The following is a 281,095-nucleotide window of genomic DNA, read 5'->3' on the forward strand; positions in this document are numbered from 1 at the left end:
AGCCCAGATGGAGCCGTCCCTCACAGCCCTCAGCTCCAAATCTGTTTATTGCTCCAGAGGCTGTTTTTCCAAGAACCTCGCTGCTTTATAGCAGCCAGAGCTCTCCCTTAAAACCCAGCCTCTCCAGCGAGGGCTCGCGTCACACTCCGCGCGGAGGTGGGCGAGGAACAAAAATAGACAAATTAAGAAAACCTCAAAAGGCCAAAAAATAAAAATGTGAGGGTTTTGGCTCTCCAAGCTCAAGGTTTGCTTTGCCTCCGTGTTGCATCAGTTCTGCTGCCTCCCTTGGAGCCGCACCGTCTCGGGGGCAGACACAATCCTGGGTGATCACCGGGTGATGATCAGCTCTGTGAGGAGCTCAGAGACTGCTGAGCCCCCGGGGTGTCCCCCTGGAGCTGGGCTCCCCGGCCGGGGAGCTCGGAGCCCTGGCAGGGCGAGCCTGGGCTGGTGTTTATTGGGCAGCGTAGGGAGAGCCGAGGATGGGTTTGAGTGGCAGCCTGTGGGATTCCCTGCGCAAGCATCTAAACCCCTCATTCCCCCTCACCACTGCTGAAAGAGGAAAAGGCTCTTGCACAGCTCCAGTTGCTCATCCTGGGCAGTTTTTAGCTACTGACACAACTGCAAAGGTGTTTCTAATGCTGGTGCAACTGGTGCTTTTAACCTGCGCCCTGCCAGGAGCTTTGTGCGTTTGCTGTGGGACAGAGGATGCAAAGAGGATGGCACCCCGCGGTTCCTTTGGGGGTGATGGCTTTGGAAGGGTCAGGACTTGGACTCTGGTCCTGGTGGGTCAGGATATTCTGTGATTCTGAACCCAGCTTGCCCAGCCCAACCTGGCAGATGCCCGCTGGCTGTGCTGGGGTGAGCACAGCGCGGTGGGTGCCGGCACATTCCCGAAGGGTGCGCCTGACCACGAGCCATTAGCTGGTCATTAGGGCTATTATCTTAATCACGGGTGTTCCCCTGCTCCGTGCAGGGTGTGCTCAGGGTCACGAAGGCCTGCTGAGAGGGGAGCAGGCTTCCATCCATCCATCCATCCATCCATCCATCCATCCATCCATCCATCCATCCATCCATCCCTCCATCCATCCATCCATCATCCATCCATCCATCCATCTCATCCATCCATCATCCATCCATCCATCCATCCATCCATCCATCCATCCATCCATCCATCATCCATCCTCCATCCATCCATCCATCCATCCATCCATCCCTCCATCCATCATCCATCCATCCATCCATCCATCCATCCATCCATCCCTCCATCATCCATCCATCCATCATCCATCCACCCATCATCCATCCATCCATCCATCCATCCATCCATCCATCCATCCATCCATCATCCATCCCTCCATCCCTCCATCCCTCCATCCATCCATCCCTCCCCTCCAGTTCCCATAGCTACACCAGAGTTGACTCTTCCCTGCCTTTGACCTGAACCTGTGTGATGTAGAGAAAGGTCCCTGAGTGAGGCAAAAAGCCCAGGGACTGGGACCTCCTGGTTTTGGCACAACAGCTGCATCCAGGGTGGTCGGAGCATGGAGCAGCAGGCGCTGAGCCCCTGGCAGCACCCCCAGCTGGAGGGAGCCTTGGAGGGGCTGGTTTGGGGTGCTGCCTTCCCTCCTGGCCTCGCTGATGGCAGCAGGGGCCCAGGGGAGGCAGTGACTGCTCCTGTGGGGACAAATCCCGGCGCGGGGCCATCGGCCGCCTGGCGCCCGATGCGAGGTGACAGCCGGAGCAGAGATCCCCGAGCTGCTGCTCCTTAATGGGCGAGAACAAAGCCCGGGCCTGGGTCACCACGTGGGGCTTTGGTGGCAGAATGTGGGTCACAGTCCTCGCTGAGGAGGCAGGGATGTCACAGCTCCGCAGGGATGTCACAGCTCCGCAGGGACGTCAAGCACAGCAGGGCAGGCACAGCACGGCTTTGGCTTTCCAGTGGCACAAGGAGCAGAAGGGGAGTGCGTTCCAATCTGAGCTCCCTGGGCAGGAGGATTTTGGCTGATGGGCTCCCAGGATGTGGCCGTGAGGGTGTGTCACCCTTCCCAAATCCACAGGGTGCTCTGATCTGTGGGGCAGTGGGTGAAATGGGAAGTGTTTCCACAGCCTGGGTGTGTTGGGCTGTGAGGAGCCACATGTGTGCCACAAGCTTGATCACCACCGGGGCAACCTCTGTGCCCTGCCCTGCGTGCCAGGATCCCCGCCTGCCCCTGGCCACCCAGGTGCCTCATGGAGCAAAGTGCTGTCCCTCTAGGCCAGTTTTCCCTCTGATGGGCTGTGGGTGACCGTGGGCTCTCGAGGGTCAGGAGGAGCAGCTCTGCTGCTGTTTGTTTGTGTTTGATGCATTTGGGGTCCCGTTATTGCACTGACTGGCCCCTCGCTGGGCAGAGGGATGCTGTGCAGTGCAGGGACCCCACAGCGTGGGCTGTTTTGGCAGCTCCCTCGCTGAGATGCCAGGGTGCCAGGGTGCTGGTTTGTGTCGGGAGGGTGGGGTGAGTTTCATCGGGTGCTCACCCGCTGAGTCAGGGGCTGAGCAGCCACGTGAGCCGGGGCTGTGCCCGTGTGCCTCCGGGATGCTCCGTGTCCTGCCCTGATCCCTCTCCACAGCCCAGGGCCGGGCTCTGTGGCCAGGCTGGGAGCAGGGGCTGGGGCACTGACATGGCCTGGCAGCTCAGCCTCCCCAGGGCACTCACTGCTCCCTCCCCATCGCAGCCTGCACAGCACCTCCTGCCTCCTGGGCAGCTGAGCTGGGGGCTGGCCCGTCCCAGGGACCCCAGACATCCCTGGGAGCTGGGCCTGGAGGTGCTCTGGCAGTGCCTGCTCCTCCAGCACTGCATGAGGTGCTCTGAGCTCCCATCTGTTCCCATTTCACTGCCATTGGGGAGTGCTGGCGCCTGGCTCATGAAACACTGACTTTCCAGACAGGCTTTGCAAAAGAAATGAGATGTTGGTGATGGTACGGGGAGCTCAGGAGATTCCAGGGTGCATTCCCTGGAGCAAAGCGTGCTCACAATCCTTGCTTGTGGCCATGGAGAGCCTGCGGGGGGGCAGGCATTGCCCAACACCTCCCACTCTGCTTGACCCCATCTCTGCTCCCCATGCTCTTCCTACTCCCTGTAGGGTTCCACATGGTCCCGACCCAGCTCTGCCAGGCGTGACAGCACACAGCTGGGATGAGTGGCCAGGCTGTGGTTCCCCCGTGGAAGTGTGTTCAGCTCCCTGGGCAGCAGCCAGGTGGGAAGAGGCCCAGTGGGCTGGGGGCTGCAGGAATTCCTGTGCCTGGTGCTGCTGATGGGCTCAGTCCCAGCACCGTCCAGCGGCTCCAGTCACAGGGAGGGCTGTGGGAATGTGCTTTGCCTGTGCCACCGTGTGTGCTTTCTCCACAGTCACTAATAAATCCATGCTGGCTTTTCCTGGAAGGTCACCCAGCCAGTTTGCTGGAAGGCCAGAGATCACTATGGGGCATCACCATGTGGTTTGGATTTTCCCCTTTTCCCTTCTCACCAGGATGGCAGCCTGGGGTTCCTCTAACCACAGCTCAAAAGCTGCTGCTCCAGCGTGGTGTTTTCTCCCAAGGAGGTGGTTTAGGTTTCACAGGCCCCTCCTGATGGGAATTTGAGCAGGCACTAAAAGTAGGGCTCCTTGTGTGCCGTTGTTATCGGTGTTATCTGCTCCGTGGGGAGCAGGAGCCGCTGCTGGGGCGGCAGGAGCCCCCGGGATCTGCTCCAGGCAGCCCCCACCTCCCGGGCTGAGTCACCAGCGGGCCCAGTGCGTTTGCTGCTGGGGTGACGGCAGCTGTGAGTCCCAAAAAAAGCCCCCAGCACTGATGGTTTAATGACAGGCGGATAACACAGCCCCGGGAGGACTCATTCCGCGCATACCTCGGTGCTGTGACTAAGCCCCTGCTGGGCTGGAGCAGCCGCAGCCTCCCCGCGTCACCCCGGCCCTGGTGTCACCAATTCCGCAGGTGCCACCAGCCCGAAGTGCCCATCTCCAGCCTTGTTGCATGTTTTATGTTCCATGTCCACCGAGTCTGTAATTAAGGATCTGCATCCCCCAGCCGTGAGTCTGGAGTGCAGCGAGGGCTGGTGCTCCCCAGCCACAGCAGCAGCCCCCAAACCAACCCCAGGATGGTTCCGGCGCCCTCGGCCCCTTTGGGTGCAGGTCACCCCAAAGGCTGGGCAAAAGAAAGGCAGCTTGGCTGTTAATTGTTAAAAGACAAGTGGGAAAAACATCCCCAAGGTTTCACAGCTTACTGTGCCCTTCCCTTGGCATCCCCAGTCTCAATTTCTGGACTTTAATCTCCAACCTGTCGTTTATTATTTCTGTTTTTAACTGGTAATATTTGCTAGGAAATGCAGTGGCTGCGTCCCTGTGGCCGCTGCTGGGCGTTTATCTCCTCTCTCCTGGTGAGGAGCTGATGGATATAGATCCAGGCAGCTGTGTGACCTTTACAGTCTCGCTCCGAGTCTGGGGACGTGGATGTAAGATTGTTTCAAGTCATTTTGATTTTATTACAAACCAAAATACTTCACATTCAATGGTACCTCATGTCCACAGGATAATGACTCTTGGGGAACAAACAACAACCCGAACCTCAACGCCTCAGACAGATACTGGTGCAGCTGTAGCTCAGTTGGGCTCTTCCACGAGATCCCAAACTTGGGAGCATCCAACACCCCGGCTGCTCTGGCTCCCGGCCTTCCTGTGGGATGTCATTCCAGCATTACACCTTAGCAGGAAGCTGTCTGACAAACACATCACTGTGCGAATAACACCAGGCTGCAGCTGCAGAGAGCCATCTTCACCATCCACCTGACTGCCAGATCCCAACGTTTGGGACTGAAGCTCCTGGATCAGCTGATGGCACGGGGGCTGTGTTTGAGCAGTGACTTGTGGCACCTCCTCAGGCGTGTCACTGGTAACTCTGAGGGAAAAAACCCCACAAACAGGAGCTCCTTCACTCCTTTTTTTGTGGGAGAACATCAGGGTCCCGAGAACCTTTTCATTCCTGTTCCCAAGAGCTGCAGTGGCTGCAGCTTCCAGCCTTCCCAAGGAGCAGAAGACTGCAATTGAAGGATTATATTTAACCTGACACCCCCAAATGACAGGGGGAGCGGCTGAAGCTCCTTGCTTTGTGCAGAGCCCTCCTGCTGGGATATGTGCTAATACCACATAAAAGTCACAACTGTTGAGGAGCTTCCCTGCCACGTCCTTTCCCATCCTTTATCACAATTAAGTTAAAAAGACTGGACCACTGCAAGCTCTATTTTTACACCCTTGGGCACGTGCTGTCGCCTCTGAAAGCTGCTGCTGATTTAGGAAGGAACACAAGGAGGGAGGGACTGCATTTCTATACCCTGTACTGCAAAAAGTGTGACCGTGTCCTTATTCTTTGTCACCACCAGCACAGGGGTACCGTGATCCTCTCTGCAGCCACAGGAGGTGTGAGGAATGAATGCCCATTCACGTTTAAGATCAGCTTATATGGCACATGATCCTTCCCAGCGCTGCGAGGCAGAGGAATCCTGACAACAGCAGAGTCAAAAGGAACCCAGACAAATGTCAGCATTCATGCAATTTAACAAAGCTCCCTACTTGTTTTTACAAAAAAAAAAAAAAGGAAAAAAAAAGGAAAAAAAAAAGCCCCAAAAGGTTTTGAACAAAAGGAAATGTCCTTCATTCAACACTGGTGAAATCTTTCAGCGCTGTCAAAGCGACTTCAAAGCTTCTCCACATCTGCCTGCTCCAGCCAAGCACTGCTGCCTGTCCTCAGGCCTTTGTGATGTACCCTTCTCTGATCAGGAAGTCATAGATTTTCCTGGTTTTGTTCACATCAATCTTGATGAGGGCTCGAGCCTGCGCCAGTCTCAGGCCTCCCTGTTTGTTGCACTCGTTCACTAAAGCAGCTTTATATTCCAAATAGGCTCCAGGGACCAGCCTCACCATCTGACAGAGCTGCAAGACAAAAGGTGAAGTTAATAAACACCAGCTCTTGTCATGTTCTTCCATTCCCAGAGCCCTGCTGGGGGAGGAGCACGGGGAGTGTTTTCCTGAGAACACTTCCAGTGTTTCTTTGCACAGGGCAGGCACACGGGAATGCCGTGAGGAGCTGTTTGGATCCACAGGTAGGGAGGGGAGGAGCCTGCTGGCTGCTGCGTTCAGAAACATTCCTGATGGAAAAATAAAGGAGGAGGATGAAAGCAAGCCCTGGGCTCGCAGAGCACAGCTCTGAGTGTGCCCTGTGTGGGCGTTGCTCCTTCCCAAGCCCGGGAAGCACACACGCCAGACTTGGAAGCAGCAACTGGGCTGGCTGGCCAGGAGCCAGGGAGGGCATCTGGCTGCTAATCCCCTGCAGACTCAGGCTCTAATACCTTCTGCAAAAGCAGCTCCCCCTCCTCAAGTCTGGCATGGAAGCTGTGCAGGGAAGGCATTCCGTGTTGGAAGTCTGGTAAGGAATGGCTCTGCACGGCCCCTGAGCTGTTTGGCTGCACAGCTCCTGCTCAGCTCCCAGATTCCAGCTGCCTTCCAGGAGCATGGCATTGCTCCTGCTGGAGAAACTGTCTGTCTCCTCCCTTTAATAAGGAAATGCTTCATGCTCATTCCTCACGGATAGGAAATTGCAGAATTCCTCAGCCCTCAGACTTTCTGTCTCAGCTGACCAGGAAATCAGATTCCACACGCACACTGATGTCCTGCCACCATTATTCCCGTGCAGAATGGAGCAGAAATGCCAGTTCCACACGGAGCCAGGAGCTGATTGCCAATGCTGCCAGCTCCAGCCAAGGGAAACATGCACACAGGGGAGGCTGAGGTACAGCTGAGCTTCACGGGCACTGCAACCTGCCCGGGGCAGCCTAAGGACACCTCAGCACTTCTATGAAGAAATAATAATCTCTTGTTTCAATATTGTTCACTGAATTAAGAGGACAGGCCTGCACTGGGCTGAAAAACAACCGGTGTTCATTAAGAAAAATTAACCCCTTTGCTCAGCCCAGCCTCACAGAGCAGGCAGGGAGATGGATGTGGTAACAGCACCAAATAACACCCCGGTGCTCTGCTCCTCTCTTTGCTAAATCAGTTTGTGCTGTGTGTGTAGCACAGGAGACTAAGAAGCCAACTGGAAAACCGGAGTGATTTCTGTGAGAGAGGAAGAGCAGTCAGGGCCCGTGACTGAGGTGACATTCACAGCTCCCCAGGCAGCCCTGTGCTGTGGAGACACAGATTGTAGAGACGATCCTTCCACGCTTTCCTCACCTCCTTCTCCTTCTCGTTGAGCTTCTCGGTGCCCGGCAGGCCGGTGAGGTTCAGCGGCGGCGCGCTCCGTCTGCCTGTGAACGGGAAGGAAGAGCTGCAGCAGCTCGGAGGGGCTGCTCCTGCCTCTGGGAGGGGGCAATCCAACCGAGTGTTTACAGACAGGGCTAGTGAGGGCTCAGCACAAAGCGCTGCTGATGCCACTAAAGGTTTGGTTTTGCAACTGGAAGCTCTGCGAATGTTGCGTGAGACTCGTGAGCTGCTGGTTTTTGGGAGGAACTGCAAGACAAAAGCTTTGTGTCACACTGGCATCAGGCACCCTGACTACGCCAGCTCCAGGGAGGGTGTGCCAGGTGTGCTGAAACCAGCACCTTGTAAGGATGGTGAGACTTTTTATTGGCGTGATTAAGCAGCCAATTTCTCTCTGGCATTACTGACGACTTCATGAGGCAGAGCTTTCTTCAAATGCCTTTAAATACCATTCGGGTGTTGCAAGGCAAATGCAGTTTGGGGATTGATTTTTTGTCTGTTAGGATGAACAGTTCTGAAGGAACATTTATCACAAGCTCATCTGGTGTTTCTCACTTTCACTGTTGTTTCTATATTATTATATAAACAACAAGTTACAAGGTATTGTTTACTTTGCTGGACGTTACCTGGCACAGCCTGAACTTTCACAAGGGCTGTCTGCTTGCAGGTTTGCTTTTTTTTCTAACAGTTTTTTTAGTTTAGTGGTTTTTTTTGTTTTTGTTTTTTTTTTTTCAACTTGCAGAGCTCAAGACAAAGTTTGGGTTATTGATTCACACTGGAAAAAGCCTCTCACCCTGTGCTGTGGGCTGCATATTTAGCTCTGTTAGACACGGGTGTCTATCCCAGGATAACTCCCCAAATTTGGTGAAGTGATGAGACCTTGGCAAAAAAAAAAAAAAAATTGTTTTTCCCAAGGATCCTGCCCTGGCCAGGTCCTGCCCCTGGCACTGGGAAGTGTCTGTGTCTCCTGGGCATCTGCAGGAACAGAAGGGATCTGGCTGGGTGTGAGTGAGGAGCCTGAGCAGAGGGAGCTGGGGGGCTGGGGAGAAGCTGGAGTGTGAGTCTGTGGGAGGTGTAAAGGAAGTTATTTCTCAGCACTGCTCCCCCTTCCCATGGCATGGGGCCACTGTGCTAGGAGGGACATGACAGAATTCAGTTTTACTCTTTTATAAACCCAGAAAATACCACACACACACACACACACACAAACTACATTAAATAAAACATATCAAGGCTGCAAAGTCAAGAGCTTAGAATCTAGGAGTGAAGCATTAATTTGCCCTCTTGTACATTCAGAGTGATGCAGCCTTTAATTAGAGCCACGTGGCAGCTCTTCCCCAGCATCCCTGGGCAGGATGTTTGCTTAATTAGCAACTCTATGGTATTCTGTTTGGGTTTTGCTCCACATGTGATGCTGCTTGTAAACACTGTGAGCTATCCCAGCTCCACAGGCAATCCCCTTCATGGGACACTGGATCCTTGACAAAAAAGGAAGTCCATCCCTCATTCCAGACCTTCAGCTGGAAGACACTGTCCTCTCTTCATGGACTCTGAGATACACAAAGCTGGGTTTTTTTTTTTTCTCCAAAATACCAGATCTCAGCAATCACCAAACAGGTTCAGAACAGTCTGCAGTGCCCTGACTCACTGCAGACTGACCCAAATTTGGGATCCTGACCCAAATTTACCAGGAAGAAATGAGGAAAACATATAAACCCAGTGTCCACCTCCGAGAGGTTTGATTCAAGTGGTTTAACAGCATCCACATAAAAAACTGGGAGTAGGGACAGAGCCAAAGCCATTTTGCCTGGCACCATTTAACAACCTTGTAGTAAAACTTTATCCCAGTCTCAGTCACCCCATGACCTCAACAAATGGAATGGGAATTTATTTAAATCTTGTTCATGAGGACCTTGACTGACCCCTGAATCTGTCTTTACTGGCGCTGAAAGAAGGTGGGGTCCTCTTGGTGGAAAAAACCCTGATTTGTGCTTACAGACTGTGAAAATTCTTTTGTTGCCTGCCTTGCTAATGTAGCTTTAGGATGGGTTTTGACCTCTGGTCAGAAAAATCTAGAAATTCAGCAAAAAATCCTGCAGGATATGTGAGAGGAATGACTTGCAGATTGATGTGATGTTGACTTAAGCAGTGCTTAACAGTGAGGCTGGAGGACTGACACTTTGGCTCTCGAGAAAAAGTCAGAAGAAGGCTGTCAGAGAAATATTACTGGGTTTTGGCAGACATCATCTAACACTCACCTGTAGTTGAAGGAACTGGTACCGTGGGAGTCAGGCCAGAATCACTGAAAAGAAAGGAGATTTTCAAATTGCCTTCACGGTTTTTTTAGGAATAACTGCATGTGTTGGCCCTGAAAGTGCTTCTTCCACAACTTGTAATAATTATACAATTCAACTTGCATAACCTGAGCCCTGACTAGGAATCAACAGGATTTATAAATATTTAGTGTACCCACATTGAAAAATATGTCTGAAACCTGTTAAAGAACCCAACAAAGAAACGTGGAGGGGCACACAATTAAAAATCCAGTGGAGATTGAGTGGGGAAGTTCCAAACCATCTCCTGCACACAGGATGCACTTCCTTTAGGTTTGTTCCTTAAATCCAAGTGCTCGTGCAGGGTGATGACACATTAATAATGCTGCTACATCTAAAATCATCTGAAATATTTCAGGCATCAGCTGTGCCCTCATTAATATCCATAAAGAGCTCATTTCCCTCCGTGACTTTATGAACAGCAGCTCAGTTCCTGAAATACAAATTTGAGAAAACTGAGGGGTTTGAGTCCCTCCTTTGCCTGCACTCAACAAGCACTACTGCTGTCACCCACTTTTCTGCCCTCCTGAGTTCTGCAGGCTGCTCCCACTTTGATAAACTGGGGAAGGATTTGTTCCTATCAGGCAGGAAAACGTTGGATGCAAACTGAACCACAGAACCCCAGGAAGGTTTGGGTTGGAAGGGACCTTGAAGCTCATCGCGTCCCAGGGCAGGGACACCTCCCAGTGCAGCAGGCTGCCCCAAAGGCCACAGCAGCTGGATGGGGCACTGCCAGGCTGGCAGCTGGCTCCCTGGGCACCCCGTGGCAGTGCTTACATGTCTGCCTGGCGGCTGAGCCACTGCTGGCAGGCGCTGCTGTCCTGGATGTACTGCAGCACCTCCGAGAGCATCGTGCGCTTCAGCCGCTCCTCGTCCCGGCTCTTCTTCAGGTGCTCGTAGGTCCGGGCACCTGTGGCACACACACAGCCTGCCCTCACCACCTGCCTCACCCCAAACACTCCACACTGGCTCGTCCCTGCTTCAGCAGGTATTGGGAAGGTCTCTGTGTCCAGCCCAGCCTCTGCTGTTCTCCCTCGTGGTGACTGCTTGGCACCAGAGGGGATGGGATTCCACCCTGCACCCTTCCCCCTGGTAATTTCAGGCCAAAACCAAACAAAAAAGGTTTCCATGCTCTAATTCCAGGATGAACCGGGCCATTTGGTTATGTGGAGGTCTTAGGCCTCTCTCCAGATATCACAGGTGTCGACAGGCAGTGAAAGTGTCCCAAGATAAAGTCCTGAGACCACTGTGCTGTGACATAAATATTTTTAACTGAAGCTTTTGCAAAGTGCTGCCCAGAGCAGAGCTGTGTTAGACACTGTGACCTCCGGGCTGATGGCTCAGATCAGCTCTAAACCAGCCCAGCTGGACTGTGCATCATTGCTGAAGCCTTGCTCAGCTCCAGAGCCTCTCTGACCTAAGTGCCTTTTCATTCAACACATCCTGAATGCTGTAAAATCATCCTTCCCTTCCTTGATGGATGGGAATGGGCTGAATAATGCATCAGGTACTTACTGCAGAAATTGGTGATTCCTGCTGCTCTGTACTCCTGGAGTCTCTTTATTTCCCTGCGCAGCTCAAATTCCACTGTTGGACCCCACGAGGTGGCAGGAGGGAAAGCCAAAAAAGCAAAAGTGGGTCAGTGGGGTGGACTGGCAATGTGGCTCTTTGTTATCTGCCCGCACGGGTCAGCTCTGAACACACAAACCACAGCCAGGGTTAACCTCCCTCCACAAGATGTCCATATCTCTCTGTCCCCATGCTCCTTGGCCACAGATTTCAGCTGGTTTCTAGAATTTCTGTGCTCTGGAAAGGCATTTTCTCTTCATGCTTTGCCAGTCCCTTTGCCATACCCTGGACAAGGCAAATAACAATAATGTGGGATTTCTAGGAGGCATTTCAATAGCTCTGAGGAACTGCTCCAGCCAGGCTCCTTATACATCAAATATTCTCTTGGAACTATGATTTTCCTAGCTGGACCTTCCAAAATTTTTCCTTGCAGACAATTTTTTTCCTGCAGTCAGGAAGATGAAATTATGAAATGTTTCTTTTGCTCAGAGATATTTCCTGTCTGTTGCTTTCATCAGCTGCCTTCCAGCACTGCTCAGCTTTACAGGGAGCAAGTTTCCCTGTGAATTTATTTCCTGCTGCTGCTCAGGAGACCTGGGTAGTGCCTGTACCTGCCAGGTTCACCTGAGGATCTGCAGCCACTACAACAACAAAAGCAGGTTCCAGGAGCAGCACTCCCATGCAGGACTCATGACTTTGCAGGATCATGCTGTTGGTATTTCACACTGGCTGTCCTGAAAACACTTCGTAAATGCTTTGTTCTTTCTAATGAGCAACAACTGTCCCAGTTTAAGTCACAGAATGAAGCAGGATGTGGTGACTGGGACTGGAATCTGCCTAAATGCAGGGCTGTGGGATGATTCAGGGATGGAACAATGCCTCTCCCCTAAGGTAAGGACATAATGACCACTGCACTATGTAATTATGTGACATTAAGTACTTTAACGTGTGTCTTTCAAAGAATTCACTCTGCTGCCAGCTCCCAATCTCTCCACACAGACATAATATAGGGATTTTATTCTTCCCCAGATACAGAGTCCCAGTAAATAAACAGTGCTCTTTAGATAAAAAAATATCACCTCTAACACGTGACCAGAATGTTCAGCCAGCTGCAAACTCAAACAAAGAGCTCGGACACAGTTTGGTGGAAAAAACCCACCGGCTGCTCATTCAGCACATCAAACCACAAATGCATTTGCTCTCCTGAGGTAGGAAATAGGGAGGAGGAGGAGGAAACCCCCCCCAGGAGAGGGCTGTGTGTGGGAGCAGGTGCTGAGCCCGTCCTGACTCACGCGCGTGGCTCTCGATGAACTTGTCGTGCTCCAGGGGCCCCAGGATCCGGGCAAACCTCCTCATGGTCTCGTAGAGCTCCTGCACCTCCTTGGGGTAGCGCCTCTCCAGAACTAGGGGGGCAAAGTGCCACACGTCAGCACTCCTGCTGCCAGGAGAAAACACCTCTCTGGGGTCTGCCGTGAGCCCCAGCCTCGGGACTGCCTAAAAATCCACATTTTGGCCTTTTTGGTGCCACAGCTACAAGCTGCTGAGTAAAAAGCAACAGAAGTTACAGCCCTTCAAGTCCTTAAGGCATAAAGGGTGATGTTTAAATGTTGCTCAGTCATTTCTCGCAAGTGTGAGGTGCACTTAAAAGGCCTGGGTTTCACCTTCCCCCTTTTCCCCACTCAGCAGAGCCCAAAGTGCTTCTGAAGAGCAATTTTCAGGCAATAACTAAAACACTGGGCTGGGAGAAGTTAGAAGCAGACGGCTGGAAACAGCTGGGGCAGGAAATCTGCTGGAATTCAGAACATCTGAATATGTTCCAGTATGAACAAACCACCCTGGTGACCTGGAAATGGTGAATGTGTGAAGCTTTGCCACTTTGAAGTCAAGCAGTCACACCTGATACTCACTCTGAAATTTTCTGAGGTTGATCAGGCCATGATCTCGTATAATTCTGGAAATGAAAGAAAATCATATTAATAAAGGCCATTACTCCTGCATTGCCTCACAAACACAAAGGCTTCAGAAGAAACTTTGATTTAGACCATCAGAGGAGTCTAAAACTAAACATGAATGAAATTTCCATAAGCCCTGGGCTGGCTGGAATGGAAACATGATGCAGCGTGTCTATAATCAGGGTAAATTCTGGACAGTGGTGTGCATTAGCACTGAGCACAAAGGGAGCTGCAATCACTTTAAAGGCTGGAAATTGCTTCTTTAGGCACAGATTTCACATCTACAGCATCTTATAACTTGTCCTTCCAAAATCAGAGGTAATGAATGTCTCATGAACATCATTTCCAGCTCCAGAGAGAGACAAACTTCCCCCTGCTACAGCACAGGGCAGAGCTGCACTGTAAATGCCACCAGGGGCAGAGGAGAAAGGCATTTTTCCATGGCAGCCTGGGTTTTAAAGAGGTGATGGAGGTGACTCTGGGCTTGAGCTGCTCCTGCTGGGAGCGGGGAAGGAGCAGAGGGAAGCAGGTGCCTGATAAATCCCTTTGTCACCAGAGTGAGCAGTGCCACGTGCTCATTGCTCTGCGGTGAGCAAACAGGACACCACAGAGTTGGGCTGGCAAGCTCAGCCCAGAACTTGCTCTGTAAATCCACGTCATTTCCTCTGCCGTGCCCAAAACCTTCCTGTCCCGTGCAGAGTCACCTTTCTGACAGTGACATCAGCACTTCTGTGCCATTTTCCAGATTTTTGTCCCATCCTGCTGTTGAAACATCACAAAACCTGACACTGGTGTAACCACAAGGGTTATGGAGAGCCCTGCAGCACTTCCCTTTAGTATGACAAGATTGATCATCATGGAAATTACAGCACATAAATACTTTTTATTTATGAATTATAAAGAACCAGGTCAATCCTTCCTGTCACTCAGCAGAACTGTGTAGTTTTATGAGAGGGACTGGAGCAGCCTCACTTCAAATCACTAATCCTTCCAGTATGGAGTAATCCAGCAAGATATCATTTTAAATATTGAACAAAGTACTTCAAAGTTATAATAAAACTTAATTTAATTAATAGATTGAGTCATTCTAGAATGCTGTCAAATGAGCTGAATAAATTATTCAAGCCCACGTCAGCAACTGAGTTATCTTCAGTGTGGAAAACTAACTTAGGGACCACTAGGATTTAAAAATAATGATGCAAATATTTCTGGGGGAAAAGTGGGGGTCCAGCAATCAGTCCCAGTCTGGCAGGATTTTTCTGAAGCAGGAAATGAATGATGTGTAATCCATCAGCATTGCACGGGGAAGGAAAGCCACAGCCACTGCTTCGGAACTCACTTTTTGCGTCTCTGCCTTTCCTTTAACCTGGAATGATAGATATCTACAACTGCAATCTTCAGGGCTGCAAAACACAAAGATGAGAGAATTCATAAGCAATCACTGCAGGAGGCTGAATTTCAAGCTTTTATGTTCCCGTGAGGCTGACCCGGGTAAAAATCCTGAGGCAATTTTACAGGGGCATCAACTCAGCGCAGTCCTTGCTAGCTGGGCAAGGCTTCCTTTGCTTCCTCCTGCCAAATTCATCACTGAACACACTCATGAACCTGGGCAGCTCTGAGAACTCCTCTCCTCCTCCTTCTCGGACTGTTCTGCTATCAGCAAATATTTGTTCCCTCATCCATGCAACAGCCAAGTTTTCCTTCTCCTGAGAAAAGATTTAAGGAGCTGAGGTGTCACCTTTGGGCAAAGATGTTTGCCCAGGACAGGGAACTCCAAAAAGCAGACACAGTCCTGACTGTGAGGACTCAAAGCAGCCTTTGCTTCGGTTGTTAGAGACATCTGGAAGATTCCAGCTTGTTAACTTCCAAACTTATCTGTCTGCCAGCAGAACAAAGCACAGCTCAGGACAATGTGAAGAAGCCCAGGGAAAAGCCATGCTCATTAGGAATCACATCCTTCCCAAAATCAAACCTGTCTGCAGCCTGGCTGAGCCACTCACAGAGCCTGCAGCTCCTTTTTCCTGCAGCCTTTAGCTTAATAAACTTTTTTTTTTGGGTAAATTCTTGAAAGACGAGATAAAGAGACACATATCACCTTCCCCTCCCTTGCTCTGTTAGATAACACACAAACTGTAGGTCATTAAACGAGTGTAGAGGTGGCTGATCGTCAATTTTTTTTTAATTTAATTTATGTTAATAATTTCCATGTGCTCTCAGAAGGAAGAGGCTCAAGGCTTGGCAGTGGTTTGGAGGCTGTGACACAACAACCAGATTTTGGAAAAAGGGGAACTGGGGTGGCCCAAGGGGGACATAACCCAGGATCCATTTCTCTCTGCAGTTACACAAAAAGAGCAAAAACTGACAGTGGCAGTTTATTGATTGTACTCTTGGATTAATAATTAATAATGCAATTAAGAAGCGTGGTTCTGTGTCTGTCTTAAATATGTATGTAGGTGTAAACACCAGGAAGCCCCCAGCCTCTGGGAAATTCATCCCTGCATCCCTCTGGGTAATCAAATTTCATTAGAAAAAGGACAAAGCCCAAAGGCTGTGGGGATTCAGGAGCTTGAGCCCAACAAAAAACCCTTCAGTTTGTCCCAAATTGCTCTGACCTGAAGCTAGGAGCAAAGGATTCTGTATGAGCTAGGAGGGGTGCTGCAATATTCCTCCTTGTTTTTCCAAATTTCTTGCATTTTCCAGCATCACTGTGTATTTTCATAGTGAGGGATTGAAGGTTCCTAATTTAAGAACGAGCAGAGACAGCAAATTCTCCTTCGTGCTAAAATGTGGGGACGAGAAATTGGGAATGCAGCAAGTTAAACATGAATGAAATCCATTAGGAAGGGCTGGAATTGGAGCCAATTTACAGAAAATATTTTTGTAGTTTTGAAACCCTCTGCAAGCTCAGCCAACTTGTTATTTTCTGGGGTTTGTGTGGGCAGAACTTAATAAGTACATGCAGAAACTGCACTGGAGAACCTCTATAAATATCACAAGTAATTATGCACCTCTAACCATGGAGTTTTGATGCTTTCACCTGGGTGCACAATATTCCAAAGAAATGACGATCAGCTGGGGAGAGGAAGGAACAAACGAAGGGGAAAAAGGGAGCTTCTGCTCCCAGTGCAATGAGGATTTGCTGCCACATGCCCTTCTGGAGGGGCTTTTGTTTTGAGCAGCCAGATTCAGCCAGGCCAGGCGATGACCAAATGGGGAATGCATGAATAACTCTGCCTGTCCCCTGCCACTCATGGAAACGAGACAGGAGATGCTGGGGGAATGAGAATGATCTGCCTGTGCCTTTCCCCACGGGTTCTGCAGGGAGGCAGCTGTTTGTGCTGCTCGGGGCAGATAATCCAAGCTGACCCCGTGCTCAGTGTCCACTCTGGGCTCTGATAAGGCTCTGAAGGCCCCACTGATAGGCAGCAATTCAAGGCTCCTTCCTCCACTCCAAAAAAAAAAGAAAACAAACCACCAAACCAAAACCCCAAATATTTTGGTTTCTCCAGAGTGTGTCCAAAACAGTTTCTTTGCTTTTCATTCCTCTCCAGCCTCACTTGGTGCGCAGGAAAGTTTGTGGAACACTAATGAGTGAGAGCTTTGTTCCACGGAGAGAACCTGCCTTGGCAGGAGAGGCCCAGATAATGGGAAGAATGCAAACTAATCCCAGTAAACAGCCTGTGGGACCAGTGTGTGCTGGGCTGGGGACAGGCTGAAGGGCTGCAGTCCAAATTCAGCCAGGCTGGAGCAAAGCAGGCAGCAGCTCTGTGCCTTTGGAGCGTGGCAGAGCCTCCAAGCACAGCAAACACTGTGCTCTGTCAGGAGGGACACGGCTGCCTGGCAGCTCAGCATCACATCCCCCTGCCAGTTGCAGCCTATTTCCACTCACTCCTCCTGAATCTGTGGTTTCAGCAATTGCTTTGCAGTGTTAGAAGTGAAAAATCATTTACATGAGAAGGGGGAAAAAAAAAAAAGCTGGGAAAAAGATAAATTACCAACGTTCTAATTCAGCCTGATGAAAACTTGTAGTTCATGAAATATTCAAGCACTGTGGGCTGAATTAGGCTTGTAACTGGTTGGTGCTTTTGATCTGTCCATTATGTTTTTGTGTAACTGCAATAGATATTTGCATGCCCCTACTGTACTGCCAGCACTGAACAAAAGAGAGTAATTCCAGAATTTAACTGAAATGTGAGAGATTTCATATAATTTTTGCTATCTAATACCAAGAAGTGACTGAATGATGTCTGTGACTTCCTGTGAGGTGGGAAGAGCTGGGGAGGCAGCAGGTACAGGTCCTGTGTTCCTCATAAAAGCTGCCTGGGAGCCTTCCCACCTTGTAATAAATAGCATTTCCTTGTGGGAACACCAAGAACTTGTTTAGAGTGACACAGGGAAATCTGACAGGTAAAACACATGAGATAAAGCTTTAAATATAAATATCATATAAAAGGTATACATCAGAAAACAGAGTTCAAGCAGCTGAGATCCAGAACTTCTTAAAAAATAATCTTTACAAAATATTATGGAAAGCAGAGTGGGAGAAAGGGAAGAAGGGGGAATTCCACTCCAGTGGAAGCACAAATGTTCCTGTGGGATGTGCAGCACTGAGCTCTGGTGCACCAAGAGAAGGAAAGAGAGACCACAGAAACTGTACTGGGGTGTTCCAGGGCCCAGCCTGAGGGACTCGCAGAAAATGCAATATAAAAGCCATTTTCAAAAATTAGTCTTGAAGCCAGTGAGGTCTAACCTGTGGCAGGAAAACCAGCTGAGGATTTTCTTCCCCACCTGAGCCTCAGTCTCGGCTGTGAGGCCCCGTTTGGGTTTCTCTGGGTTATAAAATGTGTTCAACCCCTGGGTCACATCTTTTGTCACATTTTCACTTTCACCCAGGCTGTCTCACAGCCCCTCTGCCCATCCCCAAAGGAAAAACCTCCTTAAACCTCCCCTGCTCTCAAGAGCCCCGTGGGCTCCACAGCTGGGCTGCAAAATTCTCCCAAGCAGGGTGGGCAGCTTTAAAACTGCAGCTCAGGGAGGATGTGGCTCCTTCCTTTTTTTTTTTTTTTGTATTAAATGGCAGGAGTGAAAGATCTCACTCCAAATTCTTCAGGAAAGAATTCCCGCTCTCCCCAAGAAAAAGGGGAAAAGCTGGCTGGAGCCTGGGGTCCATTCTTGCTTTCACTCTCACGTGGGCAGATCTGGGACAGCTGTGGGGAGGCAGAAGCCAGAGCTCCCGGGCTGAGAGACCCAAAATGCAGCTGGCCACGCTGCACAGGCTCTGGCAGGCAGAGCACACCCAGCAAATGCCTGGCATCTCTTCCCAAACACTGGAGACAACTGAGGGATGGAGCAGAGAGCCCCCAATGAAATTACGGGGTCAAAACGTCGCGCAGACGGGGGAAGCATTTCTTCACACGACGCATAACGGAATTGTGAGCTCCTAATCGGGTTGTGGAAGCCCCTGCTGCAGGATGTGCAGCAGCACGAGCAGACCCAGCTCAGCAGGAGTTGGCAGAGCTGCTGCAGGACGGGAGCTGGCAGGAGGCAGTGCAAGGGGAGAGCTGCAAAGCCCCCTGCCCTCAACGTGGACCTGTCATTCGTGGGCAGAAGCAGGAGATGATTTTGCTTTTTCGGTTCAGCAGGACCCAGAATAGGATGAAGCAGCAGAGAGCTGGCAGGAGGAGCCCCTGCCATGGCCTCCAGCCAGTTTCCCCTCAATAAAAGCTGAAAGGGGAGAGGCTGACACAGGACTCAGGACCTGCCCCGAGCCAGGGCAGTTTGCATTCCTAAAGCTCCTGCGTGCACTGCTCAACTTCAAACTGGCTTTTTTAACTTTGCCAAGCCTGTCTGTACGTAACAGGGATTTGTCTGTCTCCAAGGGATGCAGAGGCTTTAGCTCAGAACTGCCTGACACAGATGGCAGAACTCTGAGGCATAAACACAGGACTCTTAAACCCTGTGTGTACTTACAAACGTGGGGAAAAGCAGGATCTTTTCCTCTCCACGGATTAAAATGTCACTTTAGTAATTCCTGTTATTTCATGTGATTAAGGCAGCATGTTCACAGAAACTCAGAGCAGGAACTGGCCTCATAAAATCATCTTCACAACAAAAAGGAAGTTGTCACACACAGCTGATGCTACTCTACCTCAGGCCATGCTGAACATATGAAAAATCACACAGCTTCCAGTCCAACACTTTTCATGTGTTTCACATACACCACACACCTCCCTGCTGCCTGCACGAACACCCACCCTGATAGATTTAATGCATTAAAAACCCAAACATAAACCCCATGCATTAGAAGTGTATGTTCCCTTTTAAAGTGTGTGGAGAAAGAAAGGAAAAGCAGCACAGGCATCTGAAAGAGTTTTCAGACTGGCTACAAAAATGTGGCACTTACCATGCAAAATGTCTGAATCATCTTCTACAAAATCAATATCTCTCAAATCCCACTCAGCATAGTTGTCAAACTCCTGTTCAGGGGTGATTAATACACGGTCACTAACGAGCACAAAACACTGCCCTCAGGTTTCAGAACATGCAGGAGCACTGGGGACAGAGATGTTTACTCAGACACAGGGCAAGAGGCTCATCCCTGAGCAACAAACAGCACAGGGCAGCTGCACCCGGGGGAAATGTGTGTAAAGGTGTGTAAAGGTGGGTAAATGTGGGTAAATGTGGGTAAAGGTGTGTAAATGTGGGTAAATGTGGGTAAAGGTGTGTAAATGTGGGTAAAGGTGTGTAAATGTGGGTAAATGTGTATAAATGTGTGTTAATGTGTGTAAATGTGTGTAAATGTGTGTAAATGCAGCCCATGGCTGCAGCTGGAGCAGGATGCTGTGACAGGACACTGGGAATCAGCCAGCTTTACCTGGGGTAGAGGTGTGTAAATGTGTGTAAATGTGTGTAAATGTGTGTAAATGTGTATAAATGTGTGTAAATGTGTGTAAATGTATGTGTAAATGTGTGTAAAAGCTCCCATGGCTGCGGCTGGAGCAGGATGCTGTGACAGGACACTGGGAATCAGCCAGGTCATGCCCCCCTGACTGGGATGGGACTCAAACATCACCAAGTCCAACTCCTGGCCTGGCTCAGGACACCCCCAGGAGCTCCCCCGTGTGCCTGAGAGCCTTGGGGGGAATTTCTGGGGGCTGATTCTGCTCAGGGGCACAAACCCAAGGCCCTGTGTGGCTGAACTCGCTCCTCCACGGACAGGAGCAGCAACTGGGGCCTTTTCCATGCCCAAAGCAGATCTCCCAGGAGGTGACTGGAGCAGGCTGCGTGCTCCCCCCAGGCAGGTGACAGTGCTGGAGCTGGTCCTTTGGCCCAGCAGCCAATTCCTAGTGCCCAGCAGGGCCACCCCGGCCGGACAGATGGACATCTGGACATGTGGACATCTGGTGGCAGCAGCATGTGCTGCAGCCTCTGGCCCTGCCCTGGCTCTGCAGGCCACCAGCGCCACCTCGGGCAGCAGAGCCCTCATTAACACAGAGCTTTAATCACCCGGGCAGGGATCCTCGAGCCAAACCACAGGACTGAGAGCATCCCTCTGCCCCGTGCCCTCCCCCGATGCTCTTACACCAACAGCGAGGACAGGCAGGGCCCAACGGGGGTGTGTGAGCTGAGCTGGCACCCAGCAGCAGATTTAAAACGAGAGGAGAGTGTTTCTTACCTCCACAAAGTCAGCTCTGGCTGGCATGTACCCAGCCATGTCCCTGGAGAGCAAGGAGTCAAAGGTGGGCCGCGGGGGATCATCAGCAGCTGCAAAAAACAAAGGTTTTCAGCTGTTGAGTGGGGCTTGAGATGTTCTTTTAAGGAGGTGTAAATAAGTGTTTATTTTGCGGGAAAAGTGGGAATAATTAGCTGAAGAAAAATACCCTGATTGGGCTTTTACTCAGTGCTATAGTCAGAAATAACAGAGTTCATCCAGAGAAAAATGCAGCAATCTGAGATCTCGGTAGTACTCTCAAGAGTCAAGCACAAATTCAAGGTAATAAACAGGCAATAAAATCTAAACTTTGCATTTTGGAGCTCAGCATCCCCCTCTGAACCTCTGCAGATCCCTGGGGCTCGGCGTGCAGGTTCCTTTGGTTAACAGCAGCAGCAGTGTTAAATCTGCCTTCTTCTGGGGGCCACTGACAGGGCTGCAATTAAAGGCAGAGAACTCCCAGTTTTTACAGCGCTTCCCAGCTGAGGAGCTCGGTGTTTTACAGACAATAACAGGCTGAGGCTCACGAGGCACTCGTGCAGGAGCTGAGCTTTGCGTGTCCCACGGCACAGATAAAGCAGGCTGAGGCACAGGGAGCTTGTCTTGGCCCAGGGCACATAAAAATATCAATAACAGCCAGGGACAGAACCAAAATTGCCCAGTTCCTACTGTTTAGCTCTAACCACTTCAGTGGGAGATGTAAAGCTCCAGCCAGCCAGCCACTGCCTCGCCCAGGGAGCTCAGGGAGCAGCTGCCAGACTGGGGGAATGCTAAAGATGTGAAATGCAAGGAAAGCTGAGAATTTGCGAGCTTGCTGCAGACTTTTTTAACAGGCAGTTTTCAAGGGAGAGGTGTGAAATCAGCATAGCCGAAAGGAGTGATTTTATGGCAAATTAAATCAGCAGCCAGGCCTGGGACACAGTGTGTACACAGAAATGTGCACAGGGGCAGAGGGAATGCTTGGAGGCAGAAATCCCTCTCGGCTCCCTGTGCTGAGAAGCACACTGCTATCTGTGCTGAGGGAGCTTTGGGGTGGGTAACAATCCATAAAACACCCACAACCTCTGCTGGGGTGATTTCTGTGTGCAGAGGAACTTCTGCTTTTGTGTCAGAGCCTGTTTCCTGCCTTGCCCATGGAGCAGGCAGCCTTGTCTGTGTGTCTGACACACCCAGGAACCCATCCAGGGCGAGGAGAACCCTGCTGCTGACACCCCCCAGGGCAGTTATCAGAGCAGGTTATCCCTCTGGCAATGATCTGTGGTGCCAGAGCTGCTGAGCCCGGCCTCGGCAGGGCTGCACACTCACAGTGGAAGGGAATGGCTGTCTCGTGGTGCTGAGCCTCCTCGGCCTGCTTCAGCTTCAGCAGGGTGGAGGCAAACAGGGGGTTGTTGATGAAGTGCTTCATGTAGTGCTTCTCACACTCCTCCTTGGATTTGGTGCACATCTGGTTGGCCACGTCCTGCCTGGAGTGGGGAGAGGGGGAGGCTTCGTGTGAGCACCACAGAAATGTTGGGGTTTTAAACATTTCTCCAGGGGGAAAAGGTAATTTTGGACAGGAGGTTGGTTGTGTGCAGAGAACTGGCCTGTGCTGGCGCCTGAACTCACATTCTCTGCACCAACACTCACATGTTGCTGCCAGGGAACATTTTTGGGTGCCCATGAACAATGAAATTCAGTGATTTCATATGGGAAACCCTCTGGCTGGTGGAATGTGCCACATCCCTAACAGGCTTGAAATTTACTGATGTTATTGGAGAGCCTTTTACACATTTTCCTGACTCCAGGTAATGGCAAACTCTGTAAGCAGTTATCAGTCCTGCTTCTGACTGCAACCTCAGCTCTGCTTCTGTGAATTCTGGGGTTCTGCACTTTAAACACAACTATTTCTAATAAAGGAGGAGACAGCTGATGAAAACAGGATCTGGTACTCCATCCTTCCTGCAGCTGCTGAATTAGAGTCTCACCCACAATAAGGCACTGAACAGTCAGCGTGCACTGATGAATTCAACAGTGAGATCCAGGGAAAAGAAAGGAAAAACTGCTCATCATTGGCTGCAATTGGCTGGACCACAGAACTCTCACCAGTTCCCAAACCCACAGTCCATCACAGCTTCCAGGAGAGACATCTCCTCCTGAGCCGTCCAGTTGGGGTCCAGGACAGGGAAGTCAGATGTCTGGAGAAGAAAAAGGAACAAACTGTGATGCTCTGCTCCAACCCACCTCAGAAAGGGCAAGGAAGTTCTGAACCACGGGGTGACACAGGAGATAATTCTGGCAGCTTTAAACTCCCACAAAACCTGGTTGAATAATTACTGGATTGCTTAGGGCACCAGCCACAGCAAACACTGGTACGTGATGTACCCAGCTGTAATTGCCAAGGTTGTACCATGAAACGCAGAGAAATTACTGGAGATATAAGAATTATTAATTTGGAGGAAGAAGAAACAGCCCAGAGAAACAGCAGGCAATGCACCTGGTTAAAGGACTGTCAGTCTAGTGAGGAGCATTGTGCTACCCAGGCACACCAAAAAGATGCAGCTGTAAGTGGCTCCACTACTCCACTCTGCTCCAGGTGGATATTTGGCTTTTTTTTTAATAGTTTAAAGCCTCTGAATCAAAGAATTGCATCACTCAACCTTTCAGTGTAACATGAGTAAGCAAGGCTGCCTCCCTCCTGGGAGAGCCCAGGTGCCACCCAAAAGGAGTATTTACCATTATCTCATAAGTGTGATCACTTTGGTGCTTCTTGTACTCAAATCCTCGGGTGAAACACTGCAGAACAAAAGACCAGAGCCGCGTTACTTCTGCCCTGAGAAGATTTTCACTGGGTCCCTTTCTAAACCCCCATTCTCTGCCCACCTGCCCCGTGTCTCAGAGCTCCACCCTTGGTCACTTGCCTGTCCCTGAGCAAGCAGGAGCGCTGGGGAGGGCAGGGACAGCCTGTGGTGGCCCTGGCTGGCTCTGCCAGAGCCCTGGGAGCTGGCACTCACCTGCAGGCACAGCAGGAAGGGAGGGGGCCCACACTCAGCACACTTCACGTAGGGCTCCGTCAGGTACGAGGAGCAGCCCCGGCACGGGGGCTTGTCAAAAGGGTCACCTGGGAAAAGCAGGGGGAACCTCCTGTCACACAGCACGGCTTGGGCAGCCCCTCAAGGCACCCGAGCCCAGCCCCAGCAGCTGATGGCTCTTGTGGGGCCGGCTCAGGATGAGTCTGTGGGTCTTAAACGAAAATTGTGCAACAAAATGAATAGGGTTGTCAGGTTATAATGGCTTCAGACTCAAAGAGAGCAGGGTTAGATTGGAGAATTGGGAAAATTCTTCCCTGGGAGGGTGGGGAGGTGCTCAGGGTGCCCAGAGCAGCTGTGGCTGCCCCTGCAAGTGTCCAAGGCCAGGCTGGATGGGGCTTGGAGCAGCCTGGGACAGTGGCAGGGCATGTAACTGGATGGGCTTTAAGGTTTCTTCCAACCCAAACCAGTCTGGGATTCCATGATTCTGACTTTTTCCAAGGAAACGGATTTGAACCAGCCCAATTATAAGCAGAGAAAAACCAGACAAAACTCACACTGAATCATTTGTGTGAGCACCAAACCACGTCCCCAAAGTGCCACATTTGCACATTTTTTGGAGCACTTTCGGGGATGGTGACTCCAAAATCCCACTGCTCCAAGAACTCCTTGTACCATCAGGTTTTTCCTGAGCAGATGTGGGATTTGTCTGATCCATCTGATGGCACTTACTGCTGAAGGAGGCCAGGCGCTCCATCCCTCCCTGCTGCTGCGTGTGCTCCTCGGGGGGACACCCGGCTGGCCCAAGCACCCACAGCGGGAGGGGTCCCAAAGCGTGGATCCCAAAGGGAATTCTGCCTCTCCCGCAGCCCTCGCGGCGGGGATCCTCCCGGGCTGCCCTGAGCAGCAGCAGAAGGGCTTCAGCAGCCTGCAGACCCCATTCCACAGGGATCACAGTCCCCTCTCTGGCTGTGGGGAGAAATCCAGCACGGAGATGTGGGGTGACGGGGATGCAGCCCCAAAGTGAGGAATGGATGTGTGAGAGCTGTGCAAGGAAGTGCTCTGCACCTCCCACTGCCCCATACCCCAATCCCCACTCCCCCACATCCCAGTTCCCATCCCCCATATCCCCATATTCCCATTCCCATATCCCCATATTCCCATATACCCATCCCCATCCCCATATCCCCACATCCCCACATTCCCATATCCCCATATCCCCATATTCCCATCCCCATCCCCATATTCCCATTCCCATATCCCCATATTCCCATATCCCCATCCCCATATCCCCATGTTCCCATTTCCATATTCCCATTCCCACATTCCTGTTCCTATTCCCATATCCCCACATCCCCATCTTCTCATGCCCACATTCCCATGCCCATTCCCATCCCCATATTCCCATCCCCATATCCCCATATTCCCACATCCCCATATCCCCACATACCCACATTCCCATCCCCACATTCCCATATCCCCATATTCCCACATTCCCATTCCCATCTCCACATTCCCATTCCCATATCCCCACATTCCCATCCCCATATCCCCATATCCCCATCCCCATATCCCCATCCCCATATTCTCATGCCCACATTCCCATCCCCACATTCCCATCCCCATATCCCCATATCCCCATATTCCCATTCCCTTCTCCCCATCACCGCCAGGCGGCGCCCCCGCCCGGCCCCGCCCCCTCCGGCCCCGCCGCGGCCCGCGAGGCTCCGTGAGAAGCGCGCGCGCTCCCGGCGCCCCGCTCCCCCCCCCCCCCGCGCCGCCCGCACCCCGCTCTCCGCGCTCCCCCTAGCCCGGCCCGGCCGTGCCCCGGTGCTGCCCGTCGGGGGCGGCCTGGGGAGCCGGGGCCGCCGCCGGGGCCGCCTCTCACCTCGCTCGGGGCGGCGGGTCGGGGCCCGCGCGCGCGCTCCCGCCCGGCCGTGCGCACGCGCCGGGGCGGGGCGGGGGCCGCGCGCCCCCTGGCGGGCACCGGGTGCGCGCGCGCGCCGCAGGCCCCGCCCCCGCCCCTCACGGGGCCTGAGGGAGCCGGGCCCGGCCGGGACGGAACGGCGGGACCGGGACAGAACGGCGGGACAGTGACACAGCAGGGCACCGGCACACGCCCTGCCTGCCCGGGCTCCCGCGGGGAACAGCCCTGAGCCCCTCTGGCCGCCCGGGAGAGCCCCGCGCTCCTTGCACGGTCACCGGCGCAGCTTCCCCCGGCTGCTGACGGCGTTCGGCCTTCGGGGGCATCCCGCCAGCGGTTGAGGTGGCGAAGGGGGGATTTTTGTGGAAAAGGGCTCCCGTGGCACTGTGGATGGCCTTGTGAGGCAGGTGCGGGAGGAGCTGGCCCTGTGGGGATTAGAACAGATAGAACAGAGAATCCCGGAGCGGCTTGGGTGCAAGGAGCCTTCAGGATCACCCAGTGCCACCCCTGCCATGGCACGGACACCTGCCACTGTCCCAGGCTGCTCCAAACCCATCCAGCCTGGCCTGGGACACTGCCAGGGATGTGAGACCTGTGCCAGGGCCTCGCCGCCCTCCCAGGGCAGAGCTCCTTCCCAGTATTCCATCTCACCCTGCCCTGGCAGTCTGGAGCCATTCCCCCCTGTCCATCTCTGCTCCTTGTCTGAGCTGTTTCCCAACGAGATTAAAAATGCTGGCAACTATTTCCTTTTCCTTTTGCGTGTGAAAAATTACAGGGAAAAAAAATGTAGAATTTGGGAGAGGCGAAGTGTGGAATGTCAATGAAATATTTATTGCTTCTGCTAACAGGTTTTTCCTGCATCTGGGAATTAGGGCTCTGGGTGGTTAAGGGAAGGAATCAGCATGTGGGGATGTTCTCAATAGCTGGTTCCTGCTCTTCCCACAAAAGGCAAGGTAAAAATGCTGCAGCTTTCCGTGGGCTTCAGGTATTTCAGTGTTGAGGGTCTTCCTGTTATGCCTCTGGCATGGAAACGAAAAAATATTCATGAGGAACATTAAAAATCCGTGGAGTCTTACAGGTTTTTCAGACCAGCATTTTAGTGACACGACATCTGGCTGACCTGAGCTGAAGCCACAGATCCCTGATGGCTCCTGGAGGGAGCAGTGACAGGAAAAGTCTTTTTTTTCTGGAGTCTGCTCCAGTGGTTTGCAGCTCAGCAGAGCCCTGAATCGGCTCCAGAGGGTCTCAGCTCAGCTCCCAGCCTCTGTCACTCCAGCTGTACTCCAGGAAAGATCTAGGTGGGTTCTCTGGAATGGATTCAGTGCTCACACGCTGCTGCTCGGAGGTTTTAGCGGATGAGCTCACTTCCATTTGCCATTTGCAATTATCTGCTGGTAACTCTGCTCCCCGGCAGCCCAGTGCGGGCAGAGCCCGGGTGAGGCAGCAGTTCGGGGCAGCTGTGCCCGGGGAACCCGGAGGGCGCACACGGAGCCGTCGGGGGAGCATTGTCAGGCCTCTCCCTGCCCCTGGGGGGATCTCTCGGCGCTGCTGGAGGAGTTTCTGTGGCGTTTTGTGCCTCGGACGCACGGTGGCGATGGAAATCGCCTTTTCCTGCAGAGCTTCGGGCCTTGGCGTGCTCGGCAGCCACACGTGTGTGTCGCCCAGCATGGAAGGATGAAATCTTTCTGTTCAGTCCCAAATGAACTGACATTTCCATTGGCCCAGGCTCCAGAGAATCCAGAACGCTTCCCCATAAGCATTGAAATGATTTAAATTAGGATATTTATGTTTAAAACAAGAGCCAGTGGAGGCTCGAGGGCTGGTGTTTGGCTTTAGGAAGGGATGTGACCTTTGTTCCTCGGCTGCCAGGACACGAGGGGTGCCAGGCTGGCAGTGTCACCGACCCCCTCACCCGGGATGATCCAAGCTGTGTTTGCACTGGGGCTGTCACCAGAGCCTGCTCAGGAGAGGTGGAACCAGCACTTGGCGTCACGAGAGGTAAAAACATTTCCCCTGTGTGTTTTTAGTTTATTAACTCAGGCTAAACTTCCTTTTTTTTTTTTTTTTGAGTGAACAGAGTGGCATGAGTTGACAGTGCACATGCTTGGAAGCCATGGAATGAGAGTAAATAATGTGTCCAGTTTTGGACAGGAAAAAGGTGTCAGGTGCATTTACCACCCCTCCTCCAGAGCAGAACGTGGTTGAGATTCAAACATTTAAACGAAAACCATTGCAAAGTGTGTCTGAACCCTGTGGAACGATTAAAACACAGATTGTTCCTGCCCGGACTTGAACCCCAGGATCATTCTGTTGGAAAAGACCTCCCAGATCATCGAGTTCACATCCAGGGTGCCACATCCCGGCATTCCTGGGCCAGCTCCAGGCATGGGGGCTCCACCACTGTCACTGTCACCAGCTCCATCTCATGGAACCTCCTGAGTTGGAAGGGACCCGCAAGGATCAGCCTCCCTGTCCTCCAGCTGCTCATTCCACGCGCCCTCAGCCTCCCCTCCAGACCCCTGACCATCTTCAGAGCCCAGAAAAGCTCCTTCCAAATGCTGCGTGTCTGAGCGTCTTTAACTGCTCCTCTCCGCGTGTTCGTGCCCCGCCGTGCCCTGGGAGGGAGGAGCTGCCGCGGGGTTCGGGCTGTGAGGCAATGCCTCCCCCGGCAGGGTTTGGGCAGTGTTTGGGGCTGGATGGATGCGCCGGGCTGGGCAGAGTGCAGGTGCAGGTTTTAGCAGGCCTGGAGCTCTGGGAGCAGCAGGCAGCGTGAGCTCAGCAGCTGTTGTAATCTCCTGCTTTGGTAAGCGCTGTGTGCAGTTATTATCATGACTGGGGAGCAGCCCCTCAGCAAGCCAAGCGCTCCCCCTCGCTTCTGCAGCGGCTGGGCTTTAGCCCTGGCAGGGATTAACCAACACCAAACCCTTCTCTGCAGCTCCTCCATGAAACACTCGCTGAGAGGAGGATTCTTTGTGTGAAACACATCTGCAGCTATGCATTCATGTGCACACAGCTATAAACAAAACTGTCCATGCCCAGCTTTTCCAGATTTAGTCCAATGGATGTGACAATATGCTCTGTTCCCCCAATAATTTTATTAAAAAAGCCCCAAATTGGATTTTCTGGGTATTTCTTGCCTGCGGTGGGCACCCATCCCACCACGCGCAGTCTCACCCCTGCTAACCCCTGCCTTGGTGGAACTGATCTGCGTTTGGGAGCGTGGATCCCACTCGTGTGCAGATCCTCGTGGTGCCTGGCACCTCCGGCAGGATCAGCCTGCAAGGCTCACCAGATCCAGCAGCGTTAGCGTTTCAACTTGTGTTCCTCCTTCCGTTTGAATCTCGGCAGCCCTGCAACGGCGCAGAGTTCAAATAAAACACAAAACGTGGAGAGAAGGAAGAGGGGGAGTTCTGTAAACCATTGTCTGCGGGCAGAGCAAGCAGCTGAAGGTCAGAGGCGGGCAGGAGAGGCGCTGGCAGGGCCGTGTCCTCAGCACCTGTCATCACCCTGTCCTGCCTGCCTGTGCCAGGGGGGACAGGCCAGTGTCCCCGAGCCACGCGGGCACCTCGTGCGCAGCCACCGGCCTGGGCGCTGCTGCTGCCGCCTCACGGGGGTCACCCGGTGCCCTCCCCGCCGGAGGAGGGTCACACGGAGCACACGGCACCGGGCAGCGTGCTGCAGCGTGGAGCCTGCACGCCCTGCCGGTGTCTGTGCCCGCGCACCATCACCTGCCCAGGAGAGCTCCGATCGCGTTCCAGTGGAACTGCTGTGCATCAGTCCCTGCCTGGGTTCCCTTGTGCTGCTGCTGGCCACCCCCGCCATGGATCCCACGGCACTGGCGAGCTGCCTTCCGTCACCTCGTGTGGAGGCTCGGCAGGCCCGGCCCTCTCGGCCTTTCCTCCCAGGAGCGATGCTCCCGCTGCCCCGGGCGTCCCGGGCGTCCCGGTTGCTCCGGCTGTCCCGGGGGTCCCGGCTGCCCCGGGGGTTCCCGCTGTCCCGAGGGTCCCGGCTGTCCCGGTTGCCCCGACTGTCCCTGGGGTCCCGGCTGCCCCGGTTGCCCCGACTGTCCCTGGGGTCCCGGCTGTCCCGGTTGCCCCGACTGTCCCTGGGGTCCCGGCTGCCCCGGGGGTCCCGCTTGCCCCGGGGGTCCCGCTTGCCCCGGGGGTCCCGGCTGTCCCGGGGGTCCCGCTTGCCCCGGGGGTCCCGACTGTCCCGGGGGTCGCGGGTTCGAATCCAGGCGCGGCCCCGCCCGGCGCTCAGGCCACGGGCATCGCCCCACGAGGCCCCGCCCCCGCCGCACCTCCCCATTGGTCACGCCCCCCGCCGCGGCCCGGGCGGCAGCCAATGGGAGCGGCGCGGGGGCGGGGCGCGCGCGGGGCGGGGCGCGCGCGGCCCGACCCGAGGTAACCCCGATCACACCACCGGGGGGCGCGGCGGGGGCGGGGCCGCGGCGGGCGCGGGGCGGGGCGGGGGCGGGGCCGCGCGGGCAGCGCCAGGCCGGGGGCCCGCGGCGCCTCCGCTGCACCGGCACCGTGAGGTGAGGGCGGGGCCGCGCCGGGGGGGCGCCGGGAGCGCGCGGGGAGCGCGGGGGGCTCGCGGCACCGGCGGGCGGCGGCGCGCGGGGCCGGGCGGGGCCGGGCCGTGCCGGGCGGGCGGGACCTGGCCGGGCGCCGCGCCGGCGGGAGGCGGCCGGGCCATGCCGTGCCTTGCCGGGCCATGCCGTGCCGGCGGGAGATGGCGGCACGCCGAGCCGAGGCGGCTCGAGCTGAGCCCCCGGTGTCCCGGGCCGGAGCCGCCCCTGCCCGCCGCAGGAGCCGCCGCCCGGTTCCCTCCCGGTTCCCCGCGCTCCGTCCGGGCCGGCCCGGGCGGCGCTGAGCCGGTGCCGCCGCTCGCGTGGCCTCGCCGGTCCCCCCGTAGGCTGAAGGGAGCAGCACGTGGGCGGCCGAGGGACCGGCACCGAGCGCTCCGGGGCTGGGCCCTGCCGGGATGCCGGGTCCGGTTCTGCCCGGAGCAGCCCTGCGATGCTCGGAACCAGCGGAGTTTTAAAAGCGGCTCGGCAGAGCCGATGTTTGTTCTTGCCCCTCCAGTCTCCTGGATGTTCTTGGAGAAGTTTAGAGCGAGAGGAGGTGCTGTGTTGGAAGGTACCCGAGGCGCGAGTGGAGCCTGCTCCAGTGTAGCAGGCAGGAAATGTTCAGCAGAGCGTTTCAGTGATGCCAGCATCTCCAAGACGGTGGGATTCAGGCAGCCTCGAGTGTTTTAGCAGGCTGGGATGATAGCTGTAAATACAGGCTCTTATTCTGGTCTCTAGGGATTTAGGCTGGGCAATGGGAAACAGTTCTTCCCTGGAGGGTGCTGGCACGGCCCCGAGGCTGCCGGAGCTCCAGGAATGCTCCGGGTGGGATTCTGGGGTGTCTGTGCAGCGCTGGGAGCCGGCCTGGATGATCCTGTGGATCCCTTCCAGCTCAGGGTATCCCACGATTCTGTCACTCTACATCCACAGGTGGAAAGTTCTAGGTGCTTGTTTTTCTGCTAATATCCAGCCTAACCCTGCCCTGGCACAGCTCCAGCTGTTCTTCGGGTCACAGGGAGCAGAATTTGGAGCTGGTGAGTGTCCCCTGAGTCTCTGCAGCTGAACAAACCCTCGGCTCTGCTCTGAGGCCCCTCCAGACCCTTCCCCACGCTCTGTCCCTGCCTTGGGACTCTCGTCAGCTTTGGCTCTTTCTGTGCTGGGGAGGTGTGGGGAGCCTTTGGTGCAGCAGCTCCCGGCTGCTGGGCTGTGTTTTGGGGATGAGGCAATGCCCAATGATTAACCAGGAGGCAGGCTCAGCCGGGGCTGCCGTGGGGGCGTTAAAACAGCGTGGCCAGCCAGCAGCCGGGGTGTTCAGAGCTGGGGAGCCTGTGCTGCAGGAGCCTCCCTTCTCTCCCGAGCTGGAACTGCCCCCCCAGCCCTGGTACAGGTGAGCACGCTGCTGATTCTGCTGGTTTTTACCCCGTTTTGGTTTGGTTCTACCTTTCCTGCTCCCTTGTTTCCCGTGTTTCTCCGGGTGAGAGCACAAGTCCATCTCGTCACTTTTAAAGTGATTCACGTTGATCAGCAGTGCCACAGCTCTTGTCAGGAGACGTTTGAACACAGCTAGTTTTATTAATTTCCTTTTTGCATGCCACATCAATATGGTAGAAGTGTTGCCCTGGTTCTTTGAAGGAGCCCCCTGAAATACTGATGCTCTCCTCAGCTGTGGGTTTGTCTTCAGACTGAGATGGCTTGGAGAAAAACAGGGAACTTTGATTTCCACCTGTCGTTGCCCAAGTTTCATGCCTGGGTGTATTTTTACAGCATTAAAAGTGATTTTAAAGTGAACGTGTTACAAAACTTCTAAAGTCTGGGATTCTTGCAAGTGCATTTCAGGGTCGAGCCAGAGTTGTGACTAATGGTGGCAGCAGAGCTGTGGAGGAGTGTGGTGGGGCTTGCCTTGCCTCGGGCACTTTCTGGGTTTGGGTTGCAGAGTTTTCCTTGCTGTAGCAGGGATTTGGGTGCTGAATGCCTGGAGACCTGCTGGGAGCTGGAGCTGGTTTCCCTGGAGCAGGGAGCACAGCGAGGCTGGGTCTGCGGATCCAGCTGTGCCTGTGTGGGTCCAGCTGTGCCTGAACGTGTCCCTGCATCCGAGCAGGCTCAGCGCTGCTGCCTGGCCTCGCCTCAGCAGGACTGAGCTCTCTGTCCTCATCCTTGCCTAAACTGCAGTTCCTCTCAGTCTCTGAGGAGTTACCTGTTGGGCAGGCTGGAAGGCAGTGAAGGGGCTGTGTGCAGCTCAGGATCCGGATAATTTTGGGTTGTAGGGTCTAGTTCAGCATTGTTGAGACAAACACTACGTGTGCAGTGCCTTGTGGTGCACAAATGTGTATTGGTGCTCAGCTGAGTTCCAGGTGCTCGTGTAAAAATGGAGCTGGGGCCGTTGCATTTCAGAGAGCCAATACAATGTGCAGAAGGGCATAAATATTACCCCTTTATTTATATATATAGCTTACCTTTATTTGTCTAATATACCCCTTTATTTAAGTATATAGCTTACCTTTATTTGTCTAATACACCCCTTTATTTATATAAATAGCTTACCTTTATTTGTCTAATACACCCCTTTATTTATATATATATCTTACCCCTTTATTTGTCTAATATACCCCTTTATTTATATATATCACTTACCTTTATTTGTCTAATATACCCCTTTATTTATATAAATAGCTTACTCCTTTATTTGTATAATATACCCCTTTATTTGTATAATACACCCCTTTTTATATATAGCTTACCCCTTTATTTGTGTATATGTAACATGCCACTATGTTGGTACATATACCTCTATATGTGTATAGATAACACAAGTATCTATCTATATATATTTATATATATAAAGCGTTCCTCTATTTGTGTATAGCCAATGTAAGTGTATTTTTGTGTATGTCATACACCTCTATATTTGTATGTAATTCACCTCTATAGTTGTGTATATCTGAAGTTTACCTAAATTTCTATTTCTGTAAATGAAATATACCTGTGCATAGTGCACAGCCTCGTGCATTTCACTCACAGCCCTGAAATCCAGAGGCTTCACTGAGGAGATCTCTGAGAAAGCCCCTGTGTAATTCAGCCCAGACAATGCTGAAATTAATTTAAATATGAACGAGGACTCTCGGTGTGTCGAGAACAAGCCGAGCTTATCACTCCAGCACAAGGCAGGTTGCACAACCCCAGCGGAACTGCAGGCTGTGGGACTGGCTCCCAGGGCTTGGAAGTGCCCTGGGAAAGTGGAGTTTTGTGGGTAACAGCTGGGTTTTTGGGAGCTGAATTGGACAAACAAGGAGCTGGAGTGGAGTTGTGTGAGCGTGGCAGTGCCTGGCCTTGGGTGGATGGATTCTCATGGAATATTTGAGTGAAACACCTCCCTTCCCGTCCCTCTGCTTCTGAAAAACCCCAAATCCTTGAAGCTTGCTTATTGATGTATTAGTTATTGAAATTGGAAAAGGTTTTGTTCAGTGAAGTGGGGTTGAAGTTAGTTTGGCTGCATCCCAACCTCTTCGGCGCTGGAGATTGTGCCAACAGTAAATCTGGGTGAAGAACTTGAGGAGAGATCTGGTGCCAGGATAAATATCCACGTAAATACTGTCTGCATCTTTCTGTGCACCACCAAAATTGGGTTTGTGCTGTGTGAGCCCCTCAGCTGAAGGAATCTCCCTGCCTGGTTTGGCTTGCACATCACAGGTGCACAGGGAAACTTTCTGGTCGTGCTTCCCCTCCTTCTCATCTCCACCCTCAAAAAAGGTTTTTTCAGTGCTTTTAATGTCCACGTCAGACAGATATTTGTGGCTTTCCAGTTATAAAATGGTTAATGATGCCTCTGCCAAATGAAGTGCCCATGGCCACAGGGCAAGGGGAGTTTGTGGGAGGCGCGATGTCAGCAGGGGATTTGATCTAAGTAATTCAGTCAAGTTGCGTTCGTGGCAGAAGTGCATGAGCCAGTTGGATGAGTTCTCAGCTCCCAGTCACTGATGGAAAGCAGCACTGGGGTGTTTGGGGTTGCTCTGGCTGTAAATGCTGGTCTGTGCCCTTGTTGAGGGCCCACCATGTCCCTTTGGTGTGACGCCGGGCCAGGTTTGGTGCTGCACCCTTGGGCTGGGTACACGGGGCTGTAATTAGCAGGGCTGGTGAGGCTTTCCCTCCTTGGGACTCGGCTGGAACCAGCCAGCAGGTGACAGGGAAGGTTTGGTGCCAGTAGATAGTGCAGGCACAGCCCGTTGTTGGGCAGGTGGGACGGTCAGGAAGGTTCCAGAAGGATGGAGCAGCAGGAGGTGCCACGGCTGGACTTGGGCACTGCAGGTGTAGCTCCTGGGTTAATCTGTACCTGGAGCAAGCCAGCCAGCCTGTGGTGTGCCTCTGGGTTTTTTGGGATGGTTTTGATGGTGTAAACAGGAAAGCACACCTGGGATATGCTTCATTATAATCCTAAAGTTTACTTCCTAATTCTTTTCTTTTCCAGTTCGTTTTGGAAGTGGCTCACTGCTCAGATTGCACGGATATCGAGAGGTTGGTGCATCCTCGTTTGCTAATGATGTGTTTGCAGCTGGGTGTAGTTGTCACAAAAGTGCAGCAAAGTCAGGCAGAGCAGGGCTATCAAATGTTTATTCCCCATCCCACCTTTGTGCTGTGGGGTGTTCCTGTGTTTTCCTTTCTCAGTTGAAATTATCCTTTTGACTTTTAAGAAAACGCTTTCATTCCCTGCTGGAATACTGGAACAGAGCCATCCCTGGAAGTGTCCAAGGCCAGGAGCAGCCTGGCCTGGTGGGAGGTGTCCCTGCCCATAGCAGGGGATGAGATGAGATTTAAGGTCCCTCCCAACCCAAACCAGTCCAGGATTCTCTGATCCTGTGAATTTTGATACTCAGAGCCCCCTGCCTTTGTCTGTAGGTTGTGTGTCTGGTGTGTGGGGTTATTTTGGTGGGTTTTTTTTCCTTTAAGTGACTCCTGCAGCTTTGTTCTGCGTTTTGTGACTCCGAGTCCTTGTGCAAGCAGGGCAGGGTTCAGCTCTGCCCTTTTAACCTTGCATTCCCCATCAGTGCACCTTGCTGTGCCCTCCAGGGCTGGGTATTCACCTCGGGTTTGTCTCCTGCCCCTTGCAGTGCTGAGGGCCCAGTTTGGGGGAGCCATGGAGGAGCCTCCTGCAGGCAGCCAGGCCGCGGACGCCGGCGCTCACTCGCGCTTCATCATCGGCTCCGTGTCCGAGGACAACTCGGAGGACGAGAGCAGCTCCCTGGTCAAGCTGGACCTGCTGGAGGAGAAGGAGAGGTCTCTGTCCCCTGCCTCTGTGTGCTCTGACTCCCTCTCGGACCTGGGGCTCCCCAACGCTCAGGATGGCCCAGCCAGCCACATGAGGTATGGATGCATGGTTAAACCAGAGTTCTCTGTTAAATGGAACAGTTAATTAAAGTTCTCCAGTCTTTTTACCCTGCCAGTTCCAAAGATAATCCAAAGGCTCAGTTTTATACCCGTGTTTGGCTTCAGGTGTCACTCTGGCATTTGGTTTCTAAATGACCTCTTGTGTGTTTATCTGTACCAAACCCTTCGGTTTTCCTTTGCTTTTAGTGAAATATTTGTGCCTCAATTCCTTAAGCACCTTGCCTATCTTTCAGAAAATGGAAGTGTCTTCACTGAGATATTCCAGGTTTTCACTCGTGTGTGGATTTTCTGGGCCCTGATTGTTGAGAGCCAGAGCAATATTTGCTTGTTTTGTCTTTGCATGGGATTTGCTGCTTTCAGTGCAGCCTCAGAGCTGGCAGTGGGTAGCATCAGTGGCTCCATACTGGATTTTTTTTGGTTAGGACAGGGAAAATTTTGCTGGTTGTAGCAAAGCCTGGAGTCCTGCAGTGTGGTGATAAACCAAGATTTAACATGCTCCCTGCTGCCTGAGCTCAGGGTTGGTCTCAGGGTTGCCCCACTCCTGATTTTCTGTGATTGAGCCATGAGCTGGGCTTTTGGGGTGCTGCTGGTGGCGTTTCCTTGTCCAAAGGCCCCTTTGTTTTTGCTGATTTCCGTGCCAGTAGCGGGGTGTGCCTGTGGGATTGTCCCTGTTGTACTCCGGGCATTTCTCATGTGCACATCAGTCTCTCAGTGCCTGGGCAGCCTGGCTTCACCCTGCCATGGATCCTTCATTTGTTTGCCATATTCCAGGAGCTCTGCTCTTCCTGCCTGTGCCTTCCCGTTCCAGGAGCACCCAGGGCAGTGGGATCCCACTCCAGTTTTTCCTGGACAGCCCCTGGCTGCCTTTGCTTTGCTGCTTTTGAAGGAATGCTTGATTCCAGCAGGGCTTCCTGACCAGTGCTAGGTATTTACACAAGCAGCTCATCCTTGTTCTTGTGTTTTACTGGTTTCTTTGCTTGTGCAGGCTAAGGAATTATAATCTCTCCTTTTTTTGGTGTTTCCCTTCCCAGCTCAGGGAGAAGTCTCTGGAAGCACAGAGTCCCAGAGCCCAGGCTGGGGCAGAGGGGGGACATTGCTCTGTGCCTGACAGAGCTGTCCTGGTCAGGCTGGGCACGTTCAGCCAGCTGGCACTTGCACAACTGATGCAAAACCTTAAAGCAAATTTACACAGGGTTGCCTTTCCAGAGCCTGCCCGTCGCAATGATTTGGCAGCACAAAAGGTAATTTTGAAGCAGGAAACTGTAGCTATATACAGCTTAGGAGAGAGAAGAGATTGGAGGAGCACTGAGCACAGGTGTGTGAATGGAAACATCAGAGGAAGAACCTTCCAGGACAGTGTCTGGCCCCAGAGTGCAATAGGTCTGCAACCTTGGGCACCTCTGTTGTAACCTGCTTACTTTGGCAGCCCCTTTGGGGAACACTTGACTTTTGAGTTAAATTGGAGAGAAATGCCAATTCAAATAGAAAAGTTACAGCATTATGGGCTGTTTTTCTAAGATAAACTCAGGCGAGCTGAAATACTTTTCAGGATGGCTGTCTCTTTCATCAGGAGATTTCTAAATCGTGTTTACAGATGGAGAAACTGAGACAAAGACAACAGCAAAGACAAGTTCAGCAACTTGCCTGGAGTCACTCCGTGGCAGCCAGTCAATGGAACAGAGCTGCTCTTGCTTCCAGCTTCCTTCTGGTGCTCACAAGGTGCCACACTTTGTAAGGTGATGAAGGAAGACCCACAGGCAGTGAGTTCTGTACACTTTGACACAAGGGGCAGCTCCAAGGGAGCGTATCTTTAGGAAGAAGTTGCCAAAAACCTTTCCATTTGCTGTGACTTTCCCACAGGATTAAAAGAGAGGTGGCTCCTGTTTGGGGTGAGGGGCTTTGCTGCAGAGCAGCCCTCGGGGAGCAATTACAATTAAAATCCAGGATTTACTCAGCTGCCAGAGGCTCTGTGAGGGCAGGTTTGTGTGACCTTATCGATCTTGTGGAGTGTTCATGCTGTTGCTAAAGCCACCCCTGCTGGGACAGGTTGTGCACTCTGGGCTCTGCTGCCCCTGCAGGTCCACGGAGACCTTCAGGTGTGCCAGCTGGCTGCTGCTCTGGAGGGTTAAAAATGAACTTTAACTTGCTGGGTGGATCATCAGCACCCAAAAATTGACGTGTGGGGACAGTAACCACCCAGACTGAGTGTTCAGAGGGCCTCTGTTGGATTTTGCACCTTTCAATAATAAAACCAAGCCTGTCATTTTTTTTTTCCTTTTTCTGTTTGTGCTGTCTCTGAGTTCAGAAGTTTCCATCAGCGCTTCCAAGCAGTCCTGCTGGGATAGTTTTCCTTGAAGTGACCTGTTACAGAGTTGCTGTGCTCCTTTCTGAAGTTTTAGTGGCAGATTAAGTAAACTCCTCCATAAATACCACTTGGAAAGGGCTTTGGGCCCCTCTGTTTAGTTTAATAAATTATTGTTGATTATTGCTAAATTTAATTTCTAGCTTCCGAGACGGTATCTTGTATCAAATTCTTGTTTAAAATAGATCAAAACCTGGATGTCTTCTGGTATTTGTACATCAGGGCTCTGGTTTCATAAGCAGTGACATGGGGGCACAGAGTCACCTGACAATCCACTTGTACCAGCTGAAAGCCAAATTTTTGGATGGAGTTCAGCTGTTACCTCACATGAAGCCCACAGAGTTAACTCGCTGCTCCTAACTCTGCTCGGACCTCTCAGTGTCTCAATAAATTACAGAGATGCTTAAGCAGAACTAATCATCTGCTAAAGGAAATTTGGACAAATGCCTCGATTTTAGCCTGGGCAGCAGTGGCTGAGCGTGCCCAGCCTGGCACTGGGACGAGGTGCCTGCTCAGAGTGGCTGCACAGGGCCCTGAACGTAATGAAAGATCCTTTTCAGCCTCTTCTGAATCGAAAAAATTCCTTTGCAGCCCAGCAGGTTGTGGCTGGAGGCTGCACTGAGGGGCTTTGATGCTGTGGAGCTGTTGGTGCTGCTGTGGGCAGGGGGGCACAGATGAGCCCGGGGCTCTGTGGGGCTGCTGCTGCCTCTGGGAGAAATACTCCAGGGTATTTCTCCTCTTCTGCAGGGAGGAGCAGTCCTTGCTGTTCCAGGCTGTCTGCAGGGTCAGGATAAATATCCACGTAAATACTGTCTGCATCTTTCTGTGCACCACCAAAATTGGGTTTGTGCTGTCCAGGCCCCTCAGCTGAAGGAATCTCCCTGCCTGGTTTGGCCTGCACATCACAGGGAAACTTTCTGGTCGTGCTTCCCCCTCTTCTCATCTCCACCCTCAGAAAGGATTCCCCCTCTGGCTCTGCCTGTGCTGTCAGGTGCTGCTGGAGGTTGTGTGTGGGGTGATTTGTGAGGAAGGAACACCTTCCTCTATCCCAGCCTGGCCGTGGATGCTCTCAGGGATGGGGCAGCCCCAGCTTCTCTGAGCAACCTGTGCCAAGCCCTCCCCACCCTCACAGGGAGGAATTTCTGCTTCATTTCTAACCTGAACCTACCCTCCTTCAGCTTAGGGCCGTGAACTTCATCCACCTGGAGTGAAAAGTTGACTTCCTCCTCTCTCTGTTGAAAGAAGAGGTGGTTTGGCCTCGTGGCAGTGCCTGGTTGTGCTGATAAGGTGGGAATTACACGTGGGAATTGCAGCTCCTTCCTTCCCTGGAAGCTGCTCTGCTCCCTGGGCAAACACGCTGGGTAGCTCTGCTTGCCTCTCAGAAGCTGTATTCTTATTTTGGTGGTGCTTTACTCCCTTCAGCCTCAGTTAACAGAAATGTCCTCTCTAGATTCAGTCCTTAGTTGGGAGATTCTGCAGGGGTTCCCTGGCTGACAGCGTGGCAGCCACGTGCTCACTGATCTGACCTCCTCACGGGGAGATAACCAGTCTCTTACTGGGGTGAGTTTAATGTGAGGCTCCCCCAGCTGCCCCTGCCTGCTGTAAAGGGTCCATTCTCATGTCCTGCTGATCAATCTGCCCAGCACCTGAACTTTGCCAGAGAGCACGAGGAGGGCTCCCTGCCAGGGGCTCCAATTCCTGCCCCCTCTGCTGCACAGCCTGCTGCTGCTGCTGCTGTTGTTGTTCACTTTTATCTTGGTGCCAGGGCTCGGCCTGGAGAGCTTTGGGCTGTTTGCTGCTCTGGGAACATGTGGGGGTTTTATACTTCATGGGGATGGAAAAGTCAAGCTCTTTTGGTACCCTGTAAGTTTAGGAGCTGCAGTGTGGATATTAATTTGATTTAAACGTGGCTGTGTATCTGGATTGATGCTTGGATTCCGTGGGTGTTCTGGGTGTCAGGGTGTTGCTTCTGGAGTTGCAGGAAGCTCAGTGGTGTGGGCTGTGTGTCCTGGGAGTGCACCTGGCGTGGCAGGTGAGCAGCCAGCTGTGTGGCTAGGAGGAGGAACTTCTGGCAAACTGTTGTCACTCGGTTATTTGGCAGGAATCCTGGCAGCTTGTACCCATTTGGGCTCTGTAAAAATTCCAGTTTTAGGCTAAAGACCTGCCTGGACTGATGCTGGCATCCTGTGTTGGCACGGAAGGGAAGGTACCTGCCAGGCAGTGCAGAGAGGGCTGCATCCTTCATTTGATTCCCTGCAATCCTGAGGCTCAGTCCGTGTCAGAGCTGAGTCAAGTTTCATTTGTTTGGAGCTGTAAGTGAAGCCCTGGTTTTGACAGTGTCTGTGTTCAGTTCTGGCTCTTTAAAACGTGGGCAGAGCTGTCTGTGACAGGGTGCAGATTGCTGCCTCCAGAGCCTGAGGGGTGGGGAATGGTTTATTCCAGCTGTGGAGCTCTGCATCCCTTGCTGGCCAGCATTTCTGCTTGTTCCTTCCCTCTGCCTTCCTGTGAGATCAGGCGCAAGGGCAGAGCTGAAACTGGAGCAGGTCTTGGGGAGGCCTCAGCTGCCTGAGCCTTCTCACCGGGGTGGAATTGTGTTCTCATCACATTGACAAAGCTCAGAGCCCAAATGGATGGGGGGATCTGTCCTCTGCACACCCTTCCCAGGGCAGATCCAGAGGGAAGCAGTGCCCAGCCTGTCTCTGGGGTCTCCGTGTGTGGTTTTTTTTGTGTGTGTGCTGCAGGCTGCTCCAGGCTGCCTTCCCCGGGCCAGCCCATGCCTCTGGAGCTCACAGAGCTCACTGCAGCCCTGGCATGTGGCACTGCTGGCATCACCTCCTGCCTGGCATGTGCCTCAGGTAGGCGTCCCTCCGGAATGGCTGTTCTTGGAAGAGCAGGAGAGGGAGGAGCAGGCTCAGCCTCTCCCTGCGTGTGCAGGGCTGGATTTGGGGGGCTGGAGGGCTTTGGGGAGCCCTGCCTGCAGGAGATGGGCTCTGGCTGCTGCTGCATCCCTCCCTCTCCCCTGGGTGCTGCTGCATCCCTCCCTCTCCCCTGGGTGCTGCTGCATCCCTCCCTCTCCCCTGGGTGCTGCTGCATCCCTCTCTCTCCCCTGGGTGCTGCTGCATCCCTCCCTCTCCCCTGGGTGCAGCCGCATCCCTCTCTCTCCCCTGGGTGCAGCCGCATCCCTCTCCCCTGGTTGCTCCATCCCTCTCCCCGGGGTGCCGCCTCCCCCGTGGCTCTGTCCCGCCGGTTCCCGGTGTGCAATCCCGGTGTGCCCCGCTGCGGGAGCTCTCCCGGTGCCCCGGTGCTGGGAGCAGCGGCGGCGGGGCTCGTCGCTCGTTCCGTGGCTCGTTGCTCCGCTCGTTGCGTTGCTCGTTACGTAAGTGGCCGTGCTGTCGCTTCGCCGATCAGCTGCTCCGCTGGCGACAGGAGGGCCGGTCCCCTCTGCTGCGTCACCGCGGGGGTGGCACGGCCGGGGGGGGGCCGGGGACAAAGGTGATGGCATCCGGAGCGGCCGGCACGGGCCCTGCTCGGGACAGAAGCCGTGCGGGGCTCTCGGCGGCGTCTCCGTGAGCTGCAGGGCTGGCGGGGCTGGGAGCGGCAGGGAGGAGCTGGAGCCAGCCCGGGATCGGCGATCCTCGCTCAGCATGGAGGAGGCTGCGGAGCAGGGGCAGGAGATGAGGTACCACATGCTGCAGAGGTAAGAACCGCATATCTGCCTGCCTCCCCCTGCCCGGCTCTGTGCTCCGAGCTCCTGGTGCTCATTTTGTGCCCTGGCAGAGCCCCTGCCCCTGTGCAGCCTGTGCAGGGATGCCGGGCTGCAGCTCAGCTGGGGCATCAGGGCTGCTCAAGCTGGAGCTTCTGCACGACGTGAACCTCCTGCGGGCTCTGAAGGGGAGAAAAGCACTTTGAAAATTCCTCCATCGCAAAACATGGCAGTTGTGAGCGGGTGGTAAATAGGGATGACAGTCACTAACTCAGCATTCATTCTGTTTCGTGCAGAGCTCCGTGCTTTCTTCCTTCCTGTCCAGCTTCTACCTCATCTTATCCTGCAAAAAAAACCCCCAACTCTTCTGTTTAGATTACAGTGTGCAGCCTGTGACCATTGATAAATAAACTTGCTGTTCTTGGCCTGCTCACGAATCAAAGTGAATTTGTTTATGTCCAAATGTTTGTTGCATCCTGGATGATGAACCTCAGGCTCTGTTGACATTTTGCCTGCAGCAGTATCTTTGTGTGTAGTCGTTTCTTGGTGGGACAGTTCATATTTAAACATAAATCCTCACCTTGAGATTTTTATCTCGTTTTTGTTGAGACTGCTGTCAATAAACCTGTAATGCATAAACCTCTCTGACTCCTTGGACTGTGCTCCTTCCTTGCCAGGAAGACTCTGACCCCCTAAATGCGTAAATTTAGTAGAAATTCAACCTTAACTACACCTTTGCTCTCTTTCTTCCTGTTGGCTGCTGTCCTTGTATTCCCAGGCTGAGTTCACAGGAGTGTGAGAACTTTTGGGGACAGCTCTAAGTTTGGTGACAATGTCTGGAAGTGCAGCTGAGTGGAAGTGAAAGTGTGAGGGGCTGAACCTGTGCACACAGAGCTTGTTCTTTGCCTTTCTCTGGCTCTCAGCTCCTCTCTGAGATAAGATACTCGAGTGGATGGAGTTGTTCTCACCTAGCACAGCTGTCCCTGTGTCCCAGAGTGTCACTGGGAGGGACACTTGGTCTGTGGCGTCCCTGTGCCCCTGCTGAGGTGCTGAGGAGGGTCTGTGTTCCACGTGGGGAAATCCTCATGGCCAGAAGGGGTTTCTGAGGAAATGTGGGGGAATCCCTGTGTTCCCTGCCAGGCCCCTGGAGCAGCAGCTCATTCCTGCAGGGGTGGAGCAGCTCTGGTGGCCTTGGTGGCTGTGATGGCCAAAGCCAAACCTGTGCCTTGGCTTCTCCTGGTGTTGCTTTTCCCTTTGTGCCCTCCCCCAGCAGCTCTCTCTGCAGCCCGTGCCGTTCCCAGCGGCATTGCCCAACGGAGCAGCCCTGCAGCAGCTGATTAGGGCAGAGGTTCCATCCAGAGGGCTCCTGGGCACAGATCTGCAGTGACAGCACTGCCCCTCGCTGCTGCCGGGGCTTCCCAAAGCTCTGAGCTGGGCTCCCCATCCTCAGAAGGCTCTGTGCTGCTGCCCCTGCCAGGGGAAGGGCTTCCCTGTGCTCCTGGGAAGGGAAACTCTCAGGGAAAGCACACTGAAAACCAGGGAGCTGTGTGCTGAGCACAGAGGTGAAGCTTCAGTGCCTGGGACATAAAAAGTGTCTCGTGAATCCCCCGATTTCCATGGCAGGCACTCGGTGTGAGGAGCAGCTCTGAGCTTTCCCCTGGAATTTCCTCTCACAGACTCAGCTTTGTAAACCCTGGCAAAGCAAAGCCAAAGGCTGATCTGTGCCCGTGTGGTTGCTGTGGAGGCTGAAGCAGGAGGAGGGGAGGTGGCTGTGCCATTCCCACACAGCAGAGCTGTGGCAGGGCACGGGGCTGGTCTTGGCAGGCACAAAATTGGCTTTCTGTGTTTGTAGTGGGAGTAATGTGATTAATTTGTCCTCCGGCTCCCAGAACTTTTGAGGAAGATATTAAAGACTGGGTAGTGGGGAACTTCTGGAAAATGATTTCCATAGCCAGTCTGAATCTCTCATTTGCACCTGGAGATAAACTTGCTGTGCTTTCCAAGAGGATTTCCTTGCAGAGCCTGATCTTTGCAGCTTGTTTTGCCAAAGCCAGAAATCACTGTTGTTTCCAGCTTCTCTGGATGGATTGAAAGCAATCTGGTGGAGCATTGTTGTGTTGGACAGCAACCCACAGCAGATGTAACTGTACCTATTTATACTTTGTCATAGCTGACATTTTCCCAGATAACCTGAAACTTTTGGAAATAACTGAGAAGTGGTTTAAAAGGAGTCACCCCTGTAAAGGATGTGAGAACTGTGATGGACACATCCCTGTGAAGGATGTGATGTCCCTGTGAGCACCAGGCCGTGAGGGTCTGGAGGCAAGGAGAGATTCTGCTTGTCTGGCTGGGGAGTGTGGTCAAAGAGAGCTTTCCCATTATTCACACACCTCCTTTTGCTGCTGTCCAGCTGCCCTGACAGGTTCTTTCTGTCTCTCCCTCTGCCCAGGCCCAGCATGTCTGGTCTGCACCTTGTCAAGCAAGGCCGGGACAGGAAGAAGGTGGATGTGCAGCGAGACTTCACCGTGGCTTCCCCAGCAGAGTTTGTGACTCGTTTTGGAGGCAACAAAGTGATTGAAAAGGTGACTCCCTGACCTGTTTTAGCATGTTACAGCTCCTCTCTGCACCTCTGACTTGTCTCTCTCTAAGGCTGTGCGTTGCAGGTATCAAATTCCTATTGTTTCTGAGCTTGGAAGTTGTGCTTCTGCCTGGAATCACTGTGTTTCCTTTTTCTATGTGATAAACAAACATCTGATTATTTTAGCTTAGAGTAGTGAGGTGTGAGTGAGCCAGAGCACTTCTGCTGATACAGAAGGATTTATAGACATTAAAACCAAAAGTAGACTGGAAAAACACTAAGAAAGGTATTTAAAAATGCTAAATAATTTGATTGGAGTCCTTCTGCTCTTTAACCCAAGCAAGGCATAACACATTAAAATTTCATGGTGAAACAAGAGCTGCTCTCTGAACTGACAGATGGGCCATGAGCTGGATGCTGGCTAAAAAAACTGCACAGCCCAGAACTGGGCAAAGAATCTGGGGGAAAAAAACCCTTCTTTCATGCTTGTTGATTGTTTTGTGCTATTTGGACTCCGTTTGATCCCAGCTTCTAATGCCCCCAGGTCCTGATAGCCAACAATGGCATTGCAGCAGTGAAGTGCATGAGGTCCATCCGGCGCTGGTCCTACGAGATGTTCAGGAACGAGAGGGCCATCAGGTTCGTGGTCATGGTCACCCCTGAGGACCTGAAAGCCAATGCAGGTGAGCTGGGGAGCTGGGCAAGGTCACAGCCTTCTCCTTGCACAGCAGGGAGGGGAGTGTCCTCCTGATCTGCCAGCAGTGGGCTGTTCTGGGGCAGGTCAGTGCTTGCCAGAGCCAGCCCTGTGAGGAGCAGCTGGGAGGGCTCAGCCTGGGGAAAGCAGGGGTTTGGAGCAAGTCCTGCTGTTAGATTTGCAGCCTGAGTGGACCCTCTGTGTTTGCAGAGTACATTAAAATGGCAGATCACTACGTGCCCGTCCCGGGAGGACCCAACAACAACAACTATGCAAACGTGGAGCTCATCCTGGACATTGCCAAGAGGATCCCAGTGCAGGTGAGGAGTGTCACAGGCACTGAGCAGTCTCCTCTCCTTCAGGAGGGAGCTGTGCCTGGGGGAGCAGGACAAAGAGACTGGAATTCCAAACCCGATGAGCACCCAAAGGCAGCCCATGTGACAGTGCAGTGGCTGTCCCAGAGGGAATATCTACAGGAGAGGGAGGTTCCCTGCAGCCCTGCACTTCCCTGCACTCCTATCCTCCTCAGCCAGCTCCTCAGCCTGCTTGCACTTGTCTGCAAGGTGCAAGCCCCCCTTGAAATTCAGCACACCTGTAGCTCGGAGGCTCCTGGCTGTTCTGAGGCTGTTTTCCTCGAGGAAAAGAAAGACTTGGGGTGTTTGCATGTGTCTGTTTCTGCTCACTTGTTTTATTCAAACAAAGAGCAAATTGTTTCTTTTCTCCTGCAGGCCGTGTGGGCTGGCTGGGGCCATGCATCAGAGAACCCCAAACTGCCAGAACTGCTCCACAAAAACGGGATTGCTTTCATGGGTGAGGAGATGGACTGCTCTTCTGGTGTCTTGTTTGGAGGTGGGGAGGTTCAGGGAGATGGAAATCCTGAGTCCAGTGGAGAGCCATGAGGAATGGTCTGCAGTGCAAGAGGGGTGAAATGTTCTTTACAGCAGTTCTTGTATGGAGGAAGGGGAAAGTGTTCCAAAACAGCCTTTAATGTTGAGATAAAAAATCAGGAGAGATTCCTGATAAACCAGATTGTCCCTGTTCTCATTTCAGAGAGGGCTCAGTTTATGGGAAGAGTGGAGTTTTTCCTAAATCAGCCTGCTGGACCTTGCCCTGATGTCTGAGCCCCCTGGGTCTCTCTCATGCATTGTCTTTGCTCTCTGCAGGTCCTCCCAGCCAAGCCATGTGGGCCTTAGGAGATAAAATTGCTTCTTCCATCGTGGCTCAGACTGCTGGCATTCCAACTCTTCCTTGGAGTGGCAGTGGTAAGAAGGAAATTGTCCTGTGTTTATCAAGATCATCCTGATCTTTTTTCCTCCAGCATGTCCAATTTTTAAGAAGCTCTGTGCCCACAAGTGTGTTCCAGGAGACGTTCCATCTGTTCAGGGTTTCCCCTTTGTGCTGTTTGCCCACCACACCAGTGGGGTGCCCTGGAAGCAGTGACGTTGGGGGTGGGATGAGCCTGGAATGGTGGGAGAAGCTGGCAGCGTGCAGAGGAGGGCAGGGAGGAGAAGTGAGCAAACATCAGAGAGCTTTCCTGGAGTGCAGCTGATGCTCACGGGCTCACCTGCTGCACACAGGGCCTGGAGACACCTGGTCTGATGGAAGGTGTCCCTGCCCGTGGCAGAGGCTTGGAACAAGATGACCTTTGGAGTCCCTTCCAGCCCAAACCACCCCACGATTCTGTGTAGTTTTGGAGCTCACACTCTGCAGCTGTGGAAGTTCCTCTGCAGCTCCAAAACACTGAATAACAGCCTGCTTCTCACAGATAGATGGAGGAGGGTATAATGGATTGGATAAAGATATTTGCTCCCCAGAGATCAGGAGTGTCTGCGTTCTGCACTCTCCTTTCCTGAGGAGTGCAGCTCTGGCTGTGACGTGTGTCCTACAGTGGCTTCTCACAGCCTGGCAGCATGAGGAGCTCAGAGGGTGCTGGGGACACTTCTTGTGTTCAAAGGTGGTGCTTTGTGTAGATTGTGCACATTTTAACCATGGCTAGATGGACTCAGGGGGTTCCTCTGCCCCAGTGGTTTGGACTCGACCCCTGTGAATTACTGGAGAGTCAGAGGAGATCACAGAACACAGAATTTCTAGGTTGGAAAACACCTTTAAGATCATCGAGTCCAACCCATGAGATGAACGAGTTCATTTAGAGAGAGGGACTTTATCAGGCTTCATCTGCTCACGCAGGCTTCAGGCTGGCTTTGTCAGTTTGCTGTGTGGTTTTCAGTCAGTCTGTGCTGCAGGGCTGCGAGTGGACTGGCAGGAGAACGACCTGCAGAAGCGCATCCTGAGCGTCCCCCAGGAGCTCTACGAGAAGGGCTACGTCAAGGACGCCGACGACGGCCTCAGGGTGGGTCTGGGGGGTCCCAGGGGTCTCACACAGCTTGCCCTGCAGCTTTCTGCTCACGGCAGCACACCCTGGGGCCGGGCTGCAGCCCCAGAGCTGCCTCCTGGAGACTGGGAAGGGATCCTTCCCAAACTTTGGCCCCAGCCTGCACAGCTGGGAGAGGGTTAGCAGGGAGAGGCAAAGCACAGGACCAAGGCTGTGTTGCATTAAGAGCTGTCATCTAGTTTTTGTTTTTGATAAAAACCCACAACCACACACTTCGCTTCATCTTTGGAGTTTCTCCTTGGGGAGGGGTTTTAGAATAAGAAATATTCCTGGCACAATACAGGATTTGGAGTTTTCCTTTGTGAAGGGTGGGGGTGGAGTGTGTGATTTTTTTAATGTTGCCCAGGTTTTTTAATGATTTTCTGTATTGTACAAAAGCTTTTCTGTGAATTTGTAGATTTAATGGCATGGAAACATTGACAAAAGATTTTGTGGTCACTTGCAGAGGTCAGAGTTCTCTGTAATCACAAAATCCCTGCTGATTTTTCCAGCTACAGGCTCTCTTGTCAATGGGATATTTGGTTACCATCCCATTGGTTGCTAAATAGTCAAATATGGATGTGAATCAGCAGGGAAATAATGATTTTTTTCACTGGATTCTGCTGCCTTTTTGTACTTACCCTGCTGTTCTGCCCCTCTTGCCAGGCTGCTGAGGAGGTTGGCTACCCTGTCATGATCAAGGCCTCTGAAGGAGGAGGAGGAAAAGGAATCAGGAAGGTGAACAATGCCGATGACTTCCCCAATCTGTTCAGACAGGTGACTGCTCCCTCTGCTCTGTGCTGCCCTGCTCTGAGTGCCCAGCTGGGTCTCTGTTAGACCTCGCTGCTGGAGCTGCCTCTCACGCGAGATCTCTGCCCCGTTCTGCCCCTGCTGCAGGTCCAAACCGAGGTGCCAGGCTCTCCCATCTTTGTGATGAGGCTGGCCAAGCAGTCCAGGCACCTGGAGGTGCAGATCCTGGCAGACCAGTACGGCAACGCCATCTCCCTCTTCGGCCGCGACTGCTCCGTGCAGCGCCGGCACCAGAAGATCATCGAGGAGGCTCCGGCCTCCATTGCCACCTCGGCGGTGTTTGAGCACATGGAGCAGGTGAGAGAGGGGCTCTGCAGCTTCCCCTGGGCCTGGCCAGCCTCCAGAAGCAGGCAGGACTCGGTGGTTTTGTTTTATGCCAGTTCTGCGTCGGTGAGAGTTCTAGAGGAGCAGTAGAGGGTTGTGTGTCTCCACCTGCTTGGTGTGGGCAGCCTCTCACATTTCCACGCTGAATCCCACCAACGGCTCCTTTCAAATAATAAATTCCCCCCCATAAAAAAGGGGAGGGAAGTGTGTTTTAAATGTGTTATCATATTGAAAGCAAGTTTCAGGAGTTGCAGGAATTGCCTAATGTTGAGTGTTGCAAATATTTGCTTCAAACTCTGCCTTCTGTGAATTGTTGATGAAATAAGTTGGGAATCCAAACTCCAGTGCCACAGGCTTTTCTCTGGGCAGGTCTCGGGCCTGTTACAAGTGTTGGGGTGTTTCAGAATGCCAGCACGAATCTGAGGAGGGTGTGGAGGGTGAACAGAGCGAGCAGGGTGACTGGCAATGCAATATTCTTGCTTTCTGTGTCCCAGTGTGCAGTGAAGCTGGCCAAGATGGTGGGCTACGTGAGTGCAGGCACTGTGGAGTACCTGTACAGCCAGGATGGCAGCTTCTACTTCCTGGAGCTGAACCCACGCCTGCAGGTGGAGCATCCCTGCACCGAGATGGTGGCAGATGTCAACCTGCCAGCAGCACAGCTCCAGGTCAGCACACAAATGCAGTTCCTCATCTTTCAGCAAGGTCAGCAGTTGTTTGAAGCTCCCCGAAGGCACCAGGGGATTCCTCAGAGGTCCTGCAGACAGCAGTTGTTGGTGTGCCGTGGCTTTGTCAGTCCCTTGTGTGTCCCCCCAGCTTTCCAGCAGTGGGTGGATGCCACGGTCCCCTCACACCTCAGCAAGGCTCTGCATGATTTTCTACTTCCTTTTTGAACTGTATCTATTAAAAAGCCCGACTAATGAACAGGGAAAATGGGGTTTTGCTCCATAAGGATGCAGCCAGCAGCTGGTTCTGCAGCTTACTCTCCCCACAGTTTATAATTGCAAAATTCCACAGTTTCCTATAACTAATTAGGGCCCTTCTGCCTCACTGGGACCTCAGTATATTTTTAACAGGCCTAATGCCCATCCTCAGCTGACCTGGCACTGCCAGCTTTCCCTGGAGCCTTTTAATCAGTCAGTGGAAAATACTGGCTGGAGGGCTTAAGGTGGATATTACACTGAGCTGAGCTGTCCTGCAAGTGTCAATGTTTGGCCCTGGGAGGAGACAAACTTAGTGGTGAGGTTTCTAATTAATTAATTTATTAATTTCTCCTTAGATTGCCATGGGGATCCCCCTGCACAGGATCAAGGATATCAGGGTGATGTATGGAGTCTCTCCCTGGGGGGACACAACCATTGATTTTGAGAACTCAGCCCACGTCCCCAGCCCCCGTGGCCACGTCATCGCTGCCCGCATCACCAGTGAGAATCCTGACGAGGTGAGCCTTCCATTCCCCTGCTTGCTGCTCTCTCTGGGCTTCCCAGGGCCAGTCCCTGCTGCTGCTGAAAATTTTGGCAGCAAATTTAAAAGATTCTTCCCTTACCTCGCTTAGATCCTGGTTTGGCACAGCCTGAACTTGTTACAGCGTGCTGCAGCACAAAGAGCTGTTCTCAGAGCCCCAGTTCTGGGTTATTCAGAATAATAATTTATTTTTAATCAATGGATTTTTTTTAGGGCGTAGAGCGATGTCTGTCTGTCTGTCTTTGCAGGGGTTTAAGCCCAGCTCTGGCACGGTCCAGGAGCTGAATTTCCGCAGCAATAAGAACGTCTGGGGCTATTTCAGCGTGGCTGCTGCGGGAGGGCTCCATGAGTTTGCTGATTCCCAGTTTGGTCACTGCTTCTCCTGGGGGGAGAACCGTGAAGAAGCCATCTCGTAAGTCAGGGGTGTGGGAGTGCTTGGGAATTGCTTGGCTTTGTCCTCTTTGATCCAGGGAAAGCAAGGCTCCTTACTTCTAGGAGTTTCCAGAGCAATTTCTCTGTCTATCTTGTTTTCCATTTCGTGGTCAGCCTTCTCATCCTGTCTTGCAATTCCACTATGTTGCACTTTCATTTCTACAATTTTTGATTAGTTTTCTTTCTGTTTCATCCCTGCCTTGCATACCTGCTGCTGGGCTGTGACACAACTACCACAGGGTGAAAATCTCTCTTTAAAGCATCCAGGTGAAGGTTTCTAACAGGAAAAACTTTGCTAACCTGACTGACCAATGCTTCAGGATGGTTTGTGAGCCACGGAGTGTCCTCTGTGGTGTGGGATTTTAGAGCACCTGGTCCTAAGGCAGACCTGTCTGACCTGTCATCCACGTTTTTCATCCAGAGCCTTTCCCAGTTCCCCTCTGGGCGGGGTGGACACCACATCTGTCTGTCTGTCTGTCTGTCAGTGTTCTCCCATTCCCCAGCATTCCTTCAGGATCCTGCTCCATCCAGTGCCTGCGCTCTTCTGCTCTCACCTTCAGGTGCTTTATTTCTGGAGCTGCCATGCTGCCGTTAGGATGGGGTAGATAACAAGGCTTCTTTTCCCTTTCAGAAACATGGTGGTGGCTCTGAAGGAGCTGTCCATCCGAGGGGACTTCAGGACCACTGTGGAATACTTGATCAAGCTGCTGGAGACAGAGAGCTTCCAGCAGAACCGCATCGACACGGGCTGGCTGGACCGGCTCATCGCCGAGAAAGTGCAGGTGCAGCTGCTTCCCCTGCAGGCACACACATGGCAGGGGACAGGGCTGCTGCCTGCTGGTGCTAGAGGGTGTAGGGGTGCTCAGTGTCCACTTAATGAATGAACATTTCCAGTGGCATTGCATCTTACATATATAGGAATCCTAGGTCGTTCCTGTTGGGGAAAGTTGGTCTTAAAGTTGTCCAGAAAAGCATTGAGACCAGTGTTATGTTTGGAATCTGGGATAGATGACAGTGGAAATGTTGTTGGAACCTTGAGATTTGATCCAGGCAGAAGAAAATGTAGTTTTAAGGGGTTACAGAAGTAATGGCTTCTGTGTAGGGTTCACATGGCTGCCTCACCGACCTTGATTTTAGAGAGTGTTGGCCATGAACCAAAAACGGAGCTGAGGCTGCTGATTCCTCTAGCTGGGTGTTCAGATTGGGCTGAGGCTGGAGGAGTGTGACTGTGGCTGTCCCTTTTTTAGGCTGAGAGGCCTGACACCATGCTGGGGGTGGTGTGTGGGGCCCTGCACGTGGCTGACGTGAGCTTCCGAAACAGCGTCTCCAACTTCCTGCACTCCCTGGAAAGGTAAAAGCCAGGCTGCTCTCTAGTCATTTCTGCTGCTGTACGGGTTCTGTTCAATCCAGCCCAGCAATGCTCAGGGGCTGTTATCTGCTGACTGTCCCCTGGCCCCAGGGAGCTCTTTATCTGCTGAGAAAACTGGCAGGTATCTGCATCTCCAAACATCCCCTGCTGGCTGCACAGATCGCTTTGGTTTCTAGCAGGAGCTCCAGGAAATGGCTCAGAAACACAGAGTTCTTGCTCTGTGTGCTGCTAGGGCAGCACTAGGGAGTCTTGGATCACCCAGGAGTGAATGGAAAGGAGAGCAAAGCTGGCCTGTGTGGCTGGAGGGACTTTGTTTGACTTGGTCAAACCAATTCATGTCTCTCCTAAGAAGAAACTCTGCAAAAACCTGCTCCCATCCCTCTGCTGGAGTTTCCTAAAGCCTTGCATGTATCTCTGAAGCTCTTTGGACCCCTGGTAGTCATTTGGTGGCTTGTGGAAGATCAGTTTTGTTTTGTCCTTCCCTTTCCAGGGGCCAAGTCCTCCCTGCTCACACTCTGCTCAACACGGTGGACGTGGAGCTCATCTACGAGGGACGGAAGTACGTGCTGAAGGTACAGAGTGGGACCCACCCCTGCCCCTGGGCTGCACGTGGCCACGTGTGCTGCTCTGGCCTCCTCTTTGCACAGATCTGTGCAGGGAGTTCTGTCTGAGCAGGGTTGGTTTTCTCTGCTTTAGTGGGTGAAGAAATCAGCAGGGCCTCCTTTGCGGTAGCACCCCTCGCCTCGCTCCACTGCAGTGTCCCTGTAAACATTTCAGCCTCTTGCTCTGAGCAGGCTGAAATTTGCTTTGTTACAGGCAAAGACTGCTACAGGTGGACCAAAACTTCCAGCTGATTTTTCTGAATGTGTAGGTCTGCTCTGCTGGGGTTTTGACACGCCAACGTGACAGAATTTGCAGCAATTTTCCCCCGTGGTGTTGCTTTTTTGCTGCATGCAAAAGCCCCGTGTTGCAAAACCAAACACACGAAAGTTAGGAAATATTAGACTTAAGGTTGCCTGTGCAATCTTCACTAGCTTCCTGGGGCAAATCTGTGGCGGTGAAGTTTTTAATGGCAAGACCATAGGCTGGTTTTTGCAGCAGTGAGAATTCTGCACCTCCCTGGGTTTATCTCTGATGAGGAATAGAGGCATTGAGCAGCTGCTGAAGTGTTCTTTAAAGGATTTACCCAGCTTCAGATAGCAGCTCTAGGGTAGAGACTGGGACAGGATCCCTTTCTCAGGGAGAGCACTCCTTGCTTTCCCTGTGGGACAATCTCTCATTTTCCCCCCAAATCATCTCCTCCATTACGCAGTGTAGGTACATAACTGTGCCTTGTAAGGAGCTGAGGGTGAGCACATGGGCTGTGATTGCACAATCAAACCTCAGCCATCAGTGCAGAAGTGTGAGAGCATTAAATCAACATTCAAGGGCAGCACTAGTTCTGGCATCTCTTGACTGCTGTGTCACAGAATCCCAGACTGGAGTGGGTTGGCCCTGATAAAAAGTCTCTCTCCATTTTATTTGTGGGCTCCCTGGAAGGCCACATTTAAATCACCCCAGAATTCCTCTTCTCCAGGCTGAACAATCCCAATTCTCTCGGCCTTTCCTCACAGGAGAGGTGCTCCATCCCTCTGCTCAGCTTGCTTGCTCGCCTTTGTGACCCCAGTTTTTTTTCGTGGCATCAAACCCCCCCGTTCCTCTTCATTAATTCCTGCTATTGCAGTGCTCAGAAAACTCCGTGTTGAGGCAGCCAAGACACTCAGTGCTGCTCTCAGTTCTCTGGGTAATTCCCATTCCTGTGGCTTGGCAGGTGACCAGGCAGTCTCCCAATTGCTACGTGGTGATCATGAACAGCTCCTGCGTGGAGGTCGACGTGCACCGCCTGAGTGACGGGGGGCTGCTCCTCTCCTACGACGGCAGCAGCTACACCACCTACATGAAAGAAGAAGTGGACAGGTAGCAACCTGTGCAGCTCCACCTTTAGCATTTACGCGGCCAAAACGAGGTGTATTTGTGACTTCATGCTTCCCAAAAGGTCAGCTGGGAGTGGAATTCTCTCCCAGAAGGAGTTTGCTAGGTGTGCTGTGGGTGAGTTTTGAGACAGAACAGATCTTGGGTAGAAGAGGGATCTGGCTGTGCACCACGTGGAGTCCGTATTCCTCTGCTTGGTCCTTAAAAGTGACTTTTGGGATTATAAAAACCAAAAACCAGAACCTGAAACTCTTCAAAATTCTTGAAATTCCAGGGCTGCTTCAGAAATAAAGACAAGTTGCTCTGTTTCAGTGCATGCCCTCAAAATTCCATGCAAAGATCATAGCAGTAAGGGTATCCCCAGGTCTGGAATGTGAACTTTGCCCCCTCTGCTGTGTTATCTTCTGGGAAAAGTCATGGATCTGCTCAGGAGGACAGAATTTGGGTGATTTTCTGGGTCGGAATCTCCACCTCTCCGTCGGCTGAGGTGTTTTCCTGTAGTTTTGTTTTGAAGTAGAACAGGGAAAAGCAGACAGGATTTTCCCTTCCCCATGCCTTCCCCGAGGAATCCTGTCGTGCTGATCTGTCCTGTTGTTGCCCAGGTACCGCATCACCATTGGGAACAAGACCTGTGTGTTTGAGAAGGAGAATGATCCCTCCATCCTGCGCTCGCCTTCTGCTGGGAAGCTGATCCAGTATGTGGTGGAGGACGGGGGACACGTGTTTGCAGGCCAGTGCTTTGCAGAAATCGAGGTAAAACTCTCAGAGAACTGGTTTGGCTGCCCAGGACCAAGCTCAGGGGGAGGGGTGTTGGGTGCTTTGGGACTGGGAGCTGGGCGTGAGGGTCATTCACAGTGTTTAATTTACAAATTTTAACCTGAACCACAGCAGGAATCACCCACGAGAGTGATGGGGTGGGGAAGAAATGTAACAGCAGAGATTTGGGTGTTAATGACTGTACACCAAGTGATGAGTAAAATATCCTAAAAGTCCTGAGATTGTCACCTTCCTGAGATTCCAAGGGAAGGTGGGATCCATTCCCGGCTTCTCCTTGTACTACTGACACAGTCTCAGAGTTATATGCCAGGATGAGGCAACGAGCTTCATCCTGGTTAGCTGATCATTTATCAGGTTGATCCCAGAAGTTAATAAGTGTCACTCCTCCCTTCTCCCTAGGAAGTTACTTAACTCTTCCCGAGGAGGAGGAGGAGGATGAGCAATTTCTGCATCACGATGAGGAAAGCACAGGGGGTTGTGTAGGAGTGTGTGGCTCAAAACAGATTTGAGGGAGGGGAAGGTGTGTGATGACAGAGGGGCAATTAAACCAGCTGGGGACAATGTGTAGGAGAAAAATATCAAGACAGAGATCCAGCTATTTTATGTAAGTGCTTTTGCACTGCAACAGGTCATGGCTAAGAAGGCACCACCCACACAATCCCTGTGGCTCCCAGTGGTGTAGAGCAGAGCAAGGGTAAAACCAAGCTGGCTCCCCCATACCCAACCCTTGTGCTCCAAAGGCAGCAGCTCTTGATCTAAGGGAGCAGTTCTGTCTGGGAAGAGCTGTCTGAGAGCTCTAGAAAGTGATCCTGGTTCCCTCTGCTTGAAGTGAAGATGTGGCTGTAGCCTTTGAGAGGAGCCTTTGGAATGCAGCAGAAAATGGTCTGCTTTGTTCACTGTGCTGAGTGTGGGACCTTCCTGAGTCCCCCGTTGGCTCAGGCAGTGTGAGCAGTGATGTTCCTGAGGTTCCTGCTGCGCTATTTTGTGGCCAATTAATTTGTTCTCCCATTCACTTCAGTGCCTGGGTTTTGTTCCCAACATCTGTCCTTGTAAGTTTTGGGAACACCTGAATGCCAGGGGGGCTCGTGCAGGTCTGTCTGGGGTGGGACACTGCCTGCTGGCTCCCAAAACTAGAGCCATTCTGGGGCACAGGGAGCTGAGCTGTAACCTGTTCTCCTTGCTACAGGTGATGAAAATGGTGATGACGATAACAGCAGGAGAATCAGGCTGCATCCACTATGTCAAACGCCCAGGGGCAGTCCTGGATCCCGGCTGTGTGATTGCCAAGCTGCAGCTGGATGATCCCAGCAGGGTTCAGCAGGTGAGGAGTTGCAGAAGAGGCAGATTTTGTGGGGCTTTAATGAGGGAGTAATGTTGAGAGTGGCACAGGATGTTCCAGTGAACCGGTTTGACATTTGTGCATTGTACTGGAGTTGTCACTGCACTCTTTATTTGCCTCAGATGAGGAGTGGGACTGAGATTTTCCTCTCCCTCTCTGATTCAGGCCAAACTTACCCACCGTTCCTGCTCTCTGCTTACCTCAGTGCTGCTGTGAGGATGTGCCTCTCACCCCAGCGCCTTCCCCAGTGGGAACCTTGCAGGTTAACCCTTGGCTCCAGCTGAGGGTGACTGGCTGTGGCCAAGGCTGGTGGCCCTCAGGAGGCTCAGTGAGGCTGTTCCTTGTTGCAGGCTGAGCTGCACACGGGCACCCTGCCCCAGATCCAGAGCACAGCCCTGCGGGGCGAGAAGCTGCACCGCATCTTCCACTACGTGCTGGACAACCTGGTCAACGTGATGAATGGCTACTGCCTGCCAGAGCCCTTCTTCAGCAGCAAGGTACTGGGGGCCTCTCTTCCAGAGCCTTCTTGCAGCTCAGGGAAGGACTGGGCAATTTTTCTGCCGCAGGGCAGCACCCATGAGAGGGGGTGTTGGACATCACCCCTCTCCTTTTTCCTCTTCTTGTTGCTTTTTCTCTTCTTCGTTCTTGCCTTCACTGCCTTGTCTCTCTCCAGGTGAAGGGCTGGGTTGAGCGATTGATGAAGACCCTGAGGGATCCATCTTTGCCCCTGCTGGAACTTCAGGACATCATGACCAGTGTTTCTGGGAGGATCCCCCCCAATGTGGAGAAGTCCATCAAGAAGGAGATGGCCCAGTATGCCAGCAACATCACCTCGGTCCTCTGCCAGTTTCCCAGCCAACAGGTGACAAACACCCTTCATGGAGGGATAAAAATGGGTTTGTCTTGGGGCACAGGGAGAGGGAAAGTTCCTTTAAATGACCTGGGGGTTAGCTGAACCTGGAAGGTGTGTTTGAACGTGGGGTCCTGCTGATGGAAGATACTCACCTGTGTCACTTCAAGGCTTGTCTCTTTACCTGTGCTGCAGGGTGGGTCTGTGTTCCCTGCTCAGTGTGGCTTTAGCCAGGCACACTGGTGGGAACAGGGCATTTATTTGCTTTTTGCATGGTGCATGTGCTGCAGTGCAGTTTGTAGGGCCAGTGGAACCTCAGAATAGAGTGATTGCAGCCAAGGGAGGCCGGGTGGGGTGAGGAGATGCTGGAAGCTGATTTCTCCACGGTATGATACAGTGCATTGATTTTTGTATCACTGGCAGGTCTTGATCTTCCTTTGCTAGAGCCTGCTGGGCCTCTGGGGTGTCTCTGCTGGTTGTCCAGCCCATCGAGGGCTTTCCCTGGGCTTTTTTCCCACGTGCTTGTCCCTTTCAGATTGCCAACATCCTGGACAGCCACGCGGCCACCCTGAACCGCAAGTCGGAGCGCGAGGTTTTCTTCATGAACACGCAGAGCATCGTGCAGCTCGTGCAGAGGTGAGCCCTCCCGGGGTGTCCTGCAGAGCTGCAGCCACCCCCAGCAGGTGAGGCAGGGGCTGTGTGTGCCTTCAGCCTCGCTCAGGGCTGCTCTGGTGCCTCTGCAGGTACCGCAGTGGCATTCGGGGCCACATGAAGGCCGTGGTGATGGATCTGCTCCGGCAGTACCTGAAGGTGGAGACTCAGTTCCAGCACGGTGAGTTCCTGGGCACACCAAGGATCTGCTTTCTTAAAGAGTCCTGTTTGGTCCTGGAAAGTCCATGTGGGCCCTTTGGAGAAGGTTTGCTCTCACTTTGTGCTGAGGTGGGGCTGTGCCCAGGCTTGTTTTTAAGGGTCTGCAGTGGGATCCTGGGTTTTGTAGAGGAGATTCTGTCCCCAAAGCTCAGCTGAAGCTGGGAGGTGAAATCAGTGCCTTGCACTGCTGGATCCAGGCACAAGATGGCAATGGAGCCCTGGCTAATTCCAGGCTCTGGCTCTTACAGGTAGTTCAGATTCCACTCTTCTTTTGTCCTGCTCCATTACCTGCCCCGGCCTAATGGTACTGCAGATTCATTTCCACTTCAATTTGCTGGCAGCAGAGGATGGTGCAAGGCTTTTTGCTGTTATTTCATTTTGGTTGTCATTTGAATGAAAGTCTGAGCTCCCTATTCCTCTCTCAGAATTGCTCACAAAGGAGGCATTTGGTGTTGGAGCTGTTTATTAAGAGTGGGATGTTAGAATTAAAGTTTGCAGTAGGTGATGGTGGGAATGATTCCTTCCCAAATTGATTGTGTGGACCATAGAGAAACACAGAATGGTCTGGGTTGGAAGGGACTTTAAAGCACATCTCATTCCACCCCTGCCACGAGCAGGGACAACTTCTACAATCCCAGGGTGCTCCAAGCCCATTCCAGCCTGGCCTTGGACGCTGCCAGGGATCCAGGGGCAGCCACAGCTGCTCTGGGCACCCTGTGCCAGGGCCTCAGCACCCTCCCAGGCAGGAATTTTTTTCAAATGCTCATCCTAACCCTGCTCCCTGTCAGTGTGAAGCCATTCCCCCTTGTCCTGTCACTCCATCCCTTGTAAATAGTCTCTCTCCATCTTCCTTGTCAGCTCCAAGCCAAGCAGATCCTCAAAAAATACTCATAGAAAAATAAAGACACATCTAGTAACTTGCAGTCCTTGCCACAGAGGTGTGAAGACTGGAAAAGAAATGTGCATTTCTGCCTGCAGGTCACTATGACAAGTGTGTCTTCACCCTTCGTGAGGAGAACAAGAGTGACATGAACGCGGTGCTGAACTACATCTTCTCCCACGCCCAGGTCACCAAGAAGAACCTGCTGGTCACAATGCTCATTGTGAGTGCTGCTTGCTCTCTGTCTTTCTGTTTCTTTCTTTTTCTCTCTCTCTCTTTCTCTCTCTCTCTTTCTCTCTCTCTCTTTCTCTCTCTCTTTCTCTCTCTCTTTCTCTCTCTCTTTCTCTCTCTCTTTCTCTTTCTCTTTCTCTTTCTCTTTCTCTTTCTCTTTCTCTTTCTCTTTCTCTTTCTCTCTCTCTTTCTCTCTCTCTTTCTCTCTCTCTTTCTCTCTCTCTTTCTCTCTCTCTTTCTCTCTCTCTCTTTCTCTCTCTTTCTCTCTCTTTCTCTCTCTTTCTCTCTCTCTCTCTTTCTCTCTCTCTTTCTCCTCCTCTCCTCCTCTCCCTTGTCTTTTATTTCACAGCCCTAATGTGATCTATTCCTGCCAAAAACACACCCAAAGTAGCCATCCAGGAAATAACTCTCCGAAGCAAAAAGTGTCATAGCTTTCCTGGACCGTAGCTGGGTTTCTTAAATTCTCATTTGTAAGATGTAAGGATGCTGGTGTTCTTTCTTCCTGGCTCTCCTTTTTCCCCTTTTCCCCCTTCCCCTCTTTGGTGTGTGGTGTGATTGTAAGTAACGCTTGCCTTAAGAATCTCATTATTTGAACACGGAGCCATATTTCCTCTGAGAATTCTGGAGTAGCTTTGAGCCGGGGCTGTTCATTTCTCAAGTAATCACGCTGGCGTGATGGAGAGAGAAAATGGCAGCTGTTCACAGCTCAGGCCTTCAATTTTCTTCAGAGTCCAGTCACTCAAGTGTGTAATTACACGGGGGTGCCGGCGAGGCGTTAGCCCTTGTCAGGGAGCTGGGCTGAGGCTTTGCTGCTGCCTTTGCCAATCAGTGCAGGCAGAGCCAGCCCTGCCTTTAGGTTGCTGTTGTCATCCTGATCATTCCTTGCTGGAACAGGACTGGAACTTTCAGCCTGCTTTGTCACCTCGCTGGCTCTTGGTGTTGGCTGTGTGAGGGGCACGTGGGGAGGCCTCAGAGAGCCTCCCTTGTTCCTTGCTCTTGGGTCATTCTTCCCACCATCACTGCCTGTTGGTTCTACTCAAGTTAAGGCCAACTTGAGCCTGAAACACCAGGGAGACCTTGGGGGAAGAGCCACTCCTGGTTATCCAAGCCCACGGTGCTGCCTCACAGAGGGCACAGGAGGGACCCTGTGGTCACCCTTGGCACAGCTGGGTGTCCCTGGGCTTCCAGGCTCTCCATGAAGCAAAGGACCATCACTCCTCTCCCAACTCATGGCTCCAAATGTGCTGTGGTGGGTTTGGTGTGACCATAGGGACAGCTGTGGTGGGTTTGGTGTGACCATGGGGACAGCTGTGGCATGTTTGGTGTGACCCCAGTGACAGCTGTGGTGTTTTGGGGGGCTGGGCTGTTAGTGTGTTTTGGGGCCAGGGCAGCCTGGCTGCCTGTGGGGCTGTTATTGATGGATCCAGGAACCCATTATTAACCAGGGGCTCCAAGGATGCCTTTAGTAATGGTGTTGTGCTGCCATCACTCACCTTTTTTAGCCAGCAGGCACTGCAGGCAGGGTGGGAACTGCTTCATCCTTCATACATCTGCTGCAATGTGGTGTGATTTGTTACTGGGTGTTCCTTTTCTGTGCTTCACTTATGCACGCCCTGGCCTGAGCAGGATGGAGTGGCTGGTGGCACTCAGGGTCCCCTGTCCTGCTGGATTTCTGTTCCCTGGAGCAGCAGCACAGCAACACCCAGGAGTTGGTGTTTCAAAGCCAGCAGTTCCTGAGGTACTCCCTGTCCCCACAGTGCCCTGGGGTGGATAAATGCACTGAACTTTCTCTGGGAGCAGTCACACTCGTGTTTGGTGGCCCAGGAGGGGACAGCAGTGTGGTCAGAGCTGGGAGCTCAGATGGTTTCTCAGATGTTTTCTCAGTGGGGACAGCAGTCTGGTCAGAGCTGGGAGCTCAGATGGTTTCTCAGATGTTTTCTCAGTGGGGACAGCAGTGTGGTCAGAGCTGGGAGCTCAGATGGTTTCTCAGATGTTTTCTCAGTGGTTTGGGTGTGGTCTGTCTCCCTGGCAGAGCTGTGCCATCATTCCTAGAGGTGCCCTCGTGCCCTCGTGGGGCTGGAGAGAGGGGGATCAAGAGCAGTGTGAGGGAAGAGCTGCTGAGCCTTGGAATCTCGTGGGCCGTGAGCTGGGGTGCAGTTATTCGCTCCGTGGGGCTTCTGCATTATTTGGCTTTGGTTTTTAATTTATTGTTTTTGTCAATCCCACCTGCTGCACAGAGGTTTCCCCTTATCCTTTTCTATTCCTTGGATCTTCAGATGGCCTGTTCTGGTCTGTAGGTGTTTAAGATCTCTTTAAACTTTTAGGCACCAGCTCTTTCTCGTGGCAAATCCCTGTTTCATCTCACATTTCCCTCCTATGATTAATTTATCAAGACAAGCTGTTAAGTGCTGTGTGGAAGAACCACGTTAGAGGCTCCTAGAGGCTTTCCAGCTTCGGGGTGGGAGGGAAGAAGCTCACAAGAAGTGTTGAAGACTGTGGGATTATTCATGGGAATTGAAACTATTTTTGGAAGGAAGTCTTTACTGTTGGCATTTTTTTTTTGAATGGATGAATTCAGAAGAGTTTTGGAACAGCATTAACACTGGAGGTTTATGCTCTTCAGTTTTGTTGTTTTATCCAGCCAATTTAGGCAGTAAGGTAAGCTTGTGGATTTCCTCAGATCCAGGATTCTCTGGTTAGGAGAAATATTGTGGAGTCAGTCCAGTACCGTGGCAGGAAATACAGAACATTATTTCATGTGTTTGGTTAGCTTTGCTTAGCCTTGTCAGAGGTGTGACAGATCTTTTTTCTGGTGTTGGCTGAAGCTGCACAAAGCTTGGGTGGTTTGTGGTTGTGGAGTTGTGGGGAATTGTGAGGTTTGAGGTGTTTTTTTGGTGGGTGTCAGGAGGTTCTCTGGCACCCTTCATGGGGAAGGTTTGCTGACCCCTACATGTTCCACAAGGTGTCTGGCTACAATTTAAGCTCTTTGAATTTTGCATTGGTGCAAAACTTCTCTACCAGAAGGAGAAACTTCTGGTACAAACCTAAAACTGGGTAGTGGGGAAAGGTTTTCTGAGTCTCTCTGAGAAGTCAGCATTTCTCGTGTGTTTGGGTGCCAAAACATGTGCTACAAATAGGAGAATGGAAGATGATGCCTGTCCCTTCTTTCACCTTTTATTTATGTGTGTAAATTTGTTGAACGCTGAATATTTGCGTCCTTGTCAGCACAGAATTCCAGGATAACTCAGGTCAGGACTGCTGGGGATGGTGCAGTCCACCCTGAGTGTGTGCTTGCATCCCAGGTTCCAGCTCCTCTGGGGGAGCACAGATGATGTTTTCCCTCTGTTCCAAGCATTTCTTGTTGTCTCTGTTGCCAGGACCAGCTCTGTGGCCGTGACCCCACCTTGACAGACGAGCTGATCAATATCCTGACAGAGCTGACCCAGCTCAGCAAGACGACCAACGCCAAGGTGGCCCTGCGAGCGCGGCAGGTGAGGGTCCCTGCCCGGGGGGAACCCTCTGCCATGGGGAACCCTCACCCTGGTGTTTGCTTGGATCCCTGCGCAGATGGGGAGAGCAGGTTCCTGTGAGCAGCGCTTTGACAGTGAAGCTAATTAACAGTGATTAACTGCAGTGCATTCCCAGTCACTGTAATATTTAAATTTAACGTGCATCCCTTTGTCCCCGCTCCTCCAAAAAAGTTTTGCCTGGCTCACACAGGAGTTAACTGTGAGTAGCCCACGGTTTGTGTGATGGAGGAAGTGGAGATGCGTGGCCACTGTGGTGTTTGGTGGTTTTGTCATCTGCAAACCTGACCAGCCCAGGCTGCCTGGATTGTGCAGGAACAACATGGATGGGCTCCGTGGCTGGAGCTGGAGCTCCTGCTTCCTCAGCTGCCTTCCAGTTGTGGATCCGTGTGTGCAGAGAACAGGGAGAGCCATTTGCACGAGAGCCAGCTGTTCTTTGCAGCTGCTAAGGAGTTACCACAAAGAATTAATGCTGCCCTTTTGCAGGGCTTCTTCCATCTCTGAGCTGCGCTTTGTCAGTTCTGTTCTAACCTGGGAATAATTGGAAAAACTCTGGATGCTTTAAATTCCAAGAGTCTGCTGCAGAACGGATTTGAATGTCACATAGGCACCCAGATATTGTTGTGAGCTTCCTCTTCAGCAGTTCATTGAGCCCTCCCTCTGTTGCCAGGAAGGGGTGAGAGGTTTCCTGACAGTGCTGACCCCAGAGTCTGATCGCTGCTCTCACTGCACACTCCCCATCTCCAGCCTAAAGCAGGAAAGCTCACACTTGGGGGGGTCTCTCCTTTTATTTCAAAGCTTGGCTGTTGAAGATGAACACGGTGTTTGAAGCTGCTCAGTGACCTTCTGTTTCCTCCAGGATTGTGTTTGTGTCCTTGAACCGTTCCGCTATTGAACCTCCCCGCAGCAGCTGGGGATGGTGCTGCAGTCCCTGTGTTGCTCTTCCCTTTCATTTTCCCTGCAAGCTGCTTCCATTTCCTACCTCTGCGTCCTTCGCCTTGGGCATGTAGTGCCTGGCACTGGTGGCTGTTGCCTGCCCTGCCCAGGAGCAGAGCGTGGCCCCACAGCTGCTCCCTGCCAGCTCTGCTTCCCAATTAACAGCTGGGCAGGCAATCCCCAGGCCGGGCAGCTCTGGCTGCTAAATCACATGCACTGATGGAACTTGATTGAAGCTGTTCCCTTGCTCCCTGGGGAGCTGCCAGTGACACAAACGGAGCAGACACACAAATGAGGCCGGGGAGGGGAGAGGCTGCAGAGCTCGGGAGGCTCTGGCTGCCTCTGCGGGGACGGAGCAGCCTGCTGCTGCCTGGGGGTGACAGCCCCCTGCTGCTGGCCCTGCCTGGCTCCTTCCTCTGACATTGCCTGTGTTTCCCCAGGTTCTCATTGCTTCCCACCTGCCCTCCTACGAGCTGCGTCACAACCAGGTGGAGTCCATCTTCCTGTCGGCCATCGACATGTACGGCCACCAGTTCTGCATCGAGAACCTGCAGGTACCCCCAGCCCCTCTCCTTGGCTCCCTGCTTCCTTCCCAAGGCTCCTTGTGCCTTTCAGCTGTGCTGCTCTGGTGTCCAGCTTTGCCCTGGGTTTTGTTTTTGTCCCTGTGCCAACGTGGGGATGGCCCCGTGCCGGTTCTGCACCTTCCTCACAGGGCAGAGCAGAGCAGAGGTGCTGGTTCCTCCTCTGGGCACCAGGCACCTGGTGCCGTGCCAGGGGAAGTTCAGGTTGGGCATTAGGAAAAGGTTCTTCCCCAGAACAGAGGGTGCTGGCACTGCCCAGGCTCCCCAGGGAGTGGGCACAGCCCCGAGGCTGCCGGAGCTCCTGGATGAGCTCCTCCCGTGTGGTTCCAGTTTTAGTCCTGTGAGGAGCAGGGAGTTGGACTCAGTGATCCCTTCCAACTTCAGGTTTTCTGTGGTTTAATATTAAAAAAAGTCATAATCCTCGATAAACAACAGGAAAAGCTTAGACATCAGAACAAGCCAGGCTTGATTTGGGGTTTTTCCTTTCCTGCCTGATCCTGGTTGCAAGACATTCTGTCAAACCCCTGCTTAATGTGATCTCTCCTAGAAACTCATTTTGTCTGAGACGTCCATCTTTGATGTGCTTCCCAACTTTTTCTACCACAGTAACCAGGTGGTAAGAATGGCAGCTTTGGAGGTGAGTTTATTCCCATTGAGAAAAAAAAATACAGTATTTTTAATTTTTCTGTGGATTTGGTTTGTTTTGAGAACTGTATGGAGCAACCCTGCAAGATCTAAGAGAGCTGTAGGTTGTGTGGGATTGGGCATGCTCAGAATTAATGTTAACAGCACTGACATTGATAATTGAGTGACATTTCAAATTCAAGCTGTGTTTGTGTGAAGGCTGAGGCGGCTGAAGGCAGGAAGTGAAGCTTCCCAATCCTGACGGTTCTGGCCCTCCTCAAGGAATAAATTCTGGTTGAGTGAGGGTTTATCTAGGTGCTCATTTGCAGGGATCTGTTTGTTTTGAGCGCTTGGAGGTCTCTGATGGGCTCTGTGTCCCCAGGTGTACGTGAGGAGAGCCTACATTGCCTACGAGCTGAACAGCGTCCAGCACCGCCAGCTGAAGGACAACACCTGCGTGGTGGAGTTCCAGTTCATGCTGCCCACCTCCCACCCCAACAGGTCAGATTGCCTCTGCTCTGGGGCTTTGGGAGGGGCTGGTCCTGCCCTGGCAGAGGGAGCTTGCACCAGGGCTGCTGGAGAAAGGGGCTTCATTTGTGCAGGGTGGTTCTCATGGATTTTCTGGGGTTTAGCTTCAGCTTGGGTTGGAAGTGATCTCTGGAGTGTCAGTTCTGGCTGGATCCAGAGCCTTTCAAAAGATGCAATTCCAGACAGAATGAATTAATCAGAATTTTAATACAGAGCATTCAAGCAGTCTCTGTCCCCCTCCTGCCAGCTCTTTCTGACTGCTTGTGAGGCTCTGCTCCTTCCTGGCTTGGCTGGATAGGGTGGCATCTTTTGTGGCACACGATTCTTTGATGGAGCAGACCAAGATCAGAGCTTTATTTTGTATAAAACTCTGATTTATGTGGGGTTGGCACAGCTTGATTTTCAGTTCTGCACTCCTTGTGGCTACAACCAAAAGGATCAACTCTTGCTGCCTCCTCCTGGAGAGGAGGGTGGCATCTCCAGCTCACTTCAAAAAAGCAAACCTGATTATCAGAACTCACAGCAACCTTGCATCAGAGTGGTTTGGCTTGGAAGGACCTTTCAGCTCATCTCCCGAGGGGAGCTGGCCCTGCAGCAGGTTGTTTCTGGGTGTCTCTGGGGTCAGCCCAGCCCGTGCTGTCCCCAGGAGGGTGTTGGAGCTGTCTCTGCGCTGGTCCCTGCTGGCTCTGAGGTCGCAGTGAGTCCCCGCAGCCACCGGGTGCCACTGTTGGTCCGTGCCGGGCCCTTCCTGCCTCCTTTGTTCCCCAACATCTCTGCCCTGATCTGGTTTTCGGCGGGCTCTGGTCTCGCTTGGTTGGGAATCCATCAGGACCTTTCATGAGGTGGTTTTCAGGATCTGCTTTGCTGGAAATGAATGGTTGTCCCCAGCCAGCCCCAGACCACTCCTGCCACAAATGGGACATGTGTCTGGGCTCATCTGCTCCCTGCCTTTCCAGGATATTTGTCCATAATTGCATACTATTTTTAGTGCCCCTTTACAATTCTCTCCTCCCCTTGGTTCTTCCTCCCTTTCTTCTCTGCTGCCTTTGTTGCTCAGGGATTTTTGGCCTGCCAGTGTTCTGCTCTGGGCCCAGCCTTGGTCAGACAAGGTCAGCTGGAAGAGGAGAGATGTTCCCTGCTCCAGGAGCAGCTCTTTGGCCTGGAGTCTCCTGTGCCCTTACCCTGAGGTGGCTGGGGCAGTGTGCTGAGCTCAGCTCTGCTCCTCAGGCTGCTGGAGGTGGAGAAGGCACCGTGTTCCTCGTGCAGGGGGAAGCAGGCTCAGGGCCAGGTTCAGCTCCCTGGAGCTGCCTCCAGCTGCCAGTGGTGAATTTGGCTCCTGGGCAGCTCCTTGCTCTCCTCTGGAGGTGCCCAGGGGCTGATGGTGGCACAGGGTTTAAGGAGCTCTGAAGCCACACGTGGTGTTAACCCAGGACGTGGAAATCTCAAAACCCTGACATTGCCCTGCTGAAGTCTTCTTTGCTGTTCTTGACCGTGGTCTGTGTTCCTCATGTGCTTTTCTGTATCTTTTGTGGCACAAATTCTCAGGCTGAAAAGCTAAAAATGCGTTCCAAGGGCAAACCCCAGAGCCAGAATATCCCAGAATGTCCCTGGAGGCTGTGCAGGGCTGGGGACCCAGGAGCAGATGGCAGGGAGCCCTCAGGAGAGCATTCCCTCGGGGAGCTGCTGCTGTGTGATGCCACACGTTTTTCACCACTGCCTCAGGTGTTTTTAAACCCTGCTCCCTTTGTGTCAGGTGTCTGTGAACCTCTGAGAGCCCAAGTTCTACTGAGGCAAACATTCATGTGGAGAGAACAGCAAACTGCTAATGGTTTTAAGTTCTAATTAGGTTTGAAAATTTGTATTTAAATTCTTCGTTGTTGGTATTTAACCCTGCTATGCCTTTACTTAATTGTGGCAGCAGCAATCCCAGTCACTCCCTCTGAGCTGCCTGAGCACAGCTCAGACTTTGTGCTCTTGGCCATGGCAGGATTGCCATCAGCTGCCCACAGGGAAGCAGGGAGGGCAGAAGAGCTGTTAAATCTGCTGACAGAGTCACAGAAGTGCAACCTGCTCCTGGTGGGTTCTGTGGGCAGAAGCTGTTTGGGGAATTATTAGTTTAAATTACCAGCAAACATCCTCATGCAAGAATCCCCACTGAACAGCCAGGGAAAGCCACAGGGAGAAAACCAGCTTTTAATGGGAAGCCCAGAGGGCTTTATGGGTGCATCAGCATCCCTGTGCCCAGCGCAGGGCAGACGAGCAGGGCAGTGTCACCACCTGGCAGCAGAGGGGCTTTGGGAGCCCTTTCCATGCAGAATCCAGTCTGGGGGTGTGCATCCAGGGATGTCTGGGGTGCCCCCCTTGCCTGGGGGTGAGCTGCCCCACAGGCTGCCAGGCTCCTGGGCACAGGCTGGGAGAGGGAAGGAGCCCTGCTGGGGGCTGTGTGTGCCCTGCCAGCCCTGCCTCCCTGGGCAGAGGGGCAGAGCTGGCTGCTCGGGGGGCTCAGCTGCCTTTGTGAGCACGGCAGCCCGGGTGACAGAGCCTGAAAGGCCTTTCTGAGGTGCTCATGGAGCAGGCCTGGCCTAATCTTAGCTTGAGATCTTCTGTTCAAAGAAACATTGTGTGTGGAGGAGAGGGAATTATAGTGCTTTTTCAACAAAAGTGTTCTTTTCTAATCCCCTCTCCCCTCCTGCTTCCCAGCAGCCTTTCTCATGTCTGGAGCTGGAAGGTTTAGATGAAGCTGGGACATTGTGTGCTGCAGCCAGCTCTTGGAGCCTGCTGCTGCCCTGCTCCTCCAGCCTGTCCCAAAAAGGGGCTTCTTTAAGAACCCCACACTCACGTTTAGAGTGCAGAGGTTTTTTCCTGCTGTCATTCTACAATGATCTACTCAAAATGTGAATTTCTGACAAAGTGACAGCATTTTCTGGGCTCTACTTGCTGAAACAGCCTCTGGCATCAATCCTGGATGCCAGGAGTGACCCAGCGTGCTGCTGTGGGCTCTGACCCCACCTGGAGCCCCCAGAGGGATCACTCCTGGGGTGTCAGGCAGCCTGAGGTCCCCTGTGAGAGTGGTTTGGAGGAGGGGAGGATGATTCCAGGACATCCCTGCAGCTCCGTGCTGAGGTTTGGTGTTAATTAGGCAGCAGGCAGCAGTAATGTGCTGCTGTTCCCTTGGCTTGCCTGCCTCAGGAAGGGCAAAATCTTCCAGCAGAGCAAAGAAGGGGCTGTGGAAGGGGCAGCAAACTGAATGGAACGAGGATAATTTTATGCAAATTGGACTTGTGTAGCAGCTTCAGCTCGGCTGAATCACAGAGGGAGCAGAAGAATGAGGGAAGAAAGAGGGAGAGGAAAAACCCAATCAAAATGTATGGTTTGAGGCATGTTTCACTGCCTTCTGGCCAGATCCTTCTGCAGAATGAGGGAACAGCAGAGGAATGGCACTGGTCAGAGCCAGATCTTTTATTCCACCCCTGCCATGGCAGGGACACCTTCCACTGTGCCAGGCTGCTCCCAGCCCCATCCAGCCTGGCCTTGGGCACTGCCAGGGATCCAGGGGCAGCCCCAGCTGATGTGGGCACCTGTGCCAGGGCCTCACCCCCCTCTCAGGGAGGGATTTCTCCCTGACATCCCTTTGAACCTGTTCTCTCTCAGTTTCAGTCCACCCCTCCTTGTCTTGTTTCCCTCCTGGTTTGCCTCTCCAGCCCGTGTGGAGTGGCAGGAGAAGCTCCCAGAGCACAGCACCAGGGTGCCCTTCTTGAGGCTGAACTGAACATTTGTTCTGCTGTTTGTTTGTCCCTCTCTTTCCTGAAAGCCTTCCAGGGACGGCTACAGGAGGGTTCCTGCTGGGGGTAGGAACTGCCAGTCCTCTCCAGACTATTTTTTCCAGCTCAAGTAGATCACATGCAGCTTTCCCACTCCTTGCCAAGCTCAAAAAATAGTCCCAGCCCCCTGAGGGCAGGAGGCCCGTTCTGTCCTGACCGCAGGCTCTGCAGCACAGGGTCTGTCCCCACCACTCCCCAAAAATTAAATACTTGTGGTACTTTTAACAGATAGGTTTTTAGGTATTTTTTCCCATATGGTTTAAGGAGACTATGGGGATTTTTTGTTTCTCAGTATTGCACCCAGCACATCACCCTGCAGTGAAGGTGACTCTGCTGTCACCAAAGCAGTGTGGGACAGGCTGAGCAGTGACCATGGGGTGCACAGCTCACCAAGCACTGGCACTTTGTGCTCAGCAGCTCGGGCTCTTGCCTGTGGGCTGGGGTGTCACAGAAGTTTGTGGTTTGATCTCCTGAAGGGAAGGGGGTGAATGTCCACTCAGGTGCTCCTCAGAGCTCTCCTTTCCATCTTTTCACTCTTGCTGATCCCTTTGCACGAGCCTCCTGTGTGCAAGGACTTCTTCTAAATGTAATCCGTGCTATGTTTCGTGTCAGATCCCAGCCATCTTTCCATGGAGCTGCCTCCTGGCTCTTCCTGCTGTGGGCTGGGCTGTGCTGCTGGTGTGAAATGTGCCCCTCACTCCTGTGCCCTGTGTGCACCCCTGGGCTGCACACACAGGGGAGCTGGGCTGGGGTTAGAAGAGGGTTGGGAAACTTTACCTCAAATTAGCCTTCGGGTTGTTCCTTTTAGCCTTCAGGTTGTTCTTTTTAGCCTTCAGGTTGTTGTTTTTAGCCTTCAGGTTGTTCTTTTTAGCCGTCGGGTTGTTCCTTTTAGCCTTTAGGTTGTTTTTAGCCTTCAGGTTGTGGTTTTTAGCCTTCAGGTTGTTCCTTTTAGCCGTCGGGTTGTTCTTTGTGGTGCTGAGTGCTGAAATGGCACGTGCCCCGTGGTGCTGTGTGTTTGCTTTGTCCCTGCATTGTGGGAGCCTGTGCGTGGGCTGCTGCTCAGCCTGGGGCTTTGGCACTGAGCTTTTGGCTTCTTTTCCTGAACCTGTTGCAGTTTTCCTGTGTGAGGTGGTGATTCTCCTTGCATCTCTGCTGTTTGCTGCTCTGTCAGGGAGTGCAGGCTCCTGCTCTGTGCTTGGGGTGTGCCGAGGGCTCGGAGGGGGTGGTGGGAGGTGAACAGGACCCTGGGTCCCTGGCAAATGCCAGGTGTTCTCCTGGGATATTGCATTATTTGCATCTCCCTGCATGGCCTGGCTGTGCCCTGCTGGGGCAGGGGGGTGGCAGGCAGCTCTCCCTGGTGAATTTGGGACAGTCACTTGGGAAGATGTTGCTGGTTGTGTGCATCAGATTGATGATGGTTCTGTGTGATGGCTTTCACTAGCCAGGCTGTGACTAACTGTGCTTGTTTGGTTTCAGAGGGAACATCCCCACGCTGAACAGGTACAGTACTCATCATCTTCTCCAGTTTCAAAACCACACTAGCAAGAAGTGGCCTGATCCTGAATGTTTTACCATGTTTTGTTGTAGTGCCCTTCTCTTTACTTGGGAAACTCTCAACCATAACTCTTCTTTTACCTCCCCTTTTCCTCTCCCTTTGTCTAAAACATGTTTTCAGCTTTTTTTTTAAAAAAAAAACCCATATAAATCTTTGCATGCAGCAATCTCTGGCATTAAATTTGCTGGGTGACTCAGCTCATGTGCAGCGTGTCACACAGCAGAGTGCTGTCCTAGGGTCTTTTTTGGCCCTGCATTCCCAGGTTTGAGTCCCAGAGCACTGACCCTCTGGCAGGGTGCCTCAGTGGCCCCAGGCAGCTCCTCCCAGCCCAGCCTGGTGCTGCCCTGGTTTCTTGTGCACAGCTTAGAGTTTGTCAGGGCTGTTTCCCCTCCCTCTCAGCACGGATGAATCTACATCTCAAACAGCTGACAGCATGTTTTGTTGTGGTTTGGACACTAATTTTTCCTCCTGTGTCTCAGTTGAAGAGTATTTCTTGTTTTAAATAATACATGAAGAATGTCTGCTGTCTTTTTGTGCAGTTCCTGTTCTGTGATAGTTTTTGTGTTGGTTGTAAGAATGTACACCAAGGCATGTCCTGAAAAATTCCCCTCTTTCAGAACTCGAATACCTATTATTTATTACTGCTTACAAGCCTGTTTAGGGAAAAATAGTAAAAATGGGCTTGGAAGTCTCATGGCTCTTAATCAGAGATAAATTGCAGAAACAGAGAGTGACTTTAGGCATGGAGAGCTATTAATCACCCTGATGATGCTCTGGACTCGTTAGCTCTGTGCTCAGGGCTGGATCACAGTGGGTTTGGTGTGTGCCAAGGAGGAGATCCCAGCAAAGCTGGGAGGTGCCTGTGGCAGGAGGGCTCAGCCAGGTCCTGCTTTCCCACACAGCTGAGCAGCCCTTGCACTTCACAGCTCTGAGGCTCCAGCTCTGCTGGGGGATCCATTCCCTGACTTTTTTCCCCATCTCCTGCAATTTTGGCAGCAAAATTAACGTGTCCCCAAGCCCAAGGAGAGCGAGTGTGGTCCCTGGGCCAGCTCCCTGCTGGGGTCTCTTCAGAAGTGTCACCACCTTGCAGGCAGCTCTTGAAGGAAGTCTGAATTGAGATGAGTCTGTAGTGCAGCTCAGAAATCGGTGATAATTATTGCAGAGAGGGCAGAGCCCAGCTGTGGTCACCAGAGAAAAGTCCAATCTGGCTGTGTGCTTTTTCCTCACGGTGGGAGAAGCTTCTTCTGCCAGTCTTGACTCTGGAATTGTGAGTCTTTAAAAAAACACAAAAATCACAGAGTCACTGAGGTTGGGAAAGACCTTCAAGGCCATGGAGTCCAACCTGTGACTGATCCCCACCTTGTCACCAGCCCAGAGCACTGAGTGCCACCTCCAGCTGTTTCCTGAGCAGAAAGGGTAGGAATGAGAGTGCAAGACTCAGCAGAGAATTTCAGACAAGCCACTGTACCATGCTGCATTTGAGGAGTGAAAATTATAGCAGGATCAGAAAAATCATGGAATCAGTTAGTTAATACAGCATTTGTAAAAATGTGCTGAATCCTTCAAGTGTCAAATCTTAGGATTGTTGCTGCTTGAATCATGTTCCACCTGTAAAGCCAAACATAAAGACAGGAGGAGAAATAAATTCAGCTTTGCACGGTCAGAATTCTCCTGTCATCTCAAGAAATACCTCTTTTAGGGGGTTGTAGCATTGTTTGCTGACTCTGGGTGTCCCTGCCAGTGACACAGCATCCAGGGAGGGTGGCCCCAGAGGCATGGCAGGGGCTCTAGCATTGTTTTCTGACTCTGGGTGTCCCTGCCAGTGACACAGCATCCAGGGAGGGTGGCCCCAGAGGCATGGCAGGGGCTCTGGACAGGCTGAGCAATCCAGCAGGGACTGCCAGCCACGCTCCAGGTGCTCAAACCTGCTCCCAGTGCTGTTCCCCTGCTGACTGTGCTCTCCTCTTGCTGTTTAGGATGTCCTTCTCCTCCAACCTCAATCATTATGGGATGGCTCACGTGGCCAGCGTCAGTGATGTGCTGCTGGACAACTCCTTCACGCCGCCGTGCCAGCGCATGGGGGGCATGGTCTCCTTCCGCACCTTCGAGGACTTCGTCAGGTGTGTGCCCAGCCTGGCCTTGCTTCTGTGGCCACCTCCCCTCCTGGGCCCTGGCAGGGCTGGGGACAGGCTTTGCCAGGCCTAGAGTCAGGTTTAGGCTGGTCCTGGGCGTGTTTCCCTGCTTGGGTCCCTGTGTGTGCCCCGCGCAGTGTCAGGCTGCTGCAGGAGCAGTTTGCAGACAGAGGGATCAGCATCCCGGGTTCTGCTGCTTGGGAACGTGCTGCTGATGTCTCCTAGTGCTCTGTGGATGTGTGAGGAGGGCAGTTCTTTGTGCTTCCAGCCTTTTGGGACAGGCAAACCCCCAGCAGAGCCCTCAGCCTGCACCCAGGAGGTCTCAGACCAATGCTGGTCAGTGCAGACTCTGGTCTGAGGAGCTGCCTCCTGATCTCTGAGCCCAGCAAGGGAAGGAGCCCTGTCCTGCCAGGACCAGAGGGGTCAGTGCTGGGTGCTCTGTGTGCTGGCAGTGGTGTGGTGGTCACTGCTCCTTCCCTGCTGTGTTCCAGGATCTTTGATGAAGTCATGGGCTGCTTCTGCGACTCGCCCCCGCAGAGCCCGACGTTCCCCGAGGCCGGCCACGCTTCCCTGTATGATGAAGACAAGGTAGGGTTTGTTTTTTTTTCTGGAAGTTACTCTGAGGCTGGAACTCCTCCCTGGCTGAGTGCTGGGAGCAGGAGCTGGGAGCTTTGTGTATTTATGGCTGTGATTTGCTTGCTTGTTCCACAGCAGGTGACTCGGCGTGGGCGGCCGCTTCCAGCCCTGCTCTAAAGCTGCAGCTCAGCCCTTGCTCCCCATGTAAATTTAGTTTATGGCTTTTAGCATCAGCACAATTCCTGGATCCACAGCACCATAACAGAGTTTAAACCCACCATTAAGTCTGCAGACCCTCTCTCTGCACCAGGATGTTGAACTGCATCTTCAGCTGTCTTTGTCCTGTGTCTGACTTGCCGTGTTTCCTGCCTTACACCCTTCCCAGTCACCTTAAATCCTGACTCTTCCCTCTGTTCTACCTCTTGGAACTGGTTTTGGGAGGAAAAGCTGAGTGGAGCCGCTCAGTTTCTGCAGAGATGTGGAGAACAGGTGCAGAGGAAGCAGGTGGTCCCTAATCCCTAGGGATAGAAATCCAGTTTCCCTTAGAGACACAGGTAGCTGCTCCACAAGAGTGGGAAGCTCTGCTGGAATATAGCCTGTGTCCAGAACAGGGCTTTGTTTTCCTCTGGTCCATTGATCCTGATGTGTGGAAGCACTGTAGCCTTTTCCAGAATATTACTGTCAACCTTAATGTCCTCAGATCCCTCTCTCTACATCCCCCTCACCTCACCAAGGTAATTTCCTGTCCAGTCTCAGTTTTTCCCAGTTAATCACAGGCTCCTGGAGGCTGCATTTGTAATTCCTTGGAGCTCAAATGGAATTGATGTTTCCACATTATTTCGTGTTGTGGTGGATATGGAAACCCACACTGTTTTGCCCCTACACTTTGATTAATTTAATTACTTCCCTTGATGCCAAAGTCCTCGAGTGTCCTTGTGCTGCATCTGGTAAAGACAGGCCCTGACCCTGTGCCCTGTCTCATCCTCAGACTTGAATTCTCCCAAGGAGGCTCCTGTTTGATGTTTGTGGGCGTTGACTCCTGTGAGACTGCAGATTGATGAGGCTCTTTGGTCAAGGATTTCCCTCAGAGTTTTCCCTGGTGCTCCTGCGAGGCCGTTTCCCCCAGAGCCTCTCTAGGGCTGGATTTAGGGAGCCTGTGGTGAGGTGCTGAGCTGTGAATCCCTGTTAATCTCTGAACCGTGGGGGATGCTCCCCTGTCCTTGCAGAGTGCCCGGGAGGAGCCCATCCACATCCTCAACGTGGCCATCAAAACCGACAGCGACGTGGACGACGACGGCCTGGCTGCCATGTTCAGGGAGTTCACCCAGAGCAAGGTGAGCTCCTGCACCCCTGTGCCCCTGGGATCTGCAGGACAGCTTGGGGACAGTCTCCGTGTCCCCTGGGTTTGGGGTGGTTTGGTTTGGTTTCAAAGCAGAGGATGCTGCAGTTACACCCTTCACCGATCCCCTCTGGAGCTTTCCCATTTCTTTGGGTGGATGTAGCTGCACCTTCCTGAAGGCACCAGGTCATTGTTTCCCCTTCTAACCTGGCAGGTCAGGACTTCTTCCCTTCAGTTTTTGGTGGGATGAAAGACTTGGAAGGTTTTAAACACATCAGTAACTGTCTCCACACGCTCTGAAAAATGTGTTCAGGCCCTTTCCCTGGTGACAGAGTTGTTGTGTGAGCAACAGAACCGTGTAAAATGACATTAAAATGTCCTGTATTTGTGTGTCACCATAGTCTTAATGCAGTTAAAGTTTATTGCCCTCGTTAGTGTGCTGGAGCATCCACCTTTTACACAATGTTCCTGGCATGAGGAGGAATTCTTTGGCATGTTCTGTTGCTCCTTTCTTAGTGTGGGATGCACTTTAGAGTCCCAGATGTCAGTGCTGGCTCAGCCTGGGTTGGGAACAGCCTCCTTGTGTCCACTCTGGGCTGCCTGCGCCTGCTTTTCTGTGGTGTGAAGCACCCCACTGGTTTGTGGGGCTGAATTTCCCACCAGGAGCTGGGATTCCTGGTGCTGCTCTGCTTTTGGGAGCACTGAAAGAGCACCTCCAGCTTCCCAGGGGTGAGGTGAGAACATTCCCTGCAGAAATCAGGGGTTCCAAAATGGGACTGGCACCCACGTGCCTTCAGCAGCCTCCTGTCTCTTTAAAGAAGGAAAACAATCAAATCTAAGAATTAAAACTAGTTCTGCTTTTCATCTGCTCGATCATGCTCCAGGCGTTTTATGGGAGGGGATAAAAGGAAAGAAATAAAACATATTAAAAAAAAAAATCCAAAACCACATTAAACTATCAAATAGGTTGATCCAAATTGTCCAAATAATCTTCCAGTCCCAGCATGTTGTGTGGGGTTTTTTTAATAGAAATTAGGATCATATACTTGTAAATGACTTGTGGAGGAGATTGAGGCAGTCAGTGGAAATGGAGTTCCTCCAGGTGCTGATGGCTAATCGCTCTGTAATAGCTGTGGCCTTGCTGGGAGACCCACATTATTACCATGTAATCAGAATCCTGTTGCTCTGCTGTTATTGTCTGCCACTTGTGGAATTTTAAAAGCAATAACAATTTTTGCTTTTTAAATCATGGCATTATTAAAGTTATTTTCTTCCTCTTGCCATGAATATAGTCACTGCTGCTCATTTTCAAAGGGCTTAACCTTAGTAAAACATCACAGTCTGTGCAGAGAGAGGCTGGTTTGCTCCTGCTTGAGCTGAGCTGTTGTTCCTTCTTGTGTTCCTTGCTTTTAAATTGGAAGAGGGAGGAGGAAGGAGAAAAGTTTGAAAAAGGAGGATTACGAGATCTTAGCACTTCGGAGGATCAGTGCTGAGGCAAATCCTGATGGCAGCACTCCTCTGAGGGGGGATTTGAGGAGGAGGCAACCAGCATGGATACTCTGTGATCTGCTTGAAGAAAATCACTGGCATCTGACCTGTAGCTCCTGTGCAATGTGGAATCTTAGAGTCTCAGGATGGTTTGGGTTGGAAGGGACCTCGAGGCCCTGCCTGGCATCCCATCTAACCCTTGTCCATCTGATTCTTGTCCTGTTCCTCTCTGCCCACACAGAAAGTCCCTCTCCCTTCTATCCAATGCCCTTAAAGGACTAGGAGGTCACAGTGAGCCCCCCCAGAGCCCTGTCCAGGCTGAGAGCCTGGATGTGGGCTGGGTTATCCACGAGCTCCCTGTGCCAAAGGCAAGCATGAGCCACACCTTCCACAGGTTAGCTCCATTAAAACTCATTTTCAAAGGCAAGCATGAGCCACACCTTCCACAGGTTAGCTCCTTTAAAACTCATTTTCAAAGGCAAGCATGAGCCACACCTTCCACAGGTTAGCTCCTTTAAAACTCATTTTCCATCACCTTGCCCCATCTGCACCGTGCTCCCTTCCCAAAGCAATCCTGGCCAATGAGCAAGGATATTTCCTGCAGGATTTGGGGGTGACTCTGCTGCATTCCTGCCTAGCCAGGCTCAGCCTGAGCTCACTGTTCTGTGATTTTGTAATTTCCCTGCTCAGGGGGAAGGGATTTGGGTGTTTATGCTGCTGAAGCAGCATCAGGTGGGAAATCCTCACTCCGAGGGGGCTGAAGGGGAGCGGGCACTCGGAGGCAGAAGGATCTGCAGAGCTTTTTCACTTCATAGAGGGTTTCAGCCTGTTTTAATCTGTTCTTTTTCTGCAGTCCATCACCTGTTTCCACCCTTGTTTTTGCAGAAATCAGTCCTGATTGAGCATGGCATTCGGAGGCTGACTTTCCTTGTAGCACAAAAGGTATTTCCACACTCTCCTGGTGCTCACACCTCCTTGGTTTCTAGCTCATTATACCATTGGCACCTGACATGTTTTTCCCCCAAGTTAAATCCTGTATTTTGCTGTATTTAGCCCTCTCTTCACTGTTTTTGTCCTCTGAAACTTGAGATGTTTTTCATGAATTCGCTTAAGAGAATTAATTTACAATTGTAAGCAATCGTGACGCCTCTTGTATTCTTGACTTAATTAATTTTTGATTTTAATCCTAATTGCTAGCTGTCTTCTGCTTTTTTTTTTTTCTTCCTATGTGTGTATGTTTCGTTTGTAAGGACTTCAGGAAACAGGTCAACTATGAGGTGGATCAGAGATTCCATGTAAGTAACAAAGGGCCTGGAACATGGTGGCATTCCTGATGTGAGGCCAGGAGACACACAGGGGGCTCTGGCCTTCTCGTTTGGATCTCAGGCAGGCATTCAATGCCCACACTCCGTCAAAGTGAAGAGTTGAGGGATTTATTTGGACATTTGGCTGCAAACCCAGGCTGTGCCCGTGGCATTCAGAGGGGCTGCTGGGGCTCTGAGTGTCCCTGGTTACCTGGCTGAGCTCAGGAAGCCACACTGACAAAGATTCCCTTGTGCTTCGGTGTTTCCTTGTGTGTCCTTTCTGTTCTGAAGTGCAATTGTCAGTGGAACCTCTGGATTTCCTCTGTAGTGTGGTGATTTTCTTTTGGCTTCTTACTGATTTTAAAGTAACTTCAGTCGCTGAGGGGACTTGTTAAATTTTGCAGAGTGGTTTTGTGGTGTGGGAAGTGTTTGATGCTCTTACTGCTGAGAATTACTTCTTTCCCCAGGGCCTGGGCATCAGTGAGGTCTGGTTTAGGTGGCAATGTAAGGCATAAACCAGATTTTTAATCTCTTGGGAATCTGCTTTTCAATTCTGGAAGTTGTCAGGAGCCTTTGAAGTGCAAGAAATTCCCCCTGTGCTGAACACAGCTGGTCTGGGAAGGTTTGTGAAGGGAAAACTGCTTTAGAAATCAGCAGAAATAGTGTTTGAACCTGTCACCAGGTGGGAATTGTTGCTCTCAGTACAGGTACAGAAGTGTCAGTCAACAGCTTAGGAAACTGGGCTTTGTGCAGAGTCTTTTGGGATGTTTAGCAAGAAAATCCAGGCTTGAAAAGGGAAGTTTTGGAGAACAGAGTGGGTGTTGAAAGATGAGAGTTGCTGAGTGAGTGCTGTGGGACGTGTCAGGGGCCAGAAGGGAGGCACAGAACAGGAGGAGCCATCCCCAGGCTCTCCCTGGGCCCTCAGCCGGGGTCATCTGGCTGCAGAGTTTGTGGAGCACCTCTGGGAGCTGCTGTGGCAGCCTTTGCTGCTGTCTGCTGTCCCAGCCCCTTCATTACTGGACCAACTATTAACTTGGCCAGGCCTGGGCTTGGGTTTGTTTTTGTTTTAATTACAGTCTATATAATTAGTTCCCAGCATGTTGAGGTAATAGAGAGTTGCTCCAGCAAGCTTCCAATTTCCTCATCTCATTAGGTTTTTAACGTGATTATTAGTATAATAATCAACTCTGATGATTTCTGGTGCAGCTTTTCACATTCTGCAGTTTGCAGGGTGTCTTGATTGGCTAATTTAGGCAAATTATTTTGATTGTCTTGATGATGGTTGGTTGATTGGAACACAGCAGGGGTATAATTCTTCTGCCCAGGAAATGGAGCACTCTTTTTGGATTTTGGTACCAGGGCACTGAGGATTTTTGTGTGTGTGCACATCTAATGATGACATTTGCCCACCACGCCAGTGAGGTGCCCTGGAAGCAATTCCATTAGTGGTGGAATGAGCCTGGAGATGGTGGGAGAAGCTGGCAGCATGCAGAGGAGCACAGGTAGGAGGGACTGGGAGAAGTGAGGAGCCATGGAAGAGTTTTTCTCTTAGATGAGTTTCGCAGACAATTGCTACATTGAGTGAGCCTGAATTGTTAGGCAGCATTTCTTGTACCACTGCTTATTTTGGAAGAGCTTCCAGGCAAACACAAGTTGTTTGGCTCAACTGAGAGCCATCAGGTGAGGTCTGGGGGCTGTTTTACCTAGGAGGGAAGGAAGATGACTGACTAGAACAGTCCTTTTAGCCTTAAAATCTGCGTTGCTCAGTGGTGGCTCGTGCAGTGTCACTGCTTGTCACACTCCCTCCAGCTGGGGCTGTTCATCTTTCATGGATAACGGAATGTGAGCCAGAAATTCAGTGACTCCAGGTCAGATTCCCTGGTTTTTTTTGCTTAGTGAGCCAGTTCTGGCGAGCTGTGTGTGTCCCTCCAGGTCACCTTCAGCACAGGCAGCAGAGTTCTCAGGTGGTGCAAAGCACTGCCCAAAGCCCTGCCCAGTAAAATTCCAATTCCAGAGGAGGGGGTGGATGTGCCTGGGTGGAGCTGGAGCCCAGGATGCTGCCCAGGCTTCCTCTCTTCATCTAACATTTGTACATTATTTCAGAAAACTCTCAAGGCTCTGCCAGGGTTTTATCTATGCAACAGCAAACCAGAGAAACTCAGTGGTAGATGGGGGATTTTTGTGATGTTTTTGCTGCTCCATACAGGAGAATAAAGTGATTTGATTGCAGCTCCCAGTTTTCCTTGGGCAGAGAGTATTTCTGGCAGTAATGGTGTGGAGAGAGCTGTAGAATAAGATCACTGTTCTGTGTACATCTGCATCCGTGAGAGTGTTCACATCACTCCAGACATTTCCACTGGAATCTTAATCATAACAGATCTAGGAAAAGTTTCCCACTTCTGTGTTATCTGCTAATAACTGACAATAATAATCCAAAGCCAATCAAGCAGCCTCTGCTGCATTATTAGTGAGGGCAGCTTTAAGCTGCCTCTCCTGTCTTGAGGGTGATTTGATTTTCCACCACCTTTGTGATGTTGAGAAAGTAGCTGGGAACAGCTTGTGTCACCTCCTGTGCTGTGCTGCTGCCCCAGGGGTGGACTGAGAGCACTCTGGGGACATCAGTGCTCGCTTTGGGAGCGCTAACACTCTTGTTTTCCTTTTCAAACAGAGGGAATTCCCAAAGTTCTTCACCTTCCGTGCCCGGGATAAGGTGAGTTGGATGTTTGTAATACTTTTCTGCAAGTGTTGGCTTTATCCTTCTTTCATGCAGTGATTCACTACTCAGAATCAGGACAAAACCTTCTGCTTTCTGTGGAGAAGAGGGTTTTTAGAGGGGGGTGGGCTTGAGAATTTGCTGACCTGCAATTTGTGTTATTCAACAATTTCGCAGCTCCCGGTGCTGCGTGAGATAGGAGAGTTGGATTTGTTTGAATTTTTAGAGTTTGAATTAAACATGGAAGTTCCTAAGGGGCGTTGTGGGGTTCTTCCCTGAGTGTTTCACCTTTCCAATGCCCTCTTTCCCACCCTCTGCCGTGCCCGTGGCCCCTGCAGTTCGAGGAGGACCGGATCTACCGGCACCTGGAGCCCGCCCTGGCCTTCCAGCTGGAGCTGAACCGCATGAGGAACTTCGACCTCACGGCCATCCCCTGTGCCAACCACAAAATGCACCTCTACCTGGGGGCTGCCAAGGTGGAGGTGGGCACAGAGGTCACAGACTACAGGTTCTTCGTCAGGGCCATCATAAGGCACTCGGACCTGGTGACCAAGGTGGGTTTGTCCCTGTGCAAGGTGGTGAGTGAAAGCCAGGGTCATCCTGGGGAGCTGCAGGATCCAAAACTGACCTTCCCTGTGTGGAGGGCTGGGGGTTGTGCCCTCTCCTTGCTGGTGCTGCTGTCAGAGCCATCCCTTTGGAGTCCTGGTGTTCCTGTGCTCCGGGAGGCTTTTCAGGGGCCCAAGATGAGTGTCATAAATCCTTAGATCTCGAGGCTACACTGGCTTGCCCTGTGTGGTGTCAGGTTCACTTTGAGCTGAAGGAGGGCACGAGGCAGCCGGGTGTGGGATCCAGGCACTGGGAGCACTGGCTCTGTGCTGGGGATGGATCTGCTCCAGGGCTGCACGTGGGCTCTGTCCTCTCCATCTCACCCTCCTGCGCTTTTCCAAACCTCCATTCTGGGGCGGCGATTTGTGAGTCAAAACTCAGTGGCTTGTTGGCAATTCTGGCAGGAAGCCTCCTTTGAGTACCTGCAGAACGAGGGCGAGCGTTTGCTGCTGGAGGCCATGGACGAGCTGGAGGTGGCCTTCAACAACACCAACGTGCGCACGGACTGCAACCACATCTTCCTCAACTTCGTGCCCACCGTCATCATGGACCCCTCCAAGGTGGGAGCTCGGGGCTGGTTGTCTTTCCAGGGCTTCACTTGTCAGAGCTAAAAGGCTTTTTGTTCGTAGAATCACAGAATCGTGGAGTGGTTTGGGGTGGAAGGGACCTTAAAGCTCATCCTGTTCCAGCCCTGACACCTTCCACTGTCCCAGGGTGCTCCAAGCCCCATCCAGCCTGGCCTTGGGCACTGCCAGAGAAGGGCAGCCTTTGCCAGGGCCTCCCCACCCTCATAGTCAGGAATTTCTTCCCAATATCCCATCCAACCCTGCCCTCTGGCACCTCAGAGCTGTTTTGTTGAGCAGCTCAGCTCTGTGTAAACTGAGGGACAGTTATTAGAAATCTGTTTTGTGTTTGAAACTAAACCTGTTTTTTCATTGCGTGTTTGAGGTAAACAGTTTTAATAGGGAAGCAGATCTTCTGTTTGTTGCAAAAGTTCAGATTCCATCCAAATGAAGCATGGGATAAATTAGGAGCTTAAAAAGAATCTGTAAATTCAGCTACAAAAGTGCCTCATTTTCAGTCTCTGCTACAAAACCGCAGAGATGAACATTATAAATAAATGAACATTAGGCTTTGTAGATGCACAAATAAAAGTGTTCGGGCATAAAGGATGTTTGTGGCTAGCAGAATCACCAGAAAGCAAGTCCCAAGCCCAGGCTGAATTTAGCTGGAAATCAGCATTCAGTTCATGGGTACCCAAAGATGAGAGCTGACCTTTCCTGAGGAGAACAGCCCAAAGTTATAAAGATGAATTGGGTATCAAAATATCTCTCTCTTGCTTGCTGACTTTTAAATCATGATTAAAAATTGGTGGCTTAGATCCCTTTTGAATGAACCTTTCCTGGTGCATCCAGAGCTGTTGGTTCCCAGGAAGTTCAGAAGAGGCTGGAATATTCATCCCTGGAAGTTGGGCTGCCCTCAGATGCAAACCATGACTTTTCCTTGAGCTGCTGTGCAAAAGAGACTTTTTTTGGGAAAAATGTTTAACCCAGCCTATAAATTGCCTTCTTTTAATATGTGCTTTGCCCACAGTGGTATTTTATAAAGTTTAATAGAAGAGCAGAAGGCCCAGCTCCAAGTGGTAATTGCTTTGTTGATTTAAAGCTCCGTGCAGGCAGTGAAATGTGATTATTGTGCATACAAGGGCTACAAAACTGCTTGCCAAGGACTTGGCTTGCCTGGATTCTGTAGTTCCCAGGTGTGAGGGATGCCTGTGCAGGGGAGGCAGGGGTCCCTGTGCTGGTTGGGCTTGATGATCACCCAGGTATTTTCCAATTCTGTGGTTCTGTGCCGTGAGGAAGCAGGGATGTGAATCCAGCACTCTCCCACCACATCAGTCCCCAGGTGGGGTTCCTGCCTGTCTCAAGGCTTAGCATGAGGAGGGAGAGGTCACCAAGGTCCTGTAACTGCACTTGGGCACGTGTGGTGCTTCTTCACCACCTTGGAGCAGTGGGATAGAGGGGACACGGAGCAGCGATGGATCCAGGAAGAATCCCAGAATGGGTTGGGTTGGAGGGGACTTTAGACCCCATTTCACTGCACCCCTGGCACAGGCAGGGCCAGCTCTCAGCCCTGCTGAGGAAGTCCCAGAGCCCTGCTGAGGAAATCTCAGAGCCCTGCTGAGGAAGGCTTCTCCCCTGGTGCAGATGGAGGAGTCGGTGCGCTCCATGGTGATGCACTATGGGAGCCACATCTGGAAGAATCCCAGAATGGGTTGGGTTGGAAGGGACCTTAGAGCCCCTGGCACAGGCAAGGCCATCTGTCAGCCCTGCTGAGGAAGTCCCAGAGCCCTGCTGAGGAAGGCTTCTCCCTCCCCTGGTGCAGATCGAGGAGTCGGTGCGCTCCATGGTGATGCGCTACGGCAGCCGCCTCTGGAAGCTGCGTGTGCTGCAGGCCGAGCTGAAGATCAACATCCGCCTGACGCCCACGGGGAAGGCCATCCCCATCCGCCTCTTCCTCACCAACGAGTCGGGCTACTACCTGGACATCAGCCTCTACAAGGAGGTGACGGACTCCAGAACGGGACAGGTACGTCCCTGGGGATGCGCGGCTGGGTGGGACGGTCAGGAAGGGGATGTGTGCTCCTGGTGGAGCTCCTCTGTGGGCTGTGGTGTTTCCAGGTGGGACCGTCGGGAAGGGGATGTGTGCTCCTGGTGGAGCTCCTCTGTGGGCTGTGGTGTTTCCAGGTGGGACGGTCAGGAAGGGGATGTGTGCTCCTGGTGGAGCTCCTCTGTGGGCTGTGGTGTTTCCAGGTGGGACCGTCAGGAAGGGGATGTGTGCACCTGGTGGAGCTCCTCTGTGGGCTGTGGTGTTTCCAGGTGGGACCGTCGGGAAGGGGATGTGTGCTCCTGGTGGAGCTCCTCTGTGGGCTGTGGTGTTTGCAGGTGGGACCGTCGGGAAGGGGATGTGTGCTCCTGGTGGAGCTCCTCTGTGAGCTGTGGTGTTTCCAGGTGATCACAGGATGGTTTGGGTTGGGAGGCACCTCAGAGTTTATCCCATTCCAACCCCCTGCTGTGGTCATGGATGTTGGAGTCCTGGCTGCTGGGAATTTTGAGCTTTGTGTGCTGAGGGGCGCAGAGGCACCAGAAGGTGAAGGCAGTGCAGTGGTGAAGTGGCACATCCTCACACAGACACCTTCCACTAGCCCAGGTTGCTTCAAGCCCCGTGATACATTTTAATTTAACACAAAATTGCCACTCGGCTTAGCCAGAGGAGGGAGAATGTAAAGAAAAACTTGCAGCAGCAGATGTGAAAATGTGAGCAATTAAGTCAGTCAAGTTTTCTGGTTGTGTTTTGCCCTCAGTCATTTGGGCAGCTGTTTTCCCAAACAGTTTTCCTCAGAGTGCTCTAGAAAGCACTAGAAGAGGAATCACTGCTGATGCTCATCCTGTAGATTGTAATAAAAATATGATTAATTATACATGTTTCTGAATAGATAGAAGAAAATCTGTGAACGTGTCCTTTAAATTCTGAAGATATAAGGGATGACCTGGGTAGGAAGATGTAAAATTATGGAAGGTGCTTTTATATCATTTTTCTGAAGCGTAATGGGCTCTTTGGTAACGGTTGTGGCTGTTGTGGCATTTCTGTTTTCCGTGGTGTGGGAGCAGTGTGGTTAACTGAAATACCTACATATGCTAAAATCCATGGAGCATGGGATGCATGGAAAATATTTAAATAGAGAAATGTTTACATCTCCCTCTGTAATCATCCCTCTGCCAGGCAGGAGCAGCAGCAGAATAAATCACTTGGGTGCTGTGAATGTGGAACACAAAGTGCTGAGTCACCTTTCTCCCCCTTTTTCCATTTAATTCTTCCAGCGAGCTGCTGGCCGTGGAGTCCATCCAGCTCCGAGATCCCAGAGCAGATAGTGTCAGTGTGTTTTACCTCGTTCCTGCCTTTGAGGGGAGATGAGGGAAGAAAGGAACATTTTAATAATCTCCAGCAGTTCAGCTTAACCCTTGAGTTGGGTCAGTCACTTGTGAAGGTCACAAGTGAACTCTGAACTGCTGAGCTTTGTTATTTAAAGCTTGGGGAATGGGCTCGTGTGGGTGTGTGAGGCTTTAGCAACTTTTCCAGTATGAAATTTGATTTGTTTTCCAGAATATTTAACCACATTTTAGTAAAAAAATATACTGATATTTTTAGGAAGCTTCCCCCTCATGCTGGAGGTTTGTAGGGCGAGTTCAGATCTGGGGATTTTTTTCCTGTGTTTTCAGAGGGTTCTTTAAAACTTAGAGAAATCTTAAAAAAAAAAAAAAATCAGATATTATTGATGTGCTGGGTGCTTTCATGACTTCTGAAGAATGGGAAGATGGCTTCATGGTGGGAGAATGACCCTGATCTCTTGTTTCTCAGTAGTGATAAGTGGTGATGCTCAGCACAGACTTCTCCAGTTCCCTTCAGAGCTGCTGTGGAGCTTTCCAGAGATTTAAGGAGAATTTCCAAGTGCAGATCCTGACAGATGCCAGACATTTGTCCCAAACACTCATTACCCTGAACAAATGCTTCTCCCCTTAAAGAAGCTGCCTCCCAAATCAGTGTTTGTGCAGTCTGAAGAGAGCATAAACTGCTGGTTTTACCTAAAAATAAAAACAGGCTTTACAGAATTTTGTGTAATTCTTTAATGAATTGCTCTTCAATTAGCTAAATTCTGTTAAGCACATCCTGATCATGTCCCTCCTGCCAGGAGTGTCCCTGTTCAGCAGCGTTTGGGCCATTTAAGGCGTTTTTATCCCGTTTTTATCTCCTCCTTTTTCTCCGTTGCAAAGCTCCCCTTCCAAGTCCTGCCTGCCCAGAATATATAGTGCTGTGAAGCACGGCAGTTGATAATTCATGTTGCTACTCTGGGAAAATCTTTTAAACTTACAATATCAAAACTTCAAGCCCGATGACATATGCAAGTCCTGACCCGGCTGGAGGGCGCAGCCGCGGATCCCGCTCCATAAATAACAGAGTTCTCCTGGCTGCTGTCAGCATCCACGGGCACAGACAGGGCTCAGGGGAGCTGCTGGGGGTGGGAGCTCCTCTCAGGCCCCAGTTTGTGCTGGGGATGTGGCTCTGTGTGCTCTGGGCTCCTCTGGGATGGGGCAGTGGGTGTGGATGCCGGGATCGTGCAGTGGCGGTCCTGAGGTGTCCCCAAAGGGCAGCAGTGAGGGATGGAGCCTGGCTGTGCCAGCATGAGCAGCCTTGCAGAGGGCAGGGACGAGCAGGCTGGAGTAGCCTGGGGGATTTTGGTGAGGGCTGGATCAGCTCAGTGTACAGAACCATGTTTGTCCTGCAGATCATGTTCCAGGCCTACGGAGATAAGCAGGGACCACTCCACGGGATGCTGATCAACACTCCCTACGTGACCAAAGACCTGCTGCAGTCCAAGAGGTTCCAGGCACAGACTTTAGGGACATCCTATGTCTATGACATTCCTGAGATGTTCAGGCAGGTGAGTGTTCTTTGGGCTCTTCTTGTTGCCCCTTTCTTTGCCATCCTGATTGTCAGGGGAACCAGGGGCCTGGCGTGGCTGCCAGTGATCCCCAGGGATGATCAGGTATGGATTGAGTCTACTTTGAATGAAATTAGGATGAACTGCTGCTGGAGTTCCATCAATGAGTCAAACAATAGAGGGTGAGACATAAACCATCTCTCCTTTCTTGTTTCCATTTGTTTTCCCACCTTGTCATCTGCCCTTCCTAGGTGGTGTTTCTGATTTGCTGGGTTCTATCCTGAACCACCTCATCCAAATTTCACTTTGGGTGAAACTGTTTCACCATTCAAATCCCAGGGCGGGTGCTATCCCTGGAATACTGTCAGTCACGCTGGCAGGAGGGATATTTCAGCGTGTCCTGAGTTGGGAATGACCCCAGATTCTGCTGGGAATGCCACACTGGAGCGGGTTGAATATAAATATTTGTGGGTATTGTATTTGCAGGGTGTGGGTATTGTATTGGCAGGAAGGAATGATGACTCTGACTCCATGTTCTCAGAAGGCTAATTTATTATTTATGATATGATATTATATTAAAGAATGCTAAACTATACTAAAGAATACAGAAAGAATAGTTTCAGAAGGCTAAAAAGATAATAATGAACACTTGTGACTCTCTCTCTAGAGTCTGACACAGCTTGGCCCCAATTGGCCAATAAGTCAAAACAGTTCAGAGCAAAAACCAATGCAACAACCACCTGTTGGTAAAAAATGTCCAACCACATTCCAAGGCAGCAAAACACAGGAGAGGCAATGATCTCCAACCACATTCCAAGGGGCAAAACACAGGAGAAGCAATGATCTCCAACCACATTCCAAGGAAGCAAAACACAGGAGAAGCAATCAGATAATTATTGCTTTCCTTTTTCTCTGAGGCTTCTCAGCTTCCCAGGAGAAAAGTCCTGGGCAGAGGGGTTTTTCAGGAAACAGGAATGTGTCGGGTGGGTGGTGTTCCTAACGGGGATTTCCCCTTGCACCCCCAGTCTCTGATCAAGCTGTGGAACTCCATGAACGAGCACGCCTTCCTGCCGCCGGCGCCGCTGCCCTCGGACATCCTGACCTACACGGAGCTGGTGCTGGATGACCAGGGCCAGCTCGTGCACATGAACAGGCTGCCAGGAGGAAACGAGGCAAGTGCCACCTCCCTTCCTGCTGCTGCTCCCTCCCTGCCCCACAGGACGTTGTGCTTTGGGCTGGCTTTGATGGTTGTGATGAAAATTTGCCAGCCGGGCACAAAATCTATTCGTTCAGCCTTTCACAGATGGAATCTCACTCTTGAAAATGAGGTTTTTGTTTCATTAAAAATTAATGCCTTCCCTACAATGGGTATTTTAACTTCCGTAGTAAATGATGATTCCATTTCAAACCTGTGCCTGTGCCGGGCTTCCTTCATAATTAAAAAATGCTCATTCAGCTGTTCCAGGTAACTGGGGTTTGTGTTTGAGCAAAATGTGTTTTACAAGACTAAACAGAAATATTTTCATTTGCTGAGAAAAACCCAAACCACAGAAAAATCTGTTTTCTGCTTCCATTTCCATCCTCCCCACGCAGTTTGTATCAAGGTGTGTGGAAGCTCCCACTCAGGGCAGGATTTACTTAGCAGTTACAATGAGCTGATGCTGGGGGTGGCAGAGTCACTCCTGGAGCTCGAGCAGGAGGAGCCTTTGCTGTCATGGTGGGGTTTTACTGGGTCCCTTCCCATTAGGAAGGCAAAAACTGCAGCTTTGGAATGACTGCAGAGTAGAGAGAACCACTAGAAGATGTGGTGGTTATTTTTGTGGGAATTAGTGAGTGAATGTTGTAAAGTAATTTAAATTTGAGCAGTTCTAAGTGATGGTATCGTTTATTTTTTCTTGGTGTCGTTGAACTGTGTTTTCCTAAAAACACAGCTTAAGGTTTGCAAAGGCTCTGGCAAACCCATCAGGGTAGGGATGCAAGGGAACAGAGGTTTTCCTCACCGTTTCCTGCATGGATCTTGTCAGGGGGGAAGGTTTGGAATAGGATTTTTGCAAATTACCCCTGATGGTGTCTGTGGGGTCGCCGCGGCCTTCTCTTGCCGGACTTGAGGAGAAATGTTTGAACTGCTCTAATTGAAGCTGGAATGAGCTCTTCCCTGCATTCCCAGTGCAGGCTGAGGCTGCTGGGGAGCCTTGTGCCATCATCTTTCCCTCTTCCCCTGCTCTCATTCAGCGTTTGAGTGGATGGTGGCTGGGGAAATAGCAAAGTCCCTCAGGGACGTCGCTCTGTTCTTGCTGAAATTACAAGCACAGAGCTGCCTGGGCATGAACATGTAGTGTTTACTCTGCCAGTATGAATACAAATAGTCTTATTATAAGAGATTCTGTACCCAAAGACCACCAAAAAAAAAAATTAGGAGATTTTTTTTAACCCTTGGTAGACTTCGTTGTGCTCGGTCTGTAGAGAAATGACATGGCTATTGTGGTGTGGGGAGTGTTGGTGTTTAATCTGATCTGATGTAATCTATCAAATCTCTTCTTCCCCAGAGGGGTTGTAGAGGTTGTGGGCTCCTCGTCTCTGGCAGTGTCCAAGGCCAGGCTGGAAGGGCTTGGAGCAGCCTGGGACAGTGGAAGTTGTCCCCTGCCGTGGCAGAGGTGGCACTGAAAGGGCACTGAGATCCCTCCAACTCTGAGTCTGTGCCCCAGAGATCCAGAGCTGGTCCCAGTGAGCTGGCTGACAGGTGAAATAGGAACTTCTCATGGAAATACGAGATTTTTATTATTGTTTTTCTTTCTTGCCAGCTGAATTCAAACTCATGGGAGAGATTGCCCATTGTGTTTTCTAGTGAAGAGGAGGTATCTGCTGGGAATTGCTGTCTGTGGTAGATGCTGTGTTGTTGTTGGGTGCATTCAGGTTCCTGCTCTCCTTGTTTTGGATCAGAGGCTCGGAGCCGTTCCCACACTTCAGTGGGAGCCTGGCACCGGGGGATCAGGGCTTGGCCTTCCTGACAGTTGCATTTCCTCCGTGTGGAAAGGGGTCGAGACACTCTTGCTGTTACAGCATTCAGCTGAGCTGAGCGCCCTGAGTGTCTGAGCTGATGGCAGGAATTCAGAATCCAGCATAAAATCCAGGAGATTTGTGGGCAGCGTGTTCAGCCAGAGCTGCAGTCCCTGCTCTGGCAGGGGCAGGGCACGAGCCCCAGCCTGGGCTTCTCCCTCTCCTCGCAGAGGTGGCAAGCAGCATTTTGGGCAGAAATCTGTCTGTGTTTTCAGGACAATCTTGAGGTCTCAAGGCTTCTCCCAGTCCCAGAGGTTTTTCTGGTAGCTCAGGACCACTCCCCTCGCCCACCACGCCGTTTCAGTAATCAGCTCTTTGCTGTGGTCTCAACAAAGAAGCCAAGGAATTAATGGACTGTGAAAATACAGGTTGCTCTTTATTCCTAGAGTGTCTGGCTGCTCCAGAGCAGGGGGTCCCAGTCCTTGTGCTGCTGGCCCTGCCCTGCCCTTGGGGCACAGCCCCACCACTAACAGGGCCTTTTCCCAGCCCCTGACCAGCCAGAGGACGCCTCTTTTTCCACTTTGTCACAGAATGCCAGACTGGTTTGGGTTGGAAGGACCATGAACCTCATCCTGTTCCATGCCTGCCGTGGGGCTGTGCCAAAATGGGGAATTCTCTGGAAGAGCTGGGAACTGGGTGAGCACAGAGCAGTTCAGGAGTGTATCCAGCCCTGTGTAAATCACCGTGCTGGAGACAAGACCTGGAGCACAGTGACACCCCCTTCCAAGCCCAGGGCTTTGTTCCCCAGATTAGCATATTAGCACAAATCTCAGTGTGAAAAGGTAATTCCCTCAGCCCCTTGCAGAACTCAATATATTCCTTGTCATTCCTGAGCCAGGCATTGGGATGCTTTTCTATAGCACTTTATGTATTTTGACTACAATTTCTCCTGATCCTCTGGCACCAGGAAAGCACCAGCTGCTGATAAGACCCCACTAATCTTCAAGGACAAGGAGAAAGTGATGTAAGGAGGTCCTGCAGCAGCACCCCACATCCCCCTTGATCCCTCTGCCTGTGGAAAATGTGTCGTTTTCCCCACTGGCACTAGATGTCACAGTTTTTCCTCCTCAGCAGCACGAGGATCAGAAATAATCCACAATCACCGCTGCTGGCTGGAGCTTTGGCTGCAGCACCTTTCCTGGGTAGCTGGGAAGGCTTGGCCAGGGGAAATTCAGGATGGCAGAGGGCTCCTGGAATGCTGCTCCGGTGGCTTTCCGGATTGCCAGAGGCAGAAAGGTGTAGCTAATGCATTTTATACAAGCACAGCTTAATCGTTGAGCTGCATGTTCTGCTTTGTCACCCCCTGTTCCTGCATTTTATGGCAGGCACAGGGAATTAAAACAGCAGCCAGAGCTGCAGGTTTCTTGGAGGGTTTTCAAATCCCCAAATCCAAGCCTTCCAGGAACAGGAAGAGGTGGCACAGTTTTATTCTCTGCGCCCATATAGATGTTTAAGCAGGTGTATGTGGGTCACATGGATACAGGAATGTTCTTGCCCACAGGAAAGCCCCTGATGAGGGTTGTGTGTTTCTCTTTGTAATGTATCTTTGCCCATCTGTAACTTCAGGAGGAATTTCTCCATGGAAAGGGTGGTCAGGCACTGGAAGGGGCTGCCCAGGGAGGTTTGGAGTCCCCGTCCCTGGAGGTGTCCAAGGCATGACTGGATGTGGCACTCTGGTCTGGGTGACAAGGTGGGGATGGGTCCCAGGTTGGTATCGATGATCTTGGAGGTCTTTTCCAAGCCTGGGTGGTTCTGGGATTCTGTGACACCTTTCCCTGAGCTCTTGGTGTCACGCTGGAGCTGTTCCCTCCCATTGCTCAGATCGTGCCAGCGTGCTTGGCTGGGCTGCCACCACCACGCTTGGATTGCTGAGGGACACCTTTCCCAGAGCCAAGAAGAAATCCTGGGTTTTGGCACTCCACCCTTGTCAAGGCACGGAGCTGGAGTGCCTCTGGCAAGCCATGTGCACTCTCCTGCCCTTTTCCTGGGAGCTGCTTCATGCTCCAGATAAAGATTTAAAAGCCCTGCACAGTGGAAGTGCAGAGAGTCACTCTTTTAAGTCTGAAGTTCCAGGCAACAGATTCAAATGATGAAATGCCAAAATTGCTGTATCTGCACCAAGTAAACACCCACATTCAGCTTTCCAAATTTGGATGTGAATGGATAAAAGGAAGCCTGGCCTTCAGTCCCCAGACTCAGCACCATCCTGTAGTGAGGGAAGCAGAATAAACCAGCACTGATCTCTTCTCTCTGGTGCCCAGTGAAAGGACCTGAGGGAACAGCTGGAGCTGTGCCAGGGGAAGGTTTAGGTTGGATATCAGGAAAAGGTTTTCCCCCAGAGGGTAGTGGAGCACTGAACAAGCTCCCCAGGGAGTGGTCAAGGCTGCCAGAGCTCCAGGAGTGTTTGAACAATGCTCTCAGGGATGCACAGGGTGGGATTGTCAGGGTGCCTGTGCAGGGCTGTGAGTTGGACGGGATGATCCCTTCCAGCTCAGGATATTCTGTGATTCTCTTGGCTGTGCTTCTCCAGGAGTTACAGAACCTGCCAGGAAGAGGCTGCAAAGCTCCCTCTCCCCAGCACCAGCTGCCAGTGGCATTGGCTCCCCTCTGCTCGGAGCCTGCCGAGCTTCCCGGAGGGAGCCTGGGATCGGCTCCTTCCCCGTTCCCCTCGGTGCCTGCTGTCAACAGCTCTGCCTGCCACCGGCAGTCAATTTGGAACTGCATCAGTGTGTGTATTACTGTTCCCATCGATAGTGCAATTAATGTTGAAGTCAATTTTGGTGTTAATTTTAGGCCATGATTAGTGTTGACACTGGGTGTCAAACGAGCGGCGTTTACGAGCGCCGGGGAAGCGCCGTTCGTTAGCGCGCCCGTTTTACTGGCTCTTAATGCTTCCATTAAGGCCAGGATGGAGTGGGAGAAGGTGTGTGTAAAATTATACATCTGAAACTTGGGTGTCATCTCCGTGTGTCTGCGGGGCTGGGGCCGTTCAGGGAGCGAATGACAGCTGAGCACTGAATCCTAATCACAGTTTGGAGCATCAGAAATAATGATCACTTCTGATCGGGGCTTGTGAATAATTCATCCCCTTTGATTTTCACGTGCTGCCCACTGATACTTTTCAAACCAAATGTGTTCCTACAGGAGAATAATGGTCCCACTTCTTATGGAAATACCAGGGCACAAATCATTTTGCCAACATAAAAACAGTTAAATAAGACGGTTCCTGCTTTTATTTTTCCTCCGCCTCTTCCTCACTCCTGGGTGTGCTGGGAATGGAGCCGTGGCAGGAGCAGCGCTTCCAAACTGTGCTGCCTCTTCAAAAGAGCCTCTTCCAAAGCCAGGCCTGCTCACCATCACCTACTATTGCCTGCCAGTGCTCTTAGGTGATTAGCTCAGCCTGGCTAATTAACCTGGGAACTCTCCGGTTTTTGGAGTGCTGCTGTTAACTTAAAAATCTCGTTATTCCCTTTTTTTTTTCCTCTGGAATAGAAAGCCATTCTCCACTGCCCATAAATCTCAACTGAATCTAGCAAATTTGTAGCAAAAAAAAAATTCCTTAGTTGTGCAGATCCCCGTGGCTTTTATTACTGGATAAATGGCACAAAACATGTGATGAATTGGGGAGGCAAAAGACACCCAAGTTAATAGTGGTGCACTTTTAATTTTTTTTTTCTAAACTATATAGGGTTGCTCCATATTTGTCAACTGTAAACTGTTTTCAGGAGTTTGTGCCCTGGCTGGATTTTTTCTGTTCTACTGATGAGCACTGGCAAAAGGGACTTTACTGGTGTAGAGGACCCGTGATCTTGGGTTAGGAAACTATTTCAACAGTTCTGTTACAATCTGAATTTTCTAAGTAAGAAATGCCTTAAATTGGCCTGTTTCCTGTGCTGTCAAAAATCATCAAGCTGCTGAGAGTGAGGAAAATCTCTTACACCTGGTGGGTGGGATGGAGTGTGGGAACAGCCCTGGGGACTCCCTGGTCCATCACTGGTCCCTCAGCCCTGGCTGATGGGGTCAGTGTGGCTGTGAGGAAACAACTTTCAGGGATTTTTGCTCCCTTCTTTGAAGCTGCTGCAGCATCTCTCTGTTCCAAACCCTGCAGTTGGATGCTGAGGTGGAACTGTAGGTCTGCAGATATTCAGAGGCAAAAAGATTATTCTGTTTCGACTTGGCAGAGGAGGAGTGGGGGAATCCAAGGAGAAGGTGAACTGAAACACTCTGTTAACTTGCAATCTCAGCTCTTGGAAGGGGAGGTGTAAGGAAGGATCTGCCAGTAGCTGGCTGTAATATTTTTGGATTGCTGCCTGCTTTACTTCCAATGACCCTTTGATTAATTCCTCTGCCTCTTTATTTTTTTTAATGAGCCTATTATGGCATATCTTATTGCAGATGCTGATTGGATCTGGGCTGTGTATTGTGCCATTTGGATGTGGATTAAATGGCACAGATCTATCTGCTGCCTCTCCCCCTCCCGCTTTAGTTCATCACGCTCAGAATTCCGAGGCTCCGCGATGAGAGTCTCAGCCCTGCTGATTGCAGAGGATGTGCAATCGGCTTGAGGAATGTGTACTCAGAGCTTATGATCCTTGGGCAAGCGGGGACTGGGTGATGCATGTGGCTTTCAAGGGACGCTGCTGTTCCCATCTGTTAATGGCATTCCGAGCCCCGAGCGCTGCCTGAGGGATGGGGCAGGCAGGGGAGGGATGCTGCTGATCCTCCAGGAGATGGGCCAGCAGAGATCAGTGATTTTTGGGAAAGAAAAATGGGCAGTAAAAGGCGTTGCTTAGCCAGGCGGGTTTGGGATGGAGCTGCTGTGAAACTGGGGAAGGGAAAAGGGAAGAGAGGAAGAAATGAAAGGATATTTGAGATAGCAATGAAATAAAAAGGTGGTGAAAAGGAGGGTTGGGTGAGGGGGATGAGGGTGTGGGGTGATACCTGGGAAGGCTGAGCAGGTGGTCAGAAATGCTGTGCAGCAGCACATCCCACCTCACCCTGGGAGCACAGGGAATGCACAGCTCCCTGTGAGAGGGACGTGTTGGACCTGTGACAAACCCCTGAACGGGGAGAGGGAGGACCAGTGTGAGTGTCCTGGTGGGGTGAGAGCAGTGCAGAACGTGCTCCAGGGAGTGTGGGAAGGATCAAGGGCTTCCAGCTGTGCTGTGCACTGGCAGAGCCCATCAGAGCTGCTGGCATCCCCAGGAAAATATGCCAAGTCCAAGAGAATTCTTCAAACAAGAGAAATGATCCCTGTGTGACTCCTTTCTTTCACATCTTGAAGATACAACATTTATGTCACTGTGGGACACAAAAAAAACCACAACACACACACTGCTGTTCTCAAGGTGAAAAAAGGGGAAGTTTATTTTCTGACTCCAAACATTTATAGATTTCCAAAAGTGACAGAGGATTGGAGGGTGACAGTGCCACCTCTCCAATGACACTGGACAAACCAACAGTCCATCAAATTTCTCCTCCTCCATAAAAAACGCAAAACAATAAGTTATTTACAGAAAGTGTATGACAAAGTTCGTTTACAAGAATGTAACCATCAGGAGGCTTAGAAAATCTTAAAAAATCAGGGCGACACATTTATTTTGTGCTGTTCTCTGCTCTTGGGCTGCAGATTGGGATGGTGGCCTGGAAGATGACCCTGAAGACCCCGGAGTACCCGGAGGGCCGGGACATCATTGTCATTGGCAATGACATCACCTACAAAATCGGCTCCTTCGGGCCCCAGGAGGACGTGCTGTTCCTCAGGGCCTCCGAGCTGGCCCGGGCTCAGGGCATCCCCCGCGTCTACGTGGCTGCCAACAGCGGGGCCAGGATCGGCCTGGCCGAGGAGATCCGCCACATGTTCCACGTGGCTTGGGAGGACCCTGACAACCCCTACAAGGTGAGGGGGAAACGCTGCAGCAGCCCACGGGAGTGTTGTTTTGACAGCACCTTGTTGTGTGTGCTGGGCTCCCCAGACAGAGGAAGGAATGGTGAATTTGATTCTATGTTCTTAGGTTAGTTTGTTATGTTATGATACTGTATTATATAAAACTAAGCTATACTAAAGAGTACTTAAAGAAGGTTAAAAAGATAATAATGAAAACTCATGACTCTTTCTAGAGTTTTGAGTTTGACTGTGATTGGCCAATAAGTTAAAACAATTCACATGAAACCAATGAAACAATCACCTGCTGGATAAACAATCTCCCAACACATTCCAACGCAGCGAAACACGGGAGAAGCAATGAGATAATATTGTTTTCCTTTTTCTCTGAGACTTCTCAGCTTCCCAGGAAAAGAATCCTAAGCTGAAAGATTTTTCCAGAAAATATAACTGGAACAGCACCTCTCCTGGCAGAGGTGAGGGTAAACATTTCAGAGTGTCACGTGTAAAGTTCTCCTCGGTATTGGATGTGGAACACTGGGAATGCCCAGTGCTAAGCTGGATGAAGCTGGGAGCAACCTGGTCTTTTCTCACCCAAACCATTCCATGGCAGGATTTTACCATCTCCCAGGTAGCAGATTGGCATCTAGAAGGAGTCAGTGCTAAATATTGCGCCATTCCCAGCTTTCACTGGCCTCAGCTGCATTTCCAGTGTTTAGAGAATATTCTTACCACTCTGTGGAATTTAATTCTGCCCCTGTGAAAGTTTGTTTCTGGAAGGGGATGAGGAAGGGACCACAGGTGGGACTGGGATGAAGGAGCTGTTTTTCCCTGCAGGGATACAAATACCTGTACCTGACTCCTCAAGACTATAAGAAAGTCAGTGCCCTGAACTCTGTTCACTGTGAGCACGTGGAGGAAAATGGAGAGTCCAGGTAGGAATGGAAAGCTTTCTGTTCATCCTTGGGGCTTGCATGGCATGTCCTTGTCCTCAGCTGGGGCATTCCTGGGGCATCCAGGGAGTGGAGGCATGGAAGAAGGAAGTGAAGGAAAGGTGAGAGCCTTGTTGTAATCCTCTTTCCTTTTGTCTGCATTCCCTTCCTTTCTTGCCCTTTTTCCTATTAATCAGCCTGCTCCTCAGGTGCTGTGGGAATGACAGGACACTTTTCCCAGGCCTTCCTCTCCCTTGGCCTTTCCCCTTGCAGTGCTGCTCCTGGGGGAAGGTTCCATGGTGCTGTAGGATGGGCCCTGCACAGCCCCTGCCCGGGCTTCCTGCACATTTCTCCTTGGAACCTTAATGATATTTAGTCACTTTTCATTTTCTTTGTGGCAAACTGATTCAACAAATCACTGGACCTTGTGACTCAGAGGCTGTCTGTGTCTCCCTCAGGTACAAGATAACGGATATTATCGGGAAGGAGGACGGGCTTGGAGTAGAGAACCTCAGAGCATCTGGCATGATTGCTGGAGAATCATCTTTAGCCTATGATAGTGTTATCACCATCAGCTTGGTAATCCCCCGCTGCTTTCTATTCTTCAAATGCATTGTCTGTTTCAGCTAAAAATCCTGTGATGACATCCCAAACATCCATCTGGGATCAGCCTTCTGTCTGATGGAAATGGGCTTTGAGCAATGCTCCTGGCACCAGTGCAGGGCTGGGTCCTCTCCACACTCAATTTAAACCACTTCAGGCTTTTGGCCTCGTGTTTGCTCAGTCTGCAAGTTGCTGCTTCTCTCTCTTTTTTTTTTTTTTTTTTTTTTTTCTTTTTTAATATAATACATTCATGTTCAGATCCTGTGTTTTACAAAGTAACAGATTCTGGAATTTTCCAGCAGGACTAGATTTTTACGGCCTTGTACTACAAAACACACCTAGTTTTATCTCCATGTTTGAATCAATAGGTTGGGGCTGTGTGGAGAGACAGAAATCAATGCTGTTGCTTTTCTTTTTTTTCCCCCCTTTTTCCTTTCTTCCCAGGTCACGTGTCGGGCAATTGGGATCGGGGCCTACATCGTCCGGCTGGGCCAGAGGACCATCCAGGTGGAGAACTCCCACATCATCCTCACTGGCTGCGGGGCCCTCAACAAGGTGAGTCCCTGCCTTTCACCCCGAGCCCTCGGGGTGCAGCTGGGGCTTCTCCTGGAATCCTGGAGCTGTGTGGGTTGGAGCAGGAGAAGCAGCTTTGTGGCACGGAGTGAATCCCAGGCAGGGCCTTCTCTGAGTGCTGTGAGGGGAAACAGGGCTGGTCCCGGGGTCTGGAAGTTCCTGCTCCAAAATACTTGAAAATACAGAACCCCCTGAGCTTCCAGCCAGCCGCTGTGTCAGTTCTGGGGAGCACTGAACCCGAGGAGCTTGCATGCTGATTTTCCAGGCTGGGAGCGAGATTTCCTGCTGGAAACCTCAGCTGTGGGGACAGGAGGAATAACTGGGGCTGTTACAAAGAAAACTTACAGCTTCACTACTAAAGTGGCTCTTTTTTTTCCCCCACTCCAGAGGCAGATTTTCTCCCTTGCTGCCCCAAGCCCATTAATCCCACAGGCTGCAGCTCCTTGCCTGGTGCAGACGTGGCTCCCAGCCCACTCTGCTGCCATGCCTGTCCCTGAGGGCTTTGTTTCCCTGGAGTTGGGGCTGTGTGCTGTGAGTGCCCTTCCCCATCGAGCAGCTTTGTTCTCAGGCACTCTCAGCACCTGGGGTGCCTGTACTCCATGGCAAGCTGTGTTTCCAGGAGTGCCTGCCTGACAATGGGAGATAAAGGAAAACAGGCTCTTGTTGAATTATTCTCCTGAATAAAGGGGGCTCTGCAGAAAATGAAGCATTGATCCTATCAACTCTAGGCTGCAGCACCCTCAGTTAGATCTCTTACACACATCACACACACCTGCATCAATGGGAGGAAAAGAGGCATTTGAAGATCCAGCCTTTAAAAAGAAATTGAGTCAGTTTAGTGCTTGCTGGAGTGCAGTGAGTTGCCTGGTTCCAGCTGTCACTTGCTGGGGCTCGGGGCCCTGCAGAGTTTCCCAGATGGCAGGGCCAGGCTGTTCAGCTCTCCCCCTCTTCCAGGTTTAACTGCACTGCCTGCCCCTGCAGTTTTCACAGGACTCCATTCATCTCGCTAAATTTTAGGCACTTAAAAATGAAGGGTATGGACTGAATTAAGCACCTGACATCTGCCAGCAGGCACAGGCAGAAGGAGCTGCTTCCTGGGGGGGATTTACCCCATCCTGGGAATTTCAGTGGGCTCAATAATCCCGTGTGTCCCTTTCCCTCCTCCCTGCTCTGTTGGGATGTTGGCATGCTTGTGTCAGCCCTGAACCTCTACCTGCCTAAAGGTGAGGGAGGAACCTATTGGATCCTCTCCAGCTTTCCCAGCCAGACCCAGCAGTGTTTACCTGCCCTCGAACAGTGGGAGCCTGGCAGTCCCACTCGCTCCTGGCTGTGTGTGATACCTGCTGCTTCAGAGGCTCCTCAGTTTCCAGTGCCTGCAGTTACTGAAGGGATCCAGCTGCAGTTGTGTCCCAGAGGTGTGTTTGAAATAGGGAGCTGGTGTCCAGGGCTAGCCTGGAATGTCCGAGCTCAGTCTGGCTGATCCTCTGGAGGATCTGAAACAAGCAGTGGATGCTGGTCCCTTGGCATCCTCCTGCCATGGAGTGCCTTCAGGCTCACTCAGGCCCTTGAAACCTGTTAAACACTTGTCCCTGGGATTTAGAGGGCCACTTTAAATTTTTTGGGGCCAGCTGTGCAAAGTGTCCCCTTGCAGGAGCACAGAGGATGTTCGGGTGTGGGATGGGATGTGTTCCTGCTCATTCCCAGGGCTGAGACTCCAGAAGGGGAAGCCTGTTGTGGCTGTTGTGTGTGGAGTCAGTCAGTTTTGGTGCTGCTTGGAGGAGGTGGGGAGCCAGAGCTGGCAGGGCTTCAGGAGGGATGATGGCTGAAACAAAGACACATACATGGAAGCTGCCACCTTTAGCTTTTCCCAGTTAGGTGCCAGAGATTTGGGACAATTTTTCCTTTGCTGACTTTTACGTGTGTGTGTTCCTGGAGGGTGCAGGACAAAGCTGACACTTCTTGTGTCTGCAAACACATCTTCAAAATGTCTCCTCTCCGCCAGCAGAACGAGCAACACAAAACTGTTTCTGCAGCAATGGAGACAATTGGGCTTCCAGAGAGCAGGCAGGGCTTTCTGGGAAGTTGTTTAGTTTTATTTTTTTCCCTGTGAAACGCTGGGTTCTTTCTAATTTACGAAGGGAGCAGAGGGGAATGGTGACAAACATTACGTGCAGCCAGAGCCATCGCTGGTCTCGTTCATTATCATCATGTAAAAGCAGCCTGAGGGTTTAGGTGTAGAGGGGAAGGTCCAGCTGCCAAAGCCAGGGGTGACCTCTAGCTCAGATGCTGAGCTCAAGGTCAGTGTCACTTGCAGCTGCAGCTCCTGGTGGCTTCTGGGCTCGGCTCCTCACGTGCTGCTGGTGAGCACAGGGCACGTCCTGGGGAGACAGCTGGGTTAAAGCAGCCTCCAGCCCGTTCCCTGGCAGGGAACACGCGAAGGCTGTGCGGGGTTTCCCTGGTGGAGCTGTCTTTGTTCATCCTGGGGACTGCCGTGCCCAGGTGAAGGTGCCACGCTCCCGGTGCCAGCGCAGGGCACACGGGGCCGTGTTCCAGCTGGCCCCTTTTGTCTCCCCGGTGCATTTCAGCAGGGGGTGGAGAGGTGGAAATGCCATTTCCCTGCTCTCGGTGAGCGTGTGCCGCGCCTGTGCCGAGCCCGCTGACCCCCCTGCAAATTGAAATAATGATAATGCGCGTCTCCTGACTGCATCAAAGTATCAGCACATCAAAAGCCAGGAGGCATGAAATGCAAATGATAAAGTGAAAGCAGATGGATTGTGCATGATCGCCTGATGCCCAATGAATTTTAAAAGATGCTGGTTCACATGGGGAGAGGGGCTGAAATAAACACGTTATCCCTGCAATTTTTTCTTTTTTTTTTCTTTTTTTTTTTTTTTGTTCTTGCTGCTCACTCCTGACAATATTTTTTCACACTCCAGCGAGCAGCCACTCCATCTCCCTCCCTCCCTTGCCTCTCTTTCTCTCCCTCTCTCTCTGTCGCTGTCTCTACCTCACACACGTCTCGGGTCATGTCGCCGCAGCTCCGGTGGAAATAATAAGATATAAACCACGAGGTTGTTATTTGCATAGAAATAGCATGGAGCCCCAGGCAGCATGGGAGAAGGACACAGAGATCATTTGTCTAAAATTTTAATGAAAACTTTTGCTGAGGCAGAGATTTTTATTTTTTTTTTTAAACTTCCCCTGCCTCCCCCTTTTTCCACCCCCAAACCTTCCTCCTCTTCTTCCTCCCTCCTTCCCTTCCCTCGTCATAACCTGAGCACAGATGTGACATGCTGTGCCCTGCACCAGCACCTCCATTTCGTGGGGTTTTTTTTTGATGGAAGTAAGACCAAAGAGCCTGGCATTCCCAATTCCTGCACTGCTCACGTGCTCCAAGCTTCCAGGGCTGTGTTCCATTTCAGCCCTCCCAAGGATGTTCCAGAGTCTGCTGCTGACCTATTTTTAATCAGTTTGCTCCTCCTTGTCTTTTGTGTTTAAAAGAAATCCCGTCTTGGAGACTGTTGTGTTAATGGAAACAAATAGTGGCTTTCAGTCACATTTTCCCTGCAGATAGGTGTTCCAGGCTTTTCCTCGGGGAGGCCAGCTTCAGCTGAGGCTTTCAGGAACTGCTCCTCGCAGCATTCCCATCAGTTTGCTATGCAGATGTTCAGCCAGGCTCTCAGACAGTTCATTTTGTGATGGTGATGAAGAGCTGCCCCAAAGCTGCCGGAGGTGACAGAATTCTGACCAGCACTGCTTTGTTTCCTCCTGTTTTAGCTTTGTTTTCCCCCAAGCTCCCTGGTCTTGACTTGCCCTGTGCTCCCCGTGGTTTGCTCAGAGCACCAAGGGTGAGCTGGACAAATCCCACCTGCCAGGAGTCTGCAGGGAAGATAAGGGGTCAGAAACTAAAATATGAAACATTCGAGGCATAGTTCAGCACTTTGGGCTTCATTTCCCTGCCTGGTCATGGGGTGGCATCTTTGACCAGAATGGGTCAAAGAAAAAAGTGTTGTTTGGTCTTGTTGGATTCCTTTGCGTGAGGCCAGAAGAGAATATCTTTGTGGTTTTGATTCCGTCCAGAATTGTGCTGCAGAACTTTTTGGATGCTCAGGGATTCACATAACAGGATGAGACAATAGCTCAGGGCTGTTCAGGGGGCTGTGCCCATGTGAGAGAGGTCTGGGCAGCTCTCAGGCTCCCTGGAGGAGCTCGGGGAGGAACAGGAGGCTCACACGGGCTGGGGAGTGATTGCCAACAGTAATATTTACCCTTCAATTTCACAATCTGCAAAAATAAATAAAAGCCCTGTGAGCCTGGTGCTGTTTGGGGTTTGTACTGTGGAAAGCTCTTTTTCTATTTTTTTTTTTGAGATTCAAGGCAGGGATAGCTCAGTATCTGCTCAAGATGACTCCAGTCTTGGGATTAGATCAAAGCAATCATGTGAGAGCAATCATGTGAGTTAGAACAGCAAGTGCCAGCCCTGTCATTCAAAGGAGCATTATAATTATTAATGCATGATATGAATCATTCTGTAGTGGCACAGCAGGACTGGTGGAAGATCTGTATGGGTGCAGGGTGTCGGAGAATGCTAAGCAAGGAGGGGTGGGAAGTGTCAGCCAGAAATCAGCACTCACCAGCATCAAGTGTGGGTTCCTTGTGTGGAGGCTGGAGCTGCCCAAGGTTATCCCAGTCCTGGGAGGCAGAACAGGTCCCTCTGCTCTGCCCTGGGTGCTTGTGGCAGTGGGGGTGCTGAGAGCCAGGGTGGGCTCAGGGTGGAGCTTCTCCAGCTCCCAGAGCTGCCAGGACCCCGTGCTGTCGGAGGTGTCCCTGATGTGGGTCACCGTGGCCCAGACCCAGCAAAGCCAGGCTCATTCCTTTCTTTCCCTGCCACGGAGAGGCCTGAGGTGCTGCAGGGGTGTGGCTGGTGGCACTGCTGGTGACACACAGGTCCTTGCTCTGCGTGGGGCAGTGGATGCAAGCAGGATGGATGCCTGGCCTCGGTGCAGATAAACAACCACCACCCTCCGTGGCTGCATTTTTGTTTTAATTGCCTTTCTTTAAGTGGAGATATTTGTGTATTGTTCCCATTAGAGACAATTTACGTTCCAGGCATGCCATTATCAGTCCCTTGGTGTTTGCTTAGGGAAGAAAGTCTAATAGATTTCTGTTGACTGTTTTATTTTCCCTCCTTCTATCATTTTTAATCCAGATCTTGCTCAGTTTATCTGTGTGGGTGGGGGCTCTGTGTGTGTTTAATTCTGCTGAACAGGATTTTACCATCGTGGCCCATATTCTGCCTATCCAAAGCTCTTCCCTAGGACTGTGTCCCAGCTCCTGGGGATCCTGCAGGCTGTGTTCCCACTGGAGCATTAACTCTGCTCCCTAATGTCCCACAGGAGCTGAACTTGGCAAACATATCCCAGAATTACTGGTCCTGACCATCCCTCCTGGGATGTCCCCGGGGGACACTGGGGTGACCAGCCCAGGGTGTTTTCTGTAGAAATTCCCTGTGATTCTGGACACGTGATGGGAACTAGAGGGACAGCATTGGAGAATTGCAGCATTTCTCATGACTAGCCCTAAGCCCACGCTGCAAAGTGAGCAGAGTTGCACTGTCCTGGTGCAGAGGTCCCTGCACTGCAGCCTGTGCCCCAGGGGTCTCTGAGTAACAGGGTCCAGAAGGTTCTCTGGGGTCCAGAAGGTGACAAAGGAAATGACCAAGATCTTGACGTTGGAGACAACCATTAATATTGTTTATGGGGTTCATATCTAGATTAGGGAACCCCTGGCTGGGACAGGTGGGATTTATGGGTGTTGGCACCATGTAGAATAGGGGCTGTAATTTTAGTTTGCAAAGTGTATTGAGTCCTTTTGATTTACCACTGGCTGAGGGAGTGACCTTGAGCAAAACACACGCAGGGAGAGGAGAGAGGGGCACGAGGGTTTTGACAAGACATTTTTCATTTGGAAATGCCACTTCACTGAAACTGGAGCTCTTCAGGAAAAAGTATCAGTTTGGATGAGCTTCTCCTTAGGAATTTTTTGGGTCGAATGAAAAGTTGTTCAGTTTTTATTTCCCAGCTGATTTTCTTCCCAAATTAATTTTTATTTTTAATATGTGCAGCAAATATTCTAGAGGTCATTTGGAGCCTGTCTGATCTCTAGTTTGTAGTTCAGCTCTCAAGATTGCGAAACTTGATTTTTCTGCTGCAACCCAGAAATTTTCCCAAATCCTCCTCAATAACTGCAAGGTGGGAAAACCTTCCCACCAAAACTGTGTGATGCTGCAGACAGACAGACAGACAGACAGAACCTCTTGTGTGTGTGAGCAGCTGTGGAGCCCTGCTCCCTCTGTGTCTGAGAGGAGGGTTGGGCTCTCCAGGCAGGAGCTGCAGTTCCACATGCACCTTGCCCTGCTCCCTGCCAGGTGAAGTGCGATTGCTTTGTTGCCCCTTCCCCCTCTGATCTCACCAAATGGAAGCAGGGACAGACTCCACCAGCAGGACCTGCCTGTGGATTTGCAGTCAGGAGCCATCCCCAATAACCATCAGGCTGTCAGCTCCCCACCTCCCCCCAGCTCCCACCTCCCCCATCACTCACCAAAGGGAAAAAAGAGCCGGAGCTGCAGCTTGAAATATATCATGCAATAGTGTATCATGAATTTCTTGTGAATCACATTGGAGAAGCAGGTTTATTTATTTCCGAGACTCTAAATCAATACAAAGTAGGTCTCTTAGTTCTGAAGCTGGGATGGAGTGGGAAAAAATGAGCCCATTGTACTCTTAAAACTTTGGGGAAAGGAGATGACAGCTATATAATTCCATTTACCAGGCACTAGGGGCTTTAATGTGAAGGTGACAGGGAGCTCTTTGTGCATTTAGAGCACCATATCTTCTAAATAAAAGATCTGTAGACTTGATAGTGGAGTATAGCTCTGCCTTTAATAATCTCCAAGCATTAGACCGAGCCAATCTGTTCCCAAGTCAGAAGGGTCCCCCACCGCACGCTCGTAAATTCCAAGCGCAGGAACTGCATGGAGTCAGGGATTAGCAATGCAGGAAGGGCAGACAGGAGCTGTCTGTGCTGCCACTGCCAGGCACAGGGCTGTGCATTCGGGCAGGGCTCTCTGCTCAGCTGGGCTCTCTTCCTTCTTGCTGCTTTTCCCCCTCTAATGCAGGATCCATGTGGGGGAAGAGCTGGGAACGAGCACTGAGCTCTGTCGAGGCTTGACTGCACATAAGAGCAGTCAGGTTTGAAGTTCCTGCATTGTGTTCCTACATTTTTTCTGATGAGACATTCATTCCCATCATTTCTGCCTGTTTATGAAAAATAGGCTATTTATAGGACGTGCATATGCCTCTTCTGCTTCGTGTTCCTGGCAGACAATATAAATTGTGGGATGGGAATTGCAATTATTGAAATTATTTGGATAAAAATCTGGCACTTATATTTGATATGAACACATGATATGCTTGGAATAATAACGGCACTTATGTTACATAATGATTCCCATTCAAGCCCTCCAAGCTGTCGTGTTTTCAGATCTTTCATCCTGGGTGAAACAGATGAGCCAGCCCAGCCCTCAGCCAGCCCAGCTTTGCAGGGAAGTCCCAACTCTCCAGCAGCTCAGGTTCTGAGAGGAGGAAGCAGCTGCTCAGCATGGGTTGGAGTGCTGGAAAATTATTAATATGCACATGATGGGCCTGTGAACCTGTTGAGGACCATCCTTTAGAGGCTGTTAGAATCCTGGCTCTGCTCGTGCTTGCCAGAAGATCCTCTGAAATAACAACAAGTGTGCTTTCCTAATGGGTTTTTTGAAGATCAGATGAACTCAGTGTGGGCAGCACTGCCCAAGTGTTTTGGAAGTCTTCTCCAAGGGAACAAATGGCAGCACGAGGGGAAATGGCCTCAGGCTCTGCCAGGGGAGGTTCAGGTTGGACACGAGGAAGAATTCCTTCACGGGAAGAGTTGAAGGTCCCTTCCCACCCAGACCATTCTAGGGTTCCATGATCCTCCTGACCCCCCCGAGTGCCCAGAGCCAGGCTGGGCGTGGAGCAGCTCAGGCTGTGCTGAGGGCTCTAGAGCAGTGTCCCCTCTCACCTGCTCCCTCTCCTCACCTGTGCACATCCAGCTCATCCAAATCCCAGCTCAGGCTCTCCTCAGAGCAGCTTTTCCCTGCAGCTGGGCACCCTCTGCCCCTCTCCTCCTGCTCTGGGCTGTCCCACCCGCCCCAGGCTCTGCTGGCAGGGCTGCAGCACTCGGGAGAAGGAGCTGTGTGTTTATCTTCATCTCCAAAAAGGGATTTAAGGGCGAGAGCAGTGGTATATTAGGCTGTTTCATTGCCTGTCAGCAGTGCTAAACCCGAGCTGTCTGCAGTGTCTCCAGATAAGCAGGAGCAGGGGCCCATTTTGCACGTACATGCGTTTGCATTAGTTCAGAGAGGGGGAGTTTAAATCCTCTTTATTTTTATTTTCCTCTGTGGGAAGCGTTTAGCTAGGCTTGTGCCTGGCATCTGGAGGCCTGGGCTTTTCTTATCCTTGAACCTAAATCTGTGCTGCTGTCTTCTGTACCATGGCTTTGCTTGGCTCTGATTTCTTAGAGGAGAAGGAGGAGGAAGGTGTTTGAGCTCAGAAGGGAGACCCAGGAACATCCCTGTGCTGAAACACACGCTGAATTCTATATTTGGGGGTTAGGTTTGTAACATCTGCGCCTCGGTTTCTCCTGTCCATAAACCTTGACTGGCATCTGCCAGCTCCTCAGTCCCCAGAATGAGCTGTGCTGGGTGTCTGGGGGAGGCCAGGCCGGTGGTGTGCATTTGAGGGGGTTTTTAAGATCCAAATGAAGCAGGTGTGTAATGTCCTCTGTCTGTTAGAAAGACTCAACCCATAAAAATAACAAACGGCGTGTATTTGCTGGAATGTCAAAGTTATGAGTTTATTTTGTAATGATGTGCTCCTGCCTTCATGAGGTAAACTGGCCGTGGCAGAGGTGTTATTAGTAATATGGAGTCAGTGGAGCAGAAAGCCAAGTGACCGAGAGATCAGTGTATCAGTCAGGGAGAGGGCAAATGGGAAGAGACAGCAGGAGAATGAGAAAAGAGCTGTGCTGCCCAGGCTCAGATTAGAGATGGAGCTGTGCAAGAGAATGAGGAGCCCCAGCCTGCTTCTGGCCAGCCTCTCCGAGGAGCTGCTGGGCCTTTGTCTGGCTTTTTCCCCCCCCAGTTATACATTTAAATACATCCACCCACAGTTTTCTTGCAGCAGTTTGGGATTAGTGAAGCTAATCGGGAGCTTTGGTCACACTGCTGCTTGGGGAGTGCAAGTGGGAAAACTGCCTCAGTTTCCCCACTGGTATCATTCCCCTTGGAGATCACAGAATCCACAATGGTTTGTGCTGGGTGGAACCTTAAAGATCCAATTCCACCTCCTAGCATGGGCAGGGACACCTTCCATTATCCCAGGCTGCTCCAAGCCCAGTCCAACCTGGCCTTGGACACTTCCAGGGATGCAAACTTCTCTGGGCACCCTGTGCCAGGGCCTCCCCACCCTCCCAGGAAACAATTCCTTCCCGATATCCCACCCACCCCTGCCCTCTGTTCACGAGGGATCGCTGTTCAGCAGCTCTTACCTGCACACAGGGCTTGGGAGGCTGTGCTGGGAGAGGTTTGCTCCATCCTTTCCATTTCCAGGTGATGCTGAGGAGCTGCAGGGGTGGGTTTGTGTGTGCCTCCTTGGCCAGCACCTGCTGCTCCCATCCCAGCCCTGAGGAGCTGCAGGGGTGGGTCTGTGTGTGCCTCCTTGGCCAGCACCTGCTGCTCCCATCCCAGCACTGATGGCTTTCCTGTTTCTCTTCCCCCAGGTGCTTGGACGGGAAGTTTACACCTCCAACAACCAGCTGGGAGGGATCCAGATCATGCACAACAACGGGGTGACACACGACACCGTGTGTGATGACTTTGAAGGAGTCTACACCATCCTGCAGTGGCTTTCCTACATGCCAAAGGTAATTCCTGGGCCTGCAGAGGTCTGAGGTGCCACTGTTTGCTGTGTTTGCAGGGTGTTGGGAACGGGGCTCTCACTTCCCTCTGTGTTTTCCTTTTTCCCTTAGAATATCCACAGCCCTGTGCCCATCCTGAAAGCCAAGGATCCCATAGACAGAACCATTGACTTCGTTCCCACCAAGACCCCCTACGACCCTCGCTGGATGCTGGCTGGACGCCCCAACCCAAGTATGGCCAGGACATGCAGCAGCTCTTCTTGTTTCAAGACTGTTTGCCAGATGTCTGCAGCCCAAATATATTTCAGATTCTGTAAAATAATTAGTTCTGAGCAATATGGCTAGAATATATAAATTTTTACATATGATAGTATTAATCAATAATATTATTTATAAACAAGATCTAAAAGTAGCATGTAAATCCTGAGTGCTCAAGGACACCATACTTTTACAGATGGTCTGTTTACTTAGAATAGGTGCTTCTATGGATTTTTTTTTTATGATTTAGGGGAAAGTCCGTCCACAGAGGGTCTGTGTGTTAAAGGAATCACAATATTCCTGCAGATCTTGGGGAGTTGTTGTGTTGGCGCCACTGGGGTTGTGCAGCCTGGTGCAGGTACAAGCTGCAAACTGGGTGACCATTACTCCTGCTGTTATTAATGAGTTTGGGGGGCTAAAATGAGATTTGTGATAAACCAAGTTTTCTGGTTTTGGATAATATTTTTTCATCATCTCTCGAGCAATTCATCCAGCTGTCCGGGCGCCGCGAACGCCGGCTTCCAAATCGAGTGACTTCAGATTTTAATTTAGTGGAAGCGTTAAGGAAAGCAGATGATTCCCTGTGATAAGTTAAAGCAGATATCTCCTAGGTGAAAAGTTAAAGCCATTTATTAGAGGAGATATTGCCGTGATATTCTTCAAACTGACGCCCGACACGAGGCCAGAATCTCAACGATCAGCTTCGGGCTCGCGATAAAGAGATAATTCTGAAATGGATGGTCACATTTTACAGTGGGGCCACAGAGGCAAGGAATGTAGAACACAGTAATTACAAGTTTGGGCTTGATAAAACACTCTCCATCCTGTTTAAGTCAGCAGAGGTTAGCGTGCTTGGATCTCCACTTTTTAATTGGTTTTGGACTTGGGTTTGCAGAAGCGGAGGTGCTTGTTCAGAGGGAAGAGCTCCTCGGGAGCTCGGTGCCAAGGGGTGAAGCTGGGAGGGATTTGGGGTTTTGGGGGGATTTTTTGGTGGATTATTTTTATGCAGAGCTTCCCAACACCCCGGTGCACAGCAGCTGCCCCACAGAATTGTGATTTCTGTAACTGACTCTGAAATATCATTGAAATTTTCATGTTTAGTTCCTGGGTTTCTTCAGCATTCCTGCTTTCAAAGAAAGGTTAGGCAGGATTGAGAGAAGAATATAAGTTTTAAAATAGAAATAGATGTGTTGAAAACCATCTTTAATGACTTTACTGCCTTTTGACAAATGTTTGTAGTCTTGAAAAAAGCAGAGTTATTTATTTAAAAGCACGGGAAGTCCCTCTGCTCTCCGAACCCCATCGTTTAACAATAAATGATGCTTTTGCTGATAAATTGCTGTCTTTATGCAGACTAGGAAATGAAATAAGACATGATGGCTGAAGGCAGACAAATGCTCAGCTGTCTAATGTTCCCTTGTATTGTCATCTATTTAAAATTAAATAAATAAAAAGACAGTGCCATGTTCTCCAGCTGGCATTTTTAAGCAAGTTTGATTTGTTGCTTTGATATTCTGCTTTCTTTCTTCCCTCTCTTTGATTTTTTCCCTTTTTTCCCTTCCCTTTAGATCAGAAAGGGCAGTGGCAGAGTGGGTTCTTCGACCATGGCTCGTTCATGGAGATCATGCAGCCCTGGGCACAGACAGTCGTGGTGGGGAGAGCAAGGTAAGTTCTGAGGTGTGTTTTAGGCAGTTGTAGAGATCAAGTTTGTGTTATGCTTTGCATTTCTCTAGAACACAACATTCCCGTGATTGTTTTATTCTCTCTCTATGTGTCTATATATATATCTATTTAATAGAAGGAGTTGAAAAGAAAGGGATGAGATGACCTCTAAGGTCCCTTCCGACCCATTCCATGGCTCTATAATTCTATAATTTAAAGGCTTCCAGGCTAAGCAGTGTGCCAGGGGTGGAAATCAATGATTTGGCAAAGCCAGAAGCTCTCTGTCCATGCTCAGCTTCACTTGCAGTTCCTTTCTTCTGACAAATTCCGAGTGGCTTTGGACTCTCACACAGCAGGGATATATAACACAAATGAAACAGCCTCCTTTCAAAAGCAGTGGCACTTTGAAAAAAACAAATATGAATGTATTCTTCTGGGATTGTTACTGTAAGTGCTGCCAAAACTCATCTCTCGTATGTATGTTTGGAATATGTGTGCTGTTGGCTGTAAATTGTCTTTTATTATTCTATGGCAACTTGTCCAGGGACACACTATAAAACAAGATGTAGCATCTTCATGTGCTAGCCTGATAAAATTTATATGAAGTATTATGGAAAACAGAAGTTGTTTTGAGCTGTTTTCAAGTTCAATAAATAACTGTAATACTTGGATAAAGATGTTCTTTATTAGGTCACATGGGCCCTAATATAGAAGTTATAAGTTACCGATTTAGGACGGCTTCTGCAATTATGGGGCTCCAGCAGACTCTTCATCACGGGGAATGGGAATATTTCAGCCCCTCAGTGCACATGGGCCCTGTCTCTTCCCTGCCTGTCCGTGTGTCATCAGCTTGGGCTGGCTGGGGAGGGAGAGGGGGCTCTGCTGGGACTGTCCTGACAGCGTGGCTTCCATGGCTTTTGTGTGCCCTGGGAGGCACAGCTGGCATCCTGCCTGGTGCCTGCTCTCCTGCCCATCCCTCTGTCCTGTCTCCCTGTCCCCCTGGCAGTCACCCTGCAGCAGCAGATCTGGGGGAAACACAACAATTGTTTAAAGTCTCTCCCAGCCTCTTCTGGGATTCTCTGATTTTTCATGGTCAAGACCATCAGTAACAAAATCTGGGTGATGGCAGGTGGTGGATACACAGATTTACCATTCAGAGTCTGGGCTTGGTTTGTTCTGTTTGATTTTTAGAGAGGAATGTGCTGGTTTTTGGAGTCGATTCTGCTTGGAGAGCTGTGGCCTCTCTGGAGCTCTCCAGCCTCGTGCCTCGACTCTTTAAAAGGCCACAAGTCTGCTCCTGTTGCTTGTCTCCCCCGGGCGTGTGGCTGTGTGGAGCAGCAGCAGGAATTTCAGTGTCTCACCTGTTTGCAGGCTGGGAGGAATACCTGTAGGAGTGGTTGCCGTGGAAACGAGGACGGTGGAGCTCAGCATTCCTGCTGATCCTGCAAACCTGGACTCGGAGGCCAAGGTGGGTGGGCTGTGTGCTCCTGTCCCTGTGTGTCCCCTGCAAGTGTCCCTGTGCAGGGAGCCCTGTCCGGGTGGTTTCCCTCCTTTCCCCAGCTCTGGTCCCCGTGTGCAGCCATTCCTGGGGAGTGCCTGGATGCTGTGTGACCATTCCTCCAGGAGACCTCTAGGAATTCCCAGATTGCCTGCAGCCCTGCTTCCCTCGGGACTCAGGGGAGGGGCAAGGATGAGGGATCAGGAGATGTGATGAGCAAAAATCCCTGCCCTGCTCTCTTGCTGTGACTGGAGTGCTCCATGACCTTCCTGCTCTGACATTTTGCTGTTCCCCTGCCTGATTTCACAGCCCTGGCCCTGCTTCATCTCTCCAGGGCTTTCTCCTCTCCATGTCCTTTTCTTCCTCTCCTCCTTCTCCTCCTTACACTATCGCAGTGTCAGACTGTCCATGCTCTCTTTTTTTAGCTGAATTAATGGGAGTGCTGCTGTTGAAGGTGGTGACAAAAAGATTGTCCCAATTTTCCCATGGCCAAGCAGATCCCACACGTTCCACCTGCCACGTTCTTCGTTGTTGATCCCACATCACAGCTCCTGATGATTTTCCTGTGTTTTAACTCTTACATTCATGTGCTTCAAGGCCTGACAGTGGATTTTATTTCCCTCCAGATAATCCAGCAGGCCGGGCAGGTGTGGTTCCCTGACTCTGCCTTCAAAACAGCCGAGGCAATCAAGGACTTCAACAGGGAAGGGCTGCCCCTGATGGTCTTTGCCAACTGGAGAGGCTTCTCTGGGGGAATGAAAGGTAAGCAGCACTTTGGAGCTGTCCCGGGGGTGGTTTTGGCTCTGTCTTGGCTGCTCAGGGCACCTCAGAGTGCTGCTTGAAATGTTGTGAAGTGCCAATGATGTGAGATTGATACTGTAAAATTCGAAGTGAAAGATGAGATCAGGGCCTCTTACCTGTGTGAGGGAGGTTACAGGAGCTCTCAGGGTGGCAGAGGCTGCTGGGCTCTGCTGGCTCCTCAGCTGGGCACAGGGCAAAGCCTTTGAGTTTGCAGATGCAAAGGTGGGAGGTGGCAAAAGAGGGCAAAATTCTTCCCTCTGGAAAATACCCATTGCCTTTGAGGGTGGATTCTGCTCCGTGTGCTGCTTCTGCACCCTCTACCTGAGTTGCTTTCCCAGCCACACAACTCACTGGCAAGTTGTTGATGTAATTTTAGCTTATTTCTTTACCTTATTTAGTCCTTAAATATTGCTTTACCTCAAAATGCCAGGTCTGGCCTTGCTGGGTTTCTCAGAAACCGAGTTTGAGCTTTGGAGATGGGTGGGACAGGCAGCATGGATGTTAATATTTATGTTGCATATCCCAAGTTATTCCAGCCAGCTGGCAGGAGGAGGAGGAGGGAAGGACAGAGCCATTGCAGTTTGCACCTCGCTCCTTGCATTTTCCAGCTCTCTGCCTGCTGCTGGTGTCTCCTGACACCCTCGGGGTCCCTTGGGGAGTTGTTTGCAGTTTTGGTTTCACTGCTGGCTGGGGATTATGCAGGGAGGGAAAATAAACAATTATGCCACCCCTCAGTGCACACAAACACACTGCCAGGAGCCGACTGCACTGTGGGTAAAATGACTCCAAAATTGTGTGTAATGAGTAGGAAAAGATTAGAGGCAGCTCTTGCTATGCTGAAAATTGACATTAGTGAAGGGGGAGGAAAAGGAAAAAAAAAAAAAGAGGGAAAAAATTAAACCCCCTCTTTCCTAGTCAGCCTGGGAGGTCTAATTCCTGCTGCAAAATAAATAAATAACGCCCTAAATCGAGGCAGCTCGTGGTGGTGGTGCTTTCCCCAACGAGCTCTCTCCGTGGCCAGAAGGCTCCTGAGCATAATGCAAAATTAAATTATGAAAAACTGGCTGGAATATTCCGATGGAGGAGCCATTTGGCAGGGCTTTATTTGGGCGAACCGGCGGTGACCCACGGCGGGGAGACATCAGGCGTGAAATTCCCTGGAAATTAGCACCAGGGTCCTGCTTGCAGCAGGGGGGTCGGTCACACGCAAAGCCCCCCACACGGAGCCCCGCTGGCCGTGGGGGCTCGGGCTGGGCTGCTCACTTCTGCCCGGGCCAGACCGTAAAGAACAGTGGAATAAATAGAAAATCCATGGGAAAGAATCCAGCAGAGGGGAGAGGCTGGGCTGGGGGCTGCAGGCTGGGGAGGGGGCTGCAGGCTGGGGTGGGGGGCTGCAGGCAGGGTTATGGGGCTGCAGACTGGGCTGGGGGGCTGCAGGCAGGGTTATGGGGCTGCAGGCTGGGCTGGGGGGCTGCAGGCAGGGTTATGGGGCTGCAGGCTGGGGTTGGGGGGCTGCAGGCTGGCTGCAGGCTGGGTTGGGGGGCTGCAGGCTGGGTTGGGGGGCTGGGTGCTGGGTTGGGGGGCTGCAGGCTGGAGTGGGGGGCTGCAGGCTGGGCCGGGGGCTGCAGGCTGGCTGCAGGCTGGGGTGGGGGGTTGGTGGGTTGGGTTGATGGGTTGTCTTGGCCAGTGCTGTGTTCAGGTCCCCTCTGATGTTCCAGGCAGGCTGGTGGGATCTGCTCCAGCTCCAGAGGGGCAGGGAGGGCTCTGGGTGCCAGGATTTCCCCCCACGGGGAGGTAGGGACACCTGCAGCAGGCTGTGTGTGGCTGTGGGGTGGGCAGCAGAGAAGGGGACAGAGCTCCGTGGGCACTGCCCACCCCCGAGCACACCCAGCTCTGCTCTCCTGGGACATCCTGCAGCATCTCTGCCCTGCTCATGGAACCCCAGGCTGGTCTGGGGTGGGAGGGACCTAAAGGTCACCTCATTCCAACCCCCTGCCACAGACAGGGACACTCTCACTCGGCCAGGCTGCTGAGATCGGGCTGAGGTTTAAATTAAACCAGGAATTTTGGTCTGGAGCCCCGTGGGGACCCCTTGGTAGTGGCAGTCAGGGAGGACAGTGCTCCTCGGCAGAGTTTGCAGCCACATCTGGGTGTCTCCAGGACAGCCCCAGCAGCCTTGGTGAGGAGGGGGCTGTGCAGAGGCAGCCAGCACTGGGTTCTGCTCAATGCCACACACTGGGCCTGGATCAGCTCTTTCCTCGGGATGCTGGGACATTCCCAGGGGAGCAGCTGAGAGCACAGCCAGGCAGGGGCAGGTTCACACTCCTGCAGGGCTGATCCCAAGGGATCCACAGCACAGAAATGCTCCCCTGACGAGCTGGGGAATGACATCCCTTCCTGATCACACCTGGGAAAGCTCAGGGAGGTTTGGAGCTCTGAGGAAGCATCGGGTTCCCCCGGTTTCTCTGCCTCTCCTCCCTCTGCCCTGTTCAAACAATTAGTGCTGCTCTTCTCTGCACTTCACCTGAGTAAAATATACACCCGTGGCAGGAGTGAAAAATGTATTGCTAATTACACAATTATTTTATTATGTAGCACTAGTAAAAAATGTCTAGTAAAGAATTAATTCAGTTAAAATAATTTGAATCAAGCAATTATTTTCTTAACACTAGAATTAGCTGAAAGTACTTCAAGTGGTTTATTACTAGCACTACATAATAAAATAATTGTATAATTAGTAATAAATTTGTCACCCCTTTTGAGTCTTTTTCTTTGCTCAGGACAAAGGGAAAGGTTGGAGTTTTGTTTGGTTCTCACTCCTCGCTGTCTCTGCTGGGATTTATGTTTATTCCCAATTAGAGGGAATAAATTGTTCTTCCTTTTGTCAGCATTTTATACCTCTTAAATAACGTGAAATTCCTTTTCTTGGTTTGGGAAATGACCTTGGAAATGAAATGGGGAGATCCTATCGGTGCCTGTGATACTAATATATATTTTGATATATTTGTTTGCACATATATATATATATATGAATATATGAAAATATATATAATAGTATATATATTGTGTATATCATATATATATTAATATATATATCTATATAAAATATAAAAGAGTGTTTCCCGAAGAGTTAATTGCTTAGTTATGTTCATGTTAATACTTAACACTAAAATGAGGGTTAAATGACAAAGGGCCTTGGCTGGGGTCTCTCTCTTCCCCAGAAATGAGGCTTTTCTCGAGGGATAGGAGGATTTTAGATGGATGAAGGTGTCTCGGTGCTTCCAGACTGTTCTGTTGCAGCAGGTGTGAGGCACATAAATGCAGATCCTTCCTTTTCTCTGCACTGGTATTTTAATGGCCAGAAAAAATGAGGCAAACTGGGAGGGTCCAAGCAAAAACCCCAAATGATGGAGGGGGTTGGAAGAGATGAGGGATGGATCCCTGCAGTGTCTGAGGACAAACCCCACTGCAAATCCTGCTGCTGCTGTAGGGAGCCTGAAGGAGAGCAGACACTCTGTAGGGTGGGACAGGGGGTAGTGACATGAAATTAATGGGGAGGGAGGGGAAGTTGGGCTGAGTTCTGAGGGAAATCTCATCTCTGTGGCTGTGGAAATGCCCCTAAAGAAGCAGATTGATTGTTTGGGGGTTTCTAAATGGGAGCTTTCAAAAGCACTGTGGAAGAAACAGTCCTGTGTGAACAAAGAGGTGGGCTAGATGAGCCTAATAACTATTTTTCATTTCTTGTATTTTGATTTAATACTTGTAGATATAATTATATGTAACAAAATATATATATTCAAGAGTGCCCGTTTCCATTACAAACTGTATCCATTAGAAACTATATCATCTCACAGAAATTCTTCTGCCTTCCCTTTTTCTCTTTTATTTAAATCACCTTTGGGGCTGATATTTTCAATGTACTGTCTTTACACTGTGGAGTTGTTCTTATTAATTTTGAGCAAAATGCCTTAAACAAATTTTAATGGAGGAAGAGCAGAGTGCTGCTCCCCGTCCCTCTCCACACACATTTTTATGAAGGTCTGGAAAAGCTCTGCTGCCCTTAGGTGCATTTTATTCACATTACACGAGTTGAGGGAGAGGTGCAGGGTGGTACGTCTGAAATTGGGCAGTGCAGACGTACCCAGGCTGATTCCCAAAGTGTGGGAATGTTTGTGGGCTGGGAAGGCAGGGGTGGATCATCCCCAGGGCACCTGGTGTGGAGCAGTGGTGGGCTGTGACTCCAGGCTGTGTGTCCTGCCCCAGCCATGGCATCTCTGCGTCCCTGTCCCAGCCATCCTGACCATCTCTGTGTCCATCCCAGCCATCCTGACCATCTCTGTGTCCATCCCAGCCATCCTGACCATCTCTGTGTCCATCCTGACCATCTCTGTGTCCTGTCCAGCCATCCTGACCATCTCTGTGTCCATCCTGACCATCTCTGTGTCCATCCCAGCCATCCTGACCATCTCTGTGTCCATCCCAGACATCCTGACCATCTCTGTGTCCATCCTGACCATCTGTGTGTCCTGTCCAGCCATCCTGGCCATCTCTGTGTCCTGTCCAGCCATCCTGACCATGTGTGTGTCCCCCCAGACATGTATGACCAGGTGCTGAAGTTCGGGGCCTACATCGTGGACGGCCTGCGCGAGTACCGGCAGCCCGTGCTCATCTACATCCCGCCGCAGGGCGAGCTGCGCGGCGGCTCCTGGGTGGTCATCGACCCCACCATCAACCCCAGGCACATGGAGATGTACGCTGACAGGGACAGCAGGTACGGACCCTCTGCCTGGAGCTGCTCCCCGTGGCCCAGGACGCTTGGTTCCCGTGGGGTTGGACATGGGGGACCTCGGCCTGGATAAACCGGAGCTAAAAATCCTCCCTTTGTTCCCTCTCCGTCTCCACGCTTTCCAGCAGATGTTGAACTATTAGATTTTGTGTCTGATGACACAAAGCCAGGTGCCAGTGCCTTTTCTTTTGTCTCTTGCAGAGGGGGGATCCTGGAGCCGGAGGGGACGGTGGAGATCCGCTTCCGCAGGAAGGACCTGGTGAAGACGATGCGCAGGGTGGACCCGGTGTACATCCGCCTGGCCGAGCGCCTGGGTACGTGGCACACCCCACTGGCACCTGGGCACCCCTGCTGAGTCCTTTGCATTTTTATTTACTGTTGTCTGACTTGGGAAGAAAACCAGACGAGCCCACGGCACGTGTGTACGTGTGGGGTGACACTCACGTGTGCTCAGCACACCCAGGGTGTGGAATATTGTGGGGTTTTGAGGTGATTTCTCTTTTTTATTATATTTTATTGGCTGGGTCTCACAACAGACCCCGCTGCAGATGCCTGGGTCTAATTTCCAGCTCAGCAATTGCTCAGCTCACTAAAGGTTTGTGGGCCGAGCCTTCAGCAGGCGTCGTTTCACGTAAGGAAGGGTTTGAGCAAAGACATTTTGGGCTGCTGGACCGTCGCTGAGTGTCTGGGGTAGCTTGCAGTAATGGTATCTGTGTGCTCTTCATTCCAAGGGAAGAAGGAGTGCTGTCCATGTGAGCAGGCAGAGCTCAGTGCTGGCACGGCCAGGGTTGTGTTATTACCACTCGGAGTGATCCCAGTGCCTGCTGTACACTCAACATCCCAAAATACAGAGTGTTCAGCAAAATGCCTTAATATCAGATATGTTCTCTCTCAGGGGAATAGGCTTTTTAAATAGTCCTTTACTGGCTCTTACTATAAGAGTATAATCTTACAGAGCCTCCTTTTACCTCCAAAATTGACTACATTTCAGTGGAGGGAGAAGCGTGCCATGTGGGTATGGCTTGAATTTATAAAGCCTTTTGGGATCCTTCAGGAGGAAAAGTGTTCTGCAAATGACTGATAAATCCTGGCTATTGCTGCAGTTACATTTTATTATTTGGCTTTTTTTTTTAAATTTACGGCAGGGCAACAATTTATATACAAAACAGCCCTCCTGATATGCCTCGGGAAGAGAATAATAATGGGTGAAGGGTGAGGGGTGCCCTGGGATGGTGGAAGGTGTCCCTGCCCATGGCAGGGAGTGGAATGAAATGATCTTTAAAGTCCTTTTCAACTCAAACCATTCCATTATTCCACGACTTCAATCCCAGTTTTAAAGTCTGCAGCTGCAGCAAGGAGGTTATTTTCAGGAAACCTCACTTTTGGCCTCTGTCAGACTTGACAGTGTCCTTTTAGGAGCAGAGGGACAGTGACCACCCCAATCATGGGCACCCAGCTCAGAGTCCCAAAAAGCCTCTCTGGAGGTGTTCAGTGCAGTTCCTCAGGCAGGCAGGACCCACAGCCCCCCTCCCAGGGGTGTGTGCCAGACAGGGGGAGCAGGAATCTCTGGGAAGGAGAAATCAGAGGAGTGCTTAGGGAAGGGAATGTGCTGAGCACTCAGCTGGGCCCTGCAGGGCAGCCCTGCTGCTGCTGGGGCATGCACCTTCACCTCCCCACACCCTCCTGGCAGTGCCAGCAGCACAGCAAGCCCTGCTCCAGCAGAGCCCGTGGCTTGGGGATGGATCCCTCCCCTGGAGAATGCTGTGGACACAGCCTGGAGAGTGGCAATCCTGCAGGGAGGGGGAACCTTCACATCACCTTCACTCACCTCTGTGGGTGCAGGCTACCCCTGAATCCTGTGGGACGCTCAAAAAACCCACAAGGGCAAGGATGGGGTTGAGCTTTCTGCCAACAGCCACAAACCCAGCTCCATGTGAGGAGCCAGGAGCCTGGTCAGGGGTTTTAAAACCCACAAGGGCAAAGATGGGGTAGAGCTCTCTGCCAACAGCCTCACAAACCCAGCTCCATGTGAGGAGCCAGGAGCCTGGTCAGGGGTTTTTTCCCCCCTCTTCCTCTACAGGGTAATTACTCCCAGCAAACTCCATACACTTTAATTAAAATGACTGCAACACAAGAGCAAGTCACTTACAACTGTACATAGGGAGAGCTCTAAAAGCTTCAGTCACTGATAAGCATCTCCCTGAGATGGATCGTAATTGCTCCAGCACCGGCTGATCATTGCTGTTGTTTTGCCACTAATTCCATACCAGAGCAGGAAAGCCAGGATTGCAGGACACACTGAATTGCATAATTTTTTTTTCCTTTTTTTTATTTTTTATTTTTTATTTTTTTGCTGGTTTTCTTTCTGGCCAATTTAAAATTTGTCAAAGTCGGTCTTCTTCTGGATCACTGCCCTTTGATATTTCGCGCACTCCATTTGCCACAAACAAGCCGCAGGGCCGCAGTTCATGCTGACTCCAGCAGAAGCAGAGAAAGCTCCATTTATCTTACACTGCCTGCTGAATTCTTACTCATTAGCTGGGGGTTCACTGCCTCTCTTTAACCCCTGAGTGGCTGTCATCCCTCCCCGGAGCTCTGGGGAGCAGCACCGGGGAGCTGCTGTCCCACGAGCCCACGCCGGGGCCGGACGTGGCAGTTGGGGAGTGGGAGAGAGGGGAGGCTGGCAGATATCGGATCGTTTGACATAAATCTGTTCATTATCCATTCTGCAGCACCGTTGCTGAGATGTTGATTAGCCCCGTGGTTTATTAAAGTGTCACTCAGAGTGGGGCTGCTCCGGCGAGGGGCAGGGGGAGAGAGGGTGGCCCTTCTCCTGGCCCAGAGCACGTTCCCACCTGGAGCAGGTGTGCAGGGACAGCAGGGATCACCCAGAAACGTGGCAGCGGGGCAGCCTGCGAGCCTTGGGCCACAGTTTAAAATACAGAGACTCGATTTTAATTATTTCTTACAAACCATGCGGGAGTGGAGTGAAAGTAAGCCTCATGGTACAGGTTCTGTGCCTCGTGTCAGAGGGGCAGGGAAATGGGTGCAAAGATGGGCTGGGATGTGGCTGAAAGGAATGGCAGGATGGCTCCAGTTACAGCTGGCTATTGCATTTCCATGTTTCTTGTAGGAAAAAGGCAGCATCCAGTCATCACCTGGTGCACGTTGTGATGGTGGGAATGTCCTCCTTGCTGGTCCTGTGAGGTGTTCCTGAGTGCTGAATGCGCCTCTGGTTTCATTTATTTCATTTATTTAATTTCCTAGGACAGTCAGTCTGTGCTGCTGGGCTTGGTTCACACCTTACTTGGCTAAAGAGCGTCCAAAATTGCCTTTAAATTTCCAAATAAGGAGTGAACACTCAAGTATTCATCACTCGGCTCCACTTCAGCACAGCAGTTCCTCTCTGAAAATGGACATTTTGGGGTGCAGGACCAGAACTGACCTCCACTGCCAGTTTTTCAGGAAAACCTGGGAGGAGCACAGCTCTTCTGATTCCATCTCTCATGGGGTGTTGGATAAACACAGGTTGTAGCTTGGTTTTGTGGGTGATGCTGGTTTCAGTAGCAGCTTCCCTGTGCAGGTGCTGCTGCATTTAAATTGCTGTTCATTCACAATCACAAGGCTCCCAGAGCAAGCCCTGCTTTCTCTCAGCTCCTCCGTGGCACTTGGCACTGGGATATCCTCCCAGGAGGGCCGGGGGTAGGAATTTTTTGGGATTATGTCCCTGGCACACTTCAGCTGCTGGGAAATGAGACCTGAGGAGCAAAGAGAGGGAAGGGCCAGGGTGGGAATCCCAGGGATTCTGTACAAGGATATTTGCAGCCGGTGCCCGAGCTGGTGTGACCTTCACTGGCTGTTCATGCTGCACCTTTCTGACATAAATCCTGCTGAATATTTAGTGAAGCAATTACAGCCTGTCTCATTTAAAGAAACAAGAGACAGTCCAAAAATGCCTGTCTCTCCAGGGACGTGAGTGGCTCCCTGTGACCTTCCCTCTCCCCTCTGGAGCAGCTCCCTCCAGCTGGGCTGGGGGAGTTGCCTGGGCAGCCTGGACACCTTTGGCATTTTTGCTGCCTTTGCTGAATTTCATGGAATCCCAGGATGGCTGGGATTAGGAGGAACCCTAAAGCCCATCAGGGACACCTTCCATCATCCCAGGATGCCCCAAACTCCATCCAGCCTGGCCTTGGACACCTCCAGGGATCCAGGGGCAGCCCCAGCTGCTCTGGGCAGCCTGTGCCAGGGCCTGCCCACCCTGCCACCCTGATGTCTGGCAGCTGTTTTGCTCGAGGCAGGTGAGGGTCAGGTGGGAGGCTGTTGTTGCAGGTGTGGAGGTGAGCTGGGACCCAAAGCTGCTGCTGTCCCAGGGCATCTTTCCAGCTGGGTTAAGGCAGCTTTGCTGCTGATTCAAAAAGAAGAGAGGAAAGCTTGTAGAACCAAGAGGTGCTGGGGTGTTCCCTGCTGTGGGGGGCTCTGGGGTGTTGGGAACAGGATTGAGATGTTTCCCAGCCCCTTCCCACCCCAGCACTCTCCAGAGCCACGGTGATGTGGAGGCTGCAGTCCAGAGAAAGGTGACATTTCGTGGCACTGCAGGAGCCTGCCCTGTGCTCCCTGCCGGGGCAGGAAGGTCACTCGTGTTGCTGGTGCTGCCCCTCCTGGGTGCCAGGCTCTGTCCTCATGGACTGGGGCTGTCTCAGAGCTCTGCTCCTTTTGTTTCCCTATTGATTAGCAGCCAATCCATACCTAGAGGTCTATAATGCTCCTATGATTTAAACTTTAACAGTTTCATTAACTGTCAAGTACCTCTAGAGCAAAGGAATCCCATATTTTAACTCCCCTCTCCTTGCCAGGATAAGATTTGTGGAAGGAGGCTTCTTTTTTGCCTTTTTTTTTTTCCTTGTGAAATAAATAAATAAAGCCCAGGCTTTCTGAAAAACCCTGAGGCCTCGAGATCTGACTGGGAAAGAAAGAAAACCATTCCAAGATATTTAATTGTACAGGGGGCTTACGGGATTGATCGAGAGCTTAGCTTTTTACAATAGTCCAGTGAATAAGAAATGCTCCTGACAAACGATCGATGATGGGATAATCACTCTTTATCCCCCCTCCTCATTGTTACCTTCTTTCTTCCAGGAGAACAGGGTTCAGAAGTCAAAAATCTTTATAGACGCTGCTTTTAAATTAAGCAGAAAATAGACATTGACATATTTGTTAATCTCACCTAAATCATTACCGGGCCTGGCTGGGTGGACTCGCTGGCAGGGGCTGGAATTCACCGGCAGGGCTGCCTCGAGTGCTCGTGTTGCCATTAAAACCAGGGAGCCTGGGACTTCAACGTGGATAAATATAGATAATTTTTTATTCTGAAGGTTATAAGGGGAGCTTCTCTTAATTAAAACCTTCTTACCCGCATCCGAAGGGTTAGGTAACATTTGTATTGGTAGGCACAGGAAAAACATTCCTGCCCTGGGAAGGAGCTTTGCCTGGAGGGCCCGTGCCTTGGAAAAATGCAGCTGTGGGCTGTGAGAGCAGGCACTGGGGTGCTCGGGCCTCTGGGGAGCTCCTCCCTTGGGACCAGCAGCCTTGGATCATGTGTCTGTGGGAATGAGGCGTGGAAGGAGCAGCAGCATCCTGGGATGGAGCCCCCAGGATGCTGTCTCAGCTTCCAGCTGTGGTTTAGAGGCTTCCTGAGCACACATTAATATCTGCTCTTCATGCTCGGGAGCCTGTGCTGGAATCTCCGTGCCTGAATTTGTCTCATGACCCTCTGTGAGCACGTTTGGGCCCGGTGGCAGTGAATTCCAGCCTTGGATTCTGCCCTGGGTGAAGCTGCTCCCTCCTGGGGTTTCTGTAAAGCTTCTGCCCAGTGGTTTCAGCTGGGTTTGTTGGTTGGGGCTGCTCTGGCTTGCTGCTGAGATTGCAGAGCCCCTGGAGCGGGCTAAAGGAGAGCTTGCAGTGGTGAAGGTGCTGTGCCATGGTCTGCGTTTCCTGCTAAATGAACAGCAGTGTTGGGACATTATTCTCTTTTAGGAGTAAGTCCTGTAAATGTCACTTAATTGATGGCTTAGACCGTTGGCATTTAAATGGAACAGAGTTTCCATGGTGAAAACACCCTCAGAGCCCTCGCCTGAGTCTCTGTGGCACAAAATCCGGGCTGGACCAGGGATTTGCTGGGCACTGCTGGGAGCTGATGCTCTGGGGTTTGTCCTTTGGCTTTCCCAGGCTTTGGAGCTGCACCCCTGAGCTTCTCCTGGGGTCAGAGCTGGGTGTGCTTGCAGGCACCCCAGATCTGAGCCGGGTGTGGTTTCAGCCATCCGCAGGCTCTGAGCAGGGTGTGGTTTCAGGCCCCCCAGGTTTCCCCAGGCTCTGAGCTGTGTGTGGTTTCAGGTACCCCAGATCTGAGCTGTGTGTGCTTGCAGGCACCCCCGAGCTGAGCCCGGCTGACAGGAAGGAGCTGGAGGCCAAGCTGAAGGAGCGGGAGGAGTTCCTGGTGCCCATGTACCAGCAGGTGGCCATGCAGTTCGCTGACCTGCACGACACCCCCGGCAGGATGCAGGAGAAAGGGGCCATCACCGTGAGTGTCCCGCGGCCTCCCTGGCACGGGGCTGGGGCCAGACCCCCCGGGTGGGACAGGGTGGCATCCCCGGGGGAGTCCCCATCGAGTCCCTGGGTGTCCCTGTGGGAACGCGGCGTCTGTTCCCTGTGGGAACGCCGTGTGTCCGTCCCTGCTGTCCCTCACTGCTGTCCCCGTGCCTCGGGCAGGATGTCCTGGACTGGAAGACCTCCCGGACGTTCTTCTACTGGCGGCTGCGGCGGCTGCTGCTGGAGGAGGCCGTGAAGAGCAAGATCCACGAGGCCAACCCCGAGCTGACGGACGGGCAGATCCAGGCCATGCTGCGCCGCTGGTTCGTCGAGGTGGAGGGCACGGTCAAGGTCAGTCCTGGCTGGCACATCCTGCCAGGCTGGGGACGCTGCCCCCGTCCTCGGGGCCACCCGTGCCAGGGCTGCACCCCAGGGTGGGCACGGGCAGCAGGGACCGTGGGCATTCCTGCTCGGGCTGTGCTCAACCTGCAGGCTCTGAGGGCAGGGCAAGCTCTGGAGCTGCTCTTGGGTTGGTTTTGTCACAACCTCCAAGCTAGTTTTGTTTTGTTTTATTTTATTTTATTTTATTTTATTTTATTTTATTTTATTTTATTTTATTCTATTTTATTCTATTCTAGTCTATTTTATTCTATTTTATTATACTTTATTCTATTCTGGTTTTTTCTATTCTAGTCTAGTCTATTCTATTTTTTCTATTTTTTCTATTTTTTCTATTTTATTCTATTTTATTCTATTCTAGTCTACTCTATTCTATTGTTCTATTTTTCTATTTTATTCTATTTTATTTTTCTATTTTTTCTGTATTATTCTATTTTATTTTTCTATTTTTCTGTTTTATCCATTCTGTTTTATTTAATCTAATTTTATTTATACTGCTTAATTTTCTGTATTTATTTCATTTTCCTTTGTTACTTTATTACTTTATTTAATTTTTAAAATTTCATTTATTTGTTTCATTTTATTTTACTTTATGTTACTTTTATTTTACTTTGTTACTTTATTTATTTTACTTTATCTTATTTTACTTTATTTATTTTACTTATTTTACTTTATTTATTTTACTTTATTTTTTTTTAAATTCTATTTTATTTTAGTGTTTTATTTTTTAATTCTATTTTTTTTGTGTTCTGTTTTTGAAGTCCCCAGCCCCCAGGGGTTCCAGGGAAGGGGGGGATGCTCTCTGGAGGGCAGCAGCCTTTCCAAGGTAGAGCCTGAGCTCTCCAAAAGCAGGCAGCTCGTTAGCTAATACATTACACCAATCAAGGGGAGTTATCTTAAGCCACAATTAATCTGCTCCCTGGCATATGTTGATAGGGAAGCATCATGCTGTTTCTTAATTAAAAGCAAACGGATTAAAAATGATTAATAAGAGTATTAAATATTCTCCTAAACGAAAAGCTTTGGGATTCTTGGGCTTGGAGCTTTCCGCGGGGCTGGGGCTGTGGCATGAGGAGGAGCTGGGCTGTCCCCCCTGCCCTGGAAGCTCCTGGGCTGCAGGGAGCGCTGCTGCTGCCAGGGCCACGGCCAGGGGGCACAACTCCGAGTTCCTCTCGTGATGAGGAGAAAAACAACGAAACAGCAAAATCTTCCAGTGACATCACCGGGCTGAGGCAATCAGAGACATCGTGTGGAAGGAAAGAGAATGATCCTGGGGTTTCTGAGGCGTGTCAGGGGCTGGGGTGGGCTCCGCAAGCCAAATTCCTCCCTGGGAGGGCGGGCAGGGGTGCCCAGGGGCAGCCACAGCTCCTGCAGCTCCCTGGCAGTGCCCAAGGCCAGGCTGGACGGGGCTGGGAGCAGCCTGGCACAGTGGCAGGTGTCCCCTCTGCACAGCCTCTGACAGGAGGGGACAGCCAGGGGACAGGGACAGCAGCAGAGGGAACGGCCTCAGGCTGGGCCAGGGCAGGTCTGGGTTGGATATTGGGAAAACTCCTCCGTGGAAAAGGAATTTCCTCCGTGGAAAAGGAATTTCCTCCGTGGAAAATCAAAATCCTCCATGGAAAAGGAATTTCCTCTGTGGGAAGGGAAATTCCTCCTTGGGAAGGGAAAGTCCTCTATGGCTGTCCAGCCCTGGCACGGCTGCCCAGGGCAGCGCCGAGTCCCCATCCCTGCAGGGATTTGAAAGCTGTGTGACTGTGGCACTTGGGGACGTGGTCAGTGGTGGCCTTGGCAGTGCTGGGCAGTGGTGGGACTCGATGAGCTCAGGGGTTTTTCCAGCCCTGATGGCTCCGTGACTCCCTGGTTCTGTGTCCCAGGGGTGTGGCGGGGTCTGGCTGCAGCACGGGGTGCTCAGGAGGTGCCACCACGGTGTCACCACCCCCAGCTCATTGTCATTCTGCCTTTGACTTGGTTAGTGATAACAGAGAAGGATAGTGCACCTTTAAATGAGGAGCTTTGTGTTTAATTACCCAAATAAAATGACATAAATATGAATGAGTGCTAATGGCAGTACTTGCTTTTCCGGAAACCATTAACAAAACGATTCTTAAATGATTTGTAAAGAAAATGAGAGGAGAGGAGAGAAGGCTGTTAGGGGCTCACACTCCTGAGTTATTACACGGCCAACTATCTAGCAAATATCAGGTGAAATGATCTTGTGAAAGGCACAGGGGGGCTTGTGGCGGAGGGTCCAGGCACTCCAACCTGCTCTGCCTGCTGGGCCAGGGGTCCCAGCATTGCTGGGGCCACCAGCACAGGGGCAGGCTGGAGGGGATGGGGACTCACAGGTCCCCTGGTGATTCCCACTGGGACAATCCCCGGAGCAGCTGCATCTCAGGCCAGCCGTGTTCCACCAGAGTTTGGGGAGCTGATAACCAGGGAAACTGGGATTTATCTGGGACAGCTGCAGCTCGTTCCTGCAGCACTGACCCAGCACCTCCTTGGTCCCCTTCCATCACATTTATGGCAGGGTGCAAGAGGAATGAATGATCTTGACCTTGTGCTGATTGTTCGGGGTGTTTGTGGGGGTGCCCAGCCAGATGTGTCACCCACAGCTGCCAGGGCAGGACTGTGGGGTCGGTCTGGGGAGTGGCTCCGGGCTGAGCTGTGGGATTTTGGCAGGGCTACCTGTGGGACAGCAACAAGGACCTGGTGGAGTGGCTGGAGAAGCAGCTGACGGAGGAGGAGGGCGTTCGCTCGGTGGTGGAGGAGAACATCAAATACATCTCCAGGGATTACGTGCTCAAGCAGATCCGGAGGTGAGCAGGGAGGGGACCCGGGTGGCATCGGGGGTGGCTCCAGAGCTCCTGCCCTTGCTGCGGGGCACGCACTCAGGATTCCTCAGCCCAGCAGAGTGTCCCGAGCTGCTCCCAGCCCAGCCGGGGCCGTGTCCTCTCGCAGCCCCGCGCTGCGGCCCCCTGGAATCCCTGGCCCCCTGGAATCCTGCCGGGAGCTGCCTCGCTCACTCGGTGCCCTCTGTGCCCTCCGCAGCCTGGTCCAGGCCAACCCCGAGGTTGCCATGGATTCCATCGTGCACATGACCCAGCACATCTCCCCCACGCAGCGCGCCGAGGTCGTGCGGATCCTCTCCACAATGGACTCGCCCTCTTCCACGTAAGAGCCTCGGCTGCTCGGTGCCCCTGGAGCCGGGAACTGCCCTCGGCCTGCTCGGCCCCGTGCCGGGGAGGCTCCGGGAGCGCTGCTGCAGGGACAGTTGTATTCCTTCAAATCAGGCTGGCCAGAGGAAGCGTGTCCTTTGGCCAGGCACGCGAGGAACACGCATAAACACAAGCGCCTGCGGAACCGAGTCCCCGCTGTGCTCCTGTACCTTATTTATTGACCAGAGCGGGGCTGGGCGCTCCGTACCGCGAGGCCTTGGCGTGGCAGGGCCTGCAGGGACACCCCTGTCCTTCCAGGGACACCCCTGTCCCTGCAGGGACACCCTGCCCCTGCAGGGACACCCTGCCCTCCTCTCCTCTCCTCCCCGTGCCCGGCAGCGGCAGCTCCGTGCTGACAAGTGCCAACGTCCCCCCGTCCCCTCCGCGGGGACCCCGCAGCCCCTGGCTCTGTCTCTGGTGATTCGTGTGTCACCCTCTGTCAGTGGTGATTTGATTTGTGTGCCCCGCGTCCGTCTCGTCTCCTAGGTAGAGGAAAACCAGCCTTTAGCTGCTGTGGCCAGGGCTGTCCCCGTGCCCCCAGGAGGCTCCCAGGCTCCCCAGGGCTGTGCAGGTTTTTGGGGGGCAGGATTTTGGGGGCTGAACCCCTGTCGCTTTGCCTTTGTGCCCAATTCCTTTAGAGCAGGCTGTGAATTTTGTGGAAGGCCCTTCTGGGAGGAGGCACAAGAGACCAAAGTGCAGCTGCTCAGCCTTTCTGCTCTCCCTTGGCTGCCGTTTCCAGGGCTGAGGGTGGGATCCTTCCAGGGCGCTGTGGATCCCTGGTGGGAGTGCTCATCCCTTCCCCGTGGGCAGCGGGAGGCAGGTCCAGGAGCTGAGGTGAGGCAGGAGAAAGGACAGAGCCAAATCCCCCCGTGGGGCTGGAGCTGCAGAAGGAAATCTGTCTGAGGATCTGAGGAGAGCTTTCTCCACCATCCTGCCCTGTCCCAGAGCTGCCTGGCCGTGGCTGGGGAGGAGCCACTCCTACCTGGGAATGTGGGAAAATGTTGGATTTGGACTCTCAGTGCAGTGGCCAGGAAGGATTGGGTGGCAGGTGAGTGCAGGAAGGGGTGGCAGCTGCCCAGGTCCCCCCAGGCTAGCCCAGATGCCCAACTTCTTTCTACAGGTTTTTTATGTAACAAAAGCTCAGAGAAGCTGCAGTGCTGGAGGGAAGCACAGCCCAGCCCTCACACACAGCTCCTGTGCAGAGCTGGGTCTGGGCTCTCCCGGGCTCACCAGTGATGGTCCTGGAAAGAATTTCAGCTTTTGCAGCCCCTCCTTCAGTCCAGCAGGAAGGGCTGCAGGTCAGGAGTACGGTACATCAGAAGGGCTGTTCACGAGAGAATCAATCCATGCTGCTGCCAGTGCCTCTCTCCTCTCCCTGTTTCCTCCCGAAGTGCAATGCAGCCCTTCTGCCTGTGCTGCCAGTGACTGGAGGTGCCAGCCCGGGGTCGCTGCTCCCCTGCCCGTGGCCAGCAGAGCTCGGCCACCTGCAGGATTTGCTTTTTCTTAATAGTTAAGAACCCTAATTTGATTGAAGAGATTTTTTTTTTCCACTAGAGCCCCCTGAACAAGCCCCAAAGATGCTTTTGCTTACGCCAGGGTGGGCTGCAGCAGGACACACAGAGAATGTGTCAGCCAGGCAGGACCGGGACCTGTGGGGCTCCTCCCTGGTCACCGGGATCCCCCCCGGTGGTGTCACCAGAGTCCCTTTTCCAGGACAGCTGCAGGTGCAGCGGGAGGTGTCCCTGTGCCCACTCTGCACAGCCTCGTGCAGAGCAGCCCCCGTTTCAGTGTTACAGCACCGGCTCGGCCTCGCTTCATCCGGGGGTAAAGCAGCTCCAAAAAAATCTGTTGGGTGACATCGGGGTCTGGCACTGGCCCTGGGGGCTCTGGGCCAGCTGGGGCCCTGTGGCAGCAGCACCTGCGATGTCCCCAGGTGTGTGGGGGTCACCGTGTGGGGGAAACCCCCTGGGTACGAACGGTTCTCGCTGGTGCTGAAGTATTTCACTTACCTCAATTTCTTTTAATAAAAAGAATGAATTACAGCTCTGTTGATGTGAGTGGAGTCTGTCACCCCTGTCCTGGGGCACCTGAGGCCAGGACAGAGAGGGCTCTGTGGAACCCTCCAGGTCAGCTGTGCCCTCCCCTGAGGTCCCAGCTCTGCCCCATCCCGGGTCCCCGCTGCCCCCAGGTGTCTCCAGGCCTGCTGGTCCCATCCTCCAGTGTCACCCTCACCATCACAGTGAAGGGACAGGCAGGGAATAAACCCCAACCCCAGTGACTGCTGCTGAGGTGGGAGAACTGCAGGACCCTCTTCCAGGGCTGCTGTGTGGGCAGGGATGGCTGGGCTGATGATCTTGGAGACCTTTTCCAGCCCCAGCAGGACTTTGGCTAGAGGATGTCCCTGGGCACTGATCCACAAACACCCTTTGGAGGTGTCCCCATGAAAGGTGAGACTGAAACGTGCCCACGAGAGCCACCACGCCTCCAGCAGTTATTTTTTTGCATTTCTCAGACCAGACTCATGACAGTTACAATTTGGGGGATGGTGAGGGGACAGACCCTACTGAACTCCAGCACCACGTTTAAAACTCTTTAGCCTAAAATATCTCCATATTAAAATGCCAAGAAAAGACAAACCAAAGCTGTAAGCTCTCCAAAGCCCAAGATCAAAGTGCCATCATCTTTTAATGTAAACCTTTTGTTGCATCAACAGTCTTAAGAGGGATGAGAGACATCAAAATAAAAACTGAGACAAACTGGGGCTTTGTGGCTGTTTTTTGTTTTAGTCTCTTCTCTCAATTTGGGCCATGAAATAGGTCAGCTCCATTACTGATCAGCCTTCCCACAAATATTTAAAACAAATTGAATTGCACACCCAATACCCATCACAATTACGCCAGGCACAATAACTAAATTAGCAATTCAACAAAATAATTGGAAATGCGATTCTCTCCATTCCAGAGCCTCCCCCGGGGCTTTGGCCGATCTATGGGGGGAAAACTCTGCTTTACTAATTCTGCAGCTAATTAGAGACACACTTGTAAATGAAGTTGTTTGTCTGAAAGTTGAAATTCTTGGCTGTGGCGGGGTTGGGGGGAGAGGATTAACGCAACCCTCTGTCCCTCCCTCTGCACACCCCCGTCCCCAAAACACCTCCGAGTGTTCTGCTAAGGTGTAATGCCCATTTCTGGAGGTACTAATTAGCAGCTGTATCATGAATTAATAAAGAATTAATATTCTGTTGGAGGGGGGGAAAGGGAAGATCTCACTCACTGGTAATTGGCAGCATTAGGAAATCTTGGTGGCAATCACCCTGGTTCTTTCTGTGTGCCCAGGAACGCTCAGGGAGCTGTGCCCGTGCAGGACACCATCACCCAGAGCAGCCTGGGGACACGGGACAGGCACTGTCCCCCTGTGCCCGTGCAGGACACCATCACCTGGGGCAGCCTGGGGACATGGGACAGGCACTGTCCCCCTGTGCCCGTGCAGGACACCATCACCTGGGGCAGCCTGGGGACATGGGACAGGCACTGTCCCCCTGTGCCCGTGCAGGACACCATCCACCATCACCCAGGGCAGCCTGGGGACACGGGACAGGCACTGTCCCCCTGTGCCCGTGCAGGACACCATCACGTGGGGCAGCCTGGGGACACGAGGCAGGCACTGTCCCCCTGCTCCTGTCCCCCCATGGCAGAGCCCCTCGGGCTGCCCTCTGCCTGCACGCCCCCTCACCAGGCAGGGTCCCTTTCCCTGCCGAGCCAGCGCTGCCCTCTGCAGCCAGGTCAGTCTGGCACCCCTGTGCCTGTCCCCGTGTCCCCGTGTCCCCGGGCCAGGTGGTGGCAGCCGCGGGGATGGGAGCGGCTGCTGAAACGCTGATAAGTGAATTCCAAGGCGCTGCTCAGCGCGGCTCGGGCTCTTATCTCCCCACAACAGCGAGAAATCATCACACGGGAAAGCGGCTCCTGCTGCCCCGAAAAACCAGAGAGCCCCGGGGCTGCAGGGGACACAGGACACGGGAGAGGTGGCACAGAGCACACAGGAGGCACAGAGGACACCGGAGTCACACGGGAGGGGTGGCACAGGTGGCACACAGGGGTGGCACAGGTGACACAGGTGGCACAGAGGACACAGGAATCACACGGGAGAGGTGGCACAGGTGACACAGGAGGCACAGAGGACACCGGAGTCACACGGGAGGGGTGGCACAGGTGCCACAGGTGTCACACAGGAGGGGTGGCACAGCTGAGGGCAGCACCAAGCTGGGCCAGCCCCAAGGGCCCCTTCAGTGTGTGCTCAGCAGCCAGGACGGGCACTGGGAGCTCTGGTGCCTGCACGGGAGCACCTTCCCTCTGTTTTAAGGCCACGTTAATTATGGAAATGACATTTAAATCCCCTGCACTGGTGAGGAATGAAGTCAATATGCAGCCAAGCACCAGAGCAGGGCGCTGAACCCCCCCAGCCCCCAAATCCCCAAGGTTTTAGCACAGCTGTGGGGGACCCAGCTGCAGGGGGGCTGGATTGTGTTCCTCCCCCCACACCGTGCCCAGGCTGCAACATCAAGGTCAGGAATTTAAAGGGAGTAGTTAAAAATGGATTTTCTTTGGGAGGAAGCGTTCCAGGCTCACTCTTCCCTCTGGTTTAGCAGGGTTTGGGGCTCCTTCAGGGAGGATTCTGGGGACAAACCAGAGGCTGGAGAGAGCTGGCTCTGCTGCTGGGCAGCCTGAGGGCAGGAGCAGCTGGGAGAGCACCAGGAGCTCCATCCCAGCTCCTAATCCTGCTCTGGTTCTTCTCCCTTCGTGACTTTTCCAAACAGCGACCGGTACAGCTCCGTTCTGGGGAAAAGAGGGAGAGGGGAAAGTTACTTTGCAAGGTCAAAAGGGAAGCAAAATGCTGCCACAAACCCTCCACTCCTTCAGCAGAAAGGCCTGGCGTAATTAAAAATGCATTTGAGAATCTTTATTAATAAAGACAGGCAGAGGAGGGAAGTGGTGTGAGCCCAGTCCCAGGCAGGGCAGAAATATGGAAATATTCCAGGGTGCCTGGATGTTGGATCTCCAGAGAATGAGGGCTTCTGTAAGTTTGCCCTTTCCAGACAGGCTCTTCAAGTAAGAAAACAAGATTGAATATTTTAATAGGATGTCCGGGGCTGCGAGGAGGATTCAATCACACAGCCAACGTGGGGCTGTAATTTAGTTTTCATACATTTTCTTGGACAGTACTTGAAAAACAATGAAAATGACCCAGCAACAAGATTCCAATTAATATCCCATGTGCAGCAATTCCGATAACAGGAGCGAATTTCCCTTCAAAAAATTAAAAAAGAAAAGTGGGCTGGTGTTATTTATCTTTAATTTTAGAAGCAGAGAACGTGAGCTGGGAGAAGGGAGGGATTCTCATGAAGCAGGCAATTCTGGCACGGGGGGAAGAGCTGGATTTCACACCTGGAGGGGAGTGCTGGCTGCACAACGGGGTTTTCCCTTCCAAGCACAGCAGTATTTGGGTTTGGGTTTGGCTGCTTGCAGACACCTCCCTGGGAGGGTTCCAAAGGAGGAATTCCATGTTCAGCAGCGATGGCAGAGAAACTTCCCCAGGAGGAAGGGCAGGAATGAAACCTCAGGGCCAGCAGGGCAGGATGGACAGACAGAGTTTTGTCCTGCCCGCAGGGAACAGCCTCAAACCTTCCCCAAAAACCACCCTGAGGGAATCTGGGAAGTCCTTGTCCCCTCTCCAGGCTCTCTAGGCCCTTGTCCCTCCCACATCCACTCCTTTTTCCATCCCCAGGAATGTGAGGGAGCTCCAAACCAAGGTGCACATTTTGGGGAACCCCAGGGAACGACTCAGAGAGAGCAAAGCTTCTGTGTCTGCTCTGCAGCCCTTCCCACCGGGGCAGAACCCAGGGGGAGAATTCCTGGGGTTTTATCCTCATTTTTGTGGGTTTGATGCTCTCCTGTGGGTGCAGGAGCTCAGGGACTGATGCAGAATTTGCTCCAACCCCACAGATTTTAAACAAACAGCCATTTCTCAAGCAAGCAGGGCCTGGGGAGATTTCAAGGAAGAATTTCTCTTTGCTGGCAGAGCCATGTTTGCTGGCACTGGCAGGCTGGGACAGGTTTTGGGGTCAGGGGGGTTCCCTCATCCTCCCAGGAATGGCACGAGGAATGGGATGGAGCAGAATCCAGGGGATCCTCCTGGATAATGACACAGCAGGGACAGACAGCCTGGCAGAAGGATGAGCAACCAGGTAACCCCAGCACCCCCAAAACAGGGCAAACATTTCACCCTGAAAATAAAATATAGAACACCCCAACCCTTTTCCCCCCTGTCCTCATCAGCCAGGCTCCCTTTCCCTTCCAGCCTCTCCCTCAGCAGGATTTAACCATGCAGAGAGTAAAACTCATCAATCCTCCAGGTTTAACCTTGTCTGTGTTTCAATTCACCAGGGTAAGTGCAGATTTTAATACTTTCAGCCCCCTTAAGGCTATATGCATAATGAACTCGGATTTTGGTTAAAAAAACAGAAACATTTCTCTCCTCCACCCCCAGATCTGCAGCACCAGGGCCGAGGCAGGGGCTGTGACAGCCAGTGCCACCTGGGGAGAGGGGACCCGAGCAGGGGAGGGGAGGCACAGCCTGGGCAGGGCATTCCCACAGCTCCCAACCAGCCCCGGCCTCAGCAGCTCCACACAGGCTCTGCCCTGAATCAAAACTGAACTCTGCCTTTACTGCGAGCCACAAAAGCAAGTAATGAGCACTAACATTTTTATTTCTTTTAAACTGTCACTTAGGCTGCAGAGGGGATAATTACCTATTTCCACCGCAGTAAGGTTTTATCACCCTTGGTGAGGCATTTTCTAATTTAATATTTTTACTGTATTATCATAAAACCTGTTTCTGGAAAAAATGATCAGGAACCTCACAGCCATTTGCCATCAAGCATGTGTGGGTAAGCACCTTGGCTTAATTATTTATGCATCTCTTCCGGAGGCAGGGATGGCACCTCCTGGACACTGCTGCTTCCAGGTCAGAAATACCACTTTGAAACATGAAATAAAAGCAGCTACAGCCAGCCCAGGTGCTCAGAGGGGTTCTTGCCCCTCCAAACCCCCACAGACATTTCATAGGCACAACAGGGAGAAAGGAGTGCCCTGGGTAAATATGAACAGCTGCAGCTGTTATGTTTAATATATTTATATTTATATTTTATATTTACATTTAGTAAATCTCCATGAAGCATCAAAATATAAACCCCAGAAACTCCAAAATATAAATCCCCAAAATATAAATCCCAAAACTCGAAAATACAAACCCCAAAAACTCCAAAATATAAACCCCAAAAACTCCAAAATATAAACCCCAAAAACTCCAAAATATAAACCCCAAAAACTCCAAAATATAAACCCCAAAAACTCCAAAATACAAACCCCAGAAACTCCAAAATATAAATCCCCAAAATATAAACCCCAGAAACTCCAAAATACAAACCCCAAAAACTCCAAATTATAAATCCCAAAACCTCTCAGCAGACCCCCAGGAATCTCCCCTGCCCCCTGCAGCAGCACCAACCACTCCACATGGAGGGGAGCAGCCAGTGCTGGGCTCTGCTGAGCAGCTGCAGCCATATTACTGCCTTTTTAAAATATAATTGTGTAAACCAGTGGAAGAACAGTACTAAAGGGGGAAATTCAGTTTCTGGGGGGTGTTTTTTTATTAAAATAGCAACAGTGCTCCAGTCGCTGCTGTGCTCTTCAGTAAAAACACCCTCCAACCAATTTCTCTGCCTTTTCCCAAGCACCTTTTACTTCTTCTCTTCTTCTACCAAAAAAAAAAAAGATAATTTAGAATATGCCACAAGCAGTAGTGAAATGAGTACATCCCCCACTCCTACTGCCATCCTCCACTGGGAACTATGAATTTTTAATTCACAAAAACTGGAAAAGAAGATGGAACAGAAGCACCTGTGGAAAACACAACTCCTGATGGGAACTGAAGCTGGCTGATGGTTTCCTTGGAAAACTTTCTGTGTGTACCAGGCTGGCTCAGCACAGGGGGCTGCTAACACCAAGTTTTGGGGTTCAATCCATGGATCATTCCCTGAAGAACTGGACCTGATGATCCACGTGCTCCCTCCTGTGAAGTGTTTTGTCCAGTGGTGTGAAATTCAGATTAAAGTGCCCAGCAAGCACAGCAGGTACCAGGAAGACAAAACAAATCTGGAGCCTTGATTGTCTCAATAAAAATGAGTATTTCTCTCAAAAAATGAAAGGAAAGGAACAGGAATTCCAGGGGAGCTTGGTGTGCTCAGTGCCCAGGGGGTTTTACCCACCCCAAACCCCAGGCATTGCTGCTCCCAGGAAGGCAGAAGAGGCTGAAATCATTCATTCCCAGTTTCTACTCCAAGGCTGCCCCAGCTCCCAGTCCAACCCCAGAGCAAAGAGGGCTCTGCTGTGCCCTCCCAGAGCTGCCAGCCCTCACTCCTGCTCCAGCATTCCCCGTGGGAGCACTGGGATGGCTTCCAGGGCTTGTGGGGCTGCTGCAGCCCCAGGAGCTGGCACTCACCCTCTTCCCAAAATCCTGGCCATAAATCCCTGGCCAGGCAGCCCCACAGGCCCTCCCAGCTCCTGGAGGAGCTCCCAAAGGCTGCTGCAGTCCCTCCCTGCCAGGCCCTTGGTGCTCTGCAGATGCTTTTACCCCACGGCTTTAAATCACAGGAGGTGACAAGTGACCTCTGGCCCGTCCCCTGAGAGCAGGCCCGGGCTTTATAAATATTGCAGAGCTGCTTCTGGCCCCAGACAAAGGCACAGGGCACATCTGGAGGGGCTGGACGTGGGGACGGGGCAAGCAGGGGGCACAGCAGAGAGATGGAGCTCAGGGCACTGTCCCCAGGCACGGCCAGCCCCGGGGCATCCCTGCTCCCCCTGAACTCCCACACCCCCTCATGGCTCACCTCCTGCCCAGCCCGGGCTCAGGGCACACACAGGGGGCACAGGGGGAGCCTCTCCCACCCCGATTTTGGTCCCAGTCCCGTTGCCACAGCAGCTTGTGCAGCACAAAGCACAGGAGAGGCAGGGAAGCAGCAGAACGCGGAGCTGCAGGCACCCCAGCTGCTCCACTGGCCTGTGCTCCAGCAGCTCCCATTTCCCCAGGAAATCCATCAAATGCTGGCCCGGGGTGGCTGTTTGAGCAGGGCAGGCTCTGGGAAGTGCCCTGTGCAGAGGGAGCCGTTCTGGGTGCTCCTCATATTCCGAGGACGATTTCCCTCCTTCACAGCTTGCCTGTTTCATAACAGATTTGATGCAGGAGAAGACAAATCGTCTCACAAAGGAAGAACGACAAATCATCTCACAGCCCTTCACAGGTTATTTTTTTTTCCCCCCTTTTAAAAGGGAAATTTCCATACCAGAGGCTGCTGTCTGTTTGCCAGGGATGTCAAACATCAGCTGTGGGGACACGAGGAGCCCAGCCCAGTGCCACCAGCTGGGTCACACTCCAGCCTGGAGCTGAGCCCACAGAGCCCCTCCAAAAGCCCTGGCTGAGGGTCATGGTGCCACACTGCACCTCCAGGGGCTCACCAAGCCACAGGCTGGGGGATTTTAAATCAAACCAGGCACAGAGAGAAGGAATCTCAAGGCCAGGCTGGACACTGGGGCTTGGAGCAGCCTGGGACAGCGGGAGGTGTCCCTGCCCTGCCAGGGGTGGCACTGGATGGGCTGGAAGTTCTCTCCCAACCAAACCAGTCTGGGATTCTGGGATTGCAAAGCTGTGGTGCCTCGGGATCCACCCCAGCAGGTTTGGTGTCCCAGGATCAGGTTGTTCTTGGGTTCCATGCCCTGCTGCTCCCCGTGTCTCCCAGAGCAGCACATCCTCCTCTGCCCAGGCTGTGCCCCAGCAGAGCTGGGGGCATTTTCCCCACACCGCCGGGGGCACTGGGGTTTGTGCCATGAGCTGCTGGCTCAGTTCTCCCAGCAGGAAGGGCTTTGCTTCCTCCCAGGAATTCTGTGGTGCTGAACACCCTGGATTGACAATCGCAGAGCCCAAATTCCTCCATTAATCTGCTCTCGTGGTGTTTTAATACCCCAAGTACAAAGTGAGCCAAGTTAAAGGCTGGTATCTCACCAACCTTTTTTTTTTTTAAATATTTTTTATTAAACTCCTATGTCATATAAGTAAATTAATCTTTTAATCCCAGGATTTCCTGCTACGTACCCCCCTCTGCTTGCAGCAAGGCTCTCTGTGACAAAGCACTGAAGGGAGAATGCTGACTGGGGAAATGCACAGGGCCTGCTGGATGCAGGGAAAGGCTCCAATGCAAGCCTCGCTGGCAGCTGGCTGATCTGGCTGCTCACTCAGCCTCCCAGCAGGCTCCACTCTGCTCCTGCAGGGCAGCACGGGGCTGCAGGCTCCTGTGCCACGCAGGATCCTGGGGGCAGGGGGTCACTTGCTGCCCTTGGATGTGGCATTTAAGGAAGGGATTCCCACCTCACCTCGTGGGGACACTGCCTGGTTTGACAGTGTCCCAGCAGAGCCACCTTGCTCTGGTCTGGCTCATAGAGGATGCAAATTCCTCCTCCCCAGCGAGATCCCTTAGCTGAGGCATGACCCAGCCTGGATAGAACGGGATCCATTCCCCACCTTCCCGTCCCCAGCTGGAATTCCAGCGTGTCCCTCCTGCAGAAAAGGCTCCTTGGGGCTGCAGCAGAGCCCTGGTGCCATGTTTAATGATGATGTATGGGTGCCCTCCCCCCTGGGGGCGTGGGGAGGGGTCACACGTGTCACACTGCCAGCCCGTGCATCAACAGCAAATTATAAACCATGTCAATCCCAGCTAATGCAGGGCTGTAATCCTCTTTAACAAGAGATCAAATCAGTGCCATGAGTTATGTTCATTCTGTAATCTGATAAGAAATAGAGTGAGCCTCTAATAAAAGAGTAATGAGAGCCCTTAATGATGCTGTTAAAAGGTAGTGCCAGTTAAAATACTGCTGTTGTTCCAGCTGATTAGATCACTGTTGCATATTTGCACAATCTTGTTTCACCTGTCAGAATAACCTGAGTTGTCTGGGGAGATAAAGGTGTTTGGACCAAACATCTGTGTCCTTAGAGGATGTCTCTTCCTGCGAGTTACTGTCCTCCAGAGGTGAAATAAGGATGTTCATCAGACTTTGCAGTGATCTGACACTGAGTGTTCAGTCTGCCCAGGGACAGAGCTGGGGGTTTGGTGTCACAGCTGACAGACAGACAGACAGACAGACAGACAGGATAAACCCCAAATGCACACACAGCTCTTCCAGGAGCACAGACTTCACCTGGGCTGGGGGCCGGAGCCAGCCCAGCACGGGGCACACCTCGGTGCCCTGCAGGTGCCCAGGGGCACTGCTGAGCCTCACCTGCCCATGAACACACGGAGCTGGCACAGGAGCTCCCTGCAGGGCACACGTGGCTCACCCCCTGAGAGAGGAGGCCTGCAGGGCAATGCTGCACAGAAAGCCTGGGTTCAACCTCCAAGATGTGTGATACCTTCAGGAACTCCCTGAGGCTCTTGCCCCAAGGGTCCCCGCACCCCAAGGCCTGTGAGAGAGGGGCTGTCACCCCTCTGTGCCCCGTTTCCCACAGCAAAGGCTGCCCTGCTCCCAGCACCACAAGGTGCTGCTGAGGGATGCCACGTCCTGATGATGGGAAAATCCTGTTGCAATGGGGGAACCACATGAGGCCACCCTCAAACCCAGGAGAAACCACAACCAGCCTCGTCCTGCCCCACGCAGCTCCTGTCTCCTCTGGACAACCCCCAGACCCCAGAACAGCCCCGGCTCTGCCTTTGGGTTCCTTGTCCCAAGGCAGAGCATTTAGCCAGCAGTGACCTTGGGCCGATGAGAAAAGCCTTGGCCCAAGAGGCCAATGAAAGTGTTAAAGTCCATAAACACAGACCCCAAGGTAACCATAAAAACCACCTCCCAGTGTGTGTTTTAAAATACTGCCAGAGAGGGGTTAAAAAGGAGGAGGGCTGGAGGCCACCGGTGCCCCACACATTACAACATAAAATATGTGAGCAGGAGGTTAAAGAGCCCTGCCCATGCCTGGGGTGCCTGGAGAAGGGGCACGGGGGAGATTAATGGCCTCCAGCAGTGCTGCTATCCCAGCCAGCAGCAGGAGCGAGCACAGAGGGGCAGGGATGTTGACAAAGGCAGTTGTGTGACTTGTGTGTTTCTCTTCTCCAAGCCAGGCTGTGAAATCTGCACTGATCCCCTTCCCCTGGCAGTGCTCAGGCTGCTTCTCCTCACAGGGAACTCTTTTCTTTCTGTTTGCAAGCACAGCAGCTCTCACTCCCTGCGCTCTGCGCCAGCCCCAAGCCCACCCACACCTGCAGACACCTATTTCTTTATTTACTGCCATTCTCCTGGTGCCTTCCTGCCCCGTGGTCCCTGGCAGGGCTCAGAGGGAAAGCCCTGCCAGCTCTTCCTACACCCATGTCATACACAGCTCTGGCACTGGGAAACCTCTCCCGCCACAGCTGTGCCCTGCTGAGCAGAGCTGTACTCATTCTGGGGTCATGCATTTGAAGTGCCTGACCAGAAACAAATGGAACGGGCTCAGAGCACAGTCACATCTCTCTGAAGTGTACACGTGCATTTTCAAAGCCGTAATTCACGCTTGCCAACAATAAAATTACCTGCTCCTGCCACAAAGGGAAGCTGTTCCCACTGCTGCTCCCCCTGCAGCACACAGGCCTGGCCTGCTCTGTTAATCCAGTGCAGATGTTGAATTCTTCCTGCCCTGTGGGGTCCAGCTGTGTGCTGGACACAGATCTTGTGGCTCACGCCCAGGGCAGGGGAATTTTGAACAGAGGAGTGAGCTGGCCCCCAGAGAGTGGCTCTGGTTTTCAAACAAATGACTGAGAGCAGCAGATCTCCTCATTTGGGGGTGGCTGGACCAAAACACCCACAAAAAACCCTGATTTTCAGACTCCCACTGCAGTGTTTGGGATGTGTTCATGGATGGATGCAAACACAAATGGTGTAAACTGGGGGGGAAGACAAAAAGTAACAGCCAGCTTTTCACAGAATTCCCACTCAAATGTGCAGGGGCTGCTGCAAAGAGGAAGCAAGAATCTGTTCCCACCTGGAACAGGACAAGAAATTATGGTCCTAAATCACAGCAGAGGGAAATTCAAGCTAAACATTAGGACTACATGGCTGGAGGAACAGCTTGGAGCCTAGCACATTTCCCTTTGTGGTGAGAGGATCCAAACAATACTGAAAAACCAGAGCAGCTGGGCACTTGAAAATAAAAAAATAAAAAATAAAAAGGAGAGAAAAAACCCAGAGTAAAGCAACTCTGGGAGAGATGCAATGATGAAACAGCACAGGTGCTATGGACACAAAACTTCTCATCCATAAGTCCCTGCAATCCCCCAAAAGGCAGCAGGCATTTGGTTTCCATTTCACAAACAGACAAATGACACCTCTCCCTCACAAAGCACAAACATGCTCCACAACCCAGGGGAAAGATGTTTCTCAAGCTTTCTCCATCCATTCACTGGAAAAATTATTCCACCTCCTTCCCACAAACAGCTGAGCTTTTGGAGATTTGGGTTTGAAGTGTATTGCTGGAGAAATATGGGTGGGTATGTGGGAGAGCTGTCTGGAAACTGTGCACAGAATTTCACTTTAGTGCTTTCTTTGCTAATTACCGCACTAAAACATTACAGCCTTCCAATAACATTGTGTACTCTTTAAATAGAGATACACACAAGCAACATAAAAGTCTTGAGAGAATCTTGAGAGAACTATTCCAGTTATTAACTGAGCTAAGAAAATGCACGTTAACCAGAACACAGAAGTTCCCATTTCTGTCAGAAGCTCTTCCTAAGCTCTGATTCCACCTGAAGACACCAGGTGACCTGGCTGTGCATTTCCAAACTAACTCCACAAAATGGGGAAATTTCAAAATTTAGGACTTTTGAAATTAGAACTCCTAATTTCACATTGGGAGCTCTAAAGCAGGGATCAAAACGTAGGTGCTGAGATTTATGACAATTCCTGGTTTGGTAGCACAGTAATTACAGAGTGAAAGCTCAGCCAGGCTGCCAGCACAGATGTGACCAAGACACCCAGGCTGTGATGCCAGTGACAAATGGGGAGCTGATAAGAAGGACTGGAGAGGGTGACAGCCTGAAGAACAGGTCAATACCACGCTGTCACGGAGCCATTTGAGAAACATAATTAATCTCTTACTCACCTGGCATCATCATTCATTGTGCACAGGTCAATAGGTGCCATGAAGCTCACCAGCTTGCTGTGGACGTGGTACCTGGGGAGAGCAGCAGGGGCACATCAGGACTGCTCAGGAGGGGGACACGCTGCCTGCCTGAGCAGGAGCACTCCCAGAGGAAGAGCAGGGCTCCCCTCAGGGCTGATCCCTAAGAAATCACCAGCTGGAGCTGGCAATTCCCCCTGCTCCCCTCTGAGAACAGCAATAACCAGGTGAGCAGTGAAATGGGGGACAGCAAATCCTCTCTCATCCCAGCCAGGGACAGGACAGCAGCACCCCAGAACTGAGAGCCCCAGACAGACAGCCCTGAGGGCTCAGACAGACCAACAGCCCCTCCCTGCCACTCCAGCATCCATCTGCTCCCCCTCCTGCCCTGCTCTGTGCTCTGCAGAGCCCTGAAGGACAGCAAAATCCACTCTGGAGCCATTTCCAGAGCTGGGAATTCCCAGCCTGAGTAACCTGCAAATGGAGCACGTGAAAACCAGGGGAGGAGGAGGCGGCAGGAAAAGCCCGTGCAGAGATGGCATGGGGCACGTTCTCATCACCAAGACACTGCTGCAACTTCCAGAGAGAGGATCCCCTTCCCACCTGCCTCCCTGGGCAGCAGCCTGCAGGCATTTCATGATTTATATTCAAGGACCTGACATAAAATTTAACAGGGTACTGAGAAGGTTCTAAACCCAGTGTCCAAGGGCAGGGGATTCCAAAGCCAGGCGTTTGTGAGCACTGCCCACCCCAGCCTGAGGGACTCGTGCAGGCTGCTGCTATTTATAGAGCTTGACAAATAGCAGGCAAAAGGACTCACTAGCATTTGCCCAGCCTCACCTTTCCTCTCTGCCACCTCTGCACTCCGTTTGTTTGCCTGTGCAGAACACTCCCTGGGGGACTCTGAGCTCACAGCCCAGCTCAGAGGGCTCCTCAGGCACGGCCTCACCCAGGGGCACTCCCCAGCCTTGGTCCCTGGCTCTGGAAGGAGCTGTCCTGCTGGGATGGAGCCAGGAGCAGCCCCCAGTGCAGCCTGGGCTCTGCAGCAGCTCCGTGGGCACAGCCTGGCACGGGCTCCTGGCCACTCGGGCACCAGCTGTTTGCCCACAGCTGGCTGCTTCAGGAAAACCCTGGTCCCATGGAAAATACTTCACTTAGTGCAGAGAAAGACACCCCACCCTGCAGCAGCACAGCTCAGGAAACACTGGCACGGGAAAGGTGTGCCAACACCCCTCCTCCACAGCTCCCACCACCAGGGCTCTGAAGTTGGGTTTTTGGATGAACTTATTTCCCCTCTTAATGCCCCAATTTCCCTCGTGTCAAGGGGAAGACTGACAGCTTCTGGAAGCACCTGAAGATCCTCAGCCCCTACAATAAAGCAGCACTTTGCACCCAAACAGGCTGTAATACTGAAGCCTTGCTAAACAGGAAGAGTGAAGGAGACAGATGAAATTTGGTATTAAGCACTTGGCTCTCCAGAATCTCAAAGTCCCTCGTGAAAGCAAATGTAAGCACTGCTGCCACAATTTTAGAGAAGGAGAGAGAAGAACAGAGTCAGGCATCTCCTGGGGTGACATCCAGCCTCTCAGTGGAAGCACCAACTATTTAAAAACCCATCTGGGCTCCACTGCCCTGTTCAGAAAATGCAGGAGCTTAACTGCATCTCAAACCCAGCCACACACCATGAGCCTTTCTTTCTTGTATTTTCCCTGCAGGGTCAGCACAACTTTGAGTTAAAAAGCAAAAAGAGGCACCAGAGATGTAAGAGGAGCTGACTGGGGCAGAGCTGCTCCCCCAGGACTGCTGAGGGCACAGCCTGCACACAGGGAGAGACTCCCCATTACTCCTGCAGGTTTATGAGGCTGCCTCAGTTGCGTGATGCTGTCAGGAGTTTTGACTGAATCCTGAATATATCCAATTATGTGTGATGCTGACAGAAAGGAATATTGATAGTCAATAATTATAGGCTTTTCAGGCCAACAAAGTAGCTCTTCCCTCTTCCAATAAATTATCCTATGACATCTATCTTAAAAATTGCTATGCCAGGCCAGACCCAGGCTGACTCCACTGACTTTCTATCAGATGCCATCTAAACTCAGGATTTATAGTTTACTCACAAAGGATGGTTAATGTGCTGGATTTTTCAGGAAGCAGAGCAGCTTTTCAGCATCCTCCCTCCTCCACCACAAATCATGCTGATCTCAGGGAGACTCAGAGCTGCTCTGCAAGGGGGAAACACCTCCTGCTCTGCAGGCTGCCTCCCTGCCCACCTGGGGGATTCTACCACTGAGCTCAGCCCACATGAGTGATCCAGGAGGGAAATGATTCAGACACGGAGGGAGCTGTGATGTGAGTTACCAGCAAAGAGAGACCTGACACCGAATTCCAGCTGGCACTCAGGGAGAAACAGAGATTTACCTGAGGTGTTTCTGCACATCTTCCCTTGGAGGTGCTGCCCACGTCTCAGTCAGGAAATGCAAATTGCACAAGAGGGGTTTCTTGGCTCTCTCTGGAAATTCCAGCCCCAAAAGGCTCAGGGATATGTGAGCACCTTTCCCTGGTGTTTCCCCAGACCCTGAGAAGGGCAATGCTCCCAGGCTGCATGCACCAAGCTCTAATTCCAGGCTCCAGGAACTCCAGCATTGCCCACAGGCTGCCCAGAGCAGGGGATGCCCTCAAAGTCACAAACCAGCCAGACCCCCCAGAGCCAACAGGGGTAAAACACACCCAGAGCTGTCAGCTTTTGTTTTTTTTTTTTTCAAAATGAGGATTTGTGTGTGCCTGCAGAAGGTGTCACTCACCGGATTCTCCTGCCTTTGCTGGCTTTTCTGTCCACTTTCTTCTTTATTTTGCTCCGTAACTTCTGGATGGCCAACCACTGCCTGGGGAATGCAGAACAACAGGAGCACAACTTCAGAGCCACTGAGCACTCCCAGAAACTCTCTCTGATCCCCAACTGCAGTAAAAGCTCCACTTCTCAACCAGAACTTCCTCAAGCCAAAGAAGTTTCCAGCAGGGAAAAACTTCTCCTGGTTATAAATATTTTTTTTAAACTGAAATGAGAGTCATCTCACCTGATTTATACAATGAAAACTCGACATCAGGGAAAAAATCTAACAAAATCCAATTACTGCAATCTTAATATAATCTTAATTACTGTAATCTATTTTATTGTAAAGTCAGATAAATGTACAATGCAATCACCACTTCAATGTAATTTTGTCTATATCGTGTTAAATCATAGTGAATAGCTTTCCATAATATTCCAGACGTACACAAAATAAATCTGACACATTGCACTAAAATCTGGGTGATATTTCACAAGGAGAAAAGTTGTTTCACCATCACAACATTTCCTGATGCATTTTCTTTCCCTCCCTGTAGATGAACCCCCCAAAATGGTTTCAGGGAAGAGCCCAACTGCAGCTTTCCTTGGCTTTCACACTTCCCTGAACTGGAGCCCGTGGCTGTTTCAATGCACACTGCTCAAGAAGTGCCATTTGGAAGATTCTTTACTTTCTCACTCTGGAATTAAACAGAGAAAGAAGAGCTTCCCTGCATGGAATTACATTTTACTGCTGCATGCAGGGAGCATTCACTGTGCATTTCCATTGTACAGAACCCTTGTTTACAGGGGGGATGCACAGGCATTGCTGTAACTGATGGCAGAAGGTTTATTCTTCTAAAACACCACCCAAGCAGAGTTCATAAAGAGCCAAAGCCCAGTTTCAGCAGTGGGCAGCCAGTTTTTGTGCCACTGAGAGACAGAAACACCTGGAGCAAACCCTCCCAAGGGGGAAATACTTCCAGAGGATCACACAAGCAGCTTCAAAGCCAGACGGGGTGATGCACAGCCAGGAGCCAGCTGGGGAGGGTGACTTCCTGACTGACGTCCCCACGGCTTTTCCCAGGTGACCCCAGCCCCTCGCCCTCTGCAGCGAGCTGTGCTGAAGGGCACAGTCCTGTGCTGGGCTGCAGGCAGGGATGGCCCAGCCCCCCACTCACCTGCCCATGGCCACCTGGTCGTTGGGGTCCAGGGCCGTGGTCTTCCGCTCGATCAGCTCTCGCAGGAGCTGCAGGAAAGACAAAAACCCATCTGCAAGGGGCACAGCTGTGGGGCAGCCAGCTGAGAAGGGGCAAACGTGCAGGAAAAGCCCCACAGGGCTGCCCCCACTGCTGGGGAAGGGCAGGGGAACTGAACAATTCCCAGGCAGGAGCTGGGCAGTGATGCTCGTTCAGAGAACAGCACAGCAAAATCCTTTTAATGGCTGCAGCAGGAATGCTCGGGCAGCCTCTGCTATTTCTTTTCATGTCCTGAGGGCTGGGGTTTGTCCTCTTTGCCTCCTGCAGCCAGAGGATGTTGTGAACAGCCTTTCTGCATCCTCGACTGGTGCTGTGTGTTTATCACCACTCACTGCAAACCGTGCCTGCTGTGCCTTGGGTACTGGCCAAGAGATCAACACGAGGAACAGAAATAAACCCTCCAGAACTGAGGAACAAACTGCTTTATGGCCACCTACAATTCACCAGCCAGTGAAGGTACTGCCCCAGCTCAGAAACACCTCAAACAGACCCTCCTGGAACCAGAATGCAGGCAATTCCAGGCAAGAAAGGATGCAGGATGCTTTTCCTCCACCCTGTACTTTCCACTCCTTTGAGGCATACACCACATCACCAGAAAAAAATAGTGATTCAAACACAATTAAAAACCTGCCACTACTTTTTTTTTTTTTCTACTTGCTTATTTTTGGAGATTATTACAGCAGCAATTACATTTAAAAATTCCAGGAGCCAGGCCACTGGTTTATTATCACTGGAAAACAGCAGGCAACTTCTGTGCCCTGTTTATCTGATTGATTCCCAACATCTTTCTGGCACACAATCTATCAGTTTATCTCTGCCACTTCATCACAGTCACTTCTGGCAGCTAAATACAAGATCCAAATCCAGTGTTACACAGACACACGACACAGTAAACCTGTGTAGCACTGCCACTCTGCAAACAGCTGCCCTTAAGGCTAAGCAGAAATGGGATCTTGCTTTCCAGTCAATATTCTGTCACAGCAAGGTGGGAGGGAGGCTTGGAGCAGCAGCCACAAGTGGTGCAGAGAGCTGAGAGTGCTCTCCTCCTGCTCCAGCACTCAGGGTGTGTGCTGCGTCCTCTGATCTTGTCCCTGGCACGAGGCACAGAGCAGATGTCACACGTGTGTCACACACAGCCACCCCGTGCTCCTGGGGAAGCAGCAGCAGGACATTTCCTGCAGGGCTTGGCTCCTCCTGCTGGCCCAGAAACCCTGGAACACCAAGGAGCTGGTGAGGCAATGCCAGAGGGCAGGGCTGGAGGGCATATTGGGAATTGGGAATTCCTGGCTGGAGGGTGGGCAGGCCCTGGCACAGGGTGCCCAGAGCAGCTGGGGCTGCCCCTGCATCCCTGGCAGTGCCCAAGGCCAGGCTGGATGGGGCTGGGAGCAGCTGGGACAGGGGAAGGTGTCCCTGGCTGTGATGGGGTGGAACAAGATGAGCTTCAAGACTGCCTCCAATCCAAACCATTCCACAATTCCAAGATGCACTTTTGGGGCTGGTTTCTAACCCTGAACCGGTTCTGTGGACCTTGGGGCTGACAAGGCCTGGCAGTGCTCCAATGTTCTGCCAGGGCAGTGTCAGCTGTGGGACTGGGGGCACTGCCTGGGGGAGCAGAGCAAGGCAAAGATGAGGGAGAAGTAAAAAAAAAACCAAAAAAACCCAACAAAAACCAGGAGCAAGAGGGAAATTAGGAAATGGAAATAAAAGCTGTGAAGCATCTTGTTACATCTAAATAGCAAAAGTCTCCGAGCTGAAGTTATAAATCATGCTAACAATGGTTACTAAAATAAAAGTGGATGTAGCCAGAGGCTACCACTGAAAAAGTCAGCCCAGGCCTGCCTGGCTGCCTTTGGTCTTTAAGGATTTGATTAGTTTTCTGCTTTCTGGTTCAGAGTCCTGCATCCAGCCCCTGCTCCAGAGCCAGCCAGAGCTCGGGATACAGAGTGAATGATAAATTCATTTACTGAATAAAGCAACACTGTTTTCCCAGCACAAGACTTAAACCACTTCCCAAATGGTAATATTTCATTAAGCTTGGCGATTCTGCTTAAAATTTATTAGTCAAAACAGAAAACTCTCATCAGACCCCATATATTCCATTAGGAGTGATATATGGTGTCTCCCAATGCCTAATTATTAACTAGGAAGTGTGAGTAAATCACCATCAGCCTTAAGCCCTGATGTGTGAAGACAGAGTTAGGCAATTGCAGCACCAAAAGGCTCTGATTTGAAAGAGATCCCGTTCTGCTTTCCCTCCTCCACCTGCTCCCTGAGCTTGCAGAAGCCCAGCCCGGTGTCCCAGGGCAGCACTCAGAGGTGCAGGGAAGCCCAGCCCCATCCCCAGCTCAGCTCCCAGTGCCAGCTGCCCCTGCCCAGCCCCATCCCCAGCTCAGCTCCCAGTGCCAGCTGCCCCTGCCCAGCCCCATCCCCAGCTCAGCTCCCAGTGCCAGCTGCCCCTGCCCAGCCCCATCCACAGCTCAGCTCCCAGTGCCAGCTGCCCCTGCCCAGCCCCATCCCCAGCTCAGCTCCCAGTGCCAGCTGCCCCTGCCCAGCCCCATCCACAGCTCAGCTCCCAGTGCCAGCTGCCCCTGCCCAGCCCCATCCCCAGCTCAGCTCCCAGTGCCAGCTGCCCCTGCCCAGCCCCATCCCCAGCTCAGCTCCCAGTGCCAGCTGCCCCTGCCCAGCCCAGGACAGGCCAGGGAGCAGAGGGGAGCTGGCAGTGCCAGCTGAACCGCCCTGGGCAGGGAGTGCTGCTGCTTGCCAGGCCCTGCTGCAGAACCCAAAGCTGTGCTGGCACCAGAGCCAGGATCCCTGCACCACTGAAGGCTTCCCTACAGGATCCCCCTCAAGGAGCTCCCCTCAGTGCCAGACAGAGGGATGCACACCGAGCCCACTGGACACAACCACGGGGACCTGGACATGCCGTCAGGGCGTCCTTCCAGGGCTCATTTCTCATTTTAGAGGTCAATTTTCATTTCAGAGGTTAGGTCTCATTTTCATGCACTATCTATCAGGGCTTCTAACCCTACACTCACTGACCTTTCTGATTTGCAGGCCCCTAAGAGCTGCCAGTTGAGACAAAGAGCCAAGGAGAGCTGAAATCAGCCTCGTGACAAAAGGCTCGCTTGTCTTACACCTTCCAGAGCAAATCAAATTTAAAAACAAGTCCATCTACAGATGCCCTGTCAAGCTCCCACTCAGCATCCCTGTAACAACATTTGGATTTCTACCAACACTAGAGAAAATTTAAGTTTGCAGCTCAAATATTACTTTAAATCCCCTGGAAATGCTTTTTAAAAACTTAATTTTTATATTTAATAAAATGCAAGTGGAAATCACTGGGCAGCCTCTTTTTAAAGCCCATTTTATTCAAATTCAGGTTTGTGTAAGATGCACAGATTTGCCTATTTTCGAAGAAGCCATTAGGAGAAGCTCCAAATCAAGCTTTAAAATGTGTTATTAACCATCTAGCCAGCCATTTGAAAGATACATGCCTGTGATAAGAGTATTGTATTGCCATTAACCTGTGGGACGGTTCGAGACATCTCTTATTCACACAAAACTCTAAATGCATCTAATTAAAGCCACAAGATCAGCTGTCCATATTAATCACTCACCGGTTTAATTAAGGTAAACCAGCTTGTCACAAAGCCAGGCCTCTCTATTCTTCACCATTATTGACTTTTAATAGTTCCCTGCACTGGAAATTCCCTGTTTGGGGCATCACCCAATCCCTGGGAGAGGACACCATGCTGTGGGAGCTGCTGGGGCCACCAGGGGAAAGCAGCCATCAGTGAGTTTTCCAGAGAGGGGTTTAAGGACACTGCCCTTGGGGCACATCCCAGCTCTGGGGGGATGGGAACCCCTCCTGGAAGGAGCTGGTGATTCCTCGGGTGCTCCCCCTGCACTCTGGTGCCCACAGCCAGGACTGGTGGCTGTGGGATGTCATAAAATGCCCAAAGCAGGGGAGGAGGGAGCAGGAGAGCAGAGGAAAAAAAGGGATTATGGATATTCCCAATTCTCCTTAGGCATACCTGCTGCCAGAAGTGATGAACATTTGTTCTGGGAAGAGCTGCTACCAGTGGAACACTTAGCATATGAACACTAACCTAATTCCTGTTGGAAATAAACCAATTTCCACTCTCTCCTTTACCAGAGGAGTATTTCAACCTAACAATAAAATCTCCACTGTAGCATGTCAGAGCAGCAGCTCCCTGGTAGCAGGCTGGAATTTTAAGTCTTAATGCTGCAATATCAGCTGTAATGAATTCTACCTAAATATGACTTCTAAAAATAAAAAGCCTTTTTCTTCCCTGAAAACCATGTATGAAGGAGAATTTAAAGGAAAAGGAAACGGGCTCCAGCCTTTCCCTGCTGCCAGTTATGAGGAGCTTCTGAAACACTTTAACTACTGCCACCCAAATAAAAATATTCCACTGCATTACTCAGCTCAGCTGTGCATCACCACCCAATATGGGTCATCACAATAAAAACTGTAACTGCTTATAAAACAAGTGAGGAACAGGAGAAAAGGCAAAGTGGGATGAACAGGCAGAAGAGAGTTAAATCCTGAATCATCACAAAATTCCACCAGAGCCACCTGCTCTGGTGGAATTAAAACCTGGACAAGAAAATTGTTTTTCCAGAAGAAAAACAGATTAATTAAAGAGCTTTTTATTATAATCTATAATAAAACAGTATAACTACTTATTCTGTTATCATTAACTTGTGCACATTCATCAAATCTGGTTCATTTTTACTTGCCTAATTTCACACCGACACATAGAGGAAGCTGCTTTCCAGTGCTGTTCTTTATCTGAATGTTTACCTTTCAAGCAGCAATCAAAATAAATTAATAACTAAAAAATGCTATTCAGAAGAGTGAAAAGGATCCCAAGGAAAGCCTGGATGGAGATTTAAACAGGAAGGAAGAGGCAGGTGCTGAAATGCAGGCTGCAATCAGTGTTATGCACAGGGGTCAGAGGTTGGGAGCACCCCCAGCTTGCTGCTGATCCCTCCTGGAGCAGCAGCTCCCTCCCAGGTTTTATTTCCATGCCCACACACAAAGCAGTGCTCAGCTATGACCCAGGGACAGCAGAGCCACTCAGGGCCCTGCCAGCTCCATTGTGCTGCGCTCTCCCTGCTCTCAATGCAGTGTTCAGCTCCAGCTCAGCGCCCTGACAAATAAAGGAAAGCACTTTATGAATCCAATTTAATTGGGAGGTGACAGAAAGCACAGAGCCATTTTCCTCAGCCTTATCCCTGAACTGGCTCCAATCTCTGCCAAACCCCAGCGAGCACAGGACACAAACCAGGGCACCCCCAACACTGGGATCGGCACAGATCCCCTCTGCCAGGCAGTGTTCTGGGGAGGGAGGAGAGGGGAGGCTGCAAGGGAAGGAGAGGAGGAGGGAGAGAGATCAGAAAAAGCCCAGCAAGAGAGGGAAATGGATGTGCAGCTGCCTGGCTGCTCAGCAGATGTCTGCGTGTGATGTACGAGGCCGGCAGAGCTGCTGCCAAGGACTGCCAAGTGATTAAAGCCTGCTCCAGCCTCAGCACTGCATTTCCAGTCCCTGGGGTTCCCAAAGTGCCACCCATGCCTGCCTGTGCTGCCAGATGTTGCTGGCTGGTGCTGCTCCTGCAGCTGGAGCAGCAGGGAAGGCAATCTGGAGCTGAGCCCCTGTCACCCATCCTTCACCTCTGCCCGGGCCTCAAACTGCTCCAATTTGCTGCCACTTCCCTCTTGGGAAATGGCCAAGATACAGTTGTGCCTGGCAGACCCATTTGTTTTACTCAGGTGACTCTCTTCCCTCAATGACCTCCATTAGTTTAAGTTTTAATTTAGATTAACCCCAGCACCCCAATTAACCAGGGAGGGGAGAAGCTAAGCTGGGCCTGCTCATATTTCTGAAATCACAATTTAGCACAGTTACAGTTATTAGAGGGAAAGATGGGGACACTCATCCATTGCTGTTTTCTTTAAAAAAAATTACCATTTCATGGCCAAGAAGCGCCTCCTCTGCACAGGTCCTTGGACTGTCAACCTCAGCTCTTTCTCCATTCCATGGTTTTGTTACACCAACTTCACTTCTTCTGTGTTCTTAGGGTCCAATTTGCCCCCAAAGCTGAGCTTCTGGGCCACTTGGACCCTAAATTCCACCTCAGCAATATCTCCAAAGATTTATCTTTATTAAGATTTATCTTCAATCCCTGCTGCCAACAGGACAGGCCCTGTCCCATCACCACTGGGAGCCTGGCACCCTCACATGGCAACAGCTCTCTCCTACTCCCCAAGAACTTTACTGGCCTCTCTAATAATAATTATTCAAATTTTTAAAAATCTGTTTTTCAGTGATATAATGATACTTGTTTAGTCCTGAAGTTCAGGCTCTGTGTGGGTCATCAAAGCAGGCAGAGGTTTTCACACGCTGGGAAGGGCTTACAGTGACATATTCCTCAGTATGTGACAATCCCAGTTCTCGTAAAGCTGGCACTGTCTTTATTAAACCAACTACAAACACAGTGTTTCCCTGCACTGGGTGCAGATTACTTGCTTCTAAGAATTCTGCAAATAAAAGGAATAACTGGCCTGGATCCAAGCTGGCCCAATTCCAAGAGAAGTGCTGGAGCAGCCCAGGAGCTCTCCCATTCAGCAGGTGAATGAGATGATTTAGGCTGAGACAAGAGCAACTTTCAGTGCTCCTGAGGATCCCCTGGGATTGTTTTTCCTAAGGGGGCTCTGCTCCCAGAGAACAGAGAGGATTCAGAGCCTTTTCTCCTGTGCTGTTCCCCAGGGAGAACAGGCACAGCTCCTGAAACACTCAAGCACCAGCAGCAAGTTCACATCCACAGGGCAACTTCAAACTCACACAGCCCTGGAGCAAAAACTGAGAGCAGAGTGCCCTGAGGGACTTGCAGAGATTTGGGGTGTTAAAACAGGAAACCGAGTTTTACAGGTAAAGAGAAATATGGAGCAGAGAACCAACTGCATTTTCTCTGTGAGTATTAAAACCCAACTGGAGCCGTAATTGCAACACACGTTTACCATCACCTACCTGGTGATAAAAGTCATCATCATCAAAGATCTCCTCATCAATGTCCTTCAGGTGCCTGTTGGAGTCTGAGGGAGGGAGGACTTCCTGCAAGCACCAAGGGAATACTCAGAGCTCATATGTGCACATTTCTGTCCCTAGCTCCAGAGACATCACATGCAGCGGCTTGTAAACACACTTGATGGTACGAAGGAATGGGAAAAAATTCCCAACATAACCAGCTTTTAAGGACCAGGAATACATTTAAAGGTGAGGCAGAAACGCTGCCAATGCCAGAACAGATTTATGATGCCTTTAGTGGGAAATAAATAGGACTGTGCAAAGTCTTTCTGGCAAAATACTACAGATATTTTTAATGTAATGGCACAAATACATCTTGCAAGTCCAGTAATTCTACCTGATCTCTGAGAATTGAGTATTTATTCATTCTTAAATACTAAATTAATAAAGGGCTTACTACTAACATATTCTGTAGGTTATATGCAGCATGATTTTAGAAGGCACTTTCTGGGTTCAAGACTCTAAACTGCAGAGTGAAAACCAAGTTTTGCTGCCGCTTCCTCCAAAATCAGATTTATCGAGCAGCACGGGAGGGGCACAATCCCAGCTCAGGGAAAACCTCGTTTTGAGGAACTGGGACAGGAGACAATGCGAACATCACAAAACTGGAATTGGAATGTTTTTCCTTAGCCATCACGCTGCAGGAATGCACACTCAGACACCTCCTCCTCCACCCACCTCCCGAGCACACACCAGCGTCGCGCCGACGGCTCTGCAGGGCTTCCCAGGAAGAGTGAGAGAAACAACCCCCCCTTACCGAGTTGCCAGGCCCAGGCTGAGGGGCTGGGGCAGGCTGCTGCTCCTGCTTGCCCAGCACGCTGTAGAGGGAGCGGCGGGTCTGCGTGCGCCGCAGCAGTCGCTCCCTGTCCAGCAGCACGTGCTCGATCTGCGCCAGCACCGAGCGCTCCAAGGCTCCGAAGCCCTGCAGGGCACCAAGCAGTGTCACACAGCATCACAGCCTCTCCTCGAGGCACCACCCGGCCTCTCTCTGCCTTCCCGTGTCACGGCACAAGCAGCTCCAGCAGCATGAAGGGGTCTGGGGCTCGGTGCAGGGATTTCTGGGAGGATTTTTTATTTGTTTCTCCCTCGCTCTCCCTTCCCAACCTGAGGCGAGTTGATGCCTGGCTTAATAAAATGCCTTTGCTGTTCTGGTTCAGATTAACTTCTCCACGATTAACACCAACTCAGAGATGTGAGGAGACCCTGGATCTCTGGGTGAAATGATTACCCATTGTGTCAAAGCCTACATTTCATGGAGGAGGAGAGCCTCAGAGGGCCCTGCTTCTGGGAGGAACCACAAACAGCTCCTGCAGCAGAAGAGTGACATTTTCCTAGTGATTATTTGCTGCTGGAGATTGGCTGAGAGAACACAGAAACTACCAAGAGACACCTCCCACCGTCCCAAGTTGCTCCCAGCCCCATCCAAGCTGGCCTTGGACACTTCCAGGGACGGGGCAGGCACAGCTGCTCTGAGCACCCTGTGCCAGGGCCTCCCTTCACTCATAGGAAAGAATTTATTCCATGTTCCCCACCCAAATTTCCCCTTTTTCAGTAAGAATTTGTTCCCCAGATCCCTGCTCCATGGGAACCATGTTAGCACCCACAAACCAGGCCTTGCCTTGCCCATTTTGCCAGTTGCCAGCTTGGTCTTGTCGTGCCACTTCTGCAGGGTGCTGTTCCTGTAGCTCCTGAAGTCCCTGTAGCGCTTGGCTATGAACTCAGGGTACTCCTCAAACTTCAGCTTCCTTTTGGGAAGGCTCCTCCTCTTCTCCTGAGCCTTCTCCACCGGCTCCTCATCGCTGCTGCTCAGGATTTCATCCTCGCTGGAACAAAAGCACTCAGGATAAGCACCCTGTCCCTCCCTGAGGCAATGTGGGATCCTTGCTGGCCCCTCCACACTGATATTTCTGTTAAAAGCCCCGTGGTTTAGCCCCTGCTCTGTTACCAGAAATATTCCAAACCAGAGCTCCCACAAGGCAGAAAGAATTGAAATAACAGAGTGTCTGTCACCCAGCCACAGCAGCAGCTGGGAGAGCAGCAGGGTGAGGGTGCTCAGGAAGGCTGGGCATTGTCCTGCTTGCTGGAGACCAGAGGGCTCAGGAAGATCTTTTTTTGCATTTACCTCTCAGTTTTTGCTTGCTTTCCATCCACCAGGTGCCTCGTGCCTGGGTACTGATAAAGCAGCTCATCCTGAAGTTCCACCAGCACTTTCAGCAAGGCCTCCAGGGCTTTACAACCTGCAGAGCCAGAGACACAAGTGATGAGATCTGATCTATGGGGGGAACTTTAAACCATGACCTGGCCAGTTTAATGAGAGAACTCTGCTCAGAAAAGCAGAACTGCAGGCCCAGAGATCCTCAGGAAGAGAGAAAGGGAAGAAAGGATGGGCTGGAGGGGTGTAAATTGATCAATACATGGTGTGAATGTGATTTTTACTGGGATGAGCAGCTGCACCCCAGGCTGCTCACACACACAGACCCTGAAGGGAGATGTGATGCTGTGTATCCAAAGGCTTTTGCAGCTGACAGCTCTCCTGTGTCCAGGCACTGCCTGTTCCAAGGGCTGTGGGTTCTCCAAGGACACAAAGCTGACTGTGGGACAGGTGAACTGCACACTGCCACAGCATCTGCTCTTCAAAAACAGTTCTTTTGTGGCAACCGGCAAGCCTCCCTGCAGAACTCTCTGGCAGAAAACAAGTGTCTGCCCAGGCCAGCACAAACTGTCCCTTTGCACATCCATCACAGGCTCAGCTCCCCCAGCTGAAACACTCTGCACACCCCTCCCAAAACCTCAACTGACCTTACTGAGGCTGGCAGGGCAGGGGGGTTTGTGTGGAGAGCTGGGACCCTCCCCAGAGCTTCCCCTGGTGCCTCCTCTGCCACGGAGCCAGTGGGGCTGCTCTGTTAACTCCCCAACCTCCCTTTGCACGTGGCACAAAAAGAACGGGGAGAACTTTTCCCCACTCCATTGTTTTCTTTATTTCTGCTTTCCAGAGATCATGGGTAGAGTGAGCAGCAAATCTTCCTCAGGCAGACAGAGGCAGAAATCAGCCCAGACACTCAGAGGTCTCAATCTCCTGCGTGCTCCCACCGTGATATTGCTCAGTTGTCACCACCTTCAGATAAATTATGGCCTGACCTCAGTAACAGCAGTGTCAAGGAGAAGATGCTTTAAGATTTTTGTTGCAGATCAGCTGTTGGACTCGCCCTCCCTGAGCCCGTGGCTCATTATAGATCCACTCTGACAACTCCTCTATATAAACCTATTAACGGATTAGGTTTGCTGCACTTGTAAATCAGACGTGTGTGAGCATCAAAACAATTCCACCAGACAAACAGACAAAAGCCCTTAAAAATGCATTTGCTGTAGGTGTCTGCAGCTAAAGCATCACTCGCAGGAGCCAAGTGCCCCCACCCTAGCCTGAGTGCACAGCTTACACCAGCAAAATCCTTCCCAGCGCCTGCAACACAGCCAAATGTCCCCAGAGCTTCCCAAACTGTTTATTTTCTCCCTGCTGCCTCTCCTCCAGCAGCAGTGCTAATGCACCCCAGGCAGCTTTGATCCTGGCAATTACAACTGGAGTAGCACTCCAGCCCTTCTGGGGTATTGCAGGGCCGTGGTGAGCAGGCAAGGAAATAAAGACAGGCTCAGGCTGCCCCAGGCTACGAGACACAGACCCCAGCAGAAGTGGGGATGGGGAGCAATTTTATTTGGAGTGAAGGGGCTGGAGAGGGCAGGGAAGACAATGACCGTGTGTCTAACCAGGTGGGAGGGCTGATTATTGCAGGCAGTGGCTTCATCACGAGCCTCTTGGAGCTGGGTAATTTCCCTGCTCTCAGTTCTCAGTATTTAATAGCATTATTGGATGGCATTCTCACTTCTACTGCTGGCTGCTTAAGTGTGCTGTAAACTCAACTTCAGAAGCCAAGTGCCACCCTCCTCTGCTCTCTGCCCACGCAGCCCTGCCCCATCCATCTCACATGTAATTCCAGGAGGGGCTCTTTTCTTCCCAGCCTCTTCATCTCCTCTTCCCTCTGAAGCCCCTTCACGCTGCCTGCCTTGGGGCAGAGTCTGGCCCCACTTGTGAATGAAGGCAGCACAAACCCAAACTGCTCCATGGATGCAAACTGGGTCATTTAGAAAGGAGGCTGGCTGCTGACTGACCCTCCTACCCCCAGCAGGATTTTTGTGATGCTGTTCCTTGTCTGAAACTGGCACACAGCTAACCTGGTTGGAATATAACCTCCAGCTCAGATGGGACTCAGTGCCAGTGGTGAGACACTACCCTGCAAGAGTCCACAGAAGCCTCTTCCTTTTGTGTCCAGGAGGGAAAAAGTTGTTCCAGACCCAGCAGGCAGCAGATGAATCCACCCAGAAGGCTGGCAGCCAGCACCAGTAAATCCCAGTGTGCCTCAATGCTTACATCCTCCTTTCATGCAGCCCAGCCCCCCAGCCAGGCTGGAAGCAGCCCTGGAGTGCCAGGAGAGCCACCAGAGATGACACCTGTCCTGCTGCTGCTCTCACACCACGCCAAATGAGTTCTGTCAGTGCCAGGGGTTGTGGACACACTGGAGTGGGGGTACCTGGCTGCAGGGGCTGATCCCAGGGCTGCCCTGGACTCCATGCAGTGCCCATGGGCAGGGGCTGCCAGGGGGCTGCTGTGCTCATCCATGCTCCAAGCCAGCATTCCCACAGCTTCCCAGCCAGGAAAAGCCCTGCACTCCCTTCCACCACCTCTAAAGATGGGGGCCCATTTCACCCTCCCACGCAGCCGCACAGAGCAGCAGGAGCATGCAGGGACACTGAATCCTTGGGAAAACCCTTCCCAGGGTGCAGCAGCAGGAACCACCACTCAGCCAGCACGCAGCTCCACGGCAGAGCTGTGCCAGCACTGGAAATGGAGGGCATTTCCCCCTCAGTTCCATCTGGGGCTCTGGCATCACAGGCACAGCACGGGCACGCAATGGTTTCCACTCTCCCTGCTCCTAAGCTGGAGCAATGCTGGCAGTGGGATGAGGGGGTGCAGAGCAAAAGCTGAGCTGGGAGCGCTCCCCTGCCTCCATGGACAGTCCCCAGGGAGCTCCTGTGTCCCCACCACACAAATCAAAAGGAGGAGAGGAACCCAGGCTCTTCTCTGAATGGCTGCACACAATGAGCAGCTCCAGCCGGGACACAGGTTTATCCCAGCACTCCATGGAGAAGGGGAATCTTCCCTCCCTTCAAGGGCTGTGGGACAGGAGTTAAACTCCAGGTCAAAATGGCCCTCGATGAGCTGGCCTCGGAACAATGCTCCCCATTCACAGCCAGCAGCCAGCCACTTGCACTCGTCATCCCCAGCAATTAATCCCCCACCAAACACGTTTGATTAAATCTTTTCAAGCAAATCCTTTGCTTTGCTTTTGTTAGTTCACTTCTTGTCAACATCTATTAAAATATGCCTTTAATTCTCCCACAATCTTAAAAAACACCGATTCCACTGTCTTCAACTTTAATCAACTGTATGGCCGGCATTTTTCATTTCATAATAATGTGCTGTTTGGAATTCAAGAGGCAGGCTCAACATCAATCATTCGGCAAGAATTTTTCCACTGCAATAAATATGCAAATGAGGAAAGCCAGTCAGTCGTATTTCAGGCCCGACTTGCTAGTGTTTTAAAAAAGACACAAATTTATTAATTGCCGTTGGCCAGCGGAATCCTATTACTTTGGGCATTGATTACAAAGCTGTGTGAGTGATTATTGTGCAACTCGCAGGCTATCCAGGCATGAGGAAAAATTATTAAAGCAAGGCAGAGATTATCAACTCGGAATAACAATAAGCCTTAACATTTTAGGCCCCTAACTTCTTCAACAAAGAATTACGCCGCAGCTCCAGTGTATCATAATTCTGAAGCCTGTCAGTATTACTTTTGGAGCTTGCTCCATATTCCCAGCAGCAGGACCACGTTCCCAGGCAGGAAAAGGAGGGGGAATTCCTCCGGGTGGCACATCTCAGACGTGGGGCTGTGGACAGGGGTCTACATGCAATTCCCAGTGGGGAAGGAACCTCGGGAGGAACGAGGTGTGGCAGGGAGGATGCCAGCAGCTCCAGCCCGGCACCCCCTGAGCATCCTGGGGTCCCAAAGCAACACGGCACAGAAATTAAAGAAATAATTCTGGTTGATAGAGGAGCTCCAAGAGCCAGCCCAGACTCAGTGTTAGGCTAAAGATGATTTTTTACAGGTGGTGTGGTTACGTTCCCATTTCTCACAGACTTCAGCACAAAGCACTGGGAAATCTGTCCAAATTTAGGAAACGATGGGAGCAACACTCCTTCCATGCCTCCCAAAACAGGGAGTTTGGGGGATTTTACCAAATGATAGGAGGAAAAGGGCTGACTTTGCTGCTGACAGCAAAGGTCTGCTCCACACCCAAGCCCAGTTTGCTGGCTCCATTGGAATGCAAATGATGCAAGAGCCTTTGCAGAGGGGAAAATTGTATTCCCTGGGCACAAAGGAGCCAGGGCTGCACCCCCCTCCCACAGCAGTGCTTCAGCTGACTCCCAAAGAGCTCCAGAACAGCCTCAATTTAGCCCTTTCACTCCAATATTACTGCATCTGACAGGGAGGACAACAGGATCAGACACAGATGAGTTTGCTAAAAGTAAAGAAAATAACTGGATTCAACAACAGAATAAAGGCTGGGCATTCTGGGGTTTATTAGAGGGGGCTGGGGGAGGGGGAAAGCTGAGGAGCAGAGAAAGAGAAACACTTCCATGAAGTTCATGCTCTGCTGATTCACCTCAACCATCATCTTTTGATATCAGCCCAAACCAGGGAGGGGACGGGGCTGGCAAAAATGAGATTTATAAAAACTGATGCTTTCCATTACTGGAAATGCAAAGAAGCTGACAGCACACATCCCTGCCTCTGCCAGCCTGGAGGCCCCAAGTACATGGGCAAGGAGGAGAAAGGAAGAGGAAATGTGAGATTTCATAGTTATATCTGGATATTAAGGCCAGAAGGGAACATTAGCCCATCCAGACTGACCTCCCCACATAATACCAGGCCATTAATTATATTTATCATGACAAGGGCTGAGTTTCCATCTCAAGGTACCCAATTGCCAATTAATCCCAGTTAGCTGCCATTTGCACACGCTTGTCTGGACACTTTTAAAGCCTTTGTTTCCCTGCATCTTGTTTGTGCAGTACACAGACTAACATGCACAAATATTTAGCTAAGTTCAGTTTAATTAGCTGTTAATCTTGAGAAACTCATGTGTAGGCAAAGCTGTCTGAGTGTGGTGTATTCCCATGGGCTGGGGTTCAGCTGGGTCAGGTCACCAGCCAGGGACTGCCCCAGCATTTCCTGCACCAAAATTTAGGGCAGATTTCAGATAACCCTCAGACATCACCAATGAACAACACACGTGGCTCTGGAGATCACCTATGAATCATTTTACCACACCATTCATGAGAAGGAAACTCCAATTCTGCTCAAAAATACTGAACACCACAAGCCAAAAGCCTTGGCACTCCGTGAGGGAGGGCAAGAGCTCTTCCTCTGAAAACAGCCCAAAACTGCCTGATAAATAAATGTCCTGCATTTCTCCACTACCTCCCCACAGAATTCCTGAACAAATCACAGACAGTGATGACAAACCACAAAATCCCTCCCCGGTACCTCTCACAGCCCAAATTCTGCACACACCCAGAACATCCCAGACTTCATGACCCAGCTCAACACTCACACAGCAGCTACAGAGCTGCAGCCTCTGCCCCCATGGCTCTTCCCTCTCACAGCACACCCAGAACAGCCCAGGAGCTGCTCCTCCTCACTGAGCCCTCTCCCCACCAGAAGCTCTCCGTGGCATAGTCCACAAAATCTAGAAAAAAGGATCTGATTCCTTCATTTCTTTCAGCTGAGAGAAGAGTATTCATGAATGACAACAGGCTTTGGCTCAGCCCCAAAAAGAGTTGAACGGATTGTCCATGAGATCAGAGAGGAGAGGTGGAATTTGGGGACACCTGCACCCACATCCATTTCAATCACATCCAACCCTGCAGGAACTGACGGGGCTGGTGCTTTTTGTATTCATAAAGTGTCCAGGCTAACACAATTCAATTAAAATGAACTACCAGTTTTAAGTGGGCTAGATCTGATCACAATAATTTACACTCAGGCCTGAAACCCAGTTCTGCTGTCACACATTTGTGCAGGCTCCCAGTAAAATCTTCAAAGCAAGAATATATTTAAGTCCATGATCTTGCCTAGCACCAATTAATCCTGTAAGTGCTCTATGCCTGTGGAAAGTGTGTAATCTGCCTGTGCCTCAGTTCCTCCCCCTCCCCGTGACACTCACCCCGCTCTGCATTAATGCATTAACATCTCCAGATGGAGGTGTGGATACACTGCAGCTCCAAAAGCCACCCAGGAACAGAGGTGAGAACAGAATTACCAGGGAGTTCTTGGCTGCTGAGTCCTGCAGGCTTCCCTGAAAAATTCCAAGCCTGTGCCAGTAAATCCCATTTCACCACAGAGCTGTTCCCACCCAGCTGTGTCCAGGTGAGGGGAGAGGGGAAGGCCTTGCCAGCACATCCTCTCTCCCAGGAGTGGAACAGGTTCTCTGGCACCTGCAGCAGACTGGATTTTATCCAAAATTAGTCCCAAAATTAGTCTTCAACACGGCTTACCTGGATGCTGTGGAGGATGGAAAGATATCATTTTAAAGACTGGGATGAAGAGAGCCCAACAAAAATCCTCATTAAAAAGACACTGAGAACATACTCATACACTAACTGAGACTAAACAGAATCTTTCCCTCTCTCCTGAATGTCAAACTATTGCAGAACCAACCCAGAAGAAAACGAAGATACTCAGGGTGAAACCCACTATTTCCTCTCGTTCTTGAAATTACCTGCAGCTTATTCTGAGGAACAGAAATGTGGGATTCTGGTATTTTCTCCCAATCCGCTGACAGATGGAGACAAAGCCAAAAAAACCCCAAAACCCCACAAAAACGCAGTGAGCAGTTTGCATTTCAGAGACCTCCTGAACTCGTGCAAAAGGAAAGCACAGCCACTTGTCCCCTGAAAGTCCTGCAATTTCCATCAGTTTCTGGCAAAAAAAAACTTCCTCGCCTGGGTGTCTGTACACTCTCAACTCCTCTCACCAACTGTAAAGTGACAATAACACAATCTGCTGTCTAAAAGCTGCAATTCCCAGCTCTTTATGAGAAGCATGAAGTTTTAGTCACTGAAGTGCTCCCAGTTTAGAATTTTCAACCAGAATTAGAAAGGAAAAGCTACAGGCCTGCACTGAGAAGCTTTGAGGAGGAAGAGATTTAATTCCTTAAAGCCCTTGTTGCCTCCTTGTCCCTCAATTATTTGTGGGTTTTTTGGTCACCCTATAAATATTTAACACAACAAGCCCCAAACACTGGAGCTGTTTAATTCCTGACACTGGATGGGGCTCCACCAATGTTTATTCCACCTCTGCCTTGGCTCTTCCTTGCCCTTGAGGGGATTTTTTGGAGACAATTTCAGGAGATCCCCTTCCAAGCTCGCAGCACAGTGAAATATGAGTGGCAGGCCTGCAATCTGTGCACAGGCACAGCACAGAAACTTGCACCTTGCTCTCCTTTTCTATGTAAATAATGCAGGGATCCTGCGGGAACATGCCAGGGATTGGAATTTTTAATTAATGGCTCTCTTTAATGTGCAAATCAGGAGCAGATTGCAAATTCTGACTCGCATTGATTATGAAAAACATTAATTGAACGTGCAAGACCCCAAACAGAGGCAACATCTCAAGCCCTGGACCAGACTGGAAGATGCAGTGCAGGGGAATACAAATCTGTCCTGGAGGAACAGCCCAGCACCTTGGAACTGTGAGCTGGGAGGGTTTCTGTGAGCAGGGCATTGAACACTGCACGTCTGTGCTGCTTCCAGAGCCCAGCCACTCTGATCCAGCACTGAAATCCAGCCAGACTTGGGTGCAGAACAGGGATAAACAAGAGCTCCGTGGCCACGGTTTGGTCTCCCATTTGTATGTAAAAAGGGTGACAGGAAAAAAAAAATCTGGAATATAATTAAAGATTAAAAAAAAAAGGGAAATAAAAAGTAAGACGGCACAAACAAAGCAATGCTGTCTCTTTAAACAGAAATTCATCCTATATAAATTATGGCCATAAACTTTTCCTGCAGTGCAGCCTAATTAATTCTTGTTCTATACACAAAGGGAAATGCTGGGTGACAAATGGGTGTGAAGCCTGAAAGCTGCCAGGTCTGCAAAACATTTTCTACTTCAATTTATAAGCAATTTTGCAGTAAATCATCTACCAGAACCTGAGATCTCAGGAATCTAAGGTTGTCCAAAGCATGTTGTAACATTCAAAAGAAAAAAAAAAATCATAAAAGATTACAAAAATAAGAAATTAAACATTTTAGGTATTGTAACCTCCGGTCTCAAAATCTGGAAAATGAGCATGACCTTGCCATTTTCACCCAGGCTTGGCTTTAAAACTGCAAATGGATGGAGAATTGCTGTCTCCTCTTTAACACAATTACACTCCAGCCCTTAGGGAATTCCAGCACCACAACGGGGCTGTCCTGAGTAGGAGATACCCAAGAGGAAAATACACAAAGGAACATTTTCCAATTCAAAAGAGTCAATCTTCCTCTGAGCACAGAGCAGAAATTTCATGAGAAATTGAAAGATTTGGAGAAAATGACTGGAAACATTCTCGTCCAGGAGCTCTGAGAGCACTGGGAGCCTCAGCACCCTGCGGGGCTCACCCAGAGTCTGGGATTTTGGCAGCCAGTCTTTTGTGCACCTGGGACACCAAATCATTCCCTCCTGTTCAACGAGGATGATGAAAACGTGCCAGATGTACTTTGTGGGTTTGGACAGAAGTGCTGAGGCTGCCCTGAAAGGAGAGCACCATCCAGGCCAAACCACGAGGATCCCCAATCCTGCCCAAGGCTGCAGTGCAGCAGCAGGGGTAGGATGTTCCTAAATTCAGAATTTCCCACCTGTCAGCCTGGGATTTCCTCTGCTGACACTGCCCCTGCACTCCAGCTCTGTGCTCTGTCCCCACAGATGACCCACAGGACACAAACCCAAGCTAGGAGGAACATCAGGGTGAGCTCCCTGCCCAGCTGACGAGGAGAAGGTCAGGAGGGGATCATTCAGCACTTCTTAGCAGTGCAGCTTCCCCCAGAGCTCTGCACAACCCAGGGACCAGCCTCTGCAGCCCTGGGGACATTACACTCCGTGCTCTTGGGTGTATTTTGCTTATGGGAAATAGCAAAATGTCAACCATTGTTTCTGTTAAAGGTCTTTAATGATATTGCATCTTAGACCTGGAATGAAACACGGAGCTGGGGCAGCTTGTAATGCATCTCATTAAGGACATTAATAACGTGTGCTCCACTGAAAGGTCAGCACAGCCTTGGTGGGAGTTTGCCTTTTTGTCCTTAATCACTTCATTTCCAGCAGCAGAGCCAACTTTGGAGCAGAAAGCAGCTCACCTGTAACCGCAGGTAAGCTGACTGCCCTGCCCTGCCCTGAGGCAGAGCATCACAGCCAAAAGTTGCTGCAGGACCAAGGAGCAGGGTCCTGATGACCCAGACAGCTCTCTCCCTGTGCATTCACCTCAAGGCCAGAAAAGAAGTGTCCAAATATAAAACCTGAACAGACTCACAGCACACTGAAGGCCAGTGCTCTGCACCCACCCACTGCAGCCTGCTTGTTATGATTTCCTACTGGAGAATCTACCCCAGATCATGAGCAGTGACTCAGGAATGAGCAGATGAAGCAGCTCCACGCTGGAATTCATCTGCACAGCCCCTCCTTTGGGGTACACTGCTCCTGCTTTGGGCAAAGCCCTGCATTCACTGGCCCAGCTCAAAACTGGTACAAGGTTTCTCTGGACAAAGCACCCCAGCTCTGCACTGACCAGCAATAAGCAAGTGTTTGCAAGGGCCTGAGCAAAGGAGAAAGATTAAAAGGCTCTTACAGTTCTCCACAGCGTGGTCAAAGTCCTGTCCCCCCTCCTCCCTGAACCTGGGGTAGGTGTCTGGCTGGGGCAGCCTGTTGGCTGTCAGGAGCACCTTCTGCATCTTGATCCTCCCTTCCATCAGCTGATCCCACAGGGCTGCAGACAAAAAGGAAAGAAAAGAATCAGTTAGCAAGACAAAGCACTTGTTCCTGGTGAAGGACCTGGCAGCTCAGGCCCTCTCCTCTGCTGCATTCCTCCTGCTCAGGGCAGCCTTGGCATGCACTGGCCAGCACAGAACGGGTGCCACAAATTGTCCCTGGACCAAGCAAATCCCAACTGCAGCTCTGTGACCCACAGCCCAAACCATCCCTTTGCTTTACTGCCTCAAAGGTCCCGTAGTTTAACAGCTCAGACAGGAAGAAATGGCATTTTGGGAGTTATATTTTGGGAAGAAACAAAGTGATCACAGCAGGACCAGTGCAGGGAGCTCCCAAAGCCAGGGGTCCCATGAGATACTCAGCACTGGTGCAGTGAAGCTGATGGATAAACACACTTCCCATCAGGAGCTGCTACAGCACAGTGACACCAGAACATCTGGCAGAACATCTGCACACACAGGGGGCTGCTGCAGCACGCACCACGCCGAGGGGCTCAGGCTGGTCTCACACTGCCAGCAGACACAGCAAACATGCACAAACCTAGCTGGTTCCTCACAGCTTTGCCCTTCTCCACCTCTTCAGACTCCTGTCCTCTGGAGAAGGTCAGCACTGCCCCATCATCTTCACTGTCTTTGGCTTCTTTTCCATCATCGTGGTTTTCACTCCCAAATTCCTCCTCCTCCTCCTCCTCACTTCCTTCTTCCATGTCAGCATCATCTTCACCCTCATCCTCGTCTCCATCCTCGCCTTCACTGCTCCCTGCATCGTCCATGCCCTCTGTAAACTTCTCAAAGTCTGTGATATTCTGGGAGCTGAACTTTGGGGCCTTGGCCTCTTCATCATCCTCCAGCTCATCCTCCTGCTCACTGCCAGCACTGCCAGGCTTCTCCCTGCCCTCAGGGCCAACGCTGTCCTCCTCTTCTGAGCCTTCACTGCCACTGTACCAGTCATCCAGTGCTTCTTCAGCTGAAAAATGAGAGAAAAAAAGTTATTTACTTGGCAGAAAAGTTCACCAGCATCAGCTCAGGTCTGGCTGTTTGATGTCCAGCCTAGCTGTAGCTGTTCCTTGCCCTGAGGTCTGCCTGCTCAGCCACGTGCTGACATCACGGTGTGCCAGCAAAAAGGGGGAAAAAAGGAGATTTCTTACCAGATCCTTCCTCAGACACAGCATCTCCCCAGAGCTCCTCCTGCAGAGCTTTCCGAGATGTGGCTTTTCCACTGTACCTCTTATCAGCTTCCAGGAGAGAGGCTGAGGCTCTTTTCCTGATATTACCCACAGGCAAAATGTCATCCGCGGCTTCATCCTCAAATCTGTCAATCACTTTAGCAACTGTAGCTGTGACGGGGAAAAAAAAGGGAAGGGGTGTTTGAAACAGAGCTGAATTCCAGCCTGGAAGGAGCCCTGGGAGCTCCTCGAGCTCTGTAACAACAGTGCAGGTGACTGCACAGGGGAACAGCAACTTTGGAAAGCAGGAAAGGCACACAAATAACTTCCTGCAAGGGGGAAAGGCTCCTGCATGAAGCAGAACATGCACTAAGCCCATCCAAGCCCTCCCAAGGATGCAGGGGGGTCTCTGAGTCCTTCATGTGGAGGACTCTGCAATGCCTTCACTCACTTCATGCCTGCAGGTTAAGAGAGGAAAACTCCACTTCAGATGCACTCTGGCCTCTTGCTTTATACCCCAGCCACATAAACACTTCAGAAAGAGGAAATCATTTCACTGGGGCTGCTGCCCTCCTTCACCCCATCTCCTCCAGGACACAGAGCAGAGCAGTCCAGCCCAGAGAACACATCCCACCACCCTCCCTCCCTCTTCCACTCCTGGGCAAGGCACCCTGTGCCAAATTACAGGGTTAGCTCTGTGGGCAAAAATCCCCGAGTGCTCTTAATGCGTGTTTGGAAATGTTAGTGCCTGGCTTGGAGTGCTTGTGAGAGGCAGAGGGGGGCAAAAAAAATCTCCTGCTCATAACCAAAGCAACAAAGTCCAGTCACTCCAGGCAGCAGAGGATGGCAAAATGCTAGGCAACAAGGAGAGGCTGGGCAGGAGTGGCAGAGACAGATCCTTGCAGCCATCTCCTGGATCCTTGCAGCCATCTCCTGGAATTCTCAGCCAGGATCTCCTTCCAGCCTCTCCTGGATGCTCCCAGTCATCTCCTGGGATCCTCAGTCTTGGCACCACCAAGGATGAAGCTCTCCCCAGAGCAGCCATGGTGCCCCTGGCAGTGTCCCAGGCCAGGCTGGACAGGTTTGGAGCAGCCTGGGACACTGGGAGATGTCCCTGCCATGGCAGGGATGGCACTGGGTGGGCTCTGAGGCCCCCAGCCCAAACCAGTCTGGGATTCTGCACAGTCTGGAACAAAATTATGGTTACTAAAACGGGAAAACGCCTCTGCTGACCACGGTACCCTCCTCAGTTATTGAAACGTTTCCTACAGGACACTTTTGCTCTCACGCAGACCGCAGGAGAGAACCAGGCCCAACACAGGCCCGACCCCGGGGGTGGCCCAAACCCCCGAGAGAACCCCGATCCCGGACACATCCCCGGTCCCACAGGTGACTCGACGAACCCCACCGCGGAGGCATCCCCAGAGCCGAACAGCCCCGACCCCCGAGAGCACCCCGGGCCGGGGGCACGGCGGGAGCCCGACCCCCCCCCCCCGCCGCCGCAGCGCCACGTGCGGCCGCTCCGGCAGCCCCGGGCCGCCCCGGCCGGCCCCTCCCGCCCCCTCCGGCCGCGGTGCCAACCCCCCCTGCCTCGGTACTCCCGCACCTTCCTCCGCATCATCCTCGGGGTCCCGCGGGGCGGGCCGGGGGTCCAGCAGCTCCCGCAGCTGCAGCGCCAAGGGCGCCGCCATCTTGGGGGGAGCGCGGCGCGGCGCGGGGCGGGGCCAGCGGCGGGGCGGGGCTGGGGGCGGGGCCTGCGTGAGGGGACGGGGCGGGGCGGGGGGGGCGCCCGGGCCCGCCGGGATCCAACCGGGAATAAACCGGGAATAAACCGGGAATAAACCTAGATCCAACCGGGATTAAACCGGGAATAAACCTAGATCCAACCGGGATTTAACCGGGAATAAACCCAGATCCAACCGGGATTAAACCGGGAATAAACCGGGATTAAACCGGGAATAAACCCCGATCCAACCGGGATTAAACCGGGATTAAACCGGGAATAAACCGGGAATAAAACCAGACCCAACCGGGATTAAACCGGGAATAAACCCAGATCCAACCGGGATTAAACCGGGAATAAACCGGGAATAAAACCAGATCCAACCGGGATTAAACCAGGAATAAACCGGGATTAAACCTAGATCCAACCGGGATTAAACCGGGAATAAACCGGGAATAAACCCAGATCCAACCGGGATTAAACTGGGAATAAAACCAGATCCAACCGGGATTAAACCGGGAATAAACCCAGATCCAACCGGGATTAAACCCAGATCCAAGCGGGAATAAACCCGGGATCCAACCGGGAATAAACCCAGATCCAACCGGGATTAAACCCAGATCCAACCCGGAATAAACCCAGGATCCAACCGGGAATGAACCCAGATCCAACCGGGAATGAGCCCAGATCCAACCGGGATACCACCGGGAATGAACCCGGGATCCTACAGGGAACGAGTCCGGGATCCAGCCAGGAACGATGGTGGGGTCACACCGGGATCCAGCCGGGAACGATGGTGGGGTCACACCGGGATCCAGCCGGGAGCCCCCCGTCATTCCCGGGGGATCGGCGGCGCTCGTGGGCAGCGGGGCTGCGGGAAGCGGGGCTGGCGGTGCCGGATCCCTGCAGCACCGCGGCAAAGCGCCGTTAATAACGCACAGTATGGCAACTATTGCTTTAAATCAGCGTCAAACCTTCTCAGCCTCTCCAGCTGCGCAGGACAGAATTAATCCTTCTCCCGTCCTGCGTTGAATATTCCGTGGCCTCTGCTGGAGTCCCTCTGCCAGCAGCGAGGTCCCGGAGCTGGGTTCTCAGGCCAGGCCTCGCACACAGATAGATCCTTACACCTGGGTTACACCTGGGTTTCACCTGAGTTCCACCTGGGTACCACCTGGGTTCCACCTGGGTACCACCTGGGTTACACCTGAGTTACACCTGGGTACCACCTGGGTTACACCTGAGTTACACCTGGGTTCCACCTGGGTTACACCTGGGTTACACCTGGGTTCCACCTGGGTTACACCTGAGTTACAGGTGGGTTACACCTGGGTTCCACCTGGGTTCCACCTGGGTACCACCTGGGTTACACCTGGGTTCCACCTGGGTTCCACCTGGGTTCCACCCGGGTTACACCTGGGTTCCACCTGGGTACCACCTGGGTTCCACCTGGGTTACACCTGGGTTCCACCAGCCAGGGGAACTCGGGAATTTCGGCTCCTGGGCTCACACTCTGGCCAAGGAGCGGCAGCCAGGCGATGCAGACGTGACCCACACAGCGCCTGGCAGGGACGCGTTCCCTGGGCTTGCCCCCCGCCGGCCTCTCTGCGCTCCCAAGGCGGCCCCAAAACCCCAGGAATCGCCTGGAACTGGGGAGCACCAATGGGGGATTTTGTTCCAAGGGAGCAGGGCCCCCACTCAGCCTCTCCACTCCTGAGCTCCGGATTTGGGCTCTCCACGCCCAGCGCTGGGGTTCCGCCTGCGAGGCTCCAGCAGCCCCCGGCACCCCGAGCGAGCGGATGCTCAGCCCCTTCTTGTCCTCCCGGCCCCGGGGCACCTTCAGACGCCATCCCAAGGAGCAGGAGGTGGCTGGGCTGGCAGGACGGGACGCGGCCGGATCCATCCCGCCGCACGGCTCATGCGGGAGCTTCTCCTACAGAGGGCAGAGGAATATCAGGAATTCCCATCGCCTCCACCGGGCTCCCTGAGCCGCCGAGAAACCTGGCAGGCACCGAGAGGGAGCGGCTGGAAAAACCCGAACACCGCCCTCCCCTTCCAGCCCCGCTGGGACCCTCCCTGACAGTGGTACCTTGATAGCAAAATAAAGCTCGATTTGGAGAAAGCCCGATGTTTACTGAAAATGCACATTTTCACAGCAAAGCTATCCCACTCCAAGCTTTAAAATACCCAACAGCATCAAATCCAGCTCAGTTTTGTAGTTTGTATTTATTTTATCACAGCGGGAGGGATGGCTCTAATGCTCTGCGTGATCGATGGTGGGGATTACCCCTGCTCCAGCAATGAGAAATTAAACACTGATTTTTATTTGTTTATTTATTTATTCACAAAGACATGGTCTGAAAAAAAAAACAGGGAACTTAAAAACCAGGAGACACGCACGGTGTATCTTCCCTGGCTCTGCTTCTAGGTTTTCCTTTTTTTCCCTTTGAGTTTGTTGGTATTTTGTTCCCAGGTGCCACCATAAACAAAGGGAGGAGCCTGGAGAAATAAATCCGTGGAAAATTAAGGAGCAGGAACAAGTGCTTACCTGTGCAGTTACTTCTGAGTAACTAACCACTCACACAACCAAAGAACTAGTGCCAAGACTCCCCTGCATAATTGCATTTTCAAACCTCTGCACTCCTAGAGTGAAAAAGGGATGTTCTCTACCCTCACAAATAATGAATTGCCCTGTTAATGAAGGCAGAGAGGCTTTTAGTGATGGTTAAATAAAACAGACCCAGCAGAAGAAATAAAAAATACAAGTGAGTTGCATTAGTCCTTTGGAGTAAAAAATGAGCTCCCTGAAGTCACGGCGTTTTTGGGACTCGGGCCACCGGGATCAGGATTGCACCCACTGAGACTAATGGGGCAATTGCTCCATATAAATCCCACAGGCAGCAATGCGTTCAGACCCACGTGCGCACGGCTGTGGGCTCGGGGGGCTGCCAGAGCTCACCTTCCCCTCCTGGGCCACATCCATCACCCACGGCCGCGCAGAACAAAAAGCGTGCTCAGGTGTGGGGGACCCCTCGCCGCCGGGTCACCCCCACCTCGCCCCCCCAGCCACAGGACCTGCTAATTCACGGTTTTTCAGGAGGAGACGCAGTCAGTACAAAGCCACATCAAACAGCACCTGCAGCCCGTGAAAGTCGGGGATTGTTGAAACGTTTCACCCGCAGAGTCGCCTTTGCCGCTGTTTATTCTCTCTCCTCTGCCTTTCACTTAGCAGGGTAATTAAACCGGGCTCCAGGGCTGGGTTTTAATTTCTGGTTCACATGCCCTCCAACCATGCTGCCGTGCCTGGGACTCGGAACAGAGCAGGGGGACGTTTGTACAGAAACTGTATCGATAGGTTTTCGTTTAAGATGCTCATGAAAGGCTTTTTATGCCTCACGGTCGGTTCAGAGAAACCCTTGGCCTGTTTAGAAACTCCATCAGCCTCACTGACATCATCTGTTTGGTGATGATTTTCCCTCTTCATTTTACTTTTTTATTCACACGCGTGTTTGCTAGAATGGCAATAACAGCCCGAACACAGAGCAGATAAACCGGGGAAGGTGGAACAGGCTGGGCTGTAAAAGCAGCTTCCAATTTCTCCCGCTCAGCGTCTCACTGCCGTGCCCGTGGAGCTGGTCAGCTTTTGGGAAAGGGTCAGATGAGCTGGGAGCTCTGGCAGGGAAGGGCTGTACATGCAGGGCTGTACACACCATCCTCCTGTGTCTGTGTAATTACAGGTTGTTAATGGGAATCCACCTTTTAGAGCCATTCCTTCACCAGAGCACAGGAACGGGCCGGGGTGGGAGCGTGGGGCCTCTGGAGCACTGCCAGCGAGGATCCCAGGGGCTGCAGGAGCCCATCCCAACATTCCCACAGACCCACAGGATCCCAGGAGCTGCAGGAGCCCATCCCAACATTCCCACAGATCCACGGGATCCCAGGGGCTGCAGGAGCCCATCCCAACATTCCCACAGACCCACAGGATCCCAGGAGCTGCAGGAGCCCATCCCAACATTCCCACAGACCCACAGGATCCCAGGAGCTGCAGGAGCCCATCCCAACATTCCCACAGATCCACAGGATCCCAGGAGCTGCAGGAGCCCATCCCAACATTCCCAGAGATCCACGGGATCCCAGGGGCTGCAGGAGCCCATCCCAACATTCCCACAGACCCACGGGATCCCAGGGGCTGCAGGAGCCCATCCCAACATTCCCACAGACCCACGGGAATTGCCCGCCCCGGAGTCGCCTCTGCTGAATTTAATTGACTCACTTCATCAACAGCAAAATTTGACCCACATACAGAGGGCCTCGTGCTGGCCAAAAATAGCCACGAGCTGGGGCTGATCTGGCCAACGCTTGGGCGAGCAAATGTCCTTTTCCAAACTGACCTTTATCGTTTCAGTCATGCTAGTTCAGTTAAAATTTTCTTTTTAAACCAGCAACACAATTTATCCGTGAAAAGGAGAGAAAAAAGAAGTGAAAAGAACGGGGGAGAAGCAGAAAAGAACACAAGCAAACCCCATCCACTAAAGCAAATTACATAAAATTTAGATTATGTACATAAAAAAACTCTCCTTATAAATATTTATTAGTATTTTTCTTCTGTGCTTTTATTTACTTGAGTACTTCTGCTATTCCTAACCCATCCCTCATTCAAAAAACACAATTGCTTTAAAGATTTTATCAACCCCTAATGGTTCCTACATTGAAAAATAGAAGGAACAGAGTGTGTTTGAAGAGATGCACAGCCCAAAGATCCTTACAGCAGATAAGAATTTTAAAGGCCACCCAAAGGCAATTTAAAAACTAGACAAAAACTGGTTTTAGAAGGAGCAAAATGTCTGATTTTCCAGCAAACCCCCCGTGTGCTCTCCTGTGCGCAGCCGTGCCAGCACCAGGCAGGCACCGGGGCAGTGTGTGAGGCAGCCTCTTCACTCCCAGAAATCCCCGCAGCCGCTGGGAATTCCTCTCGCTGCGCTCTCAGGCAGCCAGGGGAGGATTTCCAGCCCGGGTTCTGTGCTGTGCCACAATTGTCACCCTGCCCAGGGACCCTGGGCGCTGCCAGCCCGAAGCACGCGGGATCCCAGCAGCCTGAGCAGGGGCAGGTTCCTCGGGAGGGAGCTTGGAGCAGAACCAAGCAGCAAAAATGCCCCCAGTTCTTAGATTTCCCAAACTGTGAGCAGTGCCCAAATGGCACCGAGGCAGAGCTGTCCCTGGGTTTGGTGACATCCAGGAGCAGAAGCTGTAAGTCACACCAGTGTGCCAGCAGTGTCACCAAGGGATGTTCCCACACCAAAACCACGAGGTGCCAACAAAAACAACAGCTGTGATCCCGTGTGCCAACGGGAACAGCCCTGCAGGGACACCCTAAAACAGCCCAAGAACGCCCCACAGCCACGGCTCCAGCTACCCCAGGGACATGGAATTTGCATTTTGGAGGCCACCTCACCACGAGGCCACATTTCCTCTCCAATTCCTGCGTTACAACTCTGCATTCAACGAGTGAACAACTCTCACATCAAACTCTGCTTTCCAAGCACGAGCCCATGCTCTGTAGCTAAACCACCACGAGTACAGTCAACAAATAAACAAATCCCAGATTTATAATCAAAATATTTTGAAATGGACACACTAATTTCATTTACAACTTCATGGGTGTTTTGTTGGCGTGAGGAATGCTGAGCACCCCAGTGCCATGGCAGAGACAAAGAAAGGATCTCCCAAAACCTGCTCCAGCATCACAATTCCTTGTTCCCAGCTCACCAGCATGGAAGGATTTGTATCAACTGTTTAAACTCAGTAAATGTGAATTTATCTATTGGGGTAGGAACAGAAAGGGGGATTGCAAATGCTTCCATTGCATATTGTAAGAACATGCAAAGCTTAAAGACAACACAGCTATTCAAGATAAAAATCCAGACTACAGCAAAAGGAAGCATTCCTGAGAGGACACTGTGATATCTGACACTTCCCAGGATGGCAAAAGCACGTCAGTCACCACTGATAGTTTAAAATGATATTTATTTATCAATTCGTATCCTGCACCCATCGCTCAGCACCTGGGTACAGACATTAAAATATTACAAATCGTGCGTCTACAAATCATCATTGAAGTACATCCTTACTCCTGGGATACAGATCTTCCCAAGTCCTTTTCCATCCCCAAGCAAACAGATCCCAGCAGGGCCTGGGGAGGGAGGGACTGGACAGAGAGGAGCCTCGGTGGGGACAGTGTGGGACACTTGGGCCAAAAGCAGCGCTTTGGCTCCTGGAAACTCGCGGCCTTTCCCAGACTTTGATCAACCCGCAAAGCTCCCCTGGCTCAGAGCAGCCCCACACGGGCAGCACTCCCAGCGTGTCCTGGAGCCCTTCTGCTGGGCTGCGGCGGCTCCGGCAGCGGCTGCGCGCGGATCTTCAGCCTGGCCCTGCCACGCCGAGCATCCCCGGCCGTGCCCGCGCAGGGGCAGCGCCACCGGCTGTCCCCAGCTGGGACACGGCCCCGAGGTCACCTCAGGGCAGCAGGAGAGACCGAAAGAGAGCAGGTACTTCCCAAAGGGCTCCTGGAGAGGCCTTGCACTGACACAGAGCCGGGCTGTGCACGGCAGAGACTGCACAGGATCCCGGGATGGCTCCAGGCTCTTCTCCCACAGCTCTGCATCCATTCCTCCGTCCCTCCATCCACCCATCCATCCATCCATCCATCCATCCATCCATCCACCTATCCATCCATCCATCCATCCCTCCATCCATCCACCCATCCATCCATCATCCACCCACCCACCCACCCATCCAGGGGACGCCGCCGGAGTCAATGGAAATGCTCTTGTAAACAAGGGCTTACAAGAACCCAACGTGACAATGCTTTCAAAGGGAGTTTGGCTGTGCAATTGTTGCAGGATTAGGGGCTTCAGACGCACCGAGCTCGCTCTGAGGAGAGCAGGATTCCAATCTCCACGGGCTGGGGCTCGGCCTCGGCCATGGGAACGGCTCCTGCACTCCCCCAAACCCTGCAAAGCCCCAGGGAAGAGATGGGAGCGTCACAAAAAGACAAACTGTCCTTTTTACAACCTAAACTGACCTAAAGCAAGCCTAACACTGGCCCTAAGCCGAGCCTGGTCACTGCCTGAATGAACACAGAATAAACTGTACAAGGACTGAGAGAGAGAGAGAGAAAGAAAGGGAAGAAGCCCTCAAAATTTCCTACAAAACAAACCTATTTGGCAAAGTCCTCATTTAAAATCATTGATTCAACAATAAAGCAGCAGCCCAGCCCAGCAGCACAAACAGCAGTATTTATCTTTCCCAGATAAGCAGAAGTTTGGAATAAATAAATAAATCACCCATTCCTCCGCTTGTATAAATGCAAACCAGAGCAACAAAACATGGCAATAGCACAATGGACAAACAAATGAGTTAGACACGGAGTCCAGGAGTTTAAGAAGTCTCCCCTGTATTTAATAAAGCATGAATTATTATTTTAGAAACACTAACAGATCCCTTGCAGATAGTTTTTTATCTTTATATTGTTATTATATAAGACATTTTGTGTTTAAAGTGAACTATTGCTTCATCTAGGTGGCCCCTCTGCTGGGCATAGAAATTAGGTATTGAACAAAATCAGAAATCACCATTGAAAATTACAAACTATACAACTCAGAAGCACTTGGAGTCGGTTCTTTTCCCACCCCCAGTCCGAAGAGACAAATAATGGAATCACTGGGAACGGGGAGGTCTGGGGTTTAGCGTAAAATTCTGCGTCTACAGCAAATGAAAGCCAAGGCAGCCCAGCCCCGGAGAGGGGAGAGGAAGGAGGAGATGCAATCCCAGCTCGTCCCTTTCCATTAACCCAGCAGGTGGAACATTCAAAGCAGAGATCTGCAGAACCCAGCCTGACTCTTTGTCCCCAGCACAGCTCCAGGTCCTCTCGGAGTCAGCGGGACTTTTGCTTTTGAAGAACTGAATATTCATGATTCTGCCACGGTTGATAATTAAAACGTGAAATCTGGCATTTCTCAAGGCTCCAGGATTTTTTTGGTTTCATTTTTCTCCAAGAGAATGAGGCTGCATCGAGGGCCAAGCAAAATATTCTCCCCCACTGCCCTTCAGAGAACTTCAGAACGACCGAAGCACTGACTCTGCCTCAGCTCTAAGGAAAAAGGATTCAAATCACTTCCAGGACATTGAGGTTATGCTGGGTGCAAACCATCCAATTAGGAGAAAAAAAAAAACCAAAATTACCTTCAGAGATTTAACTAAAAGTGGATCAATTGTGAACCGTATCTTCGCGAGCATTTCACATTTACAACACGTTTTTGTTTGTGCACAAAATCAGCATTTCGAACGGTCTCTCCTAGCACAGAGCACGAATAACTGAAGACTTTGAATAATTTGGTTGTTTCGGAATTTTAAAATTTAAAATGCAGCGGAACAGGGTATTTGGACTTCAACAACTGAGCCTGGAGATGGAAAGAAAGGCTGGAGCTGCCTCTGGCCGCTGGCTGCACCGACAGCAGGGCTCAGACTTCCAGCAGAGCCAAGGAGCTGCCCAGGATCAGCAGCAGAGTGGATCCTTCCTTCTCAGGGCTATTTTACTCAAGAGAATCAATTTCCAAAAATTGCTTAAAACATCAAATGAAACACAAGTTATCTAAACATCAGATTTTCTAATTTTATTAAAAACGCACAAATTTTATCCAACATGTTTTCTTTCATACAGTGAATGGTCTAATATGCACTGGAGGTCACACAAGCTTAGGTTCATTAGAACAATAAAAGACATATGAGAAATTTAATATATAAAGAAAAAAGTAGCAGCTGTTGACTGCATATTTGACCATAAAATTTAAATATTTTGGACTTTTATTTTAAAGACACAAAAATAAAACCTGTGTGGGTCTATATAAGTCATATTAACAATTCCATGAATGTTCAACAGGACTAAAAATTAGCAAAGATGTTTGTTTGTCTTTTTTTTTTTTTCTTTTTAACCTTGTAACACTTTTTAAACACCTTCTCGGGTTGCTGGTGCAAAGCACCTTACAGTATTTGTGCTATATATTTACTTTATTTGGCAACTGTCTGGGTTTTGTGGGGTTTTTTTTTTCTTTGCCTTCTGTAAACAACACCTTTTACAAACTAGCACAGTGAACCACAAGCCCTGCAATCTGTTAGAACATCTACAGAAAAGAAAATGAACTATTTTGGTTGGCTGCTCAAAATCTTTTGCTTTTGAACAAGAGGTTTTTCTAAAACAGGATTTATTAGTAAAACATTGAGCTCCTGAATTTAACATTAGACGTAAACAGTTGACTGTTTTTAGTTCAATAGAGTCTTTTTGTTTAGCTTTTCTCTCTCTGTGAAGGTAGAATACTTTTTGTTTGTTTGTTTGTTTTTTCAAGTCATTTTCGTTAGAGGTCTGGGTGGTGACCTTTGCTATGATGAGGAGGTTTTGTACGTGTAGCTTTGTGAAGGTAGAAGAGTTGGTGCTGAGGGCTTAACATTTAGTATTTGCTATTTTTGAAAAAAAAAACAACAAAAAAACAACAAACACCAAACCAAAACAACCGAAACAAATCAGAAAAGAAAAAAAGAAAGGAAAAAGGAAAAGTTGTCCCACCTGATCGTCAGCAGGCTGAAATGGCTGAAGCTAAAAAGAGTTTCTTGTTGTCGAACTTTCTGAGAGACAAAAATGAACAAACAGATTCATAATGCCAGAACCATCCTTAACCAGGAACGCTATAGAGTTCTTGAAGCTTTTTTTCCCCTTTTCTTTGACCTCTCCTTCATTCAATTAGTTTTTAATTTTTTTTTTTTTAAACGAGAAGTTTCTAAGGATTGTGGCTCTTAGGATGACATCCAACAGGGTAATCAAACTTAGCCATCCTACGGAATGGCAGCACTTTTACTGTACAGCTTCCCCAGTTTCTTTGTCAATGGTACAAAAAAGTCCCCTTGCTTGTTTGATACAACCACACCATGGAGATTGTCCTGGTCTAGAGCAAAGCTTGCCTTGGAGCGATCGGATTCAGTTCGTTCCCAAGGTAAAATTGTCTTAGGGCGGGAGAGATGTTATATGAATTCATTTCTGTACACCATAACAATAAGCAGACTAGATGATCATCACTTACTTAGACCCAGTTTGTTTAAAGCTACCACACAGCTGCTTCGTTCATCTCTGGAGGGTGGGACAAGTGATTGCCGTAGTTAGCACCACCGTTGACGGATATCGACGAAAAGGGGGGGCTGGGGCCAAAAACTTCCGCGGACATGGAGTGCAAGGACCCGGGCAGGTTGGGTTCGGGGCTGGGCGAGTCTCCCGGGGGATGCGACATGATGTCAGTGAAGCGCTGAGCCTCGCTCGAGGGGTGATGTCCGGGCAGGGGGTGGTCCATGGCCCCCAGCGGGGTCCCTGACGGCCCCGAGGAGGGCACGAACGGGAGATCCACGGGGGTCTGCGCTTGAGACGAAGGCGGTCCTTGCGGGAAGAAATCGTAATTGCTTCCAGGGCCGTAATACTCGCTCTGATAATCTGGCGGACAAAGAGAGACAGAGGGACGGTAACAGGCGGGCAGGGGCGCGCTCGGGGCGTCACCCACGAACCCGAGGGGAAGCGTGTGACCGCGCTGGCCGGGCTCCGGCAGCCCCGGGACCCCCTTCCCGCCGAGCAGCGGGGACACCGACACAAAGCGGCTCTCCCGAAAACCCCGGGGCAGCAGCGGGAGAACGCCGGGATCGCGGCGGCGGCGCGGCCACGGCCGCCCCCGGTGCGGGGAGCCCCGCGATGGGCGGCGGGAGCCGGGCGGAACGGCCCCGGGACGGCGGCGGGAGCCGCGGCGGAGACAGGCGGCGCGGGGAGCGGTACCCACCTCCGTAGAAGGAGAAGGGCCCGTTGGGGATGAGCTCGCCGGGCTCCAGCCGGTCCACGAGCGGCCGCATCCTGCGCGGGCTGCGGAAGAACGCGTGTCGCCGGGCGCCCAGCGCGCTCAGCTGCTTCATCCGCCGCTCCTTGGAGCGCCGGTTCTGGAACCACACCTGCCAGGGCGGCGGGAGAGGCGCCGGTCACGGGAGCCCGAGAGGCGCCGCGCTCCTCCCTTCCCCTCCATCCCCATCCCCATCCCCATCTCCATCCCCATCCCCATCCCCATCCCCATCCCCATCTCCATCCCGGGGCTGCGCTTCTCGCTTTTCGCTTTTCCCGTGCCCGGTGCGCACCGAGCCGCCCTCCGAGCGCGGCCGAACCCACGCGTGACGGCGGCCCCGCTCCCCACCGACTGCAGGTCAAGAATGATTGAGTTAATTCTTATTACTCTGACAAGATTACTGCTAATTACCCTCACACTGAGCCTCTCCAATCTAACCCCGTCTTTAATGGTCCTTTAACCCCCCATTACCCCAGCGCTGCGGGTTTATAAACCTTTTAATAATTCCAGCGCGTTGTCATTCTTATTTACCCATTAACCCCTCACATTTCTGGTTATTAATTTCGATACTGTTTGCAGCTTCTTGAGGACTTGTGCGGATAAAGCCGCGGCTCTGTCCCCGCCGACCGGCCGGGGCTGGGGAAGCGGGGAGCACCGGGAAGCACCGGGAAGCACCGGGAACGCCTCGGTGATAACGATTCCAAAGGCCAGCGGGGCTTCCCCGCTCCCCGCAGTGCAGAGGGAGCCGGGCAGCGGCCCCTCCTCGCCCCCGCGTGCCCCGGAGCCGTGCCCGGTGCCCGGTGCCCGGAGGCGGCGGTACCTGGATGACCCGCATGTTGAGGCCGGTCTCCTGGGCCAGCTGCTCCCTGATGTGCCGGGTGGGTTTTGGGGTGGCCGCGAAGGCGGCTTTCAGAGTCTCTAGCTGTTTGGCTTTGATGGTGGTGCGGGGTCCCCGCCGCTTGGCCCCCAGGTTCTGGTCGTCGTTTTCGTTGCTCCCCGTCTCCTTGTCGGACACGTTGGCGCTTTCCGAGTCCTTGGCGTCGTCCTGGGAGGGGTCTTGAGAGTCGGGGGACAGGCTGGGGTCACTGCCGGTGGTGGCTGCGGAGAACAAACCCGGGGCACGCTCAGCCGGAGGGAAATAGAGACCGCGAGGGACGGGCCGCGGTAGGAGCGGGGAGAGGAGAAAGGAGGGACACCAAAAAGGAAAGAAGAAGGAAAAAAAAGGGAGACAAGGAGAGGAAAAGAAAGGGATCGGAGAGTGAAGGGAGAAGAGAGAGGAGGAAGAAAAGGGATAAGAGAGAAAGGAGGGAGAGCAGAAAGAAGAGAAGAAGGAGGAAGGAGAGGAGCGTCTCATCCCAAGGAGCAGCCGGTGCTGAGCGCATCCCCGCCCTCGTCGCCCCGGCCGCGCTCCCTCACCTGAATGCAGGCTGTTTTCTTTGGCAGTATTGCTGTTATTTAGGTAATCTTCTTTGCAGACAAACTTGTTCTCGTCTATGATGTAGAGCTCCTCGCCGGTGGAGAGTTGCTTGTTACACATCATACACGTAAAACAGTTCAAGTGGAACACTTTGCTCCGCGCCCTGCGGACCAGGTCGCTGGGGGAGATGCCCTGGGCACAGCCCGCGCACTTGGTCCCGAAACACCTGCGGGGAGAGGCCGGGCAGCGTCAGCGGCGCCCGGCGAGCGCGGGCCCCGACCGCGGCCTCCACCCGCCCTGCTCGGCCGCGGAAAGCGGCATGAAACCACACGCAGCATCCCTGCAGAGCGCTCTCTCTTCCCGACGCTGCCGCTTTTGAAAAGGAAAAGGGAAGCCGGCCTGGGCAGCGGGCGCGGGGCCGTGCTCGGGCTCGCCGAGCGCCGGGGCTGCGCCGCCCGGCTGCCCCGCGCCCCGACAGCCGCGATGAGGACGCTCGGACAAACGGCCCGCAGCAATTGTACCGTACACGCTGACCCGTGCACACGCTATGCGCGTCGGTACCGGCCTCGGTCGCGCTCCGGCCGGAGGAGCCGCCGGTGCGGGCAAGGCCGGCGTGGAGAGCCGGGGGACGGCGGGGCCGGACCCGCACCGGGGCCGGAGGCCTCCCGTGCCCCGCTCAGTCCCGCGGGGCTCGGGGAAACGGGACCGGAGCAGCGCCGGGCCCGTTCCCGGGAGAAGCGGCGGAGCTCGGAGCAGTGCCCGTCCCCGAGCCCAGGGAGAAGCGGCGGCGGGCTCGGGGCCGGGCCGGGCGTTGTGCCGGTGTACGGCGGGGACTCCGCGGCCTCCCCGGCCCCCATCCTTGCCCTTATCGCCGGTGTGCGGCGGCGGGGCCCGGCGGGCAGCGGCACCGGCCGCCGCTCCGAGCCCGGGATTGATGCCGGCGCCGCAGCGGGCCGGGACGCGCCGGGAGAGCGGCGGCGAGCGAGCGTCGGGCACCGCTTCCCCATCCATCCATCCATCCATCCATCCATCCATCCATCCATCCATCCATCCATCCATCCATCCATCCATCGCCGGCCTGGCTCCGGTGCACGGGCTGCGCTGGGCCCGGGGAGGGCTCGCACCGCGCCTTCCCCGCCGGGCGGCACCGGGAACAAGGCCGGGCTCCCGGGCCGGAGCCCCGGCGGGGTCAGCCCCGCTCCGCCGCACCGGGCCCGGCACGGTGCCCGCGCTCCCGCGGCCCGGGCCCGGCCCGCACCGCCGCTCCATAGTTTGGAGCGAACTTCGGGCAACTCGAGCTCGGCCGGGGGACGCGGAGAGCGGCGACATCAGCCGGCCCGACCCCGGGCTCGACCCCCGCCCCGGGATCACCGGGAGAAGCGGCCGCGGCTGGAGATGCTCGCGTGTCACCGGGAGGGAAGAGGCGCTTGTGGGTCCCGCTGACGACGGGGGGAACGACAAAAAGAAAGGGAACAAACGGAGGTGAAAAACGAATGGAGAGGAGCGGCGGGGGCGGGCGGAGGCCGGTACTCACCGAAAGAAGTCGTTTTTGCAGTAAAGCTTGCCTTCTCGCGAGAAGCATTTCTCTGTCAAATTGCATTTACATTCACAGCACTGAACACACTTCACATGCCAAGCCCTGTCCAGTACATTCAACAAAAACCGGTCCAAGATCGGCCTTTTGCAGCCTGCACAGTGAACCATTGTCTTTGGTTAGTTCTGAGGGGGGCAGCGGTTTCCCAGGTATCAAGGAAAAAAAATAAAAACAACAATTTTTCTTTTTTAGAAAGACGACAACACCGGCGAAGGTTTGGTTTTTGTTTTGTTTTGTTTTTCTTTCTTTTTTTTTCCTTTTTTTTCTGTGTACGTATCTTTTAAAAGCCTCGGAGAAGTGAAGAAGGATAAAAAGAAAGGGAGGAAGAAGAAAAATCTTCGTTCGAGTGTCCTAGAAGGGGTGCACAGGAGAACCCCCCACTGCCCAGCGCTTCGACACAGCGGCAGGATCCCGGCCGCTACCAACCACACGGAAAATAATAATAATAGTAATAATAATAATAACAATAAAACAATTACGGCTATAAAGATCGGCGCTCAGAAAAATAAAAATTAAAAAAATTAAAAATAAAACCGCCAAAAAGCGAGCGTGATGAGTTTTTCTAAGGTCTGAGGTAGAGCAGTCAGGAGTCAAAGTGCTTTTCCCAATGAGAAATCAAAGGAGGAAAAAATATAATAACAACAACAACAATAATAATAATAATAAATAACGAGCTGGGACATGGAGAGGCGGTGGCGGTCAGACGGGCTGTGGCTGCTGCCGCGGCGACATCGCCCTGCGCGTCCTGACGCGGGGATGGGGACACGCGGGGACGGGGACACGCTCCGCCGCTCCTCGCTCCGCCGCTCGCTCTCCTTCTCTCTCTCTCTCTCTCTCTCTCTTCTCTTTCTCTCTCTCCCTCGACGTCTCGGCGGCACCGTCGCGCCCGGCTCTGTCCGTCCGTCCGTCCGTCCGTCCTACCTACCCCCGCGCATCGCTACCCGCGGCGGCCGCCCGTGTCCCCGGCGTGGCATGGCGCGGCGGTGGCGGAGCGCAGGGCCCGGGCCGGGCGGGCCGGGCCGGGCGGAGGGCGCGGGGCAGAGGGGCGGCCCCGCCGTCCGGCCGCGCAGGGGCTCCGCATGATCCCGGCGCCGCCGCCGCCGCAGCCTTATGCACCGCGCGCGCACGTCACCGCCCGCCGCGGCCAATCCGCGCCGCCGCCGCCGCCCCCCCGCGCCCGCCGCGCCGCCGCCGGACGGGGCGTCCGCGCCCCTTTATAGAGCCGCCGGGGCGCCACCGCCGCCTCCGCCCGCCGGGCCGCCAGCCGCCGACCGACACGCCGACGGACGCGCCGACGGACGCGCCGAGCGACCGGCCCGGCCCCCGAGCGCGATGCCGCGGTAGGTGTGAGGGAGCACGGACGCGGGCACGGTGCGCGCCGGGAGACGCGGCCGCCCGGTGGGGGCCGGCACCCCCCGCGGGGTCACGGATCCGTCCCAGCCGGCCGGTGGCCGCCGCCGGCCGGAGGAGCGCCTCGCTGGGGAGCGGCACGAACGAGATCCCGCTTCGCCGCGGCTTCCCCGAGGGCGCGGGGTCTGCGCGGGGCGCGGAGCCGAGGAGAGCCCCGAGGCGGCCGCTTTTCCCGGGAGGAGCGGTGCGGCGGGGCCGGGACCGCGGCCCGGGACGCTCCGGCGGGGCAGCCCCGGTGGGGAGGGGGCGGCGGGCCCGGGGCCACCCGCCCGCCGGGGGCACAGCGGAGGCGCCGCTCACTTCGCCGAGGTTCCGCTACCGGCGCTCGCAGCGCGCGTCCGGGGCCGAGGAGCGCCGGCCACCGCCATGTACCTTCTTTATTTCTTTCTTTTTTTTGGTAAATAAAAATTAATTCGCTTTTACCTTCCAGGGGCCGGTCGGTAGCGGGGCGGTGCGGAGGGACGAGGTTTCTCTTTCCTTCGCGCTTTGCTGCCCGTCGGGAGCCACCGCTCCGGGGAGGTGTCACCGCCTGGCCCCGGCCCCTCCCGGCCCCGCAGCCCGCCCCTCTCCCCGTCCCGGCGGGCTGAGCCCGGGCGGGGAACGGCGGATGGAGGGGACCGAACGTGCCCGGGGTCACTCACGCCACCCAGAGCCGCGGCTGGGCGCGGGGATGGCGGAGGCCCGCCCCGGAGCCCGCAGCATCCCCCGCCTGGACCCACTGCCCTCGCCCTCTTTCACGTCTGTTCTCCTCGTCCTTGAGAGGGGGAAAAAAAAAGGAAAAACCTTTAAAGCGGGGAAGGCATAAATTGGAAGACAGAAAGAAAAAGGAAGGCAAAAACCCGCTCCGCGCGGGGGGCAGCGGGGACCGGCGAGGATGCAGAGCGTGCCCGGGCCGGGAGAGGCGGTGCCAGGGCTGGCCCGGGGCCGAGCCGCGGCCTCGGAGCTCTGCGGGCGCTCGGAAGCCCCGGGCTGGGTCCGTGCTCTCGTCCCCGCCCCGTCGGGGCGCACCGGGCGCTCCCCGCGCAGCTGTCGGCGGCTCGGGGCGGCTGGCGGGGGTCAGGGGGGCCGGGCTCGCCCCGCCCGGTGCCCGCACATGGGCGCTTCTCATGCGGAGCCGGCGCTTTCGGGCGGCCCCGCTCCGCCGCCCGGGAAGGCGACAGCTGCGGGCTGCCGTCAGGGGAGCGCTGCCGCGGCCCCCGGTGCCATGTGTCGGTGGGGATGAATGAGGGGAAGGCGACGAGCATCTCGTGTCCATCAAGCGCCAGTTTTTCACAGCGATTTTTTTTTTCTCCTTTCCCAGGCGTTAGCGAAAGCATCTGGTTCTCCCCCCCGCTCCGGGGGGCTCAGGCCGTGCCCGGGCCCTTCCCGCGGGCTCCGGGGTCCCCCCGCTCCGCTGCGCTTCCCGGGGGGGCTCTGTCCGCCCGAGCCCCCCGAGTCCCGCTCGGGACAGGAGGGGGACAGCGGGGTGTCCCCTCTTCCCCACCCCCGGCGGGGATCCCGGCCCAGGGCAGGCGTTGGAGAGGCCGAATCGCCCTCGCTTGTCTCCAGCGGATCCCAAAATCCACCCCAGCACCCCCGGGCTGCCCCGGCCCCCTGAGCCCCGCGGGGCCGGGCGTGGGGCACCCCCGGGAGCCCGGGGCAGCAGCGCCGTGCGCCGCCCCCTCAGAGGGCCGGCTCTTGGCGACGGGGGGATTTTTTTGGTTTTCAGCCTATTTTGCAATTCGCCCGGGTCCAGGCCCCGGCCCCAGGCGGGCCCGAGCCCACCCGAGCCCCGCGGGGAGCGGCCAGGGTGTTCCAGAGCAGCCCCGGCCGGCCCCAGTGCTGGAGAGGAGGCGCATTAAAGGAGTAAAAAGGAAGGAGAGAAAGGAAAGAGGGAATTCAGCAGATATTTTTAAAAGGGATTTTTTTAAAAGGATGGAAATTAAAAGAGGAAAAAAATTTAAAATTTTAAAAAATAGAGAGTGTAAGTAAAATAGTGACTAGCGAAAGAGACCCAAATAAAGAGAGAGGTAAAATAAAAGAGTAAAATAAAACCCAAACAAAACCGCCAAACAAACCCAACCCCAAATTCATTTAAAATCTAATACCGAAGGAAAAAAAACAAGTCCCTTTCAGGCGAGTTTAAATTTGCATTTTATGGGTGTCGTTTCCATCTTTTCAGTTAAACATCACCCTGTTTATCATCCCCGCTCGCCGCTGCGCTCAGCAGTGGGATCTCTCTCCTTTCCGGGGTGCCGGTGCTGCAGCAGCCCCGAGCTCCCACCGCGGTTCCTCGTGGAGCATCCCCAGCACAAACTTCCCTCCCGCGCCCCGGCACACGCTCTCACCGCATCCACCCCCCGACAGCACTAAGTTTTCCCTCTTTCCCCATTCATTTTAAATTCGATTTTCTTTTTCCCCCTCCTTTTAAACCTTCCTCCAGGACCGCGCGCGGGCTCGGGGCCGGTGACCGGCGGCTTCCCCGACGGGGCGGGCGCGGCCCCGAGCTCCCGTTCCGACCCCTCCGCCCCCGGTGCGGCGCGGCCCGGGGGCCGGGGTCTCTCCCGGCGGTGTCTCGGAGCACCCCCCGCCACCCCGAGCGGCGCTGTGGGGGGACAGGGAAGGTGGGGGTCCCGCCTGCCCCCCGTCCCCAGCACCTTCCCCCGCAGAGAGAGCGCCTCCGCCTGATTAAATATCCGCGCGGGTAATGCTCTAGCCAAATATTGAAGTTAAGATGTAATTAAGCCTTTAGAACATCCCCGCACCATAAACCCCACGGCTGGACAGGATCCATCCCCGGGGTTGTTTTAAAAGAGCTTGGCAAAAAAAAAAAAAAAAAAAAAAAAAAAAAAGGAAGAAGAAGAAGAAGATCTTTAAATTATGTATTAGAAGGTCCCAGTTTATCCTGCCACACTCGGGTCGATGCTGAGGGTAAACACCACACTGTCGCCCCCCGGCTCCGCTCGCCTTTCCCTTTTCTTTCCTTTCTTTTCTATTTATTTTCCTTTTCCTTATTTATTTTCCTGCCCCCCACCCCCGTGATTAGCCCTCCCGGGTTTCTGCCCACGTCGCTAAATGTTGTCGCTTACACTGCGAGCTCATGCATTGTTTATGGGAAATACGGTTAATAAATAATTACAAATCCGAGGAGCGCGGCTCTGCCTTTGACTGAAGGGAAAGTGGCCGGGGGTGGCCGGGGGTGGCCGGGGGTGGCCGGGGGTGTCCCCGGGAGCGGGCCCGGGGCCGAGCCCGGCGGGGGGTGCGGCTGTGGGACAGCCGAGCGGGATCCTCCGCTCGGTAAAGGGCAGATAAAAGGCGAATAAAAGAGGAAAGAAAGAAAAGTGGAGAGGTAGAGGGGGCGGGGGGGGGGGGGGGGGGGCTATAAAAAAAGAGGGTGAAGCGAACCCCCGGAGGATGCACCGCTCCCGGCTCATCCATCTTCATTGTCTCCGCGTGTGCAAAAGCAACTCCGGTCTAAGGAAAAGCCACTATCAAAGCCATGGCTTTATTTTATATCCTATAGATCAGGAGGGAGGCAAAGCTTTATTTTCGCCCAGAGACAGATATTTTATTTCTCTCTTACGGTTTTATGTGTGAGAGATGTCAAAAAGGTAAAATAGATTGCTAATGCATAGGCAAAACGAAGCTGTTTTGGCATGCTCTGTGTCAGGAGGGCTCCCGGGGAGCGCGGCCCGGGGATTTAGGGCTGATGGGGGACTCGGGGGGATTCTGCTAAAACATCTCTCTCCATAAATCCAGCCGCGTGGTCAGCGCGAGCGGCAGGAGGAGTTTTAAAGGGGAAGAGCCGGAGCGCGGCGGAGCGGAGCGGGATCCCGGCCCCGCTCGGCCCGGCCCGGTCCCGCCGGGATCCCGGGGGCGCCGCCGCCCTCCCACCGCCGCTCCCGCTGGGGACCGGCCCGAGCCGCTGCCGGCGGCACAAAGCGCTCCCGGCTCATCCCGCCCGGCCGAGGCAACCTCCCCGCCCGGCTTTATTTCAATGTTTCATTCTATTTGTTTTTTCCCCAAAACGAGCACCCATCCCCCGAGCAGCGGCCCAGCTCCCCGAGCTGCGGCTGCTCGGCATCCGCCTCCCCGACCCCGGCAGCGGCTCCACGCGGACCTTTTCCGAAGTTAAAATATATCTCCCCAAGCTGCAACAATTTTCATACTTTTTGACCTCGGGGATTTACTCGGCGCGTCGAGTTCAAGGCTCGGAAGCCCAGGGCTATTACTCATTTAGGCGCTCCCACCACCAACACTTTTCACCACATATTTTATCATTTGACTTCCCGGCTTAAATTCATGTTATGGCAAATAATGGATGGTAATACTTTCCCCCTTCCCCATGTTAATTGTCTCGTCTGACAGGCTCCGCATTTGAAGTGATTTAAAGCAAACAAGGGTGCGGCGGGAGCGGGAGCCAGCCCGGCACAGAGCCCCGGCGGGAGCCCTGCGCCTCCGGCTCTTCCCTTCCCTTCCCTCCCGGAGCCGGGGCGCAGCAAAGCCTCCCCCAAAAGCATCGCCAGCCCTCGCCGGGGCCCTGCAGCGCCGAGGCCGCTTCTTCCCGGGGCCCGCAGCCCCTGGGGTGGCACGGGGGGACTCGCCCCTGCCTCGGGCCCCTCCGGCTCCGCTGCCCGGAGCATTCCTTCCTCGGCGGGGCTGGAACGGGGACTCAGACCAGGGCGCTATTTGCAAATTAAAAAAAAAAAGCAAGGTACTCTTGATTAGGAAATTAATTATTTCAGCACCCGCAGGATTATATTGTTTTTCTAAGTTCTGTGGGCCTGTGTAATTTCCTAATTTCACAGTGGCTGAACTTCCCCGGGAGCGAGAGTCAATCTCGCCTCTCCGACACGCGGATCCTGCGCGGAGGCAGCGGCTCCTCGGCAGGGACGGAGGGAAGGGGGAGCCCGGAGCTTCCCTCTGCTCCTGCCGCTGACCTGCTGCGTGACCCTGCGCAAATCCCTCGCTGCTGCTCTTTCCGAGAGCGGGCAGTGCCTCCCTTGGCACCGGGAGCGCTGAGAAAGGGGCGCCCACGCTGCCCGGCCCTGGCGCTGCCCCCGTGCCCCCGAGGAAGAAGGGCTGCAGCGTCACACGTCCTTCTCCAGGACTGCAGAAGAGGATTCTCAGCACAGAGGGGTTTTTGTCATCAGCGCAACGTCAGGTTTCGGGGCTGACATCCCTGCCGTGCAGAACGTTTGGGAAAAAGAACTGAAATCCCAACGAACGGGAGGATGCCAGAAAAATGCAGACGCAGGGGCAGAGCTGGGCTCAGCATCACCTGGGCCAGGTACCAGCCCCGGGCTCCCCTCACAGGGGACAGCGAGTGCAGAGCTCCTGGCTGTGCTCGTGGCTGCCAGCTCAGTCCTGACTAATCTGCTATCTATAGATTCTGTCATTTCTTACGGTGCTAGCTCATGGCCTATTTATATGATTTTCTATTTTAAAGGATCTGAGAGGCCATGGAGGCTCTGGCCAGCCTGCCCTTCCTTCTCCCCACAGCCCAGTCCGGGCAGCTGGGTCAGTGCAGCCGCAGCCCTGCAGGGTCCCTGGCTCCTGGGTGCCTCCACAGGCACGTTCAGAGCTGCTCTTTCCTTCCCCTGATCCCTGAGCGATGCTCCGAGCGTGGCTGACGTGCACACAGCTCCTCTCAACGCCACGGTGGGGACGTGGCACACACAGCCACAATCCCACGTCCCAGAGATGCATCAGTATGCTGTGCTCAGGATGAAAAAACCAAATCATTCTGGTCTAGAAGGTGAAATTTCCCTGATTCCAGCTAATTTTTCCAGGGCTTGAGCTCCGTCCCCACGGGGATCCTGCTGTCCCACGCTGTGGCCCGGGGCAAGTCCCCACACAGGACAGAGTCACACGCTGGCACTACCAAGGGCCAGCCCTCCCCGCTCAGAAGCGTTTTAAAAAACAAATATCATTTTGAAAAAATCCATCCTTGGCATTTTTGTGGCTCTTCACAGGCTGTCACCGAGTTCTGGGGCCCAGGAGCTCCAGCCCCAGGGTGCTCCTCTCCTTTCCATGCACCACCACAGAGGCACTGGAGATTTTCCCTTGCAAATGGTTAAACCTTGTTTCACCCCAAACCCTGGTGAACAGATCCACCGAGTGCCCTCCTCCTGCCTGTGAAATGTCACCATTTCCACCGAGGACAAGCAGCTGCAGGAGCTGGGATGTCTGTGCTGGTGATGTCCCCTACACACGAGAACGGGAACTTCAGGCTCAGAAAGTGTGAGGCTGCAGAATTCCCCTCCAATGGGGCTTTTTCAGTCATTGAAATAAAATCTACATGGCTGTAATTAGTCAATATTTGTAAAGCCTGTAGGATTGCAGAAGGAATGGCTGAGAGAATGGCGTGGTTATTAGATAAATGCATTAATAACAGCGCTGCTGGCTGCTGGGGAGGCTGCTCCTAATGATGTACAATTTATTTCCTTAAGGGCGTGCTAATAAACAAAACCGCTTTGTAGAATCCGCTGTATTTATTCCACATACACCCTCAGACCAAATAAGTTCTTCTCCCCACAGCATCATCTTCCTGCTCCCCCTCTCTGCAATCCCTCATTAACTCCTGCTGCGCCGAGAGCAGGGACACAGAGCCCTGCCCAGGCAGCACCAGACCCTGAACCGGCTGCCCTTGGCCTGACATCCCCCGGGACATCCCCAAGGGTCCCCTGACCTCGGGGGGGGGGGGCGTTTGTCCTCACGGCAGCCTGGTTTGTGGGAGTCCCTGATGGATCCCCGAGGCACGGATCACCTGCGCACTCCCAGCCCACCCAAACCTACCCCGAGGTTATTCCCAGCCCACCCAAACCCACCCCGAGGTTACTCCCAGCCCACCCAAACCTGCCCCGAGGTTACTCCCAGCCCACCCAAACCCACCCCGAGGTTATTCCCAGCCCACCCAAACCCGCCCCGAGGTTACTCCCTGCCCACCCAAACCCACCCCGAGGTTATTCCCTGCTGTCACCCCTCAAAGCCAGAGCAGTGCTCAGAGCTCGGACAGGAGAGGTCTCCTGCCCTCTGGGGCTCTCCCAGCAGCTCTGTGCCCAAGGTGAGGGGCACGGGAGCAGCTCTGGGCTCTGCACAATCCCTGCTCTTCCCTCACACGACAACCAGGTGCCCACAAAACAAACCCTGCCTGCAGGAGACTGCCCAGAGCAAAAGCAGGAGGAGGTGGGCACCAGTAAAACAGCCAGACCCGTCAGGTTTTTGTGGAAACCCCTGTCCTGGGCACCCCAGGGCTGTGCCAGAGCTTGGTGCCCATCTGGACACACGTTGTCCCCACATCTGTGGAACCAGGCTGCTGCTCACAAGCTGAAATGATCCACGAGTGCTCAGAATTTAGGGGAAAAAAGGAGGGAAAATGTTTGAAAAGGGTAGTTTTATAACTCTAGAATTAACAGAAAATACCCTTTTCCTTCCCCCTGTGAGGTCCAGCTCGTGCCAGGGAAGGGGGTGAGGCTGGGCCAGGCAGCTCCTCCCAGAGCCCAGAGCCAGGGCAGGAAAGGGGGAAACCACTCGTCACTTGAAAATTCACATTTTTCTTATTCCTGTGAGAATCAGGAAATCCGCATTACCACTAGAACTGGGAAATGCACCTTTGGAGGGCAGTGCTCAGTGTGGGGTCTGCCCAGGTGAAGGAGTCCCTGGGCAGGGAAGAAATTCCAAGATAAAGAAAAAAATTTACCGACAGCAGGAAGCCACATGAAAACCTGCTCATCTTCTCATCTTTCACTGCCCTGACGTGTTGCTGCTTTTTTAAAATTTTTTTTTGCATTTAAAAAAAAATCAATGAAACTCCCGAGTTAATACGAAAACAAAAACATTACAGTTAAAACAACTCTGAAATGGTCACACAGCAAAATATATGCATTAGATGTTAAACCTTCCATCAGAGAGCTCAGCTGGAATTTCTTTATATATATATATAAATCTGCAAAATATAATTAAATTGGTGATGGTAAAAAAAAATAAAAACCCACAAGAAACCTGGTCCAAACCCTTATAAGGATATTTCAGCCATGCCGAGGTTCCTTTTCCATAAATGTTAAGCAGACATCTGTAAACATAATTGGAATTTACTGCACACGTGAATAACTGCATATAAATGAGCCCGGGGTAGGGGTTTGGGGAAGGGCTGCAGGTGCCCCCCCTTGCTGATAAGGCTCTGGTGTTCCCGGCACATCCCAGCTCAATTCCAAATGTCAATTCTCCACATTTTAATTTTTTTTTACACTGGTTTTCCTCCCTGGCCGTTGCCTTGTTACATTTCTCATAAAGCCTCTCTGGACGAGCCGTCCTGCAGAATTTTGTGTGTCCCCAGGTTTGTTTAGCAGGCTGGTAGTTATTCTGGTAGTTATTCTTTTGGAAAATGCAGAGTGGTATTGTCAGGCACTGCTTAATATTAATGACAGAGATCTGGCCATGGAGAGAGCTGAACGAGCACAACTTCATCTCACCATTCCTCATTTCTTTTCCACATTTTTTTTCTCCTTTCCTTTCCTTTGCTTTCTCCTTTGTTATGGGAAATACTGCGCAAGGCACGGAGCCCTCTGGCCCTAAACCCAGGAATGATGGCCAGATCCTGCTGTTGAAATCAGTGGGAAATCACCCAATTTCTGGGGCCCAGCACCAAGCACCCTCTGAACTCCATGCCCAGGGGCTGGGTAGTCCTCCCTAAACCTGTGCCCACGGGGAAGGTGCCTCTCCTCCTCACGTCCTTCTCCATCCTCCTGCCCGGGGAAAAGCTGGGAGTGCCACAGCAGGGAGGGCAGCCCCATTTTGGGGTTTCAGTGACCAAGGGCTGTGCCCATTCCCAGCTGCTCCCCGCTGAAGCCGGCTCAGCCTCGGGCTGTGAATCTGCGGGGGCACATCTCCCCAAGCCCAGCACCCTGCACCAACACGGCTGTGAATCTCCCCAAGCCCAGCACCCTGCACCAACACTGCTGTGAATCTGCGGGGGCACATCTCCCCCAGCCCAGCACCCTGCACAAACACTGCTGTGAATCTGCAGGGGCACATCTCCCCAAGCCCAGCACCCTGCACCAACACTGCTGTGAATCTGCAGGGGCACATCTCCCCAAGCCCAGCACCCTGCACCAACACTGCTGTGAATCTGCGGGGGCACATCTCCCCAAGCCCAGCACCCTGCACCAACACTGCGAGCTGGATTCCCTCCTTCCCACGGATCCCGCCCAGCTCAGGGTGTTCTGCGAGCCGGAACTTTGGGGCTGGGGAAGGACCAAAGGCCCAGCAGAGAGGGGCAAAGCCGGGAGGAGAACAACCTGGGATATAACCCCTGGGATGGGGCTGCAAGCCCAGATTTCCCGAGCTCCAGGGAAAGCTGCCCACGCTGTCCCTGCCCCGGGGGCTCCGGGAGCCAGGGAGGAGTTTGGGGAGCTCGCTGGGGGTCACACAGGACAGAGGTGTCCCTCGGCACAGCCCCGGGCCCGCAGAAGGGGCCAGGCCCCAGCCCTGCCCGGCCCGGGAGGGGCTCCCGGGAGCCCTTTGGGACGCGGGGGTCCCGGTGATGGATCCCACTGTCACCCTTCAAAGGCGCAGTTGTTCCCCATCCATCTCCGCTCGGGGGGCTCTGGGAACGCTGCCGGCCCCGTGCCCGCCCCTCTCACCTGGGCTGGCAGGAGCGGCATCCCCGGGGATGCTCGGGGCTGACCCGAATTTAACCCCGGCCGCCCCGCGGTCGCCGGCGCGGGAGGTGCGAGATGCGGCCGGGCCGGCGACAAACTGCCGGCGGTGAGGGGACGCGGGGGCTGGGAAGAGCCACAGGCCCGGCCCGCCTGCCTCTGCCCCGCAGCACCTCCTTTTAATGATGCGACCTCGTATCAGTCATTTTACAATGCAAAATCACTGACTAAGAGGTGGGGTTTGGTTTTTTTACCCCCCCAGGCTGTTCCAATTTCTGCCAAATGCAGCTATTTGGCTTTAGTGGCAAAGAGATTTTTTTTTCTCTCTCTCTCTTCCTCAAGTTGTTTTCACTTTAAAAAATAATAAAACCCAGAAGTTCTGGAGAAGCAGACAGAATAATAAGCAGACTCACTGTTTAGTCACAGAATGACCTGAAATTTCTCCAAGGAAATATATTTGCCGCTGAAAAATACTGGAAAAATCTGTGTGAAAGTTTTTTCTTGACATTTTACTGGTTTAGAGGAAACAGGAGAGCAATCTTTCCCCATCACTTTCATAGCTTGTTATTTTTCCTCCCCTCTTTTCGCTCATCCCCAAGAGTTTCCTCCAGGATGGGAATTGTAAGGAAACAATGAGCAAGGAACTGGGAACCACTGGGATGTGGGGCTGGAGCAGAACCCCAAAGCTGAGCCTGCCAGTTGCTTTTGTTTGGGTTTTTCACTCCTTCCTGCCAAGCCAGCCTTGTGCCAAGGGGTCTGTCACATCCAAATCCACGGAATTATCTATTACAATACTTCAATATTTATGACACAGATTTCTCCTGAACTGCTTTGTAAACCATGGCAGCAATAATGGCCTTCCCACTGAGAGCCACAATCGACCAACAGGAAGTCTGGACTGTAATTTCAAATATATATTAAGAAGTCCTTAAGTGAACATTTTGCTTAAATTAGGAGATGGGCCGTGATTCAGACAATAAGGCCTCACCAAAGAGAATTTCCCCAGCTAATCAGTCCAGGCTGCCGAGGAGGCTCCAGGGCTGCACAGGAGCAATCCTGACCTCCCAAGGCTATCAGGAAATTTCATTTTTCATCATTTTTGTCATCAGGACTTCACCAAGAGCTTTGTCCCGGTGAGGGCCAGGGGGCTGCAGCCCAACCCCAGTGCCAGCAGAGCTCACCCAGCTTTCCCCAGCTCAGCTCTCACCCTGGATCATGGCATTCCAGTATTTATGAAACCTCTTTTCAATAATTATCACGCTGTTACATTGGTGAGTTTCTTGACAAGTTATTAAATCATAATTTCTAATTTAAATGCCAGCTTTTGGCGTGCATGCCTGCTCAGGATAAGCTCATTTTCATTTTTATTAAACATCACCTATTAAACACAAGGAGAATTTTCTTAGGAATAACAGAAAACACCACAGGTGCCTTATTTCCCCGCTCACGTCGTGATGGTTTCAAATAATTCCCCAAACACACAACCACGACGGGGGAGTTGTTCTGTGCTTAGCTGGGGCTGGGGGCTGCACAGACGCTTCTGTGGGGCTGCTTGGCACCTTCCCTTGGGTTCCAACCCCTGACAAAGCCCAGCTCCAGGCTCTGCCTGCTCCCACGGAGCGTCCCCAGCTCCCAAAGCCAGGGAGCACTGGCAGGAACCCGAGGGCAGCTCAGGGTGTCTGGGTTAGGCGCCGGTGCCCAACGCTCTCACCTTCCAGGGATATCCTGGAGGCTCCTGACGTGGCTCTCACATCCCAGTGCCGCCTTATTCCTGGCTTTTCAAGCAGATGGCCAATTAATTATGCTCATTTGGTGTTTATGGTGCCTGGCCCTGGGCTCAGTGTCCCAACTGTGTCCCCCGCGCCGCAGGGACGGCTGGAGTGGCACTGCCAGCTCTGTCCCAGCCCCTGGGCTCTGCAGATCGAGGGGCTGTGTGAACACAGAACCCCCACCAAACCCACGGGGTGCGGCACAAACCGTGCCAAGAGGGGCCCGGGCAGCAGTTTTCACCTGAAAACACCAAATCCAAGGAAAAGGACAACTGCAGAGCAAGAGCCCAGCGTGAGAGGATACCCAGGGCATCCCTGGGGATGCAGCTCCCAGCTCGGTCCCTCTCTCTGGGGTGGATTTTGTGCTAAAACCCGGCCACGCTTTGGGACTGATGGGAAAAGGAATTCCCCATTTCACCCCGATGGTTTCCAGCTCCAGACTGCACATTGCCCGTGATCAGACTGATTAGTTCAATAAATCATCCTTACCTGAAGATAATCCATTCACGCTTTTTAATTAAACACAATTATGACAATTTGTTCTGCCTCCTGCCAGGCTGCCTGTGCAGTCGAGGCCCAGGGCAGCAAACTTTGGTGGATGTGTTTCCCTCCAGGCCACAAAACCCAGCAGAGCAGCCCTGGAAGTGCCCCCTTGGGTGGTGGAGCTGAAGATTGTGCTGGAAACGGCACCAAGGGGATTTGGGGAGCTGGTTGGGATCCTGGGGATCCTGGGCCACAGCTGCAGCATCCGTGGAGCCCCTGCACCCTCAGTTGTGGGCTGCACATCCCCCTGCCCGAGCAAGGTGCAAACACAGCTGGGACTGCTCCCAAAGCAGCGCCAGGTCCTTGTCCCAGCCCCACGGGACACAAAGCCACTGCCCTCTACTCTGCCAAGGCTTTCCTCCAGATCAGCTGTCCTCCGACTCGCTGCCCCGAGTGAGAGCCAGGATGAGCCCTAACGAGAGAGCTCAAAGGGATGTTAGAGACCTTGCAGGTATTCCAGAGCCCTCCACAGCCCCTCTCCCCTCCCCTGCTCAAGTTCAACTGGCAGCCAGTACAGCAGACTCTGCTGTTTGTTTTGGGTTCAATGGCATCTCATTTACACGTGTTAATTGCAACTAATTGGCACTAATTGGATGAACAGGAAACCCTCTGGGAGCACTCATACCTTTAATTTGTAGTAAATATCATTAATTAACATATGCTAATTAGAGCCAATTAACATTGATTAAGGGTTGCCAGCTACTTGGAAAGTACAACTATCCACGTTGCACTAAGTCAGCACAAAAGATGAAGCAGGTTTCAGGGAGAACCCAGGAGCAGCACCTGGCAGCTGTCCTGGCAGCTCTGCTGGGCACGCCGGGCACGCCGGGCTGCCACCCCGGCACTGGGCAGCCAGGAGAGGAGACCAGCCTGGAGCTGCTCAGAAAGCACACTTTGTCATGCGGTTCAGTGGGCGCGTGGGGTTGGTCTTGGTGGTCTTGGAGGTCTTCTCCAGCCATGAGGACTCTGTGAGCCCAAAATGAGTTGGCAGCCTGGAGCCAGGAGTGAAGCTCCAAGGCTCGGCAGCGTGCAGCACCTCATGGCAATGCCAGCCCAGAGCCAGCCCCGCTGCCAGCGCGTGCCCCGCGTGGCCCTGCAGGTCCCCTGCGACATCAGGGGCACTGCCAGACCCCAGGAAGGGCTGCTGGGGAGGGAGAGCACAGGGCCCTTCCCTCACGAGCCACCCTCTGCCAATTCACACCGAACAAAGCCAGGGCAGTCCCTGCTGAGGGCATTTCCCCAAAGAGCCTTTGCCACCCAGGGATCACCACTGGCTGCCAGGACAGCCCCAGCCCCCTCATGCCAGGAAGGATGGAAATGTGGGATTTGGCTGCTCTGACACTCCCCTAATGCCAGGAAGGATGGAAATGTGGGATTTGGCTGCCAGGACAGCCGAGAGGAGAGTCCTGGGGATGTCCACACAGCCCCGAGGTGATCACAGGAGCTGAAGTTCAAACACCTCTTGTTCTCCTAAACCTTTTGCACTGAAATTGTCACGGACCTGTTTCATCCGCTGTTTACCATTTTATCATCTGATAAACAACACTTATCAGTCTGTGTGGAAGGATGGAGAAGGGCAGTACTTAATCCCAGCCAGCACCTGGGAGGAGCTGTGGTCTGGGCTGACGCTGGCTCTGTTTCCCAATTTACAAGTTTTAAAAGGATTAGCTTCCAAACTGGGGAAACAGAGGCCACACCACAGGGAGAAGATGTGCTGTGAATTCCCTGGATTTCATTGTTTGTCTCAAACAGGGTTTGCTGGCAGAGGGGAAGCACGAGATGCTGCTGCAAGGGACTGTGTGGGGCCGTGTCCTTGTGCTGTCCATTCCCTGCTCCTGCAAACCTTCCCTGCCCAGGGTGGGGACACGCAATTAGCTCTGCCCCTAATTGCAAACCCACCCCTTAATTCAAAACACAATTTAAATTTACAATTAAAACACAGGGTTTGAGGCCCCTTTCCAGTGTTTCCACTATTAAATGTGCCCAAGAGAGGGTAGAGGATGGAAAGGGATGGGGAAAGATGCTGCAGCCCAAATCCCATTCTTTTGGGATGCCCCAGAAGAGCCCAACACCCGTCCAGGAGCTGCAGAGATTGGAGGCCAGGCTCAGGACCCAAAGGCCTCCCTTTGTCCCCAAAGGCCATCCCAGCACAAAGCCATTTGTGGCACAAGGGGATTTGTGGCTCTGCTTTTTCCATGACTCCAAGAGCTGTAAATTTCCTGAGACAGACACGGAAACGCTGATGGAGCTGCCTCCCCTCACATTTTCTGGAATTCAGGAATGTTAAAATCTCCCCAGGCTGGACATGGAGCAGGACCAGCAGAGAGCCTCTTGGGGAAAAACCAGGACTGAGTGTCTCAAAATGGGCTGTGAAATTTTAGACAGCAACAATTGGGGGGGACATCTGAGAACCTGAAAGTGTATTTTTCATGATTTTAATAATTATGATTTTAATAAAAGAGGAGCATCACTGAGACATTTAAAGAGGAATCAGAAAGATGATAGGCTAAAATTGTCAATAAAATACACACACATACTCTTATATATATAATTATATATATTTATATCTATGGACACACAGCTGCCCCTCCATGAGGATGTGCTCAATAATCCATCCCAGCTCCCCCTCTAATCACAGTGATCCCGTGACCCAGGACTCCTGACCAGGGCTTTAAAGCAGAGTTTACAGTATTTAGGAAGTGCTGTCAATAATGTTTACAGTGAAATAATTACTGAAGTGATTTTAATTTATTTTCATTCATGATAATCTTATCAAGCAATTAATTAAGCCCAAATAAGGGACACGACATTGTTTGGTGGTTACACCCCGGTAAGCAAACAAGAGCAATAATCACATTTCCAGCAAGGCAGAGCAGCAGCCAGGGAGGAGCTGGGACACTGCTGCTGCTCCAGGTGTATCCTCCAAGGGCTGGATGGTTTTGGGGTGCTGCCACCCCATCCCTCCTCACCAGGCACTGCTCAGCCAGGTAACCCCCCCGGCACCCCCCTGCCTGCAGCAAAAAGATCTTTTGTGCTTTGGGACTGCCCAAAATGTCACAAACTCCCCTCAAACGCCCCCCAAACGTGAGCTCAGCTCCGGCTCGCTGCGGCTTCTGAGCCCTTACCGGGTGGGAGGTGATCAGATGGTACCAACAGGGTGTGAGACATTCAGGAATATTTGACAATAATCCCGAGTGGGGATTCCGTGGTGAAGAGAAAGCAAGGAATCCCCACATCAAACAAGCCAAGGAAATGACTTAAATGTTTGTAAATTCAGCATCCCTTTTTTTGTTTTAATACAGCCTCAGCATCCCTGTGCCCACGCAGCCCCTTCAGCAAACATTATGCACGGGATTTATTCTGGATGGCTCCTGTTTGCTGGGGATTGCAGTGATATATGGGTTCCTCCACCAGCTGAGCACTAAAGTATATTGTTCTGACCCTTCCACTCCCTCCGTTTGCCCGAGACTCCAGCCACTTGATATTTTTCCAGTTCTGACATTTCAAACATGCAATGCCATATGTATTGCCACTTCCAGGTAATTATCACGTAAAATTAGGCTGGTCTTGTACATGAAACTAGCAATTAGCCAAGGATTGAAGGTCAAAGAGATCTCATTTATAGAGTCTCTAACAAAATGTTAAGTGTAAATGTGTGTCAGATGGTCCAGGATGCCGGATTATATGGGGTCATGACAACGGGGCTGAAGTGTCATCAAGCACGATGTAACCAGTCTGTTGGGCACAGCAGTACAATCTGGGACTTATCTCTCCCAGCCTTATCAGAACCTGAGCTAAATCTAGGACACGGCCTTGGAGGAGTTTCTGCAGGAAGCAGGAAAATGACTCGCAGCCCATTGTTTCCCTGGGAGGGCTCTGGGAGGAGCTGCTCCTTACTGCAGCGTGTGCTGGGTGACAAACGCCATCCCTGTCCCCAGGACGTGTCCCAGCCAGAGCAGGACCTCGTGTGCTGGGTGACAAACGCCATCCCTGTCCCCAGGAGGTGTCCCAGCCAGAGCAGGACCTCGCTGGTGCCGCTGGGATGAGGGCAGGCACTGTCCCAGCCATGCCCAAGGAAGGGCAGCTGTGCCATGTGGGGGTGAGTGGGACGTGCCAGGGCTGTGCCACCTTCCCTGTCCCTCTGTGCCACCTTCCCTGTCAGCCTGTGCCACACTCCCTGCTGGGCTCCATCCCAAGTGGACGCCCTGGGAATGCAGACCCCACTCCAGCTCCAAAGGGGCTGTTCCTTCCAGGAGCAGATCCACCAGGGCCATCCCATCACACTCCAATGCCATCACAGCAGGATTGTGCAGCAGCCCCAAAGGCTTTTGGGACCTCAGTCGGGAGCTGATGCTCAGCCCCCGGGGAGATACCAGCCTGTTTCTGTGGGGGCAGAGCCTCGTCCTGCAGCTCCAGGGGAGGCAGAGCCCTGGGGACACCACAGAGCCGAGCCAGACCTTCCCTGCCATCTCCAGGAGGATTTCTGCCCCTTCCCCAGGGCCTGGGAAGGTCTGTGCAGGGCAGAGAAGTCAGAGATTCCTTCATGTGAATGCATTTTCTATCAACCTCACCTACGAGTTTGTGGATGGATGGATGGATGGATGGAGGGATGGATGGATGGATGGATGGATGGAGGGATGGATGGATGGAGGGATGGATGGATGGATGGAGGGATGGATGGATGGATGGATGGAGGGATGGATGGATGGATGGATGGATGATGGATGGATGGATGGATGGATGGATGGAGGGATGGATGGATGGATGGATGGATGGATGGATGGATGGATGGAGGGATGGATGGATGGAGGGATGGATGGAGGGATGGATGGATGGATGGATGGATGGATGGATGGATGGATGGATGGAGGGATGGATGGACAGAGGGATGGGTGCTCCCTGTGCCCACACACCAGAACCTTTGATGCCACCTGACCCTTTCTTGGCACCCAGACCCTGAGCCAGACCTGCCAAAGCCACACTCAGGACAGCCCCAAACTTTGCTGGCTCTTCCCCCACGGCAGCCCCGGCTCTCCCCTCCCTCCCTCTCTCCTGCAGCCCAGGTCGCAGCGGCACTTAGCTAAATTATATAACTGCAAACAAAGTGTGACAGCTTTATTTGTAATTATACCGCATTTAAAGGAACAAGATGAGCTTAATGAGTTAATAAAGTGGCTGCCTGTCAAAGCAGGGGCTGCTGTGCCTCGGCGGGTCCCACACTGGGCTCATGCATATGGAGGGTGCCCGGGTGCCCCCGGCCATGGCAACGCGCAGGTAGCAGCCCGTGGCCAGCTGCCCCCGTCCCACCAGACTTGTATGAAGTGAAGACTTGTGAGGAGCGAGCATTTTGTCTCAGCACACTTGACAAAACAAAGACAACTCACTCCTCTGGTTTCATGCCACATTTTTTATTCATAAACAAGCTGTTGGCTGTAAAGACATGATAAAACTCGAGCTCAGAGGAGGCTGGCGAACATTTGAATGCAAATCCTCAGCTGCTACAAATCCATCCTATTATTCAGCCGATTTCCCCCCTCCCCTCCCCATTTTTGTCTTATGCTAAGCTAGGCAGGATCCCAACCAGAGATATGTGATAAACTCTGGTCAATGCAAAGAAAGGCACCGGCATAAAAATTCAAAGGCTGGCGGGGAGAGGGGAGGCTCTGCGGGGCGAGGGAGAGGAACAAAGGCCACCCTGCTGCCGGGGGCTCTCCCAAGGTTTAGCTCTACATGCCCAATTTTGCTGCCTGGGAGCTTTTCCCCACCTTTTCCTGCCCTATCCAGGTAGTTGATTCCCAGAGGGGGTGCATGGGGAAAACATGACCAGCGGAAGGGCAGGGAGGGCAGCCCGGCTGCTGCTCCAGCATGGAATAATCCTGGTCAGAGGCAAGCAGGGGGGCTGGGATGAGAGGATCCTTGGGGTCCCTTCCAACCCAAACCTTTCTGTGGTTCTATGGAAACCAGAAGCTCCCAGTCCCAAGCAACAGGAATACCTCATGGGGAAAAAAGCCCAGCTAAAAACCATAATGAAGATTGCTTTAATGAACCAGAAAAGAAACAGAAATTTGGTATTTTCCATTTTCACCCCCAAACTTTCAGTGACAGACCCCAACAAAGGGGGGAAGCTCCCTGGCTGCAATTTTGGGCTGAGAAAATCAAGTTTCAGGTTAGTTGCAAGGCTGATGCTGAGTGGGGAAGAGCAAGGACACCCCAGGGTGTCCAGGACCTCAGTCGGTAAATTAAACCCAGCTCTGCCAGAGCCCCAAGTACCCTGTCCCCACTGGTTGAAGCCCAGATGTTTCTCTGAGCTCAGCTCTGGAGCTTAATCTGGCGTTTAGGCTGGACCTGACCTGGCTCCTGTGGGCCCCCTGCCCTTGTAGATATTTTTGGAAGTCTTTTAACCCTGTTTTCCCAGTGAGCAGAGGCTGAGAGCTCCCCACCCCACAGACCCCACTGCGGTGAGAATGGCTTGTGGCCTTGTGCAGGAGCAGCTCTGCCCTTGGCCATAACAGAGGGAATTTCCTCGGGGAGAAGGAAAAAAATGGAGAAGAGGAGATACAGTTCAGAGAGATGAGTTTTGCATGATAATTGGGAAATAAAGAAACGAAAAGTTCGTGGGAATTCATTTGCATGAGAACGCAAACGGGAAAAAAACAAAGACAGATTATTTCGTGCAGCCTCTATCTAATAAATTATTTGGAGAAGAAAATGCCCCAGAGGTCGAGATTGTGAGCAGGAGGGCTGGGGGTCACTCGGGGCTGTGGGTTTGCTGCTCTGGATGCTGACTGATAGAGATATTTGCATTTCTGGGGTAATTCTGCAGCACGAGGAAATCTGCTATCACGACCTGCCAGGACACCCCGCATCCCCCACAGAAACCATTAAACCCAATCCCTTTACCTCTCTGCTAAACAAGCAGGGCTGGAGTCGCATCCCAGCTGTGCTCCCACAGACACCAAGCACCGACTGATTTTATTTTCTGTGGCACCTAGTGCAGGCTGGGCAGTGAGGGTGTCCCCAGGTGGGAGTGTGGCAAGAGGTAAATGCTGAGCTGCAGCTGAAATCAGAGCCAGGCAAAGCACCCACAGGAAGTGGGGGACCCCACAAAAAGCACCTTTCATTCTCTGAGACAAATTACGAGGCACAAACTTTGGTTTTTATCGACGTGCTCGTTACTCTTGAGCATTCCAGCAGTTTTTGGTGAGCCTAAGTTGCACGATGGGCTGGCTGGGAATGGAACCCCCTGCAATGGGCATTGCTCACACAAGGGGCTGCTCCCTCAGGAAGGTGAATTCCCCTCCTGCAAACCCTTCCTGGGCTGGCAGCAGTGCACGGACACCCTCCAAGCTCGTCTGCCTGGGGCTCTGCAGGAGCAAACCCTGTGCCCCCTTCTGTGAAGGCAAAAATCCCCTGGCTGTGATCACTGGGGGAAAGGGCAGAGCAGGGTGTGAGTGGAAAATACTGAGAGGGGAAAGGAAAATCCTGGTGGGTGTTTCTGCCAGCTCTGGCATAGCTGGGAGAGGCCCCAGGGCAGGCCAGGTTTAGATGTGAGTTTAATCTTCAACCTGAGCTAGAGCACAGCGTGGCCCCTCTGGGCTGCCCTGCCCGGAGGTTTTAAGGTGCCTCTTTCTAAAAAGTGACACCAACAGTGCCTGCCTGGCTGGGAGAGGCTCCAGGGGAGCTGGGGCTGAGCTCCAGCAGGGAGTGAAGCCATGGCCCTGTCCCAGCTGGGCTCTGCTCCCTCCCCAGCCTTGGGCACGGCGCAGGTTCCTGGCGCCGGGGCCGGATCAATGCAGGGCCCTGCTCTGGACACGAGGAGAGGCTTAATTCTAATCTGTATTGACTGCTCAGTGCTTTGGCTGCCAATTTGCATCATGGACTTGTCTGGAACAATGATGTGGGCCTGGCAGGTTCTCTCACAGTAATCCATAGCAGGGGCAGCATCCCAGCGCTCCTGGAGGCCCCCACACACAAAGCCCACCCTGAGCTGCTGCACAGACACTGCCTCCGTGTCCGTCCACCTTCATCTCCGACGTGCCCAGAGCCCAGCAGCACTGCCAGTGCTCGGCAGCACAATGAGGCCAAAGAGGATTTCCATAAGTTCTTATCCTAAAGGTTTTGTCATGGCACCTCACGTCCAAGGAGCCCCAAGAGAGCCGTCTCCATCTCCTGGCTCCTCCAGCACTGTAAGTTCCAGTTTACTGAACAGCCACAGCTTTTGTTTCTCTAAAAGCTGAAAAATTGTGATTGAGAAAAAATATCCCTGTGTACTTTGGCTAAATGTCTTTGGAGTTCCTTTTATTTCCACTTTGATTTTTGCCCAGGTTTGTAGCAGCCCTGGCCAAAGCATCCTCTCTGTTTGTGCCTGTCAAAAGGAACCCGAGTTTTATAAATAGGTTTCTGCTCTAGGGTATTTAAAAATACAAAGCATTCAAAGACGACTCTGAGGAGAAATGGCCACTTTCTTAGAGCATAAATAAATAAAGCCCCACTTTGATGCCATCCCAGTGGCACTGGGGCAGCTGGACGAGTGACAGCCAGGCCGTGGCCATCCCTCCCAGCCACCAGAAATACAAATATGGATAATAATGTTTTCCCCAGCTACAGTTTTCCTACTCCAGCGTGGAGAAATGGCCTGCTCATCCAGCAACCGTAGAAAATCTCAATTTCCCACATAAAAATATTAGTGGCTGGCTTAAAATATTAACATGTGGATCGCATTGCCCTCAGAAGCTGTGGGATCGGAGTTTAGCATCAGCAGTTAGACACAGATATGGAATTAAAAATGTAAGCAGAGGCTTTTCAGGCCTCATTATGTCAGTGGGGAGGCCCTGCAGGACAGGCAGGAGGGAGGGACGGAGGAGCAGGGCTGGGCTTTGTCCTCTGCCCTTCCCCTGCCACTGCCACCCCCAGGGGCAGAGCTGCCACGGCCCTGGCTCGGGGGGATCACCCGCCTGGAGCAGGACAAACCCTCCTGGGCTGTGGGAGCTCATGGAGAAGCTATCCAGGGTCAGGCTGGGGCCACGTGCCATGGGGTGAGAGCTGCACCCACCCTGTGCCACCCCACAGGGCCCCCAGCCCTGGCGAGGCCTCTAGGGGCTACTGTACCACAAAAAATGAACAATTACTGTGACACTAAACTGCTGAGCAGCAGCTACTGCACCAGCCCTGCACACAACAACACAGAAAGCCCCAAGAGAGCAGAGACCCCGTTCCCTGAAGGCTTGGGCTCGGCTGGTTTCCCGTGACTGTGCCAGTGCCAGCCTGGGGAAGTTGGGAACGGAGGAGTTTGGCAGAAGGTTGGTGCTGGAAACAAAAAAAAACCTGGCCTAAATTATTATTCCACCCATAGCCTTCACAAGGAAAATAGAAGCAGCAGATTGAGGCCTGTTTTCATATTTGATAGGGAAGCAGATAAATGGCAGGCAGCTTGCTCTGATAAGGCCTTGCTCTGGGCATAACCTCTCTCTCTGAAAGCCTCTTACTATGCATAGAGTCAGGCTATCTGTGCAGCTGCACCTTGACACAAATATATCTGCACCCAAGATGAACCAATTCCCCCAGAAATTACAGCAGTGGGATTGCATCTGGGGAAGGGCCGCAGCCACCGCTTGGCCACCTTCTTTTTTGAGCGATACCTTTCCCCCCAAGTCGCTTCTCACACAAACATTTTTTCCCTTATTCTGCCTCCTCCCCCTGCGCTGCCCCGTCCCCAGTGCCAGCCTGAGCAGGGCGGGTGAAGGGCACGGGGGTGTGGAAGGTGGGTGCTCCCCTGCACCTCAGCACCACTCTGCAGGAAAAAGGGGTTTTACCCTCCTGAGCAACCTCATGCTCAGAAATCCCCCCCAGATGTTCCCTGTTCTGGGGCAGCAGCAGCTGAGGTGACATCAGTGTCACCGGGGAGCTCCCAGGTGTGGTGCTGTAAACACCAGTGTGCCCATCACTCCCCCGTGGGCGTTCCTGCACTTCCCAAACTCCCTCAGAGGCCAGATCCCCTCCTTCCCCGTGGGACTGGCTCTAAGGCACTGAAGTGCTTTGGGATTTGGGCTCCAGAGGCATCAGGACCTGATTTCCAATGGTCCCACGCGGGACAGGGCCATTCCCTTTGGAATAGCATGGCATTGAGTCACCTGAATGTCCCCGTGTCCCTGGCACTTTGGGAACAGAACAATGTCCTGGTACTTGTGGCCTGGAGCGGGGAAGGAGAGCTGGGCCAGGGCTGAGGCACCCAAGGAGCAGGAACTGCAAGGCAGGAAAGGATTCTGCCATCTGTGTGAGCAGAGCCTCTGCTGCCAGCAAAAGAAATGCTCCCAGGAGCCAGAGCAAACCAGGGGAAAATCAGAGAGATTGGGGAGAACAGGAGCAGAGATTTGGGAGGCAGGGGCCACCTGAGTGGGTATTGAGCAGCTTCTGACCAAACCCACATTCACTCCCAACCCCAAATGGCACCAGCAATGCCCTTGCTGCCTACACTGCTATTTTTATTTTTTTATTTTTTTTTTACCAGAAGGGACTGTAAATGAGTTTTCCAGCTGCACAGCCACTCTAAAGACTTTATCCTAATGTTCTGTTTTGTGGTGACACGAGTTCTATCATCATAAGAAGAACAAATCAGCAATTAGTCTGCGAGAGGCATGGCCAGGGAGGGAGAACAGCCCCCAGTCAGAGGGACAGGGAATCCTTTACAATGAAAGGCCCCCGGGAGAGTGGGGACCCGGCCCTGCTGACGATGATTGATGCTGGCACTGCAGAGAGGCACCACACCTCCCCAGAAAATTAAAAGCCTATTTGGTACGGTGCTAACAACACATCACATTGATATTGTCTCATTACCCATCAGCACAGGGTCCTCATCTTCCCATTTGTATGGCATTAGGGGGAAAACCCCACAGGACAAGCACTTTTCCCCTTTTCTCCTCATCCATCCCAGAACACACTTGGAAAACTGAATGTGAAAAAGCCCTGCTACCATTCCTTTCACATCATCATTATCAATATTATTATTATCACCAGTATTATTATCATTCAGATTTAAGTATCACCCAAAAGCTGAGGGGCAGAGGGGCTGGACACTGGTCCCTGGAGCAGCCCTCTCTCTCCAGAACTGTTCCTTCTCCCAGCCTGGCACAGAGCGCTGCCAGCTCCGTGGTTTTCAGATGGTGCCAGCGCTGAGCACCGCATGCCCAAAGCTCTCAGGGATCTGCATCTGAAGGATCCATGTCGGGGGGAAGGGGGTCCAGCAGGAGTGCTCGGGGCAGGGATGTGGGGAGGGGGCTGCAGCAGGGGCAGAGCTGTCTGAGCATTGTGGCTGTCGAGGTGCAACCGCTGCCAACTGGGAAGGGCCGTCGGTAGAAAAGTGAAATATTGGAGCTCCGGGGTCTCCCTGCCCCCACTGCTCCAAACTGGCATCTGTTCCGTGCTGGCTGGAGCAGCAGATGCCTGCTTGCAGCTAATGACAGCCCTAGTCTGTTAACAGATGCCACGGATGTAGCAACAGCCTTTGTCTGAGCCAAGCAGCGAGTGCTGCAAAGGCAGCGGGGCCAAGGCCTTTCCCTCCTGGATGGGTCCGAGCTGGAGCTGTGGCCTCACTCCTGCTCCCTCCCCGTGCCAGAAGGGACACAGCTCCTGGGACACTGCTCCATGGACACAGCTCCATGGACACAGCTCCATGGACACTGCTCCTGGGACACTGCTCCTGGGACACCGCTCCTGGGACACTGATCCTGGGACACCGCTCCATGGACACAGCTCCATGGACACTGCTCCTGGGACACTGCTCCTGGGACACCGCTCCCGGGACACTGATCCTGGGACACAGCTCCATGGACACTGCTCCATGGACACTGCTCCTGGGACACTGCTCCTGGGACACCGCTCCTGGGACACAGCTCCATGGACACTGCTCCTGGGACACCGCTCCTGGGACACTGATCCTGGGACACTGCTCCTGGGACACCGCTCCTGGGACACTGCTCCTGGGACACCGCTCCATGGACACAGCTCCATGGACATCGTTCCTGGGACACTGATCCTGGGACACTGATCCTGGGACACCACTCCTGGGACACTGCTCCTGGGACACAGCCCCAGGGCTGGCTGGCTGCAGAGTAAAACCTGCTCGTCCCCCTGAGCAGGCACAGGGGGTTCCCCAGCCCCAGCATCCCTCTCTCCCACCCCAGCACTTTGCTGGGTGCTGAACCAACACTGCAGCCCGCTCTTCTCTCTGTCCCTGCCTGCTCCCCTTGGAGCTGCTGCCAGGGAGCTGCTGGCAGCCAGCCCTGTGCAGGCAGGAGCGTGTGGGGGTCCCAGCTGTGCTGGTTCTTCCCTGCTCCAGCTCTGCCCGTCCCACCCAGTGCCCCCAGTCTGGCCACTGGCACCCCAGCTCACCCCTCTGCCAGAGCTGCCATTGCTGGGCACATTTTTGGGTGTGAAAGCCTGTCCTGCCCGGGGTGCCTGCTCTGCACGGGGCATTGCACGTGATGCCAAGAGGAGGCCAGAAATCCAGAGCCAGTACCCAAAATGCTCTCTCTGGAGGTCTGGGGATGCTGACCCAGCCTGGCACCCACAGCCCCTTCCAGCTGCAGGAGGGGGAAGCTTCCTGCTCTCCCATGCCCAGATGGAGAAGCCAGGGCAGGAGCAGCCCCTTGCACCCAGCCAGCCCTGCCAAGCCCCTTCCTCCCCTCCACACTCCTGTTTCCTCAGAGTTATCCCCCTGCCACACTGGATAGGTACAGACAGCATGGCAAAGAACCAAACGAAGAGAGTTTTTAACCAACACACAGGAGCCTAAAGGATAATTAAATGACAAGACTTCTCAGCCCCTGTGGGGCCTTCCCATTGTATAACAGATTAAAAACTGTTTCCTTTCCAAAGGAAAAACAGTGGCTGATCTACCTTGCGCTGAATTTATTAGACAACTCAGCTGAAACAAGTTTCACGTTCTTTAATGCGACCAGCTGATCCAATCCTCCCCCGTTTGATTTCCCCAGATGGCAGGAGCAGCTGGAATGGAAAATCCTTCCCTGCCAGCACGGCAGCATCACCTGGCTGTCACCAGATCAGCGTGCCCGGGGCTCTGCCTGGGCCAAGCAGGGAAGGCAGAGGTGTCAATGGGTCAAAATGCTTTGCTCTTGAGCCACCAAACCAACCAACCAACCAACCAACCACCCACCCACCCACCAGACCTCTTGCATTCTCAGTCTGGGAAAGCTTTCAACATCAGCTCATGCTGCAGCAGCTACAGACTCGTAGGTGCAAGCTGACATGCACCAGGAGGGAATTTGGCTCAGGTTGTGCTGGATGCAGTTGGACCAGAAAGAGAAGTCAATTTTTTTTTCTGCTGAAAGTTTTTCTGTCACAAACATTGGGGTTTTTAAACGAAAGGATCTGATTCCTGCAGAGTACTTTCACAAGGAAGCCCGAACATGAGATCAGAGAGCTGCTTCCCCACCAACCCCCCAGACAGGGATGATGACAGAAAGGAACTACAGCAGTGATGATGTTTTCCATGGCAAAGGTGGCATTTTTTGGCCGTGCCCGGCACAGAGGACGGAGCTGGTGCCGGTGCTTTGCCTCCCCCACACGCAATCAACTGTTTACTCGGTGCTGGCTCTAAATGTGCATTTAATTGGGCACCTTTGCTCCCCGTCCCCCCTCCCCTGCTCCGAGCGCTGCCTGAATGCGAGGGGGAGCAGCCTCCGATTCATCCGTGCCCGCGCCGGGGTCCCCCCTCCCCTCTCCCCGGGGCCCACAAAGGAGAGGTCGCTGCCATGTCAAGTGGGGTGTGGAGACCAGCTGAGGAGCTCGAGAGCTGAATTGTGCCAATTTGTGCAGCCAGCGCCCGCTGACAAAACTCGGCATGGGGAGGCATGAGCCGGCATATGGTGCCTCACTCAAGGGCCTGTCATTGAGGGCAGCGGCGAGTGATGGCTCTCTCAGCTCCCTTTATGGCCTCTCTGCTCCAGCCGGGGTGTGCAGGGCCCGGGAGGAGGAGCGGGGCCGCCGGGGCTCTGCTCCATCTGCACCCCGAGCCAGCCGAGCGTGCAGCTCGCTCTTTATCCCGCTGCCCTCCCCCGGTGCTCCCCGACGGCCCCGGCAATGAGCTGCCCGTGTCCTCTCAGGGATGTGTTCAGGGCTCAATTTCATGCTGGTTAATTCCAACAAAACCTGGCTGCTCTTCCTGCTCTGGTCTCCTCGGCTCTCGAAGCTCATGGACATCCCTCCTCTCCCTCCAGGCCACCCTTCAGCCAGGGCTTGTCCCTGTCCTCAAAGCTGCCCTTTTACAAGCAGAAAAGCTGTTGGCCTAAAAGAACTACCAAGAGCCACCACTTAAAGCCCCTTTCAGGAGCAGAAGGTTTTCAGCTCTCAAAGAAAGAGGGGTTTTGTTCTGGCTTTGATGTTTCTGGGCTCTGGGACTCTCCGCTCTTTTCTCCTCAATCCCGAGCAGGCAGATATAATCACCCCCCTCCTTGCCTGCCTCTATTCATCGGTGCATTTTAAATAAAGTAACAACACAATCCCCAGTTTGGGAACCAACCTCAAATTAGTGCCTGCCCCGCTTTGGCTGGGGAGGTTTAATCAGGTAGTTAAGCCCCCGTTTTATGAGTGGCTTCCAGTGGGGTTTGGAACTGATCAGGGCAGGGTGGGAGGAGGGGGACAGCTCTGGCCATGTCCCCCTGCAGACCCCAAGCTCTGGCACTGCTTATCTCCACCTGAGATCCCATGGCTGGGAGGAGCCCTGTGTCCCTGTGAAGGGATGTGACCTGTGCAGTGTCCAGTGCCACCTTCCCAGTGCCAGACAATCCCGTCCCACCCCAGTCCCCATCCACTCCTGCCCCGTGTCACACCAGCACAGGAGAAGGGCCAGAGCCAGAACATGGGTAGGGAACTGCACAGGCCCAATTCCCACCCCACAATTCCCATTGCACATTTCCCATTGCCCAGTTCCCACTCCACAATTCCCATTGCCCAGCTCCCATTGCACCTTTCCCATTGCCCAGTTCCCATTGCCCAGCTGCCCTTGCCCAGCTGGCTCTGATGGAGGGGTGCATGCCCTGATCCCGTGTGTGATTTCGGGAGGCTGCCTCATTCCAGCAGGTACCCAACCCCTGGATGGCTCCCACCATCCCACCCATGGTGCCCTGAAGAGCAAAGCCCTTCCTGCTCTGGCCAGAGCAGCCCCACGCAGGGCAGATCTGCAGGGAGCGTGCTCCTCTCTCTCTGTTTAGGTGAAAAAATGGATATTAACGTGCTTCCCTCCTCTGCCAGGCCCTGCCTGCCCACCAAGGGCTTCAGTGAGCATCCCAGTGCTGCCCTGCCCCTTCCCACCGGGAATGCCCTCGGCACCGCGCTGTGCCACCACCACAGCCCTGCTGCTGGCTGAGGAGGCAGGCAGAGGCCCTGGCACGGCACAGCATGGCCCAGCATGGCCCAGCATGGCCCAGCATGGCACAGCAGAGCCCAGCATGGCACAGCAGAGCCCAGCACAGCACAGCATGGCCCAGCATGGCACAGCAGAGCCCAGCATGGCACAGCAGAGCCCAGCATGGCCCAGCACGGCACAGCAGAGCCCGGCATGGCCCAGCATGGCACAGCATGGCACAGCAGAGCCCAGCACGGCACAGCAGAGGCCCTGGCATGGCCCAGCACGGCACAGCAGAGCCCGGCATGGCACAGCATGGCCCAGCACGGCACAGCAGAGCCCAGCATGGGCACAGCAGAGCCCAGCACGGCACAGCATGGCACAGCATGGCACAGCAGAGCCCAGCACGGCACAGCAGAGCCCAGCACGGCCCAGCATGGCACAGCAGAGCCCAGCATGGGCACAGCAGAGCCCAGCACAGCACAGCATGGCACAGCAGAGCCCAGCATGGCACAGCATGGCCCAGCACGGCACAGCAGAGCCCAGCACGGCCCAGCATGGCACAGCAGAGCCCAGCACGGCCCAGCATGGCACAGCAGAGCCCAGCACGGGCACAGCAGAGCCCAGCACGGCCCAGCATGGCACAGCAGAGCCCAGCACGGCACAGCAGAGCCCAGCATGGCCCAGCATGGCACAGCAGAGCCCAGCACGGCACAGCAGAGCCCAGCATGGCCCAGCATGGCACAGCATGGCACAGCAGAGCCCAGCACGGCACAGCAGAGCCCAGCACGCAGCATCCCCGCAGCTGCCGCGGCAGTTGGGGGAACAAACCTTTGGAGACACCGTCTGTCGGCGGCTCCGGGGACATTGTCTCGCAGCCCGGCACTCTCCACCCCTTTCTCTGCCCTTCCCGGGGCTCTGATTTAATGACAGCCTGCTCGTCCCCCCTGCCCGCCCGGGAAGGGACCCGGGCACGGCGCAGCACACCCGGCACAGCGATTCCCCGCTTCATCCCAGGCAGGCTGGGCGCTGGGTGCTGAGCTAAACCCTGCCCAGCTCCTGCCAGCTCCGAGGTGAGCATCCCAGCCACGTCCCAGCTAATCTCCCATGGCTTCCCTGGCCATCCCCGATTCCCCTGAAGTTGCTCAGCGTTGAATGGAAGCGGCTTTAATGTCAGAGGCAGATGGGCACCTCACAAAGGCCCCTCACCTCTCCAAGCTGGTCTGTCCCCATGCCTGATTAAATCCTAATACAGAAGTTAGAATTGATACAGTGGCTCTGGGGTGATTCAATTAGTGCAGCAGGCATGGAGAAAACAGCACAAAGAGATGTGGTAGTTAGAAAGTCATTTTCTTTTGATCATTATAGCATCTCACACGTGGAAGCAGAAAATTATAGGCTCATGCGTCTTTGCTTAATATCCTCTGGGGCCAGATTTGTCGTAACATTGAAGTTAGCTGTCAGAATTGACAAAATCATGTGGTGTTGATGAATTTACAGTGCTGCTCTTAAAAGCCGAAGCAGGATCCAGGAAATGTCTGCCAGACAAATGTATTCAAGTTCTATAAAATCACCTTTCCCTCCCTCCCCGCCCCCTGCCTTGGCTGCGATCCCTGCCGGCCTTTGTGGCGGCTCTGGGGCAGATGCCGGGCTGGGACGGGTGCCAGCTGCCTGTGCCCACGTGCTGCCTTTCTCCTGGGGGTGCCACAGCCCCTGCAGCCCTGGGACACCTCCCAGTGCACCTGTGCCCCGAGACATCCCACCAGACTCTGATACGAGCGCAGCCTTCCAAAGATCCCCAAACAAGTTTGGTGCTGGCGAGCGGCAGCCAGGGATGGTCCTTCAGGCTCCAGCTGTCACCACACGGCAGGTACGGCACAAAGGGACAGCCACAGCAGCCCACACACCTGCAGGGAGGGGCACAGGCCTGGCCAAGGCTGCTCAGGACCTGCTGTGGCACAAACCCCTCGTGAAACAGGCGCTGAGGGACCCACAGCTCTGTGGAATGGGTGACTCGGAGGAGGGACACCCCTGTGATTGTGTCCCGATGTGTCCCCCACGCCAGAGAGGACTGTCTGTCCTGCCTGTCCTGCTGGGACAACCCCTCCATGCCCATGGATCCTGCTCAGGGAGGCTGAAGCACCACGGCACGGGAGCAGTGTGCCACTGGCAGTGCTCAGCCCCCCTCCATGGCACGCTCAATTCCTCACATGCTGGCTGGGTTCAGCACACACCCACCAGCCCCTGACCCCAAACACTGCCAGAGCATTTCCACCGTCCCACAAGGTGTGGATCATGGACCCTCCCCTTCCAGGGGCAAGCACTGCCCACCCCAAACAGCCTCGAGTTCCTGGTGCTGCACATCCCCCCCACCAGCCAGCACCCCCAGACACGGAATATTCTCATTCCAGGATGAGCTTTCCTGCCCTGAGAGGTGGAAGGGCTCAAAGGTCCCCCGGTTCCTTGCCTGGAGGATCCTTCCTGCTGTGGGATCCTCGATGCTGGCAGGGTGTGCTCATTGCTGTGCCCTCCCTGAAGTCCAGCATTTCCCCTGTGTTTAACACAAAGACACAAACCCCACCCCAGCTGCTCCCTGCACGCAGCCATGCACTGAGTGTCCTGCTGACCAATTCACACAGATTTGTTTCTTTGGGTTTTTTGGTTTTGGTTTTTTTTTTTTTTTTTTGAGAGTGGAGAAATATTTTGGCTCTGGAAAGATGGGAATGCTGTTTTCCCATCGCAGCAGCCAGGAAGGAAAAACCAAACCATGCCAAAGAGCAGGAGCCAATGGTGCTGGGTGTTGGCCCAGCTGGACCTGCCCTCCCTGGGGAAAAGCATTCCTGCTGGGAGGGGGCTCACAACACTGGGAAAGGCACGTGGGGATCCTGCTGGCCTTCCCTTTCATCTCTTTGTGTCCATCCTTCCTCTGCACAGGGATATTCTCAGCCAAGTTCCACACGCTCGATTTGAATAAATTTTAAAAAATATTTCTAATCAAGAGGTGAACTTGTGAGGGATTTTTTTTTAAGGTTGCCATCCGTAAGAAATGCTATTTCTAACCAACTTCTATGATTTTTGGGGAGTGAGTTTTATACAGTTTGTTCATCTTGAGGAATCTCTTTACCTTCTATTCTTCCATCTCTGTCTGGTCTTCAAGATATGCTAATCAGTGTGTAAGTATATCCTTTCAAATAATTATCATACATTATACTCTACTCATCTCTGTATAATTTCCTCATATGCATAATCGTATTTGACTTCCTTATGAATGTAAAAACCATCTTACCTTGGGCAAGTTAATCTTCATTGATTGAATATCAAATTCATTTGAATGTGTTAGCAAAGCCTTCCCCCCTCCCTCCTGAACAGCAGAAAATGGTACAGAAATACACATTTCCTATCCTGCTGCTGAAGAATTGGTGTTTATTTGGTCTTAATGTCTCATTTTGCTCCCTAAGACCCTTTTTGCTGCCCCACTTCTCTCTCTGTTTCTTTAAATAAAAGTTACAAAGGAGAAAATCCAAATAACAACGGCTCTTGCCTTATTTTCAGATGAAAAATGCCTCTTTCTCCGTGCTTCTGAGAAGAATAATTAAGGAACCGCAGAACCCTGATAATAACTAACTTCAAAAGGGTGAAAAGCAAAGCCAAAAGTCCTCCAAATGAAACACAATCCCCTCAGGAAATGCCAGTGTGGGGAATTAGGCTTTCTTCTTCAAACTGTTTGTGGGCTTTGCTAGCAACAAACCTCAGGAACAACCCCCCGGCTGCTCCTCTGATGGGGATGGAGGAAGCCAAGGAAGTCTGCTCCTCCTCCTCCTCAGCAGACCTCCAGCCTCATGGAAATCCCCCCTTTGTGGGGCTGCAGGTGAGGCTCCAGCAGAAAGCCAGAGCTGTTCTGCCCAGGAGGTGGATGAGGACATCCCAGCCGCAGAGGAAAGCCCCGGTTTCAGCAGGGATGGATCTTCACCTGGACAAAGCTGGGGGTCCTGCAGGTGAGCTCCTGCTCCAGGGGAACTGCCCTCAGGGTCACTGCCAGCCATCACTGCAGCCTCTCACGGAGCAAGGAGCCCTTACAGCACCTCTCCTGCAGGACACAGCTGTTAAATAACCCGAGCTTGCAAATCCTGATGGAGCCTCGGGGCAGGAACTGCAGGGGGAACTGCTGGAAGTGCCCCAGTCCAGGCCAGGGATGTGCCCACACCGCAGGGAGAGGCTCCAGCCCCACTGCTCAGCTGCTGTCCCCAAATCCCAGACTGTGAAACACTCCCAGCTGAGTTCAAAATTTTTCAAACTTTTGTTTTGCCTTTAAAAAAAAAATAAGTCAAAACAATAAGAAAGCAAAAATTCATGAATGCCAATAGCATTCAAATCTCCCCCAGATTAGGCTCCCCCTGGCCTCAGCTGGAGCAGGCGCCAGTAAATCAGCACTGGGGAAATGCCTGGTGGTATTTTCTGATGCAGCATGTGGGAAGTAAATGATATCATGAGTTAAATCCAGGGTTCCCTGCATGGCAGAGCCCCGCCAGGCTGCAGCCCGGGCAGGAGCACCAGCCTGGCCTGTGCTGGGCTGGGGGGTGGGTGGGCACAGCCCCCATCCCCTTCCCTGCGGCTGCCCTCTCCTTTCCAGCCTGGGATTTGTCCCTGCCAGGCTCCAAAGCTGCTCTGCAGCCTTGGCCAGAGCCGGCTGGAGCCCGAGTGGGCTGAGGGATGGCCGGAAACCCGGGCACAGGGCCACCAGTCCTGCCTGGCCACGGCCTCAGCCTGGCACGGCCGGCCATATGGGAGCCCCCGCGCGTGCCCTGCGAGCCCCGGGCAGCACGGCCCAGGCCCAGGCTATTTATATATAAACATATTCATACAGCAGCTCTCTGGGTACCAGGAGGGAAAGGTGTGTTACATGGTGTAAAGGGGAGAGCTGTTTTGGGGGTTGCTGGAGAAGACATCAGCACAGCATGCAGGTGAGATTATATTCTGATTAATCCAGGTAATGTGCTGTGCACTGTTACCACTAAAATTTTCAGAAGAGGCATGACCAGTATGTGTTGGTTCTTTCATCGTTCTGTTTCTCTAAAGTATCTAGTCTCATTTACAAGACCATCCTTTAAAACTTTTTTCTAGCTCCATTTCTCTCTCAACAATATCTGTCCTATTCCATAACATTTCGAAGTCAACATTTCTTGTCTCAAAGTTTACATACAGACACACACTGTGCAGACCTTCTATCAAACCCTGAAAGCTCTTTCCAAATCCATTTCCCACAAGTATGTGTGGTGGGGGTTTGATTCCTCTGGATTAGAACGGGCTAATTCCTTACCAAAGTTCCCTTTTTTCCCTTTTTCCTTTTTTCATTTCTCTGCCTCACCGAGGTATTTTGCTTTGTATTTCTGGTGAACCTTCCTGCCCAACACTCAGACTCCTTTCCAGCCTGGAGCAGCCCTTGTGGAAAGTGAGGGCCTGACCCAGCCAAGCTCAGGAGGGACAGGGTGCCCGAGCCTGCAGCAAAGCCCTGAGGCCAACGAGATGCAGCCCCAAGGCTCTGTGCGCCCACAGGAGATGTCCTGGGAGAGCAGGGGACAGAAACGGCAGGGAAGCTGGGCAAGGCTGCTGGCTGAGAGCTGGGGACAGCTGCCGATGTGATTTTGGGGCATTTTGCTCCCTTCACACCAGTAGTGAAGTTTCTGGAATGACAAGTGCTTGCTCAGCGGGTCCCGCACAGATGGAGCAGCCTGATGTGTTTGACTCTCCAGGTACCAGCGACATCATCCTGCTCTCTATCCCAACCCCTGTCCTTGGGGACAGGAATTCTGGGGAGATGCCTGGGATGAGGTGTTCTCCTGAAATCCTTGTCCAGACCCCCCCTGCCCTGTGCCCTGCACAGCCCAGCTGTGGCCAGGGTCCCCTGCGAGGGTGACCGGGGTGCTGGGGACAGGGGACAGGGAGTCTCTTTGCCACGTGGCTCGTCCATCAGGGCCCAGACAGCCCCTTGCAATGGGCATTTAATGATGACGAGCAGCAGACCCCTTGGTGCTTTCGCAGCACCCCCGGGAGCTGGGAGAGCCAGGCACTCCTGGCACTGCACTTTCCCTGACCCCTGAACCCCGGGGCTGGCACTTTTATGGGGATGAAGCGACAGAGTTCCTGTAACCTGCCTCGGGGGCCCTGAAAAATTAGACTGAATCAAAGCAGAAAATGAGTTTTCATTTATCTTGTGATGATGCACGAGGTTACATGAAAGACAAATAGCTGCTTCTGACTCTTCCTTTATCATTGTCACTGCAATTAATAGGCTGTGGCCTTCGTTACTGTGTTAGCACTAAAGAGACCGCGGGCCCCGGGGGACGCTAACGAGAGGAGAAAAGCAGTGCCAGCTCCTCCGAGTTCTGTCATCTGCTGCTCTCCAACCTGCTTCTCCCTGGCTGCTGCTGCGCTGCTGGGGACTCAGCCACAGCAGCAGGGCCCTGACGTGGCCAGGGCTGAGCTGGGGACAGGGAAGGGACAGGGAACAGGGATGAGGCTTCCCTGAGGCCTGGCGGCCTTTGGGAGCCACCCTGAGCCCTGCTGGTGGTCCCCAGCATGGGTGGTCCCCGGGGTGCTCCCCCTGGGAGCTGGATGCTCCCCCTGGGATGGACGGGGGTTTGTTCTGCCCTCTGCCTGGTGCTGGCACAGTGGGGCTGGGCTGGGAACCAGCAATCCCCCTGCAGGGAGTCACCAAGATGCTGGGCTTCAATGTCCAGACTTTCACATTGAGACTCCAACACTCTGAAACTCTTAACAGAGACAAACTTGGCTGCATAATTAGGAGATTAATTAAATCTACCTCAAATTTTCCACAGACTTTCTGGGCTCTTGCTTACATTAATTCAGGGGTTTCCCATTCAAAGCTGGCTCTGCCTTGCAACCTGCTTTTGACCCTCATCATTAATTTTTGGTGCTAGAGCACTTCTGGAGGGTCTGGCATAGCCTATTCTTACGTGATTGTGGCACTATTCTGTTTAATTGGTGCTTTTGGAGGTTAATTGAAAAGGAATCCACTATTGGCAAATCAAAATTAGGAGAATTTTGTAGGGATTAAAGTTGTCCTGGAACAATGTTTGTGTGGGCAAAGGGAGTTGTTGTGACAGTGCTGTGCTCCCAGGTATCTCCAGACCCTCAGCTCTGTCATGAGGAATGAGGGGCCAGGCAGGGGCTGGGCCAGCCCGGGAAGATGCTCTGGGTATAAAGGCTCATTTTAATCTAAATGCAGTTAACATGCTCAGAGTCATTTGGGATAAATGGGATACTTAAGGACACATGATGGCTAATCTCTGCTATGACATTTGTGGAGGAGGAGGAGGAATAATTTAGACCGAGGGTATTGTGCTGCTCACCAGTTATCCCCTCTCTGCCATCACAAGTGGAACTAATTGTCAGGAGGACACTGGGCACGCTGGTGGCACCTCCCGGCCCAGGGTGCCCAGGCCCCTCAGCTGTGTTCTCAGCTCCTCTGCAGAGACATCTCTGACTCCATTTTTCAGACAGGGAACTGAGGCACGAGCAGTGCGATGGAGCTCTGGGATGTCTCTGAATCTGAGCTCGGGCTCCTGGGGAATTGTCAGGGAAGAGAGCCAAAAAGGCAGGAAAGAGAGCAGCTGGGCATCTCAGTTACTGGCAGGGACACCTGGGCACGGGGCAGGGACAGCCCCTGGTGCCCCTGCCCTGCCAGGCACAGCCAGAGGTGGTTCCTGGCCTTGCACAGGGGGGCTCAGCCAAGGATTGCTTTTGTTTCTAAACTGACAGACATTCTTTATGCATCCTTTTCTCTGCAGATCCTGGGCTTTGTACCTTTCGTGCTGCCAAGGCTCCCTCAAGCACCAACTTCTTGATGTGCACTTGAAAAACACCACAAATTATCAGCAGAAGCAGGAAAGCCAAAAGATTTGCAGCCGATTTTCCAGGGCCTTTGTTCAGCACAGACTTGGCAGAGCCCCTGCCCGAGCGCTGCCGCTCCCCAGCGCCAGAGCAGAAGCACCAAGAGACGCAAATTCCCCGTAGCAATCGTTCAGCAGGAGTTTGGGGGACCCCCCAGGGCCATGTGAGGGTGCCCCCCCGGCTGCTTGCCCAGCGCTGACCCCTCTGGCCCCGGCGGCAGGGCTGCCCTCGCTCCATGGAGCCGGGATTCCGCCCCTAGATGGCTCCAGGATATAAGTTGTTCCAGGCTGTGCCGAAGGATGATTCGCAAATCTCCCTTCCCTGGTTGCATCACAGCAGTACCTGAGGGTCTGGGTTCTGGTGTCCTCGTCCCAGGTCCCTGCACAGTCTGTGCCAGGGTGCGGTGTCCCTCGGCGTGTCACCCACCCTGGGCAGGGTGGCACAAGCTGGGCACCACAGACAGCCTGGGAGGTGCTGGACAGCGCCTGCGAGGGGGAAAGCTGCTCTCCCAAACCCAAGAGAAGCCCTGGCTGGGTTCCTGTCAATGATCCCCCGGCTCTGATGTGCTGCTGGGGCCGTAAGCAGCAGGGCAGGGTTGGGAAGGAGGGATTAAGAACACTCACACCACTGCATCCCTTTGGAGATAGGAGATGGACAGGGAAAAGTGACAGATCCTGGGCAAGGAGAGGAAAGGAGGCAAGGGAAAGCAGGAAGGCATTAGCCCTTCCCTCCTGTTCTGCTGAAGCTTTCTGCACCTCCCAGTAATTAAAACACAAATGATCTGGCCGGGCTGCCCCTGCCCGCAGAGACCCATCGGCCGCTTCCGCCCCAGGGATGAAAAGTTTAACCACCTTTAATGGAGAGGGGGGAAAGCATTGCCACGCACACTCCATCACATATTTATGATGCTTGAGAAAAGATCAATAGCAGCTATATGCAAGGGTCTATAAATTTAATGTAGCATGATCATTTAGTATCAGTTGTTTCTTAGATTAATAACAGCGGGCCGGGCTGCAGTCCTGGCATCTGATGAAGTCATGCTGACTGGGTGAGTGCAGCACACGGAGCTGCCTCCATGGCCTGGGGGAGGCTGCCTTGGGCAGTGAGAGGGACAGTGCCCAGCTGTCTGTGCCACGCTGGGTCCCCTGGCAGAGCTGGCAGCACCACCAGGTCTGACTGTGCTGTCTTTGCCCCCACGAGCAGCGAGTGAGAGGGAGGAGGCTGCCATGAGGATGTCCCCAGCTCAAATGTCCCACCTCGGGGTGAAGCCCTCCAAGCTGAGCACCTCCTCCTCCTCCTCCTCCTCCAGCTGGCTGAAGGCAGAAGCCTCAGCATCCCCTGCCTGCACTGAGCTGTCCCCGCCTGCCCGGGGGCCAAGGACTGGCTCTTGGCAGTGACCACAATATGTTATGGTTCAGTGGAAGGACCTTAAACTTACAGACAAGGACAAGGCAGTAAAAGATGAAGCACCTGAACCCCCCATTTCCAGATTACTAGACCCCAGGTGTGTGCTAGGGAGCAGTTAAATTTCATCATTACCCTTTCTTCTATGGTATTTTTTATAGTCCTTTTTACTACTGGCACTAAAGGTGCCGGACACATCCCAGGAGCTAAGAGGACATCACTCGTCAACCTGACTGCTGGCTGATATAAAAAATGACAAGTCCTGGCTTAATCTTTCTGATAACTGTGTTCTGCATGGCCCATCCATCTCCATGGAGGAGTTTTGGTGAAGCCGGAAGACAAGAACATCACAGCATTTAAGAATGAAAAATTAAGTGCCCTTTTTGAGCACAGCATGGAGCTTATTACCGCAGAAGTGCTCGCCTGCTACTCCTCAGGTTGTGAGCATGTGCCTGCACTTGTCTGGAGCACAGCTCCTGCTCTCAGCCTTTGATAATTTGGCTGCAAGCAGCAAAACAGAAGGAAAAATCAGAGAGACTGACCGACAGAGTCAAAAGGCTGACAGATTCAGAGCCTTCTGCCTTGAAAGCAGGGAAACCCGGAGATACAGAGACACAGCAGTGCTGCCTGTGGGCTTCCAAACCTTTGTCCCCTTGTGAGAGTCTCACAAGTTTCCTAAAGCTCCTGCTCCTGGATTCAAGGGAAAATAAGAAAATTCAGTAGATGTATAAAACCAGGGGTCACGGAGTAAAGTCTTAAAACTGAGTCTCTAGAGCTTAAAGGAAATACAGAAAGCCCCTGAAAATATTTTTCTGGGGTATTTTTTAAGAATTATTTTACAAATTGGCACTGCTGAACTTCACCTGATGTGCCAGTTAGTTCCTGGGACCCAGGGCAAACAGCTGTCCCCATTCAGCTCCTGTTCCACTTGAAGGTTTTCAAACCAAAGCCAAAAGCCACAGATCTGACTGTATCAGAAATAAAGCTCTTCTCATTCACGTGGTGCTGCTCTGTGCAGCCCTGCCAGAGAGCAGGTGGAGAGCCCAGCCCCAGAGGCAGGACAGCAGCTCCCTGGGCAGCTGCCCCAGCCCTCCGTCCCTCCACAGATGTTGCAGCTTCGTGTGAACTGGCAGCATAGCAAATTGTAATTTAATTAACTCCTAAGCATTCCTGTAATCCAGGCTGACAGGGCTCCCCCAGCCCTGTGCTTCAGGAGTCCTGAATCCATTGTCCCTTTTGGCAGGGCTGGGGGATTGTTCAAGGAGCCAAAGTTGATTGAGTCGTCTTGGAAGGGACAAACTGCAGCCCCTGCTCTGATGGCAACTCACCCCTGCCTAAAACGGCCCAGAGTGGCTTTGTTTAAGCCCTTTTGTGCATTTTAAACACTCAATTGAAAACAACTTTAGCAATGGGAAAGGAAAGAGAAGGATGGCCATGGAGAAGGATTCCTGGCACAGACAGGCACTGCAGGAACCAGCTCCAGGGAGAGGGGAAGGAGGTTTCCAAAAGAAGTTGAGGAATCTGTGGCTTCTCTGTGACCAGGTGAAGAGCAAGTCAGCCCCAGTCACCAAGCCCTGTCAGAGCTGCCCTGAGCCCTGCCCTGTGTGTGGCACCTCTGGCACTGGAGGAGGAGCAGCTTGGATGCTGCTCCACAAGGAGGAGCTGGGCTGATGCCAAGACAGTCCCTGATTTCCTCAGCCTCGGGTTTTCCTCAGCCACAGCAAGGCCAGGACACTGCCCTGGGCCCTGCCAGGTGAGCACAGTGCCAGGGAGGTGCTGGTGCCACAGCACAGACCCCGTGGAGGAACCCAAGCCAGCTCCTGGCCGGGCTGGGCATGGCCGAGGCTGCAGAACCCAAAGTGTCCCCAGGCTCTGTCCTGCTGGCCAGACCCCAAAGTGTCCCCAGGCTCTGTCCTGCTGGCTCACTGCAAATGGCTCTTAGCATCCTTCTCCTCCAGCCCTGAGGTGGCCCTTGGAGCCAGGTGGCTCCACAGGCTGTGATGGGGAGAGGGCAGCCGGTGCTGAAACAATTCACCAGGGAGAGGGGAGAGGTGGAAATTTTCCATTGAAACCTACTTTTCGTGGAAAATTGGGTTTTCAACAAAATTAAAGCAAGCGCTTTTTCTTTTCCTGCTGTTTTGATTTTTCATCAGAAAATTAAAGGGAAGAACACTGTCACAGTTTCTTTCCCAATTTTTTTTCCTTTTCAGTTTCTTTTGGCCAAAGGCTATAAAATACATTTTGGGTCCCTCACACTTTTTCAGGTTTTTCATTTTCAGCTTCCTGATGCACACCTGGGATTCTCTGTGGGGAACTAAAACACCCTGCAAGCACTCCTTGGTTACCTGCACCCCTGTGCTCCAGGACACCAGCACTGCTGTGCTCACCCTTAGCAGCCATGCTGCTTGCCACAGGATTTATGTGGATTTGGGGTTTCCTGAACCTCCTGGTCCTCCTACTGAAGATATTTGCCCCAACACCTGTCCCAGACACGACCTCCATTTCCTCCCCAGCTGTACTTTGGATCATGAGCATCCCCTGGCACCCCTCGCCCAGGACAAAGACGCTGGGCTGTGATCACAGTGCCATGATGGATAGCAACGCACGTCTGGCACCTACAGCCCCCACGGAAAAGCAGCTCTGCTCCTCCCGCTGATGGAAAAGGAGTTTTTCTCTTTCCATCACTGAAGACAGAAAGTAATTCATGCCATCCCAGCACCCTGGCACCCTTACGAGCAAGGGCACAGGCTCAGCCTGGGCAGACCCAGCTCACAGAGCTCATCCAGGGTTCATCCACAGCAAATTCGATGGAGAAAATCTACCAGCCCTTATCAACATCAGAGCAGCAGGACCTGATAATTGCACGATGTACAAGCCTTGCCCGGGTGCTTGAAACATCCTCAACGAAAATTGCTAAATAAATTTTGCCAATTAAAACACCCGGTTCCCTCCGTCCTACCTGTCACGAGAGAAAGTTTCATTTATGAAATGCATTAATCGTTGGATCTCCAAAGCCCCATAAACCTGTGAGTCCTGCCTGGTGTATAATCTTCTAATCTCCTCCTCCTTAATCTGCTCACTATGGAAACCCCTGTCATTAGGAAACAAATGGCTTTGTGGGCTGCCTTATTATTTGCAAGGCAAGATGTAAAAGAGGGCGAAGCTGATCGGGGAGGACAGTATAAATTACTGTGCTGTTTATCTCGGTCCTGTAAAGGAGCTAAGCAGTGGTTGGGAATAAAGCAGCAATCCTGTTATCAGGGAAAGTTTTAAAGCCACGGGAAGGGGGCTGTGTTGGCATTGTTATCGTGCCTGCCCCTCCCTGCCAGGGGTTTATCAGGTAAGGGATCCAGGCAGGATGTGTGTGCTCATCTCTTATCACGTCTGGCTGTCAGACAGGTGAAGCCACGGGCAAACACAAGTGCCCCGCGTGCCCACTGCTGGCACTGCCATCCTCCCACAGCCCCCAGCACTCCCCGGGATGGTGACACAGCCTCTCCCTGTCCCCTGGGTGCAGCCCCCCTGAATTCCAATCAATGGCTGAGTCTGAGCTGGAACTGGCACAACCAGAGCTCGCACGGAGCCTCTACAATGCCTCAGTGGCCAAACCGTGCCCTTCACTGGCCAAATGGTGTCCTTTGCAGGCTGTCCCACGCCCAGCACACCACCCACACCTGCCCCAGCCCAAATACCAGCTAAAACCATCAGTGTTTTGGTTTCTGTCCTCAGGCCCTCACTTTTTCCCATCCCAGGGATCAGGTTTTTTCAGAAAAAGGTGGATTGGGAAGAAATACAAACTGGGCACTGTCCTGCCTCCCACCCAACCCACAGTGAGGAGAGGAATGGGAGTGTTGACAACAGCAGAGCAACTACAGATAAAATCTGACCTCTCCCCGAGGATACCCCAGGGCTCAGCACTGAGCATGGATTTTTTATCTTGGAGGAAGAACCAAGTCTGAACGATAAAAGGTTTTATGAAGTCAAGGAGGGCTGCAGGGTGCAGTGCTGGAGAAGCCCTGGGTTTGGGCATGAGCGAGGGAGCTGGCTGGGGATGAGAGGCTGGGGAGGGAGCTGGACTCTGGATTTGAGGTGGGAATTGCTGAACAGCTGCTTTGTCTGGAACCACTGCCAGCGCTGACCTTCGGCTCAGCCAGCGTGGAATCCACGGCTGCTGAAACCTCATCCATCAGCAGCCCCGAGCAGGAGGAGACACAGGTGAGAGGGAACCAGGGGAAAAAGGAACGTGAAATAAGAAGGGAATTAGAAAAGCAGGGACCCCAATTCTGAATGTGCTGACGGTGCTGTGCTGTAATTAATAAGTACCAAATCTAACAGGGATTCGTACGGCGCAGGGAAGAGCACCTCATTAATCACAGCCCAAGGTGTCAGGATGCCAAACAGGAGGAGAACCTGCCGGGCCCTGGCAGGGAGTGGAAGGGTCCTCCAGAGCCAGAGCCCTCCGGATCAGGCAGGTACAAAACACAATTAAACCCCCCCAAAATATCACCAACCAACTAAAACCCATGCACAGTTTAAAGCACAAAGTTCTGGAGGGTTTGTGCTTTCTGGTTTCAGTGCAGCCACCCTCCTCCTCCCCCTGTCCCTCTGTTTCAAGTTCTCATTCCTCTGAGGGTGTGTTCCAGTGGCTGAGCTCATTTCACTCCTGCACCCAACCTGGATGTCCTGGACTGCTTTGATGTCTCGTGCTGTTTGTCTGCTAACGTGGTATAATTTAAAGAACAAAAAAGGTTCATTTTTTGAGAGAAGAATAGAGGCTCACCAGCTATTTAACTACGCCTTCTGTGATGGAAAACTTGTCAGCAGTCAGCAGTAACCCCAGCATTTGCAAAATGGAAATAAATGGGAAGTGTGTCTGGAAGCCCAGGCCCCCTGTGCATGTGCAGTGCCCAGACACTGTTATCCAAAGCCAGGGGAAGGCTGGATGTGGCCTCCCATCCCAGCCATCCCCACAGGGCACTGGTGAGCACTGGGAAGGTCATTTTGAGCTGCCTGGTACAAAGTTAGACACACACACATGGAAATTGCACAGCAGCACTGCAGGAACGTTCCCCTACAAATACAGATTCATAAAGCCAAGAGCAACAACAACACCAACGTATCAATGCCTCCAGTTGCTTATTCACAGTCAATGGTTATGTTTTCCTTCAAGCAAGCCATTAAACTTGTTAGCTCCTGGTTAGACACTAATTTTCCTTCCCAAAGAAGCGGTGTGTTAGGAATTATGTTAATGAAGTATAAATCAAATCCATCCTTAAGTCAAGAGGCTGATGCCATCTAAACATATCCTGTGTTTCAACAGCAATATAATTTCATAGGTGTAATCCATCAGCAGCCAGCCTGGTCAGCTAATTCATTAAAAATAGATAATTAATGTCCACTAATAACCTGCTGCCTTGATTTTGTTGTTCCTGAGAAAGGAAAAGGAGAAAAATTCCACGTTTGGAGGCGGTTTTAAGTGGCGTATTTTGAAGGAGGTGATTGTTGAACATTAATTTGCTATCAATCAGCAGTGCAGGTGGAGTTATTTATCTCTTTACCCGATCCCACTGCAGAGCTGGGAGGGGAAGAGCAAACAGCAACAGGAGGAGGCTGCAGGGAAGGCGGGCTGTCGATAACTGTGCTGGGAAATGAGGAATTCCCGGGATAACGGTGACACTGCTTAGATATGAATGGTGCTTCCAACGTAAAATATGGAGATAACCAAGCAACAAATAGGTCATTTCTTGCAGCACTTCCCCAGCAGAGAGTGTCTGTGCAGCAGAACACCATCTGTTTGCTGTAACCTCAGTGATTTGGGGTATTTATTGGTGCTTGCCATTGTCCCAGGACCTCTCTGGAGAGGATGGTTTGCTCTGAAGTGCTTCCTGCCTTGGAGTGTGAGAGAGATGAGAGGGCTGGTTATCAGTGGGGATGGGGCATCCATCAACTGGATGGTGGTGCTTTGGCCCAAGAAAGAGAATAGAAAAGGGAAAGAGAGAAAAGGGAATGGGGGGAAGAAAAAATCAAATCCATGGCTCATTCGAGCTCTCCATCATCCAAAAACTGTAAGACACAGAAGGTGCCTCGGCTATACCACACTGAGAAACATCAGCTCCTGCCTGTAACGGTGCCAGGCCCTCAGCCAAGAAATGTGTTGGCATATTCAGACCTGAGAAATCCCAAGGACTGCCAGCAAAGCGATGCTGGGGATGGATTTGGCCGACTTTGCAGCCCCCGTTTGCGTGGGAAAACAGTAAAGACAAGCTCTCCCTTAAAAGCAATAATAACAAAAGGAAAGAAAATGCAAAAGAGACAAAAGTTGTGCTTAAAAAAAAGCACACGGGAATAAGAGGATGGGATAGGCCAAATGGGCAAGGATGAATTCTGAGAGAATTTAATCTGTAATTAAACTGAGGGGGAGCAGAGAGACACTGGGCTAAGTTTTGTTCCCAGACCTGTAGGTCCCTCTGCTTTGGGAAGGCAGCCCTGCCTCCCACCTCCTCCTCATTACTATTATTTGTGCAGGGCTCTCTGCAGAGCAGCTCATAACTCAGCCTGTTTATGATAAAGCAGAGCAGTTGTTTTTGGAGACAGGCACTTTGGAGCGGCGCGGCCCCGGAGGCTGCGCCGCGGTGAGCTCTCCCACCATTCCCTGCCAATCCTTCCCTCCCCTTTCTCCAGAGCGCCTGAAGGAAATTTATTGCAGCAGGCAACTGCTATGGGCAAATACTAATAAAATGCTGTTTTGCTGCAATTTGTTTAATTGGCCACAGAAGAGAAGCCTTGCATGTTAGATCCAGCTCCTGACACCTCCTGCCCAGTCCACAGATGTTCTCACCATGAAGTGCTCACATCTCCGTGTTTATGGTGGGGAGCAAACAAACCCCTACCATTAAATCTTTCCTATTGCTGCAGATCTGATTTGATTTAACATGCATATTTACTGTGGCAGGCTGCTGGCAACCTCCCTGATTTATTCAGCTAAAGGTTCTACTTAACATACCCTCCCTGCTCTCTACCTTGCAGACACTCCTCCCCACCCCATCCCATCCCAGATCCAAGGGATGGGCAGCAAGGGGGGAGGCAGACACAGCTCTGAGCCACGGGCCAGGGGGCTCTTGGAGCTCTTATTCTTCATGGCAAATACAGATTTGATGGCATCAGCTCAGCCATGAGGACTGGGACCTGCTGCCTGCTCCAGGAATGAGCTCTTTGAATTTTGACCCTTGGCTTGCAGGGAACTGTGGTTGCCACAGAGTTCTCAAGAATCTTGATTTGTATTTCCAAAGTGCTTAGGGATCCCTGAGTGAAATTACTGATTAGAGCACTTTACTAGTTATGTGTTACTGTGGAGAAATGGACTCTCCAAAAAAGGAATCTCCAGATTTTTGCCAGGGTGTGATTTGCTCATCTCTGCAAGGGACAGAGCTAGCTTAGATGCCAAAGCAGGTCATCTGCTGGTTCCACGAGAATTTTTAGAAATCACAGTACGTCTTTACTGGGTTTGAATTCAGAATATCTCACATTCAGAGATATGATTCCCGTTTCACCCGAGGTTTGCAGGGCAAAAAAAGATATAAAGCAACAAAGGCAACTGCCCAGCCACCCCCCGCCTTTGCATTCTCACAGGGTTTGTGCTAAGAAAAGGAACTTAAACCAGCTCTTGAGGAGAGTTTTGGTGCTATAAATCCTCCCTTTCCCCCCTGTTTTTATGGCAGGAACTGAGCCCATCTCCAGCCCCAGCCTAGCACATGGTGGCCAAGCCTCCTGCACTGGGCAGTGATCCAGGAGCAAAAGGACACTCGGGCTGAGATGTCCTAAACTGTGATTTGTACACACTGAGAATATTACAGCTCCCCACGGATACTCATTAACTTTGCTCTTTGCTGCATATTTCGGAGATTTCAGGGGTGGGAGCTGGGAGACTCATCTGCACTGACTTACAGCCCGAGCTGTGCAGTGGGGTCTGTGCTGTCACTGCTTCCGCCTGGAGGAGAGGGAAAGGGAGGGACAGGAGAGACAGGGGCCATGGTGGCAGCCCCAGCTCTTCCTCTGCTGCTCCTTGGTGATCTCAAAGCTCTTTTCCATCCTCATGATTGCATGAGGATTCTATTCATGAGCACAAAGCTGGCGTGTGGTCGTGTCCCTGGGATGGTGAGGGTGGAAACAAAGCAGCCCTGCTTTGAGCAGGGGTGGGATGGAAGCACCTTCTAGATCAGCTTCAGATGAGCCCAGCTCTACCTGCAGGGAGGGAAGGCACAGGCAGGGAGAGGAGGGCTCCTAGAAAAGCCTGGCTGGTTCTGCAGACTGGGAGTGGATGGTGGGAGCTGGCACTTCCCACCTGGGAGAACTGGGAGTGGATGGTGGGAGCTGGCACTTCCCACCTGGGAGAACTGGGAGTGGATGGTGGGAGCTGGCACTTCCCACCTGGGAGAACTGGGAGTGGATGGTGGGAGCTGGCACTTCCCACCCCACATCTGTGGTTGGCACCGGATGGAAAACCTCTCCTTCCACAGGGAGGGGGTTAATGCGGCCCCAGGAGCCTGGATGCTCTCCCTCCCCGTGGCTCTCCAGGGCCAGCAGGGAGTGCCTGCAGCTCCAGGGGAGGGATCAGCCCTCGGGGATGCTGCGGGAGCAGCGGGAGCGCCGTCAGTCACTGCGGGAGCAGGGAACAGGGCAGGGAACAGCCCAAACACCGCAGCAAAGCCGAGCTCGGCCGGAGCCAGCAGCAAACAGAACTGCAGGGACACCACGAGGCCACTTCGCCCCTCGGAGCTCCCCTCCCGCCCGGGCTGGCACCGGCCGGGGCAGCGGAGCCCGGGGCGATGGCTCCAGCCCCGGGACACTGCAGCTCCTCCCCAGAGCCGATTCCCTCCCCAGCCCGAGCTGTTATCTCAACGCAGAGAATGCCAACCATTATCCCCGGGCCTATCGGATCAGCTGCTCCATTCTTTTATCTTCTCTCACTGAGGAGATTAAAACAGTGCCGAGCCCGGGGAAGCTCCCCGGCAGGCAGAGGTGCTGATTGCCACGGGAGGGGGAGGCCGTGCTAATTCTCACACGACTTTTTAATGTAAAATATACACAAATGGGTCACTTTGTAACGGGTAAACAGGCAGGACATCTCCGGCGCCAGCCGGGCAGTGCCAAGCCACCAGGGAGATGTGCCAAGGACAGCTCCTCTCCCGGGCAGAGGGATCCCTTGGGGGATCCAGGAGGTGTGGCTGGTTTTCCTTCCTCTCCTGGGGCAGGGACCACGCAAGGAGGCAGAGCTCGCTCTGAGCAGCGCAGCCAGGCTGCCACAGGGCCAGGAGGGACCCCCAGGCTGCGGGTCCCCGGTCCTGCTGTGAGGGACAAACACCCCACGCTGCTGAGTCTCCTCTTGCGAGGGAAAGAATCCCAAAGCTTTGCTGCCTGGCTGAGCCCCTGCAGACTGCTTCGAGTTTAAAAAGTGGGGCAGCAAACCTCACACAAAGAAACTTTCAGAAATTTCCTGCCTCCAACGAGGCCACAAGTACTGGGACAGCAGGTTTGACTCAGCTGCTCCCGACTCCTGTGTGCTGTCGTCTGCCAGTCTCGGCCCCTGTCCCTCAGGTAGCTCAGAAAATGGGTTGAAGGAGCTTCTCGGGCCCTGAGCAATATTTCACAGCTCTTATTCCAATCTCTGGAGTTCACTCAATTTATGCTTATTGTGTCTTGCTCCTCTCTGCACTGCTCGTGGGCAGCCCAGAGATGTTCCTCACTCCGAGGAACCGGCGGCACTCGGCACTGCAGCAGCTTCAATTATTTGGGGTTGTTTGATGCAAAGAGAGGCTCCTGGAAGTGCAGGCAGCAGGATGGGGCAGTGCAAGGGACCCTGCCCGCAGCCCTGCCTGTGGTGGGAGATTGATGCCTGGGGAGTGCCCAAAGGGGGCCCAACAGACCTGGAGAGGGATTTTGGACAGAGGCATGGAGTGACAAGACAAGGGAGAATGGCTCAAAACGGACAAAAAGGTTTGGGTTGGATGTTAGGAATAAACTCTTATCTCTGAGGATGGTGAGGCACTGGCACAGGGAAGCTGTGGCTGCCCCATCCCTGGAAGAGTCCCAGAGCAGGCTGGATGGGGCTTGGAGCACCCTGGGACAGTGGAAGGTGTCCCTGCCCATGGCAGGGGGAGGATGAGATGAGTTTTTTGACCCAAACCATTCTGTGGTTCTGTGAGCCCTTCCTGGGGAGCTGGGGCAGAGGATGGAGCATCCTGCATCCTGCCAGCCATCGTTTCTTGGCACCTGTGCCCCGGGGCAGAGCTCCAGCCAAACTCAGGCTGGGCAAGTGGCCACAGTGCCGGGCAGCCCCGGGCACTCCCCGGAGGCACCAACCAAGCAGGGTCTGGGGGACAAGTCCCATCACGGGGTCCCAGCACAGCTCCAGGGGAGCTGGGCTGGATTGGGAAGAGAATTCAGTGCAGCTCCAGGGAGAGGAACCCTCAGCACGGGGGGCCTTGCCTGCTCCAGCCGGGGGGGCTGAGATGCTGCAGGAGCCCTGGGTTTGTGGGGAGGGGGGATCCTGAGCCCCCAGCTCAGGAAAAGGCCCTCTCTTCTCTAGCAGCACACGTAAGATCCTTTGCAGAGGTTTCCTGGGGTTACTCGTGTATTAAGTTAAGCTAACCAATTTACAATGCAAATGTTACATAGCTTACAAAGGGTAAATGAGTTGTATGTTGAAGGAGATAGGCTTTACCCAGACAAAAGTGGAACAGACCTGTGGCAAACTGCAATTAATGACCTGAACACATCTTCCAGAATGAAAAATTCATCGAGTCCTCTAAGGATATATAGCCCAAGCAGAAGAAATTATTCACCACCTTCTACATATCCAAAGTGTCACCAAGCCTATTTATCTGGCAAATAAAGTGCTTCCCTTCAGCCTTAATATTTCTGCTGCTGTATGGTCCAGAAGTTCTGAGATTTTTTGAGAGTAGATTTCACAAAGAAAGTGCAATTTTAGGGAAGCTGGGAGAGGGTTGGTTGTTGGGAGAAGGCAGATTGAGGTAAAACAAAACTTTCAAAATCATGTAAAGCACTTTTGTGGTCCCCAGGTGGGTTGGGAACTGTTGTTATAAAACTGGGACTAAATCTGAGATATTCTTCTCCTTGCCTGTGATGGGAATGAACAGAGCAACTGCCCAGCAGACCCTCTGTGGTTCAAGTGATTCCATATTTACACCCCAGCACCTGGGGACAAACAAAGGGAAAAGCAACCACGGATGCCAGAACTCATTTCAAATAAAAAGTTTTCTTGTACCACAAATATGAAATGTGATTTTTTGCCCTGGGTAGGCACGAGATGAGAGGCTCTCGGGGAAGGGGCAGAGCTGCTGCACAGCACGGGGAGCAGCCCAGGCAGGTGCCTGCTGCCAGACACACATCCATCCTAATTCTCCATTTCCCTTTTCTGGGGTGCCTGTGACCCCAAACAACCCTGCCAAGGCAAGCCCCCAGCAGCCCTTTCCAGGACCCATCCATCTCCTTCACCCCAGGTATCTCCCAGGGGGTTAGGCTGTCCCAGCTCACCTGAGCACTCTCCTCTGCTGCCATTTACAGACTGACACCATCTCCCAAGGCTGGCACCCAAGTTTGGGGGGTTCAGGTGACACAGCCGAGCTGGGAAGCAGGAGGCTGCCAGGTCACTGCAGCTGCTGCTTCCCCGGGTAAATTGGGGTGATTTGGGGTGAACTGGGGCACCGGGGAGCAGCTCTGGCAGAGTGAGCAGCCCGTGGGCTCCTGGGCACCAGCAGCCTCTGTGCCCAGCTCAGCTCCCGGCAGCGAGTGCTGCCCTTCTGCTGCTGTTTGCTGAACAAAACCCACGCTGGAACTCCCGGCTAAACAGTTAAGCAGCACTCATCATGCCTAATTTACAAAAGAAGGGGCATATTTCAAAATATTTATTCTGCCTTTCCCAGTTGGATTGGCATAAGCATGTGGAAATCTTCGAGGAATCAAACAACTGTTAATCACCTCAAGCTATTCCGGGCTGAGTTTGCTGTGTAAGCTGCCGCCCTCTGTTTACACATAAGAAGCAATGACTCAAAGAATCCTATAGAGACGAGGTTTTTTCCTCCTTTTTAACGATAAGGTCTGGCCAAACGGCTTAAAGGGCCCAGCTATTTAGTATTGGAGCTGCACCTCCTCGCCTCCCTGCCTGCCCTGTAATATCCACATTTGTATTCAGCCGGCGAGCGCCGGGCTGGGGAGGGGGAGGGAGAGGCTCTGCCTTTCACAGCCCACCCGCCTCGCCCCGCTGGCCCCGGGCTGCTCAGCCTGCAGGGCCACGGGGGGGATCGGCTGGGCAAGGACAGGGCTGGACATTGCCAGCGGCCTGAGCAGCACCCTGGCCCACACGTCCCAAACCCACAGCAGAACCACCCTCTAAGAGGCACCAGGAGTGGGATTTCCAGACCCAGAGGAAGAATCAGTAGTGTGCTTTGGACCTGCTGCCCTTTCTTGCTTTTCAGGGTGCTGTCACCCACCTCACCCCCCTCTGGTTCTGCTGACCCCAAACTCTTCAGCTCCACCCAAAAATGGACCTTGCCCCAATGACACCAGTCCCACACCCTGGACAACAAACCCAGCACCCCCAAACCCAGCACCCCCAAACCCAGCACCCCCAAACCCAGCACCCCAAACCCAACACCCACAAACCAGCATACCCAAACCCAGCACCCCCAAACCCAGCACCCCAAACCCAACACCCACAAACCAGCATCCCCAAACCCAGCACCCCAAACCCAGCACCCCCAAACCCAGCATTCCCAAACCAGCACCCCCAAACCCAGCATCCCCAAACCCAGCACCCCAAACCCAGCATTCTCAAACCCAGCACCCCAAACCCAGCACCCCAAACCCAGCACCCCCAAACCCAGCATTCCCAAACCAGCATCCCCAAACTCAGCACCCCAAACCCAGCACCCCAAACCCAGCATCTGCCAGCTCAGCTTTTGCAAGGCCCCCAAGCTGCAGGCTTTCAGAAGACAAGCAGAGCCCCCCGTGCCCCTCTCCCCTTCCTGCCGAGCATGCGCCGGGCTCTCCCTCTCGCCATGGCACTGCAGCTGAATGCTGATGAGAAATTCTTGGTCCAACCCCAGGCACTCATTTTCAAGTAATTAACTTGGCACCACCACAGCACTCGGCAGATCTGACTTCCCGACCAGGAGATAACTGAATTAAAAGGCCAGGTGTGGGATTATTTATGGCCAAACTTGCTTCTTCCCCACCGCCAGTCTGAAGTCAGGGATGATAATTTTATCTGGACTTTCTGTCTTCCCACCCAGCCCGGAGCTGACAGGTTTCTTTGGTGGGGAGCACAGCGCAGGGCCAGCTGCAGTGGGGAGCAGGCCTGGGGTGCTGGAGCATCCCAAGGATGTCCCATGCCTGAGTTGTCCCCTCTCCCCACTGGAGGGGCAGTTTGGGGGGCACTGGAGGGGTTTTTACCATTCCTTCTCCTCAGACATGCTGTACATGGCATCACCCCTTATCAGTACCTCTCGCTCCTGAGGCCACCTGCAATGAGTGACATCCCTGCCTCTCCCCAAAGCTGTGGGCAGCTCAGCTGGAGCCAGAGCTCCTCCTTGCTGCCCCAAATCCCCCATGACTGTTCTCCTTCCTCCGCCCAGATCAGCCCTGACGAGGAGCAGCAGAGAGCTCTGAGGAGGGGGAAGGAGGATGGTTAGGGGAGAAGGAGGATGGTTTGGGGAGAAGGAGGATGGTTTGGGGGGAAGGAGGATGGTTTGGGGAGAATGAGGATGGTTTGGGGGGAAGGAGGATGGTTAGGGGAGAAGGAGGATGGTTAGGGGAGAAGGAGGATGGTTTGGGGGGAAGGAGGATGGAGAACCAGGACCTGGCTGCTCCCTCCACAAAGGCTGCTGCCCCTGGGGCCATGCTGCCATTCCTGACTGCAGCCCCCGGGGGTTTCTGTAGAAGAAGCCGTGCCCAAAAGGATGGAACAAAAAGATGTGCAGATGTGGCTCTCCTGCCATGGCCCAGCCCTGTCCTGGTGGGATGGGAGCTGGAGGAGGCCGTCCCTGCTCCCAGCAGAGAGCAGAGCTGTGGAGGGAAGGCTGCTGAGCGCTGACATATGAGGATAATGGCTGTTGACATATGAAGATACAGCCAAACTGAAAGCTACATCCTATTTAGCTTTTAATTTGGATGCTCATAGAGTGGATTCTGAAGCTCTGTTTCATCACAGCTCTTAAAGCAGATCTGACTTACAGGAAACAAGCTGATGTGAGGCTGCATCACTGCTAAACCCTGGACACAGCACCCGCCTCCCCGCGGGACCCCACGCTGGGCAGGAGGGCTCTGCCCCCAGAAAAGGCCTCCTGCTTGGGAAGCACACTGCCCTTCCTCGTGGAAACCTTGTCTAAACCACGCAGGTTGGGCTGAGGTCTGGAGAGCAGAGGGACACACTACTGCACCTGCCAGAGCCCATCCCAGCCTGGAAACCCCCTGGAACAGAGCCTCCTCTGGGCCAGCAGCGCTTTGGGAACTTCCAGAGCATCCCTCTGGGCCGAGATGGGAGTCGCTGTCTCTGCCTGGGACAGGAGGTGCCCGGTGCCCCCTGCTCTCCCGGGCATGTCCCCCTCCTGACCTGCCCCGGGGTTTCCTCTCCCGCTTTTCTCCTGGCCAATCTGCCCGGCGCTGAACTCAATTGGGGAAGGGCAGCTAAAGGTTTGCTACCTGCGGCTCCTGCAAATCGCATCCCAGATTCCCCCCGGGCAGAAACATCCGCCAGAATAACGCAGCAACAAGGACAACAATCACACCTTACTATTTTCAGCTCTGCTTTTGCTTTCTTCTTTTTAAAAGTAATTCGTGACTCGCGGCGCCGAAGAGGCCCCTGTGATCCCCGGGTAATGGCCTGCCCTCTATGTAGAGTGGAATAGAGTTAGAATGAACGCTCCAGAAACCCTGACAGCCCGTTTAACAAGGTGTCTAACATCCCATTTCCTCTGCACTTCCTCTCTCCTTAATCCTTTTATGCGAAACTCACTCAGGAGTAAGCACGTGTGAAATTGAGGACTCTCTAATACACATTGCTCGACACAGGCTCACTGAAATGGAGTGTCTCAGCCTTGTTCCGTCAAACAGTGCCAAGAGGAAGCCGACGTTAATCAAAGAGTCTTTTCCATGTGTCCAGGGCCTTGTGCACCCGCAGAGCAAATAAACAGCTCTGTGCTGCCTCGGCTCTCCCGAGCCCTCGAGCTCCGCGCTGCTCAGGGCTGGGAAAGGAGAGGGGAGAAGGGCAGGGCACACCCAGCTCTGACAGCTGGGACCAGCAGGTTCGGGTTCTGAAATAACATCCCTGGGCAGCACAAAGCAGCTCCCCGGGCTGCTGAGTCCCGGAGATGCTGGGCATCCACAGCTCCAGAGATCCCTGCAGCCTCCTGCGCTGGATGCAGGGACAAAACACAGCTCGAGGAGATAATAGAGAGGGTAGGACTGAGCTTAGAGCAGCTCAGATCTCCCCAAACTTGAACTAAAGCTGCTGCAAGGATTATTCCTGTGAGTTCTGAGCTCCAAGCAGCCTGGCTGCAAGGTTTGATGGCAGCAGCGCTGCGATCGTTCTGTGATTCTAGGATAAACTCACCATCATCAGCACCATCTGCAGTGGAAAACCACAATTCTCCTCAGCAACTTGGATTTCTCAGCAGAAAGTCTTTTCTGTACTAGAGCAGGGAGAGGAAACTGAGAGGAAAGGAAACTGAAAGGAAAGGAAACTGAAGGGAAAGGAAACTGAAGGGAAAGAAACTGAAAGGAAACTGAAAGCCCTCCTGATAAATTCCCAGGCAATACTTCCAGTAGTTTTGTGCGTTTTTTACATCACAAGCCAAACCCAACCATGAGTTGAGCACTTCATTCCTGAGCAGGGGTCCTGTTGGAATCAGGGGATGGTGTGCTGCCGTTGCAGGCAGACAGACCTGATCCAATGGGTCTATTATCTCCCCCCGTTCCCGTGATCCTGTCCTAATTAGGATCTCACACCGACCAGATACACCAGAAGTCAATGACAACTTCATTTATCCGAGGGCTTCGGTCTAGCAAAGCTGTCTGGTGTTTTTAAGTCACCATCAAGTAGGTATTGATTCGGGCAAGTCAGGAAATGATCCTTCATTTGGGGGCCTTAGCCGGGATTTGGGGTTCCCGTTGCTGCTCCTGGGGTGGCCCCGGGGTGGGAGGACCGAGCTGGGTCAGCAGTTTGCAGGGTGAGCAGTGAAAACCCCTTGTGTCCCTCTTGCTGCGCCCCACAGACTTTCTGAGGGTTAAACCTCCTGGTAAATCAACAAACATTCGGATCAATAGGGGTTGCAGGGCAGTGATTTGCATCGGTGCTCTCGGCTGGAAGAGGAGCCCGTGATGGATGCGCGATATTGGGGTGGCGGAGAGACAGAGAATCCCTCTAATTGCACGGTGGAATGCAGATTACGGAGCTGGAGATGATGAGCAGCACTAAAGCCAGAGCCTCCCAATAAATAAGCAGACAATGTGAAGCCCCAGTGGATGAGATTTGCGTGTTATCAGCACCCCGTGTAAACGATAGCGTCCCTCCGGATCGGCCCGCGCAGCGCGGGCCGGGGCGCCGCGCAGATAAGGCGCTGCTAATCTGCACACACCATCACTGCAGGGAAAATATAAAATGCTAATAACAAACTGGAATTCAATCTAAAAGGGATGCAACAAACACCAGAACCGTTTTCCCCCTTCTCGCCTTTGGGGAGAATAAGAAAAGAGCAAACCGTCTCCTGCTCCCGCCGCCCACCTCCGGCTGTTCTTCCCCTGATTTTCCCCTCCAAAATGCTCCATCACAGCACTTTAGGGGGTGAAATCTTCCCATTAGGAGCTTGGCTCCCATTTTCCCTGCCCCATTCATCCAACTTTATGTTTGAAATGGATCGGTTTGCTCGTGACTGAACCCGGAGTGGATCTCCCCAGCCCTCGCTTGCTGGAACACTATAACAGGTAAGTGTTACCATACATCATCTTAAAAGGTGGCTTATCTGCAGAGGAGGTGCAGGAAATATTGTGTGAGGGACCGTCTGCATCCGAGGTGCAGTCGGATTCCATTTTTCCTTTTGAAATACAGAACAGCAAATCTGTTGCTAACGCCTGAAAAAAATCCCAGCACAGCCCACGGCTGCGTTGGCCCAGGGGGCTGTGCCAGGCAGGGAAGTGCCCAGCTGGAATCGTTCCTAACTGCACCATTCACCTGGCTCAGGGATTCACCCACAGCACCACATCCCAAAGCCTCCTGCCGCAGCACTGCCCAAGGCCAGGGAGCTATTTTCCCTGTTCAGAGCAGCACGATGCAAAGTGGAAAGGGGATTTTTGTGTGTGGATGCCCAGGGCTGTGCCTGCTCTGCTGAGGTGGGCACATCCCTGGGGTGCAGGGCTGGGAGGCTCCACAGGGATCTGTGCCCAGCAGTGCTGCTCCAATTCCCAGCCCTGAGCTTTGGGATTGGGTCAAGATTTGGTGCTCAGCCCTCACAGAGGGCCTGGCCCTTCCTCCTGCTCAGGACAGCGCTTTGCTGGTCAGACCCTCCATTGCTGGGGCCTCAGGAAACATTTCTGAGCAGAACTGAGAGACACCCCAAATATTTTACTCCGTTTCTGCTTATCCCCCCTCCAACTAAAGCGAACAACACCTAAAGCAAGAGTCCTGTCAGGTCCCAGCACAGCCACGACCCCAAACAGCCCCATCCCTGCATGTGAGTGAGCAGTGTCACTGTCTGTCCTGAGTTACAGAATCAACATCCTGCCCCGGAGATGGGTAAGGCACAAACCTGGGGGTGTTTTCTCCCTTTGCTGTGCCATGGTGACAGGGCTGTACACTGGAATTCCTCTTTCCACATCCATGGGCAGCACAGCCCAGCTCCCAGCTCCTCTGAGTCGTTTAAGGCTCCTTCTTCCACATCTCCAGAAAGCCAAGGCTCTGTGGCACTACAGAAAATCCAGCATCAGCACAGAGATTTGGGGTTAAGCCACGGGCTGTGCAGGCTGTGTAAGCCCCAGTGACAGTGTATTTATTTCCAGCTCAGCCAGGGCAGATTTCCTATTACACACACGCACACACGGCCAAATCCGGTATATTGGGCAGGGAGATTATTGAACAAAAGTAAGTGATAAAAGCACGGGCCAAAAAGATGTGTTATAGTGTTTTCCTTTGAGGCAAAGACAAAGAAGACACTTTGCTGTTTGTTGTGCCAGAGAATCATCTCTGATTGTTTGTGTCACGGTGGCAGATAAGTGCAAAGGAGATAGATGTTCTGTCTCCCAGGCACAGTTCTCATCTGTATAGTATAAATTTATGCCTGCTGGTTGCAAAGCTGGTGATTCAGAGCCTGTGCGACTGTGATCTGAGCAGAGGAAGGCACTGCCTTCACGCCTGACGTCGATCTGCTTCACCGGTGCTGTCACTCAGCCCCTGGGCAATGTCCCCTCGTGTTAGTGTCACCTGCTGCCCACCCCGGGCTGGCCCACCCTGCCCCAGCCCAGCCCTCCAGGCTCTGGCAATGGCTCTGCTCACTGGGGAGACACGTTTTCCCTTCTTCCCTGCAGTGTGAGATTCCCTAATCTTCCCATTCCCCAAAGCCCAGGGGCTGGAAAGGAGGGAAATGCCTCGGGAGGTGGCTCTGCAATCCCACTCCCTCCTTCCCACACCTGCTTTGGCTCCAGAGGAGGGATCTGCCCAGGCTGGGTTTCAGAAGTCACATCTCATAGCTGCCTCTTTGGGTTTTAAGTGCTCACTAGGGCAATATCAAGGTAAATTTATAATCAAAATAACCACATTCAAACTGAGCTGAAAGAGCATCTTGGCCTCAGCGTTCCCTCGCTCATCCAACCCCAAGGAGCAGCACCTCACAGGGTGTGCTGGAGGCTGCCAAACCAGCCCTGCAGGGGTTAATGAGGCAGCAGAGCTCCCTTACCTGGCAGCACAGAGCTCTAGCTGACACTCATTAGTGCACACACAATTAGCAAGGACCAGATTTGAGCCCAGCTCTCTCCTGCCCTTTCCAGGTCCATCTCTGGGCTTTGCTCGGCGCTGCAAAGGGAACCAGATCTCTGCTGCTCCTCAGGGGATGGCCCCTGCTCCTGCCTCCTGCTGCTCCTCTGGGACACAGCTGACAGCACCCCTGCCCTCTCCTCCTGGTCAGTCCCTCTCACCTCGCAGCCCCAGAATCATTTAGGCTGGAGAGACCTCTAAGGTGATCGAGTCCATGACCAATCACCAGCTGGTCACCCAGAGCGGAGCACTGGGGGTCACTGTTCACTCTGGGGTCCTGCCCAAGGACAGGGGACAGCCAGCCACAAATGGTGTGGCTGGAGCCGAGGCAGAGGCAGGCAGGAAACACTGACTGAAGATGTTTTAAGAACAAATTCTTTCAAAGCAACAGCGTCAGCAAAACCTTGATGCACTTTCCCCACCAAGTGAGGTCTCTGGGAGTCCTCACCCCCACACAGAGCCTGGGTGTGCTCTCAGGTGTGAAGAAGATAAAAGAATCTCTGGGCCCTGCTCCTGCCTTGTCCTCCAGAGCTGAGAGTTTGTTTATTTGGGTCTGTAAACAACCCCAATTTCCCTCGACTCCTGATTGCCTAATTTCATGCCCCTCTGACACGAGGCCGTATCTCAGCCCATCTCCTCAGCCCCTTCCTGCAGCAATCACTCACACATCCTGCTCCTCCCTCTTCAGCAGCCTGCAGTGACCAGCTCCAAGGGGATCCCGGAGGAAATGAGCTTTGCTCCCATTACTGGACAATCTGGAAGGCTGAGGGAAATGAGGGCTAAGCCCAGAGGTTTAATTTCCCCTCGTGATGATCAAGGGACTTCAATTTTTATTTTTTTTTTCCTTTTGGTACCTCTGAAGTTGGAGGGAAAATAGCCAGAGCCAAAGACAAATGAGAAAGTTCACTGGAGGCTCTGGATTTCCCCACAAATCACCTTGGCCAGGGAAGGTTTTATTGCAGGAGTTTCTGGGTTAATCCAACACGGGAGCAGAAGTGCTACCAGCCCGAGAGGCACATTCCCTGCTGCAGTCAATGATTACCTGCCACCCTGTGTTCATCAGACCCCAACCAACCCCACATTCCCAGGACACCCACATTTCCCAGGAGTTTTACGAGCAGCAAACCTGAAAAGTGAACTCGTGCTCCTCGTTTTGGGTCAGTAAATGTTAGCAAAGCCTTCAGCACAACACAAGCATTCCCACAAGAGCAGAGGTCCAGCAGGGGCTTTGCCACAGGGCTCCCGTTGCCATCTCTGAATGCCAACCCAGAGGAGAAATCCTCCTAATTCTCATTTTCCTTGAGCAATTTGCTGCTGAACTCACAGAAAAACGGGGAGCCGGGGCAGAGCTCAAGCCATGCTCCATTTCAGCCTCTCTTGGGGTAACCTTTTCTCCAGCTTTTCATTCCTGTGTTTGCTGGCGTGGCTGTATGGCTGCCTTAGGGATGTGATGAATCCTGGCATTCCAGCGACGCTGGCAGGGAGATCTGGGAGAAGCCCAGGAAATTCCTCAAGCCACAGTAAAATAAAATAAAACGGGGAACACACAAACCTGCCCTTGCCAAGCCCCCACAGAGAAGCAAAATATCAACAATAATGCTCTCTAGCAGGACCCCAATTACAATTTGTAATTTCACTGGCTGGCAGCTCAGACAATGGGCATTGGGAGCCTTTGGAGGCCCAAATCAGACCTCAGCCTGCTGGTGGTGCTGGCAAATCTGTGCTGGGCGAGCCTAACTCTGGTGGGTGGGCATCTGGGAGAGCAGAGGCAAGGAAATGGCCAGCAAATGCCTCCCCTTGGATGCCAGACACGACTTCTTGGGGAACTTTGCACCCCTCACCCTGGCACCTTGGAAAGGAGGGGCTGGCTCCCGTGTCGTGCACATTGTCTTAAAGATTGATTTTCCACCTGTAAAAGTGATCTACATTCTCCTTCCTCTCCTGGATGCCTTAGTCAAAAGAGAAAATGGATCTTTTAAAGATACATGTATCCATCACTATTATTTACATCCTAATATGCGTACGCAGCTCTGCTCCAACAAGGGAAATGTAAATCAGATGGACATCGTTCCCTGAATGCCCTAAAGAGCTCCATTCCCCTCAAATTAGAATAGAAAATGCTCTTTTAAAATGCACCTTTAATATGTAAAAGCTGCTGTATCCTGACTCTAAATAAACCGAACTTGAGCTACATGCCAAATATCTTAGATAAAGGACAGGTGAGATGGTGGTATCTGGCCAAGGAATCGGTCCTAAACAGCTATTTATATTAATGCAAAGAAGGTACAACGTTCTTCCTCTTGATATATGCTGCAGTGGGATATAGTTTTGTCCCACTAGTGAGAATAAAAACGTACAGTTCATGATAGGCAAAGTCACATGTGTGAGATAAAAGGCTCCAACTATAATATATGTCTTCACCATGTATTCTCTTCAGGATTTTCTTTAGATCTTGGGATGACAACAAGAAAACACTTACTCAAGGTTAGACACTGCTCTCTGGGCTTTTTAATAACCATTCCCTCTATCCTGGGGGATTGCGTCCCTGGAATAAGGCAAACTCCACTCCAGCGCCGGGACTCGCGGAGGCGCGGCGGAATCCGGCTGTGCGCCTTTGTTTCTGCCTGGCTGTGCATGCCAATGAACCTCCCCGGGCCGATGAACTGCCCGTCCCGGGAGCAGGAGCAGAGCTCCGGCCGGGCTCTGCCCCGGGGCTCACCGACAGCACCGCCGGACTCGGAATGCCACCCCAAAACCCAGCGGCTGCCCTGCTGCTGCCTACTGAGGGGAGAGCGCTGCCCACAACTCGGAATGCCACCCCAAAACCCAGCGGCTGCGCTGCTGCTGCCTGCTGAGAGGAGAGCGCTGCCCACAACTCGGAATGCCCCCCCAAAACCCAGCGGTTGGGCTGCTCCTGCCTGCTGAGGGGAGAGCGCTGGCCACAACTCGGAATGCCACCCCAAAAACCAGCGGCTGCGCTGCTCCTGCCTACTGAGGGGAGAGCGCTGGCCACAACTCGGAATGCCACCCCAAAACCCAGCGGCTGCGCTGCTGCTGCCTGCTGAGAGGAGAGCACTGCCCTCAACTCGGAATGCCACCCCAAAACCCAGCGGCTGCGCTGCTCCTGCCTGCTGAGAGGAGAGCGCTGCCCACAACTCGGAATGCCCCCCCAAAACCCAGCGGCTGCGCTGCTGCTGCCTACTGAGGGGAGAGCGCTGGCCACAACGAGACAGAGAGATTTGCTTTTAAAGCAAATCCCTCGGGGGGCACGGGCTGGGATGTGCCTCGTGGGCAGCCAGGCTGATGCCAGCGGGCACGGGGCTGTCCCTGCCGGTGAAAGTGCCGTGTCCCAGCTCCGGCCCGGCTGCTGATGCCACCTGCCCGAGGGGACCGCGCTCCGTGCCCGCCCATAGCAGCTCCCGCTGGAACGCAGAGACAACGGGCGGGAGCAGGGCAGCTCCCTCCTCCTCCTCCTCCTCCTCCTCCTCCTCCTCCTCCTCCTCCTCCTCCTCCTCCTCCTCCTCCTCCTCCTCCTCCTCCTCCTCCTCCTCCTCCTCGTCCCGTCCGTGCCGGGAATGGGGCTGGGCAGCTGGCAGGAGCCCGGGGCACCGTGGCTGGGCCCGGGACAGCTGAGCATGGCACCGCTCCCGTCCATCCCGGGTACCCAGGGCTTCGTGCCCGCAAACCCACAGGGCATAAAGCCGGGAGCGGCTCTCAGCCGAAAGTCAGCGGCACAGCCGTGGGATGGGCCCTCAGCCTGGTTTTTGGGGTCTTTCCGCTGGCCCTTCACACGCACAGTCTCCCCTCTTCAAGCAGTAAATTCACGGGGACGCGGGACACGTTTGCCGTGGGAAGCTGAGATTGCGGCGCACGACGCGGTGCCCTCCCCAGGCAGCAGGCAGAAACAAACCCAGCCCCGGGCACTGCTGCCCCTCCTCCGGGCTTGGCAAGGTGCTGGGAGCAGCTGAGGGAAGAATTTGTTCCTCCGGGAGGCTGCAATTCCCCCAGGATTTCACTGAAATGAGACCTGCTTTTGAAAGGGGAGCTGTTGAGCTCCCCTCCTCCTGCACTTCGGGCATCCTCTAAGCGTCACCTTATTCCTGACTGTCCTGGTGCTCCGTGCTGCAAACACTTCCCACTTTTCCCTCTCTTGCTGACAGCTGACAGAGCCCTCTGTCCAGCTGCTGCTTTACACCACAAGGCACAGAGTTATAACATGCTCGGCTTGATATTTCTTCCGGCCCCAAAACAAAGCTTAATCAGGCAGTGAAAGCAGCGGTGAAGATGAAGGATTCTGGGGATGGTTTCCCTTCTGGGTTGCTGCTTTTTGACACGTCCCCTGGTCCAGCAATAACTCGTTCTCCACTTTGCATTAAGAAGGACATTAGCACAGAGGTTTTGTTGCCACCCCAAGGCAAGGGCAGCGCCAGGGTGCCTGAAGGGACAAAGGACAGCGCGGGAGGCAGCCAGGAATCCTGGGATGGCCACAAGCTCTGGTGTCACGGCAGCGGGATGGAGACGAGCCAGAATTCACCTCATTTACCACAATCTCTGCTTATTATTAGTACCACTAAACCTGTTTAGTAATTCAACAGCATTAATTGGCTCAGATCCCCAGCGCCCGGGGGAAGCCACGCTCGGAAAGCAACACCCGCCCGGAGACTGCCGGAATTGCGGGATGCACACCGGGACAGGCCCGCAGCTGGGCAGGATGGAGAGCTCTGCATCCTCTCCTGCTGGAATTGCGGGATGCACACCGGGACAGGCCCGCAGCTGGGCACCTCTGGGCATTCCCGGGATGGAGAGCTGGGCTCTGCATCCTCTCCTGCTGGAATTGCGGGATGCACACCGGGACAGGCCCGCAGCTGGGCAGGATGGAGAGCTCTGCATCCTCTCCTGCTGGAATTGCGGGATGCACACCGGGACAGGCCCGCAGCTGGGCACCTCTGCTTCCTCTCCTGCTGCAATTCCCGGGATGCACACCGGGACAGGCCCGCAGCTGGGCACCTCTGCATCCTCTCCTGCTGCAATTCCCGGGATGCACACCGGGACAGGCCCGCAGCTGGGCAGCACGGAGAGCTGCTGGGCACCTCTGCGTCCTCCCTGCTGCCCACAGCCTGGTGCCACCAAGCCCGGATGGGTTCAAACACCCGGCTGTGCCCCTGTATCCACCCTGCTAGGACTACACGTGTCCAGGTATTATCCTGCTGACCCCTCAGCTGTGAACGAGCCGAGATATTTTGGAAGGAAAAACAATTTGCTTCCACTATTTACTTCTTTCTGCCGCTCTTGACCCCGCGAGCGCACAAACGCTTCCCCGCGCCTCCGCCGCCGAAGAGACGCTCTCATCAAGGAGGAGTAAATCACAATAACAGGGAAATAAACCTTCCCCCGAAATGATTCCCGGTTATTTATTTATTTCCCCCGCCTTTTCGCACCGGTCTACATCAAAGCGGGGAAACTGCGGTGCTGGCTGGCGGCCGTGAGCAGCCCGGGCTCCGGGAGCATCCCCGCTCCGCTCCGCTCTGCTCCCTCCCGCTCCCGGCGCCGGCGGGGCGGGCGCGGGGCAGCCGGGGCCGTTTCCCTTTAAATCTAACTCAGGTAATGGAAAAGCGCAAGAAAATAGTGCGGGTGCATCTGGGAGCAGTAGAAAACAGTTAGATCTTCATAGAGCCATAAAGAAGTAAACAGTAGGCTGCTATGAAGATCTATGGGACCCCGCAGTGCCATTGTCTTCAAAAGGAATTAAAAACAAATTGCTGAGGGCCAGCACATAATTTAGAGACTCACGGCAATTTTATGACTTGCTAATGTTCCTAATTACATGCCCGTGAAAGGCTTAATTAATTGGGGGATGTAGCAAAAAGTGGAGCCTGTGTTTGTTATCATGGTTCCACTGCATTGATTTTAGTGCCTATGGAGAATTTAGGGCCTCTTTATTTGCACAAAGAAAATGCAAGTCTCTCGAAAAAATGCACATTAAGATCAACCCCTCGCTGCTATCTAATATACTTTCCTCTACTTAACCAAAGTGCTTGTAATCATATTTTGTAAATGTTGGTGCCGTTAATTGCATTGTGAGAGAAAATAGGTTCCGCTCGACTGGTTGTGGAGAATTTTATAAAGTTCTTTTCCTGCTCCCAGTTCCGAGGACTCGGAGAGAAACTCATCAGAAGTTGCTGCTGTGGGCAGGGAGTGCTGAGGCTCTGCTGCTCCCCACGTGTGGCCGGGCTGGTGGCACTGGGGCAGATCCTGCAGCCACTCAGGTTCTCCCTGCCCACGGGGCATCCCCGTGAGCCCTGACAGCCCCACGGCCTCTTCCCAAAGGAAAAGCATGAATCAAGCTGAACCTTCCTGCTAAGTTATCTGAATCCAAATTTGGATTGCATTAAAAACCACAAACGACGAGTTTTTACCTCTGCTGTTTTAGTTGCAGGTAAAATCTCACCAGCCACCCTGCTCTCCCGGGGTACCACCAAAACACCAGCAACAAACTGCAGAGACAACTCCAGCTCCAACACCCACCCGGGCAGGGGAAGGTCAGGCCCGGGAAGAAATTTGGAACAGCAGTTTTGGTTGGAAAGTTGCCCCTTAACAATCAATAACTAAATTTCCAGGGATGCAGCCTGGACAGCCCCTTGCTGCTCCCTCCTCCTCCTCTCACCTGCACTTCCTTGCAGCAGCATTGCAGCGAGGAGGAGGCAAAAAGGAAAAAAAAAAGGCAAAGCCAAGTTTGTGCGCTGCTCTTGAGAAAAGCAGACGTCTCTCGAAATATTGTTGGTGCTTTGACGATAAGACCTTTGACAGAAACATGAATGACATGAATACTTTGATCTCTAGTCTCAGAAGCTTCAACAGCAATTATGAGTCAAGAGGGGTGAATATGGGCAGCAGCTAAAGCAATGCCCCGGAGGGTGCTGATGCAGTAATTAGAGACAAACCCCGAGCATCTCTGCCTGCACCGAGCTGGCAAACCGGGGAGGAGGTGGGCCAGGGGGAAGCTTCATGAAAAAACAACTCTTGTTCTTCTGAGAGACATAAAATCGACAAGACTTTATACATTTCAAAGCGAAGATCTTCAAAGACAGGTAAAATGCTAATTCTGCTAATGTAGGTTTTTATGTATATGCTCTGAAAAGGTAAAGCAAATTAATCACCAGCTTTACCCCCTAATATATATCTGTGTTACAAATATATTACAGCATGTCAGATCTGAGGAGATATATCTGAACAGCGGTGGTTAAAAGAGCATTTCCCTTTTCATGCTCTAATACAGTTATTTTGATCTTTCAGTCTTCATATTTTTTGTTCTCATCAAAGGAATGATGGTGCCAGAGATTAGGATGTTATTTATTTCCCTCTCACTGTCCTACCCATGTTAATCACTTCGAGTGTCAACAGCAGCAGCAGCAGCAGTGCCCGTGTGAGGGGCCACGCTGCCTGTGCTGCCCACCCACAGCAGGATCCCTCAGAGCCACCTCCAAAAACCCCTGACCTCCAAAAGGATGGAAATGCCGTGCAGACAGAGGGCAGGGAGGGAGCAGAGGGGTGCTGGGGACACACAGCCCCATCCCTGACAGCAGCAGTGCCCAGCTCAGCCTCCTGTGACCCTGAGATGGCTGTGGAACACACCACGGGGAGGAAACGCTGATGGAGAGGCAGAGTGGTGTTAGGCACCACCAGGAATCCCTGTTTTAAACCCCAGCCAGCCTGGGACCAGGGGAATGGAGAGGACAAGCAGGGAAGGAGGCAGAGGGACGGGAGATGGTGGCCAAGGAGTGCACATGGCACTGCCCAGTCCAGCCAGTGCCATCCTGGCTCTTCAACCAGCTCCCAGTGGTTTGGGCAGGGGGCACTCGGGTCTGAGCAGCGTCCCTTGAGCTGGCAGAAGGCTGCCTCATGCCCAGAGGGGCTTCTCTCAGGTTGAGGGTGAGTTTGGACCTTGCCCATGGAGTTTGGGCTGCAGTGGCACCCCCGGGCTGGGCAGAGCTGCCTGCAGACCCTGCGGAGGACGGTGACTTTCAGCAGCTCCATCCAAACACGGCTTAAAGGATCATGTGAGATCCCAGAGCTTAAAGACCAAGTGTGGTGGCTGCTGGCTACTCCTGCGGGTGACCAGCAGGGATGAAGGGAGGAATTTGTTAGGAGGGGAAGCTGGTGATAAGCAGGTATCTCCATAATTATTTGCAGAGATTAACGGAGCAGGTGCACTTCGGGCATAACTAATCCTTGAGAGACAAGGAGCAGGCAAGGACTGCAGGGGCTGGTGTCTTTGAAACAGGTGAAACCAGTGACATTGCCCACCATCAGCATTGTGCTCCTTGCCTTTAAAATGCTGACACTTACAGGTTTGATGGTAACTAGACTGCATAGGGGCACCTTTGCTTTCACATCAGATCTGCTGACATGAACAGGAGTCGATTCAGATGGGCATCCAAACATTAAAGTCCTTCCCTATTTCCATAAAATGATTGGCAGGATGCCTACTGCTAGCAGCTGGTAGCGCTGCTGATAAATGGCATCTTGATAAAAACTTTGGGCTGTTTTAAGGAAAAAAAACCCACACTCTTATTCTAATTCACTCAGCTCCTGACAGATGAGATGTCTCATCTCTAAAAATTAGATCCTGGTGTTTTTGCTGTGTGTAGAGAGAGAAACAGCTTGTAGGGGTGGGGACAGCTCGGTGTGCCCCTGCCTCACCCCCTTCCTGGGCAGGCAGCCGACCCCACCGTGGGGCATCTCCCCTTCCCTGGCTCTGAAAATGTACAGCTGGGGACTCAGCAGAAAGTGCCCAAAATACAGCAAAGGTTATCCCCAGGAAAAGGAAAAGGGCTTTCCCTTCCCAGGTCTTGAACTACTGAAGCTTTGCACGGAGTCCTGCGGGTAAAATCTCCCCGGAGCAGCTGAATTCCAGGGTCATTTCTAAGACACAGAGACCCAAACCACGGAACCAGGCCCTTCCTGTAACCTAAAAGTGAACCTCACTCTGCACCACAATACCACAGACTTCATTTTTGCATGAAAAAAGTCACCTAATGGCGTTGTGAAGCACCAAACAGTAACACAGAGAGCTCCAGGAACATTCCCTGCCCACACAAAGGGAGCAGCCACGGACGAGGACGGCGAAACCTCGGAGCATCCTTGGTGCTGCCACAACTGGAGCAACCCCAGCTGGAACCAGAGCTCCCCGAAACCAACCCCTGCTTTATGGAGCTGCTGCCCTCCCCTTCTCCCTCCTGCCTCAGTCTGCCTCCAGATGTGCAGCCAGCTGTGCCAACACCAGCACAGAGCCAACGCCAGCCCTGAACCAACACGTCTGCCCACTGGCCGGGCTGTGCCAGCCTGGCACCGTCTCCAGCCCTCCCCACGGCGGTGCCAGACCAGCCCCGCTCTGCACCCAGCAAAACCAGCAGTGCCAGCTCACCACCACAGCTCAGGGACACAAACCCACCCTGAGATGGGCACTGAGAGCCCCCAGCAGCCCGAACCCACCCTGAGATGGGCACTGAGAGCCCCCAGCAGCCCAGAGCCCGGGGCCTCCAGGCAGCCCCAGGAGAGCAGGAATGAGGTGTCCCTGCATCTCCTCGCTGCTGGAGCCTCCCCAGGGCTCCTGGCACCCCAGGCTGGCTGTCCCCAAGCCCCAGCACGAGGAACACAATTAAGAGCAGTGACATCCCTACCTTGATTCCCGTCATGGTCCGCTGGAAGTCACTTGGAGAGCCGGGGCTTCAAAGCTGCCTCGCCATCATGTGATGTGACATGGTGGAGAATTTACTGGGGAAACAAAAAAACCCCACAAGTGTGAAATGTGACTGTCGATAAAGTAATCCTCAGCAATCAGACAAAATTAATTGTGTGAACATCATTGATCAAACCTACTTAATACATTGGGTTTGTGGAAAGCTGGAATGTAATTTCATTACCAATCTGCTCCATCCTAATGAAATTTCTAATAACACTTTAATTTTGATTTCGGTTAAGGAGAGAATGATGGAAATTTTCTTTTGCTTCTCTTGTAAGGTTTTATTTTATTGGTTTTCTGCAATACTAGGGATACTAATTTTTTTTTTAATTTGACATTTTATTAGCGGGGGCCTTAATATAACAACACAGATAAAAAACAAAATTACAAAACAGACAAACCTTACAGAAATAGAATTGATGTCAAACTTAAGGGGGCTAATTTTAAAGAAATTGATTTATTTTATGAGTGGTGATTTGGTTTTTTTGTTTTTTTTTTTTTAAGTTCTAGCCGATTTTCTGACCTAAAGTGATTTAAATAATGCTGGCTTGCAGTTGCTTCTCCGTGGAGCTGTCCCAGAACAATGCTGGGAGAGCAGCACCATGCCTGTGCTTGTAATGGGTAGATTAAGGGTGAGCAGACCCACGTTGGGAGCAAGGCCCCCTCAACTGGGACACAGCCAAGACGTCACCCTTCGGGTCAGGTTTCAAAAGGCACCACCGAGACCTCCGGGCTGGGGCCAGGGCAGGGGTCAGAGGTCAAGCACGGGAGAGAGGGAGCGTTGGGCAGGTAACTGATGTTTGGGATTCACAGGGAAACCCCTGTGGGAGGTGCCCCCTGCTCCAGGGCCCTGCCTGGGCTACCTGGGACCCCCACCCCAAAGGGGGCAGAGAAAAGCGCCAGCCTTACAGGAGAGGCCCAGCAGAAATGAAGATTGGTGGACCTGAGGATTCCAGTCAAGGGCGAGCATCCTCCTGCCTCCCTGGCACCCCTGCATCCCGTGGGAGCTGCCAGGGCAGTGCCGGGGGACAGTGGCACTGCAGGGACATATTGTGGGGCCACCCCGCCAGTGCAGTGCCTGGGGACAGTGGCACCCCAGGGACACGTCGTGGGGCCACCCTGCCAGTGCAGTGCCAGGGGACAGTGGCACCCCAGGGACACATCCTGAGGCCACCCTGCCAGGGCAGTGCCAGGGGACAGTGGCACCCCAGGGACACGTCGTGGGGCCACCCTGCCAGTGCAGTGCCAGGGGACAGTGGCACCCCAGGGACACATCGTGGGGCCACCTTGCCAGGGACAGTGGCACCCCAGGGACAGGTCCTGAGGCCACCCTGCCAGCTCAGGGCTCAGGTACCACGAGCACCCACCCACCCACGGAGGAGCTGAGCCCCTGCCTGGGCCCGGTGCAAGCTGCATTTCCCCGAGGGCAGGGGAGGAGCTGGAAGTGCCCACCCTTGTGCTGGTTCTGTGCTGCAGACACACGGCCCTGCTCCTGCAGCACTGCTGGCCGGGCTGGGGCAGTGTCCTGAGCTGGCAGCAGCGTGCTCAGGGGGCCGGGCAGGGCACACAGGGAGCACGGAGCGTGCATGCTCGCTGCAGGAAGGTGATGCTCTTTGACTACTGAACTGGCGCCTGTCTCTGGTATTTCCATTTTCAGCAATCTGATGTGTTTTGGAGATTTATTCATGACTGGTGTAGTGAAAAATTGGAAAAGGCTAGCGGGATAGCCATGGCCTGGAGATGCAGCAGCTGATTGAGGCTACAACTGAATTACTGTCAGAGGCATCATGCGAGGTTTACTCTGGCGAGTGGGAAGTCGAATCTTTATATTAATAAGTGAACATGAACTATCAGAGAGACTGGCATATGTCTGCTGCCAGGCAGGGCTGGGAGGGAGCTGTCAGATCAAGGGGAAACTCCAGCAGACAATTGGAGAAGCTCCAGTGCCCCCTCCACGTGCTCAGAGGTGTCTCAGGGAGAATTTACAGGTGCACAAAGGCTCAGATCTGCCTGGGACTGAATCCCTGGGTGAAAGCAGACAGGGAATTTTGGCCATCGCTCCACTCCTGGTGACAATCACAGCCCCTTGTTTGAAATAAAACCACGGTGGCGACACAAGGGGCACGTGCTGATAGTGCACATCCAGAAATCCCAGTCCAGCCAGGAACACCTGAGAACTCAGGGCAACACCTTTAACAGAAGCCAAGCCCAGAAGGCCAAACCTACAGCAAGAGCTACAGAAATGATAATTCGTGCCCCGTTTCCAAAAAGAAAAGGAAAATGTGCTGGTCAGTGCTGATCACTGTCCTCCCCCTCAGCTCCTCTTTGGCCACTTCCAAAGCTGCCCCACAATGATTTCCACACCAGGCACAAGAAGCTCCTTCCCATCTTGCTTTCCACCGACTGGGTGGAAAAGGATGGAAGGAAATGTCCTTTCCACAAGGCTGGTTCTCCCCAGACCCGAACTTTTGAGAAAATAAAGCAAATAAGCAAGGGGTGTTTCAATGTCTAATCTCTCTTTTAAGCAGAATTAACCCATGCCAGGTCTCCTCTGAGCCAGGCTGGGTTTAGCTCAGGCTTGGGAGCTCCTCCAGGGGAGTTTCCAAGGGAAGGAGAGCGAGGCTGACCATGGGAGGGATCATGCACCGGAGCCCCCCTGAGCTAACACCCCTCCTGGAGATCAGACCCCCCTGTATTTGAGGGGTTTATAATCTTTCTGCTCTCTCCACAGCCCCGTTGCACTTTGCTAATCATTAATGCCACGGCTGTCCTTGGCCAGGCACAGAAAAGGGACCACAGAAAGGCAGGAGAGCTGATTTCCTAATAATTTATTGCTCCAACAAAGTTGCAGAGCAGCAACCAAGTATGCAGGAAAGGTTGGGGTGAAAAATTATTTACAAAGTGAATGCCCTGAAGACACTTGTACTGGACAACAATTACGGCCCCTTAATTAACTGAAATTTAGTTCGCCCGTCGACTGAGGCATGTCCAGTGCTGAAGTTATGCCACTGCTGCTGTCTAGGACTGGTTAATGAATATAAATCAGATGGTTTATAGTTAGTGAACATGTAATAGGCTTGCAATGAGTTGAATTCCAATGCAAAATGCCCGGGGATAGGAACATGCCATCCATAAAATATATATAAATAACAGATTTACATTTCTACAAGGAGGAAAACAAAGCTGTTCTCCCATCTTGGTGTTCTCCCGTCTTGGCAGGCCTGAGCTCTGCTTCCCCAGTGAGACGTGGGATCAGCAAGGAGGAGTTGAAGAGTCTGATCAGCCAAGGTGCAGCTCCTGAAAGGCCAAAACTCTCCCGTGTCCTCCTCGTTTCCTTCCCAGGCAGGGAGCCCCAAAGTCCAGCTTTGCCCTGGCCCGTTCAGAGCTGCTCGGGAGCAGGGCCGAGGGGCAGCAGTGCTGAAGGTGACCCCTGAAGGTGCAGAGCACCTGGTGCAGCTTCCAAAGCCTGGCCAGAGGCAGCTGGAGAGGGCAGGGCTGCCTTGGCCTGGCTCTGAGTCAATGCCTGGGGACAAGGCTGTGCTTTTGCCACGGCTCCTTCTGCACGAGCCTTCGCTGGCAGCAGGAGAAAAGAGCAGACAGCTAAAGCTCCATCTCTGGAGAGAATTTAGGATAAAAAAATAAAACTACAGCAACACCCGGCCTCTTGTTCTGCAGTCAGGCCTGAGCACAGGCTGCAAACAAGGAAATCTCTCCAAGTTCCTTGAGAAATAACCTGAATTTTGTGTGGCTGAGAGCTGGGTAGGCCTGGCCAAAGACCCCTGCAGTCGGGTAAAGCTCAACCCAGGCTTGGCATCACCCAAGGTGCTGTTCTAGGTCAGGTCAGGGATGGGAGACTGCTGATCTTGAGCTCTTACCCCACCCCAGGCAGATAAAGCTCCTCTGGGTCATTCCGTGCTGGAGTGCCCAGAGGATGCTGAGCTCCAAATCCCAAACTCTTGGGGAGCTGTTGGCACCAGCCTGAGGTAGGAATAGCCATCAAAAAAACCAGCCAGTGTCAAAAAAATCCAGCCTCAGCTCTTTACACTTCCTTGCTGCAGAAGCAAGAAATTGTGGACTTTATTTATTGCACAAATTAGGTACAAGAAAATTATTTTCTTAATGTGAGACTTGATGAATGTTCTCAACTCTCCACCCCGCTAGGAAGAGGGGATTACAATGAAAATTATTTACAAAGCATGTGCTACCCTGCAGGGATATTTATTCAGGCAGGGGATGTTTCCGCAGATTTTGTTGACAAAGGCAAATCAAATTACATTTTTGTGAACATTACAACGAGCATCTTGATTTGCCATGGACATCAGCTGGCTCCTGGCTGAGCCTGGGAAGCAGCTCGGGCCCAGCACCCTCCAGGCACCTACAAAGGTGGTCATTTTTGGGAACAGATGGGTAAAGTGCTCTGCAAGCTGTTCAGGCTCCTCTAAATATTGATTGGGAGTTTTCCTCCCTTTAAAATGTACATAAGTTGTTATAAAAACCACACTCAGATGAAAGGGGGTTAATGGCTCTGGGGGCAAGGGGAGCTCTCAGGAGGCCCTGGCAGAGCCCCCAAACCCCTGGCAGAGCAGCAAATGGCAGAGCTGGAGCTCACCTGAGCCCTGCCTGCCCCAAAACCACCCCCAGGTGTGTGAGCACAGACCTGCAGCCGTGGATTGACACACAGAGCACACGTGCAATGTCAGATTTTAAATCCAGTAATTGCTGTTGCCTTAGAAAGGCTCCTTTCAGCCAGGGGACACAGAGCAGCACCCCTGGCAGAGCTCCTCCAGCAGGAGCCCTTCCCCTGCAGCCCCGGCACTGAGGGCAAGGAAAGGCTGCTGCAGCACCAGGCCTGGGCTTTCCCTGGATTCCTGCATTCATTCCACAATCCAGCTTTTCCTTGGGACAGGGTTAACCTGAGATGGGGCACAGCTCTCTGCCCACACCGCCAGGGTGGGAATGGTTTGGGAAGAGCACAGCAAGACTGAGAGCATGGATTCTCACAGCACAAAGAAATGGTTCAGAGCTACCAGAAAATCACCTCAGAGCAGCATCTCTGATCCCTTCTGATTAAACCTGTGGGTCTTAAACTTGGTCTTCAATCAGGGCTCTGGGAAGTCCCAACAGATTACAGCATCCCTGTGCTCAGCCATCATAATGACTTGTGAGTGATTAGCTTAACCAGCATTTCACCCAATTCAATTTCCATGGCTGGCCTAGCCGTACCAGGGAAGACGTTCACATTAATTTTTACATAATTAAATCAGGAATGACCCCGGTGCCAATGAAATAAAACCTCAGTTCTTCCTGGGCTTCAGTGCACTCAGCTTGGCTTTAACCCTCAGAGCACAAAACTTGGCTGGAAGGGACAGATTGCTCCAGGTGCTCTTCCAGGGGCAGAGGAAGGGACTCCTCCAGCCCCTCTGCCTTCCCCTGGCTGAGTGACCCCAACACCCACCCTGCTCCCAGCTCCCCATCACAGCACCAGAACAGCCCCTTGCATGGCCAGTCCTGCACCTCACTTCAACCTTTATATTGAATTTTCTGGAAAAAGCTTAAACAAGCAGCACAACAACCCGCGGAGTGATGTCCCAGCCCCATGATTTCCAGGGATCTCCTGATTCCCGTGCACTCCCATGAGCCACAATTTGTCTCTCTGTCCACCACGAGCTGCAGCAAGCCCTGACCACCTGGAGAACCAGGCCTTCCCTCAGGTGCCCTCCCAGGAGAAGACCTCCCTCCCTTGGCAGCCCTTCCCAAACCACTCAGCCCCTCTGCCTGCTGCTCCCGGGGTCCTGACCACTCCCTGGGATGTCTAACGAGGATAATTACTGAGTGTTTCATTAACCAACTCCCCTTTGGAGGCAGCAGCAGTTCCTCACTTCCACTGTAATTTTAATTGGCGGGCAAACATGATCTTTGTAGAGACAAAGCCTCATTCCTCTCTCCCTTGCACCAGTTTAAATCAATACTAACCCGAGGCTGCTTGGAAATATTTAATGAAAACTATTTTGACAGAAAATTGGATTCTTGATGAGGCAAAATACCTGTTTTCAAAGGAAAAGTTTCGTTTTGTTGAGAAACCTAAACGTATCCAGTTTTTACTGGAAGGTCAGACCTCAGCCATCGCCCTTGGGCATCCTTTGTCCGGGATGAGGGGAAGGCGTGCAGGCAGCCGAGGGGACGAGATCCCATCCCAGGCTCTCAGGGCTGGAGCCAGGAGCCCTGTGACACCTGTGGAGGTCACAACCTTCCTTCCCGCTGTGACACAAACCCGGGGGGCTGAGGGCACGGGCGTGTGCCAGCGGCAGGGGCTGGAGCAGGGAGCGCGTGCACGGCCCAGCGCAAGCCCCGCGCCCCAGGGCTCTGCTGCTCGTTCACCTTGGGGTGAAATTAGCGATGGCAAAAAAACACCTTACTCAGGTCTTGGCTAATGATTATCCCATTAAAGAATCAGCTGACATAATATCATTTAGTGGTTTTATAAACCTCGGTGACAACAAGACTGATGGGGCCTAAAGCCCTGACAGCTCAACTGCCCAGAGAAGAGGAAGGCACAGGAATCTGCTCTTTTACCGTGCTGCGAATTTCACGGCACTAAAAACCCACAATAAAACAATCCTCGGGAAGGTGGGTGACCTTTGCGTGTCCCCTGAAACACACGGATGCTCACACCCAGCTGGCACCTTTCCACCCGGCCTACAAACCGCAAGTGGAGCAAGTCACAGCGAGCGGCCGGGCTGCCCCAGCCTCGGCAGCACCGCAGGGGTGCAGCAGCTGGGGGGTCCTGCAGTCTGTGCTGCTGACCCCCCTGGAGCCCCCAGAGCCCCCAGAGAGCAGCTCTGCCCGGTGACCCCAGCCCAGCAGCGCTGCTGGAGCGTGCCGAGCCCGGGCTCTGCAGCAGCAGCCCCGCAGCCCAGCCCGGTGCAGGCAGCAATTCGGGACAAGGTGAGGTCGGGTGCCTGCTGCAGTTAGCCCATTTGACTAAAAAGGGAGGAAAGCGTGTGTGCTGAGCTGCCGTCCTCACCCATCCCTGCTCTGGAGCTGGCAGGACTGAACACAGCCCCACAGGACACTGAGCGTGCCCGTGATGCTCGGGGGGATCCGGCAGGGCACGTGGCCCGTTCTGCTGCTTTAAAAGAGGCACCACACAGGGGAGCGCTGGCCAGCAAGCGCCTTCCACTCTGCTTTATGAATGCAGATAGATATAGATATATATATATATATAAAAATAAAATTAAAAAAAAAATTTACTACTCAAAAAAACCCCCAAACATTGTCAAATCAAATAAAGTATTGGCCTAAGGCACCACTGCATCCCGGCATTCTGTATTATGCATTTTAGAAGGGGAGGGGGGGGAAAAAAAAAGAAGCTTTGCTTTTCTCCCCCTTGCCTGGGTGTCATGAGCAAGAAATGAACAGCTGACCTGAGTTTGAATTTAGAGTGTTCATTAATAGGATATTATGCCATATGCTCAGCACACTGTCTTTTTTTTTTAATGCAGCCGCCAATTTGAGAGAATTTCTAATTAGTAATGGTATAATGAGAGTATTCAGAGGCTAATGTGGTGGGTGGGGAAGCGAAATAGATCGCTTGGTGTGGACTGGAAATATTTCTGTTGGAATTGCTGGGGAAATAATGACCCACCGTAAAAGGCTGCGATCTCTGACAGATGAAGGACGCTCGGGGAGGTTCAGGAGCTGCACGGGGAGCATTTATCAGAGCAGGGGGAAAGGTGAGACCGTTTAGGCTGCCCCAGCTTCAGGCAGGGAATGGCTGGCAAGGAAAAACATCTGAGCAGGGGCTGGGCCGGACGGGAGGGAGGCAGCACAAAGGAGGCCCCGGGAAGGAGAGCCCTGGCAGGGGGAGATGCTCAGCTGGGTGCTGGGGGGTGGAAGTGCCTGAGCCTGGGGAGCTTTGACCCTCCCAGCCCCAGCAGCTCCCAGGCATCAGTGCCCAGCTGGCCACAGCGTGGGGACAGCCCCCAGCAGGACACAGCAGCGGGGAACACTCAGGAGCACAGAACCAGCCCAGCAGCTGCCCAGAGCCTGCTCTGTGAGCCAGGGCTGATGGAGGCAGGGGCAGGGAGATGTCCAGGCTGCCCAGAATGCAGCCTGGAAGGTGCTCTTGCTCTGTGTCTGGGGGTCACACCATTTGCTGCCAATGCTGTTACAGAGAATTCGGATTTTTGAGGCACGGATACAGGTGGGTGTTTGTGGGAACCTCTTGGTATGAGTGTCCAATGGATTTTTAATAAAATGAAGCTTTGAGGGTTGTGAGCTGACGGAGAGCCCTGTCTGAGGCTGCTTTACCCTGCAGGGTGTGGGCAGGAGATAAACCTGCAGAAACCATGGCACATGTCCAGAGGAGTCCATCCTCAAATCCCGCAGCATCCTGTGACTTGAACTCTGGTTTTCACAGAACAGAAAAGGGACAGATTCTCAATGGTTTGCAAAAAATCAGGCTGCAAGATGGGAAAATGGTTCTCACCCCATTAAGAAAACATAGCACTTACAAACTGGAAAATAAAACATTTTCCCAGGGATCTGGTCTGGTGTGGATACGGGAGTTGGGCTGTCTGGTCTGAGAGCACATTCCTCTGCTTTCAGAGGGAAATTCCAAGCAGCGACAGGGAAAACACACATATTGTAAGCATAAAAATAAATAAAACTAATAAAATGATAATCTTTCTTCCACGTCCCAGGCAGCACCAAGTCCCTGGTGAGGGAATGCACCCTGTGCTGCACAGGACAGCGTTCCCACTGCAGCTCTGCTGGCTTTGGGGACGCCATGGCTCCTCCCTGCAGCCTCTGCTGGAACACATGCAGATTTCTCCAAATGAGCTGTCATTAATTTGCCTTTTGATTGGACCAATTAGATCTTTAACACTGTAGGAAATAATTTTTTACTAATGATTAAGCAGCAGACCAGGAGCTTCCCTCTCCCGTGCAATGGTTTTACGGCGGTGCCATCCTCCCTCTGAGAAAGCCACTAAAGTTCTACGAGCACAGAGTGTCCCCAGCACTTCCTGCTCCCCTTGTGGCACACGTGGATTGTCCAGGAACAGAGAATGGAGCGGGATCAGCAGGAAACCACAGAATTCCAGCATGCTTTGGGTGGGAAGGAACCTTCAAGCCCATCCAGTTCCAACCCCAGCACCTTCTGCAGTTCCAGGCTGCTCCAAACCCCTTCCAGCCTGGCCTGGGACTCTCCCAGGGATGGAGCAGAAGAATTTCTTCCCAACATTCCATCTAAGCTTGCTCTCTTCCAATTTAAAGCCATTCCCTCTTTCCTGCTGGGGAGCTGACAGGCATGGGCCAAGCAGAGCAGGAAGGAAGGATCTGCTCCAGCCCCAAACCAGGGACCGGCCCAGCCACCAGGCACTCGGGGACTGGTTAAACCCTGCTTGGAAAATGAAATATTCATAATGCTCATATTAGATTCTAGAGCACCTTTTTGGAAGAAATAAATGAGATTTGCTTTAAAAGAAGGAAAAAGGCACAGGGGCCATGTAGAACCAAGGCACAGCTTCATAAATAATATGTTTTTATGCCAACACTCAACAATTAAAAGGCTTAAGATTTGTTTTGGAGAATGAATAGAGCTTAAAATTCATTCTCCTACCCTCTTTCACGTGCACAGGAAAATGAATGCATTCACCCAATATATTTTTAGAAGGGATTTATTCCTTGCTCTCACGCCATCCTTATTTTCCCAACTAATAGATGTGAGTGGTGAAGTGTAAGCAAGGTTTTTTCCCCTCCTTTCAAGTAAAGCTCCATCTTGTTGACAGCCGTGCCCAAACCTGTCAGACCTGGAGGCTCTGCCTCGTCTCTGTCCTGAGCTGTCCCCCCTCTCCCTGTGCCCCGAAGGCCAGCAGGGGCAGTGGCACAGTGCAAGCAGGACCCCTGGCACCGCCGGCACCTCCGTTCCCACCCACCACAACATTCCCAACACCCGGGGAAGGGAGGGGATGGAAGGGACCCGGGATCTGCTGGCTCTTGGGACGGACCCCCAACCCCACCAGGAGCATCCCCCAGCTCATTTCACAGCCCATTAGCCAGAAATAAATATTAATATAATACGATATTATTCTGATGAAAGTGAAAAATGTGACTATAATAAGGCTCTGGTGCTCCACTCGGATTAATGCCCCGTTAATTACCAGCAGCTCCTGTGCTCTGCACCCAGCGGGAGCAGCGCTCGGGGCTCGCCTTCAGGAGCTTCCCGAGCTTCAGGGACAGCCCCAAGGGACACTGGGGTGGATGGACCCTCTGGGAGCTGCTGCAAGGACCAGGAGCAGCCACCAGCACCCTGAATCCTGGGAATCTGCAGTGGGAATGGTGCCCAGGGAATGCACACAGGGCTCTGGCCACTGGGCCCTGGGAAGTTCCTCCCCAGCAGTGTGGAACACCTGATGTCAGGGTTTACGCCAGCAGTATTTTTCATATTTTTCCTTAATTTTCTGCCTGAAAGTACTATCCAAACTCAGCCTGAACTTCCAAAGTGGTTCTATCATCTCAAAATCACATTTTGGTGACCAAGCTGTGTGTCCAAAGAACTCCCTCTCCCAAAAACAGCTGGTGGCTGCGCTGCATCCTGACACCACCACAAAAACACCAGAATTCCCCGGAGCCACCGGAGCAGAGCATTCCTGGGAGGCTTGCAGGGATCAGAGCACGGACACCGGGGAGCTGTGGGAAGGTTCTGGTGTGATAAAAATAATCCTCATCACAAGAACCAGCTGTGGATGCTGCAATCAGTGCCATGGACACTCCAACCACTCCTACAGACACTCCACCAGTGCCATGGACACTCCAACCAGTGCCATGGACACTCCAACCACTCCTACAGACACTCCACCAGTGCCATGGACACTCCAACCACTCCCATGGACACTCCACCAGTGCCATGGACATTCCACCAGTGCCATGGGCACTCCACCATGGACACTCCACCATGGACACTCCAACCAGTGCCATGGACACTCCACCAGTGCCATGGACACTCCAACCACTCCCATGGACACTCCACCAGTGCCATGGACATTCCACCAGTGCCATGGGCACTCCACCATGGACACTCCACCATGGACACTCCAACCAGTGCCATGGACACTCCACCAGTGCCATGGACACTCCAACCACTCCCATGGACACTCCACCAGTGCCATGGACCCAGCACTGGTGGTTTGTGTCATGCGGAGCAGGGCTGGACCACACCAGCCCCATTCCACCTCAGCTGCACAACTCTGCCAAAATGTCCCCTCTCTTTCCCCCCCTTCCTCAAAACTTCCCACCCCAGCTCTGCAAACCTTCCCCCCGGGCTCCAGCCTGGCCCAGAAATCCCCACCAAGGCACGGCTCAGGGACCGCTCGCTCCTTCCCGACACGTGCGCGGCCTCCCGGGAGGTGGAACGGATAAGCTGACTCCTCTGAGGAGGTCTGAGATGAAAAATGGCAGAGCTGTGACAAATACGTGTCAGCAGAGCCCCGGGGCTGGCAGCTGCCGTGCCCTGTCCCGAGCCACCCGCGCTGCCCTCGCGGGGACGCGGCGCTGGCAGAGCCTCGTGCCGGGGAAGCGCTCCCGCCGCAGCTCCTCTCCCTTTCAAATGTTATTGGGCAAGTTTTGCCAGCTTTACTTTGCACAGCCCGGTGCTGTTCATTTTAGGTTTGTTAGAAATGTTCTCCAGCTGAATACTGAGTGAAATAAATTCAAATCCTACTCTGCAAATGACACTGCACATAAATATTCAGTAAATTAGCAGCACACTTTTATAGATTTATCAGTCATTGCTGGCACAGAATGACAGGCAATGTTGTAGCTGAAATATTAATGCTGACAAATTAATGATTTCTGAGTAAATGATGTCATTTTTGCACCGTTTCATTAAAATTTACTCACTTTCAATATCAGCTTCATTTCTACGCCAAAAAAAAAAAATTAAAATCATTTTCATTCTCTTTCTCTCTCTCCCTTTTCTCTTTTCCTCTAGGAGCCTTTTTTGAACCCAAAGGGCATAAATTTCTTACACAGAGGAAGGAGAGGGGCTGAAGTTTGCAGAGAGGGCAGGCAGTAGAGCCCTGTGCCCCTGGTAGGAGCCAGGTCCTCTCTCCACACCGCGCTTGAGCCATGGATTGGACCCTGTGGAGCAATCCCTGCCTCTGCCAGGACCTCTCATCCTGGAGCTTTCAGACCCCCCCACGCTGGGCTGGGGTGCAGAGGTGAAGAAGGGGAGCCTGGGTGTCCTCCCACACCAAGGGGTCAGTGCATGGACCAATGCTCCATGAATTCCACTTTGGATTCCCCAAAGCAAAGGGGAGAGCACCTTCGGGGTTCACAGAAGTTTTGAGAAGATGAAGCTGGGTTTACCCACAGGGAATCCCCTCCCCACGGCCTTTGCCACCTGCTGCCATCTTTAATATGCCACGTTGGGTATTTTTGGCAAATTACCCCATCAAAATCTTTCCTGCCCTGTCTGTCATCCCAGGCAGGACTGGTGACATCTCTGACAGGTGACTGACAGAGACAGTTGTAGCAGGGAAAGAAAGGGGGGTGAGTGAGCAAAGGAAAGAAAAAAGGGAAAAAAAGGCAGAGAGAAAGCAAGAGAGAAAGAGCCCAGAGAAGGTTTTACCCAGGGTTCCCTGGGCTGAGCTATATCAGTCAATCTCCGGGCTAATTCGTGTCAGTACTTGTTTCCTATCTCCTTGAGTCTCCAGCGGAAGGTTGATAAAATTGAAGTGGAAATGAAGTTGGATGCACAGGAGGATACATACAACAATAGCCTGGTGAAATGGGTTTGTATCCCTGATACACTCTTTGGAGCATCAGGATTCGTGGTGACCTTGACAGTGTCCTTGGGAGAATAAAATAAAATAAAAGGAAGAATTTCCCTCTGCCAGAAGAAATTTAAGCAAAGCACCACATTTACCACATGGACTCGGTGGCTGCTGGCATCGCGTGCCCGGCTTATTTATCCAGTGGGAATTTGTGTTTGCACAAGTACTTCCCCAGCTCTCTGTGTGAAATGCAGAGAGAGCCTGCTGAGTGCTGCTTCCTGCAAGAAAGTCTCTGTTGCCTCAGCCAGTTGTTGGTGAGGAGGAGGACACCCGTCCCAGTTTGAATAAAATGTTCCTGGCAGCGTGCGAGCAGCGAGTTCCTCTCCAGGTGTCAATACTGTGTGAGCAGTCTCAGAGAAACTCCACCGAGGCACTCCTGGTCAAACACAACCCAGATCTCTGTCTGCCAGTCCCCTGAGAATCAAACCGCTGGGAATAACTGCGCTGAAGGACGTGGGGGAAGGGGAGAGAGCCCATGAACGCGTCCAGAATGCGGGAAAATGGGGATCACGCTGATATTGTATCCAGCCTTATTTCCTGCCATGGCCTCTTCCCCTCACTGCAGTAATTCTGGAAGTGCCCCCCTGACTGATGGATGCCCTGAGTGCCCGGGTTTATGGGCAGCCAAGGATCAGACAGGCAGCTCTGGTTGGACCCTTCCCCTCGGGCTTCCCAAGGGATTCCTGTAGCAGCCGTGCTGCCCTGCCTGAATGATGGATCAGAGGTTGCCCATAAAGCCCAGAGCAGCCCGTGTTTTTTATGAGGCTGGAGAAAGGAGCATTTGAGGTGTCTATTTGCATTGCAGATAAACCCAAGGAGGCAGCAAGTTTGCTTTAGGTGCTTTTCCTGCTGATACAGACCCTGCAGATTCTCAGTACAACAGGAGGAGATTTTGGATGTGTGGACAGCACCGGCAGATTTAGGGATATTTGACCAGGGAGGCTTTCCCTCTGGGACTGAGTCCATACAGAATCCTATTTAATCTTGACTGAAATGTCTGTTAATTCTAATTTGGTGGCACTGGTGGTGGAGGAAAACACGGGTAGAACTGATGCTTCCCCTCAATTCTATCCCTGCATCCAAGGAAATACTGTTGGGATGCAGCAGCTTGCTCAGTAATCTCCTGGTTTTTGCCAAGACCTTCATAGAAGACACATTTGAATCAGCAAGTTTATGACCCTGAGCCCAAGAAGAGGCTGATCCCAGAAGATGTGCAGAAAATTGGACAAAATTGTGTAACAACATCAAAACAAAGGGATCCTGAGAATGCTCAGAGCAATGGCAGCAGCGGCAGCTTCTCGTGCTTTGCCTGGGCCTGGCCCTCAGTCCTGGAGGGAAGGTGGAGCTAAGACCTCACATTTACAGGAAATTAACCCAAACTTACAACATCCCCTGGGCAGCACCCCCGGGCCACAGCACCCACCACCACCAGGCTCCAGGGTTTGGCAAATAAAACCCAGCTGGCTTTTTCCACTCTGCTGCCTGTGAGAAACTGATGACAACCTGTTTGACCGCTGACCTCTGAACTTGACCCCCTGCTAATACCTTCAGCTGCTGATTGTCATGGGTGGCTGGCAGAGCCCTTTGTCTTTTGCTGTTTTGGAGTCCAGACAGATAAATGATTTCTATTTGTCCTTTGGTGCAACGGAAGAGCTGATCGATATTATCCACGAATGATGTCAAGGATTTGTCGCCACAGCTTATGAATGACAAAACACTACCCAAAAAAACACCTTTTGGGGCAAAAGATTGAAAGCTGGAAAGGTTTATTGATTTTTGCTTTCTTAAATAGCAGCTCAAGCCACAAAAGAGAAAACGAAAAGCTTTGTGTGCTAAAATGCAGCAAAAAGCTTCCTCGAGAACAACGATTAGATCAGCTCTTGCATTTAAGTACTGTATGCCTTGCCACAGTCAACTGCTCAATTTTGTCTGCTAAGCCCACTGCAATTTCCCCCTGTTTTTCCTTATTTCAAAAGCACTTGTGTAGTGAAATACTCTGGAATAAAAGGCAGCTCTGCTTTTGGTCGCTGGTCAGTGAGGAGAAGGCTCCACACCTCCCATGTGAGCAGGGAGAGCTCGGGAGAGCATGGAAAAGCTTTTGGATCCAAGGGCTGCAAAGGTGGGCTTGGGTCCCAGCACTTCACTGTGTCACCTTGGGATGAGGGAAGCTCCCTCCTTCTTCACCGGATCATGGAATGGTTTGGGTTGGAAAGACCTTAAAGATCATCTCATTCCAAGCCCCTGCCATGGACACCTCCCACCCCTTCCTCCATAAAACCACCATGAGTAAGGAGAAGCTGGCAGAGAACAGCCCCTAAGCAAACACTGATTTAAGAGAGAACTGATGAAATGAGTCCCCTCAAACCTCTACCGTGGTCCCAGTTTTGTGCCTCCTCAGGAAAAAGCAGCATTTAGTTTCTCCTGGAGCCTGGGAGAACTTGCAACTTGCAGCTTCCAAACTCAGTGCCAGCCCTAGATGAAACCAGAGAGTTTCTCCCAGCTCCCACCCAGTCCCAGCCCTGCCTGAAGTTCAGTGAACCTTGCCCAGCCCTCAGGTGGTGATAAATGTCTGCTGAGGTCACAGGGTTTGGTGTCAGGGGCTCCAGGGAGGGATTACCTTGGTTTGAAAGGCTGGAGCTCCCCGAGGGGAGGGAGAATTCTCCTCCCAGCAGGGCTGATCTGCACCAGTAACAAAACTCAGCAGATATTTTGGCCTGGGAACTTTGACCACCGAAATGAGACAACCTTTGGAAGCACTTCTGCTGTGAGGACACGGAGAATAGGAAAGTTCAGGGACTAAAAAGGGACCCGACCTGCAGCTCTGAGGAAGTTTGCTGAGCCTGTTCTGGTGGAACTGGGAGCTGCGTGACCCTTGTTCCTCCAAAATGTCCACAGGAGCCCCACCAAGGTCCAGGAGAGTTCACCTCCTGGTTTACTGGCCTGTCACAGCATTAGAAATGATTCAAACCACTGAATGCTCTCTGGCCACATAATTCCTCTTCCCCACTTTGAGCTTTTATTTTGATCTGCCAAGTGTGTCCCATCACCGGTGCCAAAGGAAGTTCCCGAGACAATGTGCTCTGTGTTGTGCTCATGGCAGTCACCTCCTCAATTTTACTCCTTGGGTCACTTGACAGCTCGTTTCCCTAAATTTACAGGGCTCACATTTCATGGATGTATTATTCATTACGAAAGAATCCAAATTCCTGCACAATATCCTGGATGGGAGCATAAACTGATTTAAGCACGTGGTGAACAGGCTGGGTGGCTCCAGCTCTGGGCTCTTCATCAGATGCTCATTAAAAGGCACAGCCTGGCTTCAATTCTAGAATTTAATCAAAAAATGCCTTAAATCTGAACGCAGCCCCCAAGAAAGGATCTGAGGATTTCTGCTCATCCCTGGAAAACTTGGCATGGCCTCTCCTGCTAGCAGTATTTTACACCCCGCTCGCGACAGCCAAGGCGCTTTGAAGGAAGTGTTTTCTAAGTAATAAAACGCCTCCAAGAGCAGGGATTAGACATAATCCAATTCCTTTATCAAATAAAGATGCCATCGTGGCCTCTGGAACACAAAGGAAGAAGTTGCCTGGCTGTTCCCATCTCACCATTATATCACATAATAGCCCTGCCGCAGGCTGGGCCGGCGCCGCGACACAATGAGAGATGGAAAGGGCTCGGCCTCCCCGCCACCTGCTCAGGCTGCTGCATCATCTGGGACACAGGGATTAATCCCTACATTTCCCTTTTCCATCTGCCTCCCATCAAAGGTAACCCCTGTCAATCTGGGGACACAGCCCACGTGGAGGAGCGGGGAACACCCCGCTCTGCCGCAGGCTCCGCTGGGACAAGCGCGGGGCTTTCCGCAGGGGCCCGCTCGTTTCATTCGATTTTACGCACGGATAAAATGTTTTGTGAAAGTTCCACTGTGGGGTGTTGTAATTAAAAGTGGCGAACTCGATACAGGCTGTTGTGGACCTGCCTTTGTCTGTCATTCAAGCGCTGGCAGTGGTGTTTCGCTCTGCAATCAGAGCTGGGTTTTGGATGTGCTTTCCAAACAAGATACAGCTTGGAGAGCTTGGAGAGGCGCTCGCCAGTTGTGAAGTGCATCTGGTTAAATGACAAGATCACTCCTTCTCCTCCCACCAAAAAAAAAAAAAAAAAAGGAACTAGAAAAGAAAAAGGACAGGCAAAAAAATCACTCCACTCCAAACTCTGTAAAGCCTCCAGCTTTCTGTCGGGGCCCACGAGCTGTGATGTTCTTCCAAGGGATCTACTTTTCCCTGCACTCCAACAATCCTGCAGTTTGCAGAGAGAAGGGTCCTGGCTGCTTTCAGTGCTTGAGGAATGAGTCTGAAAGGCCATTTCACCATCTGGCCAACAAGTACACTGTGCTTCTTCCCTCCCTCCCCAGGAAGAAAAATCACAGGAATGAGCCAAAATCATGAACAGCCAGAAAAGATGTTGCATCCATTGACTCCCAAATGAGATTTGTCATGGAGTAGAGTCCTGGCGTTCCAGCTCTGGGGTCAGAGGAGATATTTCTCTACAGAACTGGCTATTCCCCATGCACAGGAGTAATGAAATATCCCATGGGTGGTGGTTTTGGAAGCTCGACCTCGCCAGCAGCAAGGAGGAGTTGGGTGCTCCAGGTGTGGAGTGAGGTTGGAAGAATTGCCACATTTCTGGAAGAGGAGCTGGCAAGAAGAGAATAATTTCTGCCCCCACTTCCCCATGAACTCGCTGCAAGTCCCTATAACAGATTGACTCCGAGTGTAGCTCTACAGCCAGAAAATCTTAGATCTTAATTTTATAATATCAGCCTCCATTCTATTTGACATTGATTTTTCTGCTGAGTCTCGGTGCAAATCCATGAATCAGCCCATGCACGATAGAGAATGAGAAATAAAACTTAAATACTTTCATGATTCTTTTCTCTGGAGCTGGCAGCAAAACCTCAGTAAGTCACCGAAAATCATCGGAGGAAACGCATTCCCTTGAATTTTGCTCCACCCTTTGGTAGTGAGCATTACATAAAGCAGCCGTGTAAGGGACTCGTATTCCAGAGGAGGGTTGGTGGGAATCGAGGAGCTCTGGTGAGCGCCAAGCCTGTCCTTTCTGCACATTGACCTATTTCCCTGTCATTTTATCTGCACGAGTCGCAGCCCAGCTCCGGGACGCCAGCCCAACGTGAATTAGTGTGAGGGCCATTCACCACCTGTTTGATCTGTCAAGTTATGTGGGAAAGCATATCAATTAACAGCCGTGATTAGCTCATCAGCCTGCCCATCTGACAAAACAGTCACCCCCTTTCCAGCCTAATCCCCCCGGAAAGCCGCGGCAGGGCCGGCTGCGGGGCGGCGATGCCCGCGCGCTCCGCCCGCTGCAGCCCGGGAGTTTCACCCTGCAGCCAGCAGGTATTTGGGTTCAGTTCCCAGGAGCCTCCTGGGTTCCCTTATAGCTTAAAAAGCTGGGATAGCGGCCAGGAAAAAGGACCTTCCATGACCTGCTCTTAACCCCTGAGGAAAGTTACACAAACTCTTTCACGCTTGGCTGGGATCGCTGTGTAGGAGTTGGCCAAAACAATACTTTCCCTTGTGTTTGCCTACCTTATTAAATATCAATTAATATTTATGGAAGTTTATAAACAGTGCAGCTTTGGTTTCAAGGGTGCTTAGAAATCCGATCTCCTCCTCCTCCTCTCCCTCCCCCAGCAGCATTTCTCCTGCTCACTGCTGCATGGTGAGAGCCCCGCTCCTTTCCAGGGGCTCCTGGGTTTGGGGAGCTCCTGGGGCTCCCACCTCACTCTTCTCCCATCCCTCACTGCCTGCAACCATTTGGGGCGCCCCTGGATCCCTCAACCTGCTCATCTCTGCCAAAAATCCAATGCCAAGAAAGCCACGGCAGCACAGACAGGATCAAGCCTGATGGATTTATACCAAGTAATCTGTATTTATTGCAAGTCCATTCTCTTTTTTTTTTCCCCTATTGACACACTACTTTGTTTTAAATTATGTTTAATTTAAAGGATTTTTCTGTACCCTTATTTCCTAGGAAGAGCCTTTCTAAAAGGCTCCTGCTGATTAATTGTTGCTGGGCTCCTGCCAAGAGTTGGAAGTTTTACATGTAAAGAGAAAATACGTCTCTCTCCACTCGCCCAGGCCTTTTCTATTCGGTACTTCAGACTATTTTACAAACATATGGCCTGTCATTCAAGGCAGAGAGCACCATCCTGCTGTCAATATTTCCCTCCCCATCACCAAGATTAACATCCAAGGCTCCAGCAGCAGAGGCTGGGCTCTGGCCTCTCACCCCAGCCCCGTGCTGCTCTTTGCCATGCAGCAAACACGTCCCTGCACCAGCCCAACGCCTGAGAAATTGCTCCTGCTCCTGCTTTCACTCCTCTGCTTATTTTTGCCAGATAAATCAACATAGCACAGATGTTCATTGCCCCATTTTTCACAGTCCCTTTTAAATTTACTCTTTATTATTTGTAGCAACTTGGAATATTTGAAGTTTAATAATATTAGAAAACAAGGATTTTTTTTTGCCTGCCCTTGGCTTACCCTTCACGTCAAGCTGAGCACTGCGGTTGCTACAGTGGGGTGTGACACTGCCATGGCAGAAGCTATAAAACATTATAGAGTTCCTTGTCCTTTTATTTTCCAAACACAGATCACAGCCAATGCTGCCAGAGCTTTGCAGCTGTTTGTTGCTCAAGCTGAGCTGCTCCCACAGCTGGGGGGCAGAGAGGACAGGGGTGGAGACGAGCCCACAGCAGCACCTTGGACACAACATCTGTGCCTGAGCATCTTTTTGTGGGAGACCATTCACAGAATCACAGAATGGGTTGGGTTGGGCAGATCTTAAATCTCATCTTGTTCCAACCCCCTGCTATGGGAAGAGACACCTCCCACTGTCCCAGGCTGCTCCAAGCCCTGCCCAACCTGGCCGTGGACACCTCCAGGGATGGGGCAGGCATAACTTCTCTGTGCCAGGGCCTCACCACCCTCACATGGAAGGATTTCTTCCCAGTCTCTGATCTAGCCCTGTCCTCTGGCAGACAAAGCAACAGCTCCCTCATCTCAGGTGAGACAGAACAAAAAGCATGGCCCTTTCCTCCCTGAGCACCCCTGCATGGACCAGGCACCCGTGGGAGAGCTGCACGGGCTGGTGGCAGCTCACCCACCTCTCTGGGCTGTGGGTGAGAGATGCCAGGGCACAGGAACTGCAGGAAAAGCAGCAGCAGCCCCAGCAGCTTATCAGTGAGGGCTATCACAGGGACCATCTGAGGGCTGCTGGATAAGAGGGTGTCAGGTTTAAAACATCAGACAAACCTGTGCTTGGCCTGCCAGACCCTGCAACCTGAGAGTTTAAGAAGAAAGGGATTTAGGGCTGGATTCCTTTCTGGGCTTCCAAAAATAAACTTCTGCAAGCCAGATTTAAAAAGGAGCATTCGTTAGAGGGAACCAAGTTCAGGGAAATCTGCTACATTGCTGCAAGCACATGGTGGATAGGAAGGAACAGCCAAGAAAAAACTAAACAAACAAACCAATCTCTGCTAGCTAATAAACCCCTCCATCTCATGCACTGGTGTTATTTTTCACTCTTTCCCTCCATATTCACCTCCCAAACCTATCATCATTTAATGCAGAAAAGTAGCCGCAATGTTTTAAAAGCTCCGATCAATAGCAACCCCCTCCATCTTTCTCTTTTTTAACCTCCAAAATTATTTTAGGCAAGGCTGGGCCCATTTTATCCTTATTTATTTATTACTTAATCGGTAGAGAACCCTTGAGGCAAAATAGCCTCGTTTGCAAGAAAGATCAGGTGCCAGGAGCAGCGGAGGCAGAGGCACAAATCAGTATGCAAAGCACCCCGCACCCGCCAGGATCGCACATGTGCTGTTTGCTTACATTACTTAACACGCTTTAACGCAGGCTTTTTAAACACAACACTTGTTTAGAAGAGCCACAATATGGAAGGGCAGGAAGTTGTTTCCAAACCAGGATAAAAATTGGAAGAGGTGTTTGCCGGGGGAAGGCGAGTCCACCCCGAACATGAACGACGCTGCGCAATCAATTTTTGCCTCGTTAACACATCCCATGAAAGATGCCCTGTCTGTCCCTTAAGCGTTGTTCCTGCATGTCTCCCTTAAATCTCCACATTTGTTAGTGTTAATTATTATTTATACAACTTTGTTTGCTCTGGAACTGGTACAAAGTGCTGAATTACGTGGGGAGGACTTCTTCACACATTGAAAAGGACTGCTCAGATCATAGAATCACAGAACCATAGAGTGGTTTGGGTTGGAAGGGACCTTAAAAGCACCAATCCCCCCTGTGCATCCCTGGGAGCGCTGTCCAAGGGCTCCTGGAGCTCTGGCAGCCTCGGGGCCCTGCCCAGCACCCTCTGGGAGAAGAACATTTCCCAGATCTCCAGCCCTTCCCTGGGTCCTGTCCCTGCTGTTCATCGTTAAGGTTTGCCTAAGCTGCATTTCTCCAATTGCAATGATTAAAGGATTCTCTCAGTCCTTTCCCTCATCCCTGTGCAGGCAGACAGGTAACAGATCCATCAGATAAGTGGCATTAAGATGTCACTTCAACAACAGCGTGTTCTGAATGGGCAAACCAGCAAAGATTTGGATGAAAGACCTCGGCTGAGGGATCAGCATGAACCCCATGCCATGGGCTGGGGTGCAGGAGGATGGCATGGACACCGTGCTGTGGACAGCTGGCAGGAGAGGGCAGGGAGGGCTCAGCTCAGGGACAGGTGACACTGCCACAGATCATCCCCAGCTCCCCGGGCAGCAGGAGCTGCAGGGGTATGGCTGCAGCCAGCCTCAATAACCAGCACCGTTAGAGAGGGGGATTTAAGTGTCAGCAAACTTAAGGCTGGACGGCTGAGGGTACATTTCTTTAATGAATAGTTTTGTTGTCCAGGGATATTTACAGCCTCTGCTGGCAGCACTGCAATAACCCCACGGTGCAGTGCTGCTTATGGAATAAAACGACTGGCCTTAACCAAGCATACTGTAAATTTTCCAGAGCCGGTGTCCTGTTGGAAGCAGGGCCTGGCTGTGTGCTCACGTTTGATTTAAGGTAACGTGCCCCTTGCTGCTCTCTGTTCCTTGGCTTTGCAGGAGATCCTCTCTCCGTGCAGCACTTTGCCATGGGGTTGTGACACAGGACAGGACACCTCGTCCCCAGGGTCACCCACGGCTCAGATCAGTGTCCCCAAAGGCTGGCAGACAGCAGAGACCTGATTTGGCAGAGATTTATGCACGGGGTTGAACCTTAGCCACAGAGGGGGATCCTTCTGCTCTCAGCCAAACCCACGAGCTCACACACAAGTTCACAGGACTGAGGAGTTCAGACAGGTTTGTGTTTCCATGAGCGAACCAAAGTCAGACATTTCCTTTGGGTGTGGATTTTTGTATGCCCAGATCTGCCAATCTTGCCTGAACCCTCTGCTCCCAAACTTCAGACATCACCCCAGGAGCCTCCTGCATGACCTGAGTGATCTTTATGGACTGACAGGAGCTCAAGTTTGTAACACCAAAGATTTAAAAACTTTCTATATTTTTTCTGTGCATGTGCATTTTTTCACATGGATACACACATGGAATCAGAGGAGATATGCAGAATATGAGAAATCCTCAGGAGAAAAAGTGAGGCAGGATGAGAGAAAATTATCAGAACTATAGAAATACTCTAAGGTTTGCACAACAGCAGAGGAGGAGGGACATTGAAAGCTGGCTGTTGGGCACAGGACTTTCCATGACCTCAGCTCTGCTCCGTGTGTCCTCTGGAAAGAGGAAAACGGAGCAAAACACAGTTAATGATTAATTGCACAACCCAAAGCTCTCCCACAAAACCCCTTCTGACCATGGCAGATATTATTCTCCCACTTCATAAAAGCTTAGCCCCAAATCCCAGCCCGGACCGAAGCCCTGGAGGCTGTGAGGCCACGGTGACCTGGAGCCACCGGGGCTGAGCCCGCTCTTAACCCCAGAGCACGGAGACTCTGCACGAGTGACCTGCCATCGATTTACAGTACAGTGAGGGGACAGTGGATTAGCAGAGTGTGTGTGGCTGGATCAGCTTCCAGGGTGGAAAACAAGCTCAGCTCGGGTTGGATCCGTGTGTGGGAAAATTCAGCGCCGCCTCCTCCAAAGCTCATCCACGATTTTTGTTCCCAGAGTTGTGGGGCTTTTACAGCTTCATCAATCAGTCAATCAACAGACCCCAGAAAGTCAAACATCCCGAACTTCCACAGAGCAGCACAGCTCCTCCTCCCACTCAGCCCTCTAGTTTGTGTCACTTCCAAGGGGAGATGTTTCCAAAGAGGCTGGGGGAAGAAGGGAGCAGGCGGTGAATTCGAGCTGAGGGAGGTGGGAAGGAGGAAAAGAGGGAGAGTGCAGCTCTCCTCCATGGTCAGCGAGCAAAACAGCAGAAAGGAAAAACCACGACACCAGGGAACACCACTGACAACCCCCAGTGAAGAGAACATTTACCCTTAAAGAGACTTTTGAGGAACACTCTATTTTGGGGCTTTGGGAGTGGATCACGTTTCACAAATCCCCAAATCCTGCAGTACCTGTTTCCTTTACCCTTTGGGATGCCCTCCTGCCCAGCACACAGCTCCTGCCACACAAAGTGGCTGCTTTGCTGTTTTATCCTCAGAACCTGGCCGGGGCCGTGCAGGCTCCAGGTGTTTAACTTTGCCTTTCAAGGGGCATTGCCTCCTCCCTGCTCCAGGAAAAGCCAAGGCCAAGCCCAAGTGTGGCCCAGCTGGGCAGCAAGGACATTCCCCTGCAGCGCATGTGCACGGGGCAGGGCTCACCATCCATCCCGAGCTGCTATGTCTCTATCTGGAGTGACACAGGCACAAAAGGGATGTCCCCCCCCCCGCCACCCGTCCCCATCTATTGAGTGATACAGATGGGCAGTTCGGGAGGACTGTGTGCACATATGCAGAGATGCTCTCATGTCCTTTGACCCCTCATCCCTCCATCATGGTCGATCTATAACATTTACAATCCAAAAAACAAAAGAGAAGGGAGAGTAGGGCCAGAATTCATCTTCCAGGCTGACACCTAGCGTTAATTAACGACTTAAAAATCAATGACATAAGGGACAGGCAGCAAATGACACCTCCACGCAGAGCCTGTCTGCTTTCAGCAGCCAGGAAAAAATATCTTGGAGGACAGCTTTGATGCACAAGGGGAGCAGGAGGAGCGAGGCTGCACCCCAGCCCATTGATTTCTGCCACTTCCAACACCCCAACTTCCCCCACTTCCATTTCCTATTCCCCAGCCACACAGTGCCATGTTGGGCTGTCCCCAGGGATGATGCTCCCAAAGGTGTGGAAACCTGATGTGTTTGAAGGTGAGCACACAGCAAAAGCACTGCAAGCTCCAAATGGGAGATGGGCTTTAAAAAGTTCTCAGAGATGAAGAAAAATCACCTGTGTGAGTGGCCAAAGTGCCACTGACAGGGCAAAGGCAGCTGAGGGGACTCTGGTGCCAGCAGGTGCCACTCTCCTCGTGGCTGTGCTTGGGCAGTGGAGCGTCCCTGTGCCACTGGCACCAGCACTGGGAACACACTGGGAGGGCACTGCTGCCTCCAGAGAGATGGATGGATGGAGGGATGGATGGATGATGGATGGATGGATGGATGGATGGATGGATGGATGGATGGATGGATGGATGGAGGGATGGATGGAGGGATGGATGGATGGATGGATGGATGGAGGGATGGATGGAGAGATGGATGGATGGAGGGATGGATGGATGGAGGGACAGGATGGAGGGATGGATGGATGGATGGATGGATGGATGGATGGATGGATGGAGGGATGGATGATGGATGGATGGATGGATGGATGGATGGATGGATGGATGGATGGATGGATGGATGGAGGGATGGATGGAGGGATGGATGGAGGGATGGATGGATGGATGGATGGATGGATGGATGGATGGATGGAGGGATGGATGGATGGAGGGATGGATGGATGGATGGATGGATGGATGGAGGGATGGAGGGATGGATGGATGGATGGATGGATGGAGGGATGGATGGAAGATGGAGATCATAGGTCAGGCTTGCAGCTCCCACACAGCAATCCATGACATTCACCATTTTGCAAACTCATGGAATTAAAACAAATCAACCCAAATCACTCCTCAGAGCAAAGGGTGGAGGTGTAACTGCAGCTGCTGCCCATCCCCATCCCTCAGCACTTCTGCTGCTGGAACAGCCCCACTGCCATGAAACTTGTGTGCAGGAGCCGTGTGGAGGGACGGTCCTGGAGAGCAGATGGCATGGGGGTTTTTTTCCCTCGTGAAGAGCAAACCTTTCTGGAATACTAAATCTTACAGGAGCTGTAAATGTCAAATTTAAATTCATACTTTGTACCACCTTTGATTTCAAAGAGGATTACACCTATTCGCTGAAAGCAAAGCAACACCAAAGCTACATGAAATGGAATTACGACTACTTAGGCCTTTTTCTATTGCCTCTTTATATTGTTAACTCCTTCCAATTCATTAAGTCTAATCCTTATTAGGCTAAGTAACACACATATGAATAGACAGCACTGGACACAGGAGCATATGTGCCTTTTGTATCACTTCCTGGCTAATCCGCAGCCCGGGGAGGGCCGGACCAGGGGAGAAGTGGCCGCAGCTCAGCGGGGCCGGCGGAGCCGCGTCCTCCCGCCGGGAGCCCCGGGCGCTGCCGCTTCGTTAATCCCGCGCCCCGGAGCGGCGGCTGGGCCATGGAAACCCGCCGGAGTCCCGCCATCCTGCTGCTCCTGAGAGCCACGAGCCTGACCAGGAGGGGAACTCACGAGGTGGGGATGGATGGAGGGAGGGATGGAGGGATGGAGGGATGGAGGGATGGATGGATGGATGGATGGATGGATGGATGGATGGATGGATGAATGGATGGATGGATGGATGGATGGATGGATGGATGGATGGATGGAGGGATGGATGGATGGATGGATGGATGGATGGATGGATGAGAGGGATGGATGGATGAGAGGGATGGATGGGAAATGCGTTTATAGTGAAGAACCTGCTGATATCCAGTTTGCCACCCTCCCAAAGCAGCACCCCCAGCTGCAGCGTTCTCTCCATCCCCGGGCTCTCTCTGCTCCATTTATGGAACTGCAGCTCCAGCAGCTGGAATGGGAGAGGGCTAAAAGCTGCACCTTGCACAGACTGTGCCTCTTGCAATGTGCCTTTTGTACATTTATAACCTGGAATCTCATCAGGAAACCCTCAGCTCCACGTACAGCAGCAGTGTCTCCCCTCACCTGCTCTCTGCAGGAAAAAAAAAGGGGGAAATTCTCCTTTCCCAGGTAAGATTTAAACCAAAAACGACCTGCATGGTTCCACAGCAGTGAGTGAGACAGGAATCAAAGTATATAAAATAGATATTTATACAGCACCAGCGTTGCTCATAGTGTTTTAAAAACAATAAAGCAGCAGCTTATATAGTCTCTTGCATATTGGGGACATGAAATAAAGGCCAGACAGGAGCTGGAATATCTAATTCCCTGGCTACACGGAAGAGAGAGTGATTCAGGTTTACAGGGTGCCATTCAGTTTTATGACAATATCTCCTAATACAGCAGGTTTATCAATTGAGCAAAAAGGCACAACGGGGTGTGTTATTATTGGAGCCTAATCTCATGCCTCGGGTGTGTTGTGCGAGGCACGGGGGCAAAAGGCCACACCACTGTGTGATTATCCAACAGCAATGCTCACTCAGGACACCGTGTCTGGATTATAAAGTGGATTGGCTTAGGTTTTAAAATGAAATGTTAACGTTTGTTGCTTAGGTTTCAGCCGAGGATGGATCTCCCCGCTGTGGGTGTGAAGAATGGAGAGCACAGGCAGAGGAAAAGTGAATATCCTGCTTGGTGTCACCGGGTTCCTCTTGGCTGCAGCCTGCCCATGGCCTTGGGGTGCCTCCAACCCAACACCTCGGGGAAGAAAGGATCTTTCTGGGCCGTAAGGGGACCCAGGACACAGAGTGATGGACATAAACCAAGGGTACAGGTTAGCCCCCCACAGAAAGGCTCCCTGAGCAGGTGCCCAGTGAATCTGACACTCCTGGATAAAGGATGGTACCAAGCTTCCCTCCTGGATCCCTGCCTGGGGAGCAGCCCTGCCCAGGCCTCACCTTCCCACCCCTAAACCAGACCTAACCTCACTTCCCCACAGATGTTCCTGAGGCCTAAGAAGCCTCCTGAGATCCTGAGCGTGTCCACCATGTATTAAACGGCCCCTGTGCAACAGCCACGGAGTAAAGAGTTGTTGTTGCCCAAATGGAGTAAATTGCTCCTAAAACCAGGATCCCTTTAGGCCAGTGGGATATCGGGGCACATGCTGCATCCCCGGAGGGAGAACAGGAGCCTACAGGTTTTAATTAGCACTCTTCTAGCAGCAAAGTTCCAGTCTATTGTCACTTAATTACTGTGTATCTACCCCAACAGACATGAAGCTTTCCCTATGACCTCTCGCTCTCTACACCCTTGTCATTCTCTCTCTCGGAGCCCCGTGTGACACTGGGGAAACACGGAGCAACTTCTTAATTAATTGGACTAATTAGTCTCCTAGATGGCTGGACAGCTGGACCCTATCTCGGCCCTGATCTCGTGGTGGAGGGAACAATCAAATCGCGGTTTGTTTCTCCGGACCTGACACAGTCCCGGCGCTGCCCTGGCTCCTATTAACCCGCCTCCCCCGGGAGGGCTGGGCACGATGAAGACATTTCCCTTTGGCTAATCAAGGCCACAGCAAGACCCGCCTGCAGCCAGGGCAGCCCCTGGAAGCCTCAGAAAGGGTCAAGGTTTCCTCTCAACCCCGTCCCCCTTTGTAGGGTTTGTAACTTTGCTCTGGTTTGGAGCCCCCCTAGCTGGGTCTCAACCCCACCCCACCTTCACACCTTCCAGAACTACCTTCTGGCCTTTTTAAACCTCGGAATCCAACCTAATTCTGCTAAAAAAACCCATATTTGATGCTCCTGAAGGGGTATTTCTCCCTCCCATGTCCACACACATCAGCCTGTCACTGGGGCTCCCTCCCAACAAAGCACTCGCTCCTTTCCTTGCTCACAAATGCAGCATTTTCCATTCAGCCAAAGGTTTGGACCCACCACCATCACAAGGGTTAACCTGCATAGCTGGGTTTTTGGTTATTCTCAGACTTTCACTGTTTCACTGCTTCTTTGCCTTTGGATATCTCAGAAGTCCCTTTGACTCACAATGGGAATATGGGGAATAATTGTTTCAGACATTCTGCCATAGATCCACACGCTACAAACTAGGAAGGAAAGATGAGAATATTTTCTGTTTCTGGAGCATGTTTGCAATTCTGAATGCTGGGATTTTATTCCGGATCTGCTGGGCGTGAACTCCACCGAGAAGCTAAACCAGGGATTATTATTTTTCCCACCCTGTCTCTATCATTTCCTTCGGAGCCACAAGCTGCTCTCCCAAATGATACAGCTTTACAAAACGCTGGGAGCATCGAGTACCCATCTGGAGATTTATAAAAAAAAAACCAAAACAAAACAAAACAAACCCCACTCGGAGCATTTTGGAAGCGAATTCCAAACAGCTGAAGGCTGCAGCAGGAGGGAGATGGGAGGCAGCCACGGTGGCTTGGCAGACGAGAGGCAGAGGAGCCGTTAGCTCAGAGCGGCCGCAGCCGCAGCGCAGACAGCGGAGCGGAGCGGAGCGGGGCGGGCGGCACTGCAGGGACGCGAAACCAGGCGGGACTCGCTCGAGCAGCACCCAGCTCCTCGGCAGCACCCGCTGCTTCGGTGGGAGGGAGAACGAGGAGGCGAGGAAAGCCCTGCCCCAGCACAGAGACAGGCACCGAGGCGTCATTCCACAGCCCGTCACAAAATGGGCAGAGGGGGAAAGTGAAATCAGTGATGGAGAGCATCCGGGCAGGCTCTTCATGGGCTCGGGTGGGAGCTCAGGGAGCTTTCCCGAGTGCAGGACGCGGGACTGTGAGAGGAGCAGGAGGGGCTGCAGCTTCCCGAGCTGCCCAGGCTCGGTTCCATCAGCCCTGATGGAGCAAAGCTGGGAACCCAAACCCCCTGGCTTGCTTTAGAGAGCGCCTGCTGCTCCAGAAGCACCACCTGAGCTGTCAGGTTATGGAGGAGATTGGAATGAGTGGGAAAATGGAGCCAATAATATAAAAGACTATTTTTCAAGAATTTATCCTTTCAGGGCATGCTACAGCCAACAGAGGTGACCAAATTTCAGACGCTTTGATCCTTAGACAAGAAAATGATCAATTATCTGACTCCACAAGTGCTGCAGGACCAGCTCACCTTTGTGGGAACTATCACATTCCTCAGCCAGGGCTTTGCTCACATCAGAACCAGCACATCTCTGAATTTATGCCAAAAAGAAGAACTGAAAGAGTGCAAGGCACCACTGGGGCCTGCATTGCCCAAAATCCAGACCTCTGGCCCAGCAGGTCCCTGGATTTACCTGCCAGCAAGATCCACTGAGCTGATCCTGCCTGGCCTCACACCCAGGAACTTCCCAGCCTCAGTTCCAGTGGCTCATCCACAACTTTGTTCTTTCCCCCCAATAAATGGCATTTTGTTTTATAAAGACATCCAGCCTGTATTTATAAGATTTGTGAGTGATGGAGCATCTACCATATCCCCTGGCAATTTTCTCCAATGGTTAATTACTGTGACTGTCAAAACACACACTTCAATTCTCATTTGAATTTCTCTGCCATCAGTTCCCAACCACAGAACCTCGCTGTATTTTATTTTTTTCTCTTGTTCAGCTTTAGAGTCTTTTACTGTCTCTTATACCCTGAGTTGGTATTTGTAGATTATGACCACATTGTCTTTTAACCTTTCCCCACATAAAGATTGGTTTGAACTCCTTGGCACCTGATACAAGATTATCCTAATGCACTCCTGCACTGCCGAGGGGCTGCAGGGAGGGACAGGGATTGCAGCCACGAGGGGCTGTATGGATATAAAAAAGGCAATCAAGCCCTGCAAAGTGACCTGCACAACTCCCTCACCATAGCCACGCTGCCTTTTTGCACACTGCCTGAACCACAGGCATTCAAACACACAGAGGATGAGAGTTCAGAAGGCAAAGGCATCAAAACACCCCCAGCAGCTTGGCTTGCCCAAACCAGTGGGCTCAGGGAAGCCCTCTTTGCTCTGCCCACATCTGAGCCCACAAACCATCCCCAGGGTGGCACAGCCTCCTTCCCAGTGACTCCCAGTGCCCCCAGCTCCCACCCTCACTCTGGAGGAGGAGGAGAGCCTGAACGTGCCCCCCCAGCAGAGCCTGGTCCCCCCTGTGATCCCAGGGAGCAGCTTCCAATTCACTGGCAAAGCACCAACTATTACCTTTTTAACTCGTGCATTTTCAATACATACAAAGAACATGTACAACAAGGTTTTGCTGTGGTCAATAATCCCTGAAATGATGTTTTCAACAAACCTCATTTCAAGTCTAGATCTGGAGTAGAGAAGTGATTGGATGAAAGGCCATTATATGACTGCTGTAATTTATTCTGCAGAGAGCTAAAACCACCAATTATCTGACATGAATGACACCACTTCTTTTCTTACCAACACAAAGGTGCACAGTATCTATTTTCCGAGATCTAATTTAAATTTTAAAAAACCTCCTATGTTTAAATAAAAGGTGGTGGGTACAAACCAGCTTGAGTCAGAAACACGGGGCAGGAGTGAGAGATCTCAGCTGAGGAGATTTCAGGAGCTGCATCCCTCGGTCCCTGGGTTCCACTTGGGATCCTGGGAAGCAGCAGTCGTGGCTGCATTAACTCTGTTCCCAGCCAGCAGGGCTGGGAGGAGTGAGTGGTTTATCACTTTGCAATGGGGCTCTAAAGAGGGGGGTTTTGTTTTCCCACAAGCTAAAAGCACCCATGTTTTGGGGTGCAGAATTTGGCTGGCAGACACACATCCCACACTGGCCTGACGGAGTTTCTGATCTGGTGCTTGGGAAGGTGCAGCAGCCAAATGCCTTCAGTAGGTTCTAAAGTCAACCAAAAGCCCGGCAAACTCCCTGCATGAAATCAGAAATGCTTATTCAAAGGGCAGCACCCTCTGCTGTGCTCCCCACCCACGACACCTTTCCCTGGCTGAGGAAACCAGTGACCCACTTGCTGGACCAAATTAATTAAATCCCGTTCACTCATTAACACCAACGAGCGAGCGAGCGCTTATTTTAGAAGCGCAATTATTTCCTGCCCTCTCCTCCAGAAGGACCCTGGCACCCAGTAACCACTTGCGTGGTGCTCCTGAGGCTGCCCAGGCTGCTGGGGCTCCGGGGGAAGTTCTGCAGCAGCAGCTGGAGCCCAAGCAGGGGCCAAGGGTCCCTGGGAGGGAGCTCAGAGGTGCCTCCCTGTTAATTTACTGCAGGGAAAGGCTACTGCTGCTGTGAGCAGGGCAACACCTTCAAACTGACAAATGTGAGTGACACAAGTGACAACATCTTGCCAGTTTGCTGCAAGGGGATGGAGAGGAGCAGCCTGGATCATAAAACACTGGCTTTAATCTCCCACCACCACCACAACAACAACAACAAATTACAAGCAAGAGCAGGAAGATAAATATAATTACAATATTCTGAAAAGCTCTGTACATATGTGCTTCTATCTGGAATATTCACCTGGGGAATTGCAGTGGCTCTGTGCTGGGGAAGGTGGGAACCCTCAGCTCTGAGGAGGCAAATCCAACTCCTCAATTCTACCAGAGCACTGTCAGATGCTCTGAAGGGGACAAACTGGGAGGACACTGAGGTTTTCCCCTCTCATGTTTGATTCAGTGCTGGTTTCTGGAGCTTGGTATAGGACAGGGAGTAAAGTGTGTAGGGCCTCTCTGTACCAAATTCAAAATCTGAGCCTCCTGGCAGGATGGGCCAAGGCAGCACCTGCCCAGGAGCCTGGCCATCCTTCCCTGGCTCTCAGCACGTCCCGAGGATCCTGCTGACCCGCTCACCAGCAAATAACAGAAATTAATGTCTGATCTGGCATTTGGAAACCTCTGAAGGAAATGACAGGATCATAAATCCACGATGCTCCTTTGAAATGTCATTAGCATTGCCAATGCTTCAGGTCAAGCCTGAGCCCAAACCCATAAACAACCCCAAGGAAAACAGAAGTGCTCCGAGGTGAGAAACCCCCCTTTCTGGGATAGGGACCTACAGTTTCCTAAAGCGCTCCGAACTTATTGCGGCAGCTCCTATTTATCTTCAACAACGACTTCCTAAACTCCAATTCCGTGGCTCAAATGAAGGCAAACACTTTTTATGGAGTTCCTTCGGCTCCATTCATCACGGCTCTGCTGCGGAGCCGTTCACGCCGCGCGGGTTTACGGGCACGGCCCCGCGGGGATGGGGAGCGAGGGGACTCCGAGCTGTCACTTCCTCCTCCCCGTGTTTTACAGCCACGGCTGCTGCTGGAGGTGCTTTCTGCTTTTCCTATCGCGGTGACATCTGAGTGCCGCTTTCAATGAGGCCAAATGGCCAAGTTCTAGCGGGCTTTGGACACCGGGAATTAATCAAAGTTCAGCGTTTACGTCCCGCGCTCATTCATCAGCGGGAGCGGCCAACACCACTCCAAGGGAGGACACCTGGCTTTTCCTTCTGGTTTGCTTTCCCAGCTCTGCAGAACGGGGGAAGTTTGGTCACACAGAGCCAGTTTGGATCAGCACAGCTGGTCCTGTTTAGCATAAACCCCTCAAATTCCCTGTCTGATCTCGGGCATGTCACCAACCTGCCTGGGAGCCAGTTGATCAGCTGGAAGGAGGGATGTGTGACACGCAGAGCTGTGTCTGCCGAGTGAATGCAGGATATTTTAACCCTTTCCTAGGGTCAGCCACAGGCCTGGGAGCTGAGCCATCTGCCTTGGGATTTTTGGCATCCTTCTTTGCCAGGACAAACCTCGAACACTTCCATTTTACCTTTACCCCACGTGCTTTCAAAAAAACCCCCGCAGCGGGGCGATGATGCGAGAGCAGGCACAGTGAGAAGGTAACTTTTTCTGGAAGCTTTCCAACAGACAGATTCGACGGGGTTTGGATTCCTCCTGCCGGGGAAGGGCAGGAGGAGAGGGGCAGCGGGCTGGGAGGTGCCCGCAGCTCCGCTTCTCCTCTCCCCGCTGCGGGCAGCAGACAAAAGCCAGGGATGCTCCTGCGGCTGGCGGCTCCCTGGCGCACACGCTCCCTGCGCTGCTGATCCGCAGCATATTGTCCGTGCCTGCCTGGCGTGCCGGGAGCGCGGGGAACACGCTGCGAGGCGGCAGGGACGCCTCCTCGGCTGTCCCCGCTCCGCCAGGGCACAGCCCCGTGCCAGCCGCCGCGCTCTCCACCCCCGGAAAAGCAGGGCAGCAGCCCTGGAGGTGAACCCTCGGGAGATGGAACTCGTTCAAGGCGCCGCGTGTGATGGGGATGTTACCCAGCCCACGGTGAAGAGGGCTCGGAAAGGGCTGGGCTCGTCTTGAAGTCGCTGCTATCGAGATGTTCTAAGCAGGGCGAGCGGGCGAGTTAGCGCGGACAAGTGCGGGGGAGAGGGAGAGCGAGCAAGAAATATTACATGAAATAAAGAAGCAATTAAAGGGGGGACACGGACCCTTCAGAACGATTGGCTCTGTCTAAGCAGGGAACCGGAGCATTTAACCTCCTGTTTGTGTTTTACCCAAACGTTGCCTCGCTCTGTGCTGGGGTCACAAGCAGGTCACAGCCACAAGCCCTCCCGGCCGCTGTAAATCACCGCGGCTGT

The 281,095-nt window shown here is 52.5% G+C and overlaps 4 protein-coding genes and 1 long non-coding RNA gene across 14 annotated transcripts; 2 read left to right on the forward strand and 3 right to left on the reverse strand.

Moving 5' to 3' along the window:
• Window positions 1-4,490: 4,490 nt before the first annotated feature.
• Window positions 4,491-25,799, reverse strand: TADA2A (transcriptional adaptor 2A). 2 transcript variants are annotated; one of them, XM_038158297.1, is made up of 16 exons: window positions 25,743-25,799; window positions 24,587-24,819; window positions 23,840-23,946; window positions 23,562-23,621; window positions 22,932-23,023; window positions 22,155-22,312; window positions 20,814-20,902; window positions 19,542-19,614; window positions 14,478-14,541; window positions 13,094-13,137; window positions 12,479-12,589; window positions 11,133-11,204; window positions 10,395-10,527; window positions 9,543-9,586; window positions 7,258-7,331; window positions 4,491-5,958 (listed from the first exon to the last, which is right to left on the reverse strand). In XM_038158297.1, the coding sequence occupies exons 2-16, from the start codon at window positions 24,609-24,611 to the stop codon at window positions 5,773-5,775; spliced, it is 1,332 nt and encodes a 443-aa protein (XP_038014225.1). In that variant the 5' UTR covers window positions 24,612-24,819; window positions 25,743-25,799; the 3' UTR covers window positions 4,491-5,772. The 2 variants fall into 2 exon arrangements, with proteins under 2 accessions (XP_038014225.1, XP_038014224.1); XM_038158296.1 differs by having other exon boundaries at window positions 24,587-24,823; window positions 25,743-25,796.
• A 4,446-nt stretch (window positions 25,800-30,245) lies between these two features.
• Window positions 30,246-128,270, forward strand: ACACA (acetyl-CoA carboxylase alpha). Of its 7 annotated transcripts, none has more exons than XM_038157614.1 (57): window positions 30,299-30,315; window positions 31,279-31,382; window positions 34,811-34,857; window positions 35,451-35,703; window positions 44,242-44,374; window positions 44,915-45,053; window positions 45,275-45,384; window positions 45,793-45,874; window positions 46,228-46,326; window positions 47,308-47,414; window positions 48,102-48,212; window positions 48,333-48,542; window positions 49,064-49,234; window positions 49,846-50,007; window positions 50,279-50,442; window positions 51,094-51,244; window positions 51,710-51,813; window positions 52,322-52,403; window positions 53,642-53,787; window positions 54,405-54,555; window positions 55,766-55,900; window positions 56,269-56,415; window positions 56,592-56,780; window positions 57,304-57,404; window positions 57,512-57,600; window positions 58,617-58,741; window positions 62,127-62,240; window positions 63,653-63,766; window positions 64,341-64,430; window positions 64,800-64,918; window positions 70,243-70,266; window positions 72,298-72,441; window positions 72,945-73,041; window positions 74,256-74,363; window positions 76,742-76,798; window positions 77,107-77,151; window positions 79,829-79,870; window positions 80,212-80,427; window positions 80,884-81,039; window positions 82,865-83,068; window positions 85,824-85,979; window positions 87,005-87,151; window positions 94,666-94,935; window positions 95,758-95,855; window positions 96,311-96,431; window positions 96,900-97,010; window positions 106,887-107,030; window positions 107,136-107,256; window positions 108,851-108,947; window positions 110,316-110,412; window positions 111,069-111,204; window positions 115,837-116,014; window positions 116,231-116,343; window positions 122,452-122,606; window positions 122,795-122,965; window positions 125,693-125,829; window positions 126,062-128,270. In XM_038157614.1, the coding sequence occupies exons 4-57, from the start codon at window positions 35,477-35,479 to the stop codon at window positions 126,186-126,188; spliced, it is 7,044 nt and encodes a 2,347-aa protein (XP_038013542.1). In that variant the 5' UTR covers window positions 30,299-30,315; window positions 31,279-31,382; window positions 34,811-34,857; window positions 35,451-35,476; the 3' UTR covers window positions 126,189-128,270. The 7 variants fall into 7 exon arrangements, with proteins under 7 accessions (XP_038013541.1, XP_038013542.1, XP_038013544.1 ...); XM_038157616.1 differs by lacking the exon at window positions 30,299-30,315 and adding an exon at window positions 30,487-30,919; XM_038157613.1 differs by lacking the exon at window positions 31,279-31,382 and having other exon boundaries at window positions 30,246-30,315.
• A 721-nt stretch (window positions 128,271-128,991) lies between these two features.
• Window positions 128,992-166,700, reverse strand: AATF (apoptosis antagonizing transcription factor). 3 transcript variants are annotated; one of them, XM_038157621.1, is made up of 13 exons: window positions 166,585-166,700; window positions 164,961-165,149; window positions 164,354-164,779; window positions 163,674-163,811; window positions 153,796-153,910; window positions 153,292-153,496; window positions 152,431-152,595; window positions 151,617-151,700; window positions 144,484-144,551; window positions 143,280-143,360; window positions 140,461-140,532; window positions 129,862-131,060; window positions 128,992-129,728 (listed from the first exon to the last, which is right to left on the reverse strand). In XM_038157621.1, exons 1-12 carry the CDS (start codon window positions 166,667-166,669, stop codon window positions 130,997-130,999), a joined length of 1,692 nt encoding a protein of 563 aa, XP_038013549.1. In that variant the 5' UTR covers window positions 166,670-166,700; the 3' UTR covers window positions 128,992-129,728; window positions 129,862-130,996. The 3 variants fall into 3 exon arrangements, with proteins under 3 accessions (XP_038013549.1, XP_038013548.1, XP_038013547.1); XM_038157620.1 differs by having other exon boundaries at window positions 129,799-131,060; XM_038157619.1 differs by lacking the exons at window positions 128,992-129,728; window positions 129,862-131,060 and adding an exon at window positions 133,770-134,040.
• Window positions 166,701-174,134: 7,434 nt separating this feature from the next.
• Window positions 174,135-181,700, reverse strand: LHX1 (LIM homeobox 1). The gene is made up of 5 exons (XM_038158399.1): window positions 180,572-181,700; window positions 179,037-179,263; window positions 178,441-178,718; window positions 177,567-177,732; window positions 174,135-177,229 (listed from the first exon to the last, which is right to left on the reverse strand). Exons 1-5 carry the CDS (start codon window positions 180,739-180,741, stop codon window positions 176,850-176,852), a joined length of 1,221 nt encoding a protein of 406 aa, XP_038014327.1. The 5' UTR covers window positions 180,742-181,700; the 3' UTR covers window positions 174,135-176,849.
• A 196-nt stretch (window positions 181,701-181,896) lies between these two features.
• LOC119709790 lies at window positions 181,897-185,167 on the forward strand. The gene is made up of 2 exons (XR_005259425.1): window positions 181,897-181,971; window positions 183,342-185,167. It is a non-coding gene; the product is annotated as an uncharacterized LOC119709790 (long non-coding RNA).
• Window positions 185,168-281,095: the final 95,928 nt, after the last annotated feature.

Source organism: Motacilla alba, chromosome 19, assembly GCF_015832195.1.
Source record: "Motacilla alba alba isolate MOTALB_02 chromosome 19, Motacilla_alba_V1.0_pri, whole genome shotgun sequence".
Lineage (NCBI taxonomy): Eukaryota > Metazoa > Chordata > Aves > Passeriformes > Motacillidae > Motacilla > Motacilla alba.

Bases quoted from the DNA above. Each gene is read 5' to 3' on its own strand.
- AATF (XM_038157619.1), bottom strand. From the start codon at position 166,669: ATGGCGGCGCCCTTGGCGCTGCAGCTGCGGGAGCTGCTGGACCCCCGG. The intron at 165,150-166,584 runs GTGCGGGAGTAC...TCCCCGTCACAG, and splicing joins CGAGGATGATGCGGAGGAAG to CTACAGTTGCTAAAGTGATT. The intron at 152,596-153,291 runs GCAAGGCCTGGT...GGTGCCCTGCAG, and splicing joins CAACTGGCAAAATGGGCAAG to GGCTTCGGAGCCTTGGAGCG.
- ACACA (XM_038157613.1), top strand. From the start codon at position 35,477: ATGGAGGAGCCTCCTGCAGGCAGCCAGGCCGCGGACGCCGGCGCTCAC. The intron at 44,375-44,914 runs GTGACTCCCTGA...TAATGCCCCCAG, and splicing joins GCAACAAAGTGATTGAAAAG to GTCCTGATAGCCAACAATGG. The intron at 97,011-106,886 runs GTGAGTCCCTGC...CTCTTCCCCCAG, and splicing joins GCTGCGGGGCCCTCAACAAG to GTGCTTGGACGGGAAGTTTA.
- TADA2A (XM_038158297.1), bottom strand. From the start codon at position 24,611: ATGGAGCGCCTGGCCTCCTTCAGCA. The intron at 23,947-24,586 runs GTAAGTGCCATC...TGCTTTTCCCAG, and splicing joins GCGCCTGGCCTCCTTCAGCA to GTGACCCTTTTGACAAGCCC. The intron at 20,903-22,154 runs GTGAGTGTGCAG...TGTTTTTTGCAG, and splicing joins GACAGCCATTCCCTTCCACT to CTGCTGATGATCCCCCGCGG.
- LHX1 (XM_038158399.1), bottom strand. From the start codon at position 180,741: ATGGTTCACTGTGCAGGCTGCAAAAGGCCGATCTTGGACCGGTTTTTG. The intron at 178,719-179,036 runs GTGAGGGAGCGC...TGTTCTCCGCAG, and splicing joins AGAAAACAGCCTGCATTCAG to CCACCACCGGCAGTGACCCC. The intron at 177,230-177,566 runs GTGGGTACCGCT...TTTGTCCGCCAG, and splicing joins GCCCTTCTCCTTCTACGGAG to ATTATCAGAGCGAGTATTAC.